Source organism: Phyllopteryx taeniolatus, chromosome 10 (genome assembly GCF_024500385.1).
Source record: "Phyllopteryx taeniolatus isolate TA_2022b chromosome 10, UOR_Ptae_1.2, whole genome shotgun sequence".
NCBI lineage: Eukaryota > Metazoa > Chordata > Actinopteri > Syngnathiformes > Syngnathidae > Phyllopteryx > Phyllopteryx taeniolatus.
Genome location: NC_084511.1, coordinates 1,629,904 through 1,877,697, shown reverse-complemented (window position 1 = coordinate 1,877,697; position 247,794 = coordinate 1,629,904). Strand labels below are relative to the sequence as shown.

Sequence of the window (247,794 nt, the reverse complement as noted above, 5' to 3'; positions counted from 1 at the left end):
TTAAAACACTAGAAATACCAAGGCAGTCATTTTGACTGCTTTCAAATTTTGCAACGTCATAACTTGGTTTAAAAAAAAAAAAGAAAAAAAACGATGTACCAATAGGACCCTGACTTTTCCTAAATGTGTGTATATTTCATTCTAACATTGTTTTATCATTAGAATGTCAAAACCCAAAGGCGATCTGAGTATTACTACCTCAAATGACCATTGCAGTCAAATTGACTGCATGCTTTTTACAGGGCGTGTCATATTTCACTCTCGCTTTCATTTGCTACATTTTCCCGCTCGTTCTCCTGCTCTATTGTTTTTTTTTTTTTTTAATTATGCACTTCAGAGACTTGATGAGGAAGAATCTGACGGAGGAGCAGGTTCAGAGAGTGAAGTCTCTTGGTTGTCGGAAGAAGCATCATCGAGCTCTGAGAGTGACTCAGAAATCATTTCAGAGGTGCCCGCTAGCAAAAACAAAGACGAGCGGAAGCATCAAATTCCACACTTGCTAACATCCCATCTGATCATTTTCAAGGTATGAGGCCTCCAGGAGGACACCTTATTATTATTATTAGGCTTTTTATTTTTTTTTGCTATAATGCATATTTCTGTAATGCCATAATGGTTTGGTGACAGTGGAACATCCTGAAACTTCAGCTACTGTGCCAACCACAACAGCACTCAGCCAGCCATTGGGTGAAGAAGCTGTCCCACAACCTTCAGCACAGACGCAGGAAACCGCAAAAGATGGCACAGACTGGACTGTAATACAGTTAGGTGAAAACAGCGGAAGGCGTCAGAGTCACGATGTCTTTACAGAGGCTGCAGGCCCCACAGCACGTGCCGAACGCAACATTGAAGATGAGGGCCTGCACCGTTGCTGAGGCACACAGTCAGAGAGGAAAGTTCATGGGATATGACTGTCGATGAGCTAAAGGCCTTCATTGCTCTAATCTACATTCGTGGTGCACAAGGTGGAAAAGGCCTCGACTTGGCGAGCTTTTGGTCAACTGACTGCAGCTGTGCAATGTTCTCGGAGACAATGTCCCGAAACAGATTCCAGGAAATCTTACGATTCCTGCGTTTTGCCAAAAGGGCGACGAGACACACACGTCTGCAGGAGAACAAGTTTTTCCCTAGTATCTGAAGTTTGGCAGAGATTTGTCCAGAACAGCATCACTCGCTACAAACCAGGTGCTGATATAACTGTTGATGAGCAGCTCTTCCCAACAAAAGCAAGGTGCAGCTTCATCCAGTACATAGCTAGCAAACCTGATAAATGTGGTATAAAGGTCTGGCTTGCTGCTGATGTTGATACTAAATACAGACTGAATGCTGTGCCATATCTGGCAAAAGATGAGACACGAAGGCCAGGACAGCGACTGGGAGACAGTGTGGTGTTGAAATTGGCTGAGCCTTTCCTGGGGAAGGGGAGAAACATCACCACTGATAACTTCTTTACTTCCCTTGAACTTGCCAAGGCACTAAAGAAAACCCGCTAGGTTGGTACGGTAAATATGAGCAGAAGAGAGCTTCCTCCATCTGTAAAGGAGCAAAGGGCCCTGCACACTACAGAGGTGCTGAAATGTGACAGTGCAACCCTAACAGTTTATCAATGCAAACCAAGGAAAAATGTCTCCATTCTAAGCACTGTCCACACAGCTGACAAAATCACACGTGGCCGCAAGGCTAAACCGGAGACTGTTACATACCACAACAGAACCAAGGTTGGAGTAGATGTGCTTGATCAAATGGCGCGGAAATACTCAGCGAAAGCACCAATGGCGGTGTTTTATAATATTCTTGACCTGGCTGCCATAAATGCTTCGATCCTGTTCCAAAAATGCACCAATGAGATGATGTCACGGAGGAACTTCATAATGCGACTCGCAAATGAACTTCGCTCTGGACTAATGGGAGCAAAAGCCAGACAAATCCTACAGTGAAAACATTGAAAAAGTGGACCAACGAAGCAAAGATAGAACTTCAAAGCTGTTTAGACTGCACAGACTGGAGTGTCTTTGAAAATTCAACTGGCAGCCTGGATGAATATACGGACACTGTTACATCCTGTATCAGTTTCTGTGAAGAGGTGTGTGTACCAACAAAGTCATTTCACACGTTCAATAACAAGTCGTGGCTCACTGCCAAACTTAAGCAGCTTCGCCAAGCTGATGAGGATGCAAATCGAAGTGGGGATAGAGCCCTGTATAATTGCGCTAGAAACAAAGAGAAACAGAAATTATACAGTAAAGTTAGAAAAACAGTTTAGTGCTAACGACTCTAAATCTGTCTGGCATGCATTACAATCGCTAACCAATTGCAAGCGACCATCCCCCCAAGCTGAGAAGAATTAAGGACGAGCCGACGACTTGAACACCTTCTACTGCAGATTTTAAAAGGACACTTTCACACCCCACACTCACCCAGCTGCACCACCGACCACCATCACACCTCTGACTCCCCCTCATGTGTTGACCATCCACGAACAGGAGGTGAGACGCATCTGCAGATGACAAAACATCAACAAAGTGGCAGGCCCAGACCTTTTGTTCCCATCCCGCCTCAAAGTCTGCACGAACCAGCTCGCTCCAGTCTTCACACAGATCTTCAATAGATCTCTGGAACTGTGTGAAGTACCACCCTGTTTCAAACACTCCACCATCATCCCAGTCCCCAAGAAACCTGCAATCTCAGGTCTGAATGACTACAGCCCTGTCGCCCTGACATCTGTGGTTATAGAGTCCTTTGAACGCCTCGTGCTTGACCATCTCAAGAGCGTCACAGGTCCGCTGCTGGACAGCCTACAGTTTGCCTATCGAGCAAACAGGTCTGCGGATGACGAAGTCAACATGGGAGTGCACTTAATCCAAGAACACCTCGACGGCGCGGGGACCTTGGCGAGAATCCTGTTCGTGGACTTCAGCTCAACGTTCAACACCATCATCCCTGAACTCCTTTCATCCAAGCTTCTCCAGCTCAGCGTCTCACCTGCCATCTGCCAGTGGATTTACAGCTTCCTGACGGGCAGGACACAGCAGGTGAGGTTAGGGGAGGCCACCTCATCCACACGCAGTATCAGCACTGGGGCGCCCCAAGGTTGTGTCCTCTCTCCGCTGCTCTTCTCTCTCTACACGAACGACTGCACCTCGACGCACCCGGTTGTCAAACTCCTGAAGTTTGCAGATGACATCACAGTCATCTGCCTCATCAAAGACGGTGACGAGTCTGCATATCAACAGGAAGTGGAGCGGCCGGAGCTGTGGTGCGGCCGACACAACCTGGAGCGGAACACGCTCAAGACTGTAGAGATGATCGTGGGCTTCAGGAGGCATCCTTTGCCACAGCTGCCCCTCACACTGTCCAACTGCCCTGTGTCAACCGTCGAGACCTTCAACTTCCTGGGAATTACACTCTCTCAGGACCTGAAGTGGGAGATCAACATCAACTTCATCCTCAAAAAGGCCCAGCAGAGGATGTACTTCCTGGAGGGGTTTGTGTGTCCCAATGATCCTAGGAGCTAAGTTGTCTGGGGCTTCAGGCCCCTGGTACGGTCACCCATGGCAAACAGGTCGTGGATGAGGGCAGACAAAGCATGGCTCCGAAAAAACCCTATGATGAATAACACAAATGGAGATCAGTATCCCTCGCCTGGACGCAGGTCACCGGGGCCCCGAAGGCGAGCGCCCGGTGGCCGGGCCTGCATCCATGGGGCCCGGGCGGGCACAGCCCGAAAGGGTAACGTGGGCCACCCTTCCCATGGGCTCACCACCTGTGGGAAGGGCCATAGGGGTCGGGTGCAGTGCGAGCTGGGCGGTGGCCGAAGCAGGGACCTTGGCCATCCGATCTCCGGCTACGAAATTATTTTGGGAAAGAGGCTTAAGTCAGGTGAGGTCAAAGTAGAAGGGAAGTGGTTGTAAGTACATTAAGGTTTGCTCGCACGTACGTCTTAAGAGCGCACTAAGATAATAGGGAAGATCAATGGGTTATGTTTGGCAAGTTTTCGAGAATGCAGACCATGTGCAATTTTATTGCAATAAAGCCACAGAACAACCAAGGAGTGAAAGGGAGGCAAAAAATGAAATTGAGAAAATCCTGAAGGAAGAAGGAATTGATTTGAATTTTTAAATTCATTTTCTTTATGAAACAATTTAAAGGATAAAGAATCACACATTTTCGAAATGTCTTTTAGCTTTTTAGAGCGGCCCGGGGGACGACTGGTTAGCACATCTGCCTCACAGTTCTAAGGGCCTAAATTGCGCGCTTCCATACAATAGGTGGCGGTATGCACGAAAGAGATGTAATCCACCGATATATTAGTAGTAGAAGAAGAAGAAGAAGAATAGTAGTAGTAGAAGAAGAAGAAGGAGAGTTGCGTCTTCCATGGTCCATCATCACGGTGTCGGTAGTATAGTTCAGACATTTGAGTAACAATGGAAGGCAAAACTCAGATCCAAGAAGCGATTAAACTGCAAGGTGACGTGGTTCGGAAGATGAAGTCTGAGAAGGCAAGCAAAGAGCAGGTAAGCGATGTTATGCCACGTCTAAGTGGTCTTTCGTTGGACACTTGGTCCGCGTGGCCGTGTCGCCCGAGTCAGTTCATGACAACGTGGGAAGAAATGAAATTGGAAGCGAGTCGCTTATTTGACGTACATGACTGAAGGCCAAACAAAACGGCGTTCGTTCGTCTTGTGCATTGCTTGCTACCTTGAGGCTTTTGCTCACTTGGCGCCGAAAGGTCAGACATATTCGCAGTATCGATTCTTCTTCTCCAAAATAGGAGGCATGCAAATGTTGCCTTCAATCGAGTCAGACGGCTGACGCAATAGCCGAATCACGCTGCATTATATACAGCATACACACATTCAAATACGGAGATCATCATCATCATCATAAAATACACCCATAACCTAAAGTGGTTAAACTAACCAGCCTCCAATCTGTACCCAATAGCCCTTTTGCAACTTAGTTTGACTGCAGTTGGCTGTAGAGACTGAAGCTCGGGGACTGTTGACAAAGTGTTAATGTACTCGAATGTACTCACCAATGCTGCTGTGCGATGGTACAGCTGTTGTATTACATTTAGCGCAGGACTGTCTGTATGTGGACGGATGCTTTGATTGACTTGGTACATCTTATGTTCTGTTCTCCTCAACTGGGGTGATGATGATGATGATGCGTCGTCATACACCGCCACCCCTAGTGATAGGGTTGCTTACCACTTTTCTCCTGTTCTTCCTGCCTGACCTTTGGTATCCTGTTGGCGACATCACCGTCACGTGACCATCCACGGAATACGTTGTACCCGCTGGCTCCTCGACATTCATCGCTTCGAATGGCTTTTGGGCTGGCGACCACGATACCACTGGGTGATGCGCTCTAATTAAACTTCGGTTGTTATTTTTGATACGGTTTTTGTCCTCTCTGCTACTGGATGAACATGCTTGCCGTATTTGTCTGGACTCGCTCTGCTATGGTTGGCCTCCAACTTGCAAACTGTCTCCAATCTCGATGTTCTTTTATGGGACACACTGTGGCACAGGTATGTATTGTATGCATTTAGTGCACATGCGTGTGTTTGTTATTGTAATGCAATGCCATCACATCTTATGTAAAGTGAAGCACGGTTGTGACAATGCCATGTGTTCAAAATTCTATTACTGGCTTGTCCTTCACAGGTTGATAAAGAAATTGCCAAACTTCTAAAGCTGAAGGCACAATTGGGAGAAGATGATGGAAAACATCAGTTTGTTCTCAAAACGGCTAAGGTAAGTGCACAGTGCTGCAACGGACTTGAGCGTTTACGAATCATTAAAACCTTCCCAGGGTTTCATGGAAGTCTGGGGGGGAAAAAGAGGTGTGAACATGTTAAGTTTTATTCTTTTAAGCAAATTAATGAAGTTTAAAAAAATATATATATGATGTTCTACTTCATAATTTTGGCAGCAGTAACTAGTGTTGCACCGAAATCTAAATTCTTGACCAAAACCGAAAACGAGGGCGGTCGAAAACCAAAAGCCGAAACACCGAAAGAAATTACCATGCCAAATATTAGTAAAGTAGAGCTGACGACCGAGAAATTCATTTCCAGAACAGTTTGTCTCAATTTCCATATTTTAAAAATTATGTCAAAAACATTTTTGGGGACAGTTATTGCAGTAAATTATATTATAGGATAAAAATAGTACATACTGTTCAGTTCCACAGCAGGATCATTCCTCTGTAATCGTAATCATCAATAAAGTATGGCTTCAGTCAACTTATTGCACGAACATATATATATATATATATATAGATAGATAGATAGATAGATATATATGGTCCTGTTTTGGTCCACTCCACTGTGTATCCTGCAGTTTGAAACAATTATTATTATCCACATGAACATTGATGGAATTGATTAAACTTGGCAAATCGTTGTCCTTGTTTCAGGGAACGAGAGACTACAACCCAAAGCAGATGGCAATCAGAGAGAGTGTTTTTCACACCATCATCAGTTGCTTCAAACGTCATGGAGCGGAAACAATCGACACACCAGTTTTTGAACTAAAAGTAAAAATTCCGTTTTACACAAATGTCAATATATTTATTTGTGTTTGAGATGTAACACTTTGTCCTTTTTCGTATGTAGGAGACCCTGACAGGGAAGTATGGAGAAGACTCCAAGCTCATTTATGACCTTAAAGACCAAGGAGGAGAGCTGCTGTCCCTCAGATATGACCTCACCGTATCCTTAATATACACAACTATCCTAGGTCATAGTCCAGGGGTGCAAAGGCTGACATACATTTCTGTCGTATTTAAATATCACTCAATATTAAGCTTCAGTGATACGGTACATAGTTTTTTGTCAGGGTATAGTCTATGCGGAAAGTATTCACAGCGCTTCACTTTTTTCACAATTTTACAGCCTCATTCCAAAATGGAATAAATTCATTTTTTTCCTAAAAATTATTATTTTTTTTTCCACACAACACGCAATGTCCAATGTCAAAAAAAGTATTTTTGGAAATGTTTGCAAATGTATTCAAAATAAAAACTAAGAAATGCCATACATCAGCGTTCACAGCGTTTGCCACGTAGGTACAGAAACAATTTCTGCTGCTTTTAGGTAGGGGTTGGGAATCTCTTGCATGAGGCCAATTCGATACATATCTAGATTGACCCGTAGCGATTCGATTCATAAACGATCTCATTACGAGCGGAACGATTCGTTACGATTTGATTCAGTATGGGAGGGATACGATTCTTTATTCGATTCATTGCAGAAAAAATGTGATAAAGAACCTTGACTTAACCTAATTCTATAAAATGTCATTTGTCTAACCTTATTTTCAAACATGTACAGTAAAAGCCCTTAACCCTTAGCATTGTTTCTTAATGGCACACATGCACTTTTTTTTTTTGCTGAGTGCTGATTGACTTTTTGAACTTTTAAGTCATGCTAACCAGCTTAGGTCAACTGGTGATTGTTGTGTCAGCTTTGTGGGTATACCTGGCTGTGTCTCCTCTCGGTAGCTTCTTTTTAGGGTCGCACAGTACGTTCACAAACCTATAAGTGGACCGTGAGGACTTGAGAAGAAGCATTCGAAATTGAAATTGCCGAGATGTACCTATCTTTGCCATATTGTCTGCATGTTTACAATCTGCGGCTCACATTTCGTGGCCGGCCCAGGTGTCAATGTTTACAACTCCTGGGGGAGCGTTACTTTATTACTATTACCACGAAAGTAGCTTAACTACATTCTCTGCAGCACTCCACCAATCAGGCCTATATTGAGGAGCGGCCAGACCGAAGCTCTTCCTCTGTAAAAGGCACATGGCAGCCTGCCTGGAGTTTTCCAGAAGGGACCTGAAGGACTCTCAGACCGTGAGGAAGACAATTCTCTGGTCTGATGAGGCAAAGATTGCACTCTTTGGCGCAAATATATGTACCAGGCGTATTGTCTGGAGGAAACCAGGCACTGCTCATCACCTGACCAATACCATCCCTACAGTAAAGCATGGTGGTGGCAGCATCATGCTGGGAGGAGGTTTTTCAGCGGCAGGAAATGGGACACTAATCAGGATTGAGGAAAGATAAATGCAGCAGTGTGCAGCGCCATCCTGGATGAAAACCTGCTCTAGAGTGCTTAGGACCTCAGACTGGGGCAGGCAATACTCTCTAAATGTATTAGTACAATATATAACACGTCTTTGCGATAGGCATATTGCACGTGCCATTATTGTGATGATATTCTTTTGCTATAGCGTGCAGCCCTACTCGCCAACATCTTTCTTCACAACAAAGCTACATGTTGGCCTTGATTGCGTCACTTTCAGGTGCCATTTGCTCGCTACCTGGCGATGAACAAGATCACCAACATCAAGCGATATCATATTGCTAAGGTCTACCGCCGAGATAACCCGGCTATGACCCGTGGACGCTATCGAGAGTTTTACCAATGTGTGAGTCCTTTTCAGTTAGTCCTGTTCAAGTGTGAATTTTGACTTTCTGGTTTTAACCTTGTACTGTTTTGCTCAATTGGAAGTTTCCTAGCACTTGACAGATGACGCAAATGTTTAACATTGAAATTCTTTTTAATTTATTTAAAAAAAATATTTATTTAATTTTTTGGGGTGCAAGAAGCACAATGGTTCGAAAACAGTTGTGACAAAGCATAAAAGCACAAGAATGTTGGATTGTGGTAAAATTTGAAAAATTTATACAAAATAAACAGGCTGGTCATAAGTTAGTTACTTATAAGTGCTTACAACATGATACAGTTAGCTCTAGAAACGGCTGGAGACATCATCAGCCATGCTGTGTATTGAATTTTTATAGTTCTTTAGTATTTGCTGGCGGACCATGCAGCCCTATGTATACTGTTGTGGTTGCTTGAGTGGTCTTGGAATTTTTTGGGTGGTTGTCACATCATAACTGCTGCATTTCATGAATAATTCTCTGCATTGTAGGATTTTGACATTGCCGGGCAGTATGATAGCATGGTTCCAGATGCTGAGTGCTTGAGGATTGTCCATGAAATCCTCAGTGAGCTGGACCTCGGGGACTTCCGCGTCAAGGTAGCATCACCGAAGAGGACCATTTAATTACCGTCTGAAAATGTGCAAAACGATTGAACGAAACTGTCATCCTTGTTTTGTGTTCAAGGTCAATGACAGACGCATCCTTGATGGGATGTTTGCCGTGTGCGGCGTTCCAGATGACATGTTCCGCACCATCTGTTCAACAGTCGACAAGCTGGACAAGGTAGGCAGATTTTTTGCTTTTTATACACTACCTGTTGACTTGGCAAAGGAGCATTATACATTTACCATGCCACTGCCTGAGTTCCATTTGCAAATGGATCAAGCCTGTATCTTTTTTAAAATACTTTTATTTTTTGCAATGCCATCTTTTCGTCCATTCCATAGAAACTCGTTCTGCCTTCAACAAATAGCACGGCCATCTTGACTGTTAGGCAGCCTCACTAAAACTTTCCAACTGGAATATTAATGAGGGAGTTTCTCCCTAACGCCCCTTGTGAACAGACATGGCCTGTAGACCAGGCAACCTAACGACTCCTTTTTTGCATTCCAAAAGAATGACACCATACATGGTTTGGGATGTGCCTCTAACTTTGGGCATACACAGTTGAGTTCTTCCACACCAAATCCAGGCTAGTGAGTCCTAACTAAGCCTTGTTGCATCAACTTCATGGGACGCCTGCTCGGATGAGAGCCGAAACGTCTGCTCAGACAACCAGAACAGTCCAGTTGCGATTCATTCAGTGTCCTGAGAATAAAATGACCTGGATGAATGAGGATGTGTAATTAACAAAATTGTCATAAAATGAGATCTGATCTTCACCTAAGTCACGGTTATTTACAAATTAGATCTTCCTCTATTGAGAACAAGCACAAAAAACTCATAGTGCTTGTGGAAAAAGTATGTGAACCATCAGAATCATCTTTATTTGCCAAGGAATTTATCTGTGGTAGTTGGAGCCGCTCCAGTACGACAATAGACAGCCCTTTTGACAAGAGATACTTTTGAGACATAAATACATCAAAGTACACTACGGAGAGTCATTGAGCAATCAGTCCACAAAACATTTAACCAAAACTCCAAACATTTGAGGTTTTTTTTTTTTTTATCAGTCCAAGTAGCTGTCGTCAACGCCTCCAAATGTATCTTAATGAGACTGCGAAACTAAGACTATGTGATAAAACTTCTTTTTTTTTTTTTTTTTTTTGAAGTCATTAAATTAAGAGCTCACATACTTTTTCCACTAGCTTGTTGATGTTTTGGGGGTTTTTTGTCCATTTTCTTTTAAATGCAGTGTTAGTATTTTAGACAGTTTTTTGTCAGTAACCCTTGACTTACAAATTTATTCAGAAAACCGTGAAATTCCAAAACGTCCACAAACTATTTCTTGACACTGTACCAACTGGAATATTTTTACAAATCTTTAAACCTTAAACGTAAAATAAAACTTTAAAACTCTTACTCACCCCCCCCCCCCTTCCTTTGCTTGTTTACTCTATCAGATGCCATGGGAGGATGTGAAGAGAGAGATGGTGAATGAGAAAGGCTTGTCAGAGGAGGCTGCTGACCAGATTGGGGAATATGTCAGTATGCAGGGTAAGACTTAGTGGTGCCATTTCATCCATTTTCCGTACTGCTTCTCCTCACGAGGGTCGCGGGGGCGTGCTGGAGCCTATCCCAGCAACCTTTGGGCGAGAGGCGGGGTACACCTTGAACTGGTCGCCAGCCAAACGCAGGGCACATATAAACAAACAACCATTCGCACTCACATTCACACCTTAAGGCAATTTCGAGTCTGCAATTAACATACCATGCATGTTTTGGGGATGTGGGAGGAAACCGGAGTACCCGGGGAAAACCCATGCAGGCACGGGGAGAACATGCAAAACTCCATACAGGCAAGGCCGGATTTGAACCCCGCTCCCCAGAACTGTGAGGCAGATGTGCAAAATAAACAAATCTCTTGATCTCAAAACAAAGCCTGACTGTTGAGCATCGTGTGGAACTGAGGATGACTCAGTCCTACAAAATATACTGTATTTCATTTCAACAACCTTGCAAACTTTACAAAGCCTCTTTGCGCGTTTGTTTCCGTCTGAGTTGTAATCATCCGTAGCTGGATTTGTCGCTTGAATGCTGCAGGCAGGAATGCTAAAAATATTTCTCATGGATCCTCTCATTTATTTCATGAATTGTTTATATTCATTTCATTTTCCTTTCCTTAAAGTTGAAACATTTTGACCTGAAATTAAGAGTTAAGAGTAATAATTCGTAATGTTAGGGGAGATTGTAGCTAGTTAACAGTAATAATTCATTTTCACAGGCCATGACACCGTTAGCATTTGCTTATCTCGCCCAATGGGCGAGCAGGCCTCTGGTGTTTGTGGAGGATGTGTTGACACGCTTGCAAATGCTAAACGAATTAACCTAACTTGCGTTTTTGCTGGACTCTCAGGCGAAAAGCCAGCGCAAGCACTGGGAGAACATGCAAACTCTCCCAGCCAAGGTGCTGACACAAATTCAGCATTTGATCCCTGCGCGCTACATAGTTGCTGCCCACTGTTTCTGTGGGATGTTTGAAATGCAAAGAACAAAACGTACATGTTACAATTTAAGTTCTTTCACCTTTATGAGGTAGCTGTTTTTGCTTATTTTTATAGGTGGGATGGACTTGGCAGAGCGCCTCCTTCAGGACCAGAAAATGTCTCAGAGTAAGCAAGCTTGTGCAGGTCTATCAGACATAAAACTGCTCTTCAGCTACTTGCAACTTTTTCAGGTTACAGACAAGGTACAAAATACCAGTCACTCTGGTTTATGTACGCACAGTTGTGCATCTTCTTTTTATTTATCTTTGTCGCTGCTCTAATGTTGATATCTTGTCATTTCCAGGTGGTGTTTGACCTCAGTCTTGCACGGGGTCTGGACTATTACACAGGAGTCATATATGAAGCAGAGCTGTGTCAGGCAGGTGCAGAGTCCTCCTCCACTCAAGTTCAAAATAGTGCCCCTACTGATGAATGTGTTAGTGTGGGCAGTGTTGCTGGAGGGGGACGCTATGATGGATTGGTTGGCATGTTTGACCCCAATGGTAAGAAAGTGCCATGTGTGGGCGTCAGCATCGGCATTGAGAGAATCTTCTCTTTCATGGAGCAAAAAGCTGAGGTATGTATGAGGTCAGTTTCAGAGCTATCATTTTTTTTGTTTTTTTCCAAATGCATTTTCATGTAATTTATTTTTGTTGGCTTCAAGTATAAGTTAGGTATACCGTCAGTTTCTTAGGAGTGGTTTTCTTTAGGCTTTAGCGTTGAAGATACGCACAACTGAGGTGCAGGTGATGGTGGCATCTGCGCAGAAGAACTTGATGGAGGAGAGGCTCAAACTTGTCACTGAACTTTGGAATGCTGGAATCAAGGTTGGGATTTTCTGGCTTTTCTACTGTATTTCATCTGCAAGAATTGTTGAGTTGAGCTGTTGATACATCTTTAAACAATACACCTATTGTTTTATACAGTATATCTATAGCGAAACAGACACATGTAACTACCCGGAGCCTTGTCACTATCTGAGTCGAGAGACTCAAATAACAGACTATACAGGAACTGATACGATCGATAATCATTCGGGGTGTGACGGTATGCCAAAAAGCACACGTCGATGTCTACCATTGTTTTGAGGCCATGGTTCAGTTGACATCCGTACAGATGGGAAAATGAAAATCTTTTGTGTGACCAGGAGCAGATTTAATGTCATGTTAAAACGAAACATGAAAAAATTGCTGATTCCTCTTAATAAAGCCTTTCCCAGTTGACTTTGGGCTAGTGGCGGGGTACTCCCTAGACTGGTCGCCTGTCAGTTGCAGGGCACATATAAACAAACAACCTTTCACACTCAATTTAATCTTGAATTAGCCTAGCATGCATGTTTTTAGAATGTGGGAGGAAGCCTTTGCACTCGGGGTAAACCCACACACGCACAGGGAGAACATCCAAATGCCATAAAAGAGGGAGTAGCCAAGATTTAAACCCAGAACCTCTCAACTGTGAAGCAGACATGCTCTATTTTACTGTGCTGTCTGCTGCCAATAATGTGTTAAATAAAAGTAAATGTGTTATATATACATGTTCAACATCAATAATGTTTCTTACGTAGACATGTTATTTTGAATTATGAGTTTGATACAATACCTGCATCTGATAGCAGTACTGAAAGGGATACATTGCAAAAACCTAAAACTCATCAAAAGCAGTGTAGTGATAAATGACAAAACATGGAACTAGCAAACCGAAAACATGAAACTTCAAATGTTTTTATTAATTCAAAAGAATTTTAGGTGGTAATAGGAAATTATTTGTTCCCACTGGATTAAAAAAAGTAGAAATTTGACACACCAGATCAGCCATTATAAATATTTTAAACAAAAATAAAATTATCTCTCAGCAACTGAGATGTGTAGCAAAAATGCATTATACATAGGTTGAAGGGTTTTCCATAATTTTGAGGTCAACTTTGGGGGTGGGCTTTATACATGGGTGCGCATTATACACGAGAAATTATGGTAATTCACTACCTGTATCATTTGTGTGTGCTTGGGTTTGACAAAAGACCTCTGGTTATCGACAACTCTTATCGAATTCATCTAGAAACCTTCAGATTACGGGACTGATAAAAGGTTTGTCGTCACTTTCTCCTAAATTGTATCCATCTAAAAAGCGAGGTGGTTCCCCTTTACGAGACGAAATAGCTTGATTTATAACGCTGAAATTTAAAATTACGCGAAACCGGAAGTAACGCAGGCGTCGCTTCCGGCTTATTCTTTCCCCCTAAATTAGTTTTTATTTAAGCCATATACGCTACATCTGCGTGAAGAATTAATTTTTTTTTTAGCCTTTTAGCCTCTTTGGAGTCGTCCAGATTGCTTAATTTATGTTAAAATAAAAAAAAATTCTCTGCCTCACCCTCAAATATTTTTTTTTTGGTCACCTTTTTCATGCCTTTGCCGTTTGCACGTCTGAAATTAAAACGCTACAAAAAATGGATACACCTGTCAATTATGTACTTTCTGCGAGCTAATAGAAAAGTATTTATTTGTTGTGTCTGTCACTACATCGCTGGCATGGACAGATAAGCAAAGATCCGTTAGTTTTTGTATAAAATAGTTTTCTGACCAATTAAAAATTTGATAATTTCCCGCAGCACAAACATGGCACAGTAATGTGCCCCGGCACACTGGTTAGGAATCATTGCTCTAAATAAAGAAGAATATCATCAGCATACAGATTGATTTTGTGTTCTAGCGAGCAGATACCTTTTAGTATTAGCATTCTGACGTATAGCGGTACCAAGAGGTTCCATGAATATTGCAAATAGCATTGGTGAGCGTGGACATCCTTGTCTGGTTCCTCTTTGTGAAGAAAAACTTTGTGATGTAGTCCGATTTGTGGTGACTGTCGCTTTCGGCGAGTTGTATAATGTGATCCAATGTATAAATGAGTCTCCAAAGCCAAATTTGTGAAGTCCTGCAAACAGGAAACCCCAGTTAACTTTATCGAAAGCTTTGTCTGCGTCAAGTAACATGATGATTGCATTTAGATTATTACGCTGTGACATGCTTATTAAATTTAACAGAGGTCTGACATTTGTGGAACTTCTACCATTAAAGAAGCCTGTCTGGTCATAGTGGGTTATCGACAGGTACTGTACAGTACAGTACAGTACTGTCGTCTGTACTTTTGCCTATATGACAAGCCAGCAGAGACGGCAAAGACTTTCTGTGCGGCGTGTTATAACGCGACTCGAGCGACGGGCACAGAATATGTAGGAATACTGCATACTGTGTAAAAGCTTGTGCCGTGTCACTGAAACATACAGTGGGTACGAAAAGATTCAGACCCCCTTAAATTTTTCACTGTTATATTGCAGCCATTTGCTAAAATTATTTAATGTGTTCATTAATCTACACACAGCACCCCATATTGACAGAAAAAACTGAATTGTTGAAATGTTTGCACATTTATTAAAAAAGAAAAACTGGAATATAACACAGCCATAAGTATTCAGACCCTTTGCTCAGTATTTAGTAGAAGCACCCTTTTGAGATAATACAGCCATGAGTCTTTATGGGAATGGTGGAAGTTTTTACACCTGGATTTGGGGATCCTCTGCCATTCCTCCTTGCAGATCCTCTCCAGTTCTGTCAGGTTGCACGGTGAACGTTGGTGGACAGCCATTTTCGGGTCTCTCCAGAGATGCTCAATTGGGTTTAAGTCAGGGCTCTGGCTGGGCCATTCAAGAACAGTCAGAGTTGTTCTGAAACTACCCCTTCGTTTATTTTAGCTGTGTGCTTAGTGTCATAGTCTTGTTGGAAGGTGAACCTTCGGCCCAGTCTGACGTCCTGAGCACTCAGGTGAAGGTTTTTGTCCAGGATATTCCTGTACTTGGGTGCATTCATCTTTCCTTTGATTGCAACCAATTGTCCTGTACCTGCGGCTGAAAAACACCCCCACAGGATGATTCTGCCCCACCACCATGCTTCACTGTTGGGACTGTATTGGACAGGTGATGAGCAGGGCCTGGTTTTCTCCACACATACTGCTTAGAATTAAGGCCAAAAAGTTCCATCTTGGTCTCATCAGACCAGAAAATCGGAATCATCTTTATTTTTGCCAAGTATGTCCAAAAAACACACAAGGAATTTGTCTCCGGTAGTTGGAGCCACTCTAGTACGACAACAAAGAGTCAATTGACAGAGAATACTTTTGAGACACAAAGACATTGAGAAAAACAGTCACTGAGCAATAAAATGTTGCGAGTTATCTGGTAATGCTGGGGTAATTTTATTTAATTAAATTTTTTTGGACAATTGTGCAAAAAGATGCAGAGTCCTCTAACAATAAGAGCAGTTTGAATGACTAACATAGCAATAGTCCGGTGCAATGACCATTGTGCAAAGGGTGCCGAGACTTCAAGGAATGTATGCAGTTTAAAGTGACTAGTAGTGTGATAATCTGGGATCATGTCGATTGTGCAAATGTTGCAGATACTCCTCAGTCAGTGTGCAAGTGGTGCAGTTGATACTCTGGCATGAGTGGCCAGTATTGGTCAACAACAGATATGGAAATAGTGCAGCGTGGCGACACAACTACAGTGAATGCACAGGTAATGTATAATTGGCCCCACAGAAATGTGACAACAAACTCGACAAATTGGCAGCATGTTGCAATGGAATTGTAAGTTAGCTGTTTAAGAAGTTGATGGCAAGAGGGAAGAAGCTGTTGGAATGTCTGCTAGTTCTAGTTTGCATTGTTCGGTAGCGTCTACCTGAGGGAAGGAGCTGGAAGGGCTGGTGACCAGGATGTGGAGGGTCCAAGAAGATTTTGCACACTCTTGTCTTAGTTCTGGCAGCGTGCAAGTCCTCAAGGGTGGGTAAGGGTTTACCAACGATCTTTTCAGCAGTTTTGATTGTCCGTTGCAGTCGGAGTTTGTCCTTTTTTGTCGCAGCACCAAACCAGACTGTGATGGATGAACACACGACTGATTCGATGACCTCTGTGTAGAACTGCCTCAACAGCTCCTGTGGCAGGCCGTGCTTCCTCAGAAGCCGCAGGAAGTAGATCCTTTGCAGGGCCTTTTTGAGGATGGAGTTGATTGCCCACTTCAGGTCCTGAGAGACTGTAATTCCCAGGAACTTGAAGGTCTCAACGGTTGACACAAGGCAGCTGGACCGCGTGAGGGGAAGCTGTGGGGAAGGATGCCTCCTGAAGTCCACGATGATCTCAACAGTCCTGAGCGTGTTCAGCTCCAGGTTGTGTCGGCCGCACCACAGCTCCAGCCCCTCCACTTCCTGTCGATATGCAGACTCGTCACCGTCCTTGATGAGGCCGATGACAGTGGTGTCATCTGCAAACTTCAGAAGTTTGACAGCCGGGTGCGTTGAGGTGCAGTCGTTTGTGTAGAGAGAGAATAGCAGCGTAGAGAGGACACAACGTTAGGGTGCCCCTGTGCTGATGCTGCGTGTGGATGAGGTGGCCTCCCCCAGCCTCACTTGCTGTGTCCTGCCCGTCAGGAAGAAATCCACTGGCAGACAGCAGGCGAGACGGATGATGGTGTTGAACGCAGAGCTGAAGTCCACGAACAGGATCCTTGCATAGGTCCATGCACTGTCGAGGTGTTCTAGGATGAAGTGCAGTTGACTGCTTCATCCGCAGACCTGTTTACTCAGTAGGCAAACTGCACGGGGTTCAGCACGAGGCTTTCAAAGGACTTCATGAACACAGATGTCAAGGCGACAGGCCTGTACTAATTCAGACCCGTGATTGCAGGTTTCTTGGGGACTGGGATGATGATGGAGTGTTTGAAACAGGATGGTACTTCGCACAGTTCCAGAGATCTAATGAGGATCTGTGCGAGCTGGTCCGCGCAGACTTTGAGGCAGGATGGGGACACAAGGTCTGGGCTTGCCGCTTTGTTAATCCTTTGTTGCTTGAAAATGGGTCTCACATCCTGTTCATGGATGCTCAACGCAGAAGTCAGAGGTGTGATGGTGTTCGGTGGTGCGGTTGGGTGTGGGGTGTGAAAGTGTCCTTTTCAAATCTGCAGTAGAAGGTGTTCAAGTCGTCGGCTAGTGTGCTATTGTTCTCAGTTTGGGGGGATCGTCGCTTGTAATTGGTCAGTGATTGGAATGCATGCCAGACTGATTTAGAGTCGTTTGCGCTAAACTGTTTTTCCAACTTTGCTGCATAGTTTCTCTTTACAATGTTAATTTCTTTAGTTAACTGGTTTCTCGTGCGATTGTACAGGGCCCTGTCCCCGCTTTGATATGCGTCCTCCTTAGCTTGGTGAAGCTGCTTAAGTTTGGCAGTGAACCACGGCTTGTTGTTGTTGAAAGTGCAAAATGACTTTGTTGGCACACGCACTTCTTCACAGTAACTGATATAGGATGTGACGGTTGTCCGTATATTCATCCAGGCTGCCAGCTGAATTTTCAAAGACACTCCAGTCTGTGCAGTCAAGACGGCTTTGAAGTTCTATCTTTGCCTCATTGGTCCACTTTTCACTGTAAGCTTCGTGCATTTAGGTTCTTGCCTGTATGTTCAAAATGTCCAAAATTGTATTTTCCCTGTTAGGACAGTCGATGTGCTGCTTGTATTTAGGGAATTCGTGGTTGAGTTTAGCTTTGTTAAAGTCCCTGAGAATAATGAGGGGTGAGTCCGCACCCCCGCACTTATGGTCAACATGGGACTGCACTTCATCCTCGACCACCTCGACAGTCCTACGCGAGGATCCTGTTCTGGACTTCAGCTCAGTGTTCATCATCCATCCCTGAACTCCTTTCATCCAAGCTTCTCCAGCTCAGCGTCTCACCTGCCATCTGCCAGTGGATTTCCAGCTTCCTGACGGGCAGGACACAGCACGTGAGGCTGGGGGAGGCCACCTGCCGGACACAACGGCGTACTGGCCTGTCTGTGATGCGCGTGTATGCGAAGCTGTGGATAATTGTGTGTGTCCTATCTGTAAGAAGGAGTCAATTATCTTATAGATGTCAATTACTTTATTTCTCAACTGTTCTGGAATTGCTTTGGATCGTGTCATCTTCAGCTTTTTTAGATCTTTTGTCCCACATGATTTTGTCGGGACAGATTCTGTTTGTGTGATTTCTTGGTTGAACATTGAATTGTCTGGAGGTAAGCAGGGTTGGTTGTGATCCGTCAAAAATTGTGATTAGCCACAAATAATTAATGATTTAACAAGGGGGTAATAACCTTTTCACACAGAACCAGGTAACTTTGGATAGTTTTTGTCCTTAATGCATTAAATCACCATGTAAAAAAAAAAAGTTCACTTGGGTTAGATTTGTCTGTTTACATTTGTTCAACAAAATGCAAGAATTTGCGAAGGGGGGCAATACTTTTACACGGCACTGTATAACCCCACTTGTTCAAGCATTCTTTGGGGAGTTAAAAGTTCAAATTTTTCAATGCAATTATACTGGGCGTCAATTATTTGCAGATTTTCGCTATTAGTGTTCCAGCCCGGTCCTACTGTACTGCCAAAAGCTTGTTGCTACTCATGGCATCTGCAACTTGTGCATGGAGTAGCATGTGAGTAGATCGTGAGGCAGTTACACGTCCAGAACTTGCACCATTTGGTATGCCTCTCATAGTATCGAATGTTCCATACCGAAACACTTTAATATGAATACATGCGCTGTTACACCCCTACTAATAGGGCCTATGTTGTTATTTCTGTTCACGTCTGAAGGCAGAAGTGATGTACAAGAAGAACCCCAAATTACTCAGTCAGCTGCAGCACTGCGAGGATTCAGGGATCCCCCTTGTGGCCATACTTGGTGAACAGGAGCTACGAGATGGTGTTGTCAAGCTCCGTGTTGTGGCCACGAGAGAGGAGGTAACTGTGCGGTGCGACCTGAAAGTATTCAGATATTTCAAAACAGTTTTTCACAATTGATGTGACCTCTAACCTGTACAACGAAATGGGGAAAAAAATAAAATCTTTTAGAGAGGGGTAGTAAAAATAGACTGTCAATAATGTGGCCATTTAAATGGTGGCGGGTGTGTGCTAAACTCTCAATTGAAATGAGTTTGAATGTGATCGGTAAATTACTGAACCCAGCCACATCCCCAGTTATAAGACCATATTATGTTTATTTTTCTTCTGAGTTATACCGGTTATAGGTCTAGTGGTGGAAAAAGTTTTGAAGGGATTTATCTAAAACAAAACAGTTTCTAACTTATTTCCACAAGAGGGTTAAAATTTTAGAAAGATCTCAATATGATGCAATACAGTTGCACACCACAGCAAACAGTTTTTGAACAAGTGTACTGTATAGTCTACATTACAGTATCATCAAGATTTGGACAATTCTTGATGTGATAAAATGTGGTCCGCAGCCATGCATTTTGAATTTTGATTGTACCAAAGCTTTTTGCTGTCTAAAGCCCATGAGCTCTTTTTGCTCGTTTCTCACAGGTTGATATTTCAAGAGCCGATCTTGTCGACGAGATCAGGAGGAGGACCTGAGACCTGAGGCCTAATTCAGCCACAAATGCATCATGGGTTGCCTGCACCTTTACTGGTCTTTTTTATGTTTTTTTTTATTATTTTGTTGCCCTGCCCTCATGTTTTTGATGAATGCATCATGGATCATAATCAATGTCCATCTATTATTTACCGCTTCACAACTCTTGGATCTCTTGGAAATCTGTTGTTGGAGTCTATAAGGTACTCTTAATGGAGATGTTGAAATTGTTAAGTGTTTAAAACAATGCTGATGTGACTTAACATTTGTGACATGCTGAATAAACGATTTAAGGTGACGTCCTAATGACCAGAGATGTTGGTTTACAACCGGGCGCGATAATGTGACCTACACGCTTCGTAGGAATGGAGTGAGGGGGGGGAGTCCAAGGATGAGAAATCAACAGTAATTGGCTGCTGCTGTGCACCAAACAAGAAAAAACACGCTTGGGGTTCTCTGCAGCTGCGGATTTCATTCCAACGCATGTCATTATTATGATCAAAAGGCCATAATACAGTCCCAGCGATGTTAGCGAAACATTGTTGCTAGGCTAAAGCTGAAACGCTGGCGATTTAAAGGGACTGCAACAAATGTTATGATCTGTACATGATTGCAAAGCATTTGTAATGCCTTCTCAGAAAATGTACATAGCTCAAAACACGGCCGTGCCACTTCTGATCGGTTTTGTGCTGGAGGGTCACAAATAGTATTAAAACTATATCATGTAAGCGGATGCCTCTATCGAAACACAATTGTTGACAGAGGGTCATTTTTATTTTTAAAAATATTGACAAATGAATGAAAAAAGGGCTCCAGCACAAAGGGTGCTTTTCTCAAAAGGGCAGAAGGGCAGGCGTTGGAGCACCAGTCTCGGTCGGTCTGTGCCCGTCTATCATCGTCTGCATTAAGAAGTCAACCGAATGAATTCCAAATTGCCCAGCATAGAGCTGCCTGACTACGATTATGTTGCCTCATAAGAGTGGAAGTAGGCATCGTAAACTCTCGTGGCTAAAACCGTTGATCCCACCAAACGTGAGTTTTTACGCAATCAGATTATCAGACGTTATAAATATCATCTTGTTTAAATGCAATCAAATGGGGGATTATTGCACATCACTGTGTTATATTACTGCAAACATTATGTGATATTAAAAATGTCTTTCAGAAGACTGCATCAGCTCATCGGCTAGCGAACACTCTTCTGCTATTTGTGATCTTAGCAAATCGGGAGCATGGTGTTTCCTCTATGATGTACGAATCTTGCTGTTTACAAACTCGATCTCAAAAAACAATCTATAATAATAAATATGAAATGAAAAAAAAAAACTTGCAACTGAAGGATCACTAAGAATTGATAAGCTTTCATCAAACTACTCCAGTAATTAAGAAATCCGTTGAAGACACTTTTCACCCTCTCTTTAGAGCGTCGCTGAAATCGGCCTGTTTTGGGGATAACCTGTGTCATGCAAATGAGCCGCTGCTCACCCTGCTTCCCTCTGCTGTTACTGAGATTATCCCCAAACACACTTTTTTATTTTTTTATTTTTTAATAACTACTCCCTGTCAATCCTGCTCCGTTGTTCTTCCTTGGTATCAAATATGTCACCGGAATAAATGCATTTAATTACCGGGATGATCAAGAAACGGTACAATTTATTGACAAAAGCCGTATTAGTCCCTTATTTTAGCAATGTTTGGCTTGACACTGAGGGGAAATTTGGTCTTTGTTAGTACTGGAACAAATCCAGAAGTTCCGATTTTCAGTGTTGTTTGGTTGATCACCTTTTTTTGCCAGTGCATCAAAGTCTGGTGTCAGTTTTGTTGTGGCAATTCTCAGAGCAGAGCCAAACACCAGCAGCAGCATCCTCTGTGCCATCTTCTAGATTTTTGGAAATTTGTCTGCGCTTAATGAAGTGTAAAACTTGAGAGCGAGAGTTGAACTTCTGTTTTAAGACAGCATCACATTGGAGATCAATCAGTTCCGTCTGCAGCTCCCGTGGCGCTGTTTCAGGGTCTTGTATGACTGAATCTTGGATGGCAGTTTGTCAGACAAAGGTGTTTTGCTGAGCCTGCAAGCTTGATTTTAACCTCAGAACTGTAGTCATCAGTTCCAGCGTTGATTGCCTGTTAGCATAATCAGCATGCTTGGGAGAAAAGTGACGGCTGATGTTATATTCCTCAAAAACCGCAATGGTTTCTTAACAAATTAGACATACAGCCTTTGACCGGACTTCAGTGAAAAAGTATTTAATAGTCCATTCTATAGTAAACCGTCAGCACTCACTGGACCCAGATGCAGAGACGAGAGAGAGGGCAGTTCGTGAGTGAAAGTTTATTGGCGGGCCACTTGGTCGGAAGCAAACAAAAAGGGACTCCGAGAGCTAGATCCAGTGTTGGCAGGGTTCCATGGGGGAGCAGTCTGGCAGGTTATAGTCCTGGTTGTCAGTGGCCAGCAGGAGGCGAGCGCAGGTTTGCAGGGAGCAAAGGCAAAGATGGCAGGCTGAGGACAAAGAGCAAGGATGGGTGAGAGATTTCATCACAAGGTCTTCAGGAAACAAAGGCAGATAGTGTCAAACCTTTGGCACTTAAAGCATCTAAGCAGCGCTGGTATATAACATTTCACAATATAACACGTATGGCCTATATATTTTTTTTTTCTGGGAGCTTATCTTCCTCAAAGTTTATCATTACTGATAGACTGTCGCATTTGATACCATTCCTATTTCCGTTTGACATCATATACATTTGTTTTCGCTATATTGTCTTGAATGCCCTCCACCACCATGTTCACCGGAATCCCCGATATTAGTCCCCTTTACCAGCTTTTTACGATTCCACAAGGACCACTGTACTTTTTGTCCATTTATTTTGTTCATCCTGATCGCTTGTCCTTGCTGACCTCCATCCTTGCATGTAATAAGCAATGAAACATTTCTAAGTACCTTTGCGCCCCTTCTCCAGTTTCTTTAGTTATTGCTTGGGTTAGTGTTATCGAAATCCACTCACCGAACGTCGCTCCCTCTTATGCTAGTTTGACAACCACCTTTGGGTCCTAGTCTCTCACGTTCAGTCAAAGTTCTCTCAAGTCATGATCAAGCAACATCCTCTGGTGCACCTATGAGAAGCAGACCAAAATTATGTCCACCCCTTTACAATACATGGCTCTTCAGACACTGTCACAGTATGTAATAGTTTAATCAGCAATATATATATATTTTTTTACTATAAATTATAAAAGCCTATAGGACGAGAGTGTGAGTGAGGGGATACCCAAGCAAATCGCATATTCACGAGTTATTTGTCGCAATAAGTGAGTGGCCCCACACCCAGAGAAAAAGTCCCAGGGGCGTGTGCAAGTCAATTGACACCATTTTGCATGCACAATGACTGACAGAAGTGTTCTGTAATTGCGGTGGCTGAGGACCCCACCCACTCAATTTTTTAATTATTGCTGCTTTTAATTTTTTGTCTTGAAGAAAGTCTCCACCTGTTATTTGGATATATTGGAACAGTTCATCACGTGGCCTAAAAACATTGTTAAATAGTTGTTGTAGGTGGTCAATTCCATGTTGTTCCCATGTGCTAAAATGAAGGGCTATATTATTAATTTCGAAATCTGGATTCTGCCAGATTGGGGAGATCATACTGGCAGCTAATTGAGATTGTGTAGATTCTAAATTTTGCCACCAAGCTGTTAAGGTGGAAGCGATTATTGGGTTTTTGAAGCATTTAATGGCGTTTAAGACTTGTAGAAATAAATGGGAGTTTTGGTAGTTTGATATTGTTGCAGTCTGTTTGTTCCAATTGTAGCCAAGAATGATGCTGCTCATTGTGGTGCAACCATTTGATGAGGTATTGTAATTGGTTAGCTAAATAATAATGTTTAAAGTTGGGAGCATTTAGCCCTCCCTCCTGTTTACCTTTCTGAAGAGTGGATTAACTAATTCTATTTTTTGAATAAAAATGTATTACAGCAGAATCTAATGCTTGAAACCATTTAAATGTGGTCTTAAATGGAATTATTGAGAATAAATAACTTGAGTTAAGGTTTTTGTTTTTATTGTGGCTATTCTTCCCAGTAGTGATATTGGCAAGTTATTCCAGTGTTTTATGTATCTATGTTAAAGTGTCCTTGGGCAAGACACTGAATCCTAATTTGCTCCATGGCTGCATGGCAGCAGTCGCCCATTGGTGTGTGTGTGTGTGTGTGTGTGTGTGTGTGTGTGTGTGTGTGTGTGTGTGTGTGTGTGTGAGAGTGGGTGTGGGTGAATGTGAGGCTATGTAAATCGCTTTGGGCACTGTGATGGTGTAGCTAAAGCGCTATATGAGTACAGTCCATTTACCATTTCACCTTCACTTAGTCAATGATATGCTCTTTAAATATTATGCAAATTAATTTATGCTAAATTAGATAAACGTGAAAATAATGAAGTAGGGCCAAAGATCTACAAATGTATTTACTTTAAACACATGGTGAAGATGGAACATAATCACTTAAATGAAGTAAAGGTGCCAAGGTGGTTGTCGAGGATTTTAACAAATAAACAAAAACCATGAAGAGCAAGCATATGTTGAATTATGAAATTGATGCATTGATTATACTTTGTATTTTTTTTTTTTTGTGTGTGCTTGCTGTGACTCTTTTTGCCATTTTGCTTCCTGCTAATTGAACCCCAGTGAATAAATGCAAGGAGATGTTGATAATGAGTAAGTACAGAAACAGAAAGTACATCTTTTAATCTGTAATTAGAGAAGCGTAATGGTCATTTAAGCATTGCAGTATCCTCCCTGTATATCTTGCCATTTGTGTCTTCCTAATGCACCCTAAAATATTTATGAGGGCTGATCAAAAAGAAAGGCTATAACCACGGTGAGTAATCAAATTAGAGCTTGTTATTGGTAAGCCTGTGGGAAGAGCAATAGGGGGAGGGGAACTTGGAGAGAGTAGGTACTTGGCAGGTATTATGGGAAGTGCACAGTGGAAGAAATACTGCAGGTAAGGAAGGCATTTGCTGTACGTCTGCTTGCAAAAAACAAAACAAAAAACAAAAAAAAACCTGGATCATGTTGCTTCATGGACATACTGTGCAAGTATGCAGTAATCCAGTACATATGGCCCTAAATACATGTCTCTAAAGAACTACGAAAAGTCCCATGTAAAGTCAATGCTAATATCAACAGCATTATTCAATGCGGCATTATTCAGGAGAATTTGTTGATTTTTAGACTTTTTTTTTTTTTTTTTTTTTTAACCTGTACTGTTTAGCTTCTTGGTCATGTAGAATTGCAACACAATCCCACAGACATGTCTAGAGGGATATACATCCATCCATCCATGACGCGAGTACCGGGCAAGAGTTGTGGATGGTTCTAGCCACTAAGTTGAAGTCCGTAGCAGAGAAGGAATGTGCAAACAGGGGTTCTGGTGTCTTAGCGTTGGTCATGTCAGTTGCCTGAGTTCCTTCAAATTTAATTTGTTCAAGCATTTTGGGGTCAAATTCAAATTTGTGCTGTTTGAAAAACGTAGAAATCACAATTTGGCTGTTGCACCTGGCGGACGACAGGTGGTACCGAGTGACATCCTCAATATGCAAAGTGGCATCTTTGAGGGCGTCACTGATTGAGCCAGCGACAAGGAGGGCCTTTCCTCGGACTCAGGGTTGACATGCAGAGCTGTGGAGCTTGTAAGGAAAAACCCAAGATGGGCTGTAGATCGAATAATTTTAATTAAGCCGAGGGGTCCCAAATGTGGGATAATTCTATCTATTGCGAAGTTGTCTAGAAAGGGAGCAATTTCCTGTATCCTGTCGTTTATCAACATGTTAGCAATCTGTGTGTGAGCATAAACCATTAGGAGCACAGACAACAACGGGGTTAAGGCCTGCCTATTTTGGTCTAAAGTTACACTACCAGCATCGTGAACTAAAATGGCAACTTTTCACGTGTTGCTTAGCGACCAGGAATTGGTTACTTCATGAGCCATGCTTTGTCACGTGATGGGGATTTCGGACTGGAATTCCCAAAGTAGTGTCTTGATAGTAGTAAAGGCTTCTTTACTCGCGCGGACAGTGACCGCGCTGACGTCACTGCGGCTGTCCCGCACGTAGTTTGCCTTTATACTCGAGCGCAACCCACGCGCGCAGTTTTGAAAATGTACTGCAGTTCACCTCCAAGTCAGGGGTGTTGGCTAGGACGCCACAGGGTGGCGTTTCCGCTGCATTTTTTGGGCCGTTTCCGGTAGCCGTTTTTACTTTCCTTTCAGTAACAAGGAACAAAGCAACAACAATGGCGACCGTGGAACAGTGTCTGCTAGAACAAATGGACCAAGATGCCACGTTTAATTGTGCTGCAAAATCGATCGAGAAGGCGGCGGCGTAGATGGTTTGTAGAACCAATAGGTGCGCTGAGTAGGTCATCACAGCATGTGACTAAAATGGACCAATCACGAGAGATGATCTCCGCGGTGTTCGACGCGCAGCAACAATTTTTGCCGTGTGGACGTCAAGCTACGCAGAGGGGCCGCGTGGACCAATTCGTCGGTCACATGATGCAATGCGAGCGTTGTCGGCCGCGGGAGTATCAAAAGGCCTTAAGGGTCACCAGTGAGGGCGCTGTGGATGCGCTTTATTTTGGTTGTTATGTTATCAGTTTACGGCGAAGCAGCGCGTTCTGTGTTGTCGGTGCCTTAGTTGCGCATCTGCGTTGGCGGACTTGGTGTAGTGAGGATGCTGTCACGGAGGTTGGACCTGCTTGACGGGTCTGGTCTCACTGTGTTGACCCTCCTTCATTTCGTGCCTGGTGCATCATGGGCGGATGCTTGTGTGACCCCACCTTTCGCTACGCGAGGCCACGGGTGGCTGTGAAGTGCGATTCATGGCGGCGCAAAAACAAAAGTCCACAAAATTGCAAATGAGTCTGCATTCTGCAGTACGCAGGAAGGAAGAATGGAAAGAATGGCGGCCAAAGCGAGCCACAGAAAGATCAAAACGAAAAGCAGGCACTTTCGACATAACAAACAATGCATAGGAGAAGAGAGGCTCGGAACCAGCACAGAAGGAATTGCACATCACAAGTGCACTGCAGGTGCAACAGAAGAGTCGTGTCCCAGATATAGCATGAGAAGCAAAAGGGTGGGCGGCGTGGGCAAAATGGCACTGAGGTGCACTTTGCAAGGTGTAGAGAAGAAGCGCACGGGAAGTCTGAGGTCTCTGAGAAGAGACAAAGCCCACATGTCGTGTGTTGTAGCGTAAGTGACGAAAAACCTCATCACTCTCATAAGCTGAAGGTTGCTACATTTATGAGCTACGAGTTCTCGATTACAGAGGCTTCATTATTAAACTCAAAACACAACAAGGAGAGGAATTTTATAGAATATTTAATGAAATCTACGAGGGATCTATAGGGAAACACGCAGAGGGGTCTAACTACAAAAAGGAAACACGAATAATGGTGAAAGAAAGAAAAATAGGCGTACGAAAAGGGAACTAGGACATCGTGTGTTCCTGGGCTAAAAATGAAAATGTGAGCGTTTAATGCATTGAGTCAGAGCAAGAGAGCAAAATTGGGATTTGTGTGAAGCTAGCATTTCCCCCAAAATTATTAGGTACTAATCTTGCACATTTTGTCAACGATTGTTGTGCTACTCACAACCGTAGATCAGGTGTCTCTGGGAATGGCCTTTCTCCGCGTGTCTCAAGAGGCAAACGAAGCAGGTTTAGTTGAAGAAGCACCACCACCAAGTAAAAACAAAAAGAGGTGCCACAAGAACAGTTGTGCTGGCGGGGTGTGCTATTAACCTTTCCTGCTGTTTGAACTTGTGGCGGGCCTAGCTCTTGCTCTCAGCTGCGTGCGTGACCGGTACGGAATGCCGGTAGTTTCTTACTGAGGCTTCGTCAACAGATCAGGGCTAGGAAAACGGCTTCTTTCCTTAGGCAGCGCCGACGTCTTAGTCCACCTGTCGCTCGCGCATATGGTGGCACAAAGAGGACAAAGGAAAAGGAAGAGAGAGGGGGTTGGCAGCACAGTGGAGCCGTGCCTAGATAAACCCTCAGCATGAGAATACTCCCAACTTTGTACTCTTACAAAGTTCAAGCATATATATATATATATATATATATATATATATATATATTCAAGCATATAGAATGATTGCTTAAACTCTAGTCTTGGCAGATCAACAGCCATAAGTATTCAGACCCTTTGCTGTGACACTCATATATTTAACTCTGGTGCTGTCCATTTCTTCTGATCATCTTGAGATGGTTCTCCACCTTCATTGGAGTCCAGCTGTGTTTAATTATACCGATTCTGGCTGTGTGTATGTGTATGTACATGTCTGCATGTCATTTCATGATTAGGAAAGCCACACACCTGTCTATAGAATACCTTACAGTTGACAGTGCATGTCAGAAAAAATGATAATCATGAGGTCCAAGGAACTGCCCGAAGAGCTGAGAGACAGAATTGGGGCAAGGCACAGATCTGGCCAAGGTTACAAAAAAGAAATCTGCTGCACTTAAGATTCCTAAGAGCATAGTGGCGTCCATAATCCTTAAATGGAAGACGTTTGGGACGACCAGAACCCTTCCCAGAGCTGGCCATCCGGCCAAACTGAGCAATCGGTAGAGAAGAGCCTTTGTGAGAGAGGTAAAGAAGAACCTGAAGATCACTGTGGCTGAGCTCCAGAGATGCAGTCAGGAGATGGGAGAAAGTTCTAGAAAGTCAACCATCACTGCAGCCCTCCACCAGTCAGGGCTTTATGGCAGAGTGGCCCGACGGAAGCCTCTTCTCAGTGCAAGACACATGAGGTTGCTAAAAAAACACCTGAAGGACTCCAACCTGGTCAGAAATAAGATTCTCTGGTCTGATGAGACCAAGATAGAACTTTTTGGCCTTAATTCAAAGCAGTATGTGTGGAGAAAACCAGGCCCTGCTCATCACCTGTCCAATACAGTCCCAACAGTGTGAAGCATGGTGGTGGAAACATCATGCTGTGGGGGTGTTTTTCAGCTGCAGGGACAGAACGACTGGTTGCAATCGATGGAACGATGAATGCGGCCAAGGACAGGGATATCTTGGAAGAAAACCTTCTCCAGAGTGCTCGGGACCTCAGACTGGGCCGAAGGTTCACCTTCCAACAAGACAATGACCCTAAGCACACAGCTTAAATAATGAAAGAGTGGCTTCAGAACAACTCTGTGACTGTTCTTGAATGGCCCAGCCAGAGCCCTGATTTAAACCCAATTGAGCATCTCTGGAGAGACCTGAAAATGGCTGTTCACCAATGTTAACCATCCAACCTGACAGAACTGGAGAGGATCTGCAAGGAGGAATGGCAGAGGATCCCCAAATCCAGGTGTGAAAAACTTCATTCCCAGAAAGACTTTTTTCTGTCAATATGGGGTGCTGTGTGTACATTAATGAGAAAAAAAATGGACTTAAATGATTTTAGCAAATATAACAAAAAGTGAAAAATTTAAGGGGTTCTGGATACTTTCCATACCCACTGTATATATATCTTTAAATAAATATCTAATGTATTAAATGTGTGTTTTGTGTATGCGTGATGTGTGTGTGCTCTGTGCAGCGCCGTGACAGACTTTGAATGAGGAAAACACTAACGTCTATAAAATCCAAAATATTGGTTGCAATCGTTCTGATATTTTCAGAGGTTGAAGTAGGCATAAGTAGAAATTTCCACATAAACTTTGGTGGTGATTGATTGCGGAAGGGGCGGATGTTTTCGAGGAGTTTAAAGAAGAAGAGCTCTATGATGTTCTGCTCGTTGGGCCATACACGTACGAGGCAGCTGCGTTTGTTGTTTGTTTATTTGTGGAGGCGACTGACTGTTTATGGGTGCGCAGCACAGATAAACACCGTATTAAAAAAGAAGACAATGTATAGCTTTCTTCATAATAACCAGCGTGGTCTACAACGAGTCTCCTGGAAATGACGTCACAGCCGAAGAGTGCCAATTTTGGGGGATCTTCGTTGCCAAGCAGGTTGCTATGGGACAAACTCCCAAAATACTGGGTAAATTGCAAAAATAAAAAAATTTCAAAATTGTTTTTCCTGATGACTTTCAGCGTCGTATCCACACTTTGCTAATTGTTTTATTTTATTTGACATGACCCGTTTAAGCAACATCAAGCTATTTCTATACAGTATATAAGTGTATAGGAAACGTTTTCCATCAAATCCCAAATATTGGGGTGATCATTCTGATATTTTCTAAGGTTGAAGTGGGCATAGGTAGAGATCTCCCGATAAATGTTGGTGACGATGGCAATTTGGACAAAAGTGAGAATGTGTAAGCAGGAAATGGTATTTCTCTCTTCACAATATTTAAAAAAAGTCTTTTTTTTTTTTGAAAGTGGTGTAGTTGGCCCATTGTGTGTACTGTATTCTCAAGCTCAACAAAAGACAGCAATGTGAGTTTAGGAGCGCATGTGATGATTCAGTCTGAGAGGATGAAAACAGAGGCACTCAGCACAGTGGGTCATGTTTAACAAACAACTTTATTCGAATTTAGATGGAGGCTAGGAATAAAAGACATTGGAAACAAAGTTCTGGGGAAATATTGTGAAGCAACAGAAACGTCTTTACTGTTTCTTTGAATTTTACAGTCATGAATCCAGCAGGTTGACAGGTCCACCTCATTAACATGGATCAAGTTCAGGTCAAGTAAAATTTTTATAGCCCTGCTGCACACTTGTTGTTGCATATGTTTGCTCTCTCACCATGTTTTCATCAGATGCTCTATTCCAAAGTAAGTGTGACAGAAAAAAGCAGAAAGATAATAAAGAAGTAGCAGTTCCAGAGGGACAGCAACAATATATATAGCACCCCTAGCTACCGGGGGTCCCACGTTGGTGACAGTGGCCCTCTCTGAGTACTGTGGGATGACCTCAAATTGGCCGCCTTCATCAATCGCCTGTATTTGGATGGATTCCTCCTCGTCCTTGTGTTCCTCCGCCTTACATGCAGGAGACAGTCGTACGAACAAGTTTAGAAGGTTTAATTTCCCAGGTACATAACCTTGATGGACACAATCGAAACACTTAGCGATTCGAATCTATAAACTTAATATACACATACTGTACATACAAATGATCATGGTAATCAAATGTGACAAATAATCAGTAGAAAGCAAACAAGGAATCCTCTCACAATGTCGTGGTCTGGTAAGTGGTTGTTGGTCAGCATTGCATCCTCCTGAACCAGTGGGGAGGGTCCAGGAGCGGGAAGAGGGGTTATCTCTCCAGGCAGGGAGCCAGCGCTCCCCATCCAACTAATCGAGTTACCTGCACGTGAACAAGAAACATCCCTTTCAGTGTATGCGTGTGTGTGCGTGGAAGGGTGGTTGGTATGAGTGGGGTAATGTTTCCCTGGCCCGTGTCTTGCGCTGCTTAACCTGAGTTGGCGTGAACCTAAAGATCTCTTTTGTAGCAGCTTGATAAACTACAAAGGTTTATGGGGAAGTGCAGATTCGGGCTTGAGAGTTTGCACATGCAGGTTTATGATGCCTTGTTGATCAGTGTGCTGATTGAGTGGCAGAAGGAGGGTTTTCCACTTCTCCTCTTCTTGTGCCACTTTGAGTAAGCCCTGAGCTCCATATTCAGAAGCACACACATGGACAAATCTTTCAAATAAGAAACAACCACATAAAAATGATCCCAAGGTTTTGGTAGAGGACCCCTGACCTTCAGCTGAGCTCAAGTCTTCTGACACTGATAAACATATTTCACTGCAGAATGCCTTGATACTTGGGCTCTTATTATATTCTGCACAGATTCAAGACATCCTGTGCCAAATGCAAAGAAGCTCCAGAACATAACAGAGCCTACGCTATAAAAACATACAGTAATGACATAAATAGAATGTAGAATAGAAGAGTTAAATTGTTTAGTGACACTCTGTGCTTTAGTTCAATGGTCATTATGCTGCTCCTTGTGATGTATGTGCGCCTTGGCCACCATACGGCGCTCGCATCTCAAGTTTGAGCTCACAAGTCAAAGCAATTTAGTCCATGTGTGAAAATAAAGATAGTCATGCTAAGTCTCAAGCATACTGTATAACGTCATATATGCCGACTGCACTATGACCACCAGCACAATCTAATGAGATCAGACTTACGTAGGCAGATGTTGTGGGAGAACATTTGTCGGAGTCTCAGACATTCCTGCCATTGGTTGCCACTCCCTTTACAGTTGCATGACAATGACACAGCTGCAGAGTCATTACCAATGTAGTTTGGAGTCATGATAGTACCTAAACATCAGAAAGATTGTTTCGTCACCGAAATTTGACTTTGGACATGTTATTTGTCACAATATTAGGCTGGGTCCAACGCGGTTGCCATGAAAACAGGTACAGAGGTGTATACTTCTAGTTCTCAAGAAACAGTTGGGAATTGTTTTGTTATTCTTTCCAGATGTCTGATGTCAAAATTGTATTCCAGTTGTTTCGGTGGAGGAGGTGTTCAAAACCCTCGTCGAGAGGGAATTACCCAAGGTTAGCACCAGGCAGTCGTTGTTAAAATGGTGTGGACGAATGGGGGACTCTGATAGATAGATAGATTACGTATTCATCCTGTGAGGGAAATTAAATAGTAAAGTTTTAATAGTAAAGATCATATTCATGAGTATATATTACAGAATAAATAAATACAGATGAATAGAACGTTGAACTTTCCCCAAGTCATGAGACAATGTGTTCAGTTCAGTTTGATGACTATTTTATGAAGAAAAATATGTTTCGATCGAACATTAACAACAACATATTTTCATGTCGTCTTTGAACATTTTTCTAGATTTAAATACATTCATTGGGTCCGGTGGCTATCTCCCCGAGTTTGTGTTTTTCTGCATTGAAATCTAGAGTTTGTCCTGAAGGAGGTACAATGTGGAACGACAATTTCAGCTAACATTTCCTCTGTACTTCACTTTCACCGTCAACCCCCCCCCCCCCCCCCCCCCCCCCCCCCCCTTCCGCATCTCATACCGACGAGTCCTGCATAGGCTTGGAGGCAGAGACCTGCTGAGTCTCTCAGACAGCCGCTGGTTGTTCGTGGCGATGGCTCGCAGTTCTGAATAAAGTCAGCTAATCTGGACCTGCAAATATAAAAGAATGTACATCAAAAATCAAAAGACTGTATGTTGCTGAACATTTGTCTCGTATAGCTGTGTTTGCGAACATATTAATTTAGATTAAGTTTCATATATATATATATATTTTTTAACACTTTATCTAGTATTCTCTTTGTTCTTGCTCTCAAGATTGTTTAGTAGCGCAGGTTTTGGGATGTGTTGTGTGTGTTTCCTCTCCCTTTGCTTTGTTTTTGTTTTTCATATTAAATGTGGGGCGGCACGGTGACCGACCATCTGCCTCACAGTTCTGAGGACTGGGGTTCAATCCCTGGCCCCGCCTGTGTGGAGTTTGCATGTTCTCCTCATGCCTGCGTGTGTTTTCTCCGGGCACTCCGGTTTCCTCCCACATCCCAAAAACATGCTTGATAGGTAAATTGAAGACTTGGCTGGCGACCAGTTCAGGGTGTACCCCACCACTCGCCCGAAGGTAGCTGGGATAGGCTCCAGCACACCCGCGACCCTTGTGAGGAGAAGCGGAACAGAAGATCCATCCATCCATTTTCCCTTCCGTATTCCAAAAGCTGTTAACGTACTGTATGTATGACTTTCATAATTTGAATTATGCTAGTTATGCGTCTCAGTTGGACATGCGCTGTAGTAAATGCTGAAGAAGCTTTATAAGATCACGAAAACAACAGCGTGGTGCACCATTGAGGTTTCGGCTGTGACCTTGCACATGTTGATATTGAACACTTAATGTCCATACTAAACAGCTGTCCATTTTTTGCAAAGTAGCATATACAGTATTTTGGATGGAAATGCCAATGGTTTAATTTGTAAAAACTTCTTGAAATATTTACATTTTTAGTCTTATCGTGTACACGAGAGGCCAAAAGGCTTTTCGGTTTTAAGGGTGTTTTTATGTCGTATGTTAACCGCTCCCGAGAGCAATGACTGGACTGCCATACTGACATTCAAATCAGCACTGTTCAAATTAAATTCTGTCAGTTGTCAAGTGATTAAAAGAAAAGTCCATATATCTTTGGAATGCTAAAGTGAAAAACAATTCTAACAAATCAACTTGCCTCTATTGTCATTTGTGCCTTGATCTTTTTCTAAAACAAAAGAAAAATAGATATTCATCCATGTTCATACTGTCATACATATTGTATGATTTCCTGTACTGGAACCTCACAGTACAGGAAATCATACAAGGAAAACGGTTAGCTAAGAAGAAGTGGGACACTGAGAGGACCGAGGAGAGGCGAAAGGAATACATTGAGATGCGACACAGGGCAAAGGTAGAGGTGGCAAAGGCAAAACAAGAGGCATATGATGACATGTATGGCAGGTTGGACACTAAAGAAGGAGAAAAGGATCTATACAGGCTGGCCAGACAGAGGGATAGAGATGGGAAGGATGTGCAGCAGGTTAGGGTGATTAAGGATAGAGATGGAAATATGTTGACTGGTGCCAGCAGTGTGCTAGGTAGATGGAAAGAATACTTCGAGGAGTTGATGAATGAGGAAAATGATAGAGAAGGGAGAGTAGAAGAGGCAAGTGTGGTGGACCAGGAAGTGGCAATGATTAGTAAGGGGGAAGTTAGAAAGGCCTTAAAGAGGATGGAAAATGGAAAGGCAGTTGGTCCTGATGACATTCCTGTGGAGGTATGGAAGCATCTAGAAGAGGTGGGTGTGGAGTTTTTGACCAGCTTGTTCAATAGAATTCTAGTGCGTGAGAAGATGCCTGAGGAATGGAGGAAAAGTGTACTGGTGCCCATTTTTAAGAACAAAGATGATGTGCAAAGCTGTGGGAACTATAGAGGAATAAAGTTGATGAGCCACACAATGAAGTTATGGGAAAGAGTAGTGGAGGCTAGACTCAGGACAGAAGTGAGTATTTGCGAGCAACAGTATGGTTTCATGCCTAGAAAGAGTACCACAGATGCATTATTTGCCTTGAGGATGTTGATGGAAAAGTACAGAGAAGGTCAGAAGGAGCTACATTGTGTCTTTGTAGATCTAGAGAAAGCCTATGACAGAGTACCCAGAGAGGAACTGTGGTACTGCATGCGGAAGTCTGGAGTGGCAGAGAAGTATGTTAGAATAATACAGGACATGTACGAGGGCAGCAGAACAGCGGTTAGGTGTGCTGTCGGTGTGACAGAAGAATTTAAGGTGGACGTGGGACTGCATCAGGGATCAGCCCTGAGCCCCTTCCTTTTTGCAGTGGTGATGGATAGGCTGACAGATGAGGTTAGACTGGAATCCCCGTGGACCATGATGTTTGCAGATGACATTGTGATCTGCAGTGAAAGCAGGGAGCAGCTGGAGGAACAGTTAGAAAGATGGAGGCATGCACTGGAAAGAAGAGGAATGAAGATTAGCCGAAGTAAAACAGAATATATGTGCATGAATGAGAGGGGTGGTGGGGGAAGAATGAGGCTACAGGGAGAAGAGATGGCAAGGGTAGAGGACTTTAAATACCTGGGGTCAACCGTCCAGAGCAATGGTGAGTGTGGTCAGGAAGTGAAGAAACGGGTCCAAGCAGGTTGGAACGGGTGGAGGAAGGTGTCAGGTGTGTTATGTGACAGAAGAGTCTCTGCTAGGATGAAGGGCAAAGTTTATAAAACAGTGGTGAGGCCAGCCATGATGTATGGATTAGAGACAGTGGCACTGAAGAGAAAACAGGAAGCAGAGCTGGAGGTGGCGGAAATGAAGATGTTGAGGTTCGCTCTCGGAGTGACCAGGTTGGATAAAATTAGAAATGAGCTCATCAGAGGGACAGCCAAGGTTCGATGTTTTGGAGACAAAGTTAGAGAGAGCAGACTTCAATGGTTTGGACACGTCCAGAGGAGAGAGAGTGAGTATATTGGTAGAAGGATGATGAGGATGGAGCTGCCAGGCAAGAGAGCTAGAGGAAGACCAAAGAGAAGGTTGATGGATGTCGTGAGGGAAGACATGATGGCAGTTGGTGTTCGAGAGGAGGATGCAGGAGATAGGCTCTCATGGAAAAGGATGACGCGCTGTGGCGACCCCTAACGGGACAAGCCGAAAGGAAAAGAAGAAGAAGAAGTTCATACTGTACATCCTTCACAAACAAACCCTTAATTTGTTAATGCTGTTCATCTGCTTCATGCAGGCAGTGGGGTTGGAAAAAAGGATGGTGAAATCTCATGGCTATTCTGCTGCTCTATGGATCGCTGTAGCAGCTGTCCAAATTTCAGACTGCTCAGAGAATCATTTGCTCATTGGATGGCCACTCAGGACTTGCTCCTAATTTCCCGCCTGTACCCTGCACACTGCACAACACCCAACACGTGATATGGATGCTTCACATTGGACTTGACCTGGGTTTGATTCTCACAGTGTATGCCCGGCTTCAGGGCCATGTCTGACCTGCACAGGGCGTCCCTGCGGCAGAAGCTTTGTTGGTGGAGGCAGTTGGGCTGCAGGCCCTCCATCTCGTCATAAGCACAGGAGGGTACAATGGTCTTCCTCCTCCTCTCACCACACAGAGTGTTTGTGCAGGGGCAGAAAAGGACACCAAAGCTATATTCCTTCGGTACTTTCTCCATGAATCTTCTCAGAGCCCGGTGACATTTGTGCTGGTTACATCGATTGGTTCCAGGTACCTTCTTGGTGCATGCCAGAACATACTCTGATCGGAGAGCACCACACTTCTCATATAGGCCACAGTCCTGAGCCGCTTTCAGGCACTGGTTTTCCACATCACCTTGAATGACAGGCAAGGCTGTAAAAAAATAAGTGATAAACGTCATGTAAAGCTTTTTCCCCAAAATTATATCCTTTAACTTTTATCTATAGTTTTTAAAGTGTGAGATTCAGCAGTAGAGAAACATGCAACAATTCTTGTCTTACTGTATTTAGATCTTCGGTTGATTAGATACAGTGGATATTGAAAGTCGACACACCCCTATTCAAATGCCAGATTTTTGTGATATAAAGAAAATGAGACCAAGATAAATCCTTTTAATATTTTCCACCAGTAGTGTGTCCTATACCATGTACAACTCAATTGAAAAAAATGAAACTTTTAGAGAGTGGAAGTAAATTTAAACAGCTGATATGATGGGGTTACACAAGTGTGCACACCCTCTTATAACACGGCTAGCATGGACTAAGTAACTATTAATAGGATTTCAGTTTTATCACTGATGAGTTATAGAAAGTTGGATGGGAACCAGTGTTTGAGTTCAGAGAAGCAGTCAGTAATGGAGGAAGGAGGAAGAGGTTTGGTGGAGAGGTAGAGCTTGCTGTCATCCACGTAACAGTAAAGGTGTAAATTGAATTTACGGAACATATTGCCAAGAGATAGGATGTGGGTGATAAAGAGGATGGGGGGCCAAGACAGAGCCCTGGGGGATACCAGTAGAAACGGGGGATGAATGGGATTTGAATGATTTCATTTGAACAAATGGGTGCAGACTGGTAAGAACTGAATCACTGTGCGATGCCAATGTGGTGGAGTCTGTTCAGGAGGATGGTGTGAGAGATGGTATCGAAAGCTGCAGTCAGATCAAGGAGGATGAGGATGGTGAGGAAGCCAGAGTCAGCTGCCAGGACGAGGTTGTTGGTGATCTTGACCAGTGCTGCTTCGGTGGTATGGAGCCTTCTCTGCTGGCCTAACCCTTATCAAAAACAGTGACCTTAATTTACATCTTACACAAAATTATATTAATTGATTTAGGGTGAGAAGCTCAGTCATCCGGGAGGATGAGCCACTGCTCCTCCACATCGAAAGGAGCCAGATGAGGTGGCTGGGGCATCTGATTCGGATGCCTCCCGGGCGCCTGTCTGCTGTTTTATGAATGTAATCTTCGAAGGGCCTTCAGACTCAAGATTGCTGGCCGATGCCAAATACACACAATAGAAATGTCATTTAAAAAAAAAAAAATCTGAACCAATTAGATTTCAGATTGAATAAACAGCAGTATCTCGCGGGCCCCCAGTGACATTGGAATTTTTCCGTTCTCTGATTGGTACTCGAATGGAATTTCTCTGCATTATGTGAAGCCAATGACTCAGCAAGATGTCAAACATGACCGAAATAATGGTTAGAACTTCACTTTCAAGGCAGGTCAAGGTCTTGAATGACGACCACATTTTTGTTTACATGTACAGGTATTTTTGCCGAAGAAGTTCAAATAAACAGAGGTTCGTGCCTTGAGTTTTGGATAATAATTTTGATGACATAACATTCTATTTACAGGTAGTGATTTTGATCAATGTCTACTATTCAATTTACAGTAATTTATAATTTATAACATTTGATTAATAAACTGTTAACAGCTTGGCATGAAAAACCGAACAAGAGAAACTGATGTCATTTTCGGATTCAGCTGAATCAGTAGAAAAAAACTGACAATTTACAATGTTGTTTTTTTTTTTTTTTGTAACCCAGTGTTATTGGAAGTGAGGCTATAGAATTTAAATACTGTATGTAATTTTTACAGATAAAAGCTGCGACAGGTGGCAAAAAAGACTGGGAAAGTTGAGGAATGCTCCTCAAACACCTGTTTGGAACATCCCACAGGTGATCAGGCTAATTGGGAACAGGTGGGTGCCATGATTGGGTAGAAAAGGAGCTTCCCTGAATTGCTCAGTCATTCACAACCAAAGATGGGGCGAGGTTCACCTCTTTGTGAACAAGTGTGTGAGAAAATAGTCGAACAGTTTAAAGACAATGTTCCTCAACGTACAATTGCAATGAATTTAGGGATTTCATCATCTACGGTCCATAATATCATCAAAAGGTTCAGAGAATCTGGAGAAATCACTGCATGTAAGCGGCAAGGCTGCAAACCAACATTGATGCCCGTGCCCTTCGATCCCTCAGGCGGCACTGCACCAAAAACTGACATCAATGTGTAAAGGATATCACCACATGGGCTCAGGAACACATCAGAAAACCATCCATCCATCCGTTTTCTGAGCCGCTTCTCCTCACTAGGGTCGCTGGCGTGCTGGAGCCTATCCCAGCTATCATTGGGCAGGAGGCGGGGTACACCCTGAACTGGTTGCCAGCCAATCCCAGGGCACATACAAACAAACAACCATTCACACTCACATTCACACCTACGGGAAATTTAGAGTTGTCAATTAACCTAGCATGGATGTTTTTGGGATGTGGGAGGAAACCGGAGTGCCCGGAGAAAACCCACGCAGGCACGGGGAGAACATGCAAACTCAACACACGCGGGGCCGGGTTTTGAACTCCCGTACTCAGAAGTGTGAGGCAGATGTGCTAACGAGTCTTCCACCGAGTGGACCACGTTCCACGCCTCTATTGTTGAGGCTGCAGCCTGGAGCTGTGGCCATGAAGTGGTTGGTGCCTGTTGTGGTGGTAATCCCCGAACCCGTTGGTGGACACCAGTGGTAAGGGATGTTGTCAAGCTAAAGAAGGAATCCTATCGGGTCGTTTTGGCCTCTGGAACTCCAGAGGCAGCTGATGGGTACTGGTTGGTCAAATGGAACGCAGCTTTGGTGGTTGCTGAATCCGGTCCTGGGACGAGTTTGGTGAGGACATGGAAAACTACTTCAAGATGACTTTGAGGAAATTCTGATTCACCATCTGACATCTCAGGAAGGGGAAGTAGTGCAGCATCAACATTATGTATAGTGGGGATGGGGAGCTGATGACCTCGCCGCCTTCCCAGGAGGAAAGCTTCTCGGTGGTAAGGCCCCAGCGGTGGATGAGATCCGTCCGGAGTTCCTGAAGGCTCTGGATGTTGTAGGGATGTCCTGGTTGACATGCCTCTACAAACTCGTGTGGAAATCGGTTACAGTGCTTCTGAATTGGCAGACCAGGGTGGTGATCCCCCTTTTTAAGGAGGACCAGAGGGTGTGTTTCAACTATTGGGTGATCACACTCCTCAACCTCCTATTCAGGGGTTCTGAAGAGGAGGGTCCATTAGGAAGTTTTATCTCAGATTCAGGGGGAGCACTGTGGTTTTCGTCCTGGCCATGGAACAGTAGACCAGCTATATACCCTTTGCAGGGTCCTCAAGGGTGCATGCACAGCCGAGGTGTTGTGGGGGTCCGGTTTGGCAACGTCAGTATTACGTCTCTGCTTTTGATAATGTAGTTCTGATGGCTGCATCAAGCCGCCATCTTTCCCTCTCACTGGAGAGGTTCGCAGCCGAGTGTAAAGTGGGTGGGATGAAAAGCCGCTCCTCCAAACCTGAGACTATGGTCCTCAATCAGTAAAAGGTGGAATGCCGTCTCCTGGTTGAGGAAGAGATCCTGCCCCAAGTGGAGGAGTTTAAGTATCTCTTGGTTTTGCGAGGGAAGAATGAAGCAGGAGATCGCCAGACGGATCAATGCAGTGATGCGGACTCTGTATCAGTCTGCTCTGATAAAGAAGAAGCTGAGCCGGAACGTAAAGTGCTCAATTTACCGGTTGATCTACGTTCCTTTCCTCACCTATGGTCACAAGCTGTGGGTTGTGACCAAAAGAACAAGATCGCACATACAAGCGGCCGAAATGAGTTTCCTCCGCAGGGTGTCTGGGCTTTCCCTTAGAGATAGCGTGAGAAGCTTGGTCATCTGGAAGGGGCTCAGAGACGAGCCGCTACTCCACGTAGAGAGGAGCCATATGAGGTGGCTCGTGGATCTGGTTAGGATGCCTCCCGGTCGCCTCTCTGATGAGGTGTTCCGGGCACGTCCTACTGGCAGGAGGCCCTGGAAACAACCCAAGACACGCTGAAGAGACTATGTCTCTTGGCTGGCCTGGTAGCGCCTTAGGATCTAGAGGAAGTGGAGGAAGTGGCTGGGGAGAGGGAAGTCTGGGCTTCCATGCTTCAGCTGCTCCCCCCGCGACCCGACCTCGGATAAGCAGCAGTAGATGGAAGTTCATGGTACTTTTGTGTTTAACAACAAATACTACAACGCATATTGTTGTTGGTCCTTGAACAAGTTGCACATTCATACACTATACAAACAATCAAAGCGTGTGTGGATAAATGCATGCAAGAGTGGGGAATATCACATGAGATCATCACAGTAATAAGTGACAAGTGGACTAATATGGTAGCAGCTTTTTAACATACCAAACCAGAAGGAGAAGAAGAAGGAGGCAGGTATCAAGAGAGTCCTTGACAAAGCAAGGTCATTTGTGGAGTTATTTCGGAAGTACTCAGTTGCAACACAACAGAGAAAACAGAAGGCATGGAGACCTTGCTGCTGTTGTGAATTGACATATGGGGCTCCATTGATGATGCCTTTTGGCTGTGGCCGTGAAAAAGCTTGGCTCAAGGTGTGCATACTTAGAATTGACTAATTCCGATCAGCTGTTCTAGACCAGAATGATCCCAGTTTTTGAGTTCAGGGGAAGTCGAGTAAGAATTCAGGTTGAGATTCAGAGCATTTTGAACATGTTGGCTGAAATATAAAAGTGTCAATTTCTTTTAAAAAAAAATACCAACACCTTGGTTTGGTCATACGAGTGTCCAGAAAAGGCCCCTCTGACAGCTACTTCTGTTTGACCCAGTTTACAACTGTGAAGTGAGCCACTTTAGTAAAACAGTAATCACATCAATCACCGCTGGAATCATGTTACACAGTACGTAAGATGTAAATTTGTTTTACCTGCCACTAAGGAGGCCGTGCCACTATCCATTTGTGTGTTTTCATAGGGAGAAATTTCCAACTCATCCTCCCCTGGGGAAATAATAAAATGGGAAAAATTAACAAATAGATCATGTTGAGCTACAGTAAGTTGCACTTCTAGGGTGAGATTTATGGTAAAGCACTATTTAACTGTTCCACTGAAAGAAAGAATGGAGGGCACAACAGAAGCTTTAATACTACTACTAATAAGAATAATAATTAATAACAATTAAATAAATAGAAAAAAAAACTATTTTCATTTAAATTCTTACGTACATTTGGTGTCACCAATATGGTGCCAGGTAGCCCCCAAGGACCATTTGTAGCCTGTATGACTGTTTTAATAATAATAATAATAATAATAATAATAATAGCTGCAACACTGTGTCTGGAACCCCCTGTGCGATCAGTTTGCCAGAAACCACCAAAAGTGCAGAATACAGTTGTTGTAATATTAGGGTGACAAATGTACTTGCAGTATCTCACAAAACTGTTACTGTATTTTGTATGTTCACTATGTTCAGTGTAAGGTGATTTTTTTTTAATTACAATCAATTATCCCTAGTCTTATAAAAATAAAAATAATCAAATATGATTTTTAAGCTTTGTCATTTATTGGCTCTGGTTAAATTTGCAACTGATGGTAGGTTAATTGAAAAGTCTAGATTGGTGTGAATAGGTGTGAATGTGAGCGGGAATGGTTTTCTTTTTTGGTTCTGCAATTGATTGCCGACCAGTCCAGGGTGTAGCCCGCTTCTCGCCCAAAGTCAGCTGGGATACGTTCCAAGCGCACCCTAATGGTATGGAAAATGGATGAATATTTGTGTTGCTCACAACATATTCAGAAACACATAATACTAAGTCGTTGTGTAATTTGACAATATGGCTAGGAAGATACTGTACATCCAAAAGACCTCATGGTATCTACTACAATTACAACCTGTGCGTTCATATACATAAACATGGCTTAAAAAAGTATTTGCCTCTTTCCAGTGGCGGTTCTGGCATGAATGATGTACAAAAGTACAAAATGTTACAGTTATTATTATGCTTTCATTGCGCTTTGCTTTACCACACGATAACAATATCAAGTAGTGCAACTTAAAGTTTGTAAACTCTGTATAATGAAATAAAATAAAATTGTATTATTCAATCAAACTTGTTTCTTTTTCCCAAAAAAGTACAATCGCCAAAAGTAAATATAAAAAGTACAATATAGCAAAGGTAAGTACAGTATAAGATTGATAAGTATATTAATAAGTTATACTGTGCAATATTGTACTTGTATTTATGTTAAAGCTACTTCTAGGATTTTTAAGGACTTTGATATTATATACAGCGGCTGAATAAGTATTTAACACGTCACCATTTTTCTCCCTAAATATATTTCCAAATGTGCTACTGACATGAAATGATCACCAGATGTTTGCCACTCATAACCACTCTTGGTTATGAACTGACTGAGGGGGTTCCTCCCTATGCAGTACAGCAACGGTAACAGAGCATTTCCTTGGAACATGCCACATTTGATGTTCACCTGTGCAACTGGCTTTGAGTTGGCTTCCAGAGTTGTCTTCCAAAGCCTCAGAGAGTTAGTGATGAATGTTTAGAGGATCCTGTTGATCTTATACAGTTCTAGGCACTCCAGTATCCATGTGTGTGGCATCGAGTTGTAGGTTTTCTTGTTGTCATTGCAGGCAGTCCACATGTTGGTATCTGGTTTTACAGTCTTGGGCAATTGCCCTGTTGACCAGTAGCTGGTGTTTGGCTCCCCTGATTTCTTACCAATGCCTCTCTGTGCTTTGCTTATGTATTGATCCATATGCCTACTCAATTTAGATGGTATGATTCTTTACAGGAGATTCCATGTGGTGCTGAGGCAGGTTATAGGCCGGTAGTTTCATGGTGTTATTCCGTTGTGGGGTCCTTAATAATGGGGACTGTCCGACCTTGGGTGAGCCATTCTGGATGGGATCACGATGTTGGGAGCTTATTCATTAATGCTGCCAGGCATTCAGAGATATCAGTTGGCTTCTTTAGCCAGTCGGTGTGAATCCTGTTGGGCCCTGGTGCTGTCCAGCTCTTCATCTTAGACACTCTTGCTTGGATATCTGCCACTGTTATGACTACTGGTTCTTGTTCTGGGAGGTTGCTGTGCTCTGCTTCTAAGTCTGCCAGCCATTGGGCGTTGGTATTGTGTGATGCCTCCTTCTCCCAGATACTCTTCCAGTATTGCTCTGTCTCAACCCTGGGCAGTCTTTTTTTCAACCTTGCTCCCTTGCCACTGAGAGTATACCTTAGCTGGTTTGTTAGAGAACATCATGTTTATTCTCCTGGCCTGTGTCCCACATTTGATGTTGACCTATAGAACTGGCTTTAAGTTGCCTTCCAGAGTTGTCTTCCACAGCCTCAAGGAGTTATTGATGAATTATCTTAGGATCCTGTTGATCAGTTCCAGGTACTCCAGTATCCATCTGTGTGGCATCGTGTCGTAGGCTTTCTTGTAGTGAATCCAGGCAGTGCACAGGTTGCTACTTCTGGTTTTACAGTCTTGGGCGATTGCCCTGCTGACCAGTAGCTGGTGTTTGGCTCCACTGGTGTTATTACCAATGACTTTCTACGTGCTGCTCATGTATTGATCCATATGCCTACTCATTTTAGCCGCTATGATGGCTTATAGGAGCTTCCATCTGGTGCTGAGGCAAGTTATAGGCCGGTCCAAATACCTAGGAATTCCATAGGCAAATTGCAAACATGAGGAGACAGCTCGAAGGACAGCCGCAGCCAAATACCTAAAGAGGATGAGGAAGAAAATAAATATATATTTTATTATTGTTCTTTAACTCGCTCTGAATCGCCGGCGATCAACGAATGAGCAGCCAGCATGCAGGCGGGGCTGGAACTGTACTAAACAGACTGTAATAAGATTCACCAATGAACAAGGAAGCGGAACTCCAGCGTTCTCTCACTCGTTGGGACTGTATTAGTGTACTTACTGAATGTACTGAACGTAATGAGTGATTCACAATTTGCGATTTGCCAAAGAGGGATGTGTACTACTCAGTGAACCGCTGCTTGAGGTATTAGTGATTTGCCAAGCAGTGAACTACTACCATGGGCGGAACAGTGGACGACTGGTTAGCACATCTGCCTCACAGTTCTGAGGACCGGGGTTCAATTCCCGACCCCGCCTGTGTGGAGTTTGCATGTTCTCCCCGTGCCTGCGTGGGTTTTCTCCAGGCACTCCGGTTTCCTTCCACATCCCAAAAATATGCATTCATTGAGGACTCTAAATTGCCCGTAGGTGTGAATGTGAGTGCGGATGGTTGTTTGTTTCTATGTGCCCTGCGATTGGCTGGCGACCAGTTCAGGGTGTACCCCGCCTCCTGCCCGATGATAGCTGGGATAGGCTCCAGCACGCCCGCGACCCTAGTGAGGAGAAGCGGCTCATAAAATGGATGGATGGATGAATACCATGTTCAAACATAAGGGTGTTCATACATTCACTTGGCACTAAGACACACTAGTCTGCAGTTCGTTGATTGACTTTGTGGTCGGACTTTCAGTCACTCGGCTGAAGAGAGGGGCGGAGCTGTCAACAGATCACCACCTGATGGTTTGTTGGCTCCAATGGTGGGGGAAGATGCCAGTCCAACCCGGCAGACCCAACTGTATTATGATGGTTTACTGGGAACAACCACTGTCAGAAGGAGTAACAATTCTCACCAGCGGCAGAACTTCGACCATGTCCCGGGGGAGGCAGGGGGCATTGAGTCCAAGTGGATCATGTTCCACACCTCGATTGTTGAGGCGGTCGACTGAAGCTGTGCCCATAAGGTGGTAAGTGCCTGTCATAGCAGCAATCCCCAAACCCGTTGGTGGACACCAGCGGTCAGGGATGCCGTCAAGTTTAAGGAGGAGTCCTATCTGCCTTTTTTTAGCCTGTGGAATACTGGAGGCAGTTGATGGGTTCCCGGAGGCCAAGTGGAATGCAGTTGTCGTGGTTGCTAAGGCATAAACACGGGCGTGGAAGGATATCGGTAAGGCCATGGAGAACGGCTTCGAGGAAATTCTGGTCCACCATCGAATGTCTCAGGAGGGGCAAGCAGTGCCCCATCAACATTGTGTGGGGATGGGGCGCTGCTGACCTCAAGACGTCATGAATTGGTGGCCAAATACTTTGAAGACCTCTTCAATTTCCTTCCTATGAGGCAGCAGAGTCTGGGGACTCTGAAGTGAGCTCTCCTTTCCCCAGGGTTGGGTCCAGGCAAGGGACCACATTTCACGATAAATGTATAAAAATTCTAATTGTCTCAATGTTGAAAACAGGGTTCGGCAACTCAAACTCAACCATGTCCATAAAATAATAACAAAATGTCCATCATATGCAAAGCCCAATTCCATTGAAGTTGGGATGTTGTGTAAAATGTAAATAAAATTAGAATACAAAGGTTTGCAAATCCTTTTCAACCTATATTCAATTAAATGCACAACAAAGACAATATATTTAATGTTCAAACTAATAAACCTTGTGTGTCTGTTCTTTTGTTTTGCAAATATTTACACTTTTTTAATTAGATGCCATTTTGAAATTTTTTGGTCCCAAAAAAGCTGGGACAGGGGCGTGCTTACCACTGTGTTACATCACTTACCTTTTAACATCATTCAATAAGTGTTTGGGAACTGAGGACACAAATTGTTGAAGCTCTGTAAGTGAAATTATTTCCCATGCTTGCATGATTTACAACTTGAGTTGGTCAATAGTCTCTATTGTCGTATTCATTTCACGCTTCGTAATGCGCAAAATTTTTTCAAAGAGAGACAGGTCTGAACAGCTGGTAGACCAGTCCAGTACTCACAGTCTTTTACTGCAAGCCACACTGTTGTAAAGAGCAGAATGTGGCTTGGCATTGTCTTGCTGATATAAGCAGGGGTGTCCATGAAAAAGACGTTTCATGGCATGTTACACAATGATTCCGGTTTTTAATGCATTGCTACCTGAGGGCTCGAAGGTCACGGGCATTCAATGCTGGTTTTTGGCCTTGCCGCTTATGTGCGCAGGTTTGTTCAGATTCTCTGAATCTTTTGATGATATTGTGGACTGTAGTTGATGAAATCCATAGATTCCTTGCAATTTGATGTTGAGAAACGTTTTGAAACTGTTGGACTATTGGCTCACGCAGTTGTTCACAAAGTTGTGAACCTCACCCCATCCTTGCTTGTGAACAACTGAGCCTTTTGAAGAAGAAGAAGAAGAATCATCTTTTATTGTCATGAACATGCATCCATGCACACGAAATTTGTTCTCTGCATTTAACCCATCACATTGAACACATACACATGTTAGTGGAACACACTGGAGCAGGGGGCAGCTGAAGCGCCCGGGGAGCATTTCGGGGTATCAGTGTCTTGCTCAAGGACACCACAGCCGTGAGTCCGGGGGATGTTGGCGGATGGTCCAGTCGGGGTTTTGAACCTTGGTCCCCCACGGTGGCAGGCGATGATCTTAACCATTGGGCCACGGCTGCTTCCAAGAACAAAATGATTTATTCAAGCCATTGAAAGAAGGGATTGTTTACTTGTTGTGTCTTTGGAGAAGCTTGGGCTTTTGCGAAACTTTAGAACTTGATGTCATGGTGAAATGTCCTATTTAGACTACTAGTAACAATATTCTTAGTGATTACACTGACAGCATATGCATTTGTTTGTTTATTTTTGTTAATTAAGGTAAATGGCCATCCCTCCAATCCTCCAAGAAGCAGCTTCTTCTTGTTGGGTCTTTTTTAAACAAAAAAGTGCATTTACAAACTCTCAGTCGAGGACAGTGGATACGATTGACTGTGTTTCCATGAATGAATCAAACACACACCAAACTACAAACTCAATCATATAAGAACAATAGCTTATTAGAAGTTAGATATTTTTGACTGATAACATGCTAATGTCGCCCGCGGTGTTAGAAACTGAACAGTGTGTAATTACATAAATGCTCTGATGGTGAATCGCTGTAGTGTAACACCACTTTGTTCACTTACAATGCATACATACCACCCGTGCTAAGGATGCTGTATGCATCCATTTCTTTGTATGTGTGACTAATTAGGCAGGGAGCTCTTGCCTGGACTGTCACAGTAATCCACTTAAACTACAGGGTGTTGTCAGAAGTATATTTTACTTTTTATACAGATCTGAGTAACCATCCACTTCACCCACCCCAGGACCCTGACTGACCTGACAGCAGACGAACTCTCCAGTATATTTGCACACACTGTTTCTCCTTGCGAAAGCCTCGGTCGCACTTGCAAGCCAACAAAGAGGGGTGTTTGGTCAGTAGGGCATCCTGTCTCCGCAGACAGTCGGTCACTGCCTGCTCCCCAATAGGTGACACAGAAGACTTATCTGTGCACAGCTCTAACCCCTGGTATAACGCTTCACATTGGGGGTCAGCAGTACACACATGATGGGCTTCAACACAGTCAGTTGGGAAGGCAGAGAAAGTGACGTTGGGAACTGAGAATGGCAACACACCTAAGAGACAATAAAAAGCGTCAATAACGTATTAAAGTAGGGATGTGAATCAATTAATGAACACACTGAATTATCAATTCAATAAATAAAAATTGTTAAATTAAGTTGATGCTTTGCAATAAATAAAAAGCAAAACAAATACTTGACACAACATACATTTTTCAAGTCATATACATTTTGCTCAATGAACTTCGATCTATCCATTTTCTACACTATACCCTAGGCTCAAAATGGGCTTTTTTCTCTGAGGAGCAGTTTTGCTCATCAATGACTTCATTTGAGAAGCAAATTTCTAATTTTGAGCAGCATTTTTTTCCAGGTTAATCTCACAGGGACCTGCAGCAAGGAAGTGGTATATAACCCTTTTCTGGGGTCCAGGGTGGGCAGAGACCACCTGCCAGGCCTTTAGGCCTGGTCATAACCAGCCTAAACCACTCTTTTGCTTTAGGTGCCTGTGATCAATCGATGTTAAAAGAAACAAATATATCGATGCCGTTGCCAAATACATTTATTCGCCGAATTATGAAGGCTCGTATATAGTGTGTTCAGATGGTTTTGTCCTAGAAGTCCCTAACAAAACCTGGCACTCTTGAATGAAAATAAACTTTAGTTCCGTTCTTTGACACCAGAATAAGCATGTTCTGAATTATGTTAATCAGGCAGAAATGAAGTAAGTTTAGTTCACGTTCGCACAAAATATGAACTAGTTCATGAACATTTGTTCATTAACCCCTTTTCAGGTACAACACTGCAGGTACCAACACTTGAGACACAAAGACTCGTGATAAGAAGTATAAAATAAAAATTCAACATCACAGCGATATAACAGTGTCTTTGATTCTACATTGATAATTCTGCTGACCGTGATGCACCTGGGCCATCCTGGGTCAAAAAAAATTATATTTTCCTCCCCCCTTCATTGTCCACACCGATTGATCGATGACCCGCCATCGCAGGGTCGCTGCCAGCTGGCCTTGTGCCGTTGTTCGGGCGGTCTGATGGCTCCTCCGGCCCCTCCGGTTTGGGGCTACTTGCTAACCCGGGACCTGGACGCATTGGTATTATTGATGAAAAATTAATTCCCAAATTAAAAAGATGTTTTGCAGGAGAACTTAAGACCATCTGTTTGGTGACTGAAGCTGAACAGAAAATGAGATGCAACAGGAGAATGACGCAGGAAAAGGACAAATACATGGACGTCAAATCAATGTCAAGCCAACTTTATTTGTATAGCCCTTACTCACAAAAGAGTCTGAAAGGGCTTCACAGGCCCACAGTTGACAAACATTGACGACATCCCCAAATCTAAACCCGACTGTCGGGCATGGAAAAACTCAAAACCCCATTTGGGAAAAAGGGAACCCTGAGAAGGGACTGCAGATGGATCCCCCTTTCAGAATGGACCAGGCTGTAATGTATGTTGAGTGGGCAACATTTATCACATACAACCCCAATTCCAATGAAGTTGGGACGTTGTGATAAACATAAATAAAAACAGAATCAAACTGATAAACTTTATTGTTTTTAGCAAATAATCATTAACTTAGACTTTTATGGCTGTAACACGTTCCAAAAAAGCTGGGACAGGTGTAAAAAAAGACTGAGAAAGTTGAGGAATGCTCATCAAACATCTGATTGGAACATCCCACAGGTGAACAGGGTAATTGGGAACAGGTGGGTGCCATGATTGGGTATAAAAGGAGCTTCCCTGAATTGCTCCGTTAGTCACAAGCAAAGATGGGGCGAGGTTCACCTCTTTGTGAACAAGTGCGTGAGAAAATAGTTGAACAGTTTAAGGACAATGTTCCTCAACATATTTTTTTTTTCAATTTAGGGATTTTATCATCTATGGTCCATAATATCATCAAAAGGTTCAGAGAATCTGGAGAAATTTCTATGGGGCTGTGTTAGTGCCAATGGCATGGGTAACTTACACATCTGTGAAGGCACCATTAATGCTGAAAGGTGCATACAGGTTTTGGAGAAACATATGCTGCCATCCAAGCAAAATTTTTTTCATGGATGCCCCTGCTTATTTCAGCAAGACAATGCCAAACCATATTCTGCACGTGTTACAACATCGTGGCTTCGTAGTAAGAGAGTGCGGGTACTAGACTGGCCTGCCTGCAGTCCAGACCTGTCTCCCAGTGAAAATGTGTGGCGTATTATGAAGCGTAAAATACACAATGGAGACCCCGGACTGTTGAATAGCTGACGCTGTACATCAAGCAAGAATGGGAAAGAATTCCACCTACAAAGCTTCAACAATTAGTGTCCTCAGTTCCCAAACGTTTATTGAATGTTGTTAAAAGAAAAGGTGATGTAACACAGTGGTAAACATGACCCTGTCCCAGCTTTTTTGGAATGTGTTGCAGCCATAAAATTCCAAGTTCATGATTATTTGCTCAAAACGATAAAGTTTATCAGTTTGAACATTAAATATCTGGTTTTTGTAGTGTATTCAATTAAATATAGGTTGAACATGATTTACAAATCATTGTATTCTGTTTTTATTTATGTTTAACACAATGTCCCAACTTAATTGAAATTGGGGTTGTAGTATGGTGCTGTACAATGTTAATTATGATGGCATAAGACTCCATTTAAAGAGATGAAGCGTCTCAGGTAGATGCCTTCAGTAAAGCGGTTCTGATTCAGGACCTGGCCCGGTAGGTAGGAGCAGAATCCTCCATAGCAACGACTCCAGATAAATGATCCACCCCAGATCTTGTCCCAGCTGGTTGGTGCAGAACCCACGCAGCAGCAGCCTCAGATTCGGTCATCGCCACCTATCCCCATCTCTGAGCAGGGGAGAAAGGGGGAGGAGTGGTTGCAGTGGCAGTAAAACAGGCCTATGTGTACTTTAACAAAATACCACAGTGTGTAAATAAGTCTTAAATTGAGATTTAAACATTTCTACCGAGGCAGCAGCTCCAATAGGGAATTCCAGAGTGCTGTTGATCAAATAAAAATGCTCTAGAGACTGAAGATCAAAAGACCAGCATGTCGCAAGCGTAGGTTTTGGGACTGTACATACATTGCCACTACGTCAGCGAGATAGGAGGGTGTTAAGCCATGTAATAATTTATGAGTCAGTCACAAAATCTTAAAATCGCTTCTCGAGTGGACCAGGAGCCAAAGCAAGTTGGAGTAATGTGATCAAACTTTCTTTTCCTCGTGTCTTGGTGCAGTGTTTTGTATTAAGTGCAGGCTTTTAATACGACACATGGGAAGACCACAAAACAGCACATTACAAAAGCTGAGCATTACAAAACTCATTTTAGTGGCATGTAGCGTTTGGCATCGTCAACATAACAGTGACAGCTAATCTTATTTTTACATATGATATTACTTATTATTAAATACTGAACAAAAGAGGGCTAAGTACCAATCCCTGCGGGACTCCGCAAGTGACATTGTATTACTTAGAGGTCACATTACCATGGATTACACGGTGCATCCTCTCTGAGAGATAAGATCTAAACCAAGAAATTGCTGTCTGTCATACCGATACACGTTTTGAGGCAATCTCATAGTATGTTATGATTGACGGTACCAAAGACAGCGCTGAGATTGAGTAATAATAGTGTTGAAAAGTAAGGAAAAGATAATTTGTCACTTTTGCAAGGGCCATTTCAGGAGAGTAGCCTGAATCTGGACTGAAAAAGTTCAAATACATTGCTTGTGGCCATGTAATCATTAAGTCAACAATTTAAAAAATAAACACCGGCCTATAATTGCAAAGACTCTCAGCTTTGAGGTTGTTGTTGTTTTTTTTTAGTAAGGCTCGAATAATGGCTGTCTTGAAAGCTGCGGGTATAGTGCCAGAGGAGGCTGATAAATTTAAATTATTTATGATGCAAGGTCCTAAGATTAAAAACAGTTCTTTAACGATTATTCCAAGAAGAGGATCGAGCGACCATGTTGTCGGTTTTGTCCCACATTCATGGATTTTGTGAGTTTTTCAAGGAATACTTAAGATGAGAGACGGTAGCCAGACGAATATCTGCTTAATGGCCATGTAGCGTATATTGGTTGAATAAAAATTAAATTAATTTAGGAGAAAAGAATAAGCCGGAAGCTACCGGTTTAGTGTAATTTTAAATTCAATCCTTAAAATCAAACTATTTTATCCAGTATAGGGGCACCACGTCACTTTTTGTATGTATAAAATTTAGGGAAAGCGACGAAAAACCTTTTTAGAAGAATCACCTTTTATTGTCATAAATATGCATGCATGCACACGAAATTTGTTCTCTGCATTTAAACCATCACGGTGAACACATACACATGTTAGTGGGTATAGTAGCATGGTCGATGTAATAAAATGTAATTACACACCTAAATTACAATTACTTATTACGAGCACTGCCGGTAAAGAGCCCCCCTCCCAAAGTATTTTAAGCAGTTTGAAAGGCTATGTAACAAATTCCTACTGAATAGCATGTGTCCCAGATTGAACTTTAATTTTTTTTTTTTTTTACAAAGACCCGTGGACCAAGGTGGACTGGGGGTTCAGAATTTGCTTTTTTAAGCATTTTCCATTCAACCTAAGACACGTGGGGCACTGGGCGTTAACAATCGGAAAGGGCACCGCCATGGTCTAGCGAATCACCCGTGTAATCCCCTTCCCCTTCCTTGGGTGGTGTTCAGGGTGTAGCCTGCCTCTTGCCCAGAGTCAGCTGGGATAGGCTCCAGCACGCCCGCGACCCTTGTTAGGATAAGCAGTATGAAAAATGGATGGATGGTATTTCCTGAAGCATCAGCATTGATTATTAAATGTTATAGGAACCAATATTAGCAATACTGTATTTAATTGGGATCAGATTGATACCAAATCTTGCATTATTGCACACCACTGAGAACAGCAAAGACACCATGCTGTGTTTTCGTGACTGGCGTAAATCTACCCCTGCGCTTGGCGTAACTCCGCGAGGAGGCAAGTTAGACCCAGTATTAGTAACTTCGTGAACTGCCGTAATCCCCCACATCATAGCCAACTTCAAACCTGTCCAATCGGAGCTGCTCCTCTCATTCCCTTTAAAGGTCAGACGTCAAAGATGTTATGGGCTCATTTAAAATTCATATTTCCATTGTTATGTCAAACATGGACGTAACTTCCAGCAAGTTGTCAACTATAGTTTAGCTAAAAATAAAAGGTTTTTATTAGGCGTATTGAGCACTCCGTGAACATACCCGAAGCTCAAGACACTGGGGTGTGGTTACTCTATCCACCACAAGGGCTACCAGAAGTCATGTTGCAACTACACACTATATGTAATGGTGAGCAACGTGTTGGAATATGAGGAGGAGGAGGATTTCAATGTACAGGAGTACCCAACTGAACTTGGCATCGTCAAACCGTACATTTTTTAACCGATCAGGAGGTCGGAATCTGACAGTGACGACAACGACAACTGGGTCGATGTGACGGTATGTCAAAAGCATGTCTTTTTATACAGCCATGGCTAGAAATAATAGCACCCCGGGAGTGCCAATATTTTTGAGCATGACTATATGTATTATATATTCATAAATGTTTCAGTGACACGGCACAAACTTTTACACAGTATGAAGTATTCCTCTATATTGTGTGCCCCACGCTCGAGTAGCTTTATAACGCCGCACAGAAAGTCTTTGCCGTGTCTGTTGGCTTGTCATACAGGCAAAAGTACAGACGTCAGTACTGAAAACTACTGCGTGGGTCTTTTTTCCCTACTGCCCAGTGCATAGTAACCATAAAAGAGTCATAGGTATATACAAGGAAATGCTTACCTCTTGTCTGCGCCGCTTTGCTGCTGCACCGTGGCATCTGCGAGATTTAGTTCTTTTGCTGGCGGTTGAGGTCCCGAGGGCCGTAGGAAAAATAGTTGGCACGGCAGCTGGTTTCAGCCTCTACCTCTGTATCCAATGCTTTCTGCTAAGTCTTTCTCAAAACACACCGGTTCGAAGTGATCAGCACAGAGTTTGGAATGCTTGCTAGGGACCCTTCTTCCCCTGTCGATTGACTTTGCCTATCCACTGGTCACGTATTCCTTTTTCACTTGAAAAGGCAAAAAAAACTCTTTCCACTGCCTGAACCATTTGTACAACCAAATGCCACACAATAAACACTTGTGACTTTGCTAAATCATACGACAACAACTATACAAGGACGGCAACAACAGCATGGACCAATAGCACACAATAGCACACAATGCCGAATGATATTAGAAATATAACAATGATGATGATGACAATAATAATAATGCATTAAATTAATTGATTTCTCCAATGATTCAGAGGGTTCCATGCACGCTGTTCACATATTTATGAATGAAATGTCTGATCCACCACACGTCAGTTGAGCTTGCGTAGCCATCTGCCTGCACCTCAATGAAATTCACCAAAATTGCTTTGGACTAGTTGTGCCAATAGTTAGACGTGGTCTGAGGACGCACAAGCCTTCCTCCATTTCCCTCTTGCCGTTTACAGTACAAGTCCACCAAAATAGCACTCAGAAATCACTCCGCCAGCCCCGCTGTCATTGGAGAAGCTATTTGACGTCACCGTGTCAACACAGGTCAGTACTATCAATATCTGCAAACAGAAAGCTCGCATAGTAGGAATTAAGTGGATTTGTGCTCGCTTTTCTCTTAACCTTGTAACCATGGGCATAAGGTTGTAAGTTCTATTTTGTTTTATGCTGTTTTTTTAGTTTTCAAAGGCTGTAACTAGTCCATCATAGTGTTTTATTTACACAGACATATTGTTTGTTAATGCAGCCCTATGGGGGCACATGCCAGTGCAAAACGTAGGACGGTCCCAAGCCCGGATGAATGCACAGGGTTGCATCAGGAAGGGCATCCAGCTTAAAACTTTGTCAAACAAATATGAGCGTTCATCCAAAGAATTCCATACCGGATCGGTCGTGGCCCGGGTTAACAACGTCCGCCACCGGCGCCATCAACCTGCAGGACGCCGGTGGAAATTCAGCTACAGTGGGACGAAGTCGAAGAAGAGGAAGTGGAAAGCGGGTTCTTCGGCAGAAAGAGAAGAGGAAAGCACAGAGCCTAGAACTGAATGTGGAGACTTTGAAAGTTGGGACTATGACAGTTGGTTGACATGATGATTAGGAGAAAGGTTGATATATTGTGTGTCCAGGAGACCAGGTGGAAAGGCAGTAAGGCTAGAAGTTTAGCGGCAGGGTTTCCATTATTTTACCATGGTGTAGATGTATTTTAAAAGAAGAGTTGGCTAAGAATGTCTTGGAGGTGAAAAGAGTATCAGATCGAGTGATGAGGCTGAAACTTGAACTTGAGGGTGTTATGTGTAATGTGATTAGTGGCTATGCCCCACAGGTAGGATGAAAGAGGTGAAAGATAAATTCTGGAAGGAGCTAGACGAAGTAGTTCTGAGCATCCCAAACAGAGAGAGAGTCGTAATTGGTGCAGATTGTAATGGACATGTTGGTGAAGGTAATAGGGGTGATGAAGAAGTGATGGGTAAGTACGGCATCCAGGAAAGGAACTTGGAGGAACAGATGGCGGTAGATTTTCCAAAAAGGATGCAAATGGCTGTAGTGAACACTTTTTTCCAGAAGAGCCAGGAACATAGGGTGACCTACAAGAGCGGAGGTAGAAGCACGCAGGTGGATTACATCTTGTGCAGGCGATGTAATCTGAAGGAGGTTACCAACTGTAAGGTAGTGGTAGGGGAGAGTGTGGCTAGACAGCATAGGATGGTGGTGTGTAAGATGACTCTGGCGGTGGGGAGGAAGATTAGGAAGACAAAGGCAGAGCAGAGAACCGTGTGATGAAAGAGACAGGACGAGTGTTGTGCAGCTTTTTGGGAAGGGTTGAGACAGGCTCTCGCTGGACGGGAGGAGCTTCCAGAAGACTGGACCACTGCAGCCAAGGTGATCAGAGAGGCAGGCAGGAGAGTACTTGGTGTATCTTCTGGCAGAAATGGAGAGAAGGAGACTTGGTGGTGGAACCTCACAGTACAGGAAATCATACAAGGAAAAAGGTTAGCTAAGAAGAAGTGGGACACTGACAGGACCGAGGAGAGGCGAAAGGAATACATAGAGATGCGACATAGGGGAAAGGTAGAGGTGGCAAAGGCCAAACAAGAGGCATATGATGATATGTATGGCAGGTTGGACACTAAAGAAGGAGAAAATGATCTATACAGGTTGGCCAGACAGAGGGATAGAGATGGGAAGGATGTGCATCAGGTTAGGGTGATGAAGGATAGAGATGGAAATATGTTGACTGGTGCCAGTAGTGTGCTAGCTAGATGGAAAGAATACTTCGAGGAGTTGATGAATGAGGAAAATGAGACCGAAGGGAGAGTAGAAGAGGCAAGTGTGGTGGACCAGGAAGTCGTTAGTAAGGGGGAAGTTAGAAAGACATTAAAGAGGATGAAAAATGGAAAGGCAGTTGGTCCTGATGACATTCCTGTGGAGGTATGGAAGCATCTAGGATAGGTGGCTGTGGAGTTTTTGACCAGCTTGTTCAATAGAATTGAGTAGATGCCTGAGGAATGGAGGAAAAGTGTGTTGGTGCCCATTTTTAAGAACAAGGGTGATGTGCAGAGCTGTGGGAACTATAGAGGAATAAAGTTGATGAGCCGCGCAATGAAGTTATGGGAAAGAGTAGTGGAGGCTAGACTCAGGACAGAAGTATTTGCCAGCAACTGTAATGTTTCATGCCTAGAAAGAGTAGCCCAGATGCATTATTTGCCTTGAGGATGTTGATGGAAAAGTACAGAGAAGGTCAGAAGGAGCTACATTGTGTCTTTGTAGATCTGGAGAAAGCCTATGACAGAGTACCCAGAGAGGAACTGTGGTACTGCATGCGGAAGTCTGGAGTGGCAGAGAAGTATGTTAGAATAATACAGGACGTACAAGGGCAGCAGAACAGCGGTGAGGTGTGCTGTAGGTGTGACAGACAAATTTAAGGTGGATGTGGGACTGCATCAGGGATCAGCCCTGAGCCCCTTCCTGTTTGCAGTGGTGATGGATAGGCTGACAGATGGGGTTAGACTGGAATCCCCGTGGACCATGATGTTTGCAGATTACATTGTGATCTGCAGTGAAAGCAGGGAGCAGCTGGAAGAACAGTTAGAAAGATGGAGGCATGTACTGGAAAGAAGAGGAATGAAGATTAGCCGAAGTAAAACAGAAAATATGTGCGTGAATGAGAGGGGTGGTGGGGGAAGAGTGAGGCTACAGGGAGAAGAGATAGCAAGGGTGGAGGACTTTAAATACTTGGGGTCAACCGTCCAGAACAATGGTGAGTGTGGTCAGGAAGTGAAGAAACGGGTCCAAGCAGGTTGGAACGGGTGGAGGAAGGTGTCAGGTGTGTTATGTGACAGAAGAGTCTCTGCTAGGATGAAGGGCAAAGTTTATAAAACAGTGGTGAGGCCAGCCATGATGTATGGATTAGAGACTGGCACTGAAGAGACAACAGGAAGCAGAGTTGGAGGTGGCGGAAATGAAGATGTTGAGGTTCGCTCTCGGAGTGACCAGGTTGGATAAAATTCAAAATGAGCTCATCAGAGGGACAGCCGAGGTTCAATGTTTTGGAGACAAAGTTAGAGAGAGCAGACTTGGATGGTTTGGACATGTCCAGAGGAGAGATAGTGAGTATATTGGTAGAAGGATGATGAGGATGGAGCTGCGAGGCAGGGGAGCTCAAGGAAGACCAAAGAGAAGGTTGATGGATGTTGTGAGGGAAGACATGAGGGCAGTTGATGTTCGAGAGGATGATGCAGGAGATAGGCTTACATGGAAAAGGGTGACGTGCTGTGGCGACCCCTAAAGGGACAAGCCCAAAGGTAAAGAAGAAGGTATCTATTGTTTGTTCAACTTTGCAGCCGTGGCCCAATGGTTAAGATCATCGCCTGCCACCGTGGGGGACCTAGGTTCAAAACCCCGACTGGACCATCCGCCAACATCCCCCGGACTCACGGCTGTGGTGTCCTTGAGCAAGACACTGATACCCCGAAATGCTCCCCGGGCGCTTCAGCTGCCCCCTGCTCCAGTGTGTTCCACTAACATGTGTATGTGTTCACTGTGATGGGTTAAATGCAGAGAACAAATTTCGTGTGCGTGCATGCATGTTCATGACAATAAAAAAGATGATTCTTCTGATTCTGATTCTTCTTCTTACTTTGTTCAAAAACTTGACATGATATAGAAAAACTGAGACCCGTTTTAGATTCTGCACCCAAAAATTAGTGAAAAACACCTGTCCGACCTAGCTCAACAAAAATTGTGTTCCCCAGTGTATCATTGTAGATCATGAAGAAAATTCACCCAGTGAGCTCGAGTGATTTTTGTCCAAACACTTAATAGAACTATTGCATCTTCTGTGAGACTATCAAAAGCAGATACATTTTCAACCACATCCTATTAAGTCACAGGTGAGCCAGAGCCAATTTCTGAAAATATTGGCCAATCACTCTCAACTTCTTAAGAGACACAAACCTCTCCAACGGCTAAAAGTCAGAACAATTTATCATATGAATTCTCGCAGACTTCTAATTGATGGTGATAAGAAAGTTGTTTTGCACCACTCGTCATTCAATTTTCATCAAAATGCTAAGTCATCTTGTCAGTTGTCTCTCAATTTATAGACTGCTTTGACAGCACTCTGTAAGTCTCCACCGCTATTACCAATCAATCTTCAAATGTATCAACTCAGCAGTCATTAAGAACATTTATTGTATAACTGCTTAAATTTTAATGCGGTGGTTTGTGCGATCCTATCAATGGACCTGAATCTTGCGCATGTTTGGATTTTGGTTTCCCCACCAAATCTTCTTGCATATACAGTATAAAATAAATAATATAAAATGTTATCATTAAGATGTATTATTCAGTGAGAAATTACATAACATGCCATGTCTGGCAATATTATGTGCCGAGTAATTTTTGGATCAGCACCTTCATCCAACTAAATGAACCAAAAAGATAAAAACATGACCTCCTTGGCTTGCTCCACCTAAAAGTATATTATATTTGTGGGGAAATTCTCATCCAACTCATAATGTTCCTTCATATTTTATTGACATGCAGACGTACTGTATATTGAGACTTAGAGTAAATATTGTTTTATATGGGCAATAATTCCATTCTTATAGCTTGCGTTGCTTTTAATTTTGGGTGAGCTATAAATCATAGGTATAATAAGCTATAAATGTCAAGGAATATTTCATGTCTTAATTCGAAATTAATATAAATTGCTGGATTCTATTAAAATTTCAGACCTTTTTTTTTTTGCACTGCATATTTAATGTGTGCGATGCGACCATTCCAAGGCATACCCCACCACTCGCCCATCGTCAGCTGGGTTTGGGCTCCAGCGCCCCAAAAAAATATTGACTTTAAGTGCTTCAATTATGTTTTTCCATGTGATTTTATTAAGTCTAATGCAAGATTCCTATTTAAGTACATACTGTACCATTTCATTATTCTTATCAAGTAAACCTTTAATTACAGTTTATTTCGAAAAAATGCTTCTTTAGAACCAACACTGAAAAAGAAGTCCTCGCTTAATTTGAACATGCACATCGGTTGCACATAATTTAAATGTATTTAATTAACATACATTATTAGATTTTTTTTTTAAGCAAAGAGAGGGAAAGTATGTCAGTTTACTGAAAATTAATTAATTTTTTCCAGTGAAGAATCTTTTTTGTGTGAGCTCACCCTTGACGTTCATTAGGATAAGTGATATAAAGATGGATGGATGGAAGGATGGACAATTAAATGAAGACTATATATGTAGTTAAATTTAAAGTTAATTTCAAATCAATTGCACTACAGAAGTGTCTTCCTTATAATTCCAGATTGTACCCTTTTGAAAAAAGAAATGGGGCTATAACCCAATACAGTAAACACAAAGTCTATTCTATAGCCTACATGCCGTATTTTTCGTTGACTAAACCGTATATAGAAAGTTTCGCTCCATGGCTAGGAAGATTATATTGATAATAATTTAAAAATAATAAAAAAAAATAAAAAATTATATATATATATATATATATATATGTATTTAATTTACTTTGATCAAAATAATTCTGCTTTGACAGTAGTAAGTGACACGAACTGAGGAGTTTTAACAGTAACAATTGATACTGAATTAATGCCCACAACCATGAAAGCCAGTAAATATAGTATCCACATTTTGCGGCTCAAATGAACTAAAAGTCCGCTTTTTCATGAGATACGTTGCAAATACATGTGCTTCAACATAACTCGAATCATTGAACCTACCTGAGGAGAAAAGAACAAGGGCAGTCCCAAAGAAAAGCATGATGTTTGTGTTTGATGGAAACCTCGGACTTTTTGACGCTGGAATTGGTTGCGCTCTCTGCTGCTCCAGCAGCGCTGATGTGCGTCCCGTAAACAAAACCGCGTGGCCCCTTCAATTCGTTCATCCAGCGTAAAGGAAGAAGAAGCCTGAGAAAGGCGACGGAGAAAATCCGCTCTCTTGCACCTCGGTTGTGCAGTCAGCACGCTGCGTGCACACTTCAATGAGTGAATGCGGACGTCAGGCCAAGCATCACCCTTTTCTTGCCTGCGCTCATCGCGACTATTCTGATGAGTGTGCTCATGTGCGAGCCATGTTGACTGGCTGCAAATGGCTGCGGTTATGATTTGACGTCTCTTTCCCTCCTCCCCTTTTTGTTAGTTCTTTACAAGGCTGTCCAGAATGAGGTACAGTGGCACCTTGGTTTTCATCATTAATCCGTGCCAAAAAGTCTGACTAAAATCGAATCCCATACAAACAAAAAACAATGTTTCCTATAGGAAATAATGTAAATCCAATAATTCTGTTCCAGACAAAAACAATAATGTCAACAAAAAATACATTTAATAGAGAATAACTGAAATAACTAACACTTAATTCCCGGGTTGCACATGATTCATATGTGGCAAACTGACGTAATTGTCCCCTCTTTTCCTCGTAATATGTTAAACTCATTTTAATCATGTGCAACCCATGCACATTTTCAAATCTAATTTTGCAATTTTTTTTTATGCCACCTTGGTTTTACATGAGTACATGTCTCCCATGCTAAAACAGTGAGGCTTAAAGCCCTATTTTCAAAAAGTTACTGATGATTTGAAACTTTTAGGCATTCATAGCAAAGGCAATCCTTACCGACAGAGCAAATGGTGGTAGCCCATTGAAATACATTCCTTTTTGTAATGGTAAAGACGTGACTCGGAGCTGCGCTTCCTATGCATTTGAACAGGAAATATGAAAATTCAGCTATTTTAGTGATGAAATCATTGAACTTATTGGATTGAAAAAGACAATTGATGTAAAGCACGGACCATAGAACTAAAATGGAACAATTTAATGTAATCGTAAGGTTTTATTTATTATTCACATGCAGTGAAAAGGAAAGACCACCAGGGGGCAGTGAGGCTCAGCCTCACTTGCCTACCCTGACCGCACGTCCATCCATTTTCTAAACCGCTCATCCGCACGAGGGTCGCGTGCGTGCTGGAGCCTATCCCAGCTGACTCTGGGCGAGATGCACTGTTTGAAAAACGTATTCCTTTTATTCTACCCATTTTATTGGTGGTTACTATTGATATGTTTTTAACGGTTTGTATTTATATGTCTGTTGGTATGATTGTTGTCGATGTCACCCTGCTCTGCAAAGCAAATTTCCCCACTGAGGGACAGTAAAAATGACTGACTGGCACTTCACCTCACAGATCCCTCTAGTGTATTGCAAAAATTCTCTCCGATGGCATTCACACGGTGTAGACAGTTTGAATGACAAAGAAGGACCGTTTGAAAAAAAGATTTTTTTTTAAAAAAGGACCTCTGAAGAAAAAAATTCCTATATATCCAAAAATAGAATTAGCCTTTTCAGAAAACATGTTGCAAGTCATGAAAATACATTTCAAACACGGAACGGTAAAGACATTTTTGCATTATAAGTTTGAAAAATGTTACTTTAGAATATTTTTTTTCCCTCAGAAACAATTATGAACTTTTGATAGATAATATCGGCCAATAATTCAAATACTCGTCAGTAAAATGAATTGGTTTTCAAAACGGAAAATCAGTGGGCCCTGTATTTTACCGTTATTGATCAAGTTATATGAAAATGACCCATATACATCCATCCCTCCATTCTCAATACCATTTATCCTGTTCAGGGTCGCGGGGCACTGGAGTCTAGCCCAGCCGACTTCCGGCGAAAGGCGGACTACATCTCGAACTGGTCGCCAGCCAGTCGCAGGGCACATACTGACATGGCCAACCACTCGCACTGCATTGAAGGCACAGGCGTTGAAATGAACAAGAAATTGAAGAAACAAGGCTTGTCTAATGATTATTTCCATCACTGGTAGTAAACGATTATAAAAAGTAGAACAAACAGATTTGCAAAGAGTTTCATTTCCTGAGCCATCTGGACTTTGAACTCTAAATCATCATAAAAAAAGTTCAATACTGCTATGGGTGACACCATATGCCTGTTTACATTTTCTTTAGTAGAACACTTGTGGGTTTCTGGAATATCTTGTTTGAGTGTTATAGGTGTGCATTTTGCAGAACGTACTGTGCAGTTTCTCCTAATTATTTAATACTGTGGTACAATGACAATAAATCTACAGCTCATGTACATTGATGACTGTAACAAAAACGATAATAACATGAGGTATTACAAAATCTCCTATGGTTTGGCTCTGCAAATGATGGGACCTTGGTTTTGTGTGTGTGTGTTTGGGGGGTCTTTCAGCAAGCAGGTTCAAAATGCTCTTAATCTAAACCTGAGTTCAGACTTGAGCTCTCCTTATCTCAAAAACTGGGATCATTCAGGTCCAGAACAGCTGATCGGAATTAGCTCAATCAAGTCTAAGTACGCTCACCATGGAAATTTATAGAACATGTCAAGTTACTTACTTGCCCCTACGAATTTGAAGTGCTAATGAAGGTGTTTAGTAAAATGAAAATATATTTAATTAAAAAAAACAACAACCAGTAACACTGCAGCAGAAGTGAAGGAAAGAGAAGCAATTGATCCGCGAGTAAATGCGGAGTTTCAATGAATTAATTTCATTCGTACTAAATCATTTATTAATGAAGTAAATATGAATGTAACATTAGACAGTATTCTGACTGCCGTAAGTCCCTTTCGATAAGTAATGATAGATTTCTTCGTAAAATTAGATTACATTTTATTTTCATAAGAACGACAATTCCAATCCCGTGTAATGGACCAATCACAGTATTCTACGTCATCCTGCCAACTTCCAGCCAATCATATAGCATGACATCATCAACAGGCGCAGGACCCCAATCCAATCTTCCAGCCCAATCACATCTGGTACCGACACCGACACTGTTTCACTGCGACAATCACTTTTCTCACAGGCGGAAACATCGTTGCACAAAATTTGCACCGACATAAGCACAGATCCGCCGTGTTGAAAAAGCAATGGTTTTTGATCAGGAATTAGTTTTGAAATACAAGCATATCATTTTCGGTTTAGTTGTGCCTCAATGTTGATGGGATTGTGGCGAAACAGACAAGCTGTGTTTGCTTCAGTGGGAGGAGACACACAGAAAGTCTGGCTTGAGCAGACCTAACCTCGGTTCACGGAGTCAGTTACAGCAGTGGCTAAGGTGGAATTCCTCTTCCGAGGCTCTGTAGAACGAATGACCCCGCTTTTCCCTTATCTCAGGGTCAACATCCTCCGAGTTTTCATGTAAACTGCTTGGTGGAATACCCCCCTGTTCGTCCCTTCCCTGTCTGCTCATCATTTAATTGCCTACACCTGGCCTGATCAGTTCTGGTTCTCCTGGCTCCGCTTGTGTTTTGCTCTACTCACCTGTTTGTCGTTAGTCTCAAAATAGGGTTTTCTCTCTCTCTCTCTCTCTCTCTCTCTCTCTCTCACTATCTCTTTCTCTCTCTCTCTCTCGCTTATTTGAGTCCCCCACACTCCTGCCCTGTCTTGCCTGCGTCCCTGTACTTGGGTCCTTCAATCAAACAGAGTGACACCTCGAAAGTTTACAAGCGATTTAAAAAATACTAAATAATACAAACTAAGAGGAAGACACTTGATGTCACAACATCTTGGAATTCCTCTAGATGCATTTAGGGTATGTACTGCTAGTTGACTTGATTGGATTGTCACTTGATTTGTCTGCATCAGCAGTGCTAATCTTAAGGTTCCTTGGTAAACTTCAAGCATGGAATATGAACTCCAGGTCTGCTGTGTGACCAAAACATGGTATAATTTGTGGACACAGTAAGCTAGTCCCTTACTGTATGTACACTCTACAGAATTAATGCCACTTTGGAAAAGGAGGAGAGAAGAAATTTTATGATGGGAAACCAATCACAAAGACGACGAAGAGCACGTACACACTCAACACTCCCATTAAACCACACTTGCACACACACGCAAATTGCATTGTTTTTTGTCATTGCCATAATTGCTTGCAAATTGCACACAGTCATATCAATGATCATCCACTGACAAATGTTAAGCCGAGGATTCTTTCTGACTACTGGAGAAATAAAATAATGAAATTAATTCATTCCTCTTCCGTTCCGCTTCTCCTCACCAGGGTCGCGGGCGTGCTGGAGCCTATCCCAGCGATCTTCGGGTGAGAGGCAGGGTACACCATGAACTGGTCACCAGCCAATCGCAGGGCACATATAAACAAACAACCATCCGTGCACACATTCACACCTATGGGCAATTTAGAGAGAAAGACCCGGAGAAAACCCACGCAGGAACGGGGAGAACATGCAAACACCACACAGGCGGAGCCGGGATTTGAACCCCGGTCCTCAGAACTGTGAGGCAGATGTGCGAACCAGTCTGCCGCAAAATAATGAAATTGAATAATCTTAATAAACAAGTAAAAATTACATTTGAACTGAATCCTAGGTGATCAGCCAGCTTGGAGAGACGACAACAGAACATTGACTGAAAGAAAGCTTTTGTCCGTGGCACCTACAAATTGTAAAATTTGATCAGTGACTCAATATTATGTTTATATTTACATACTGTACATACTCAACGGAGTCACAACCCTGTTCCATTAAGAAAATTACATGCTGTTTGTTAGTTAGTTAGTTTGTTTGTTTAACCAGGTAGGTCAGTTGAGATCAAGTTCTCATTTACAATGACGACCTTGCCAAAAGGCAGCACACGAAGCAGTTTCATAAAAGTCCATCCATCCATCCATTTTCTTCTGCTTATCTGAGGTCGGGTCGCAGGGGCAGTAGCTTTAGCAGGGAAGCCCAGACTTACCTCTCCCCAGCCACTTCCTCCAGCTCTTCCGAGGGGATCCCAAGGCGTTCCCAGGCAAGCCGAGAGACGTAGTCTCTCCAGCGTGTCCTGGGTCGTATCAGGGGGTTCAGTACCCCATACTCCCCACACAGGACTCCCAGAGGGACACGGTCGAATGCCTTCTCCAAGGCCACAAAACACATGTGGACTGGTTGGGCGAACTCCCATGCACCCTCGAGGACCCTGCCGAGGGTGAAAAGAGCTGGTCCACTGTTCCACGGCAAGGACGAAAACCACACTGCTCCTCTTCTCCAGCACCCCTGAATACACCTTACCAGGGAGGCTGAGGAGTGTGATCCCCCTCTAGTTGGAACACACCTTCTTAAAAAGGGGGACCACCACCCTAGTTTGCCAATCCAGAGGCACTGTCCCCAATGTCCACGTGATTTTGCAGAGGCATGTCAACCAGGACAGCCCCCCCAACATTCAGAGCCTTTAGGAACTATAGACTAATCTCATACACCCCCGGGGCCTTGCCACAGAGGAACTTTTTAACCACCTTGGTAGGAGAGCTTGCCTCAGAGACCCCAGACTCTGCTTCCTCATGGGAAGGTGTGTCGGTGGAATTGAGGAGGTCTTCGAATCACGCCCTTCCATTTCTCAATGTTGCTGCCCACATGAGCATTGAAGTCCCCCAGCAGAACGATGGAGTCCCGAGCAGGAGCGCAATCCAGCACCCTTCCAAGGACTCCAAAAAGGGTGGGTACTCTGAACTGCTGTTTGGTGCATATGCACAAACAACAGTCAGGACCCATCCCCCCACCCGAAGGCGGAGGGAGGCTACCCACTCGTCCACCGGGGTGAACCCTAATGTACAGGCACCGAGCAATAAGTATACCCACACCTGCTCGGCGGCTCTCACCGTGGGCAACTCCAGAGTGGAAGAGAGTCCAACCCCTCTCAAGAGGACTGTTACCAGAGCCCAAGCCGTGTGTGGAGGCATCTAGTCGAAACTTTTCAACCTCACGCACAGCTCGGGTTCCTTACCTGCCAGAGAGGTAACATTCCACATCCCTAGACTCAGCTTTTGTAGCCGGGGATCAGATCGCCAAAGTCCCCGCCTCCGTCCACCACCCAGCTCACATTGCACCCGACCCCGATGGCCCCTCCCACAGGTGGTGAGCCCATGGGAAGGGGGACCCACGTTACCCTTTCGGGCTGTGCCCTGCTGGGCCCCATGAGTTCAGGCCCGGGCACCAGGCGCTCGCCTTCGAGCCCCACCTCCAGGCCTGGCTCCAGAGGGGGGCCCCCGGTTAATTTTTTAACATCATAGGGGTTTTTGGAGCTGTGCTATGTCTGGTCCCTCACCTAGGACTTGTTTGGTATGGGTGACCCTGCCAGGGGCATAACGCCCCAGACAACTTAGTTCCTAGGATCATGGGGACACACAAACCCCTCCACCACGATAAGGCTCAAGGAGGGGAGTTACATAAACGTGATAATAACAAAACAAGCAACCCAACATCATGTCAAACATTATACATCAGAAATACATGGACCCAATACAGACTAGCTTCAGCAATGCATGGTAAGTGGTGTTATACTAGTTATAGAACAGAAGATATATCTTATGAATTGTCGTATAAACCATACAATAGAATTCTTATGTTATCGATTCTCATAGTATTCCTAGATTTAGTATTTAGTATGAGATTGCTTACAGTAGTGGCCCCACAGTAACTTTGAAAATATTTTAGCTTGTGCAATATGCTTGCAGTGTGTGTGTTTGGACAACTTCTTTTCAGGATATTGCAAAAGAGGAAGGCTGTGGAATGTTCCAGCTGACAGCTACGGGAAAAACAAGTCATCCATCAGCCAAAAAGGGGGAGATGTCAGGTCAAGCTGACCGGGACAAAAGTCAGCTGCGAGGAGGAACACAGCCCCCCTTCCATTGCTTGTGTTGTAGTATACAAATTGTGGGGCCACTAGGGAAAGATGCACCATTTTCTCTCTGCCTGCAAAGCATACGCTTTAGGCAGGAGGAAAACGCCCAGAATTCTGTCAACTTAATTTGTTGAATATTTGAGAAACATAAACGGATAAAAATGGCAACCTGTGTGAGTCATTGGAGTAAACTCTTTTCCGGAGAGAAAACGAACAAATTGGTGAGTGTGGTGGTAGTTTATTAATTTGTAATCTGGGGCCTTGGGCCATGCGCAGGATATAACAATCACCACCACTCCAACAATTGGTGACCCTGACGTGATCTCGGAAAGATTGTTTCTTGGAACCTCCGTGGCTACACCTTTCATTCCAAAATATCCAGGCCGGCCGTCCAAAAAAGGTAAGGAGAAACCTGTTTATTTTAATTCTCCTGATTTGCTGTTAATTTAAATTGGGATATTGCGGAATGAGGTGTGGACCGAATTTTTGTTGAAAAGATTTGTATTGTAATATGTATTTTGTATTTATGGTATTTAGTATTGGTAAAAGCGGATGTTAGATTGCGTCAGATTTGGAATCCGTAGAGTTAAACGTGTCGGCGAACGCGTCAAGGTTTTATTAAAGGCCAGCAATAACCTCAGAGAAGCAGTTGGACAGCCAATTGTGGTCAAGGTCCTACGTTGAAGCTAATCTGTAGGGTAGAGGCGGCTCCTACATCGGGAGTCTAATCTATCACTCCAGAGACGGGTGGTAGGTCTGCGTGGTTCGACCTGTAGACAATTACAGAAAATTGCAAAAACAAAACAAACAAACAACAGATATAATAAAATAAATGTATGTAATTAATTTTATGGGTTTTTTTGTTTGTGTGTTTTGATTTGTTATAATGGTGTTTTTGTGGAGAGGAGAAAATATTAAAATTGACCTCAACGGTATTAATGATGGAAAAGATTACAGTAGGAGAACAAATTATGATGATGTGGCCGTATTTGAAGGGGAAAAAAAGGAGGGAAGGTCAAAAAGTATGTTGGAAGAATGTCAGGATGCTGGGTTCTTCCCTAAAAATGAGAAGAAATCTAATATACTGTAGGTTTTGGTTCGAATTTGTGATGCTTCTTGCGACGTAAGAATTGCGGAAAATTGTGAAAATAACAAAAATAAAATGCGTTTAAGGAGCTGATAAAATAGCAAAATATCAGACAGTGCACAGAGTAAAAAAAAAAAAGAGAGCAAGAGGAGAGAGCAGCGAAGAACAGAGGGGAAGGGGACTGCGCGCCCCTTCACTCCTCACACCGCCTGCGCCCGCCGTGCAGGTACCGACAGCAGATATAAGTAGACGCACAGTATCCATCCATCCATCCGTTTTCTTTACCGCTCATCCTCACTAGGGTCACGGGCGTCCTGGAGCCCATCCCAGCTATCTTCGGGCGAGAGGCGGGGTACACCCTGAACTGGTCGCCAGCCATTCGCAGGGCCCACAGAAGAAAACAACCATTCGCACTCACAATCACACCTACGGGCAATTTAGAGTCTTCACGCATGTTTTTGGGATGTGGGAGGAAACCGGAGTGCCTGGAGAAAACCCACCCAGGCATGGGGAGAACATGGAAACTCCACACAGGCGGGGCCGGGATTTGAACCCCGGTCCCCAGAACTGTGAGGCAGATGTGCTAACCAGTCGATCACCGTGCCGGCTAGAGGAACAGTAATGGTTGAAATCAATGGTGATCAAACTGTAGGTAGCTGGCTATACTGGGGCGCTATTAATGTCCTCTCTAGTGTGGCTTCTCTCACTCAGGCGCGGCCCCAGACAGCCATGACAACACGACCTGATAGACAACACAGGAAGCCAATTTGGTGGCTTCCAGGGATGAGAGGAAACCATCTAGTTTGCCAAGAAGTCAACCTCAGTGTATGACTCTGAAAAGGGAGTTGGACAAAAAAATTTATAATGATATTTCACACTTGGATGGTTTACGTATGTATTTGAGTGTGGCCCATTTGAGGATAGAGGAGAAATAATGTGTGTAAGCGTGCGAGTTGTTTCAGAGTTTGTGTGGGTCTGTGTGATTGTTTGTATGACTGGTCGGGGATCAGTTAACAAGGTGGCAGATGGTGAGGAGGAAGCGGATGAGTGCCCTGAGGGGACTTTCCAGTTGGAGGAGTAGAGCTTTGATAAGATAAAGAATAAAAACATAAATAGGAAATTCTTGGGGCCCCTCCTGCCTTGTTATGTTCATACACAGCAATTTATGTATATCCCTTTCAATATGTCGCACATGCTTAAATGAAGAACTTCTACCCCCTACAAAGGGAAGTCTTAGACATGGGCAATTTCAGGGCCCCACCCAGGTCTCTCTCTCTCTCTCTCTCTCTCTAACTCTCTCTCTCTCTCTCTCTCTCTCTCTCTCCAACTGTGTTTTTTGGATGGTGGGGAGGAGACAGGCCTTGCTTATTTGTTACGCACGCTCCGAGATTGGACCAAAGCCTCAGGTGCTGATCTGTCGGATAGTGCAGTGATGACTCAGCTTTACAGAGATGTGGTGCTCAGAGGAGCAATCCACCCAGTTGCCAATGCTATGAAAAACAATACGGCTATGACAACAGCTACACCTGCTGATTGGAGAATACATTTTTTGCAGTACTTAACCAGACGTATAAAAAGAAAAGAAAAGGCTCATACAGATAAAGATGCTATACTGAAAAAAGAATGATTATATTTACAGGTGCTGGGGCCTAAAAGAGAGGAAATTCTCAGTTCTTTAAAAAAGGGTGCCTGGTGCAGCAAGAGTCCATGACTGCCGCTCCACCTGCTCCGGGTCGGACTCCCTGTGAAGCGCAGCTGTACCAATTGGAACCACCACGCCAGACCAGCCAGCAGGAGCGTGGACATGGAGTGAGAGGTAGGGGTGGAGTGAGACCGGGGTTGCACTTTTGTTTTATGTACAACTGCAACAACTACCACCGCCGCACATGCCACCGAAGGCCGACCTGGCGCCGCCACCTCCAGAGCAGTATCCCATTCATCAGAAGGGGTTACCAGGAAACCTCGACGTGCAGGGTTTGGCAGACCCCTGCATTTTGGTAACTGCAGATGGACATTATATTGATGGTTGACACTGGGGCTCGCTACTCCACTCTCAGAAATGCTTGTCAAATGGGAGCTAGTATCGTCGGTGGACTTGATGGCATATAGATGGCTCTTCCTGCAAGGGAATGAAATTGACTGTCACTATTCATCAGGCGCACCATATGTCATGGTTTTTACTGCCCCCACGGCAGATCAAGATCAATATGCTGACGTCGCTTGGGCGGCTCTGAACCCTGCGTCTCCCTCCTCCCGCGGTTTGCACACCCTCTATCAACTCTGGTCTCCATGGCTTACGAGCCTGCACCCTTACACTTCGCCAATTGACCCGTTATATTGTACATTGTATAATGACAAGTCATATGATTTAGTTTATTAGGACCACTTCTCAGCTCAAGTTGAAGGTCATCAGTGGTCACTTGTTTCTGACTATTTGTATGTCACATCAACTAGCATTGCCTCACAATGTGTGTCTCACGCAGGAGCAGGGTGAGTGGTACGAGATGGAGACGACAGCTGTGCCACACATCACATTGGTTGTCGGAGGTAACCATCAATCGAAAATTTGGGTACCATGATTAAAAAGTGTCTAAAGGTCACTGATTGGGTCCAGACAGTCATCCCCGATGTCAAGTCTTCATCATCTATGTTAGGGTATGACAATTTGGGGCATGTTACAAATTCCTTTATTTTAGAATATCACCAAATTTTACGCGGTAATGGTAGATAGCGGACGGATCACCCTGAAGGTGAAAAGGTTCTGGCGCAGTTGCCTGAGGCACCGTGGACTCAGGGTCCAACTGATGTTGGCTTTTTTCCAAACCCCATCTTGCAGAACCAGTATTGACGTACTCTGGAGGTTGATGGGGGCATCCGGGACACCATCGCAGGTTTGAAGGAATTGGGGGTCTTGGAGCCCTCGGCTTTGAGTGCAATTGACCACACACATTTTTTTTTACTGTTATTGACTTACCTAACGTGTTGTTTTGTTTACCATTCGTTACGCTGACCTGACTATTCCAAACCTTTCTGTTTGGACATTTCTGAAAAATCAACCACTAACTGCGGTGTGTTTTTTCAAAAGGGGGGTGGGGACAGACATATTCTTATGGATATAAGTGTACAGTTGGACTAGACTCAAAAACGACACCCACCATGTACTAGATATGTGGTTGGATTGGCCAAGATAATCCAAAAGACTGCACACATTGTGATGTCATACCCGTTGACAGTACTTACGACACATGGTGTAATGACATACGTGACTTAAACGGCTTTCATAATGTCATCTTTAAGACATACCCGCTTAGAGTACATCTTGAATGCACCACACAGCACATATATACATGAAGGCATTAATATGGCAGATACTATTCAGGAGGGCGAACCCCAGGAATGTGCTGTAAGGACTTTGGAGCAATCTAGACTCAGACAGGATTAGCAAGGTATGCCCTACTTGGATGTCGAGATGGTTTGTTGTTTGTCATATGGTTGTTGTTTCAGGGATTCGGAGAGGGACCTTCAGGCATCTGATGCAGTGGTGCAGCAAGAGGACAGTGGTCAAGTCGAGGTGAAGGACACAGAGTAGATGGAAGGGAAGCAATCGGCGGAACTGGCAGAATTGAGAGCGGTGGTAAGTGTTTTGGAGTTGGCAGAAGGAACAATTGTGAACATTTATACAGACTCAGCATATATTTGTGGTGTAGTGCACATAGAACTGGCACAACGGTTAAGAGCAGGTTTTATGACAGCCACGGAAACACCGATAAAGCATCAGGATGAGGTAATTTGGCTTTGGGAGGCTTTAATGAAGCCCCACAAGGTAGCTATCATAAGTGCAAGGGATATAGCAGGAGTGATGGCTTGATAGAACAAGGAAACTTTCCAAAGGTGACATTAGAGATATTGCTGGACGATCAAAGACATGCATCTCCAAAAGAGAAAACTATTTGGAAGGTCAATAAGGCTTTTCCAGTTGCCACAGGTGTGACACCATTCTGATGGTCGTCCTGTTCCCTTGGCAGTTCGGCTCCGGGTCCTGGTGGAGGAAGCTCATGGAGCGCCGCATGTGGGTAAGGCACAAATGACACGAGCACTTATTCACCGGTGGCAACCTCACTTCCAGGATGCAATTGACAATTTGGTGAAAATTTGCGAGGTGTGGCAGCTATTGAATATTTGTCCAACAATGAAACCACTCTAGAGTACCTTTCCATTGCCGAGACACCAGGGAGAGGAAATTTAATTGGATATTGCAGACATGCATGAATGTGTACGTGGCCAACGCTATTTGTCAGTAATCATGCACAGTGCCTCTGGATTGGCAGACTGGGGTGGTGGTCCCCCTTTTATAAACACCTACACCCCGTGTAGGTGTTCCAACTACACGGGGATCACACTCCTCACACTCCTCAGCCTTCCTGGTAAGGTCTATTCAGGGGTGCTGAAGAGGAGGGTCCATTGGGAAATCGAATCTCAGATTCAGGAGGAGCAGTGTTGTTTTTGTCCTGACCATGGAACAGTGGACCAGCTTTACACCCATGCACCCAGCTCGGCAGGGTCCTCAAGGGTGCATGGGAGTTCGCCCAACCAGTCTACATGTGTTTTGGACTTGGAGAAGGTGTTCGTGTCCCACAGATGTCCCTCTGGGAGTTCTGTGGGGGGTGCTTCTAGAGTATGGGGTGCCGAACCCCCTGATACTGGCTGTTCGGTCCCTGTACGACCAGTGTCAGAGTTTGGTCTGCATTGCTAGCAGTAAGTCGGACTCGTTTCCGGTGAGGGTTGGACGCCGCCAAGGCTGCCCTTTGTCACCGATTCCATAACTTTTATGGACAGAATTTCTAGGCGCAGCTGAGTCGTATAGGGGGCCCGGTTTGGTGACCTCAGTTTTGCATATCTGCTTTTTGCAGATGAGGTGGTTATGTTGGCTGTTGAGTGTTAAGCGGCTGGGATGAGAATCAGCACCTCCAAATATGAGACCATGGTCCTCAGTCGGAAAAGGGTGGAGTGCCCTCTCTGTGTCGTGAAGTGGGCTTCCCTGCTGAGGCTGCTGCCCCCACCACCCGACCTCGGATAAGCGGAGGAAAATATATTTAGGTAGGTAGGTTAATTGAAGACTCTATATTGCCCGTAGGTGTGAATGTGAATGTAAATGGTTGTTTGTTTCAATGTGCCCTGCGATAGGCTGGCGACCAATTCAGGCAGTACCCCGCCTCCCGCCCAAAGATAGCTGGGATAGGCTCCAGCATGCCGGAAACCCTCGTGGGGATAAGCGGTAAATAAAATGGATGCATATATATATATATATATATATATATATATATATATATATATACACACACCACAATAATTAGAGTCAGATTTGGGATAATAGTAAAATACAGTCTTTGGCCTGAACATGTACCGAGAGTAGATTACTAGTCGGTTGCGTTCTACTAATTATGAGGGGCCAGTCGAATCCAAAAATAACAGCGGCGAATTTTTGTCCCAGTTCAACCCTGGTCACGATCTTCTGTTTCTTGGAAGATCAAAATTACGGAAGACCTGCCCGCATTATTAACAAAGCTGATATAAGGTCCAGCACATTCTGACTCTCAGATTTAACTTACTGAGGGTCCTCAGAGAGGACAACATCTTGGACTTACTGGTGTCCTTTTATCATTGTTTGATAGCACTGACTGACTTTTCTGGCTGTCCTTTTACCCTCCTTAGAAAAACTACACAGTTCCTGATGTCTCAACAAAGGTCTGGAAACAAGACTATAGGCAGACTATATTTTACCATTAATCAATTTTCCCCATAGATTTAAAAGAATTAACAATAGTATGTTAGTATAATTTATACTCTGATAAGGTATCTGTGCAATAGTGTCGATTGAAAACGTTTGTAAAATTGAATTTTTATAGCTTAGTGAATATTAAATTATACCCCCTATTTTTAATAAGGTTGATTGTTGTTCTGCTTAATAAATCATAATATTAATATTTTGTTGTGTGATAGAACACCGTAGAGACGGAATTTGCAGTGTTTTGCGAGACAAGGAATAAAGTGGCAGGAGTAGTTACAGAAAATAAAGTAAACAGTTTAACCTGTAAATAGGATGGAAATTTGGAGAAGTGCTTACACTTTGAAAGAATGATGAATGGGAAGAAACAAATGTGAAATGTGGAATAGAAGGGTTTTTGTTTTTAAATATTGTACACAGATACAGTGTTTTTCTTTCTGCCTGTTTATGTAGTTGTTGTTGTGTTCCCAGAAGAGATTTTATCTGAATTATCGGAAAAGTAAGTGAATTATTGTGGCCTATCTCTGAGTGGCAGATAAGCAGACAGTGACTCTTTCAGGACAATCAAATCTGCATAAAGGACATCTTTATTGACCCTCCAAGGCTCGCTGTGAAGTAAATACAGGCCATTGGTTTAGATGATGGTACGGTATGGTTGATGCTTTTCAGGCTGTTGCTATTTTTGTTTCGAGACTTATTCAGCACACAGACTGGCAAATGTTTAATTTTGTGTTGGCATAATTTCCCAAATTATTGTGTGTGTGTTTGAGTGGAATTAAAATGGCTCTGAGAAAACCTCTCCCCTTTTCAATTTGACTGACTTGATTGTTTAGCTCTGTTTACATGATTACCTGTGTTAGCACATATCGCAAATACGGTGGAACCTTGATTTAATGGACCCCGATTGAATAGACTTTGGACGTAAGAGACAGAAGCTAGTGTCCAGTTGAAACTCAAAATAACCCCTTTCACGCACCAGTGAGCAGCAGCTTGCAAAGGGGTGGGTGTTGGGGTTGGCCCCAGGCGTCCACTCGGAGGGGGGGCGTCCCCCACACCCCCCGGGCTGACATTCGGCATCCGACGCCCCCCCTCCTCTCGTTGACAATCAGCTTTAGGGATCGGCTTTATGGGGCATCAACGGCCAGAGTGCGTCGATGGCAAACCCCCCGCCTCCCGTCGACAATTTTGTTTAGGGGGCATACATTCTTCTGTGCACTCCGGGTATCAGCCACTTTGCACGCCACTGCCAGTGAGAGACGTTAGTTTATGTAGAATAATTTTGTACTGTACTGTGTGTTTTTAGTCCACGAAAAAGAACAAGACAATAATATTGTACTGTAGTGGTGTAGTGGTCCTCAACTGGTGGAACATTTTAAATTTGAAAGTCAAAAGTAAATACGTTATACTGTTATATCATTTTGATTACTCCATATTATCGTTTATGTTTTTGGTTAGTTAAGTGTTTAGTAGTTTTCCTTTCTTATTTATTAGTTGATTATGTCAAAAGTAAGGATGTTGAATTGGAAAATTTATATTTCATATATATACATGTCAAATATTAGTTTTATATAACCTTTCTATGTATTATGGTTGCATATCTCAGTTACTCTTTTAGTATAACGTTGCTTAGCCAGGAACAGCCAGCTACCTATTGTTTTGTCTGTCGTCCCCTGATAACGATGCAGCTGGCTGGGATGTGTGTTCATCTTTTCCATCCATCCATCCATCCATTTTCTGAGCCGCTTCTCCTCACTAGGGTCGCGGGCGTCCTGGAGCCTATCCCAGCTGTCATCGGGCAGGAGGCGGGGTACACCCTGAACTGGTTGCCAGCCAATCGCAGGGCACATAGAAACAAACAACCATTCGCACTCAGAGTCATGCCGACGGGCAATTTAGAGTCTCCAATTAATGCATGTTTTTGGGATGTGGGAGGAAACCGGAGTGCCCGGAGAAAACCCACGCAGGCACGGGGAGAACATGCAAACTCCACACAGGCGGGGACGGGGATTGAACCCCACACCTCAGAACTGTGAGGCTGACGCTCTAACCAGTCGGCCACCGTGCCGCCTGTTCATCTTTTCCTCATGGAAATTTATTGAATCTGATTGAAGGCCCTTCCACATAATCTGAGGACAGCCGGCCATCTTTCCCTCTCTGTCCTCTCCCTCTTTTTTATACCGTAAATACCTCTTTATATTTAAAAACAATATATTAAAAAAAATGATTTGGCTGTTAGGAAGCAATGCCAGTCGGGGACCTGGCGGTCATAGTAACAGGGGGGGAGGTGGGTTCTCAATTAGTTGCATGGCGGTGCTCCTTAGCTGTCCATGAGGCTTCCCTTTTATAGCCCGCGGCTGCTTCTTGGGTTCCCACCCCTTATCGTTCCAACAAACAAGGGACACTCTCCTGCCCTCGGGCTGGGCGGGGACTAGCCGCATCGCGGCCCTGCGGGTTGGGGGGGGCGTTTGTCTCTCCTGGGGGTGGAGGGGGGTTGAGGAGGCAGGGCGTGTGGGGCAGTGGGTGGGGTGGTGCGGGGGTTGGCATTGGGTCCCTGCGGCCCCCACTGGGTGGATAGTTGTCGGGGCGCCTCGGTGGGGCCGGCGGACCGCCCTTGGTCCCTCGGTGTGGGACGTGTCCCGTCCACGGCGCTACTCATATTTAATGTTTCATTGTTGTAGATAATGTAATGACTTACTTCTCTCATCCTGTTTACAATTAGTGCTTTGTCTTTTGTCTTTGTTTCTCTCTCCCCTCGAGAAGCTTTGTTCTGTTCGAATGATCGACTCTGATTCTCAATAAACCTCAATTAGAACACTAACAAACCACAGCGGAAGCTTAAAAACTCAACTGAGACACAATAAAACTGCTCCGGCATAAAAAGGATACAGATTTTCCATTCTGCTTGACCTAACAGCCGAACAGGATAAAAAAAGTATGAAACTCAGCAACAAACCCTATTTTAACCTTTTGACCGTTTAGAACAAGCACTCATCATTTCAATAAAAATGGTTTTCCCATTATAATCGGTTCTGTTACACCCCTAGCTTGTGATTCCCCCCAACCTATTTTAAAATCTGCCTATGCTCCATACGATATGTAAAGCATTTTAAGAAAACGTAACATTTTCCCCCAAATTGATAGTAATGACATGTTTATGGATTTCGTACAGAATCCATAAACATGTCAAGTTTATTGCCATCACTGCCATCTGTTTAAATGCCATCTTTCCATTGGCACGCTTCCAACTGATGTTCTTGGCTACACTCCCACAAAAAAATGTGTGACACGATGTTCCAAGTAATATGTTTTGTGTCCTATCCCCCAATGGATCTTAGGGCAGAAATCGAGGGGGTGCGGGGGGGATTAAGACAAGTCATTTTAGCTATTAATCATCAAGAGTGTTGAGAAGGATAATCATAGTGTTAAAGATCTGGTTGCTCTAATGGTTAAAACAAGTCAGTTCATACCAAGTTGTTTTTCTGTGAGGAATTTGATGGTTCTCTCAGGCACTCCTTAAAGTGTTCCACCTCCTCCAGTGAGCCAAAAGGAAACTGAATGCCATCGGGTGCTTCAGGTGAACTTTCATCAACCGTCCTCCCAGGAATCAAGCTTACCATGGCAGTTCGGTAAGATGTGTTAGCTGGTGCTTCATTTGTCCCATGAGTGTAAGCATGTCGAGTTCATAAGCTGAGAGGGCGAGAGAGAGGAGTAACCCCCCCAAAAATAAAAAATAAAAAAAATTAAATAAGGAATACACATTACTTGAGGACTAAATGATATGCCAGTCAGTGATTAAAAAAACAAAGGTTCACCATGAAAAGCAAGTATGGTATTTGCGGGTTAGTTGTTTATGGTCCCATACAACATTACCTAAAAAGGAATGCTGGAACTGCAACTGACAGAAGTGATGATCAATACAAAAAACATTGAAGTTGAATGTTCAGTCGTGGAAAATTACGAGAGCAAGGTGATAAGTGGAGACACTGGGCGTGACGATGAGGATTCGGAGTTGACCAGTGTGAGGGTGGAATTTGGCATCTCCATAACGGATTTAAAGAAATGAAAATTATGAACTGTTGAATTCCATGAACAAGCAATAAAAATAGACAATTTTCAACTTTTTTGTGACAGTAAAACTATGTACAACCAATAGTTTTATTTACCTTGGATAATATGTCCAAGGGGATGATAGTGGTAGTAATATTGATGGAACTGACTCCCGTGATGATGACCAGCAAGGAGATGACCCAGGTGGGGGAAGTGACGGTAAGGACTCACGAAGTGATGATCGGTAAGGATATGGTACTGATGGCACAGAGCAGGGATGTCAAACTCATTTGCATCGCGGGCCACATTGTAGTTATGGTTTCTCTCAGAGGGCCGTTAAGATTTTGAAATCATATAAATATTTGAATCACCTCCTTATATTATTACATAGACAACAAATTGATAGATGAATAGTTTGGAAATCGAAATTCAAGGGTAATACTTTGCAACTATTGTTTAAGTTACTGTATTGTAAAAAGAGGTTTTGGTAACCAAAACATGGTTGGAAATATTTATTCCATATGACAATTTTAGTTTTTTCTACAGATTTTAGCAAGAATCATGGCAGTTCAAGCACATGATTGAATTTCGAGGGCCACATAATATGATGTGGCGGGCCAGATCTGGCCCCCGAGCCTTGAGTTAGACAGCAGTGGCACAGAGCAGGACTGGGACTGCTGAGTTTTAGTTGAAGTCAAATTGGATTTTGATAGCGGTGGTGATCGGGGCATGTTGTTTTGAGGAACGAACACCTTTTTCACTGCTTTCCTCATCTGTGTCGCCAAAGCGATGGCTATTAATACAAAGGAAATATGCATTACCGCTAAAGAAATGGTCACATTTTAACATTAAAATCAGATTAGTGTTTGGAGTTACATCGGTTTAAGTTTCCTTTTAAGCCGTTCTATTGCCAACTTCTCGTCATTATCAGAGTCGAGCTCTGCTTTCTGGCAGTTCAAAGATTTCATCGTCTGCAACGCCCACATAATCACCTAAACTAAAGATGTTAGGGTATTAACATATGAAGACCAAATCTCCGCATCACATTGGAAATAGAAAATAGAAAAATATTTACCACGCGTCTTTAAGACTGACACTATGTTTGGTCCAATGTTTACTTGGTTTTTCAACTAATTTTGCAGCTTTGGTGTTTCCCCCCCTTTCGGTTTTATACAGCGGCCACTATGTTGATCTATTGCTGTACCAAGACTGTAGTACCACCGACACACACACACACTGCTTCGCATCCAAAAACTGGACTATAAGAAACATCCTGTAAATGAAGCAAATCAACAGGACATTAGCGGCCACTTTGGGGATTAAGTAGCATTGCTAGAAAATTAACTATAAATCATGCCGATAACTTTTACACGTTGAATGAAAATGAACCAGCTCGAACTTGTTTTCAGTAACCTCATGCGATGAACAAAGGGCTGATGCCAACATGCTGTTAAAATTAAAATTGACTGTTCCCAAACAGTACAGACACACCGTTTGAATCATATGTGAACAACATACCTTTTATTGTTTTTGATGGAGGACCATATACCAAAATAGTGACACTCTTTAGCCTGGCGAAGTTGCTTAAGTTTGGCAGTGAACCACGGTTTGTTGTTATTGAATGTGCGAAATGACTTTGTTGGTACACACACCTCTTCACAGAAACTGATATAGGATGTGACAGTATATTCATCCAGCCTGCCAGCTGAATTGTCAAAAACATTCCAGTCTGTGCAGTCTAGACAGCTTTGAAGTTCTATCTTTGCTTCATTGGTCCACTTTTTTACTGTTTTCACCGTAGGCTTCGCGCATTTAAGTTATTGTCTATATGTTGGTATTTAGTGAATTAAGCAGTGATCAGACACGCCCAGAGCTGCACGAGGTATGGCACGGTATGTGATATTTAGTGTAGTATAGCAGTGGTCTAAAATGTTATTTTCCCTGGTAGGACACTCGATGTGCTGCTTGTATTTAGGGAGTTCGTGGTTGAGTTTAGCTTTATTAAAGTCCCCAAGCCAGGGCAGTATATGACAGTACCACCCTCTCAATGGCATCCTGCCAGGCTTCCCCAGGTGAGCCGCATAGAAGTCGTCCAAAAGGTGATCGAGAATGAGCTTCCGGGAAATCCAAGACCATTCCTCTGGCCCATACCCTTCCCAGTCGACCAGGTACTGGAACCCACATCATGCCTGCCACGAAGCCAGTCGCCTGTTCTGTCCATTGTCTGCCACCTGTCCATGCCGCCACCTGTCAACACATCCAGGACCACCTCCATAACCTTTCCTCAATAAACTGTTCATCATTTTACATCTGCCTCCGCCTGCTCTTGGGTCCAGCTATTCCCCACACGTGACAGAATACTTGGGCCACTATGGACACAGCAACTCCGGAGGCACTGAAGAACGCACTAACCCTCCAAGGCGCCCACATTGGACGACAGGACAAAATACTGCATGAAATCACCTAAATGCTCCACTCCCTTTCGCAACAGGTCTCCCTCCTTTCCCAACAGATGCAATCCATTCAACCCCCTGTAAGTACTCCTCCCGAGCCCACAGCCTCCGAGCCACCCCGCTTCCCGTACAAAGAACCTCATTTCCCTCCGCCCGAGCCCTACTTCTGGGACCTAGGTGCGTGTACCCAGTTCCTATTTAATCGCTCACTCGTATTCAATCTCCAACCATACAGTTATCCCACCGAACGATCAAAGGTAGCATATGTCACTAACCTCCTCTGGGGCAAAGCAGCAAAGTGGTCCACGTTCTTATGGCAAAACTCCTCTCTGGTACTTCATTCATTCGATTATTTTTCCACCAAACTCCGCAAAGTATTTGATCACCCAGTTCAACAAAGAAGGCACCCATCGCCTCCTCACGCTCACGCAAAATGCCCTCCCGGCTCCAATCATGGAAATGCAGGGCAGTATATGACACTCTGTCGAATTCATTAAACATTACTGGCCAATACTTGCACCTCTATTTTTTAGAACAGTCAAGTTGATAAAAGATAAAGGTCAAATAAGTAGCCATATGAACACAGCTTCAATTAAATTATGACTAAATTCAGGTAAAGACCCCACTCTCCCGGCTAATTATCGGCCCTTATCACTGATTAATGTAGATATCAAGATTATCTCGAAAGCCCTCGCAGCGAGACTTGAAAAGGTTCTCCTGTCGATAATCCACTATGACCGGACAGGCTTCATTAAAGGTAGAAGTTCCACAAATAATGTCAGACGTCTGTTAAATTTAATAATCATGTCACAGCGTAAACATCTAAATGCAATCATGTCACTTGACGCAGAGAAAGCTTTCAATAAAGTTAACTGCGCTTTCCTGTTTGCAGTTCTTCACAAATTTGGCTTTGTAGACTCATTTATACATTGGATAGCAACATTATAACTCGCCGAAAGCGACAGTCACCACAAATAGGATTACTTCACAAAGTTTTACTTTACAAAGAGGAACCAGATAAGGATGTCCACTCTCACCAATGCTATTTGCAATATTCGTCAAACCTCTTGCTACTGCTATACGTCAGAATGCTAATATTAAAGGTATTTGCTCTCTAGTGACATAACACAAAATCAATCTGTATGCTGATGATATTCTTTTTTATTTACAGGAACCCAAGTCTTCTCTTCAGGTAGTCTTCAATCTCATTAAAACATTTCCACAAATATCAGATTACTCCATCCACTGGACAAAATCAACAATACTCCCAATCACAAATTTTTATTCAAAAAATAAGACAAGTAGAATTATTTTATCCAGGCGGGATAAAACAGGAGGGAGGCCTCAATGCTCCCAACTTTAAACACTGGAACCCAATAATTGCATCGGAAAAGTTTAGAATCTACAAGACCTCAATTAGCTCCCAGTATGCTCTCCCCAAACTGTCATAATCCATATTTTGAAATTAAAACATAGCCCTTCATTTTAGCACATGGGAACAACATGGAATTGACCACCAACAACAACTATTTAACAGTGTTTTTAGGACACGTGATGAATCGTTCCAAGAATTCCAAATGACAGCCGGAAACTTTCTTCAATACAATAAATTAAAAGCAGCAATTAAAAAAAAGAATACCAACACTCCAGTGCACCTTTGAACTGCCAGAGTTTGTCAAGCAAATAGTGACGCTTCTTCCGCAAAAGAAAAGAAAATCTTATATAAATAAATAAAAGTTTATGAATTAATTTCATGCACTAAATCAATGCACTTACCAATCATTAAATCGTAAGAAGACCTTTCCATGTCCGTAACCTTTCCATGACCGTAACCATGACCGTAACTACTGGATACAGATATGTAACAATACGTTTAGAATGACAAAAAAAACACACACACATTTACATATTTATACAATATAAAGTGCTCCATAGAACACACTTTACTCAGTACACTTTTTGTACACACACTGGTTTTTGGGGGTCGACCTCCCACACTCGAACTCCCACACTCGGTGGCGGGTAGTGGGTGATGGCTGGAATGTGGGGGGGGGGTCCCAGGGTCGGTGCTGTGGGGCTGGATGGGGCGGCCCTCTTCGACAGTGGTTGTCCTGCCTGATGGGCCCGACCTGCAGGAGCTATGACTCTTAATCACTCACCTACCACACACTCACGACACACACTGTATATATTTTTCTCACTAGTCACATCTGGGCAAACATACATATCCAGGGGTTCCTGGGGGCCTGGTATGGGGTCGGGATGGTGCGGGTGTCGGACCGGGTTTCAGCACGCTTGGGGGGGTGGCATTGGGTCCCTGCGGTGGTCGGTTGCCGTGGCGCCTGGGTGGGGCCGGCGGACCACCCTTAGTCGCTCGGTTTGGGACGTGTCCCATCCGCCGGGCTGCTCTCGGGTGGACTCCTGGGCCTGATCCCGCCTCTCAATTTATTGGGTGGGGTCCTAAACCACTGCGGTGCAGGCCCAGCAATTACAGGACACTTCTGTCAGTCATTGTATATGCGAAACAGTGTCAATTCACTTGCATGTGTCCGCAGGCACACACCCCTGGGACTTTTTCGCTGAGTGTGGGGCCACTCATTTATTGCGACAAATAACTCATGAATATGCATATTGCTTGCGTATCCCCTCACTCACACTCTCGTCCTATAGACTTTTATAATTTACATAATCACTCCCACCACACTTCAGTTGTACAGGCAACTTCACGACCCTTGTCCTGCATGTTTCTTCTCATGTCCTGGTACTGTCCTTCCCTAACAGGGTGGAGCACTACTGCCCCATACAACACTCATACCTAATGTTTCATTGTTCTAGATTTACTTTTTTCATCTTGTTTAAAATTAGTGCTTTGTCTTTAGCCTTATTTTCTCACTCCCCTCTTGAAACTTTGTTCTGTTCGACTGATCGACTCTGATTTTCAATAAATACCCATTATAATACTAAGAAACCACAGCGGCAGCTTAAAAACTCTATGACACAGTAAAACTCTTCCGGCATAAAAGGGATTCTGCTCCATTCTGCTTGACCTAACAGCCGAACAGGACACAAAAAAAAGGTCTCTTTGCACACACCTTCTCAGGGTGGACCGAGAAACAATCCTTTCTTCCATCTTTTACTTACTTTAAGGAAATTTGTGACTCTGGTAGAAAATGGCCAGATGTTGGTATTATTACTTGAAATGTAATAGTATATGTAGTTATATATTCTTTTTTTTTTTTTTTTTTTTTTTTTAATGGCAACTTCCTTTCAAGCCATCTCATTTTCCAGCTCCAACTGAGAGCAATTAAGTGCATAACAGAAAAAAAAATAGTGATCACCTCCATATAATTTTCAATCGTGTCCGAATCCTACGAATGTGTGATTTGCGACACCAAACTCGAGGAACATTTTCATCTTTGACAGAACCACAAAAAATCTCATCTGAATTAAACATTTCAAAAGTGATGTGGTAAAAGGATTTCCCAAGAATGTAATCTGAAGAGAACGATGATAACCCTGCATGAAACAATGAGAAAATGTGATTTTGCTGGACCTCTGGTAAATCCACATGCCCAAAATCCGGCACAACAAAATTGAAAGAAAATGGCGGCTTTTTTCTGGATTTGAAAAATAAAACCTAATAGAAACTAACAAACCTGCTCTAAAAAACAATTAAAACTAATTGAATTTGAAAAAGAAAAGTCAAAGTGAAATAAAAACTAACTATAATGGAAAATCCAAAATGATTATAACCCTGACACACACACACACCACGAAAATGGATGCTGGACGTCATCCAGGGCTCTTGCGTTCACTTTAAGATTCCGGGTCATTCTTAAAGATATACAGATACACCACCAGGAGGATATTGGGATTTCATTACCAACAGAAAGAGATTAGTTGATACTCTGCTTTATCTCCTGAGTCTCACAGCGGCCCCACTTCATCTTCATCACTGTCGATTTTTAATGACAGGATATGAAATTTTTCTGGTGCATCATATGTTGCCTTTCCACAGGTCATATTAGTTCTGTCAGTCTGTTGCTGGCAGCAGCTGACACTTTTTAGCAACAGCAGATCCTATGCCGTAGGGCCTTGCCTGACACGCACACCCACACATCCTGCATTCTACACAAAAATTGTGTGTGCGTGTCGTGTAGCAATGGGGATTTATACAGGGTACCACGTAGTGGTTAGCATATGTCTTGTGTGGCGTTTGTATCTTCTTAATTTCTTCACTTTTCTTGCAGCCCGTCTACACATATACACAGATGTGTTCTTTGCCTCCCTTGCTTAAAGAGGGTGTTTATTTCTAGTCTCACCTCAGGGTGAGCTGAAAGTATCAGCAATCTGTCAGCTGTCACTCGCCATTAATTTTCATTCCTCGTTCCCCTCCAATACACATAAGACGAACCTCAGCTGTGAAAAATCTGGAAAGACTTTGGATTCAACTTCAATAAACCCCAAACAGAAAACTGCACACAAGAAAAGACAACTTAGTTTTTACATTACTTTAGTGGCATTAGATTAACTCTTGATCAAAGTCAAATCTGCTCACTTATGATTCGAATCAGATGAGTATAATTGATTTTCCAGTATGCCTACAAAAAGAAACACTCCACTAACCCCATAAGTGGTCCACACAGCCCTCAACCAAGCGAGAACTCCTACATCCACCTGCTCTTCCGGAGAATATAATGTGTAACCCCAATTCCAATGAAGTTGGGATGTTGTGTTAAACATAAAAGGCACTGCATCAAAAACCGACATCAATGTGTAAAGGATATCACCACATGGGCTCAGGAACACTTGAGAAACCCAATGTCAGTAAATACAGTTCGGCGCTACATCCGTAAGTGCAACTTGAAACTCTACTATGCAAAGCAAAAGCAATTTATCAACAACACCCAGAAATACCGCCGGCTTCTCTGGGCCTGAGCTCATCTAAGATGGACTGATGTGTTCTGTGGTACGATGAGTCCACATTTCAAATTGTTTTTGGAAATTGTGGACGTCGTCTCCTCCGGGCCAAAGAGGACAAGAACCATGCGGACTGTTATGGACCCAAAGTTCAAAAGCCAGCATCTGTGATGGTATGGGGCGGTGTTAGTGCGAATGGGTGAGGCGGGGGCTGTAAATGTCCTGCAGGGAGGAAAGAGAGTTTCCAATGATCTTCTCAGCTGCCCTCACTATGCTTTGGAGAGTCTTGCATCAGGATTCAGTGCAGGATCCGTACAACACAGTGATGCAGCTGGTAAGGATGCTCTCTACTGTCCCTCAGTAGAATGAGCACATGATGCGGGTCGAGGCTCTGGCTCGTCTCAGGTTGCGCAGGAAGTAGAGATGCTGCTGAGCCAGTGAATAGATGTTGCTGGTCCAGGAGAGGTCCTCTGTGACATGCAGTCCCAGGAACTTGGTGCTGCGCACTCTCTCCACCGCTGCACCGTTGATGTTCAGGGGAGCATGCTGGGAGTGCAATCTCCTGAAGTCCACAACAATTTCCCTGGTTTTCTCCACATTCAGAGAGAGATTGTTGTCTGTGCACCACCCGGCCAGGTGGCTCACCTCACTCCTGTAGTCTGCCTCGTCCCCGTTGCTGATAAGACCCACCACAGTTGTGCCCTCTGCAAACTCGATGAAGAGGCTGGGGCTGTGTATGGGTGTGCAGTCTCAACACACATCCTTGAGGAGCCGTCGTGTTCAGGGTGATGGTGCTGAATGTGTTGCTGCCAACCCATACTGCCTGCGGTCTCCCTGTCAGAAAGTCCAGCAGTCAGTTGCACATTGACGTGTTGAGCCCCAGCTGTTCCAGTTTGTGAATCAGTTGTTGGGGGATGATGGTATTGAATGCTGAGCTGAAGTCTATGAACAGCATTCTGACATATGAGTCCTTAGAGTCAAGGTATGTGAGGGCAGAGTGGAGGGCGGTGGAGATGGCATTCTCGGTTGACCGGTCGGACTGATATGCAAACTGGAAGGGGTCCAAGGAGGGGGACCCGATGTGGTGCATGACTAGCCGCTCGGAGCACTTCATCAGGATGGGAGTGAGTGCTATCGGACGGTAGTCATCAAAGCAGGAGGGAGATGCCTTCTTCGGGACCGGGATGATGATGGTGGCTTTGAAGCACGAAGGGACAACAGCCTGACTGAAGGAGGTGTTGAAGATGTCCGTGAAGACATCTGTGAGTTCAGCTGCACAGTCCCTCAGAACATGACCAGGGATGTTACGTAGGCCCGGGGATTTACGTGTGTTGATCCTACCAAAGGATATTTTCACGCTGTCCCGGGTCAGGGTCAGCACCTGGTCACCAGGAGGGGGTGAAGACTTGTGTGCAGGTATGCTGTTGTGTCCCTCAAAGCGAGCAAATAAGTCATTCAGGTCATTTAACAGGGAGGTGGAGCTGTTGCAGTTCTTTGGTGAGGGTTTATAGTCCGTAATGGTCTGAATACCTCGCCACAGACTCCTGGTGTCACTGCTGTCACCGAAGTGGTGGGCGATCTGCCTGGAGTACTCCCTCTTGGCCTCCCTGATGCCACGGGACAGATTGGCCCTGGCTGTCCCCAGGCCCTCCTCATCCCCAGACCTAAAATTGCGGACCTTCAGTAGTCTGTAGACCTCAGCCGTCAGTCATAGCACGAACAGTGATGGACTTAGTGGTGGTGTCAACATCCATGTACTTGCTAATGTAGGCGGTAACAAAGTGAGATGCATTAAAAATAACAAAAATGAGGTAACGAGAGATCAATAAAGGAGGGTGCTGCTGCCTTCCCGATTGTATGACAATTGGACACTGGCCAGGGTGGGGGTGGCGGCGGCAACTGAGTTAGGAGCTAATCATCAATGGGGTGGCAGGGGGCAGCTCGGTGGAGACCACTGGCCTTTCTTTTCTCCAATCGAAGTGGTGCGAGTGACGTGAATGAACATCTGGGATCAAACTCCTGCGAGTGACGCAAGGCGAAATTCCGCTTAGCGTCCAGTGTGAATGCAGCACTAGCCCCCTGGAGATGCACAGGATGTGAGAATAATTGTGAAGTGGAATGAATATGATATACGGTTGTATGCGAAGATACTGTACATCTGAAAAGTGTGGTGCACATTTCTATTCAATGCATGAGCAATGTGCCAGCTCCCCAAACGTGCCAGTACCCCAACGTGGCCAGGGCCCTTAATAGCTGCTCGCAGCTCAGGGCCTGAGCGGCGACCGCTGCAAGGGTCGTTTTGTAATCGTAGGAATTATTCTTTTTCATTGTTATTATTATTCTCCCTAAACAATCACATTTTTGAGGGCCTAAACATGCCCCGATTCGAACCAAGGTTTGCAAACACATTGAGCCTGGTGAAAAATTTCATATTTTAAAGTTTTCATACATGATTACTGAAAAATGGCTCTGTAGCGCCCCCTAAAAACGTAATAAAAACTTGTCCCCCACACTACGTGTCACCTACGGCTACCAAAATTGGTAGGGGCATGTAGCACCCCAAGATGTACAAAAAAAGTCAGCAGCAACCATGTCCTAAAATGAACAGGAAGTGAGCTATCATTTTTTTGAAAACAGAAATGTTACCCTTTTTTGACCATTTTTTCCACATCCCCAGGGCTCATACTTTCACCAACTTCCATATGATTGACTTCACACTTGGTGTCTAGCATCTCCAGACCTGGGACATTAACAATTAGTCAAGGCTTTCTGTTTCGCCATACTATATGACGCAGGCAGGGCATAAGATTTTGCATAATAACCTAATAACTCTGTACTTCTTCTTTTCCTTTCGGCTTGTCCCGTTAGGGGTCGCCACAGCGTGTCATCCTTTTCCATGAGAGCCTATCTCCTGCATCCTCCTCTCGAACACCAACTGCCATCATGTCTTCCCTCACGACATCCATCAACCTTCTCTTTGGTCTTCCTCTAGCTCTCTTGCCTGGCAGCTCCATCCTCATCATCCTTCTACCAATATACTCACTCTCTCTCCTCTGGACGTGTCCAAACCATTGAAGTCTGCTCTCTCTAACTTTGTCTCCAAAACATCGAACCTTGGCTGTCCCTCTGATGAGCTCATTTCTAATTTTATCCAACCTGGTCACTCCGAGAGTGAACCTCAACATCTTCATTTCCGCCACCTCCAGCTCTGCTTCCTGTTGTCTCTTCAGTGCCACTGTCTCTAATCCGTACATCATGGCTGGCCTCACCACTGTTTTATAAACTTTGCCCTTCATCCTAGCAGAGACTCTTCTGTCACATAACACACCTGACACCTTCCTCCACCCGTTCCAACCTGCTTGGACCCATTTCTTCACTTCCTGACCACACTCACCATTGCTCTGGACGGTTGACCCCAAGTATTTAAAGTCCTCTACCCTTGCCATCTCTTCTCCCTGTAGCCTCATTCTTCCCCCACCACCCCTCTCATTCATGCACATATATTCTGTTTTACTTCGGCTAATCTTCATTCCTCTTCTTTCCAGTGCATGCCTCCATCTTTCTAACTGTTCCTCCAGCTGCTCCCTGCTTTCACTGCAGATCACAATGTCATCTGCAAACATCATGGTCCACGGGGATTCCAGTCTAACCTCATCTGTCAGCCTATCCATCACCACTGCAAAAAGGAAGGGGCTCAGGGCTGATCCCTGATGCAGTCCCACGTCCACCTTAAATTCTTCTGTCACACCGACAGCACACCTCACCGCTGTTCTGCTGCCCTCGTACATGTCCTGTATTATTCTAACATACTTCTCTGCCACTCCAGACTTCCGCATGCAGTACCACAGTTCCTCTCTGGGTACTCTGTCATAGGCTTTCTCTAGATCTACAAAGACACAATGTAGCTCCTTCTGACCTTCTCTGTACTTTTCCATCAACATCCTCAAGGCAAATAATGCATCTGTGGTACTCTTTCTAGGCATGAAACCATACTGTTGCTCGCAAATACTCACTTCTGTCCTGAGTCTAGCCTCCACTACTCTTTCCCATAACTTCATTGTGTGGCTCATCAACTTTATTCCTCTATAGTTGCCACAGCTCTGCACATCACCTTTGTTCTTAAAAATGGGCACCAGTACACTTTTCCTCCATTCCTCAGGCATCTTCTCACGCACTAGAATTCTATTGAACAAGCTGGTCAAAAACTCCACAGCCACCTCTCCTAGATGCTTCCATACCTCCACAGGAATGTCATCAGGACCAACTGCCTTTCCATTTTTCATTCTCTTTAATGCCTTTCTAACTTCCCCTTTACTAATCATTGCCACTTCCTGGTCCACCACACTTGCCTCTTCTACTCTCCCTTCTCTATCATTTTCCTCATTCATCAACTCCTCGAAGTATTCTTTCCATCTACCTAGCACACTGCTGGCACCAGTCAACATATTTCCATCTCTATCCTTAATCACCCTAACCTGCTGCACATCCTTCCCATCTCTATCCCTCTGTCTGGCCAGCCTGTATAGATCCTTTTCTCCTTCTTTAGTGTCCAACCTGCCATACATGTCATCATATGCCTCTTGTTTTGCCTTTGCCACCTCTACCTTTGCCCTGTGTCGCATCTCAATGTATTCCTTTCGCCTCTCCTCGGTCCTCTCAGTGTCCCACTTCTTCTTAGCTAACCGTTTTCCTTGTATGATTTCCTGTACTGTGAGGTTCCACCACCAAGTCTCCTTCTCTCCTTTCCTGCCAGAAGATACACCAAGTACTCTCCTGCCTGCTTCTCTGATCACCTTGGCTGCAGTGGTCCAGTCTTCTGGAAGCTCTTCCCGTCCACCGAGAGCCTGTCTCACCTCTTCCCGAAAAGCTGCACAACACTCGTCCTGTCTCAGCTTCCACCACATGGTTCTCTTCTCTGCCTTTGTCTTCCTAATTTTCCTCCCCACCACCAGAGTCATCTTACACACCACCATCCTATGCTGTCTAGCCACACTCTCCCCTACCACTACCTTACAGTTGGTAACCTCCTTCAGATTACATCGTCTGCACAAGATGTAATCCACCTGTGTGCTTCTACCTCCGCTCTTGTAGGTCACCCTATGTTCGTGCCTCTTCTGGAAAAAAGTGTTCACTACAGCCATTTGCATCCTTGTTGCAAAGTCTACCACCATCTGTCCCTCCAAGTTCCTTTCCTGGATACCGTACTTACCCATCACTTCTTCATCACCCTTATTACCTTCACCAACATGTCCATTACAATCTGCACCAATTACGACTCTCTCTCTGTCTGGGATGCTCAGAACTACATCATCTAGCTCCTTCCAGAATTTCTCTTTCACCTCTAGGTCACATCCTACCTGTGGGGCATAGCCACTAATCACATTACACATAACACCCTCAATTTCAAATTTCAGCCTCATCACTCGATCTGATACTCTTTTCACCTCCAAGACATTCTTAGCCAACTCTTCTTTTAAAATAACCCCGACTCCATTTCTCTTCCCATCTACACCATGGTAAAATAATTTAAACCCTGCCCCTAAACTTCTAGCCTTACTGCCTTTCCACCTGGTCTCCTGGACACACAATATATCAACCTTTCTCCTAATCATCATGTCAACCAACTCCCGAGATTTTCCTGTCATAGTCCCAACATTCAAAGTCCCCACATTCAGTTCTAGGCTCTGTGTTTTCCTCTTCTCTTTCTGCCGAAGAACCCGCGATGATGAAGGCTGATTGACAACAGGTGCGCGAGCGAGGTGGTGCTGATGACTGGGAAAAGAGAGAGAGGGGGAGGGAGTGAGGACGAGAGGGGCGCAAAGCGCCACCCAAGCTCTAACAACGGAACTGCAGGGAACAGGTCATGACACTTAAACCTCCTTTATCTTTATGTAAACAGACAGGAGCTACACAATGAATGATAAGATGTTGCTTCACAAAGTAAACGACCAGGAGCTTCATCATACAGGGCTGACTTAAAGCATGGTGAGTAAAAGAACGAAGGATGGACATACATATAAAAGTGTTTCAAAAAAGCAAGTCTTCATCATTGCTGGAAGTAACAATTTGTTAGCTCCTGCCACCAGCTAACAGCAGAAAGTCCCATGCTACTACTAACTAGCTTGTCAATTACAGTGGACTCCCCCCCCCCCATACTTGTGGTTTGGCACCCGCGGATTCACCTCCATCCATCCATTTTCAATTTAGAGTTTTTCTTCCGAGAGGCCTGAAATCAGGTCATACGAATTTCTCAACCCTATCCACGTCACGAGCGAAGATCTCTGCCGACCTCTCCACCCTCAAACCAGCACTGTCAACGTAACAAACACGTGTGCTCTCACAAGTAGCGAGGGTTGGGTCTTCTACGCGGAGGCTCCCAATCAGAGGAAAGGGGGTGGTCTTAGCCAAATATGGAAAAAGCGGATACACAACTGGGTCAAACAGAAGTCGCTGTCAAAGAGGCCTTTTCTGGACACGAATGCAACAAAACCAAGGTGTTTTTTTTTTTTTTTTAAATGAAATGGACACTTTTATACTAAGTCTATGTTAGAGAGTCACTCATTATGGAGTTTTAAATAGCCAAAATTTTGGACCTTTAAAGGAAAATGTTCCCACTCCTTGCTGGTGCTGTGTGCATTGTTTTTTGTTATTTTTGTTTTTTCTCAAAACTAAAACTGCTTCACCTCTAGAACTTGTTTTTATTAGTGCAATACTGTTGCTCTATATGCCATGCTAATGATGCCTCTCTGTTAACAGATGAGCTTCAAACAAGGCTTTTGAGGTTGTGTCATCTTCATGGCTCGAAGGAACTTCTGACGTATGTGGTTTTGTGTTGACACTTTGTGTTGACACAATTTGTTTTTTCATTTTGTCTTTTCACTGCTCTGTTGTAAGAAAGTATCTGAAATTAAAAGCAATTTTATAAAATAAGGCTTCATCTGCTACTTTGCAGCACTTACGGAGACCTATCACACATGTCTTAAAAGTATTCTCTGTCAATTGACTGTCTGTTGTCGTACTAGAGCGGCTCCACTCCTGGAGACAAATTCCTTGTGTGTTTTTTGGACATACTTGACAAATAAAGATGATTCTGATTCTGATTCATGTCTGCTTTCTTTTCATTAATAAGTGCCAATTTGTTCTTAATTGGGCCGGACCAGTATCTCTGTGGCCTTATAAGCTATAAATAATGACAATTCACTTTTTTTTTTTTTTTTTTGCGTACATATCTGTATCTAAGTGCAAAATAGAGGCTTAAATTAGCTGCTTATTGAATAGTCACCCCGTTGTTTGCTATAAAAAGCTGAAAACACAAACAATTAATCTGTATGAGGTTATCATTAGTCTGCACAAACAATAAGCAAACCCTCTCCAACTGTTACCATCCATCATATTAGCTTATAGCCTACATCTCACTAAAGAAGTGACTTTCAGCTTTTCCCGATCAGGGGTGAGTCACTCGCATGATTTGTTTGTCTGATGTAACCCAACCATTTTTATCCGGGCTTTAATAAACCCATCTCCCAATGAATTTCACGTTCATTTTTAAGTGCACATTTGCATGATATTACTTAACAAACAATACATAATATGATACATATAGGCACACAAAAGTCTCACTCTCCTACTGCATATGGATTGGAGGCGTACCCCGCCTCTCGTGCGTGTCACGTCACGCGACTCACAGCATCCATCCATCCGTTTTCTACCGCTTATCCGAGGTCGGGTCGCGGGGGCAGTAGCTTTAGCAGGGACGCCCAAACTTCCCTCAGCCCAGCCACTTCATCCAGCTCTTCCGGGGGATCCCGAGGCGTTTCCAGGCCAACTGAAAGACGTAGTCTCACCAGCGTGTCCTGGGTCTTCCCTGGAGTCTCCTCCCGGTGGGACGTGCCCGGAACACCTCACCAGGGAGGCGTCTGAATCAGATGCCCCAGCCACCGCATCTGGCTCCTCTCGATGTGGAGGAGCAGTGGCTCTACTCCGAGATCCTCCCGGATAACTGAGCTTCTCACCCTATCTCTTAGGGAGAGCCCGGACACCCTGCGAAGGAAACTCATTTGTATCCGGGATCTTGTTCTTTCGGTCACGACCCACAGCTCGCGACCATAGGTGAGGGTAGGAACGTAGATCGACCGGTAAATCGAGAGCTTCGCCTTTCGGCTTAGCTCCTTCTTTACCAAAACAGACCGATACAAAGTCCGGGGATCTGATCGGCATTTTTAATTCTATGGTGCCTCAGTAAAATTATAACATCGTCCACGCATTCCTGAGTTGCAGACGTTTTTCTTCCGAGAGGCCTGAAATCAGGTCATACGAATTCCTCAAGCCCATCCACGTCACGAGCGAAGATCTCTGCCGACCTCTCCACCCCCAAACCAGCACTGTCAATGTGACAAACACGTGTGCTCTCACAAGTAGCGAGGGTTGGGTCTTCTCCGCGGAGGCTACCAATCAGAGGAAAAGGGGTGGTCTTAGCCAAATATGGAAAAAGCGGATACACAACTGGGTCAAACAGAAGTCGCTGTCAGAGAGGCCTTTTCTGGACACGAATGACACAAAACCAAGGTGTTTTTTTTTTTTTTTAAATGAAATGGACACTTTTAAACTAAGTCTATGTTAGAGAGTCACTCATTATGGAGTTTTAAACAGCCAAAATTTTGGACCTTTAAAGTAAAATGTTCCCACTCCTTGCTGGTGCTGTGTGCATTGTTTTTTGTTATTTTTGTTTATTCTCAAAACTAAAACTGCTTCACCTCTAGAACTTGTTTTCATTAGTGCAATACTGTTGCTCTATATGCCATGCTAATGATGCCTCTCTGTTAACAGATGAGCTTCAAACAAGGCTTTTGAGGTTGTGTCATCTTCATGGCTCGAAGGAACTTCTGACGTATGTGGTTTTGTGTTGACACTTTGTGTTGACACAATTTGTTTTTTCATTTTGTCTTTTCACTGCTCTGTTGTAAGAAAGTATCTGAAATTAAAAGCAATTTTATAAAATAAGGCTTCATCTGCTACTTTGCAGCACTTACGGAGACCTATCACACATGTCTTAAAAGTATTCTTTGTCAATTGACTGTCTGTTGTCGTACTAGAGCGGCTCCACTCCTGGAGACAAATTCCTTGTGTGTTTTTTGGACATACTTGACAAATAAAGATGATTCTGATTCTGATTCATGTCTGCTTTCTTTTCATTAATAAGTGCCAATTTGTTCTTAATTGGGCCGGACCAGTATCTCTGTGGCCTTATAAGCTATAAATAATGACAATTCACTTTTTTTTTTTTTTTGCGTACATATCTGTATCTAAGTGCAAAATAGAGGCTTAAATTAGCTGCTTATTGAACAGTCACCCCGTTGTTTGCTATAAAAAGCTGAAAACACAAACAATGAATCTGTATGAGGTTATCATTAGTCTGCACAAACAATAAGCAAACCCTCTCCAACTGTTACCATCCATCATATTAGCTTGTAGCCTACATCTCACTAAAGAAGTGACTTTCATCTTTTCCCGATCAGGGGTGAGTCACTCGCATGATTTGTTTGTCTGATGTAACCCAACCATTGTTATCCGGGCTTTAATAATCCTATCTCCCAATGAATTTCACGTTCATTTTTAAGTGCACATTTGCATGATATTACTTAACAAACAATACATAATATGATACACATAGGCACACAAAGTCTCACTCTCCTACTGCATATGGATTGGAGGCGTACCCCGCCTTTCGTGCGTGTTACGTCACGCGACTCACAGCACTTTTGGGTCAATGGTGCTTGTGTCAAAATGAAAGCATGAGTTTCAAAATAAGAATTCATATGTATAAGTGAAGGTGGCACAGTGAACGACGAGTGTTCACATCTGCCTCACAGTTCTGAGGACCCGGGTTCAAATCCGACCTCAACTATTTGCATGTTCTCCCCGTGCTTGCGTGGGTTTTCTCCCGGTACTCCGGTTACCTCCCACGTCCCAAAAACATGAAGACTCTAAATTGTCCGTAGGTGTGAATGTGTGCGTGAATGGTTGTTTGTTTATACAACCCCAATTCCAATGAAGTTGGGACATTGTGTTAAACATAAATAAAAACAGAATGCAATGATTTGCAAATCATGTTCAACCTATATTTAATCAAATACACCACAAAGACAAGGTGTTTCGTGTTCATACTGAGAAACTTTATTGTTTTTAGTAAACAATCATTAACTTGGAATTTTATGGCTGCAACACGTTCCAAAAAAGCTGGGACAGGTGACAAAAAAGACTGAGAAAGTTGAGGAATGCTCATCAAACACCTGTTTGGAACATCCCACAGGTGAACAGACTAATTGGGAATAGGTGGGTGCCATGATTGGGTCGGAAGTGAGCAAAATTGAACTGTTTGGATGCCGTAATGCACACCACCTTTGGAGGAGAAATGGCACTGCACATCACCCTAAAAACACCATACTAACAGTGAGGTTCGGAGGTAGGAACATGATGGTGTGGGGCTGCTTCATAGCAAATGGTACTGGTAAACCACATTATTGAAGGAAGGAAGAATGGGAAAACGTACTGAGACATTCTTGACAAAAATCTGCTCGCATGTACGAGGATGAAAATGAAACGAGGGTGGACATTTCAGCAGGATAATGATCAAAAACATACTGCCAAGGGAACTCTCAATTGGTTTATAAAAAAAAAAAAAAAGTTGCTAGCAGCCAATCACCTGACTTGAATCCAATCGAAAATCTATGGAAATCACTGAAACTCAAGGTCCATAAAAGAAGCCCGTAGAACCTTCAAGATTTGACGACTACTTGTGTGGAGGAATGGGCCAAAGTCACACCAGAGCAATGCATGCGACTAGTTTCTCCATACAGGAGCCGTCTTGAAGCTGTCATTGCAAACAAAGGCTTTTGTACAAAGTATTAAATAAATACCAGTTGGCGTGTTCAATACTTTTTCCTTGTGTCATTTCACATTATTTCACAACTTAATTCCTGATCGTATCTGTTCTAGTTTCTTTGTATGTATGGATTACTTGGGTTATTCCCAAAATATGATGAAATTTTTATGGCAATATCACCTATGGAAATATATTTAGTGGGGTTTGACTGGCGTTGTCAGGGATTAATATCGTCGTAGTAAATGATAGTATGTGTTGTTACGCAATCTGGTACATAGACTCCAGCACGCCCGCGACCCTAGTGAGGAGAAGCGGTGAAGAAAATGGATGGATATATATATATATATACTATAAGTAATAATCACCAAATTTTAAAAATAAAAAATGAGACATTGTTTTGCAGATAACGTTAAGCACTGGAGCTGTTTTTATTTTATTTTGGGAATTTATGTAAATTTTTGTATGCGGTTTTGAGAGCATATAAATTTGACTTCTTCCCACTCCTTTTTGAATGTGCATTTTCTTTTTCATTATACTTAGGCTATTGTCCACCCACCCCCATTATTATTTTTTACATCATTTGTTGAATTGGTATTATTTGATTCATTTTTCATTTGAATAGAAATTGTACATCGAAATAAACAGAGACTAACTAAGTAAGTAAGTAAGACGGTCGGGAGTTGTTCATAGGCCAGCGTTTGTGGGGAGGAAGGAATGGAAGTAAGCGGATGTCAGTGGGGGCTCACTTTACTCGACTGGTGGATTTCCGTTTTGGGGTTTGCAACTTCGTCAATGCATCGGCGGCGACGACAGGGTGAGCACAATTTGAATTGTTGTTGTTGTTTGTTGTTGTTGTTGTTGATTGGACGGAGCGAAAGTGCGAGGCGTGCATGTCATGGAATGAATGAAGGGAGGGGGGTCCCATTAAAAGGCGCCTTGTTTCTGTCAGGATTCTTTCGAGCTGGGTTCGTCCCGTGACCGCCAAACTCCAGACGTGACAAATCCACGCACAATTTCATTTCGACTCAACGCGACACGTTACCGTTAGACGCCTTTCAATTGACGTGAGCCGTTTTTTTTTTTAAATCCCTTTAGGCTTTCAATGTCCATTTGAGTCGAATGTTGTCAAATACAGCGGCGCCGGAACTTTGCTTTCGCATATGTGTCGACTTTTTCCTTCGAACTTTTGTCTCCCTTTAAACTCGTGATATATGTCCGGTTGTCTTCATGGGGTGAAATACTTCCAGCTTCATCAATAACATATTGCAAGATTATTATTTAAAAAAAAAAAAAAAAAGGGGAAGTCAACTCAGATTGTCTGACATGATGAAATGATGACCAAAATCAGTTAACAAAGAGATGAATTAAAAGAAACTGGAAGTCGGAATTGGGTCCTTTTTTTTTTTTTTTTTTTTTGGTTTGTTTTCAGATATATTTTTGTAGCCTTCGGTGGTGTTTGTGTTTCTCACCTCCATCCACTCCCTACGCAGTCGTGTAGTGCGACTGCAGCATCTGCAGCTCATGCGAACACCAACTCCGTACAATACTTGCCACACAATGAAAACGCTCGGATGGAGTCGCTGCACAGAGCGCAACCTACACTTATGCTACAACAGTACAACAAACACAAAAAAAAGGGCAGGTGAGTGATTATTATGGGGAAACGCACGCCCACACGCAAATGTTACAAATGCTACAGTATGCACTGTCAATATTCAAATGGTGGTATTGCAACGATGCAAAAAGAGGAACTAATGCTTGTCGTTCAAGCTAAATAGCCTCCTGGGATACTTGGACGTGTTTTACTGAAAACCCCCAGCACAAAAGTTGCCATCCACCTGGCAAGAGGCAATCAGAAGCAAGAAAACATTGCTGTGAACGACAGAAGACGTACTTCTGGTCAAAGTTTGCTGTTGGCCTACTTGATGAATTAATTACATAGCAGCGTCTCTCAGGCCAGGCGTTCATGTCGGCTTGAGTTGATAGCCTGCTTCGAGCTAACATTAGTTAACCTTTGCCATAGCAGAACCCCCCCCGACCCCCAGTAAAATTGAAACTGCCACTGCCAGAATTTGTTTGATTTGTTTCAATTAACTAACATCTATAAACTAGTTGACTGCCTCTCTGAGTTATAAAATTTGAATTACCTGCACTCCCTTCTGTATAGCCTTGCCCCCTCTGAGAGATTGTCATGGCCCGATACTTGAGGCACTTCACCACAGTGGGTGATGAGCAGCCTGACCAGTGGGAGGAGGAGGAGGAAGAATTGCAAGCAGACAGTGATGAACTGGGTCCTGCCACTGGGCAGTGCCCTGAAACCCTGACCTTCAGGAATTCGCTGAAAAGACTCTACAGCACTGCACGCTTCCAGGTATGTTTTTTTTTTTATATGTACCATTTTGTTTAATAAAATTAAAAGTTACATATAAATAAGGTTACATTTAAACTCCATTTCCTGTCTACCGGAGACATTCCCACGCTGGCCCACTTGGTGGTGCACCGAACATCCATCCATCCATCCATCCATCCATTTTCTGTACCGCTTCTCCTCACTAGGGTCGCGGGCGTGCTGGAGCCTATCCCAGCTATCTTCGGGTGAGAGGCGGGGTACACCCCGAACTGGTCACCAGCCAATCGCAGGGCACAAACAACCATTCACACTCACAGTCACACCTAAGGGCAATTTAGAGTCTTCAGTCAACCTACCACGCATGTTTTTGGGATGTGGGAGGAAACCGGAGTACCCGGAAAAAACCCACGCAGGCACGGGGAGAACATGCAAACTCCACACAGGCGGGGCCGGGATTTGAACCCCGGTCCCCAGAACTGTGAGGCAGATGTGCTAACCAGTCGTGTCGCCACACCGAACACGATGCAGTGGAAATGACATACCCGTGTAGGCATTGATACTGTCTGAACAGTAGATACGACAGCGGGCTGCAGCAGCCCAGCTAACCGAGCTACCTACCTGGCGGCCATGTTGGGGAGGTCGTCGTTTCCATAGGAGCCAATGCATGCACAATGAAATTAAGTCGTAATTTTCTCATTTCTCAACGGTTTTCATGAGGGTTACAGTTTTGTCAACGCCAAAGTGTATTCTATCAATACACAACATATATATATATTTTTTAAATATGTGTAAGGGACTCCCATTTCTCTTGTGGTAGTTGTACGCCGTTTCACGCAACCGCATGCGGCACAATGTACTGGCATCCTTGGTCTTTTGGTTTCCTTGCCATCCAGACACATGGAATGCGCTGATGTGTGGCGGTGCAGTCTCGTTGAAAGAAAAAAAAAATCATCATAGCACACTATGCCACACTACCACCGAGGGGTGCGCGCTTATCTGGATGAGAATTTGCAAGGACACTGGCTCGGATGAAGAGGTGTAGTCCAGTTCCCTGCATGTTCTCTTGATTTAAAACCTGTAGACTTTTACCTAATGGGCACCCTAAAGGATGATGTGTATCGCAGGAAACAGACTAGACAAGACAAGAAATTGAAAATGCATGTGCAGCAATCCCATTGGGCACTTTGGTCAGCGTTACCCAAGCAGTAGTTCGCTGTATACATAAATGTCTGGAAGCTAATGGCCACCACTTTGAGCACCTCTTGTAATTGTCGAGGTCAAAGGTAACTTGTATTAATCTTGTGATGTCTGGATGAATTAGGTATTAAAATATTATACGTAGGGCAAGATTTTATGGCAGTAGTCTGACATAGTGCACTAGCACACTATTTTTTGCATTTGTGGTACAGTATATAACAATTTACCGTTTTCACGTGACAAAACTGTGTGAACTTTGAACTATATATAGGTATGTATGAATGCGCGTGTGCATATGCGTGTGTGCTCACCCCTAACAAGTGTTTTTGCTCCGGTACCTCTCGCCATCGTCATCTTTCGAAGGTGACGAGTTCTTTGATTTCTTTCCATTTGGTTTGGTTCTAGAAAGACTCTTCCAGCGGCAGCTGTTGAGATTTCTCCGTGTTGCTTTCTCTTTCCACGTTCTTCCTATCGTCTTCTTCTTCGACTTGCTGATCGCAGCTTGCCTCCCGGCTTGATAATTACAGTGCAGCTAAAGCAGACTCTCCTTCTCCCAACCCCATGAAAAAATGTAATTGATGAGTATACGATATATAAACGTTTACTGTCATGTGACTACATCCGGGTACTGGTTACCATTCTGGATGACTGGAGTCTTCACATTGCAACCACAAGTATGGCTTAACAGTGACAAATGATGGCTAATAAGTCCTTGGGAAGTTATCGGAGGGGGTTACATCTTATTTCTGGAAAGTGGTATGATGCTAATGTGACATCATACAACTTCCGCTTTTGAAGACGGTCAGCGTATTGGTTGGTTGAATGCAAGTAATCAGCACGAAGAAAAAAAATGCAGCGGAAACTCCACCCTGTGGTGTCCTATCCAATACCAGCCGTAGCAACACCCGGAGGAGAACTGCAGCACACTTTCAAAACAGCGCGCGTGGGTGGCGCGCGAGTAAAAAGGCAAACTACGCGAGGGACAGCCGCAGTGACGTCAGCACGGTCGCCGTCCGCACGAGTATGAAGAAGCCTTTAAAATACATTTCCGGGTTTGCAAATCCGCCTCAGGCTATCTAAGTAGTACATTCAGTAAAGCATCAAGTATTGTGTTTTACATCAATATTTAACTATAATCATAATGTATAATGTGCCTGTGGATGAAAAAGCGAAGCTTGTGACCAAAATGCACGCGAACGCTACGTACACGCTGGGTACGTTCAAACGAATGGAGTCAGTTAGATGCCTTCAAAGTATCCACATTTTCACTTTTATTCTCGCATACGTCCTCTCTCTTTAGCAGTCCGCTTCTTCCTTAACTATTAATCTATATTTTTATGGTTTAAGAAATGTGATCAAGTACAATATACTGAATATACAGCATCAAACACCTATCTGAGAGCCTGCCATACGTCGCCCACTTTCGTTGGAACATACGCACGGACAGGACTGAGTTAATCCCCCTTTTCCAGCCATTCTGAACTTAATTCTAGGTTAAGCCTGCTGCACACTGCGTGATGCAAGTCGAACCATGGTACGTAACTTAGGTTTAGTGCTTCCAAATCTACGTCTGCATGTTGGATTTTTTTTATAACTCCTTTGGACTACTTCCCAATTGTCTCCCGCCTGGTTTACAACGCTGATTCTTGGAGAATGGACTGAACTCGGACGCAAGCTGCAAGTTAGTCAACTTGCTATCAGTTTGGGGTAGGTGGCTCGACACTGCAATCATGGTCCCGCTCCCCTCTCCATCCTGTGGCGATTGCTCCCGCCTCACGGAGAAAGTCACTGAGCTGGAAGGACGAATCTACAATCTATATCAAATCTGTGAGGCTGAGGTGCTGATGGACACAGTCACAATCCCCCTCGACTGGAAGTCACTGCCACTGCACCGCCGGACAATGGTTCTGACAGCTACCACCGCATTTGCCAAGGGTACGGCTTGGACTTTACCACCACATCTGCACATGAATCCTGGTCGCTGGTCGTCACTCGTGGCAGAAGAGCCGACCCCGCTTCTCCCATTCACCACATCCATCTGAATAACAGATTCTTCCCCCTGGACTTACACCTGCTGAGAAACCACGACTCCCCCCTGCGCCATTGGCTTCTCCACCTCCACCAACTTCATGCACAAGCTGTACCAACATGCCTCCGTCATCGTAATCGTTGCGGCATGTCTCTTTGGTGTCTGGACCTCACGCGGTTCTACGCGCACGCTGTTCTTCAATATCAATGTTCACACCACACGACATCTCGACTGCTGTGGAAACTCCTGGCAACGATGTTCCCGTGCTTGTTGTCGTGACCTCCATGATTCAACTTGTGGAGATCAGCAGAGACAGCACTTCCTGTCACCCAGGTGCGCTTGTTCAGGATATCAATGACATCATCCCTCATTTGCTCAGACTCACCCAAAAACACCCAGACTCACCCCTCATTATTCTCGGGGACTTTAACAAAGCTAAACTCAACCACGAACTCCCTAAATACAAGCAGCAGCACATTGACTGTCCTAACAGGGAAAATAGCATTTTAGACCACTGCTTTACTACGCTAAATAATGCATACTGTGCCATAGCTCGTGCAGCCCGGGCTTGTCTGATCGCTGCTTAATTCACTTAACACCAACATACAGGGAAGTACTTAAATGCGCGAAGCCTACAGTGAAAACATTAAAAAAGTGGACTAATGAAGCAAAGATAGAACTTCAAAGCTGTTTAGACTGTCTTTGAAAATTCAGCTGGAAGCCTGGATGAATATACGGACACCGTCACATCCTATATCAGTTTCTGTGAAGATGTGTGTGTGCCAACAAAGTCATTTCGCACTTTCCACAATAACAAGCCGTGGTTCACTGCCAAACTTAAGCAGCTTCGCCAGACTAAAGAGGACGGATATCGACGTGAGGACAGGGCCCTGCATAATCGCGCTAGAAACCAGCTGACTAAAGAAATTAACATTGCAAAGAGAAACTATGCAGTAAAATTAGAAAAACAGTTTAGCGCTAATGACTCTAAATCAGGCGGCACGGTGAACGACTGGTTAGCACATCTGCCTCACAGTTCGGAGGACTGGGGTTCAAATCCCGGCCCCGCCTGTGTGGAGTTGGCACATTCTCCCCGTGCCTGCGTGGATTTTCTCCGGGCACTCTGGTTTCCTCCCACATCCCAAAAACATGCGTGGTAGGTTGATTGACGACAATAAATTGCCCGTAAGTGTGAATGTTTGCGCGAATGGTTGTTTGTTTATATGTGCCCTGCGATTGGCTGGCGACCAGTTCGGGGTGTACCCCGCCTCTCGCCCGAAGATGGCTGGGATAGGTTCTAGCACGCCCGCGACCCTTGTGAGGATAAAGCGGTACAGAAAATGGATGCATGCATGGATATCAAACAAGAACGTTCCCCTAAAAGGTCATTTTTGTTACGACACAAAAATACATCTAAATATTCCAAAACCCATCGTCCGATTTTCAAAATTCTTGTTGTACTCAGGTTGAATGGCCATTTCAACTAAACTTAGCATTTTTAGGGGTTGCTTGCTTGCAACTTTCTACACTAACTTCCCAGCTTCCTTCCAACACAGACCAGCTCCCGTCCAAGCTGAAGAAAAGTATCCGCATAGCATGATGCTGTAGACTGTATTCAGCAATGAATGTGCCAAATGTGATGCTTTTATAAGCGAATAAACAATAGTTTAGCTAGCCCCACTATAACCTGATAAATAGAAAGGAACTTCTCCAACTGATGATCATAGGTATATTGTAGTAATCCTCTGTATACGATTGCGCATTGCGATATGTACAGCGGCTGAAAAAAGTATTGAACACGTCACCGTTTTTCTCACTAAATATACTTCCAAAGGTGCTATTGACCTGAAAATGTCACCGGCTGTTGGGAACAACATACATACAAACAAAGGAAGTAGAACAAATAAGCTCAGAAATTAAGTTGTGTAAAAATGTGAAATGACAGGGAAAAAGTATTGAACACATGAAGAAAGGGAGGTGCATGGAAGGCTTGGAAAGCCAAGACAACACCTAAAATGTATCAATTAATCAAACAGCAATTCAGCCCCTTGTCGGTGCAAATGAATATCAGCTGGGTCAGTCCTAATTGATGGCCTACAAAAAGGTCTAACTGCCAAGGTGTGAGTCAAGACACATCTCATGATGGGTAAGAGCAGAGAGCTGTCTCAAGACCATCGCAAACTAATAACAATGGCATTGGTGACAGGCGCATATCTAAGCTCCTGAACGTTCCAGTGAGCACCGTTGGGGCCATAATACGTAATTGGAAAGCCAATCATACCATCATATATTTGCCTCGATCAGGTGCTCCTCGCAAGATTTCTGACCGAGGAGTGCAAAGACAAATCAGAGGATTTGTCCCAGAGCCAAGGACCACCTGTGGAGAGCTTCAAAAAGACCTGGAATTAGCAGGTACTGTTGTGACAAGGAAAACAGTGAGTAATGCACCCGCCTCCATGCACGCTCACCACGCAAGACCCCATTACTGGGAAGAAAAAAAAAGCATGTCAAAGCTCGTTTAAAGTTTGCTGAACAACATTTGGACAAGCCAGTTAAATACTGGGAGAATATAATCTGGTCTGATGAGAGCAAAATTGAACTGTTTGGATGCGATAATGGACACCACGTTTGGAGGAGAAATGGCACTGCACATCACCCTGAAAACACCGTACCAACAGTGAAGTTCGGAGGTGAGAGCATAATGGTCTGGGGCTGCTTTTCAGCAAATGGTACTGGTAAACTTCACATTATTGAAAGGATGAATGGGCAAATGTACAGAGACATTCTTGACAAAAATCTGCTGCCATCTACGAGGATGATGGAAATGAAACAAGGGTGGACATTTCAGCAGAATAATGATCCAACACATACCGCCATGGAAACGCTCAATAGATTTCAAAGAAAAAAAAATAAAGCTGCTCGAATGGCCCAGCCAATCACCTGACTTGTAATCCAATCTAAAATCTATGGAAAGAAACTCAAAGGTCCATAAAAGAAGCCCACGGAACCTTCAAGATTTGAGGACTGCTTGTGTGGAGGACTGGGCAAAATCACACCAGAGCAATGCATGCGACTAGTTTCTCCATACAGGAGCCGCCTTGAAGCTGTCATTGCAAACAATGGCTTTTGTACAAAGTATTAAATAAATACCAGTTGGTGTGTTCAATACTTTTTCCCTGTGTCATTTCACATTAACACACACAGCTTAATTTCGTATTTATTCTACTTACTTTGTCTGTATGGATTACTTGGGTTGTTCCCAACATCTGGTGAAATTTTTGGAAATATATTTAGTGATAAAAATGGTGACGTGTTAAATACTTATTTCAGCCACTCTATATACAGCATGTGTAATAATAATATATAGTATACACATACTGTCAATGTAGTTCACAAAAGGTATTTGAGACGTAATGAAAGCTGCAGCTACATCAACGAACACCAGTAACGTAAGGAAGGCAAAAAAGGGGTTGATTCGAACTAGAGCCATACGGAGTAAGAAAAGGGGTCACCTGACCACTGGTCCCGACAGCTGGTTCGGCTGCAGTACCAGGTGTATCCAGAGGGGTCATTGTCGGACATATTTTACATTTGTGGACCACTATGATACGGCTTTTATATCCCCAGGGGTCCGGGGACCCCCGTTTGAAAACTCCCGCCTGTTTTTGTTGCTTGATGTAGTGACGATCGCACAACATGAAACAGGATCCCTCCCTAGTTATGACCTCTGACCCCAGAGAGACCAGGCACAGACCATTTATTGAAATAGACATTTTTAATGCAGGTCCCCCTGACAGTTGTTCCTCTTTCCTCGACATGGCACAATGACAGTCTCGAGTTGAAACAAAGAGACCCTTAAACCCCAACTTTCTGGACCCCTTTGCCAGTTATGTTTGCTTCAGCAGGACATTCCCTAAAGATGACCTTAGGAAATGGACAAAAGGTTTTTATTCTTTCTGTTCTTAATGGTGCAAGAAAACTCCCATATCTATCTACCACATACATGCAACGTATTGGAACTGTTTTGCTTGGACTTTAGTCGAGAATACATTCATAAAAATGTTTTCGATGGTAGTTGCTTCATCAAACTAACACATTTACACAAATGTAATCATCGCCCTCTCTGAGTCTCATACACGATCGTGCACACGCGTAGCCGGAGTTGTGAAAGCCCCATTCCACTTGCGCACACACTATTCAACATCCATCCATTCTCTCAACTGCTAACCCGAACGAAGGTCGTGTGTGCGCTGGTGCCTCTCCAGCATTCAACAGCACCAGAAAATAATTCCGCATGGAAGGCACACATTCATATTTATATTTGCTCACATGACAATACGTATTGGTGTGAATGTATGATGATCTGTGATGTGTTCTTGATCATATTGATTCCTGATTTATACCTTTTAAACTATTGCGTTGGGTGTTTTTGGCAGAACAAATGATTGGGGAATGATTATAAACTTATTATTTTTTTGGGAATATAAGCAATTAAATTAGAGGAACAAAATAGATAACCTGGGAATAGTGAGAGAGTTTCTTTTCCCCCCCAAAATTATTTAAATGGTTTTCATTTTACAAGTAGCAGGAAATATACCCATTTGACTTGAGCTGCCTTCTGATACCAGCCACCGTACCTTTTTTTTTCATACTGTCTTCATCCATGTTATCATTTTCATCATATTAACTCATTCAGCCTTTGTTAGTCATAGTTATAAAACACGATTCATGTGTGGATAAGAGGATCAGAGAACGAACCTTCTGAGTGTTAATAGACACTAACACTTTTTCTTTCCTTTTTAGTTAAAAAAACAAACAAACAGGTGGCGCCCAACTACATATTTAAACAGACATCGGTACATATGAGAGCGGAAATAGAATACTGGCATTCTCTCGCTTTCTGAATTATATTATTACACTGTATTCAACGATTCTATGAGAATTAAAAAAAATCTTTTTTTTTTTTTTTTTTTTTAAATTAATTGTTTTAATTTTTACCGACAGGTATTGGTGGTGTGTTTAGTTGTCCTGGATGCCATTTTTGTACTGGCAGAGCTGCTTATAGATTTATCCATTATCAAGCTGGAACATGGCCATGTTGCACCTGAGGTGAGACTTCTTTTGTTTGATCTAAATATAGTGAAAAAAAAAATATTTATTTGATCCTTTGCGCTTTGATTTGTTCACATACAAATTATGCCCTGCGATTGGCCAGCCCAAGGTCCGCTGAGATCGGCTCCAGCTCACCTGCGAGTCTAATGATAGAGAAGTTGGAGTTATTTGGATTTATTTTACATAAATGGTAGACATGAATTTGTGTTCGATCGAGGATTATATTTGATCCCCCTATCAACCAGCAAGAATTATGACTCCTCCAAACAAGTTAGTCACATTATTTTAGGAAGGACCCATTTTAACTGGGGATATGTATAAAAGAAACCTTATCCACAGAATCAATATCTCACACCACAAGTGGCAACATACAGTATATACAGTAGCTGGCGTCGGGCAGGAACCTTGCATCTTCAAAACCTTCACTTTTCAGTATATCCTCCAAAAAAAAAAAAACGGTTTGTTGAGCCATTAACTTTGCATTGTCAAAGAGAGCAAGCCATTTTCAACACTATATCAGTCAATGATTTGTAAAAAAATAACTTGCCCATGTGGGGACTGACCAATATTATGGATTTGTGAAAACAAATATGAAATTGACTAAATTTGGACATTGCAAGTTACGCCAGTGATTTGTTAGGTACCTTGAAATGATGCTCAAGGACTTTTTCTTAACTCTGCCAGAATACTGAACGAAGGGTAATGAATGCGTCTTCCAGTATGATAATGACCCAAAAACAGAGGAGTGGGTAAGCACATGCAGTAGAGTGGCCTCGCCAGGCTCCAGACCTTAAGACACTAGAACATCTGAGGGGGGAACTGAAGCTTTGAGTTGCCATGCAATAGCCTTCAAACATCAAGGATTTAGGGAACGATCTGAAAAGATCTATGCCTGCTGCGAAGTGGGCAAACCTGGGGACCAACTACAGGAAATGTCTGATCTCAGTGCTTGGGTATTAAATACTTGTTTGCCTCAATCACAACTTTTCTAAAAAGTGCCCCACCCGCCCCAAAGTTTACATTACATAATCTGGCCCCCTCTGTTAAAATGTATACATACTGTAATTCACAAAATCTGCAGCGGATCAAATAATGATTTTTCTCACTGTACCAAAGCTCTACTATCCAGACAATAATTTATTGTAACCAATAACTCACTTGGCAGGTGTTTCACTACCTAAGCCTGGCACTTCTCACGTTCTTCATGGTGGAGCTAGCTGGCAAACTGTTCGCATATCGCCTGGAGTTCTTCCAGCATAGGTTTGAGGTGTTTGATGGTTTGGTGGTGATGCTGTCTTTTGTGCTGGACATAGTATTCATCTTCCATGATGATGTATTCGATGGAATGGGTCTCCTCATCCTGCTGCGTCTCTGGAGGGTGGCTAGAATCATCAACGGTGAGTAAAACAGAAGGTTTGAAGTATTGAATGTAAGATAATGATTTGAAGAGGCTGTACAACTTGAGCAGCAAGCATAACATGGACGGCCACACAATGAACTAAACCCGTCCTTGGAAGGTGTATGGGTCTTTTTCATATACGTAATTTGATCAATAACAGTAAATTGCTTTTATGTTGATAGATGTCTCCCATGCTGAAACGTATTTTCCAAAAGTGATTGGTGATTTAAAATTTTAGGCCTTCATAGAAAGGCAATCCTTATTGACAGAGCCCATGGAATGTGATTACTAGCAACTTCAGAAAACGGTTTTGCAAATAATGAAACTTTGTTTCAGACACCTAACGATAAAGATAATTTGCCATTAAAAGTTTGAAAAATATTACTTTATAATACTTTTTTTTCTCAGGAACAATGATGACATTTTGATGGATAACAACTGCCAATGATTCAAATAATCATATCAGTAAAATTGATTTTCAAAAGGAAATTCATTGGGGCGTGTCTTAACCGTTATTGATGAAATTATCTGAAAATGAGCCATATACAATATTTCTTTGCATTCACGATCTGGAAGGCTATCATTAGTGTCAGTTGTTTCACTGCTTTTCGAGACGAAGAACTACTTCTGCTCGTTAGTTAAGCATGCATCAGATGACATTCCAGAATAGCCAGGAACACAAGTGTTAAAAAAAAATGACATTTGACTTAACCTGGCTCTTGGCAGTTGACACAGATATGGATAAAACAGCTGCTCATGTCTGTCTATTATGTCGTACGACTGCATGGTACCTCTCTAGATTATCATCACTTAATTTGTGTGATGATTGAATATATTGCAGGGATTCTAGTGTCTGTAAAAACCCGTGCAGACCAGAAGATGCACAAGCTGAAGGGCAGCTATGACCATCTCGTGCAAAGAGTCACAGAACTACAACAGCAGATTGATAAACTAGTAAGTATTCACTGCTTACTCTGAAGGCTTGATAGACTAAGATTCCAAATAGCTGGGGCTAAATCGAGTGTTTACTAACAGGTTGTTGGCGGCCATGTTGTGCGTGATCTACTAAGACCGCCATCTTTTACTAAGATCCCGAATAGCGGCGCTATGCACTCACTCGAACAGATTGGGCGGAATGCGCGCACTGTTGGCAACAGATGTTAAAGTGGTGGAGCCGCCATATTTAAAAGGGGGTTTTGGTTTTGCATTGTAGGTTTTGCCGATGGTTTTCCCAATGGAACCTTTGTGAGAGCACCACAAGCACAAAATGACATTTGAAATAGTGCAATTGGAAGTGTTAGTGTTAGCCAGCACCAATTCTCAACGTGCGCTGAAATGACCCAGACACACGGAAATGAAACGTAGTTGAAATGAGTTTTGTCGCAGCTGATATAGCATTACTCCGGCGTTTGCGCTGCCCATTCGCCACCTCGCCAATGGCTCAAACACAAAACACACACAAAAACAAAACAGGAAGTGGAATTTTATAGAAAATTTAATAAACTCTAAAAGGGGGAACTACGGGGTAACATACAGAGAGACTCTTCCGCAAAAAGAAAAGAATAATAATGGTAATAGAAAGAAAAATAGGACATTGTGTGTTGCTGGACTAAAAATGAGCGTGAATAGGTTACAGCGTGTAACACAGTGAAAAAAGGGATACAGATTTTCCATTCTGCATGACAGCCGAACAGGACAAAAAAAAAGGTTACAGCGTGTTGAGCTAGTACAAAGTCGGAACTTGTGTGAAGCTGGTATTTGACCCCAAAATTATTAGGCACTCATTTTGTACATTCTGGCAAAGACTGCCATGCTCTACTCTCGACCGGAGATCAGTTGGCCCTGGGTATGCTCTGTCTCTGAGCATCTCCGGAGGAAAGGAGGCAGGTTTAGTTGAAGAAGATGAACAAAAAAGATGCAAAAAGAAAGTTGTTTTCACGATGGGGTGCGCTCTGAACTTTTCCTGCCATTTGAACTCAACTGCGGGTGTAACCGTTATGAGTGCCAGGAGCGGCTTTCTGGAGTCCCGCCAACAGATCGAGGGTGGACAAAAACCGAACGAAGACGAAAGTTGATGAGCCACACGAGTTATGGGAAAGAGTAGTAGAGTCGAGACTCAGGACAGAAGTGAGTATTTGCGAGCAACAGTATGGTTTCATGCCTAGAAAGAGTACCACAGATGCATTAGTTGCCTGGAGGATGTTGATGCAAAAGTACAGAGAAGGTCAGAAGGAGCTACATTGTGTCTTTGAGAAAGACACATGACTGAGAAAGCCTATGACAGAGTACCCAGAGAGGAACTGTGGTACTGCATGCGGAAGTCTGGAGTGGCAGAGAAGTATGTTAGAATAATACAGGACATGTACGAGGGCAGCAGAACAGTGGTGAGGTGTGCTGTAGGTGTGACAGAAGAATTTAAGGTGGAGGTGGGACTGCATTAGGGATCAACCCTGAGCCCATTCCTTTTTGCAGTGGTGATGGATAGGCTGACAGATGAGGTTAGACTGGAATCCCCGTGGACCATGATGTTTGCAGATGACACTGTGATCTGTAGTGAACCCAGGGAGCAGGTGGAGGAACAGTTCGAAAGATGGAGGCATCCACTGGAAAGCAGAGGAATAAAGATTAGCCGAAGTAAGACAGAATATATGTGCATGAATGAGAGGGGTGGTGGGGGAAGAGTGAGGCTACAGGGAGAAGAGATAGCAAGGGTGGAGGTCTTTAAATACTACCGTCCAGAGCATTGGTGAGTGTGGTCAGGAAGTGAAGAAATGGGTCCAAGCAGGTTGGAAGGTGTCAGGTGTGTTATGTGACAGAAGAGTCTCTGCGAGGATGAAGGGCAAAGTTTATAAAACAGTGGTGAGGCCAGCCATGATGCACGGATTAGAGACAGTGGCACTGAAGAGACAACAGGAAGCAAAGCTGGAGGTGTAGGGAATGAAGATGTTGAGGTTCACTTTCGGAGTGACGAAGTTGGATAAAATTAGAAATGAGCTCATCAGAGGGACATCCAAGGTTCGATGTTTTGGAGGCAAAGTTAGAGAGCGTAGACTTTGATGGTTTGGACACGTCCAGAGGAGAGATAGTGAGTATATTGGTAGAAGGGTGCTGAGGATGGAGCTGCCAGGCAAGAGAGTTGATGGATGTCGTGAGGGAAGACATGATGGCAGTTGGTGTTCGAGAGGAGGATGCAGGAGGTAGGCTTACATGGAAAAGGATGACGCGCTGTGGGGACCTCTAAAGGGACAAGCCCAAAGGAAAAGAAGAAGGTAAATTCCTTTGTTGTATACTGAAGACATTTGAGTTTCAGATCAAAAGATGAATATGAGACACAAGTTCAGAATTCCAGCTTTCCTTTCATGGTATTTGCATCTCGATGTGTTAAACAACTCGGGACAGAGCACCTTTTGTTCGAAGCCACCCACTTTTCAAGTGAGCAAAAGTACTGGTACAGACATGATTAAATTAACTTTAAGTGAAGAACATTACATTTTTGGTGGCATAACCCTTACTTGCAATAACTGCATCAAGCCTGTGACCCATTGACTTCACCAGACTGTTGCATTCTTTATTTCAAATGCTTTTCCAGGCCTTTACTGCAGCCTCTTTCAGTTCTTGTTGCTTCTGGGTGTTTCTCCCTTTAGTCTCCTCTTCAGGAGGTAAAATGTATCCTCTATTTTGGTTAAGGTCCGGTGATTGACTTGGCCAGTCTAAAACCTTCCACATTTTCCCCCTGATCAAGTCCTTTGTTGCGTCGGCAGTGTGTTTTGGGTCATTGTCTTGTTGCATGATGAAGCGTCTCCTGATAAGTTTGGGTGCATTTTACTTAAATGACCAGACAAAATGGTTCGTCAACCTCCACAGGGCAGGGGAGTGAAGGTATCACAATCCACTGTTCGAAGAAGACTTTGAGAGAAGAAACACAGAGGCCATACCACAAGATGCAAACCACTCATCAGCCAAAAGAATCGGAAGGCCAGATGGGATTTTACAAAGAAGTACAGTTTGAATAGTAGAGTTACCGCTGCTGGCGAAGGAAAAGACAAAAGAACGAAGCGACCATCCGCCGCTGAAAAAAGAAAATCATTTTTGTTTTGTAATAGCTGCTTTTCCAAGTCTATGCAAGGGGCGCCGCCATGTTTTCTGTCTTCGGAAATCACGCAATCTCTCGCGTTGTCACAGCATGCTCACCCAGCGCCACTTCCTCTCCTCATGAGATGTGTCTTGACTCACACCTTGGTAATGAGACCTTTTTGAAGGCCATCAATTAGGACTGAACCATCTGACAAGGGGGGGGGGGGGGGGGGTTGCTGTTTGATTAGTAATACATTTTAGGTGTTGTGGCTTTCCATGCCTTTTTGCACCTCGCTTTTCGTCATGTGTTCAATACTTTTTCCCTGTCATTTCACATTTTTACACATAACTTAATTTCTGATCGTATTTCTTCTTCTTTCTTTGTGTGTATGGATTACTTGGGTTGTTCCGGTGGAACATCTGGTGAAATGTTCAAGTCAATAGCACCTTTGGAAGTATATTTAGTGAGAAAAATGGTGACGTGTTAACTACTCATTTCAGCCAATGTATCCACACAAATATTGATAACCTGATGACTCAAACATCAAATTAAGTGATTGGTTTCTTCTAATCTGTCCTAGCAACAAGACAACCAGAATCTTCAGACACTTCTCAAGAGGCATGGCATTGACATCTGATTGTTTATTAATTTAAATTTGAATTTTTATGATGCAACTTTCTGTATTTTTTTTTTGTATGCGTCAATGTATGCATCCTTTCTGAATTGTTTGTTTGATCTGCTCTTTAATTTTAATAATCAAAATATGTTACTAACTTCTTTCAGGCTGTATTGCTTCATCCAATCAATAGTTTGTCCTGTATTGTAATTACAATTACCATTTTGGTGAGCGGACTTTTACAGTCTGTTAGAAGTTGCTGAATCAAACAAATGGAAAGAAGAAGTCAATAGGCAGCTTGGCGTTGATGGTCGGTGTAGCTCTGTAACCAGGGAGAGCAGCAGTGGCGATTTCTTTGAAGCTCACTGAACTCTGAATTGACACATCACTGCCTCTGGTCAGACTAGCCTAAGAAAGACACAGGAAAGATCATAAGAAGGCATGCATATTTAGTTTTTTTGGGTTAAGTATTAGACTTTAGTGCAGGCTGCCTCCAACATGGTAAAAGAATCTGTGCAAGTCCCTGGCATTTTGCTATCCCAACTATCATAACGCTACCTCAAAGATGTTGGCAATCCAATTGGCATCATGTGAGAGGTTGTTGACAGATTTAATTCCTCCAATAAACTTGCTTCCTGTGTTTCATGTACTGTCAACTCCTTGATGGAGGTGGACATGGGTTGGATTTCAACACAAATAAATGTATTTCCTGATTATTATTATTATTTTTTTTGTCAATGCTTGGAGAGCCCTGTTTAAGTGTACAGGATATTACCATACATGTTCATTGTATGACCTACCAAACTGGTGTCACCGGTTAGGATAACTTGCTCGATGCTCACAATCTGAGCTTGGGGATTCCACAAGTGTCCATATTTGGTCCATTCAATTTGTAAGTGAAGTGCCAATGGGATGTTGCAAACATGTGAGTCCTGCAAATGAAAATGAATGTTGTGTTTAAAAGGTTATGTGTAATAAACACACACACACACACTCACACACACACACATTAAGCAGTGTTTGAACCAAAATTTGTCAAATTAATGTAAATAGAATTCATCCATTCCAGCCCCACAACCAAGTCCCCTTTTTGTGTGGCTGGTGTTACGGAAAAATCTCTTGTCAGTATTTGTCACTCTAGGGGTGCGATGTTGTATGAACTGTTAAGATTGCATGTCTGAATTAATAAATTACATACATGTGGAAATCAATGTCTCTGTATCAGAGGCGGATATGAATTGGCAGCCTGTTACATTAGCGCCATCGACTTTTCTCCTTAAATTATACTTTTTTTTTTTTGTGCGCTATTTAGCATTCTTTTTGCACTATTGCAGTACTATTTGACAGTGCTATTTTTGCCTGGGAATTCAGATTCTGTTGCTATTTTTCTACAATGCTCGTTTACCATGCTCATCTAAAGCCATCTAATTCGCTTCAAACACGGGGCTGGCGTCCCCTTGGTACGCACCCCCCAAAGAAAATGGAGAAAAACATACCAATGGAAAAGAGCTGGCATCAAAGTTAGAGAGAGGATTGAGAAGGCCAGGTGATTTGAACAGTTTCTCCCCTGGGTCATTTTGCAGAACAGATGGTCAAATCTCGCCAACAAAATGGACGAGCTAACTGATGACCTAACGGCTCTGGCGAACATAGAGTGCAGCCACTTGTGTCCCATGGAAACATGGCCGTGAGGGAATACATTTCCTCGTGTTATTACACCCTGGGGTTTCCTAAATCAGATGCCTGCCCGGTACTTGTTACCGTTGATCTGAGGAACTCAAGCCCCACCGCAACCGTCCTCCTCAGCTTTCTCAGCACAGGGTAAACCTCCAGCTGTTGAGGATGCTGCCTGAGGCTCCCCATTCCACCGATCCATGGCACCCATGTCCTGCCAGGATTGGCCTGGGGGGGTATTCCAGCAAGCGGGTTATGTGAAAACTCGGAAGAACTAGAACCTAAGATGAGGGAAACCCTGATCAATGAGTTTCCAAGAGGTAGGGAAGAAGAATTCAGACTCAGTCACCACGCTTGCAGGTTGGGTATGCTCAATCCTGACTTTCTTCTTGTCTTCCTTCCACCTGAAGCAAACATAACTTGTCTGTTTTGCCGTTTTCCCATCAATATTGAGGCACAACTAAATCTAAATTATTATGCTGGTGTTCCCAAAATAATTTCTGATTGAAAACGATTCCTTTTCATACTTGGTCAACATTGGGGATTTGCACTGACCTTGGTGCAAATTTTGTGCAATGATTGTCTGCCAATGAGAAAACTCACCGTCGCAGTTAAAGGTCCCGTATTTTAGATCTCCATTGAGTGACTGTCTAACATGGACTCAGTATAAAAGTGACAATTTCATTAAAAAAAAATAATAATAATAATAAAACACCTTGGATTTGTCATATAAGTGTCCAGAAAAGGCCCCTCTGACAGCTACTTCTGTTCAACCCACTTTTGTATCCGCTTAGTCTATATTTGGGTACGACTGCTCCCTTTCTTCTGATTGGTTACCTCCGTATAGAAGAGCACGTGTTTGTTATGTTGACAGCGCTGACTCGGGAGCGGAAAGGGACGACGGAGATCTTTGCTAGTGACGTAGGTAAGTTTGAGAAATTCAAATGACCTGATTTCAGGCCACTCGGCAGAAAAACGCCTTTCAGGTTTACTGAGGCACCACCAAATACTAGAAAAAGTTGGTCTGGCAAAATATGTCCACTTTAAATGGCCGTTAACTGTATTGGATTGAAAGTGATTGATGTAGAAATAATTTAAACATATTTTATGTCTTATTGAATTAGGACAGGCGGCACGGTGATCGACTGGTTAGAGCGTCAGCCTCACAGTTCTGAGGTGCGGGGTTCAATCCCCAGCCCCACCTGTGTGGAGTTTGCATGTTCTCCCCGTGCCTGCGTGGGTTTTCTCCGGGCACTCCGGTTTCCTCCCACATCCCAAAAACATGCATTAATTGGAGACTCTAAATTGCCCGTAGGTGTGACTGTGAGTGCAAATGGTTTGTTTGTTTGTATGTGCCCTGCGATTGGCTGGCAACCAGTTCAGGGTGTACCCCGCCTCCTGCCCGATGATAGCTGGGATAGGCTCCAGCACGCCCGCGACCCTAGTGAGGAGATGCGGATCAGAAGATGGATGGGTGAATCAGGACAGACGTACTGCGGCTCAGACAGGGGCCAGTCTATTCTCGGGGTGGACAAAGTCACGAATATTGCCAACTCCCCAAAAAGGACAGCTGTAAGTAATACTGTCACGCCTCAAGACAAAGAGAAGTAACTCAACAATCCAAACCCCCTACTCGGTACAACCAACAAAAGAGAGAAAGTCTGGGCTAACTTAATTAGTACGAGCTTCATAAATTGGAACTACGAAGCCACACACCGATAGATCAAAGAGAATTCATCCCTCTGAAGGTTCTGTTATCAATAACCGCAAGAGACCCCTGTGCTGACCCCCAGACAATAATTACACAATAAGTCATGTTTTGATTGAAATGAACCACAATTCAGGACAAAGTCATTGCTTGTACCTCAAGACAAGGTAAAGATTATGAGCCAAGTGTGAGATACGAAAGAGTTTAGTGACCCTAAATTCTTTTTCAAGAAAATGAGCACATAAAGAAACCTTCACACCCATCATGAACTTGGGTGGGTCCACCCCTCCTCTTCTCGTTTGTCTCCCGGGAAGTTTAAAACGAGAAGCTCTCGACCCATCTCGGAGACGTTCTTGTTCCTGACCGCGCTGGGTGCTTTGTTTCGACCTAGCCAAGTTCTCTTTTCTTTCCATTTTTGTCTCTTATTTTTCCCTGTCGCATTTTTAGGTCCGTGCCACTGGCTGGCGTTGCGTGCCGTCGTCGCCATAAAGACAAAAGTGGAACCCTGGTTTTGGCCGTGAGGCAAAACCACTGGCTACCCACTTGCCAAGATTTGCCAGCAAAGCAGCCGCTTGTTCCCAAACAGAACCACGGCAGTGTGACCCACCTGGCCAGCCAGACCTCACAGCACAATTGGTCTCAGAAAAATGGATTTTTGACAATGCTTAAACATTCTTCTTCAAGTTAGCGCTCAGAGCAAACTTCCTCCTCATGAAGCGCAGCATCCTTGGCTGCCACGCCAAACCATGAGTCAAACTTTGCTATGTACCAAATTAAGTACAAACTGGTGCATCACATATTAGATTAATATTACGAGTGGGAAAGTCTCACAAATCTCACCCTTGGCTCATGAAAGTACTTAGTACTTCAAGTCGAATATAGATTTTCCTGCATTTTACTCTGTACGTGTAGAATTAGAAATTAAACCTGACAAAATGCGTGGATTGAGCTCTTTGTATTTCTTGAACCAAAGATTTGAACCTCTAAAGTCGGAGAACTACTCAAATTAGATTAGTGCAGCAAAACTTTAGAAATAACTGATTTGTCGAGGTTTTGTCGTTGCTCGAACCTGTTCATAACGACAAAGCAATGTGGTGCCGCTTTTAACGATAAAGATTGTGTATTCGGTAATATCAACACACAGATTCACTTTACCTGACTCGTGGTCGTGGGAGGTACTGCTGGCGATCCCTTTTGTGATGTTACCACAAATAAAGCCCATTTATTGAATAACCAATTCACACTACAAAGTACAGGGGGCCTCCTCCATTGTTTAATCTGAGCATTTACCAAAAGTTAAATATTTTTTTTGCATTAAGCCTATCTTCCTAAAAACGGGATTTTATGTATTTTTTCATTAGGAAGACTATATGCCTGTGAGTATAACATCAGAATAACATCTCACATGCTAATCCTTTTTCTTTGATGATACTGCTTTTCTGATGGTGAGAAGCCAAAATCGAAATCACGATTAAATTTCAATTAATCGCCCAGACCTATATCCTGCGGGCTTTTTCAATTAAATTGTATTCATTATTCAAAGTCCCCTGGATGTCTTTTCTCCCCCAAACTACAAATTCAAGAATCGACAAGAGAATCGATAAAGATTGGAATTGTTAAGCAGTATCGAAAATGCAATCGGAAACATCTTATCAATTCCCATCCCTACCAGTGACTTGGAGCTGTTTCGTTAAAGGAGTTCAGCGCACCCTCTTCCATGTCCTTTAGCGAGAAGACTCTTTTGATCAGTCCATTTAAATCCGCACATAGCATAAACAAGTCTGCAATTAAGTGTGTCACTTTTTGGAAGGACCTGTTTGTTTAGCTGGCTTTTGGATGGTAAGGTCAAATTCATCCGGCGATTTTGGAAATTGTATTTATTATACTCATTGGTTTCCCTCAATGGGAAATTCAAGTCACACACACCTGGCAATATATGTTATAGTTTCACCCTTTTCTGCATCATTAATCCTGGGGACAAAGAGTTGTCTTCAGAGTCTTAGTGTAATAGATGAGTTTAGGTGACTGTCCAAACGGTGTGGCGACAGTACACCGATAGTCGTAATAATTTTGGTCATGATAATCTAAATAAGAAATGTTCACACAATTCTCTCACTCTCACAAACATTAAAGGGGAGTTTTCAATTTAAAAAAAACAACACTTTTTTGTTCAAACTATCAATATAAGGTGACAGTAGTACATGAGAAAAATGATCTGTGAAATACAAATCAGCTCTTCTCTGGCCCTATCTCGTATGGTGGACTAAAGGAAGCAGTCTTCAGACTGTGCTTACCCTGTGATTATAGTTGTGCTTGATGGGCACCCAGTCAAGGTCATTGTCTAATGCCGAGTTTCCGAATGTAGCAACATATTGGGGATAGGTTTGTCCTTGCAGAACATCAAGAATGATTTGGGAAACAAGGGAGCAGTCTTCTGCATCCTCCAGTCTGCAGAAGACAGAACACCTTCAATCACATACTTTACAAATCTTTTCACTAGACTGAGTTTGTGGGGTTTGTGCGAATAAAGTCATGCCTTAATGTGCAGCCAGACATCGATTCTACACCAAACAAGACAGGAGAGCGCTGATGAAGACCGTTCATACAGTTGTGGTTTGCGGAACTCTGGAGAAGAGACAGTGTGTCTCCAGGGTTGATGGTCAGCACCCTTTCTGTAAGGACAATGGTTAAGGATAAAAGAAGGAAAGCAAATGAAACAAGTCGTCGTTACAGACAATAATATCATTCGGAAAGGATATTTCGAAATTACTTGTCCAGACAAAATAGGCTGTCCGACGACATAACCTGGATTTCCGCTCTTATGGACTGGCACGTTCTTATTCTTCTCCTAATCAACGATACAAGACAGTTGGTAACGCAAACAATTGTAACATAACATATTGTAAGTGCAGATACCATTGCTGATCTCCATTTTGCATCTCTCCCTCCCAAAGTATTTCAAACAGCAAGATCAATTCCTTTATTTTTGTTTAGTTTAAGTCAGGCCTCACCTCACCTGTGTGGAGTTTGCATGTTCTCCCCGTGCCCGCGTGGGTTTTCTCCGGGTACTCTGGTTTCCTCCCACATCCCAAAATCATGCATGATAGGTTCATTGAGGAGTCTAATTTGCCCCTAGGTGTGAATGTGAGTGCAAATGGTTGTTTGTTTATATGTGCCCTGCGATTGGCTGGCGACCACTTCAGGGTGAACCCCGCCTCTCGCCCGAAGACAGCTGGCATAGGCTCCAGCACGCCCGTGACCCTAGTGAGGATAAGCGATGACAAATGAATAAATGACTCAGGACAAAGCACCTTTGTTTGAACCAACCGACTTTTCAAGTCAGCAAACACTTGGAACATGTGACTGATGGGTCTTTCTAGTTGCTCAGGTGTTGCCTCTTAGATTGATTGCTTAAAAATTAGATAGCGCTTGTTTTTGGCTTTGGGTTGCACCTGTGAAAACTGCATTTGCTGTTTCGCAAATATGAAGACCAGAAAGCTGTCTATGGGAGAAAAGCAAACCATTTTGAAGTTGAGAGAAGAGGGAAAATCCATCAGAGCTATTGCACAAACATTGGGCATAGCCAACACAGCAACTTGGAATGTCCTGAAAAAGAAAGAAACTACTGGTGTACTGAGCAACAGACATCGAACCAAACAAAAGGTGCTCTGGTCTCATATTCATGTTTTGATCTGAAACACAAATGTCTTCAGTATACAACAACCACCAAGGGAATTGACCTTGCTGTTCCAATACCTTTGGAGGGGACTGTATAGTCATGTTCACGTCTCATAAATAATAATAAAACATAAGGCTCAAGCAAGCATATGTGACAGGTTTAATGGGGCAGCATTAGCTCAGTCTGGAAGGACTTGGCCCTTAGAGTGGGAGGACACGGGTTTGTGTCCCACTCCGGACACAAATGTGAAAAAGGCAACTAGTTGTCTTTTAGTTGTTTGAGCGATACTAGTCTGCTTGCTGCTACTGTCGAGGTGCCCTTGGGCAAAGCATCAACCCCACTACCTCAGCACTCTTTGCGCACCTTTAAATTGTAATCATTTTAATTTTAATCAAATGTTACACCATTTTATTTAAGTTTTATGCATCTTAAAATATTATCCACGCAACAGGGTGGGTGACTGGTTAGCACATCTACCTCACAGCTCTGAGGACCCGGGCTCACCCTGTGTGGAGTTTGCATGTTCTCCCCATGCCTGCATGGGTTTTCTCTGGGCACTCAGGTTTTGCCCGAAAAACATGCATGGAACTGGAAAATGCATTTTCAATTTCCATAACCGTTCCAAGTTTTTCATGACCGTGCAAACCCTGAAAACCACTGTTGAGCAACAGAAGAAGAAGAACATTCAGGCTCATCTCAATTTTGCCGGAAGACATCTTGATAAACCCCCAACACTTTTGGTCTGTCTGTGGTCTGACAAGACAAAAGTGTAACTTTTTGGAGGGTGTGTGTGTGTCCAATTACATCTGGCGTAAAAGTAAGACAACATTTCAGAAAAAGAACATCATACCAACAGTAAAATGTGGTGGTGGTGTGATGGTGTGGGGCTGTTTTGCCATTCCGGACCTGAAAGACTTGCAGTGAAAAATGGAACCATGAATTCTGCTGGCTTAACCAAAAATTCCTGAAGGAAAATGAAGGAAAATGTCCGGCCATCTGAGACAAACTTGAGTTCTGCAGCAGGACAATGATCCAAAACACACCAGCAAGTCCACCTCTCTCTCTCTTTTTTGTCCTGTTCAGCTATTAGGTCAAGCAAAGGAAGATCTGTATCCGTTTTATGCCGGAACAGTTTTACTGTGTCACATGGGACTTTTTAAGCTGCCGCTGTAGTTTGTTTCTACTCCGATGGATATTTATTGATAATTACAGGCGTTCAGTCGGAACAAAGTTTTTAAAGGACAGACGATTGGCTGGCAACCAGTTCAGGGTGTACCCCGCCTCCTGCCCGATGACAGCTGGGATAGGCTCCAGCACGCCCGCGACCCTAGTGAGGAGAAGCGGCTCAGAAAATGGATGGATGGATGGATAAATCTGAATCAATCCTTGCATGCCTGCATGTGTGTGATCTGGTTAAAGGTGTTGTGTGCAACACAAATTATACTGCATGCGACACCCCTGAAGTAGGGTAATCACATTTGTATTTGTATTATTATTGCTATTGTTTACATTTATGATGCAGTCAAGATGATAATTTTCGTTGCATTAATAAGGTAAATAATATTGACTTTGCAATAAAAATATGAGGCGGAAGTAGTTGATTGAGTCGTTCCGGCTTGGGACCTGTAAGGAGGTAGAATCTGGGAGAGAGCAGCATGCATCGACCTCATTTGCTCTACTTCCTACCTGGTCATACAGGTAATAAGGGAGTGGCCCCATACCCAGCGAAAAAGTCCCAGGGGTGTGTGCTTGGGGGCACATGCAAGTGAATTGACACCGTTTCGCATGCACAATGACTGACAGAAGTGTTCTTTAATTGCGGTGGCTGAGGACCCCACTCAATCGATCGAGAGGCGGGATAGGGTCCAGGAGTCCACTCGAGAGCAGCCCGGCGGACGGGACACGTCCCACACCGAGGGAGCCAGGGCGGTCCGCCGGCCCCACTGAGCCGCCACAATCGTCCACCTGGAGGAGGCCGCAGGGACCCAATGCCACCCCCGCCACCGCCCCACAGGCTTGATAATTTTCTTATTTCATGATACCTGTGATACAGTCAAGGCCTCCAGTACCAGATGTAACAAAGCAGCCCCACAGCATTATGGATCCTACACCTTCCTAGACTGTTGGCAGGGTGAACTTTTGTTTAAAGGTTTCATTGCGCTGTCTGTAAACATACTGTTTGTGTGCATTGCTAAAAAGCTCTATTTTTGTTTTATCTTTCCATAAAATATGGTTTATCATTTGCTCTTTTGTATCAAACAAAAGTTCTCTATCGAAAAATGTTGCTTCCGTTGATTCATTTTCTTCAGGAGATATTCCACATTTAGTACTTACCTGTGAACTTCCTGGGTGCCAAGAGTGGTGAGCACGACTGTATTAGGTGTTGGAGTCAACTATTAAATATGCATAAAAAGGGCACAGAAAGTTTGTTTTTTCTAAGTTCCAACGGCGTCATTCTGTGTGACGCACTTACGATTCCAAAGCGTTACTTTGTGGGAGCTCTTGTATGCTATGAATGTTCTAGAAACATGCCATCCATGTGAAAATGTAAAAGATTAGGATTTAATGACTAGGAAGCTTTAGTGAATAAGAATTGTTTTGAATGTGATAGTTTAAGATAAAATGTATCCACATATCGTATCGATCCTTACCCACATCAGTGAAGCGGCTCCAGTCGGCATAATTATGTCACAGTGCTGTTTTTTTTTTTTTTTGCATTTGTGTGTACTGTATTTGCGCTTGGAAACGCCACTCCATGTTGGGCAAAAGTACAGTCTTCAGGACCTTTTGAGTTCAGGATTACGCTGCAAAAAGACTAAAACAAGAAGCGAACCAAAGCTACAGCGCCGAGCATCGCATAGCTAAGGAGCTAAAGAGCTCGCTCTGGCTCGCTCGATCGAGGCGACATTGTTTAAAACAGAGGTCAATAACTGGCGGATAGCAGTCCATGTCCGGACCCAGAAGCAGTCCCATGCAGACCAACACCATAGCCAAAAAAGAATGATTATGATTCAAGACATACGGGGCACTTCTATTCTAAGCGGCACAGCAGCATATTACAGGCTTTACGGTCGTGCCGAACTGTACCGACAAATCACATGCGAGCGAGTTCAGCCACCCCTTCAGCGAATCAAATCAGCATCACCGACTGCGCGCTCCCAGACAGAGACGAGGAGAAACGCAACAGGGGAGAGACAAAGAGACTCAGTGTGGAAGTCGAGTTAAAGACAGAGAAAGATCAGAAAAATGACCGAAAAAAGGAAGAGAACATTTGGAACAAATGGCGCTTAAAGTGGAACGGCCACAGTCATTGTTGTTTGTATTTCTCAGTGGGAAAATCCTGCTGGGAGCACTTATTAATAGTGCATATATGTGAAATGCCATCATGAAACAAACATAACCTCGAAAACAGTTCAGTTGTGTGTTCTGAGACTTGAGACTGAGGCACAGTGGGTGACTGCTGAGCACATCTTCCTCAGAGTTCTGGTTATTTATTTATTTAAGCGACTGTATTTTTTTTATTGAAATATTTGAATTTTATTACATTCGGTAAGTGTTCATTGAACTTTATCCCTCCCCCGCTCATGCCATTCACATTCCGGTCCTGTGGGAGACACCGAACAGAAATGTACTGAGGTGAGCAGAGTGGAATCTTGGGTTACGAACGACTTTTTGAAGAAGAGAATTCAGGATACGTATAAAAATTTTCGGACAAAACTTACCGTATTAACGGTATTATTTTAGTTTTTTACATCGCAGGGCACATATAAACAAACAATCATTTGCACTCACATACACACCTACGGGCAATTTAGAGTCTTCAATCAACCTACCACGCATGTTTTTGGGGATGTGGGAGGAAACTGGAGTACCCAGAGAAAACCCACGTAGGCCCGCGGAGTACATGCAAACTGCACACAGACGAGGCCAGGATTTGAACCCTCAGAATTGTGAGGCAGATTTGCTAACCGGTCGGCCGGCGTGCCGCCCCTTGAGAAACACCAATGAGTAAAAATGTAAAATGTATGCATGGTGGCCAGCTCATCTGAGGTTCTTTCCAGTGTTTTCCAACTGATTTTGGATCCTACAAGCTTTAATTAGATGAACATTTATGTTATTTTGAATAAATACTGGGTAAATACTGCATATGTTAATACACTAATTGTTCCATTCCAAGGCTTGTTTGAGCAAAAAGCACCATTTAACGTCATTTCGATGTGTTTGAGGGTATGTGCTTCAATTTAGTAATTATAACGCAATAGATGGTAAATCTTGTTCATCTCCTATCAGCAATTCTTTTTCTAAACCAAAAGCCAATCAGATCCCATATTAGAACAATAACACCTTGATAAGCTGAAAAATTAAAAAACATACAAAAATAATACCTGAAAAAATTGGACAGAAAACTCTTGCTCCAGGGTAAGTGGTGTGACATGAAAATTCCCAAGCAGCAGACGGACTGCAGCATTCACTATTTGGCCTGCCATATTGTACGTCACCAAATATATAACCTGAGAAAACAAAAAAAAGAAATGTTTAAACTGGAGAAGTTGTCAAAGTCAAAACGTTGTGTGATGCTCACCTTCAACACAACATTTGCGCACACATTTGAATTAATGAGATATGGCCTCCTATTTTTCTCTCCATCGATCCTGACTTCATTTTGGGTGCCATCTAAAGACTGCAATATGACTGAAGCCATCTTCATAGGAACAAGCTGGGAATCACACATACGAAGGTCAATCATGTATTGTCCTTTTTTTAAAACAGGCTTAAGTATCAGTGTATTATTTCAAAGTACCAATGATCTGTGAAGCTGTACCATCTTTTCCTTAAGAGCTCCTTTTGACTTAGCCTGTAAATACCATCTTTTCTTCTGCCTCGTTACTGTGTCAATGTTCTATATATAAATGATACTGACACAGAACGGGGTGACAAAGTCCTCCTGCAAATATTCTACCTCCGGAGGTAGTATTTGAGCTGTAACAGAGGCCGAATGGTCCCTGTGTGTAAACAGCCCATCTCACTGGTGGAGACGTCGCTGCAACTGCCGAGACTGATCGGTCGCCTGGGAGACCAAAATACTGCTTGCGCTCTCACCCTGACGATGCCTCAGAGACATTTCCAAACAAGTTGACAACCAATCACCTGCAAGTCGCTGATATAGTATCTCGGCAGCCAGCACCCTCTTTTAAAGACCCCCAAAATGTAAACCAATATTTTGTTTCTAAATATATTCAATGTTTGAAGATAAGTGCTGAAAGCCTGTGCAAAGACTAAGAACAATATAGTACTGAATTGTTGAGCTATGGCTTAAAAATTCGGCAGAATTGCAACTTCCTTGTTCATAAACGAAGTTCTACCAGTAAAGTGCGCAGTTGACGAATACATCTTCCATGGAGTGTACTGTGTTTTTGGCGTTATTTGGGCAACGTGTCTTGCGTCTGCCACCGGCGAACCGAGCCCATCGAAAGCCAGACAGCAGTTAGAGAAGTTGCCGGCGCAGCGTTACGGGTTGCCATTAGCCTCACAGTTGCCTGCCGCACATATCGGGGGCTCCCGGCACCCCATTTTCCACATCTTTGTTCATACATAAACTGCACTCTGTTCGACCAGTATAGCGTGCAGCTGGCCATGAAACTCGCCCACAAATACATCTTCCCTGAAGTTTCATGTGTTTTCTGTTATTTGGGTGACGTGTCTTGCATCTGACACGTTGTGCTACGAGGCAGAGGTGCCGGACGTGCGTGTCTTTGATTGACAGGGTGAGTCGGGGTTTTTAGATGCTCTCAGTGCCACACCAACAGCATCTGGAATCTGAAAGAATGTCTCAATTCTTGACTATTTTGAACCATGATTTCATAGAATGCAATTTTTTTCATTGTCTGGCTTGTTATATTGCGGTTCATTTGTTATTGCGGATTCAGTGCATTGCAGATTTTGTTTGAAGGTCAGTGTGGTCCAGTTAGTCACCTGCACATCTCTGATACAGTCACCTTTATAGACTAATTGAGGTAAATGTGGCAGCAATAACTCACATACGGTGCTGAGAAAAAGTATTGCCCCCCTTCTCAAATTGTTATATTTGTGCATACTTTCCACACTTTATGATCGAAAAATGTAAATATCTGACAAATATAACTAAAGTGAACTTGAAATGCTGTTTTTAAATGGTGATTTCTTAGGGGGGGAGGGGGGAAAGTTACACGGCCCTGTGTGAAAAAGTAATTACCTGCCTTGTTAAATCATGAATTGTGGCTAATCACAATTAGCCCCATATTGACAGAAAAAAATGAATTGTTGACATTTTAGCAGATTTATTAAAACTGAAAAACTGAAATATCACAGGGCCAAAAGTATTCAGACCCTTTCCTGTGACACTAATATCTTTAACTTGGGTGCTGTCCATTTCTTCTGATCATCCTTGAGATGGTTCTCCACCTTCATTGGAGTCCATCTATGTTTGATTATACTGATTGGACTTGATGTGGAAAGCCACACACCTGTCTAAATAAGACCTTACAGCTCACAGTGCATGTCAGAGCAAATGAGAATCATGAGGTCAAAGGAACTGCCTGAAGAGCACAGAGACAGAATTGTGGCAAGGCACAGATCTGGCCAAGGTTACGAAAAAAATTCTACTGCACTTAAGGTTCCGAAGAGCACAGTGGCCTCCATCATCCTTAAATGGAAGACGTTTGGGACGACCAGAACCCTTCCAGGAGCTGGAATTTTGCTTAAAAAACAAAGGATGAAGGATAATGAAGGATGTTTGGTTTTTTTACACAAAAAAAAAGCTACGCACTCCAAATATAGCAACATTTTTACCAATTTGCTCTCACACTTTTGCTGTGTCATTTTTCATTAGAACACAAAATGGGCATACTCACAGTGGCATCTTCATCCTTCCCCTGTAACAACAAAATAAAAAATAAGGAATGAAATAATGACATTCTCTCATTCGCTTGCACGCACACGCAGTCACGCACACACCAGCAAGCTGGAAACTGCAGCCACAGGATGTAGTGCTGGAAGGTCAACATATCCAGTAACCCAAAAAGGGACACTAATGTATGAAACTATTATTAACTCAGTGCAATACAATAACTGACAAGCACACTATAGCAATGACACTCACAGCATAGAGCATGACGTTCGTGTAGGTATCTAGGCTGAGGGCTTGTAGAGAGCCGCAGTCCTCTTTCAGAACTACACGCCGGGAACAACGACTTCTCCTGTCCACTAGGAACGCTGCGGGAAAAAAAAGGACACTGGAATTTAGTTACACTGACAGACAAATATCTCTCTGTCAAAATAATCCATCCATCCATCCATCTTCTTTCACTTGTCCGGGGTCGGGTCGTGGTGGCAGCAGTTTAAGACTTCCCTCTCCTTCCTCGCTCCCTCACTTCGTCCAGCTCTTCTGGGGGGCATCCCGAGACAGTCCCAGGCCAGCCGGGAGACATAGAGACCCTTTCCAAAACATTTGACCATCATGGAAAAGTTTATTCCAGCTCATAAAAACCACGAAATCAGGAATCAAAAAATTTGAATGCTGTGAAGAAATCAGTTATGGAAGCCCAGATTTCCTTGATGCTTGCTGTCAGTTGTTCTTTGTTTTTGGGTCTGGTGCCCCTCATTTTCCTCTTGATAATACCCCAAAGATTCTCAATGGGGTTTAGATCCGGCAAGTTGGCTGGCCAGTCAAGTATTGTGATGGCATGGGCATCAAACCAGGTTTTGGTGCTTCTGGCGGGATGGGCAGGGGCCAGTTCCTGCTGGAAGATGAAATCTGCATCTCCATACAGATCCTCAGCATAGTCAACCAAACTGAAGCAACTTAATGAAACCTGTGCGGGTGCTTTGAGTTTTGTAGATGATTAGTGTGTGACATTCACTTTAAAACATTTATGGCCTGCAAAATTTGGGCTGATTTCTTCACAGTATTCAAAATCTTTTCATGGATTTTATGCGGTAGAAGCCCAAAATTATGTAAAAATAAACAAATAAATACTTGAAATTCTTTAAATTGTGGGCCCTGAATCTTTGATCTATCAAAGTTGAAATTTTTGAATGGAATTATGGAAATAAATAAACTTTTCCATGATATTCCAATTTTTTGGAAAGGGTCTGTACTCTCTCCAGCGTGTCCTTGGTCATCCCAGGGGCTTTCTCCCAGGGGCACAAGCCCAGAACACCTCACTAAGCGGCTCGTGCTAAACCTGAGAAATGAGCCTGCACATGGACAAATAGCAAATGCAGAACAATATGCATTTCACTGTGTAACACCAATCAGTAGACGAGGCACCACCACCCCCTAGTGGTTTAGCTCCCCCATTCATCGCAACATAGCCATCCCAATGTGTATTATCCGGACCCTCAAGTTGCCACACAAGCACCTCCAACAGACATTTCCCAATTGACCCAAGCAATCTAAGACAACATAGCTATAAACGGAATCCCAGTGCCAATGCTCAGTTTTCCAATCACCTACATTGAATGGAAGGCCTCATTCACTTCACTTGTAGACTGCAAAGGCATTTCACCTGCTGATAAAATTAATTTGCTAAAAAGGAACCGCGCAGGCTGAGCACAAACATGTCTTGAGGGCACATTTTATTGCACTGATGGAGAGGCATATAAAGATCGATAGCAAAGGCTTTACCAACGTTAACATCCAAAGAGATTTTAGAGACAAACTGAGAAAATGGCCCAAGATAAACTCAAAGGATGCAGAAGGGGTTATTCACATGTATAACTTCAAAATGGCACCGTGATGCAATTTCACACATTTTATGCCACAAAAAAATATGTTGGCGAGTTGGGATTGTTATACGAGTTGTATGTGTGCGTGCATTTGTGTGCGCGGGTTCAATGGGACCATTCTGACAAAACGTGTTTTTTATGTTACTAAGTTTTACTTCCCCAAAATACAAAGTATGTGTGTGCAGATATGAATGTATTACGTGTCTGTGTGGCTGTGAAATTCAACATTTCTGCTTTAAGTGTTATTATTTGAAATCCTGCACTTCAATTGGTCGAGAGATCAGCGTTCATGAACTTCATGCAGCGTGTATTCGTGTGTGCTTGTGCATGGATCAAAGGAGGGTCTGCCCCAAATTCAAAAATTGTTGTTGTTATTGATGTTTGAATTTCTACTCTGATTGGTTGGTTTGAATTTATCTCCCTCTTATCGGTTGAGGGCCTTTAGGTCCACTAAAAGCTCATCAGTTTGGTGAGCTCACTTTCACACCAGCAGCCATGCCTGAGACTGCATTCAGCCTTTTTTTTTTTTTTTTTTTTTTCCCAACAAGGTCATTTTGAACCAACCTGCAAGGCCGCAGGTCAGTCACTGGTTCAAGTATATCTGTCATACTGGTTCAAGTATATCTGACATATGTTATGACGTTGACTTTTTTAAGGCTGTAATTACCTCATGCAAAATGTTCTGCTTCATATACAGTGGGTACGGAAAGAATTCAGACCCCCTTAAATGTTTCATTTAGCAACCATTTGCTAAAATCATTTAAGTTAATTTTTCCTACATTAATGTACACACAGCACCCCATATTGACAGAAAAAAACAAACAATTGTTGACATTTTTGAAGCAGGTCCTGCTTGAAGACTAAATCTGCATCTCCATACAGATCCTCAGCAGAATGAATCATGAAGTCCTCTAAAACATTCTGGTAGACTGCTGCTGGGACCTTGGATTTAAGAAAGCAGAGTTTACCAACACCTGCACAGGACATTGCACCCCAAATCATGACTGACTGTGGATATTTCACACTGGACCTCAAGCAGCTTGGGTTCTGTTCTTCACCCGTCTTCCTCCAAACCCTTGGACCTTGATTCCCGAATGAAAGGCACATTTTACTTTAATCGGGAAAGAGGACCTCGGACCACTGGCCAACAGTCCAGTCTTTCTTCTCCTTGGCCCAGTTGAGACACTTTCTACATTGGCTCAGGCTCAGAAGTGGCACATTGAACCTCAAGCAGCTTGGGTTCTGTTCTTCACCTGTCTTCCACCAAATCCTTGGACCTTGATTCCCGAATGAAAGGCAGACTTTACTTTCATCGGAAAAGAGGACCTTGGACCACTGGCCAACAGTCCAGAAGCTTCCTACGTTGGCACAAGCTCAGAAGTGGCTTGACCCGAGGAACCCGACAGTTGTAGCCCATCTCCCGGATGCGTCTGATTGTGGTGGTTTTTGAAGCTGTGACTCCCGCCTCATTCCTCTCTTTCTGTATCTCTGCTAGATTTTTTAATCTTCTCGGATTGATAATCCGCTGAAGCCCCAGGTCATCTCTTTTGCTGGTGCATCCTCTCCTGCCATATTCTGTCCTTCTACTGGACTTTCCATTGATATGGTTGGACACAGCATTCTGTGAACAGCTATGAACTTTTGTCCCTTACCCCTCCTATGGAGGGTATCAATAATATCTTCTGGCTAGTTGTCAAGTCTACAGTCTTCCCCATATTGAACCCAACTGAGACAATTGAACCAAACTGAAGCAATTTAATGACACCTGGGGAAACCTGTGCAGGTGCTTTGAGTTTAGTAGAATATTAGTGTGTGACACTCCATTTAAAACATTTATGGCCTGCAAAATTTGGGCTGATTTCTTCACAGTATTCTATTTTTTTGAATTCCTGATTTCAGAATGATTATCATCTTTATTTGCCAAATATGTCAAAAACACACAAGGAATTTGTCTCTGGTAGTTGGAGCCGCTCTAGCACCACAGTCAATTGACAGAGAATATGTTTGAGACATAAAGAAAAAAAAACTGTCACTGAGCAATAAAAGGTTGCCAGTAATGAGGTAAAGCTCGTAGAGTTTTTATTTTTTTGGACAATTGTGCAAAAAGATGCAGAGTCCCCGAGCAATTAGAGCAGTTTGAAATGACTAATAGAACAATAGTCCGGTGCAATGATCATTGTGCAAAGGAATGCCTCCTGAAGTCCACAACCATCTCTACAGTCTTGAGGGTGTTCAGCTCCAGGTTGTGTCGGCCGCACCACAGCTCCAGCCGCTCCACTTCCTGTCGATACGCAGACTCGTCCCCGTCTTTGTTCGTGTCCAGAGAGAAGAGCAGCTGAGAGAGGACACACTTTGGGGCGCCCCTGTGCTGGTGTTGCCTGTAGATGAGGTGGCCTCCCCCAGCCTCACCTGCTGTGTCCTGCCCGTGAGAAAGCTGTAAATCCACTGGCAGATGGCAGGCGAGACGCTGAGCTGGAGACGCTTGGAGAAGAGGAGTTTGGGGATGATGGTGTTGAACGCAGAGCTGAAGTCAACGAACAGTATCCTCGTATAGGTCCCCGCGCCGTCGAGGTGTTCTTGGATGAAGTGCAGTCCCATGTTGACTGCATCATCCGCAGAGCTGACCTCAAAGGACTTCATGACCACAGATGTCAGGGCGACAGGCCTGTAGTCATTCAAACCCGATACTGCAGGTTTCTTGGGGACTGGGATGATGGTGGAGCGTTTGAAAGAGGATTGTACTTCGCACAGTTCCAGAGATCTATTGAAGATCTGTGTGAAGACTGGAGCGAGCTGGTCCGTGCAGACTTTGAGGCAGGATGGGGACACAAGGTCTGGGCCTGCCGCTTTGTTAATCTTTTGTTGTTTGAAGATACATCTCCCATCCTGTTTGTGGATGGTCAACGCAGAAGTCAGAGGTGTGATGGTGGTCGGTGGTGCGGCTGGGTGGGTGTGGGTTGTGAAAGTGTCCTTTTCAAATCTGCAGTAGAAGGGGTTCAAGTCGTCAGCTAGTCTTTTATTGTTTTCAGCTTGGAGGATAGGTCGCTTGTAATTGGTTAGCGATTGTAATGCATGCCAGACTGATTTAGAGTCGTTAGCGGTAAACAGTTTTTCTAACTTTACTGCATAGATTCTCTTTGCAATGTTAATTTCTTTAGTCAGCTGCTTTCTAGCGCGATTATACAGGGCCCTATTCCCACTTCGATACTTTAGCCTGCCAAAGTTGCTTAAGTTTGGCAGTGAACCACGGTTTGTTGTTATGGAACGTGCGAAATGACTTTGTTGGTACACACACTTCTTCACAGAAACTGTTACAGGATGTGACAGTGTCCGTATATTCATCCAGCCTGCCAGCTGAATTTTCAAAGAGACTCTAGTCTGTGCAGTCTAGACAGCTTTGAAGTTCTATCTTTGCTTCGGTGGTCCACTTTTTCCCTGTTTTCACCGTGCATTTAAGTTCTTGCCTATATGTATCTTTATTTGGCCAAGTATGTCCAAAAAACACACAAGGAATTTATCTCCGGTATTTGGAGCCGCTCTTGCACGACAACAGACAGTCTCGGTCTTGTGTACTTAATTGCTCAAAAAATTACACTTACAATAAATAATGTATCTTTGTTCATCTATTTATGCCAGTGAGACATAGTGACAGACAGAACAAATGAATGGTTTTCTATTCAATGCCAGGACGTACATACAGAAATTAATGTGAAACATTTTGTGACATCTTTGTTTGTTGGTGTGCCGTGAGATTTTCCGATTGTAAAATATGTTCCTTGGCTCCATAAAGTTTGGAAATCACTGCTCTAGTCCACAAATCCATCAAAGTCCTCATCTTCTGTATCCGAAATGAACAGCTGGGCAAGTTCTCTATCAAACACGCCAGGTTCCCTCTCGTCATTGTCGGAGTCAGTCTCGTTGCCGTTCGGCAATAATGCCGGCTTTTACGAAAGCTCGAACAACAGTGCAAGCAGACACGTTAGCCCAAGCATCCAGAATCCATTCACAAATTGTGGCATAACTCGCCCGGCGCTGCCTCCTAGTCTTAGTAAAGCTGTGTTCGCCATCTGTCATCCATCCCTCCCACGCCGCTCGCAACTTCACTTTGAACGCCCTGTTTACACCGATGTCCAGCGGTTGGAGTTTCTTCGTCAAGCCTCCCGGAATGATGGAAAGCTTTGAGTTATTGCACTCAGTTGAATCGTGACTTTAGAGACGCTTCTCCCGGCTGTTCTTTGAACATTAATCCATTGCTCGAATTGGTCTTCCAACTCGGGCCACCTTGCCTTGGTTCCGCGGAAACTCAGCTTCGTCTTCTTGGCGAAGCTCGTTTTCCTGCTTCCGCTACTTGCGAACCATGAATTAATTGATCTTGAATTCTCTTGCAGCTGCTCGATTCCCATGTTCCTCCCCGTAACTGATAGCTTGCAGTTTAAACTGTGCTTCGTAGGTGCCATTTTCGGGGGTCCTTAGCCAAACCGATGTTGTTTTGCGCAATGCACATACCGGCGCTATATACCTACAGGGCCGTGACTTTAGCGTCCTGTCACACGCAGCCTTTAACGTCCGCATGCTGTCCTCAGTCACGTCCACCTTTCGTCTATACAAGCAGCGTGCCGGCAGGAAATGCTCCCAGTCAGTCAAGCGGAGCGCTCATCACACAACAACATTTACAGATTTGGGAACTCTGTGCACACATAAGGCGTGCCGCATTATAAGGCGCCCCGTCCATTTTGGAGAAAATTTAAGACTTTTAAGTGCGCCTTATGGTCGTGAAAATAATGCAATTATAATGAAAATAATAACCGTAATTTGTCGTGTATAATGCGCACCCATGTATAATACGCACCTCCAAAGTTGACCTCAAAATTCTGGAAAACCCTTCTACCTATGTATAATGCATTTTTACAATGCATGATTTTGCTTCTACCCATATGCTCAAAACATGAAGGATTATCTGTATTTTGCTAGTTTTTTCAAAGAATTATACTGAAGTTAAGCACTTTATTTGAACAGTTAATTCTTTTGATTTACTTGCAATTATTTTGAAATTCACACCCCTACTTTTATTTAGTAAATGAGAAAACACACAGCTGTGCTCATATGTTTGATTACCCTGGCAGAATTTGTAAGATGGGTACAATTCTTTAAAGAAAACATGAAGGGCCAGGCGAAACACATTTAATTTTATTTTAATGGGATTCAAATTAAACTGTCAAGCATTTCAGAAAAGCATGATCATTAAACAAAACAATCAAATAAATTAATGATGGTTATTGTTCAGTCATCAGTTGTATTTTAAAAAAACAATATTTCACAAAGTCTGCCAGGGTATGTAATCTTAGGAGCACAACTGTACATATATGCAATCATACGTACCCCTGTCATATTGGAATGAAAGTGTAGGCTACACCTTTTTCACAACCTCTAGGTGGCGGTGGTATATTAGAATGAAAGTGTGCACCTTTCTCATTACCTCTCGGTGGCATATTGGAATGAAAGTGTACAGCTTTTTCAAAACCTTTAGATGGCGGTATATATTACAAAATCTGAAGGTTTTTTCCATTTCCCCCTATACCTATGTATAATGCGCACAATTGACTTTTGGCAATTTTTGGGAGGGAAAACAATTTGCATTATACACGAGAAATTACCATACCTTTCAGAATTATTATTAAATATGCCATACTCAGTTTTGGACAAACTAGTTGTAAAAAAATAGTGAACTAAGCCATAAATTATTCTACATTACATGCAGGTTCACTCCACTAAAGATGCCCACCAGAGAAATGTAGCAAGCTAAACTATAATAGAACGGCAAAAGTAGCTGAACTACAGTAAATGTACTTTAGTTGGGTGCAGCATCTTTAAAATAAAACTAATTCTATTTATATTCTTAACTGCACCAGTGGAGCGTATCTAAAATCATTAGATAGTCATGTTTTTTTTTTTTACTACCACAGTAATATCAATATCTTTCAATTATGCAGTGAAAGCACTGCCATCATTTTTTAGTTATCGAATATCAAATTAAATATTTAAATACAACACAACAATTTGGTTTTGTAGAGGGAAAAACCTGCACAAATATTTCTAATTAACAAAGTTCTACCTTTCAGCTTCATCTGTCTTCTCATTTTTCCTACTTCTCCATCTCTAAATACCTTCACACTTCATACACACACACGTGCACACGCACACCCACACACACGCACGCACGGACGCACACACACACACACACACACAGACACAAAGTTTTGTTTTATTGGTGTCAAAAACATGTTGCTAGTGCTATATAAGCTGTTGATGTTTGCTGAGTTGTGATGACGAGCTGAACTGGTGATTCACAAGAATTCATCCACAGGTGAGTCTTATCATCAATATTCCGAAATTAGTTTTTTTCACCACTGTGAAATGGATAAAAAGGCAACGTTTTAAAGTGGATGCACTCATTCATGTTGAGCACTGGGCCGTGTAGTGTTCACATTTAATCTGAATGGGCCCAACCCTCACCAACATTCCCACTTCGCTCTACTTTTTGTGCACTTTGAAAAATAACATTCACACTTGATCAAACAAATAGCACTACCGGAACTATTTTAACCAAACCAATCCTGTCAAGTATGTTCATACAAGTGTGAGTGTGAATAGTATTAACTACCTGCAGGACTCTGGTCAACGCATTGGAAAGAAACACTGGTAGCTGGCAGGCAAAAGATTCCTCTTTTTCCATTGACTTGAGCGGACATCATTGCATCTCCATACTGAAAGAAAGAAACCAACAATTTGCTAATCAAACATAGATTATCCTAAATAATATTGGGCCCCATTCACTAATAAATAGAACTATACTACTGTAGTACTATAGAAATGTTCTCACCCTGCGAACAAGGTGAGCGTACACGCAACAGCACCGTCTTCACACCACCTTGCGGATGTTAATGAATCAGAATGCATTCTATATGATGGGCTTGTGACTGCGAGTTGCAATCTGCATAAACTGCACCCCTAATCCCCTATCCGGACATCCGTCAAGTGCATCTCAGCCAATGAGGGAAGTTTATGTCACAAGAGACGGCTGATCCAAAACTTTAATCACTTTCTTAATCTTTATCCTATCTTTAAAAATTTGTTATTATCGAAAAGCTTTCTAAACATAGAAGCTGACCACATATCGCCTTATGTTAATCATTTTGAATTAATTCCAAAGTTAAATCAGGGAATGTGGCACAAAACATACATATACAAAAACAATTTAAGAGCAGAGGAGCACCAAACACAGCATACGCTGTTAAAATACATGATCATCAATAAATATAACACAGCAAATAAGCATTTGTAGCTCAAAAAAATGTATGACATTAGCATTGGAAGCAAAAGAAAAAATACGAGCCATATACGCCGAACGGAGTACGTCACAATTCAACCACGCCAGTGGCAGTGTGTGTGTAAATAGATCAATTCATATCACATTTGTGCATCCAGAATCACAGAAAAATATATAACTCATATCACAGGGATTAGAAAGAATACTGAAGCCTGGCAAAAACTAGGAAATGCGAGCGGTCTGATCACACTTTCTGCTCGTTGAGTGACGTCAGACTGCACACAAGAGAGCTGTAGCGAGGACACACAAATACACAAATACACATGCACATTGATAAGTTAACACGCAGCCATGTGCGCTCTCACTACGTAGAGCACTATGTGACAACAGATAGCATTGCCATCATGCATAGCCTGTAAATTTTATCACATTCAACATGGCTGCCAAATGTCAATGCATTGCCTTGGATGGAATGTCGCCAATATCAAAATGACCACCACGTAGCCACAGGAGGAACGTCTGTTGGTTGCATCTAGTCATATTTTACGACCCCAATTCCAATGAAGTTGTGACGTTGTGTTAAACACAAACATTCAATAAAGGTTTGGGAACTGAGGACACTAATTGTTGAAGGTTTGTCGGTGGAATTCTTTCCCATTCTTGCTCGATGTACAGCTTCAGCTGTTCAACAGTCCGGGGTCTCCGTTGTCGTATTTTACGCTTTGCTTGGATGGCAGCATATGTTTCTCCAAAACCTGTATGTACCTTTCAGCATTAATGGTGCCTTCACAGTTGTGTAAGTTAGCCATGCCATTGGCACTAACACAGCCCCATACCATCACAGATGCTGGCTTTTGAACTTTGCCTCCATAACAGTCCGGATGGTTCTTTTCCTCTTTGGCCCGGAGGACACGACGTCCACAATTTCCAAAAACAATTTGAAATGTGGAGTTGTCGGACCACAGAACACTTTTCCACTTTGCATCAGTCCATCTTAGATGAGCTTGAGAAGCCAGCGGCGTTTCTGGGTGTTGTTGATAAATGGCTTTTACTTTACAAAGTACAGTTTCAAGTTGCACTTACGGATGTAGCGCCGAACTGTATTTACTGACATTGGTTTTCTGAAGTGTTCCTGAGCCCATGTGGCGATATCCTTTACACATTGATGTCGGTTTTTGATGCAGTGCCGCTTGAGGGATCGAAGGTCACGAGCATTCAATGTTGGTTTTCGGCCTTGCCCCTTACATGCTGTGATTTCTCCAGATTCTCTGAACCTTTTGATGATATTATGAACCGTAGATGATGAAATCCTTAAATTCCTTGCAATTGTACGTTGAGGAACAACTCAAACTGTTAAACTGTTCGACTATTTTCTCACGCACTTGTTCACAAAGACGTGAACCTGGCCCCAATTCAGGGAAGCTCCTTTTATAGCCAATCATGGCACCCACCTGTTCCCAATTAGCCTGTTCAACTGTGGGATGTTCCAAACAGGTGTTTGATGAGCATTCCTCAACTTTTTGCCACCTATCCCAGATTTTTTGGAACGTGTTGCAGCCATAAAATTCTAAGTTAATGATTATTTGCTAAAAACAATAAAGTTTATCAGTTTGAACATTAAATATCGTGTCTTTGTAGTGTATTCAATTCTGTTTTTAGTTATGTTTAAGACAACGTCCCAACTTCATTGGAATAGGGGTTGTATATCTGAGACCCGGAAATACGTGCATCCCAGTCTCTGCCTGTATTGCGCCACAGTGCCATTAAACAACAGTTGCTAATTCTGGAACTAAAACTTTGTCAGCGCCGGTTTACGTGACAACTGGAAACAATTTTTGGACAGATGTACTGTCCAGACGGTCCGTTACTTCCGAGAGCCGTAAAATCAGGGTCCGTTAAATGGAGGTGCCACTGTATCAACATATTGATGAATCGCAGATTTGTAAGTCAAACCTGCGTACACACAATTTAAGCACAAATCTGTCCGTACGCACAGTTAGTGAATGAGGCCCATTGTGTCTAAAAGTCAAGACAGAAAATACAAAACTCTCACTTCTTTAAACATACTTGCCTGATAAAATTTGTGGAGCACAGCAGGAGTACGTGTAGACATGTCATTATTCTCCGGTGAACTGAAAGCAAACCTATTAAACTGTTTGAAGAGCGAGTCAAAGTTTCTGGCCAGTGGCAGAGTAGGGGCCGCAAAATAAAATCCATCAACACCTAAAACAAATAACTAGATTAGCAATCTAGACAAATTTGGACATGAAGCAAATTACATGAAGTAATTGTACATACAATCCCCTCCAAAGGTGAGGCCAATTCCTTTATTTTTTTTTATGTGGGCTATTTAAAATCAAAAGATGAATACAGGTGTAGCGGACACGCCATGAAAAGATGACACCCAGCACCCCAGTCTCCGGCGAGACCGCAGATATGCTTGTTTCATGTGAGCAAAAGCATTAGAACATGTGACTGACAGAAGTGTTTTATTGCCCCAGATGTGTATACTAGATGGAACCAACATTAAAACCAGAGTGCTGTCTGTGGGTGGGGGAAAAAAAACAATTGTGAAGCTCAGAGATGGCGGCAAAAATAATATAACAGACCCATTGCACAAATATTGGCTATTGAATGAATGGAATATCATCTGATTGTGTTTGTTTCTCGACAATGCCTTTTGCCTCACATCTTCAGGATACCTCTCCCTTATCTGATTGGCTGGTTGTGCACTAAACCCAGCCTATTGCTAATTTGTTTTTTATATATATATTTTTTTAACTCTTTTTGCCTTGAGTTTGGGCTCAAAGCTCTGTTGTTCACGACAGTAGTCATAAATCTGTTTCAACGACTTCATCCATTGTTCTGTTACAAATAATCTTCTAAATTGTGCAGAGCCAGATGTAAATACCTGGAAATAAAAAATCACAAATGCTGATCTCTTATCTCATATTCAAGGTTGATGCCAAACACAAATGTGTTCAGGTTTACAGCACAAATAAAGGAACTGGCCTCACGTTTTGAAAGACTTTTGAGGGGAGGTTAGTTTTGACGATTCATATAAGATTAAAAAAAGGTGTAGATTGATGTGTATTAATATCCATCCATCAATCCATTTTCTATTGTAGGAATCTGGAGCCTAGCCCAGCTTAATTCCGGCATAAGACGGGATCCACCCTTAACTAGGTCGCAGTCAGTCACCGGTCGATTACAGGGCGCATACAGTCATCCAAATTCACATTCATACCTCTTGGAAATTTAGAGTGTCCACTTAACCTTGTATGCATGTTTTGTGAATTTGGGAGGAAACCAGTTATCCGCAGTGAGTGGTCGAGCTCAGATACAAACCCAAAACCTTTTACTTTCAGCGAGATGTGTTAGCCACATTCCCCACTGTGCTGTCTATAGTCAGTGTGTTTATGCAATGTGAACGCTGTGTTTTTAAGGTTGAAGACCTACAAATGTCGAAATCATTTCTAATCAAAACAAAGACGATTTCGACTTACGATAATGTGACTGAATGCATAAACTGTGATGACGAATCTCCTTCTGGACAAAGGACTGCAGCTCTGAGTAGCCCTCTACAGTATACTGCAAACCATATGATGCTGCAGCATGGCTGCACAACTCCTTGTTGCCACTGTAAGAAGAACAATTAAAAAAGAAAAAAGAAAAAAAACACAAGCTGCTGTGTATTCATCCTCTAATAATGTATCATGACATAGCCAGTTTTCTGTTTTGTTTTCAATGAATGGTCTGCAACATTTCTGGGTCTCAATGAGGAATGCAGATCAAATGTTGTGAATAGACTGGAGCTCTTGCGTGCAAGCACATGGTAACATAAAATCATTTTTGAGTGGGAAAAGCAACAGTTTGAAATGGTGGAAAAAAACTAGCAACCCACAATTAGCAATACATTCAGTCTCACCCGCACCACCACAAACGTGTGCGGACACTTGCCTGACGGTGACCATTGAGCAGCCAGTGAACAGGGCGATCTCCTGACTGCACTCTCTGTCGCAGCAGCAATTGATGTCACAGACACCTTTGTGCTCATCACAGGAACATACACTGCCAACTAGCACACAGAAATACTGTATAAGGGTCATATTCATATAATTTTCATCAATTCTGGTAAAGACACTTGGGGAAGAAAACAAAAATCTAATTTAGCAATTCTTTTATGCCGCCTTCGTTTGACAGTAAATGTCTTTTTATAACAGTAACGACAAACTTGCATACCGCTAAAGACATAAACGGCTTCATAAAAATTGTGTGCGTTACACAATTTACGTTGCCCTTCAAACTTAAAATAAATAAAATTAATGAAATTGCATTCTTGATCTTAACTTCTCATTAAACACATTGCACTCATCTTTATAAAATTGCAATAATGACGACATGCAATAGTTCCGACACTTTGAAAAATTCATACATATCTCGGAAATAACCTTATAATTTGCTGTCTGCCATTATGTGAATGCAAAATGCCCGTCTCATCCTGGCACTCACAGTGCCCTCATGCTGTATTGCAACAGCATGAGTCTATCTCCTGTGACATTAACGGTAAAGACAGCTTGCGTGACAAAAAAAGGACCATTTTTACAAGAACCAAAAAATTCACTACAAAGACACTGAATTTGTTAGTTTTCATGACAAAAAAAGCATATCGGAATAACGGAAATATCATGTATATACAAAAATATAATTAGCATCTTCAGAAAAAGTTGCAAATCATGCAACTTAATTTACCGTCTTCACCATTAGGTGTCCGAAACAAAGTTTCATGATTTTTGTTAAAATTTTGAAAAATATTACTTCTGAATATATATATTTTTTTAATATTTATGATAGTTTGAAGGATAACAACTGCCAATGATTAAAATATTCAAATCAGTCAAAATAATTGATTTTCAAAAGGAAACTAATTGGGCCACAGTGGGGCAAAAAACATATTTAGTCAGCCACCGATTGTGGAAGTTCTCCCACTTAAAAAGATGAGCGAGGCCTGTAATTGTCATCATTGGTATACCTCACCTGTGAGACAAAATGAGGGGGCGGGGGTAAAAAATCCAGAAAAATCACATTTTAAAGAACTTATTAGCAAATTATGGTGGGAAATAAGCATTTGGTCAATAACAACACTTCATCTCAATACTTTATTATATAGCCTTTGTAGGTAATGACAGAGGTCAAACGTTTTCTGTAAGTCTTCACAAGGTTTTCACACTGTTTCTGGAATTTTGGCCCATTCCTCCATGCTGATCTCCTCTAGAGCAGTGATGTTTCGGGGCTGTCGCTGGGCAACGCAGACTTTCAACTCCTTCCAAGGATTTTCTATGGGGTTTAGATCTGGAGACTGGCTAGGCCACTCCAGGACCTTGAAATGCTTCTTACGAAGCCACTCCTTCGTTTCCCGGGCGATGTGTTTGGGGTCCATGTCATGCTGAAAGACCCAGCCACATTTCATCTTCAATTCCCTTGCTGATGAAAGGAGGTTTTCACTCACGATACATGGTCCCACTCATTCTTTCCTTTCCACGGATCAGTCGTCCTGGTCCCTTTGCAGAAAAGCAGCCCCAACGCATGATGACAAGTCGAGTTTTTACCGAAAAAGTTCTATTAATACAGGTAACGAGTGGAGGACAGAGGAGCCTCTTAAAGAAGTTACAGGATCTGTGAGAGCCAGAAATTGTCTGCGTTGTCTGGAGGTGCCCAAATACTTATTTTCGACCATAATTTGCTCATAAATTCTTTAATAATCAGACAATGCGAGTTTCTGTATTTTTTCTCCTTCCTCATTTTGTCTCTCATAGTGAGGTATACCTATGGTGAAAATGACAGGCCTCTCTCACCTTTACAAGTGGGAGAACTTGCACAATTGGTGGCGAGCGAAATGCTCTTTGCCGTTATTGATCAAATTATATGGAAATTACCCATAAATCTGCAATACGTGTGGAACTATACAGGGGGGCGGGGGGGGGGGGGGGGGGTGTACTTAAAAAATAAAAATAAACGCCACACCATTCATGTCTGTATTTGCTACGTATATGACTTCAGAAACGAAATTAATATTCACTTCAGGCAGTAAAAATACAATGAGACGCTCGTACTGTACGAAGCAGCGAAGCCTTAAGGACAGAGCAAGTCGTTTGAAATCAATCGTGGAGGTCTCGGTTACCGTCATCCGCGGGAGTCGGTAGACGACCGGAGACAGGCAGGGGGTCAGTATTAAATGCTTGCCGAGTTGTCGCTTCGGTGACATTGTAATTCGCGTCAACGTCAGTGGGCTTCGCCGAAGTAAACGCTGAAGTAGCCACAGAGTCCTTGTTTACGAAATACCGGTCGGGAAATGCTGTCGAACTCACGTTGTAACCTGTTACGTTTTCATTTGAGGTGACTACTACTGCAAACAATACGAACGTATACACGCAGCAGACGACAACCCAAATCACAGTAACCGAAAGCGTCATGCTTTGTTAGCCGTCGTCACTATGAAGCCCGGCGGAGGATTTTCCCGGCACTTAGTGAGATCAACCCGACAACTTCCGCTTCCGCTCCACACATATGAATCGGAATATACGACACGCCTCTTTTTGAGCTCCTTCTTCTGAGTTGACGGCTGCTTCGAGTGGAAACAGTAAGTAGAAGCTCCTGTAATAATCGGTCTCTTATCACTTCGAAAGTTTTTTTGTGTCACGCGAAATGTGCCGTATACATTGTATTGTTCGACGTGTATATGTGGTATTATTGCTGCAGTGCAAACCACCTTTTTCGTGTGCTTTATGTGAGCTACAGTGCGCCAATCACCGGGCTAAATCTCGTGAAATCAAACTGTCGGCGGAGGCGGGACCGGAAGTCGCGTCAACGCTACCGGATGTAGCCCGTTACCATAGCAGCGACAACAATAATCATGGAGGAACAGGCGCTACTTATGATTGTGCTGAAAAGAACGACAAAAAGAAAGAAAAAAAACGTCGACGATATGGTCTAGCCATTCTTCAAGGAGAGCTTGAATGTAACGTTCATGCACTTTTAATACCGCCAGCAAGCAGACAACATCGTAGCTAGCTAGCTAGTGCTAGCACTGCACGTCAATCGAATAGAAACTTGAGTCTAAAGTATAAGTGTGACGTCATTTCTGGAGCGTGATAGGAGGCCCTTCCGAGATCTCCTCAGGATGGATGTGGAAGACTTCGACTTCCTGCTCGGTAAAGTGGAGCCGCTCATCTGCAAGAAGGACACCAAAATGAGGAAGGCCATCACTGCCAGACTGCGTGCGTCAGTGACACTGAGATTTCTTGCTACTGGCAAAGAGAATAAAGAATACAAATAAAAAAATAAAAAATCATTTTAAACATGATTCTATTTCAAATACATAACTTGGTCTCTCAGCTTTCAGTACAGTGAGATAGTCATCGAGACCTGTGAAGCCCTGTAGATGTTTTGAAGGTGACATTTCGTACACACACATTTCATAATGTGAAAATGTTGCGGCTTCAAATACTACTTTACTGTTTGAACAAATGTGTGTTTGATTTACAACCGTGAACCCCGTTGTTGAAATGAGACATTTTTGAAACTTGAATATAAATCTTTGTAAATGACAGTCAATAATGTCATAATGTTTAATTGAATACACTCCAAAGACAAGATATTTAATGTTCAAACTGATAAACTTGATTGTTTTTAGCAAAAAATAATTAACTTAGAATTTTATGGCTGCAACATGTTCCAAAAAAAAAAAACTGGGACAGGTGGCAAAAAAAAATGAGAAAGTTGAGGAATGCTCATCAAACACCTGTTTGGAACATCCCACAGGTGAGCAGGCTAATTGGGAACAGGTGGGTGCATAAGGAACCATCCGGACTGTTGTGGACACAAAGTTCAAAAGCCAGCATCTGTGATGGTATGGGGCTGTGTTAGTGCCAGTGGCATGGGTAACCTACATATCTGTGAAGGCACCATTAATGCTGAAAGGTACATACAGGTTTTGGAGAAACATATGCTGCCATCCAAGCGACGTCTTTTTCATGCTTATTTCAGCAAGACAATGTCAAACCACATTCTGCACGTGTTACATCAGCGTGGCTTCGTAGTAAAAGCTTGCGGGTACTAGACTTGTCTGCCTGCAGTCCAGACCTGTCTCCCATTGAAAATGTGTGGCACATTATGAAGCGTAAAATACGACAACGGAGACAACGGACTGTTGAACAGCTGAAGCTGTACATCAAGCAAGAATGGGAAAGAATTCCACCTACAAAGCTTCAACAATTAGTGTCCTCAGTTCCCAAATGTTTATTGAATGTTGTTAAAAGAAAAGGTGATGTAACACAGTGGTAAACATGACCCTGTCCCAGCTTTTTTGGAACGTGTTGCAGCCATAAAATTCTAAGTTAATGATTATTTGCTAAAAACAAAATTTTATCAGTTTGGACATTAAATGTCTTTGTAGTGTATTCAATTAAATAGAGGTTGAACTTGATTTGCAAATCATTAAATTCTGTTTTTATTCATGTTTAACACAACGTCCCAACTTCATTGGAATTGGGGTTGTATTATCATGGAAGTTTATTGAGAATCAGAGTCGATCAGTTGATCAGTCGAACAGAACAAAGTTTCTAGAAGGGAGAGAGAAACAAAGACCAAAGACAAATCACTAATTGTAAACAGGATGAGAGAAGTAAGTCATTACATTATCTACAACAATGAAACATTAAATATGAGTGTTGGAGCGAAGGACAGGACAAGGGTCGTGAACCCGACTGTACAACTGAATTGCGGTGGAATTCACTATGTAAATTGAAGCATTGAATTGGTGTGCATTCCCCTATTGCATGAAAATATATTTGGTGCATGGCACGCATATATTAGATGGACAGAAGCCCATTTTATGCATAGTGTACTAAGTAAAGTGTGTTCTATGGAGCGCTTTATATTGCATAAACTGTAGATTTGTGTTTTTTGTCATTCTAAACGTATTGTTACAAATCTGTATCCAGTAGCTACGGTCAGCAGACATGGAAAGGTCTTCTTCCCATTTGGTGATTGGTAAGTGCATTGATTTAGTATGTTAATTTATAAACTTTTGAGAGATTTTACTTTGCAGGAGAAGCTTCACTATTTGCTTGACGAACTCCGGCAGTTCGCGGGTGCTCTGGAGTGTTGGTGTTCTTTTTTTTATTGCTGCTTTTAATTTATTGTATTGAAGAAAGTTTCTGGCTATTATTTGGAATTCTTGGAACAGTTCATTCATTCCATGTTGTTCCCATGTACTAAAATGAAGGGCTATATTATTAATTTTGAAATCTGGATTCTGACAGATTGGGGAGAGCATACATATATTTTTGAATAACTATTTATTACAGCAGAATCTTAAGGTTTGAAACCATTTGAATGTGGTCTTAAATGGAATCATTGAAAATGAATAATTTATTTGGAGGTAAGTTTTCATTTTTTTGTCGCTATTCTTCCCAGTTGTGATATCGGCAAGTTATTCCAGCGTCTTAAATCAGATGAGATTTTTTTCCGGAAGTGGTGTATAATTTAGATTGGTTAGCTCTGTGAGTTTGGTGAAATATTACGACCTCAATACGTAATGTTTCCTATTGGACATAGGTGTCAAACTCAAGGCCCGGGGGCCAGATGCAGTCCGCCACATCATTTTATGTGGGCCGCGAAAGCAAATCATGCTCGTCAACTTCCGTGATTTTTGCTAAAATCTGGACCCAAATTACAAATTGTCATAATAATAAACAATAATGTTGAGAGATTGCATTTTTCTGTTACCAAACCCTTCTTCTACAGTAACTTAAACAATACTTGAACAAACTATTATCCTTGTCTTCTGATTTCAAAACTAGTTATCCCTCAATTTGTTGTGTAATGGTAATAATATGATTTGGTGATTAAACATTTTTATGGTGTCAGTGTTCTAATGGCCCCCTGCGGGAAATCTTAACTACAATGCGGCCCAGACAAAAATGAGTTTGACACCCCTGTGTCAAACTCCTAGGAGTAGGATAATCAGAACAGGAAAGCCCAGTTAACTTTATCGAAAGCTTTCTCTGCGTCAAGTGACATGATGATTGCGTTTAGTTTTTTTACGTTGTGACATGCTTATTAAATTTAACAGACGTCTGACATTATTTGTGGAACTTCTACCTTTAATGAAGCCTGTCTGGTCATAATGGATTATCGACGGGAGTACCTTTTCAAGTCTCGCTGCGAGGCCTTTCGCGATAATCTTGAAATCTACATTAATCAGTGATAGGGGCCGATAATTAGCTGGGAGAGTGGGGTCTCTTCCTGACTTTAGTAATAATTTAATTGAAGCTGTGTTCATATGGCTACTAATTTGACCTTTAACGTTTATCTCCTTGACTGTTCTGAAAAATAGAGGTGCTAGTATTTGGCAGAAATGTTTAATGAATTCAACGGGGATTCCGTCTGGGCCAGCTGTTAGTCCCGATTGCATACTTTTTAATGCGTTATGTAATTCTGTGATGGTTAAAGGAATATCAAGGCTGTCTTAATTTGTGTATTTAATTGAGGAATGTTTAGGTCCTTAATAAAAGTTTCAATTTCACTTTGGTCTGGGTTGTTCAAAGATGCATATAAGCTGCTATAATAATTGTAAAACAATTCCTTTATTTGTTGGTGGTGGTCCCAAACTTGATTCGACTTTTAAATTGAGAGAAATTGGTGCATGGTCGCTGAGGGAGATGAAAGAGTCAAAGGGAGTTGGAGTTGATGTCAAAACACTCAGTTTGTATGTGGAGAGTCGAGTGACATGACTGCTGGTTCTCGTCTCCTCATCTTATTATTTACTGCATATAAATACAAATAAATAACCCCATCATCTTTCTTACCAAGTTTTATGTTCACAAATTGAAATTTGCTAAGGGAAAACCTATTCTTTGTGTCTTTATGAAAGAACTGAAATGGTATTTAAGGTCAATATCTGCTGCTAAAAACAATACAGCTATCATAACCTTGAAATTGTGCTTCCATTTTAATGTCTTCATTGTTAGTTAATGTCGTTTAAATGAAATTTTTTAAATGATCTATTTTGTTTATTCTATATTGTGAATAATTGCAGGTTGCATATTGTTACATTGTTTAAAAATGTGTGAAGCAGAAAGAGATACTGCTATTTTTCACATTAAAGTTAACATACTTAAATAAACTGTTAAGTGTAACAATCTTCTGTGTAGATGCTATTTTTTTCTTTTCGATCAGCAGGGTGATGTGAATAAGTTATGCGGCAGGCTCTACTGTGAAAACTAATCTGCACTCAACAGAAGCTCTACACACGTGCCATGCAATTTCAATCAATCAATCAAAGCCTTCGAGACCAGTTTCTCTTTTTCGAGGGTGAATTGTCCAAGAAGGCGGAGCACATTTCACCCATGGAAAGAGGGCCATACCCACCTCTTTGCCGCATGATTTCACCCTAAAAAAAAAAGAAATCGTTGGTGAACTTAAGTTTCTTGACAACTGCATTGACATGATATTTCAAATCCAGACTGCTGTCCAACCAGATGCTGAGGTATTTGTCTGCAAGGAAACAAAATCAGACTAATTTTGATACAGCAGCCTCAAGAGAGAGCGCACAGGAGCACAGTACCGTATCCTTATTATACATATGATACTGGGAGTGATTTGATTATCACAGATGTTACATAATTGTTTATTTTCATTTGGGTCATCATTTAATGACACGCTGTATAGCATTCCTGTCCTATGGTACACTTCCCTTCCCATACTGTGATGGAGTTGGCCAGGATGCTCTCCTCTACGTCGCTTTAGAAATGGCTAAGCAGTTCAGTTTCCAAAATCTATCAACTTCGACGAGAAAGAAGTACATACAGCCTCTGTTGGGTCATCTTCCCGATGATGTGCTGTGTTTTGTTGTTCCATGTGAGGTCATTGCTGATGTTAGTATTGCAGATTTTGAAGGTGGTCACCCTCTCCAGCTGAGTCTAACAGACAAGCATTGCAAGTTGCTCTTTTCTCCACCTCGGGTCGATGATCATCTCCTTGGAATTTAAAGAGATTCTTTTCATAGCACCGGGACAGGTGTAATCAATAAACAGCATTTGAACATACATTAAGTGTCCATTTTTTTCGAGGTAGGGCTGCACGGATGACTGTCTTTACGGCAACCTCAATGGAGCGGTTCTGACTATAAGCAAACTGGAGGGGGTCGAAGAGGGCCATACCCACCTCTTTTCGGGACTGCATTCTTCATGCATTTCCTGACTACTTTCTCGAAGCGCTTCATCACAGCTGAGGTTATTGCAATGGGACGGTAGTGAATTAGACAGGTTACTAGGTTTTCTTTGGGAGGGGCACTATGGTGTTGTGAGGTTGTAGTAATGCTCCAGCCTCAACCTGTGTTGTCTCTTGGCTTCTCTAATGGAGCTACACCTAGGTCCTATCTGTCTTTTTTTATAGGCCTCAGTATCACCGGAGGCAAATGCAGCGGAGTGTGCTTAGCTTGCTTATTGGCCTAATTTATCACAAATATCCCCAACTGCCACAACTTAGCCAAACGCTACTAAAAGTCAATGCAGGTAACACTCTTAGCACTGTTGTGCTAACACTGCAGCCAAGCTTATTTTATCTTTAGGCTTTGACGTGATAGCAGGTGAAGCTGGGTAAGTGTATATCCAGCTACAGGTCCACCAGTACGGGCTACCCCGCAGGGCTGTGTTCAGTGTCCCCTACTCTTCACCTTGCAAGACCTTAAGTGGGAGCTGAACACCACGGCCGTCGTAAAGGCTGCAAAGAGGAAGTATAACCTCCGGCAACTTCAAAGGTTCAGGCTGCCGAGGAACATGCTGACCAACTCCTATACCGTTATGATCCATCGTGAGTCCATCCTCACATGGTTTCCCACCACACCGGCCAAGCAGTAGGGGGGGTTCGTACAGCCAAGAGGGTGATCGGCTGCCCCCTGCCCTTCCTCAAGTCGCTACATGACACCAGAGCACTGAGGAGGGCAAGGAAGATCATGGCAGATCCTCCCTTCCGGGAGGAGGTTGCGGCTGCCGAAGACTGTTAAGTCCTGGCACAGACTCAGCTTTTTCCCCATCAGCCACCAGCCCTCCTCCTATACCGCTTCCTTCCCCAAAGGGTAGCCAGACAGGACAATCTCCACTAAAACTGCACTTTAGCGCTTGCACTTATTTCCATTACCACTGCGCGCATTGTTGTTCTCACCGCCCCGTGAAAAGAGACGTATGCAAGTGTTCTCTGTCAATTGACCGTCTGTTGTTGTAGTGGAGCGGCTCCAACTACCGGAGACAAATTCCTTGTGTTTTTTGGACATACTTGGCAAATAAAGATGATTCCGATTGTGATGTGTATACACAACCCCAAAAAACAAAATCCTATTACTGCATGTATAGCATAACGAGGCAAATTATTCCTAATTCCGATATGTGCTCTGCGATTGGCTGATGAGCAGTTGGAGAGGCAATCCCTGCCCATAGTCACATTTAGCAGTATAGAACATCAGTAGATAAATCTGTGTAGACAACTAGCAGTAATGGATTCATATATTAAAATACGTAGTAGAGTCATGTGATAGTAAAAGAATCGAGGGTTTCTATTAGTATACATAGTTAACCAGGTGAGTTGAGGATTCCTTCAAGATCCATTTTATAATGAACTGACAACTGAATTTCCATCTTGTGTCAAGTGAACAAAAAGTAAATCGAAGTCATGGTAACCAAAAAAAAAAACCTGTTTAATTAATGGAGCTAATGAAGTCATTCATCAAGATAAGGTCTTGTAACCCACGGCAACATTTAATATATGCATCCACATAATTCAAGTGCACAATATTAACAGAGTGAGTGTGGACAATACAGTCACTCTTAAGATGTCCATTGCCAAAATTGCTCTTATATGACTACTTCTACTGCAGCAGATGTAACATTGACAATGGTGTTAGCTTATGGCAAAAAGAACTTATTCAGTGATCGATCTCCCACATCAAAAACTATCAGATTAGAAAAGCAGTAGCTCAGTGTTCTTTCTACAATTATAGACTAATGGAAGATTGTGACATCTGAGTCTGTCAGTCTATTTTCTTTACATCAAGACAAAAAACAATTCCATAAAAGTCTGAATTAACGGTCAAAGTTAAGGAGCGGCAATTCAGAACTAAACATACAGGCAAATAAAATAACCAGATGAAGTAACCAATAGGTGGAAAAAGATAAAAATTGGATGTATCGAAGGTGTACAATGAGTCAAATGATGCAGATGTGGCCGTCCACTCCATCACTGCTAGTTTGTCGTCTCTCTCTGGGTAACATGAAACATTTCAACTGCTGCTGCCATTCCAGTCCAACATCCCTTCCCAAACAAGTGTAAACAGTTCGGCCATTTAAACCACCTTAAATTAAAATTGCCGCTGGGGGGGGGGGGGGGAATAAAGAAAAAGTCTAATCCAAATCCACTATTATTAGGACACAGAAGAGATTGGGTTTAGGGGAGAACCCATCTGAGTCAGGACCTTGTCCAGCCATTGAAGCGGCCCGTGGAGGTGCACCTCGATCCAGCAGGGTGTGCTGGTGACATCCTGTCGGTGGTACTCCGCGCCCCAGCCCTGGAGGGGAGAAGGCAAGTCATACTGGGAAGATATTTATTCAATACCTACCTAATTCGGAGTACCTGCAGAAAACCCACACAGGCACGGGGAGAACATGCAAACTCTACCTCAGAGCTGCGAGGCAGATGTGCCAACTAGTCATCCACCGTGCCGCCGACTACAGAATAAATCGTATTGTATTTTTTCAAAGTGCGAGTAAAGTTTTATTCATTTTTTGTTCTCAAATGCATACAGGGTCAAAATGCTAAGAGATCACTAATATTTGAAGCAACTTAAACCAGACTTTTTTTTTTTTTTTGAAGCAGAATCTGGTTGTGATTTTCTTAGCTACAACGTAGGGGAAAACTCATTTCACTTGGCGTCTGTGCGCGCACACTCTGCATCTGGGTGGGAGTGTCACGGTTTTCAAAAGGCTCCAATAACACCAGAAAAAGTGTATTGCTAGTCGCTTTTTTGATGAGTCACGAGAGGGATCTGAATACTAAACATATTGGCAATGCAATGTCACACACCCAGCACAAAATATGATACAAAATATAGCGGCAGTGGTAACAATTACAAACAGTAATACGAACTGTGTGAAAGGTTATCATGGTGTAACATTAAACCATTTCATCCCCAGTCTGGGTTTTCAACAGGAGGTGAACCCAATGTGGCCAAGTTGTTGATTTGAGGCGGTTTTGAGAAAGAAAAAAAAAATGGTGGTAGTCCTCCATCCACAGTGCACTAGTACCACTGACCGGCCCAGAGCATAATGCTAACACCCACTATGCTTGACTGTTAGTAGCGTTTGAAAGCCTTACTTTACTTTGACGTCTTACTACGTCTTGGTATTGTCTGACTGTACAATGTTTGTTTGTGGCTTGTCCATGTGGACAGCTGCAATCTTCAATGAAATGTGAAGGTGTCAATTTCCAAGCAGGGGCTTCTTTCTTGGTCGGCACCCTCTCAGTCCATGGCAATGAATAACTTGATTGGGTGTGTACAGTAACACTTCTGTTCCAGCAGTCTGCAGGCCAATAGCGGACTTAAGGCCAGGTGGTTCCTGGGTAGTTTTCGAACATGCCAACCAATTTCCTTTCATCTGCTGGTGATATTTTCAAGCTCATGACAAATTGGAGACACGCACATCTAACTTGCGGTTGCTTACAATTGGTTTAACTGATCTTGGTATCAGCAATAGTTCAGAAATGGTTCAAGAAAACATTCCCAAATTGTGTAACTTTACAATTCCCCTTCTTAGATCTTCACCAAGTCCCTTAGAATTTCCCATGATTCTGATTTAGGGGTGGGCAATGTGGCATTAAAATAAAACCATATTCGCGCCCCCCCCAATATAAAAAGATGAATAAAAAAATATTCGTTTATATAAAGGGAAAAAATGGTCCTGACTAATTCAACAACACCAGCCATATTTTATTAATATTCGCCTATCTAATCAGTGCCATCAAACAAATCCTTTTTATGGAGACAACAACAAGCTACAGTTCATTATTATTAACAAGTTTATAGGGCTTTGATTTCAGTTATTCTAGAACCTTCAGCCTCACTCAAAAGATTTTGGAGAATGTACAGTGGGTACGCAAAGTATTCAGACCCCCTTAAATTTTTCACTCTTGGTTATATTGCAACCGTTTGCTAAAATCTTTGAAGTCCATATGTTTCCTCAATGTACACACAGCACCCCATATTGACAGAAAAAAAAACGGAATTGTTGAAATTTTTGCAGATTTATTAAAAAAGAAAAACTGAAATACCACACAGCCAGAAGTAGTCACACTCTTTGCTGTGACGCTCATGTTTAACTCGGGTGCTGTCCATTTCTTCTGATCGTCCTTGAGATGGTTCTACACCTTCATTGAAGTCCATCTGTGTTTGATTATACTGATTGGACTTGATTAGGAAAGCCACACCGCTGTCTATAGAAGACCTTACAGCGCACAGTGCATGTCAGAGCAAATGAGAATCATGAGATCAAAGGAACTGCCTGAAGAGCTCAGAGACAGAATTGTGGCAAGACACAGAGCTGGCCACGGTTTCAAAAAAAAAAATTCTGGTGCCCTTAAAGTTCCTAAGAGCACAGTGACCTCCATAATCCTTAAATGGAAGACATTTGGGACGACCAGAACCCTTCCCAGAGTTGGCCCTCCGGCTAAACTGAACAATCTGTGGAGAAGAGCCTTGGTGAGAGAGGTAAAGAACCTAAAGATCACTGAGGCTGAGCTCCAGAGATGCAGTCGGGAGATGGGAGAAAGTTCTACAACCCCAATTCAATGAAGTTGGGACATTGTGTTAAAAATAAATAAAACCACAATACAATGATTTGCAAATCATGTTCAACCTAGATTTAATTCGAATACACTACAAAGACAAGATATTTCATGTTCAAACTGATAAACGTTATTGTTTTTAGCAAATAATAATTAACTTATAATTTTATGGCTGCAACACGTTCCAAAAAAGCTGGACAGGGTCATGTTTACCACTGTGTTACATCACCTTTTCTTTTAACAACATTCAATAAATGTTTGGGAACTGAGGACACTAATTGTCGAAGCTTTGTAGGTGGAATTCTTTCCCATTCTTGCTTGATGTACAGCTTCAGCTGTTCAACAGTCCGAGGTCTCCGTTGTCGTATTTTACGCTTCATAATGCGCCACACATTTTCAATGGGAGACAGGTCTGGTCTGCAGGCAGGCCAGTCTCGTACCCGTAAGCTTTTACTACGAAGCCACGCTGTTGTAACACATGCAGAATGTGGTTTGGCATTGTCTTTTATTTGGCCCGACAGAAGCCTCTCCTCAGTTCAAGATGCATGAAAGCCCGCTTGGAGTTTGCTAAAAAAACACTTGGAGGACTCCAAAGATGGTGAGAAATAAGATTCTCTGGTCTGATGAGACCAAGATAGAACTTTTTGGCCTTAATTCTCAGCGGTATGTGTGGAGAAAAGCAGGCACTGCTCATCACCTGTCCAATACTGTCCCAACAGTGAAGCATGATGGTGGCAAAATCATGCTGTGGGGGTGATTTTCAGCTGCAGGGACAGGACGACTGGTTGCAATCGAAGGTAAGATAAATGTGGCCAAGTATAGGGATATCTTGGACGAAAACCTTCTCCAGAGTACTCAGGACCTCAGACTGGGCTGAAGGTTCACCTTCCAACAAGACAATGACACTAAGCACACAGCTAAAATAATAGGAAAGGAGTGGCTTCAGAACAACTTAGTGACTGTTCTTGAATGGTCCAGGCAGAGCCCCGACTTAAACCCAATTGCGCATCTCTGGAGAGACCTGAAACCATCATCCAACCTGACAGAACTGGAGAGGATCTGCATGTAGGAATGGCAGAGGAGCCCCAAATCCAGGTGTGAAAAACTGCAGCATTCCCAAAAAGCCTCAGGGGCTGTATTAGCTCAAAAGGGCGCTTCTACTAAATACTGAGCAAAGGGTCTGAATACTTACGGAATGTGTGATATTTCAGTATTTCTTTTTTTAATAAATATGCAAAAAATTCAACAATTCCGTTTTTTTCTGTCACTATGGGGTCCTGTGTGTACATTGAGGGGGGGAAATGCACTTAAATGATTTTAGCTCATGACTGCAATATAAAAAATTAAATAAATTAAAAGGGAGTCTGAATACTTTCCGTACCGACTGCATGTGCTGTATATATTTAACCTTGTGTGGATTCCAGAAAAATTCAGAAAATAAATTAAAATGGTGTGCACCAAATTCTTTTTAAAACTCAAAGATGAATAATGAGTTATATACAGGGTCTGACAATTGTGGTTCAATGGCCACGGGGCATTACGCCGCTGTACTACGTGTACCTATTGACGCTGGCCCGCTTGTGCCAGTACAAATTTCTACGTCACCGAAAACCTCCGCCCGTCGAAAATATCCACAAAGTGCCTTTTTGGGTTTCAGACCACAGAGGGAATGAACTAAGTGGATACTATTTCAACCGTGTCCACTGGAGTACTTATTCCTTTTAAATAACATTTACAAAGACAAGTGTGAGCTGACTTCTGGTGAGCCTGCTTAATGTCTGTCGTTCCCATTTCACGAGTTTACAAAAAAAAAAGTAATGTGTAAAGGTTTTAACTTTGTTATGAAGCTAGAAAATCTGATTTCCCTCATGGGATGAATAAATCCATTCATAGTATTTTTAAAGTAACCCTCCCAAACCTGATAAGCGCATAGCGCAATAATTGCAGTAGCAATGATTTGTCCAATTTCTGTTTAGGACTACGATTTTAAATAGTTAAACTGATTTGCTTTGCTAGTATATACATTTCAAAATAGTTTTACCAATAAAAAAACATGGTGGTGGTACACTTATGCAATCGTTTTAAAATTTAAAAGGGTTGTGGTAAGTAAGTACATGCCCTGAAGTAATCTACATTATTGCTGATTCGCTAGTCAACTAATTTCAATGCAGACACCACTACTTGATGTGCAATGTTCAAATAATACTTGCATAGTTGCCTGTGGACAAATTTGAAATTGTGAAAATTATATAAAAACAATTATCTACTATACAATTTTAATTCACCAATGGGGATGACTTGTTTTTAATTTCTGTTGCTTGCATTAAACTACAATGAGCAAATTCATAAATATGCATGAATACAGCTGACTGAATGATAGTACTTCTTAAAAACAGTAGGCTTAGGGGTTAGTACCCTAACTTAAGTTAACTTCAGAGTTTGCTGCTTTGGTCAAGGTCACCAGTTTGACTATTTCTGTACAATAAAAAGGTCTAAAAATGAATTCAAAATTCCTTGACTAGGTTACTTGAGGTATAAATATACCAACACAAGTATGTATCATATTGATTCCATCGATAACATACATGCGTTGTAATGCTACACGTTAAACTTTCTGTTCCACCTACATGTGACAGTCCTACCTTAACAAAGCTCATCCGGATGGTGCACATTTTGGTAAGCTCATAAACAGCCTCAAAGCCATGGTTGACTGACTGAGCCAGAAGTTGGGCAAACTCCTGGTTGTTGAAGATCTTCAGGCTGCAGCCACTTGGGATCTTGCAGACAGTTGTGGGATGGAAGCCATGGTGATAGTTGCAGTTACGGCTCTGGACAAAAATGCTGGTGTCACTGAGGCACTCTGCATACACTTCCCCTCCTACGTAGTACAGGTGAACACCTGGTGGAAGACAACAGACTGTTAGCATTTAACCAAAAGATTGCGAACTGTGATGTGTTGACCACCGTTGGTCATACCTTTGCCAATGTGCCGACGGGTGTTCTCAATTGTGGAGTTGCGATTGACATTTGACAACAGCCCGAGGCAGAAGCGGTTCTTGTTATTTGATGGATCAGTGAAGCCGTCCACGAGCACACTGGTTGATGAAGCATGGTAAGCTTCACCCACACGGTTGTTAAGTTCATAGTAGACGATAGAGCACCAGTGACTCGGCTCCTCATACTCCACTGGCTGCACATCTTGAATAAAAACAGCTCAGTTACACACACGCATACAATTTCCTTATCTACATCTGACAAAACGGACACAAAACTTAGAAGTGGAGATATTTAACTACATTTCATTTATATGGTCTTTCAAATACAAGAAAAATACTAAACCTAGTGTACAGTGGACCCTCTACACTCGGGACGGACGATTATGGGGAAAAAGTAATTACGATTATTTTGATTCAGATTGAAATCATGATTAATAGACACGATTATTCATTTATTTTTAAACTTAGTATTTATTTAACTACCAAAACTAAACTTTATAACTTAAAAGAACAACCTGAAAACAAATTCGTAACACGTAAAATAATAATATATTTAAAAAAAAAATGGAAATAAAAAAGTCATGACTATCTGCTGTTCTTCCTGTGCGCACCTTGGCCTCTTAGTGGCAGTGTGGTGCGGTGCATGCACGAAGCTGCATATTTACAGTATGATAATCATAAAAAAGTAGAAGAAAGTCACAATAAAACTTTATTAAACATGTTTTTCACAGATGAAGAAAATATGCCTGTGAGTATTGTTATACTGTTTGTCTATATGTATTACTACAGCGTTTGTGTGTGAATTTGTTATCTGAAGGTAAATCCCTCCCGTGATCTAATGCTAATGTTAGCTAGCCCGTCAATAGCGTTTTCCATTGACTGTTAGTAGAAGCTGGCACTTTCTAAAATCTTGGGTCTCGTGTGTTTAAATATACAATGAGTGTAATTATCTTTACTGTGGGGTTTAGCTTTACAGTAAACTCCAACTTGGGTGTCAATAAACAGCTTAAAGCACACTCAGGGTGGGCAGAAGAAAATGCGTCACACACTTGCTACAAGCAACACAGGGTTCAGGGTGTGTTTACAACGCAGGAACTTGCATACACAAACCGCGCTGCGCCACATGAATCGCTTTTCTGAGTGAGAAGTGAGAAGCCAAAATCGAAATCACGATTAAATTTCGATTAATCGCCCAACCCTACTCTACACATGATTAAAGAGATACAATTTGTTTGGAAAGAATACCTCCCTGATGTCACAAAACCTTACAGATCAAACCGCTGTCATGCGTCATGTCATGCAAGATCCAGTATCGAGAATTGTTCATGCTTAAAAATTTCTGTTCCTAGTTTCGATGCCTATTCCACCAACCCTGAAAAAGAACCCGCTGGACACCAACAAAGAACCCGCATGAAGTGCATGTGAGACGGGAATTTAAAGGCTTAAATTAAATAAATAAAAATAAAAAAATGACCTCTTGCAATAAGATTATATTGTGCAAAGGAGGTCATGGGTTTGATATTAACACATGCCTACTGGTAAAAAAAACCCTGTCAGAAATTCATAGTAAAGTTGATAAAAAGTCAAGAATTCATAGAGCAAGGCACAAAATAAGTGGTTCACATCGCAATTTGCGCGTCAAAATTAGCATTCTGCGCTTCATAAAACACATTGAAAAACAAAACTTCAAATCACCCACGGGTGTTAATGTGACAATGCGTTTACATCACCAAGGCAGAAGTGAAGTGAACCTTGGTTGGTGGCGCGGGAAGATGGCAAATACAGAAAAAAAAAAATATTTTAAAAAATACAAGAGCAAATGATAGAAAATGGCCAAAGTGTAGGAGCTTTTCATACTGAAATGCACCCGTGATGTATAATCATTAACACGGACCTCTCTCTCGCTCTACCGAAGGCACCCAGTATGAAGCCGCGTTGTAAGGACCCCGAGACAAGGTAAAATTAACACCGCAAATCAGTGAGATTTACGTGAGTCTACCTTACTATCATAGCGTAAGCCCTGCGGAGGGTCTCTTAATTATGACTACCTTCAAATTTGTGGCTTCTTTATTACGAAGGTGACAAGTACAATATTGCGCAACCACGGCAACCATAACCTTACTTCATACAGGGTGCATGTAAGTTTGCTCAGTGTAGGCACTGTGTGACATATGGCAAGTATACTAACATCTGATCAGTAAGTGGCTACATTTTGAGTCGTCGTGGCAAAGGTGGTCAGAGAGGAATAAGAGTAAAATGTGCCATTTACCCAAACGAGGGTTTTGGTGAAGTTAAATGAAGGAAGTATGCTTCCTCTCGAGGTCTCTTCATTTTAGTTTGAAGAAATTGAACACTTCCAAATCTTCTAGTAGTATAACAAATATTTGCATTATTCCTAGTCAGGTGGTCTAAGCTCATAAACGCACAGCCATGAATTTACTGTAGAAGGATTTTATTTGATGTCGTCCCGTGTCTGAGACCCACAAAAATGAACAGGGACTCATAAAACATGATCAATCTGCATCCATTGACGCACATCATTGCTTACCTACGTGTCTGTGTGTGCGTGTGTGTTCCATAAATACAAAGGAGACTTTTTTCCGGACTCAATAAATGTTCATTCTTGTGGTAACACCCGGCACGCTGCTCACGACGCAGCGACCCACTGGCGTAATGGTTTTGTATCTGTAGACGCACACAACTGGGACACTTTTGGGAAAGTTATCCATTTATTACGTTCGCTAACTAACTTGCTAGCAAGCTACGGAGCTAAGCTAAACAGCTTGCTCTGGCTTGCTTCATCACGGCGACATAGTTTAAAACACGCAGTCCCATACGGACCCACACCATAGCCAAAAAAAGAAGTTGAGTAAAAGAATGAGCAACATCAGAAAATGACAGATAAAGCAAGAGAACATTTAGAACAAATGGCCGCGTTGATGGTATGTAGAAGCAAGGGGCACGCTGAGTATGTCATCACAGCATGTGACTAAAACAACCCAATCACGAGAGATTATCTACACAGTGTTCGACCCGCAGCAACAATTTTTGCCGTGTGCGCGTCAAGCTATGCGGATGGGCCGCGCGGGCCAATTCGTCGGTCACGTGATGCAATGCGGGTGTTCTCGGCTGTGCGACCGCGGTAGTATAAAGAGGCCTTTACTAAAAACGTGATTATATATATATAAAAAAAGGAAACCAATGGGTCATTTGTTAAGTGAAGGGTGTTATTCCTTTCATGTTCATAATTACTCTTTCAAATACTCAATTATTTGAGAGAATTTTCAGTAGGATACTCGAGTACTAAAATAGTCAATAGCCCCAGCCCTACGTTCAACTCCCCCGTTATATTGTTATATTTTTATTGTTTAATGAAACCCTGGCTTCAGGTCCCTGCGAGATTAACCTGCAAAGAAATTGCTCCTCAGAATTAGAAGGTTGCTCCTCAAATGAAGAAATGATTAGCAAAACTGGTCCTCAAAGAAAAAATATATTTCGAGCCTTTGAGAGAAGTTTAGACCACATCTATTACATCTATTACTATTTTGTTCAAGGACAGACACATATGTGCTACTGTTATTGGTATGTGTAATGGTTGTGCTTTTGTTACTTCTGCAGCTCCTGACGTCCTTGTTTGTTAACAGTCGCTTGGCCAGAGTTGACAACTCCACTCACTAGCCACTTCAATCAAGACTGAGCATTACCTTTGTAAAGGCAGAATATTTTGATACAGCTCTTGTGTTGATAACATTTGATCTATGTGTTCAGAATAGTTGTGTGGCATGAATGTGTCAGGTTTGTATCAATACTGGTTTACTAAATATTGAGTCCTAGCCTAAACAAAACACAAATTATGTTTTCTTTCTTGGCTACACAAAAGCAATCCAGAATATCAATGAACAATAAAAACTATATCAACAGGCCCAAAGTACTGTTCTGCTCACCTCCTCTAGCCATACTCTGTGGCACTAGGCTGGTGCTTGTTTCCATGGACTGGCTCTCCTGGCCCAGTTGCTCATCAGGAGGCATGTATGCTGGAGGTGGTGTGTCAGCTGGTACAAGCAAGGGAGAGCGAAAGAGCGGTTAGTGAGGCTGCGCCAGTTGCTACCGGTAAATGGTGGTGTGCACACAGCGAGAGAGAGACAGACAGACAGACACACACAGACTGAGAACAACGATCACACTATCAGCCCCACAGAAAGGTGTCAGATTTCACAAGTCCCAGGATTGCAGAGCAGCCACATGACAACTATTCCTGACAGAGATGCAAAATGAGCTGCTTGAGTCTATACCAAATGACAGAACCATCAACAAAGCTGTACTGAAAATGTGAAAGAATGCAAAATATACACTTAAGAGGTTCACAAATGCCCCTGTTTCAGAACAAAATTCCTGACAAATATTGTTTTGGTTCACAACAATCTCAGCAACTGACCATTTACATTCAACCTTTCTCCTAACTGCTTGACAGTACTGAGAATAGGGGTGGAACAGTTCACAAAACGCATGGTTCTTTTCGTATCTGGGTTTTGTAGTAACAGTTTTCGGTTCGGTATACGTTAACTCTTCTTTTCCTTTCGGCTTGTCCCGTTCGGGGTCCCCACAGTGTGTCATCGTCCTCCATCTAAGCCTATCTCCTGCATCCTCCTCTCCATCACCAACTGCCCTCATGTCTTCCCTCACTACATCCATCAACCTTCTTCCTCTCGCTCTCTTGCCTGGCAGCTCCATCCTCATCATCCTTCTACCAATATACCCACTCTCTCCCCTGTGGATGTGCCCAAACCATCAAAGTTTGCTCTCTCTAACTTTGTCTCCAAAACATTTAACCTTGGCTGTCCCTCTGATGAGCTCATTTCTAATCTATCCAACCTAGTCACTCCTAGAGAGAACTTCATTTCCACCACCTCCAGCACTGCTTCCTGTTGACTTTTCAGTGCCACTGTCTCTAATCCGTACATCATGGCTGGCCTCACCACTGTCTTATAAAATTTGCCCTTTATCCTAGCAGAGACTCTTATGTCACACAACACACCTGACACCTTCCTCTACCCGTTCCAACCTGCTTGGACCCATTTCTTCACTTCTTTACCACACTCGCCATTGCTCTGGACAGTTGACCCCAAGAATTAAGTCATACACCCTCGCTATCTCTTATCTTATCGCTGTAGCCTCACTCTTCCCCCTATACCCCTCTCTACATGCACATATATTCGGTCTTCGGCTAATGTTAATTCCTCTACTTTCCAGGCCATGCCTCCACCTTTCCAACTGTTCCTTCACCTGCTTTCACTGGAGATCACAATGTCATCTGCGAACACCATGATCCACAGGGATTCCAGTCTAACCTCATCTGTCAGCCTATCCATTCAAACGACAAATCCAGATAGAAGTTTATCGAGTGTGAATTATTTTGTGTCAAGCAAGATGGTGCTCATAAATCGATAGAGTCGTTTGTAGATTAGCAGACAACTCAGCAGTCATGCACGTGACGTATCCCACTAACTCTGTAGCTGTATCGACGGTCATTATAGCCTCAAGACACGTTAAACTAATAAATAATGATGTAAATGTATTGTTTACCATGTGTTCAGAGCAATCCCCCATACTAAGTTAAAGGCCTTTTTAAGCAGCTTGGTGGCTGAACCATCAGGCTGTCGATGTTTCATTGAATTTGGTTTTTAAATAGTTTGGATTTGCTTAGTAAAACTTCTGATTGCTGCATTATGAGATTATCTGGATGTTTTTATGTATTATGAATGTTTAGGAATGTTGCTGGTAGGCTTTACATGAGGATTTTTGGGGCCAATCACAGAGTTTAAAAAACTGATAAGATGGACCAATGTGTCTATTTAAATTACTCATTCATTTACTGTATATACTTGTGTACTGTATACTGAGTATCTTCAAAAGTATTCTCAGTCAGGCCAAACCAACAATTACAACATGACAGAAATAATGGGTGCTAATTTACCATAATTAAATTACTTCACACACACACACACACCGAAACTTTAGAGCATGATTCGACAGCGCCAGCATGTTCACCTACAACCGTCAGTGTTAGCACTAGCTTGCTAGGCTACATAACGTTTTGTTGCTTGCTTGCGAGTCGTATCGTATTAAAAGTATATGAACATACCTTAAGCACTCCCGAAAAGAACATCCTCTCCCGAGCACCGGTGACCAACACCACATGTTTTCCCCCCCATTTTGTTGTTGTCATACACACGGTGCGATAATCACGCTCCATTGTTGTTGTCACCATGGTAACGAGTGCATCCAAACGTAATTTGCGTTGATAAGATAAAGCCAAGTGATTGTGAAAGACTGGACGCGGTGGTATCGGAATACAATATTTTATTGCAGTAGTCTGACAGTGCAATAGTGAAAGACCAAATTTGTCTTGTAGTCTGATCCAGGCATTACATGTTGCCCGTCTCAGACGTGTGGTCTGTCCCACACTGCTGACATGTTTTTTTTTTTTAAATAACTATTGGCCATCAGATATTTACAGTACTATATTAAAAGGCACGCAACAAGTCTAAAACTAAACTAGCTTTTGGATTCAAATATACTGTACACGATGGTGACGCAGAGTAAATGTCTTTTCCCGAACTATGACATTAAAGCCGATCAGCATAAAACGCTAATTATCGGCCGATACCGATCAGATCGGTGTAAAGTCTAGTTGCTGGTACTGTCAAACCTATTTTGTATTTGCTGTAGGGCTGTTTAATCTGGCAAAAATAATTAAAACAAAAAAAAAAAGATTTTTTCATTGTCCAATCTCTATTATCGCAATTTAAAAAAATATATGAAAAAACTTTTTTTAAATAGCCAGTTAAAGCATCTGTACTGAAAACTAAGGAAGCTAGAGAGTAGTTCAACATTTTATTAATGCATTTTGTTAACAACACTCATCATAGTCAATAAAATAGTAACCCCAACATGATATTAGCATACTAAGAAGAAAAAATGCATACAGAAAATATAAGAACACTTCACTCAACAGTGCAGCGAATGTAGAAAAATATAACACTAGTTTTGAAGTCTACAAGTTGAGTATTTTTGGAGGTACAAGATGCAAAATTAACAAACTGCCCCTTCAGGGATAATGACGATACCTTGGATTATAAACATTATCATTCTCCAGTTATGATGTTACTTACACTGTTAACATTATTGCTACTTCAAATGTGCATCATCTTTAATAATACAAATTAACTTCTTTCGCCATTTTACAAACCACCTGAATAATGATGACACCATTGATTGTTCTTGCAGATGGCCTAAGCACTAGCGGTGGCTAACCGCTAATGCTACTTGTGGTGGCAACAGAGAGTGTACTGACTGCAATCACATTTTTTTGCTTTCTACATAATCACTTGGGTGGTACTTCTTCAAATGAATAAACAGCGTTGTCTGTTTTTGAGGGCGCCGACATACCTTACACATCGGCTAGATATAATAGTATTGCTCCATCTCACTTTGGAGACGCCGACAACTGGCGTTGCCTCCATCACCAGGGCGAGGAAGGGCCGCCACCAATTTAGCAGACTCTGAGGACGGCTAAATCGGCATCTCAATCTCGCTACAGGGAGCCAGCAGCTTCTGTTTACTCCCGCTACTTGCAAACGGAAGTGGAGCAGGAAAAGGACATCTCTGATTGGCTGTTGTCATGCACATTCCCATCATGTTAACTCAAGGAAATACACACACAGCTGATAACAGAGATTGGCGGCATTAGGAATCCCATGCACTTCCCTGGCAGGACACGCCCTGCTCCAATATTACTGGCTCCAGGACACACGCCGCTGCATTATGATTGGGCCTTGTATGTTTGTGTTTGTGGGTACACACATTCACTTGCCACGTGGCGAGTAGCGCTCTGAGATTCTCTCACCAAACGGATAATTTAGTCATTTTGACAATTGTTGTAGTTAAGTGCCTCGATTTAGTGCTAGATATAAATGCAGTATGTAATCTGACTCCATTCTCCTTAGATTAGGGGTCTCTAAACTTTCTTCCAAGGGCCGCATACAGAAACATCGAAGAATGCAAGGGCCACTTTGACTAAGGGTTGGGCATCGAGAATCGAAAACCGATTGGAACCGGCACTAACGTACCGGTTGTCCCGGAATCTTTCAAATGTAAAAATTTCAGTTCCCAGTTTCGATGCTTAGTCCACCGGCCCCGAAGAAGAAGTGGTGAAAACCAACGAAGAAACGGTGAAAACTAAGAATTCGCACAAAGACGTGCTTGTGCCCAATGGTGGCGAACAAAATTGTGTCTTAACTTTGTTCAAATTAATGACCAGTCGCTTCAGTGCAACACTTGGAATTATACTGTATTGTGCAAACGAGGCTTTCACATTGTGTGGCGTCTGACGCGTTCCGAGCCCCAGCCTACACTACGTGGAACTTCAGTGAAGTCAACTCTCAGTCAATTAGGTGAATGAAACAATAAAATACTTCCCTACAGATGCATAAAAATTCCTGAGACAATGACTTGGGTCCCCCAAGTCTCATGTGACCATGTACGAAGACCGCCAACAATACAACAATGTGTATCAGCACTTTGAATGTTTTTACTTTGGCAAAAAGTGTGCTGAGGTCGGATGAGTCCACATTTCAAATTGTTTTGGGAAATCATGGACGCCGTGCCCTCCGGGCCAAGAGGAAAAGGATCACCCGGATTGTTATAAGTACAAAGATAAAAATCCAGCATTTGTGATGGTATGGAGGAGTGTTAGTGGCCATAGCATGGATAGCAATAATGCTGAGTGCCAATGGTTGTTTGTCTATATGTGCCCTACCATTGGCTGGCAACCAGTTTAGGGTGTACCCCACCTTTCGCCCAAAATCATCTGAGATCCTAGTAAAGATAAGCGGTTCAGAAAATGGATGGCTGCATGGTACATACAGGTTTTGGAGCAACATATGCTGCCATCCAAGCAATGTCCTTGGGACAATGGGACGTTCCTGCTTATTTCAGCAAGACAATGCAAAGCCACATCCTGCACGTGTTACAACAGCGTGGCTTCGTAGTAAAAGAGTGCGTACTAGACTGGCCTGCCAGCAGTCCAGACCTGTCTTTCATTGAAATTGTGTGGGGCATTTTGATAGTGAAAGATACGACAACAGAGACCCGGACTAGTGGTGTTACGATACAAAAATTCTGACTTCGAATCTATACCTACATAAAGTACCTTGATACTGGTACTGAAACTATACCACGGCAAAAATCTAAAACAGTAAAAGCAGCAAAATAATAGCTGACAAGACAACTTCAAATACTTTTATTAATTCAAAACAAAACTTAAAATTATGTAATACTGGAATTTGCCCATTCTTAGTCAATTAATTAGATAAATCCCTACATTATCATACATATTATACTGTATGAGGAATGTGGGTGTTTGCATGTACAGTTCATAAAATTGTACATCTATACGCAGTAGTATATGTCTGACATACAATCTTAAAAAATATTAGATCACCCTTGTTTCTTCAATTTCTTGTTCATTATATCTGGTACCACTAAGGAATTTTACCTGAACAATACAAATGTTTATTTTTATTTTTAAATATAATTATGGTTATGATCAAGAAAACCAAGGAAAATGGTGAGAGCTAGATTTTACCTCTTATATTAAACTCTTATGAACCATTTTCATTGTCATCATAGTTGTCCAGACAAACGTACTTTTAGTTGCACCTGGAAAGGAAAAAGAAACTGAAAAAACAAGGGGTCTAATATTTTTCCAAGACTTTATTATTTCTATATTTATACATAGTTTAGTCATACTTAATACTGTGCATTTCAAGCTTTTAGAGTGCAGTATTCTTTTAGTTGACAGCATTTGATTTCTCCCATTGTAACAATAAATTGTGCACCCACTCAAGTGCATTGCTGTTATTTATTGCGTACGTAGCTACGACACTCAAATAGTGGACCTTTTTGCTTTGCTTGGATAAGTGGTTTTACTTTAGCATTCAGGTGGATTTTTATTCTTCTCGAACTCCCCGATTTCCGGAGTGGTCTCCAACGACGAGTATAGCATTTGTCCGGGTTGGAGCGCTCCAAGCTGGGCTTCAGTGTGTCGCGCACTCACACTAAGTCGTCTCATGCTATTGATCTGCTGCTGGTAACACAGACTCAGAATCCATGCAGAATTTCCCTAACAGCACAGGAGAATCCAATGCATATAACACTGGCCTTGCTCACATAGCCTTGTGAGCTGCGGCCTCTGAGGTTACGTCATGGTGGCTAAGGATAACTTGCTAAGTTGGCTGCAGGAGGTAGTTGGCAGTTAGAAACCATTTCATTCTCCTAGCTTCCACACAGTCGCGCCCACACAACTTGTTGGAAGACATGCAGTCATTGGCTGACTGTCGGCTTTTTGCATACTCGCCTTTACAACATGAATTGAGCGCTGTTGCAGAATTCTTCTTTTTTTTTTTTTATTAACAGTACTAAAAAAACCTAGGTTTTTTCATCCATCCATGCATTTTCTGAGCCGCTTCTCCTCACTAGGGTCGCGGGCGTGCTGGAGGCTATCCCAGCTATCATCGGGCAGGAGGTGTGGCTTTGCATTGTCTTGCTGAAATAAGCAGGAACGTCCCATTGTCCCAAGGACATTGCTTGGATGGCAGCATATGTTGCTCCAAAACCTGTATGTACCATGCAGCCATCCATTTTCTGAACCGCTTATCTTTACTAGGATCTCAGATGATTTTGGGCGAAAGGTGGGGTACACCCTGAACTGGTTGCCAGCCAATCGCATGGCACATACAAACAAACAACCATTCACACTCACATTCACACCTACGGGCAATTTAGAGTTGTCAATTCATGCATGTTTTTGGAATGTGGGAGGAAACCGGAGTGCCCGGAGAAAACCCACACAGGCACAGGGAGAACATGCAAACTCCACACAGGCGGGGCCGGGGATTGAACCCGGGTCCTCAGAACTGTGAGGCTGACGCTCTAACCAGTCGGTCACCGTGCCGCCACTCGTTTTTTTTTTTTGGGTCAAAATACCTCAGGACGGTACTGGTATCTGAACTTGGTGCAACACTACCTCGGACTGTGAGAGCAACTCAAGTTGTACATCAAGCAAGGTTGGGACAGAATTCCACTGACAAAGCATGAACAATTAGTGTCCTCCGTTCCAAACACTTATTGAGTGTTGTTAAGAGGAAAGGTAATGTAAACACAATGGTAAACATACCCCTGTCCCAGCTTTTTTGGAATGTGTTGCAGGCATCGAATTAAAAAATGAGTGAATATTTGCACAAAAAAAAGTTTAGCGGCTTGAACAAATATCTTTTCTTTGTGGTGTATTCAATTGAATATAGGTTGAAAAGGATTTGCAAATCATTGTATTGTCTTTGTATTTACGTTTCACTCAATTTCCCAACTTGATTGAAATTCGGGTTTGTAGTTCTAAATAGGTGGAAAACAAGTACCATAATTACTCGTGTATAATGCGCACCCATGTATAATATGCACCACCAGTTGACCTCAAAATTTTGGAAAATCCTTCTACCCATGTATAATGCATTTTTACAATGCATGATTTTGCTTCTACCCATTTGATCAAGACGAAGAATTATCTGTATTTTGTTAGTTTTTCTCAAATAATTATTCTGAAACACTTTATTTGAACAATACTTTTATTTACTTGCTCTTATGAAATTCACAGCCCTACTTTTATTTAGTAAATGAGTAACCACAGTTGTGCTCATGTTTGATTACCCAGGCAGAATTTGTAAGATGGGTGCAATTCTTTAAAGAAAAAATTAAGGGCCAGGCGAAACATTTATTTTATTTTAATGAGACTCAAACTGTCAAGCATTTCAGAAAAATATCATCAAACAAAACATAACCATAAAGAAATTAATGATGGTTGTTCAGTCATCAGTCATATTTAAAAAAAAACAAACTATTTCTCAAATTCTGCCAGGGTATGTAAACTTATGAGCACAACTGTACAGACATGCAGTCATACGTACCCGTCATATTGGAAAATGTAGGCTACAGCTTTTTCATAACGTGGCAATGGTATATTAGAATGAAGGTGTACACCTTTCTCGTAACCTGTAGGTGGTAGTGGCATACTGGAATGAAAGTTTACAGCTTTTTCATAACCACCAGATGGCAGCATACATTTATAAAATAGGAACGTTTTTTTCATTTTCTCCTTTATCCATGTATAATGCACAACATTGACTTTTGACATTGCGCATTAAACAAGAAATTACGGTATGTGATTTCCACCAGTGTGGAAAGTAAGTAGAAAAGGCAAATGACAAGGGCCGGGCTAACTTAATTTTAGTATATGCCGCTAAAATATTGACAGTGAGCTGTAGTTTGGACACCTCTGGCTATTTGAAGTGCACCTTGATTGAGAGGAATACAATAACGTACCAAGAGTGACATTAAAACAAATGTGCTTTTGTTTTGTCAGATACTGTAGCTAGTGTATAGTGCTTAAAAATTAATTTCTTAATACTTCTTTAAATGAAGACATTTCAGCACACATTTACCTGGGAGCTGGAATGGACTAGAGGGCCCCGAGCTGGCAGGAGAGTTGGGATAAGTACCACTGCTGGCTGGGGAAGGAGGATACGGAGAGTTGGGAGTGATGGGAAAAGAGCCTCCTCCACCAGTGCTGCTGCCGCCACTGTGTGGCTGCTGGAAAGACTCGGGAAAGGTGGCGTTCAGGGCCATGTGTGGCTCGTTGTGGGTCAGGTTGCGGAACTGTACAAGCAAGCTGTGCTGTGGGTTGAACTCGCTGTGTCGTGGTACCAAGACAGGGGGGAGCACTGGATGGCAGATCGAACAAAGAGAAAGTTTATTGTGATAGACAAGTAAGAGACAACATTTGCAATCATGGAAGATTACACAGCAAACAGTTTAATATGAATGTATTTACATGTAAGAAAGAGAAGTTAAAGCCAAGCCATAAAATTCACATCCTTAACTCACTACTTGTAATATCACCAAATCCTTAATCTTGGACACAGCTTTACTTACAAACTAATTTATATATTATTGTAACTCATTTCTTGGCTGATCGTTAATAAAATGAGAAGGCAAACGTGCCAAATCTTATCTTACTGTATCTACTTGACCACCACCCAAAATTACACATCAAGGCAAATTTGCAGTTAAACACTATATATCTGCAGTATTGATCATTTTGGTAAACATTTTGCAGGGTCTTGCATGCATGAAAAGTCATTTTCAGTTGCTAAGGTTTACATTTTTTAAAGTGCAAAATGTAGTGCTGCTGATTTTACATCTTTTGGAGTCAAAATAAAACGCATGGCTTTTGGCAGTGCATCAGTTATTTTTAATTTAGCCATATCCATATAATACTAATAATCATGGAAATTTTGGTCACTATAATTGTGATATGAATTTTGTATATGGTTTAATCTCCAATTGTTAAGATTTATTTTAATGTTGAAGTATAATGTTAATTTGTTTGCGTCAGCTCTGTGCTAGAACCAGGGTAATAATAGTTCTGGATTTTCCATTGTAATTAGAGTTTTTATTTCATTTTGACTTTTCTTTTTCAAATTCAGTTAGTTTAAATTTAGTTTTTAGAGCAGGTTTGTTAGTTTTTATTTTTCAAAAATGCTTAATTTAGTTGAGTTTTTATTAGTTTTAGGATTTTATTTATTTATTTGTTTTTTTTATTCGGGGTATTTGTCAAGTGTGAGACGGGGGAAAAAAACTGTAAAGTACTGTGTAATAAAAATTAAAAAAAATACCATTAAAAACATTTATTAACTTTCTAACACATGACCAACCATCCGCAAATCAAATACAGGTATTGTATATAAGTCTACAGAATTTGAAGTGCAATAAGTGAAGTGCATAATACTGCTTCTACAGTTACAGTAGATGAGATGCATCATGCCCTGCGATTGGCTGGTGACCAGTTCAGGGTGTACCCTGCGTCTCGCCCAGAGTCGGCTGGGATAGGCTCCAGCACGACTGTGACCCTCGTGAAGATAACCGGTATAGAAAAATGGATGGATGGATAGATGCATCACAACGTACAGTAAAACAATTCATGAGACATGCGTAAGTAGGGCCTTTTTAAAAATAAATAAAATAACGTTCTTATTTGCACGTTTTTCTTCCCTTGCTACTAAATTGCAAACTTAGCCGTGATTTGCATATTTTCTAACTAACTTATCAGCGTAGACCCAACAAAGTTCAATTCATCTAGCAATATAAACCCTGAGTTGAAAACAAAACTACAAAAGAATAAACCTGAATTTCTGAGGATAATGAAACGGTATATATATTTGAATATTGATTATATACTCCATAGTGGGGTTCCTGATTAATGAACGGAACAATGTAATGCGCTACGCACTTAGTCTGAGATGTTCATACATTTCCAAATACATTCTCCCATGCCACACCCTTGTAGAGTCTCAGAGGCACATAATCTAATAAGAGCTCCTCATATTGATTTTCTGTGCAGGGGGAATGGAGGGAGCGGTTCAGCGGGCCAAATTACTTCTAGACTTCTGTGCATTTAAACACCAAAGGGAATGTGAATGTTTACAATTTGTCATGCTGCACACGTGGACACAATACAATAGATGAATCTTTTGTTATGAGTTTCTAGAATTTCTAAATGAAATGGGAACATAAAAATGTGCTTACCAGGACTCTCCACTCGCTTGTAGTGATATGGGTTAATGCACACCTCTTTCTGTTTAGAGCCAAATGGATACTCGCACACTTCCAGGGGCTTGAGCTCATGGTGGGACTGGAGGTCTGGCCAGCGCCACACCCGACAGTATATTACATGCGGCAGACCTTTACGGTGGGAAACCTGTAGCCGGCCGTCCAGAGATCTTGGAATGGTCACACATTTGCTGGGTTGCCCTGGGCAGCTCAGGGCTTTTTCCAGGTCCTCCATCGCCCCTTTCTTCTTCTTCAGCTTTTTCACAAGAGCATCCACTGCCTTTTCCGCCCACTTCTCCTCCTCATCTCCTTGCTTCCAGCCAAGCAGGCGCTTGACCGCTGGACTTGTGAAGGAAAAGAGACTGGACATGGAAGTCATGCTGGAGACAAGGACAGGTCAACGGGTAGAAAGTCTGCAGCGGGATCAAGAGGTTTTCAAGGCCCTTGTTGATTACTTCCAATATGTGTTCGTGAGTGTGTTTTCAATGAGAAACAACGTATTCAGTGGGTGAGATGGGGAAGACAGGAGGTTCTGGCCTTGTCTGACCAAGAACAGGAAGGAGGGGAGGGAGAGGAGTCAGCGAGCAGGACGCAGCTGCTGCTGCTCAGGAAGGGCCCTGCAGCAAGCTGTCCGGAGCAGGGTCACAACCACCGATGGAAGGAGGGAAGGGGTGTGGTCAGTAGGAGAGAAGAGGAGGACTGCTGTCCAACAGACGGCTGAAGCAGCTCTCACCACTTCGTAAACATCCAGCTCTTTTTCACCTGCCACACGCTTTTAATCCATCAGATGTCTGGAAAACACACCGGAAACCATTACCTTATGACTATGGAATATTTCCTCAAATTAATCGTTGATTAATCGTAATTTCTCGTGTATAATACGCTCTCGAGTATGATTCAAAATTGACCCCCCCCCCCCAAATAGCAGGAAAACCCTTCTATGTATAATGTGCACCATCGATTTGCTGCCATCCATATAATCAAAACATGAAGTATTATCTGCATTTCATTAGGTTTTTAAAATAAAATATTTTGTTTGTGCATGCGCTGACATAATGCTGCTTTTTGTTTGTTTTTGGGGTTTTTAAACCCCATGTCGGGACAGTCCACGCTTAATATAAAAAAGCTTACCGCCAATTGTCACCAAAATGTATGTGGACAGCTCTATGTCCCCTTCCCCATGTCAATATATCTGAACAAAATCCCTAATATTTTTTATTCTATGGACGTTATGAGTTTTCCTCCTAGATGCTTATTATGCAGTAAAAGATTGTCGCTTAAGGTCTTAAAACTACGACCAATTGTCACCCAAATTTATGTGGACATCTCTACCTATGCGCACTTCAAACTCTGAAAATATTAGCACGAAAGTCTAAATATTTGGGATTTTATATCAATATGGGCCCGCAAAGTAGGCCATGATTCTCAGCCCCGATGTCGGGTCAGGCCACGCTTAATTTAAAAAAAGCTTAATGTTGCTTAATGTCACAAAACTGCAACTAATCATCACCACAATTTGTGTGGATATCTCCACCTATGCCCACTTCAACCTCTGAAAATACCAGAACAAAAGATCTAATATTTTTCATTTTTCCTCCCCCAAGCACTCACGATCCAGAAAAAAGCTTGACGTTACAAAATTGCAACCAATCATCACCAGAATTTATGTGGACATTGCTGATTATGCTCAGTTCTACCTCTGAAAATATCAGAAAGAAATACCAAACATTTTGGATTTTAAGGACTGTATATCAATATGGGCTCATCAGGAGGCCATGATTCTCAGGTGAGCGGAAAATGTACTGTAATAGACATGCAAACACCAAAGGGATGAAAAAGGTGACAAAAGAAAAAAAAACATTTGGGGGGGGGGGCTGAGGGGGATCCCTGAAGATAATTATTTGTAATTTTAACATAAATTAAGCAATCTGAAAGACTCAGTAGAGTATAATAAGGCAAATAAATAAATAAATTCCTTCACGCAGAAAAACATATTTACACCGCTCAAGTACATGTGATGTACAAATTTTAAGATTAAAATTTAATTTGCCTCATTTCTTTGCTTTTTTTATTTTGGCCTCGAACTTGAGCCAGGCCCATCTCCCTCTGCACCTGATGCCTGCTTCAAGTTGTGCCACATGAATAGCATCCTCCTCTTTAAGCACTCATTCTGGAAAAGAATTGACTAAAATCAGTCTGTTTCAATTCATTTTTCACTATTACCAACTTCAAAGCCTAATCCCAAATGCATCCTCCAGGAAAATATTAAGTACAAAATGTTTCTGTTTTTATTGGCCATTTCTGCATTTGGAGTTAGTTCATTATGTGTTGTGACATAATCCTTAACATCGTTCCGTCGCTAAAAACATTTAACATTAACATCAATAAACTATAATGTCTTTGTGAACAAGTGTGTGAGAAAATAATCGAACAGTTTAAGGACAATGTTCCTCAATGTACAATTGCAAGGAATTTAGGGATTTAATCATCTACGGTCCATATCATCATCAAAAGGTTCAGAGAATCTGGAGAAATCACTGCATGTAAGCGGCAAGGCCAAAAACCAACATTGAATGCCCGTGACCTTCGATCCTTCAGGCGGCACTGCATCAAAAACCAACATCAATGTGTAAAGAATATCACCACATGGCCTCAGGAACAGTTCAGAAAACCAATGTCAGTAAATTCAGTTTGACGCGACATCTGTAAGTGCAACGTGAAACTCTACTATACAAAGCAAAAGCCATTTATCAACAACACCCAGAAACGTCGTGTCCTCCGGGCCAAAGAGGAAAAGAACCATCCGGACTGTTATGGACGCAAAGTTCCAAAGCCAGCATCTGTGACAGTATGGGGCTGTGTTAGTGCCAATGGCATGGGTAACTTACACATCTGTGAAGGCACCATGAATGCTGAAAGGTACTTACAGGTTTTGGAGAAACATATGCTGCCAACCAAGCAACGTCTTTTTCCATGGAGGCCCCTGCTTACTTCAGCAAGACAATGCCAAACCACATTCTGCACGTGTTAAAACAGCGTGGCTTCGTAGTAAGAGAGTGCGGCGACTAGACTGGCCTGCCTGCAGTCCAGACCTGTCTCCCATTGAAAATGTGTGGCGCATTATGAAGCGTAAAATACGACAACGGAGACCCCGGACTGTTGAACAGCTGAAGCTGTACATCAAGCAAGAATGGGAAAGAATTCCACCTACAAAGCTTCAACAACCAGTGTCCTCATTTCCCAAATGTTTATTGAATGTTGTTAAAAGAAAAGGTGATGTAACACAGTGGTACACATGACCCTGTCACAGCTTTTTTGGAAGGTGTTGCAGCCATCAAATTAAGTTAATGATTATTTGCTAAAACAATAAAGTTTCTCAGCAAATACTGCAAAAGAAACCGCCTAATATAGGTATTTTTATGGCAACATTAAACATATTGTAGCATGTTGGGGGACAAGCAGGCAGGGCTGAGTGTTTCTCTTTTGGAGAGCAGCACAGGTTCATAATTTACACTGCCAGCAACGTGGCAAATTGCAAAGCATTTCAGGTTAACAAGTACAGTTCAGGAGACCATCAGCCCAATTTTCTATTAAAATAAAAGGCGATCAGTTCAAACAGCGACACTAACCGTGTGAAATGATGCCTTTCATTTTCATTATCACATATGCTAGGGCTCGAGACTGCGACCAAAGTGACCTTTTTTTCAGCTTGTGCTATTAAAAATTTTATCGTCACATTTGCACATAGCACCGTTGCATACATGCGCACCACGTGCAAAGGTTTAAATAACTATGAAGCTAACAAATATGTCTAAACCCTGTTTATAGCATAGACACATGAAGACAAATTTTAAAAGCTCAGACTCAGATTGTGTAGAAAACAAACTATCAAAAATAAAGTGCTATAATTACAATAATAATGATTTATCCATGTTGTTTGGGACTATTGAGTTTAAATAGGTAAATTGATTTGTTTTTCTAGTAAAATAATTTGCACAATAGTGGGAATAATCTTTAACAATACTTTTATATGGTGGTGGTACACCTATGCAAGCACTTAAATGGATGTCAATCATATGTTTGTGGTAATGCTCAAAATTAAGTGGTTTTCCTAGGTGAAGACTGTTAGGAGCCCTCACAATAAGAACTGGCCCCTCTGAGCAGAACAAATGATCAAATAAAAGCCTGTGTTTTTTTTGTTTTTTTTAAATGTAATTGACCTGTTTTGTCTGCTACTGCTTGTTGCAGACAAACGTCTCGTTCACAGTGACATATTTTGCAACTATATCCTGAGTCACTATCAATCAAAGTTGGTCACACCAGTGCTACTAATGCAAAAGTTAGCGTTAGAGCTGGGCATCGTTTGAATTTGAGCGATTCCGGTTTCCATATTTCGATTCCGGTTCCAAACGCTTCTTGATTCTGATCCTTTTAGGGGGCTGGGTCAAAAAAGGTTTGCATGGTTTAAATAATGGGTGTCCAAATTATGAACATCCATTTTCTTAGCAGCCCGCAGCATAAACTAAAATGAACATTTGACTCGGGGTTCTTTATAACCAGTATCAATATCAAACCTATGAACTAAAAGGTAATGTGTGTGGAACTAACCCAATTGACTTAATATTTATTAATTAATGTTTCATCCATCCATCCATTTTATGAGCCGCTTCGCCTCACTAGGGTCGCGGGCGTGCTGGAGCCTATACCAGCAATCGGGCAGGAGGCGGGGTACACCCTGAACCGGTTGCCAGCCAATCGCAGGGCACATACAAACAAACAACCATTCGCACTCACATTCACACCTACGGGCAATTTAGAGTTGTCAATTAACCTACCATGCATGTCTTTGGGATGTGGGAGGAAACCGGAGTGCCCGGAGAAAACCCACACAGGCACGGGGAGAACATGGAAACTCCACACAGGCGGGGCCAGGATTTGAACCCCGGTCCTCAGAACTGTTGTTATTTGGGACCATTTTATCACATCTAATGGTTTATATGTGCAAGTTTTAACTTTACTTCCTGTTTTAGCTTGTAGCTTTTTATTTTGAAGGGTACACGCCGGAACTCAGCATTTTGGCACAAAAAGTAACTTCACACGGCGCAGGTGAATTTTTTGTTTTTTAATAGATGGAACCAAATGCTATAAAACATTGATTCCTGAGGACCAAGGTTAGTGTTTGTGATACTGTGAGACAACATTTATGTGAATTTTGTCACAATTCATTGTGATATAAAGTTAAGACCGTGAAGTTTTGGCTCAATGTTTAGCTTTTTTTAAGCGGAGGTGAGTGGTCATTAATTTTAACAAAGTTAAGATACACTTTTGTTCGCCGCCGCCGTTGGTCACAAGCATGTCTTCGTGTGCGTTCTTCTTTGTTGGTTATTGTCGCTTCTTCATTGGTTTTCGCCACTTCTTTGGGGTCGGCGGAGTAGGAATCGAAACTGGGAACAGAAAGTTTTAAATTTGAGCGATTCCGGGACAACCGGAACATTAGTCCTGGTTCCAATCCGTTCTCTATTCTCGATGCCCAACCCTAATACATTGTGTGTAAATTTTATAATCACCAACAGCCTTGTCAAAAAAAAAAAAAAAGACAATTGTCTGGCAGATTGCATTTGCAGACCTTAAAATCAAATGAGAACATGTTGAATGGATATATTAAAAGTAGCACGCAAAGCCTTCACTGCCTCTGAAACACGCATCACAAGTGATCCATTCATTTAAAAGAAAAGAAGTGAGGCCTGAATTTTATTTTTTTTTACTCATTTGAGGAGTTTTTCCTAATCATTAACTTATGCCAATGAAGGCAACATATAACAATAACATAAAAAAATAAGTCATTTATATAAATAGCTAACAACTCCAGAATCATGTTGTAAAATCCTTGATGAAAAATGCACCGCCAAAGTTGCGCCAAAATCCAGAGGGCGAATCGCTCCAACGCATTCTGAAAGGTTAATTACCCAGATCCGGGACATCGTTAGATATCGCCCTAGAAAATGTTATTTAACAGCTGTAAACACCTGTAGCGTTAATAAAGGATGTATAGGAGAGATAGAGTCTGTAGAGAACTCATTCACTTCTTTATCATTTCCTGTGGGAAAATGAGTTATGAAATTACAACAATTTGGAAGACTCGGAGCAAACAATCTAATGTGTAGCCTTCAGCTGCTATCTGGGGGCGTGTGAAAGCAGTCCAGCGAGAAAAGGATGTCACCATCAAAAGCTGTTTCCTGCCTCAATCCCTCCCTTACAGCTGTCCAGCGCTTACTTCCATGGTTCATTGTTACTCACTCAGACACACACGCACGTGAAAGCTCCAAAGGGGGCATGTAGGCATACACACGACATTACTGGTCCATTAAGTTGATATTTCCAGATATTCACTAAACTGTTCTAACATTCAGTTAGTTATACTCATGTCAAGCCCATTGGTGACTCATACCTGATTCATTCATTATAAGTGAGCTACAACATTACACATTTCAACATGGGTACATTTTTTTTGCCCTTTGAAACATCCTGTATGAGGATAATTGATACGACCGCTCTTAACACAAGTACAGGCAGTGATTTGCATCTTGATGACCAACCTTCTTGATCAGTCATTCTTGAAGTGTTGTCAGAGTACCACTAGTGGTACGCATATTATCTCTAGTAGTATGTGAAATAATCACTCCCTAAGTACAGTCAGTTGTATTGAACATTTTAGTACTATACATTTGAATTTAATCTTTTTTTTTTATCTGTCATGTATTTAAACACAGTATTGATGTTCAAACTGTGCAAAATACTAACAGTGGCTTACATTGATATTAAATGCACTTTCTAAAGTCACTACCAGCCTTCCCAGTTAACATGGATATTTGACTTCAAAAGCCGTCGATGGCAGTGAATGAGTTTAAAGGACTAAATCCTAAATAGAATCTTGTTTTTAAATAAACACTTGGGCCTACTACACTACTGTATCTTAATGTTTGTCACGATTGCGGTACTTTAAGGGCTAAAAATCTTTTGAGGTGATACTTGGTGTCAAAAGTCCGAACCAGTGTTCTTCACCATCTCTGGATGCCTCTTTGTGTTTGAACCATCAAAGAGTACGGCTGAAAACTCAGCTTTACACGATCAGGATTTTTGGGACCGATCACAGAGTTTAAAAAAAACGATAACTGACCACCGATCCGATCAGAAGATGGAGCAATCTGTCTGTTGTACTAGAGCGGCTCCAACTACCAGAGACAAATTCCTTGTGTGTTTTGGACATACTTGGCAAATAAAGATGATTCTGATTTAAATGACTTGTCCATTTACTGTATATACTTGCATACTTAATTGCTCAAAAAAAATTATATTTACAGTAAATAATGTATCTTTGTTCCTATATTTATGTCAGTGAGGCGTAGTGACAGAACAAATGAATGGTCTTCTATTAGATGTCAGGAAGTAAATACAGTAATTAATGTATCCACTTTTTGTGACATTTTGTTTGTTGGTGTGCCGTGAGATTTTTCATTTGTAAAATATGTTCCTTGGCTCCATAAAGGTTGGAAATCACTGCTCTAGTCAGATCGTGTATTCTAATCAGTCAGGTCAAACCTACATTACAAAGTGACATAAATAATGGGTGCTAACTTACTGTAATTAAATTATTGTAATTAAATTACTTCACCCACATCAAAACTCCCCCCATTTTGTCCTTATAATACAGTCGGCGCGATACACTTGTTTTCGTCGCCACGGTAACAAGGGTATCCGGTCGCATTTGAGTTGACAAGATAAAGCCCAATGATCGTAAAAACGGGATCCGGTGGTATCGGAATACAACATTTTATTGCAGTAGTCTGACATAGTGCAATCGTGAAAGAGCAAATTTGTCTTGTCGTCTGATGGCCTTACATGTTGTCTGTCCCACACCGCCAACATGTTTTTTTTTTTTTTTTTTTAAATAACTATTGGCCGTCAGATAGTTACAGTACTAAGTAAAAAGACATGCGACAAGGCTAAAAATAAACTAGCTTTTGGATTCAAATATATCGTGCACGATAGTGACGCGGAGTCAATGTCTTTTGCGGAGCCGATCAATGTCGTCATTGATCGGATCGGCGAATTACGACATAAAATGCTAATTATCGGCCGATACCAATCAGGCCGATAAAATCGGTGTAAAGTCTACTGAAAACTACAAATTTACATTCCCTAGTTTGAGGTCGATTAGAGACCAGCAATATGAGAATTTTCTTTAAAATAATGAGCTCACACACGATAGTTACTCAGGTTCATTACAGTATGCATGTAAAAGTCAACTCCATGCGTAACTTGCGGATTTCTAGACACATGTGAAAACGAATTAATTATGAAATGATGGCGCACAGGCGAGAAGACTAGAGACTTCCGTATTTTCTAGTTTGGTGCTACTAGGGCAGTTTTCAGAGGCAATAATATGAAAGAACGATTCGGTGACTGGTGGTGAGCACCCCCACCCAGAGGAAGAGCGAATGGATCCAGAGAAACGCAGCTCGCCTCACACAAATCCCGAAACAGCTGTTAACGGATCTTCACAAAAGTTACAGTAACGTTAAAAAAAACAACAACATAAAAAGTCATCGGTGTATGCATTTTCCCCAGAAGAGATAACCAACGATGACATAGTGCCAGAAGGCTATTTTGCTAACGTACCTCTGCTAACATCACTAAACTCCCCAAGAAATTGGTTCAAACGTACAACTCAAAACTCGTCACGCCGCAGTCTTCTTTTACAACCGTTCCGCGCTTTTAGTAAACGGCAGCAGAGCACAACCGCATACCCGAGCGAGGTCCATCTATTCCCGCATTCTGCCAACTTTTTCAACTCCATGAGTGGAGTTGAGCTACGCTAACTGCTAGCCTGCCGTGCAACTCAACGCGACGCTCCTTTATCATCACCATACCCTCTTGCAAAATGGAGTCACGAACCTTTAAACAAGCAGGGCTTTTCGACAAGTGTGTAGAGCCGTCCACGTATTACGTCCAAACTTTAGAAAGTCTACTTTTCAGCAGTTGTCCGCCGCCTTTGCCGTCAGTCTCCCCATGCCCTCCACATCCTGAAGACAAGTTGCATGAAGGAGACAAGAGGCGGGGTACATATCGCTCCGCCGTCCTGGCGAACTAGTCCCTGCATTGACACTGCGGCTGCTGAACGAGACCGTCGGAATCAATCGGTGCCACATAATGACGCAACTGTTCGAAGATTTGAATGGTTTAAAGTGTACGTATTTAGTTTTCGCTTATAATGTGTCAGTTCCTAACATTCACGCGCAAATATTACCGTGTATGATAACATAGGGTAAATTGCTTACTAGTTTTAACCACTATGTCACGTTTGTGTAGTATAGTGGAATAGGATAAAGTCTATCAATATCGACGGAAGAAGTCGTTTGGAAGCATCTCCGAGGTTTCCGTGTGAGGTCTGAATTCTTCCGCGGGTTGTGCTTCGGCTCCGGGACGCCTCATAAATTGCTGGCTCCACTCTGTCTGGGGATCTGCGGTTTGTTGTATATTGTTGTCCTTTGTTCCGAGCGCCACTGGCGACCGTGCTGTTAATTGCATTTGAATTCATCTGGCCGGTGGCGAGTCTCCCACACGCACGTCGGCGAGCAAAGCGCTCGTGTCGGAGTTTGAAAGTTTGGATTCTCCTGAAATGGTTCACAAGTTATATGGACGCTGCAGTGGCCATCATCGGACAGTGGGGGGCAACGTAGATAATAGCGGGATGCTTCAATGCGCTACTTAGTATATATATGCATTCGTTTTGTTTTAACCCTCCCAAAAGGTTCAGAAAGGTCCAGTGGCTGAAGAATCAATTGGGCAACTGTACTTTGTTGTGTTTTATTTTGTGTCTGTATATCTTCTTTTTTTTGGGGGGGGGGGAGGGGGGAAATGTAACATTAAACCAAAGCTAAGCAACGTCCAATGGTTGTTTATTTCTATGTGCCCTGCGATTGGCTGGTGACCAGTTCGGGGCGCCCAGAGTCAGCCGGGATAGCCTCCAGCACACCCACGACCCTTGTGAGGATGAGCAGTGTGGAAAATGAATGAATGAATAATGACGGACGGATGAAATGTGTATATATGCAGATTGTCAGAAACGGTTGTATTATCGTGTATATCTTGCTATCGTGCAATTAATTACAAGATGTGGGCGTAAACCTGAAAAAGGTGGGCTTTTATGACTGGACAATTTCACAATGTTTTTGAGATGCTATGATGCGAACAGTGTGATTTGATTTGTAAATTGTTATTTTCCATTTGTGCTAGAATAACTGGCAAGAGCTTCGTCTGTTCATTATCTGTTCTGTATTTCTATTTTGTTTATCGTATGTTTCCTGGCCCTAAAGCTATCTTTTGTTAACTTATTTTCAGTAGCCTGCTCAGTGGGATCGTTTCAGTATGACAGGCACCTTATTATTTATTCCATAGGTTTATCCATCCATCCATCCATTTTCTTCACCACTTCTCCTTACAAGGGTCGCGGGCGTGCTGGAGCCTATCCCAGCTTTCGCCGGGCGAGAGGCGGGGTACACCCTGAACTGGTTGCCAGCCAATCGCAGAGCACATACAAACAACCATTCGCACTCACATTCACACCTACAGGCAATTTAGAGTTGTCAATTAACCTAGCATGCATGTTTTTGTATGATATAGTAGGAAAAAGAAGGGCAGAAGATGTGACTTTTAATGAATAATAAATTGCAGCTCAGATGCAAGGATCCTTTGAATAGTTTGGCAACTCTGTTTGATTGTGTGTGAAGTGTTAACTGAAAGTAAGACCTTTCCGCAAATGGTAAAGGATTGCAATTGTTCAGCTACAAAACATACTCTAATATGACCAGCAAAGAAGGCACTGAAAAAGGAATGTTTGTTTAAAAACAACGGTAGCATCAGTTTCATCATATTCCACGATATGAAGAGTCAAGGCTTCTTTATACTCGCGGGCGGCGACCGCACTGACGTCACTGCGGCTATCCCGCACGCAGTTTGCCTTTATACTCGAGCGCAACCCACGTGCGCCGTTTTGAAAATGTACTGCAGTTCACCTCCAAGTCGGGGGTGTCGCTACGGCTGGTATTGGCTAGGACGCCACGGGGTGGAGTTTCTTCTGCATTTTGTGGCCATATCCGGTAGCCGTTTTTACTTTCCTTTCCGGAACAAGGAACAAAGCAACAACAATGGCGACCGTGGAACAGTGTCTGCTCGAACAAATGGACCTAGATGACCAAAGGATACGTTTAATTATGTTGCAAAATCGATCGAGAAGGCGGCGGCGTAGATGGTATGTAGAAACGAGGGGCACGTTGAGTACGTCATCACAGCATGTGACTAAAACGGACCAATCACGAGAGATGATCTCCACGGCGTTCTATGGGCGGCAACAATTTTTGCCGTGTGCGCGTCAAGTGACCCAGCGGGACCGCGTGGGCCAATTCGTCGGTCACGTGATGCAATGCGGGCGTTGTCGGCCGCGCGAGCGCGGGAGTATAAAGAGGCCTTAAGGAATTACATTTATTTCATGAGAGGGAAAAAAAAAAAGCTGGTGAGCCTGTAAATATGTGAGAGGAGGTTGCAAAAGTCTAATTTTGTGCTGGAGACTATCTGTCCTGGCCGTCCAACCCGAGTCCGTAGTCCGAGGCGTCCTCTGAGGGAGTATCCAGCACAGGATTGACAAAACCTTCAAATTCTGGATCCGCATTGTCCTCTAGGTGGGAACTCACAAAATCATTCTCCCACTCGAGCGCGTTTGAGTCCTCGGAGGTTGAGGTCGGGCCACTGTGTGCTTGCTTGCCGCTGGGCCTCAAGGCTGCACGCAGGATGTCCTCTTCTGTCCGAGACCTTTGCCAGGCCGGAAGCGCTCGGTTGATTCCTAAGAGGGAAAGAGGGATATAGTCACATTACAATCCCAAAGTATCCTAACTTGTAGCATCAATGTATCCATTTATGTTCCTACGATCCAAATGGATTAATCTGTGCTCGGCAAGCTAGGCTACCGGACGTAGATATGAATCCTTTTAAAAGGTAATCAATCGATTGAATCGGTACTCGGAAATAACGCACCGGATTTAAGCACGGCAGGCTTTACGTGAAAGTGTGTATGTGTTGTATTTCCAAGAAAAACACGAGGATGGATCATTCCTTTTACTTTGCTTGATTTTTCACTGAGCACACAGTAGTTACCACTGTCAAGGCTACTTTCTTCTTTGTCTGTTGTCGTTTCCTTTTCTATGCCCCACATCTAGTCACACCCTTCCATAGTGCCCCGAGCAGTTGGACGAGACACCACAGTACGTGTGTGTGTTGTTGTTTTTTTAAAGCACTTTTTTCCAAGTTAAAGACTTCCGTCTGTGTGCTGGATGGCAGATGAGAAGGAGGCTAGCGAGAAATTAGCATTAAGGATGCATGTGTGTGACTTGGGGCAAATCGCCGTGCACTTTGAAGCCTTCCATGCTTGTCATCTTAGTTTAGCTTGCTAGCCGCTAACAACGATAGCAGAGTGCCCTCAAGGGAAACTCAGGCGAACAAGAGGAGAACCAGCGACAATGTCAACTACTGGACGCGGTTTCAAGATCATGTTCGTGCTACAAAGAGCAGGTTTGTTCATTTATTTCGCTCTCTTTGTATTATTAACACTATTCCAAAAAGATTTTCCTCATGAAAACCTCACAGTGCTTAATTTCTAGCGATTACTTTCACTGTTTAGAACAGGGATTGTCAAACTTTGGGTCCAGCTAGGATCCCAAATAATCCATAACGCCAATCAATAAATCATGTTTGACTTTACCGCTGTATCTCTGCATATTTTATTGCACACCACATTGAGAACCAGGCTACGCACATGCATACGGAGGGGTGGCATGTGTTTTGGTTAAGGGAACTTAATTTCTCCGTTTTGACTTACTATGGGATTTACTCCCTGCCCAAAATGTAAAAGCTACCGGGATGAATTTGTATTCTCGTCTGCCAGTTTCAAGAGAGAACTGTTCAATTTTCAATTTGGGGATCTGTGAAACAGCCTGTTGAGATTCGAAAACTCCAAAACTCGTCGTACGCATCGAGGCCACGAGGTACAACGCCACCGTAAAAACTGACAGTGTAAAGCCTTACAGCGGACCAGTTTGTAATTTAAACAAAATTAAAATAGATTAAAAAAACAACTTCGAAATCCTTTTCCTGAAGCCGTTGTCTGTGCAACAGTATGATGATGGTTTTTACTTTGGAAATGCTTACTTGTGTTTTGTAAACTGCACTGTCCCATCGTATTTTTTTTCAAGGTGATGAAAATAACACAGAGACATTGTAAATATGTCTGTCATCATTTTAAGTCAGAGTAAGAAAAAGACATAGGGTATTTGTCTCCATATAAATGCCTGATATTTAAATGGCAAAACCCTTTCTTTTATGGATCATTTAGCAGTTACTTGCATTATTTTTCATATTTTTATCTTTCTTGTATTTTATTGTGAGTGTAATGTAATCCGATTCTTCGTCCTCGCCTGTGTGGAGTTTGCAAGTTTTCGCCCACATCCCAAAAACATGCATGGTAGGTTCATGGAAGACTCTAAATTGCCCGTAGGTGTGAATGTGAGTACAAATGGTTGTTTGTTTATATGTGCCCTGCGATTGGCTTCCGACCACTTCAGGGTGTACCCCGCCTCGCCCACAGTCAGCTGGGATAGACTCCAGCCAGCCCGCACCCCTAGTGAGGATAAGCGGTACGGAAAATGAATGAACGAATAAATAATGCATATTATGTTGAAACGTGTGTAAAATTACAGTTTGATCAGAAACAAATCAATAGTTCTGTACGGACTACAGTATAACTGGGAATGAAAAGAAAGGATTTTAACTTCATGTCTGGCTGGACACTTACCTGCTCAATACTACAGTGCATTTACAGTAAATAGAGGTCGACTTCACACAAATATCTTAGTATACTTCTGTGCTCTGTTGAGCATATTTATTTTCTACTGAAGCTAATAGGAACTATCCAAAAAATACAAAGGAAAAAAGAAAAACGTGTGCTGGTTTTTCCATGTCACAAGTGTGTTACCCTGTATTTTTGCACAGCGCAATACATATGGCAGGGTTGCAAAAATAAATATTTTCTTCAAATATCGTGCAGCCCTATTAAGGACCATGTCCTATACTGGATGACTGACAGTGTAAATGTATCAACTGGAAACACATAAGCTCAGTTCTCCAAGCTAAACAAAATAATTGTATTCTCACCCTCCTCATCTTCCCACTCGAGATCCAGTGAAGTGCCGTCATCATTGGTGGAGCGGGTCTTGGTGGTGAAATCCCAGCTGCACTCGGTGTTAGGCGTTACCGCGTTCGTGTCGGACGGAAGTCCTGGAAACGCAGCGATGATAAGCATATAAGATTCTTGTTATGTACAGTTAATTCAATCAAGGTTACTTATGAGTGCCGTTGTTATGTACTTTCAAATAGATTAGATAAGACTGTGTGGTTGAGTTTACTCACTATTGCTTCTGAAAGCCTCTGACTGGGCTTTGACATTTTGGAGGGAGGTGTCAAAGCCATCCCCGGTTTGTCTAAAACAGGTCAGGATGACAATTATAAGAACATTCCCTCACAGCTTTGGAATGAAAAGACACAAAACTGGGGTTAAAGTTCAAATGTGTTACACGTGTACTCAGCCTTAACACTGATATGTCTTCAAAACAAATTGACTAAATAAATAAAAGGGAATACCACTAAATATTTGACAATGGTGAAAATTAAAAATGAATAATGAATCATTCTTTTTTTTCAAGGTGGTTCTGTTACTGAGCAGATTCATGCTGTACCATGGTGGAGGTCTGTATGGATGGAGGGCATAGCTGACGTCATTGCTGGTGGTAGCCTCCATTTAGTGTCAGCCAGCTCAATGTCAATCCATCCATTCATTTTCTATATTACTGCTTATCCTGTTCAGGGCCACGGAGAAGTGGAGCCTATCCCTCCTGACTAGAGTATTGCGACAGACAACCATTCACTCTTATATTCACCCCATGGGAAGTGTACCCACCACCCGGCGAATGTATTACCGCAATCAGCGGTTATCCACTCTCAAAAGTGAATTAATCGGCAGAGATTATTGTGGCCAGCTATTACTACTTTGTTTAAATGAAGCGCCTAAACTCACGTCAAGAGTTCCTTGGCACCAAGATGCCACTCGATGGTGCCAAAGCAATACTGTTATGGACTAGTCGCCAGTCAATCACAGGGCACGGACAGTATGCACAAACCACCATTTACACTCATGCATTCCTATTTATGGACAATTAAGAGTCTTTGAATAACCTAACGTATGTGGGCTTTTTTTATTTTTTTATTTTTTATTTTTTAATGAGGGAGGAAGCCTGAGTACCAGGTGAAGACCCACACAAACGTGAGGCAGACATGCTAACCACTAGGTCACAGTGCTGCTTTGGGCAACTTCCATCCATCCATTTTCTTCACCGCTTCTCCTCACTAGGGTCGCGGGCGTGCCGGAGCCTATCCCAGCCATCATCGGGCAGGAGGCGGGGCACACCCTGAACTGGTTGACAGCCAATCGCAGCTTGATTTCCGAATCTTTCTTTACATTCAAGATGAAAAAGCATGACACTCAGTTTCCACCAAGAGAGGTTTACAGCAACCAAAAAAAAAAAAAAAAACACTGACTCGGCTGCAAAATCATCCAGTTGTCCGATGAGTGGATGCGACTTACTTTCTCGACTGAGGATCGCTGCCGCACCCGTCTGCTCTCCCCCTCGTCCTCTGCGTAAAAAGCTGCAAAATAAGAACCCCACATGAGTGGTTAACATAGTCATCCATCCATCTATCCATCCATCTTTTGAGCCGCTTCTCCTCACGCGGGTCGCGGGCGTGCTGGAGCCTATACCAGCTATCATCGGGCAGGAGGCGGGGTACACCTTGAACTGGTTGCTAGCCAATCGCAGGGCACATTAAAACAAACAACCATTCGCACTCACATTCACACCTATGGGCAATTTTGAGTCTTCAATTAACCTACCACGCATGTTTTTGGGATGTGGGAGGAGACCGGACTGCCCGGAGAAAACCCCAGGCACGGGGAGAACATGCAAACTCCACACAGGCGGGGCCGGGGATTGAACCCCGGTCCTCAGAACTGTGAGGCAGTCGCTCTAACCAGGTCGGCCACCGTGCCGCATGTTAACATAGTCAGTGAGACTCAAAAATGGTAAATAGTGATACTTTCAGTCATTTGTTCACTTTAGGCACTATCACAGAACTACACAAGCAAATGAAGTGCAAACAGAAGCGCAGTGGAAAGAGGCATTCATTGCATTTCAGTAGAAGTGATCTCTCTTTTATATGACTAAATTATAGTACACAAGTATATTTTTACTTAAGATAAGAAATTAAGTCTTCTGGAAAAGGCCCAAAAGCTACATTTTCCCTTTTTGCGTGTCTCATACTTTTTAACCCATATACTCAATCTGTACAGGACAGGAATCATGTTTTTCTCAAACGTGCACAGGCACTGAAGGCCACCAGACAAATGAGGGCAGTCAAAATACAATGGTGACAAACATTAACGAAGACGAAAAGCAGCCACAAAGGGGGCTTGCATGCCGGTCAGTAAAAGCAAAGTAGTATAGTAAACGGCAGAAGGGAGGAGCGCTCAATGTCGCCTCACCTCCTTCACTTTTCGTTCACGCGCCAACTTGGCGGCCTCCCGCTGGGCAGCATTTCTAGCCTCCTCTTCTAGCCTCAACCTCTCCTCTTGTGCCTCTAACTGAGTGACAACAACATTAAGCAAAACACAAACAGAACAGAAAATTACCCAACAGAAAAGAAATAAGTAAATAAATCAATGCAGCAAATGATAAGACAAGCAAAAGTAGGTCTCTAACATGAAATAATAATAAAGTGGACTGACTCCCCGTAACAGGAAATTAACAAAATATGAGTAAGAATATTACCTCCGCTTGTAGCTTCTGATCTATCAGGACCTGCTTATTGGAGATGTCAGCATATCGATGTTCCCGGAGGTTCTTAAGCTCATCCTCACTGATGGGCCTGACATAACAGAAGAAGAAGGGATCCAATTATTCAATTTTAAGTATGTATTTGAAATATGCAATTTGAACAAATCTCTACCTTGGGCAAGGTTGAGGACTTTCCTCCTGCAATGAAAGAAAAACAATTTCATCAGCATGTTTCACAGCTGCAAACCTCCGACTTCAATCAAAATGGACAATCACACTTGCCTCATCACTTTCGACAAGATTTTCGAACTGTAAAAGTAACACAATCACAGCAATTAGATAAATCATGTACTGTAAAGACAAAAACAGATCAAAAGTATAAATTGTACCTCTATTGTATAATGCTCCCCCGTGGTGCTGCTGCGAAAGTATTTGGACCTGTAATGACACAAATGTTATTAGCAATGAAAAATGCCAAACCCTCCTTAAGAAATACTAATCTCAGACATTTGGCTGAAAAAAACAAAACAAAAAAAAAAAACAGATGAGCTTTGTAAAAGAGATGAATTACAAGTGGTAGAATTGGTGTTCTACTTTCAACCTTAAGTTACTAAAATCCTTATGTGTGAGGTTTACTTAACACTTGCTGTTTATTTTCAAATGTCCTAAAGTTTATCTTCTGTTTATTGAGGGCGTAACTACACCAGACTGCCGGAAGATTAAAATATGACTGAAATGGAGAAGTAACATCATCCAAGAAGTGCAAGTTTAGAGCTAGCCGGCGTTGGGAATCGTTTACTCATTCCCTACTACCTAATCACTATTGGGGGATTTTTATATAGTTAAGGCTATATATTTACGCTCATCAAATGAAAAATGGTTTTTGAACAATGTTTATTAATTACGTCATTGTTGTCCCATGATAGCAACATCAGCTGCTCGATCTTCACTAATAGTGAATAAACCAATGTAACATTACAGTGAACCCTCTTTGCAGTTCATCTTTTCCACTTCCGCTATATTGCAGATTTTTAGCTTTCATTTTTTTTATGGGTCATTAATAATATACTGTTTACATAAAATTGTAAATTTAAATGGATGAAAGTTTTAATTCCATGTTATTTACTGGATTCAATCATACAATTTCAGTAAAATGGGTTTCATTCTAGACTCAATGCAGCCCGATGGGTGGGGGGGACAGGCCAGTGCAAACTGTAGACCGGTCCCAAGCCCGGATAAATGCAGAGGGTTACACATCAGGAAGGGCATCCGGCAAAAAAAACTTTGCCAAACAAATATGAGCGTTCATCCAAAGAATTCCATACCGGATCGGTCGTGGCCCGGGTTAACAACGTCCGCCACCGGCGCCATCAACCTGCAGGGCACCGGTGGAGATTCAGCTACTGTGGGTCGAAGTCGAAGAAGAGGTGGAAAGCGGGTTCTTTGGCAGAAAGAGGAGAGGAAAGCACAGAGCCTAGAACTGAATGTGGGGACTTTGAATGTTGGGACTATGACAGGAAAATATCGGGAGTTGGTTGACATGATGATTAAGGAGAAAGGTTGATATATTGTGTGTCCAGGAGACCAGGTGGAAAGGCAGTAAGGCTAGAAGTTTAGGGGCCGGGTTTCCATTATTTTACCATGGTGTAGATGGGAAGAGAAATGGAGTCGGGGTTATTTTAAAAGAAGAGCGGTCTAAGAATGTCTTGGAGGTGAAAAGAGTATCAGATCAAGTGATGAGGCTGAAACTTGAAATTGAGGGTGTTATGTGTAATGTGATTCGTGCCTATGCCACACAGGTAGGATGTGACCCAGAGGTGAAAGACAAATTCTGGAAGGAGCTAGACGAAGTAGTTCTGAGCATCCCAATAAAGAGAGAGCCGTGATTGGTGCAGATTGTAATGGACATGTTGGTGAAGGAACCAGGGGTGATGAAGAAGTGATGGGTAAGTACGGCATCCAGGAAAGGAACTTGGAGGGACAGATGGTGGTAGACTTTGCAAAAAGGATGGAAATGGCTATAGTGAACACTTTTTTCCAGAAGAGCCAGGAACATAGGGTGACCTACAAGAGCGGAGGTAGAAGCACACAGGTGGATTACATCTTGTGGAGACGATGTAATCTGAAGGAGGTTACTGACTGTAAGGTAGTGGTAGGGGAGAGTGTGGCTAGACAGCATAGGATGGTGGTGTGGAAGATGACTCTGGTGGTGGGGAGGACAATTAGGAAGACAAAGGCAGAGAAGAGAACCACGTGGTGGAAGCTGAAGAGTGTTGTGCAGCTTTTCGGGAAGGGGTGAGACAGGCTCTCGGTGGACGGGAGGAGCTTCCAGAAGACTGCACCACTGCAGCCAAGGTGAGAGACGCGAAAGAAATACATTGATGCGACATAGGGGAAAGGTAGAGGTGGCAAAGGCCAAACAAGAGGCATATGATGACATGTATGGCAGGTTGGACACTGAAGAAGGAGAAAAGGATCTATACAGGCTGGCTAGACAGAGGGATAGAGATGGGAAGGATGTGCAGCAGGTTAGGATAATTAAGCAAAGAGATTGAAATATGTTAACTGGTTCCAGTAGTGTGATTGATAGATAGATAGATAGATAGATAGATAGATAGATAGATAGATAGATAGATAGAATACTTTGAGGAGTTGATGAATGAGTAAAATGAGAGAGAAGGGAGAGTAGAAGAGGCAAGTGTGGTGGACCAGGAAGTGGCAATGATTAGTAAGGGGGAAGTTAGAAAGGCATTAAAGAGGATGAAAAATGGAAAGGGAGTTGGTCCTGATGACATTCCTGTGGAGGTATGGAAGCATCTAGGAGAGGTGGCTGTGGAGTTTTTGACCAGCTTGTTCAATAGAATTCTAGCGCATGAGAAGATGCCTGAGGAATGGAGGAAAAGTGTGCTGGTGCCCATTTTTAAGAACCACAATTAAGACCCCAATGAACGCGCTGACTCCAGCCAAGTTATTGAACGCAAATGTGAATAATATGCTCACACGTGTGGGGTCTTGAGCTGACTGCAGGTTCAGACCCCACTGACATGGGGGGGGGAGGGATCATGGTCACTCCATTTTGAGAATCAAAAAGTCTTCGCACGACAACCGGGAACCCCACGTCGGCTCATTCATTTGGGGCTAACGTCAGCAGGAAGCCAGTTCGCCATTTTAATACCGCTTTCATGCTTGGTTAGCACACCTAGCCGAGATCATGTGTCACTTACCCGCCTCCTCTTGGGATCCTGTTAGCCTCTCTTCTAAAGAGCCCTGCGCAGAAGGCCCAACAGTTACCCATGGCATTTTTTCAAATATTACTATTATCTAGTTGCCTTGCTGGTACTGTGCATCAAAGTACGAGCTTGCATCTCCACCACCGCCGCCACACAGTGTTGCCTTTTCTCAAGGGAAGCTGGAACTTCCTCATCCTTCTTCCTCGCTCGGTCACAACACCGCTAATCTCATTAGCGCCACCTACCGGCTTCTTTGTCGCGCTTGGGTTTCACCCGCTGCCACGTGACCTTGGAGTCGCACCGGCGCTATCTGGCGGACAGCACGGTAAGAAGTGGCCTTCCTCCCACTTTCCCAAAAAACAGACATGCACATTATCTTCATTGAAGATTTCTTATACTTCATTCGTTCATGAAAGACTCTGAATCAGGGGTGACAAACTCATTGTTGAGGCGGGGCCACATTGTACTTATAGTTTCCCTCAGAGGAACATTATGATTGAAAAAAACATATACTGTATGTACTATCACTCCCTAAAGTTTCTGCAGTAAATCAAGTTTGACAGAATTTAAATATAACTGAAATGTTAATCTTTCCCTCATCTGTGTTTTAAATTCAAACAAAAACAAAACAGTTCGGGGAGTTACCAGGGTCAGCAGCATCTCTTATAAAGTTAACGTAACAGTTAAATAAATAAATACAGACACGCATAAATGCATACATACATACATAGTTCCCCAAACTTTACCTAGTTTTAAATTAGGTAATCTCTTATCAACTGTCGGATTAAATAAAAAAATAAAAAAAGATTATATGCATCAAAATGTAGATTATCTGGGTTGATAATCGGACGCGCCAATAATCAGTCTATCCCTACTGATGAGAATACTGCAAGTGGTATGTATCATGGACGACTGGATGTACAATCTAATGTCATCCGATCAAGTGTTACATTGGTCGCGTGTACACTTTGAGACACCATGACGGTCATTGCTTAACACTGTAAGCGCATTCAAAAACCCACCAAAACATCCATTCACATCCATAAAAATGAGACTTGACTATGCTGCTGTAGGATCAAGCTGCATGTATTTTTAATGTCGTAGCATGCATTCCACTTTTTTCAGTTTTCTTTTTTAGTCAATCTCTAAAGATGTAAAGAAGTAGTCGCTGAAGCCATCATCAGTAGGAGCACTTTCCACTTTTTTGACTTTGACCTTCTGAGCAAAAGGGATGCATCTGGGCATTAGTTTACGTCCACTCTGAAAAGGGAGACAGCTGGAGCTCAAATTTAACTTCAACATTGTCATCAAAAAATTGGATGAAAAAAAAACAACAACATCCTACTCACCAGAAATGTTTATCATTCAATGTGTTATTATGTGTAGATCACTACAGACGTTTTTTTGCTCATCAAAGTTGGCTTACTCCGACCAACCAATCAGTGAATGGAAAAATGCAGATACTTTGGAAATTACAATTGGATCTCCACCGTCAAAAGACCCAACCACACCCATTCATGAGTAATGTGGCTTAAGTGCCTTGCCCAGGGACGCAACAAGTGCTCAGGCAGGGATTCAAACCAGATACCCTCCAGTTGCAGGGTGTACACTTGGGCCTTTGCGCCACACCGCTTCAACATTTTACTTATACTGTACACAATCATTTTAAAAAACTTAATCAGTATGCGTTACATATAATGCATAACTAGTGAGAAAAAAAAAAGTATTAAGAAAAATCAGAGCGACTTACAGTTTTCTTAGTATCAGATAGGGACCTCTCCAAGTACTTCTTCATCCTTTCTATCTGTTTCTCTCTTTGCAACTTGAGCCTTTTCTTCCCGTTGCCTCAGGAGAAAAGAACGACAAAACATATACGGGACACTCGCAGCAAACGCACGATGGCGCGTATTCCGTTCAAATCAGTTTAATGGTAAGTTGACTTACACTTCAAGGTTCAATCATGTATTTTTTCATGTTTCGCACAATGTCACGGCATGGCGTAATTGCTAAAGACATACCTGGTCCTCCTCTCGCTGTCCTTGATCTTTTGCACCATTTCCAAACTTTCCTTGGGGATGTCCTCAAGGCAGTGCAACAGCGAAGACATCTGCTTCTCAATGCTGGCCAGCTTCTCCAAGGTGCTAGGGCTGCTCAACCCGTCATCCACACAGCACCTGTACACCTCCGCAACCTTCTCACCAAGTGCCCTCATCACGTCATCCTGCAATCGAGCATGGAAGGAAATGTCATGGGATTTCTCTTTATACATCTGTTGAAAGCTGGTGAAATCTGCGTTCTATTTGCTCACCTCCTCTTCTGTGGCTCAGCAAGACATGGAGCTGAACCTTCTTTTTCATCTCCCAAGCTCTTGTCTTCTCTTCTCCAATTCTCTTCTTCAGATCATCTATTTGCCGGGTCATAAGTTCCTCATCCTTTTTCCTAAATTAGCCAGTGGCGGTTTTACGCAAGCTAAGGAGAGTAGCTCGATTTTTCCCCCGAAAGCATATGGGGTGTTTCAAATGTGATACATTTCTAGACCAGTAACGAGAGTAGCTGGTGCTTACGTTCTCTTCCTGATTGCCTCCATGGAATGTTTGAGCTCCTCAAGTGTCTCCTCGGCCCTCGTAGAGTTCTTGATCAAGGACAAGTTCTGCTCAGTTAGCTCTGTCATCAGCGCAATAAGTTGCTTGGGATCAGTAAAGTACAACTCTGGATTGTCCTGTGTGGATTCAACATTGTAAATCTGTCAACACTGAACCGCATCAGCTGTGGTGAATTTCAGAAAACAAACTGACCTCACATTCTGAGCGGTCGACATCGGGTTCATGCTCTTTTGGATTGCTAAAAATGTTCAGACAAATATTGAGGAAAGGATGTTTGAAAAAATCAGAAACACTGATGAATCCGATTTTAAAATACATCAATGTGCACTGGGCACTGAAAAGCCTCCTAACGTGATTTTTTTCCGGGTACTCCAGCTTCCTTCCACACTCCCCAAATTGTCCATAGGTGCGAATGCGAGTTTAAATGGTTATTCGTCTACATGTGGCCCGCAATTGGCTGCTGACCAGTCCAGGGTGTTGCCCTAGGTTAGCTGAGCTAGGCTCCATCTCATGAGGGCAACCAGTATGAATGGATTTTGGACACTAAATTCAACTTGACCTCTTTTTTTGTTTTTTTGTTCATAAGATCAGATCCTCCACAGTATACTTAGTACATGCAGTAATAGTGTGTAGAAGGTGTGTGGTGAAGACCTGGCGAGCTCTGCAGAGGAGTGTCTGGGCTGCGCATGCGCCATGTTGTTCTCCAGATCTGTGAGCACATTATGAAAATAATTTTTTTAAAAAGTCACAGATGATCTTCTTGTAGTCGTCGACTTTATTGCAATTTGGTTGCACGGTTCTGAACGTCTCATAAAGTACTCCTTACCTTGCTTGACTGTTAAGTCCTCTGGCTCCCTGTTCTGCTCATCCGCAGTGTTTTTATCCACTTGGACTTTGCGGAGAAGCTTTGCCCTCTGGGCCTCCTGCCACTCTGGAGGAGACAACTTGAAAAGAAGCTCCCTGTATCTCTTGTACTCTTGCAATATGTCGTCATAGTTGGCAACTTCACTAATAAGAGAAGACTTGATTTCATACAAATATTCTCAGATTTTCGCAGTCACAGCAAGTTAGTTGTAAAGTAGAAAAGAGGCACCTCCTGATTTTTGATATTTCATATGTCAACTTCTTGATGTCAGCAGTTTTCTCCTGTTTGGACTCAGTCTCTCGTTCCAAACTGAGAACAGAAACAACCATTGCAATAATTTCATAGTTTGATATGATTTCAAGAAGAGAGACAGTTGTGGATTTTGCTGTTCGTCTCCTTGCTGGGGAACAGCAAGTGCGATAAGTGCGGGAACACTTTTGCCGTGTGCATTTGAAATTTTAGAGGAGGTCAGATTCAGTTCGCTTGAAACGGTTACAGAGCATTTTAGGTTCATTCTGACATTTCAACTAAAAACCAAACATCCCTTACGTTCCCGTGCATAGCTCCATTGTTCTTACAATGTTTGGGCCTCCAAAGACTTCTTCTCGTTCTCCCTTAGGAACACCGCAAAGCTCTGAGTATCCTTCTCAATGGTCTTCTCCAACTCCTTCAGACGTCGCTCCTCTTTTACGACGGCCTTGTCCATCTTACAAATCTCTGACCGCTTTGTCATCAGTGAAATCTGAGCAAGAGGGGAGACGGAGGGATTGTTAAGAGATGATTGTCTGCGTGCACGTGAAAGCAAAGTAAAGAAAAATAGTTCTTTACCTCCAACACGGCCTTCTGACGCTCCGTGGAGATTAAGTCATGTTTACATTCTCTCGCTCTCAGCCCTTTCCTTTGCTCTGCCGTCATTTGCGCGGCGTAACTTGCCTTCTTGTGAATTGGGAGACGCCGGAAGTCGCGAATCTCCTGAACACGAAGGACAGGAGGAGTAAGCAACTGAAAGGATGGTAATATTTGTATACAGGAACAGTCCCGCGCCATTTGTCGGCCATCTTTTTCAATTACACTTTGTGGAAGAATGCTTTGACTGTCTGGTGAATTGGGTTGACTCTGTGGTGTCTCCCCCCTTATTCTTCTCCTCTTGACATCTACAGATATACAATATGTGAAAAAAAAATAAGACTAAAATCCACAATGGATGAGCTACATACAGCATAGCGAAGGAACACTGTACCTGCTTGAACGGATTTGGTGACCCCATTCTGTTTTGAGGACATATCTGGAAGTTCTGTTGAGAAAGTTGCATTAATAGTCCATCTTTCCATCCATGTGTTTTTTTTTTGTTTGTTTGTTTTGTTGTGAAGACATAATTCTTTTTATACAGCTTTATACACTTTAAAAAACTAAATCTCAAGTGTCGACAGCGCTGTTGTTTTAATAATAATAATAATAATAATGGTCAGAAAGCTATTCCGTGATTCTGTAATTGTGTTCTACAGTAGCTACAAGTTAGCATGACACGACACGATTAGCATCGCACTATTGAACACGCTAGCACGACGTTGCTTCAAAATGGCGCCCACGTGTATCCAACCTACTACACGATGATGCCGAAGAACGTGCTTGACATTGGCAATGAGACAGAAACCACCAGAAAATCAGGAATGGGAGAACAAGCGACGCTTCGTGCTTCTTCTGTGTACTGTTGTCATGGTAACTGTCTCGTCTTCACAGACTACAACTGTGGCAAGTAGATTTAAAAAAAAAAAAAAAAAAGACAAAAACACACTACGTTTTTTTACACATATAATAATCACTTTCATTGGGAGAAAAAAAGACCTTTGAGACGAAAAATGTAGCAGATGGCTCTAATTCGGTGTGGCCGCTAGATGGCGTCAATGAGTCACACAGGCAGAGACAAAAAGGTTTCAAAAACAATTCTTCATTCTCCTTCCGTACTGCTTCTCCTCACTAGGGTCGCTGGCGTGCTGGGGTCTCGTTCATATGAATTCCTGATAGGCATAGATGATCGATATCGATAGGTACGTTTGTTTGTTTGTTTGTTTGCTTTCAGATGAAATGGAAAATATTACTGGATTGTGCAGGAGTGCGTATACTTAGAAGCGAACAGCATCCTGCTCCTCCCACGCATACACAGATTGATGACCCTGAACATCTCAGCTCAACAACAACAACCCCCGCCCCCCCAAAAAAGAAAAAAGTAGCCCACACACTACTCGCTTGGAGGAAATCCCAGGTTAAAATAGCGAAACTCACGGGGGAGTGTTGGCCCTCAAAAGGAGACAAGAATTGGCATTTGCTCATATTTGAAGGATGATATCGTTTATGGATTTATTATCCCGGGTTTGAATCTCGGCTCCTGTGCTCGCTCGTGTGGGTTGCGTCCGGGTACTCCAGTTTCCTCCCATAGAAAACACGCACGTCACCTTAATTGAACACTAAATTGTCCTTAGGCGTGAGTGTGAAATTGGTTGTTTGCCTCAAAGTGCCTTGTGATTGGCTGTTCAGGGTGTACCTCACCTTTTTGCCCAAAGTCAACTGGGATAGGCTCCAGCTCTCCCCAAAACAGCCGCAGGACTTTTCCCAACCGACACATGGATTTGCCGAACTTTTTAAAAATTCATTTTTTGTTTTTGTTTTTGTTTGTTTCTCTCCCAGGAATGTGAAAGCCATTTGAAATCAATGTGTTTCTCCCCTCGTTCGGCATATTCGAGCATCAAGTGTTGCTGACATTTATTCAGTCACTTAGCCTGATTACATTGAGGCCTGTGTGACCTCACAGTGAGGAGGATGAGGAAGAGGAAGAGGAAGAAGGGGATTTGGCAGGCAGTATGGTTTTTTAGCTTTGTATGTAGGTCCTTAGTGTTTCTTTAGTATTTCTTTGGTGGGAGAGAATTTGTTCCTCATAACACTACCACCACAACTTTACTATCACAATTTTTTTATATAATATAATAATAATCACCATAATACTCAATTTCATGGCGTCTGGCAAAGCCTTCAAATGTAATGAAGTTGGAGAATTGATTATAATTGGCAGCGTGCACTCCGATGCCATTTAATTGAATTAATTATTGCGAATTGGAACGACGACTAAATATAGGGTGCTCAGACGCGAATGCCCGGCTGGTAAATCTGAATAACAATTTTCTGGGAGCAAATGAAATAAGTCAGTTTGACATTCAAATGTGCTTCATTTGAAGCCACTAATTAGCCTCAATCTGGAACCTTTGACACTGGGAGAGTCATAAAAGCTCAGATTTGTTTTGACAACTTTTTGATATTTCTTCGTGAGGTTTGGAAAATGGATGGATTAAAAAAAAAAAAAGGTGATTTGTGTTCGATTCCTTTCTGCTGGCATTTGACTCTGCTGAGAGTTGTCTCTTTTCTTTTTTGCCCCTTCTTCCAATTAAGCAGCACAACTTCAGTCACTGAGGAAAATCCCCTTCCCTAATCAACAAGGTCTGCAGTCAGAGGTCATTTTGCACAATGCGTTTAGCCACAAAGAAAAGAAAAAACGCTTTTATTGCCATACCATGTTTTTTGCATTTTCACAGAGCACATAAGCAACATAAGTACATAAGGTTAGCGAACGACACAGCATTCAAGTTGGTGTTATACATGATATCTGAATCGTACTCCGTTGCGAACGCACAACACCAAGCCAAAATGAAGTCATAAAATAACACTCGTGGAAAAGTGGAGGGATTCCACATTACCTATCAGAGCCAATTAACAGTCTGACCTATATCTCAATGTTGGGAATTTGGCCATTGGCCCTCTCTTGTGGAGCTCCTCTGAGAGAGAAACACTATTTTAAGGGCACCTATTTATACTGCACCGCCACATTAGGGAGGGGGAAGGAAGCAATAAGTTCCCAGCAATCAGGCCAGAAAACTGAGCGCTTCTATAAATCCAAACGAAATTTCCAAGATCAGAAAACCGAAAGTGATCGCGGCATCACGAGACGTTGCAATCAATGCATCCGACAAGTGCCCCCGACAAATATTGTGTACCCCCCCATCCACCCACCCACCCACACGTACACACTTAAATACGTCAATGTGCCTCTATGTCCCACACACCGCTCGTAAATATTCGATCAACCCCCCCCCCCCCCCCCCCCCCCGCCCCCATTGACAATCGGATTGAGGACAGCGAGCTGCCACGTCGACGATGACGTCATCGTTGAAACAGGCCGGCTGGCTATCAGAAGATCAGCGTGCCTAGCGCCATTGTATAGTTGTTAAAATGCTGTTTTATGTCAGTTCGTTCCCTAATACCATAAATAGTTGCAATCATATGAATGTTTATAGCGTTTATGTGTTTATCCCCCCCTCGCAGCTTTTGTTGTGTCGAAACTGATTTTGATCTATTTACTTTTTGAATGATCTTTTTCTTAAATTATTTCGCGAACTTAAAAATGATGTAAACTTATAAGACACAGGATAAGCGGTGTTGAAAACAGATGGATGGATTTGAAACCAGTTGGTGGATTTTGTAAAACACGTATCCTGTCATGATCTGTGCCCTGCAGTTCCTCTTTTGGAGCTCGGGCGGCGCTTTGTGCCCCCGCTCTCAATTACCACCTCCTTGTCCTGCGCGCCTGCTCCCAATCAGCACTCATCACTGCCCATATTTAAGTCCGCCTGATCCAGGGATCCGGCGCCAGAGTATTCGGACTCATTTGCGGTACGCAGGCCGACTCTCGTGTTCCAATTGTTGTGTGTACGTTGATTATCTGGCTACCCGCACCTGTACTCGCCCACTGTGTTCCCTTCCGCTTCCAGTGCTCCTCCCGTGTCTCCCGCTTCGCTGCCAGCTCCAACCACGGCGTTAAGCTCTTCCACCTCTTCACGCTCACGCTTCTGGCACGTTCCTTGTTCCCACGGACCACTGTCACGCCTTGGATACGCAAACTCTGAGTCACTCCAAAATACACCATTCCCATCTACTCCCTCCACCTCAGTCTGCTTTTGGGTCGAGTCCAATTACATACGATTACGTATCGTGACATATTCACTGATATACCTCATTTCAGCGTGAAGGACTTTTCAAACTTTTACTGTACCTATGTATAATATGCACTATTGACTTGTATGCACTATTATACATGAGAAATTATGGTATGTGCGATCACTGCGATTAACTATCGTCATCTTCCCCACAGAGATGTGTCCGTCCAGACTGACTTTGCGTGACATTAAAAGGGAATGAGAGGAGATGCCTTGATTGGTGGGGAAGGAATTCGGCTGTAAACACACCCACACCGTCGCAACCCGCCCACTGTCGGTCTATGAAATTACCAACACCGGTCTAACGAACCTCTGGTGCGCAGTTGCGCCACCTGCAGTGCTGGATTTACAGTACAACCGTCATAAAAACAGGGCCCGTTGTCTTCAAATAAACATAATTTGATCATTTTAGAATGCCTCAAAACAGGCACAAAAAAAAAAAAAAAAAAAAAAAAAACTGCTTGCAAATATCATGTACTGTAACACAAATAAAAACGTTCACAGTATAGAAATGTATAGTAAAGATGACCTAATTCTCTGTGTTTGATGCATGCCCCCCCTCCTGATTGGTGGACTATTTGATGGTGAGGTAAAGTGTGTGCTGCAGGCTACTGCTGCTAAATTGCTGCAAGCTACACCGGCCTGTTTTCTGTTTCTGATCAAACATCTGCTAAGGTGTAAACGGCATTAAAAAGGGACCGTTAATCACCGCGTTTCTGTCGCAGCTGTCACGGCTCAGCCAAAACAGATCCGCGAAGTCTTGAGGCTGCATCTGTTGCTGCTGGAGGGAGGGTCGACTCTGGCCTGCAGCGGAGAAGAGTGAGGGAGTTGAGCAGAAACAAAATAGGAAACACTTTCCATCATCGGGTCATGCAGATGCACTGGCTGCACTGTTAGTACAGTATTTTTATTTTTGGTCGCGCACACAGTCAAAAATGTCTAATGTCAACAGTATGATGTTCTGCGTGTCAAAGGTTAATGTTATACAGTATTTGGTCTATTCGACACATCATAAAAAAAGCATTTGTGCTTTTTGAGTAATAAATACAGATTAAAGGTGATGTAATTAGTCATAAGTGCTTATATCATCATCATTTTTCAAAAGAGCAGACATAAAACATTCCTCCGCGTCGACCATTTGATGGAAAGGAAACATTTTGTCCGCATCATTAGGTGCACGCTTCGTCTTGGATCCGCCACTAGTCATGTCCCCGACGGATTCGACTGCAAATCATCACATGAATTAGCATATAAATGTGTGAATGCCTCTTTTGTGTCTTGTGTTGATTGGATAAAGACGCACCGCCTGCAAACGGCACACTCTTATGCAGGCGAAAATGCTCATTACTCTGCGGCTCCTCCTTTGCTTAAATTAACAATTGATCACCGGCACAAAACTGAGTAAACAAAGTCAAAGTTTTGCTATTTGTTTCATTCACTTTCCAAACTCACTGATAACTATAATACAAATGATAGTGATACTTATAGTAAAGTGAGTAAGCGAGTGAACCACGACAATCGCAGAGTCATTACAGAAACATCACACATATTTTTGAGAAAGGGCCATGTTGTTTGTTAAGCATTGCATGGACACTACCGTAACCTTGTTTTTCCACCTTCCACGTGTTTCACTCAGTCCAGGAAGGTGGAAAAATTTGCTTCCCAAACCAAACTATCCCTTCAAATGAGGCCAAGTTCTAAATTTGGAAGTTGGGACAGCACAAATCCAGGGCTGTTGGACTTTAGGGTAATTGAGAGGGCACATTATTACTGTATATTGCGGACAGAAGCTGTCACAAGCATAAATAAATAAATACATAATAATGATGTTATTATATTTATATTGTTTTAAGATGAGGGTATTTTACAAAACTAATACAAACAACCACTGGCACTCACACTCACACCTGATGACAATTTAGAGTCGTTAATTAACCTATATGCACAAACAAAGCACATAATGTCCATAACTGCTTTTCCCATTAAAATGAATCAAAATACTGTACTATTAATCTGTTCTCTAAATTTAGTATTTTTGTTTTTAATGAGGAAAAAAAATATTGCTTTATAGTGTTGTAATGTATAAAATCAGACAGTAAAAACATAACTAAATAGAATGTAAAGAATTAAGCGTGTTTGTGCTTTAATTCAATGGACATTGTGCCGCTCCTTCTGGTGTGTGTGCCTTGGCCACGAGGGGGCAGTGTAAGACATATTTACATACATTCATTCATATATACACGGAACAAAAATATAAACGCAACACTTTTGTTTTTGCTCCCATTTTTCGTGAGCTGGACTCCAAGATTTAAAACTTTTTCGACATGCACAAAAGGCCATTTCCCTCAAGTATTGTTCACACATCTGTCTAAATCGGTGCTCGTGACCATTTCTCCTTTGTCGAGATAATCCATCCCACCTCACAGGTGTGGCATATCAAGATGCTGATTAGACAGCATGATTATTGCACAGGTGTGCCTTAGGCTGGCCACAAGGCCACTCTGAAATGTGCACTTTTGCTTTATTGTGGGTGTCTGCGGGGGTCAGAAAACCAGTCAGTGTCTGGTGTGACCACCATTTTCCTCACGCAGTGCAACACATCTCCTTCACCTGTGTTCGTTGCCCATAACATACGTCTTGCCATACCATAACCCCACCGCCACCATGGGCCACTCGATCCACACACGTTGTCTGCCATCTGCCCTGAACAGTGAAAACCGGGATTCATCCGTGAAGAGAACAACTCTCCAACGTGCCAGACGCCATCGAATGTGAGCATTTGCCCACTGGGTTACGACGAGGAACTGCAGTCAGGTCGAGACTCCGATGAGGACAATGGGCATGCAGCTGAGCTTCCTTGAGACGCTTTCTGACAGTTTGCGCAGAAATTCTTTGGTTACGCAAACCGATTGTTGCGGCAGTTGTCCGGGTGGCTGGTCTCAGACGATCTTGGAGGTGAACATGCTGGATGTGGAGGTCCTGGGCTAGTGTGGTTACACGTGGTCTGCGCTTGTGAGGCCAATTGGATCTACTTCCAAATTGTCTCAAACGCCTACGGAGACGGCTTATGGTCGAGAAATGAACATTCAATTCACGGGCAACAGCCAATGCTCTGGTAGACATTCCTGCAGTCAGCATGCCAATTGCACGCTCCCTCAGAACTTGCGACATCTGTGACATTGCGCTGTGTGATCAAACCGCACATGTAAAAATGTACATGTACCTTGACTTACGAATGCCGCAATTTGCGATGTTTGAAAGTTTACAAGCCATCGCTTGGCCAATTTTTGCTTTGTGTTGCGAGGCAAAAATGGAGCTTCAGATACAGCGCACCTTCTGCAGTTTTATTGACTGGGACGAACAGTGAACACACAAATACAAAATGAACACACTCTCTAGGAGCTTGGAGCAGACACTAAAACTGAACTAACTAGGAACTGCAGCTCTTGATGTCACTCACAAGGCCACGCCCCTTCTCCTTTCTCGTGTCCTTAAATGAGATACAGGACTATTTATGGTGAACGAACAGCTGCATATATTTACTAATTTAGGGTGCATCGTATACCGGTAATTGTAAGTAGAGCTGTCTCTCCATTTGTTTGGTGGTGAAGGTGTCGCATCACGTTTTTGATGCTCGTTGTCTTTTCCCAGGAGCTTGGCTAGTGGTTTTAATTCATTAGTTCTGAATTGCCGCCACGTGCATGGTCAACTGTGATCCCTGGTGCCAAAGAGTTGCTCTCTTGCCGCCTGGCCCGACAACTCTCATAGCTCGGAGAAACTATGTACACACTTGTGTCATTGGTCGCCGCAGGGACATAAATAACACCCACAAAGCAGACTATTTTGATCTGTGATATACCCTTTAGGTTATTCACAGAGGATAACATATTGACTATGTAATTAAGTCTCACAACACGTCATATTTGTTAACCTAATGAGTCACTTGTAGGTCTGGGAAGAGTGACTTTGAAATGTATTGATTAGCTTGTAGTAAGAACAATAGCCTGTCTGTCATTGTCATGACAACTAATTTTACCGTTCAGCATATACTGTTCCCCAGTTATATCGCAGTTTGTTGTTCGGCTCCCTTGCCTGGCAGCTCCATCCTCATCATCCTTCTACCAGTATACTCACTATTTCTCCTCTGGACATGTCCAAACCATCGAAGTCTGCTCCCTCTAACTTTGTTTCCAAAACATCGAACCTTGGCTGTCCCTCTGATGAGCTCATTCCTAATTTTATCCAACCTGGTCACTCCGAGAGCAAACCTCAACATCTTCATTTCCGCCACCTCCGGCTCTGCTTCCTGTTGTCTCTTCAGTGCCACTGTCTCTAATCCGTACATCATGGCTGGCCTCACCACTGTCTTATAAACTTTGCCCTTCATCCTAGCAGAGTTTCTTCTGTCACATAACACACCTGACACCTTCCTCCACCCGTTCCAGCCTGCTTGGACCCGTTTCTTCACTTCCTGACCACACTTACCATTGCTCTGGACATTTGACCCCAAGTATTTAAAGTCCTCCACCCTTGCTATCTCTTCTCCCTGTAGCCTCATTCTTCCCCCACCAACCCTCTCATTCATGCGCATATATTCTGTCTTACTTCGGCTAATCTTCATTCCTCTGCTTTCCAGTGCATGCCTCCACCTTTCTAACTGTTCCTCCAGATGCTCCCTGCTTACACTGCATATCATAATGTCATCTGCAAACATCATGGTCCACGGGGATTCCAGTCAAACCTCATCTGTCAGGCTATCCATCACCACTGCAAACAGAAAGGCCCAGCAGAGGATGTACTTCCTGCGGCTTCTGAGAAAGCATGGCCTGCCACCGGAGCTGCTGAGACAGTTCTACACAGCGGTCATCGAATCAGTCCTGTGTTCTTCCATCAAAGTCTGGTTTGGTGCTGCTACAAAAAAGGACAAACTCCGACTGCAACGGACAATCAAAACTGCTGAAAGGATTGTCGGTACCCCCCTACCCACCCTTGAGGACTTGCACGCTGCCAGAACTAAGACAAGGGCGTGCAAAATCCTCTCGGACCCTCCCCACCCTGGTCACCAGCTCTTCCAGCTCCTTCCCTCAGGTAGGCGCTACCGATCAATGCAAACTAGAACTAGTAGACATTCCAACAGCTTCTTCCCTCTTGCAATCAACTTCTTGAACAGCTAACTTACAATTCCATTACAACAAGCTGGCAATTTTTTGACTTGAGTTCGTTGTCACATTTCTGTATTATGTATTACTCGTGCACTCACTGTAGTTGTCTCGCCGTGCTGCACTATTTGCATATAGTGGCCACTCATGCCAGAGTAGCATCTGCTCCATTTGCACACTGATTGAGGAGTATCTGTAACATTTGCACAACCATTGTCCCAGATTATCGCAGTACTCGTCACTTTAAACCGCATACACTCCTTGAAGTCTCAGTGCCCTTTGCACAATGGTCATTGCACCGGACTATTGCGATATTAGCCATTCGAACTGAGGACTCTGCATCTTTTTGCACAATTGTTGTTTGTTGTTGTTTTTAGTCAATGTCTTTATGTCTCCAAAGTGTTCTGTAAATTGACTGTCTGTTGTACTAGAGTGGCTCCAACTACCGGAGACAAATTCCTTGTGTGTTTTGGACATACTTGGCAAATAAAGATGATTCTGATTCTGATTCTGATTCTGAGAAAGGGGCTTAGGGCTGATCCCAGATGCAGTCCCACCTCCACCTTAAATTCGTCTGTCTTCTCACGTGCTAGAATTCTATTGAACAAGCTGGTCAAAAACTCCACAGCCACCTCTCCTAGATGCTTCCAAACCTCCACAGGAATGTCATCAGGACCAACTGCCTTTCCATTTTTCATCCTCTTTAATGCCTTCCTAACTTCCCCCTTACTAATCATTGCCACTTCCTGGTCCACCACACTTGCCTCTTCTACTCTCCGTTCTCTCTCATTTTCCTCATTCATCAACTCCTCGAAGTATTCTTTCCATCTATCTAGCACACTACTGGCACCAGTCAACATATTTCCATCTCTATCCTTAATCACCCTAACCTGCTGCACATCCTTCCCATCTCTATCCCTCCCTCTGGCCAACCTGTATAGATCCTTTTCTCCTTCTTTAGTGTCCAACCTGCCATACATCTCATCATATGCCTCTTGTTTGGCCTTTGCCACCTCTACCTTTCCCCTATGTCGCGTCTCAATGTATTCCTTTCGCCTCTCCTCGGTCCTCTCAGTGTCCCACTTCTTCTTAGCTAACCTTTTTCCTTGTATGATTTCCTGTACTGTGAGGTTACACCACCAAGTCTCCTTCTCTCCTTTCCTGCCAGAAGATACATCAAGTACTCTCCTGCCTGCCTCTCTGATCACCTTGGCTGCAGTGGTGCAGTCTTCTGGAAGCTCCTCCCGTCCACCGAGAGCCTGTCTCACCTCTTCCCGAAAAGCTGCACAACACTCGTCCTGTCTCAGCTTCCACCACATGGTTCTCTTCTCTGCCTTTGTCTTCCTAATCTTCCTCCCCACCACCAGAGTCATTTTACACACCACCATCCTATGCTGTCAAGCCACACTCTCCCCTACCACTACCTTACAGTTGGTAACCTCCTTCAGATTACATCATCTACACAAGATGTAATCCACCTCCGTGCTTCTACCTCCACTCTTGTAGGTCGCCCTATGTTCCTGCCTCTTCTGGTAAAAAGTGTTCACTACAGCCATTTCCATCCTTTTTGCAAAATCTACCGCCATCTGTTCCTCCAAGTTCCTTTCCTGGAGGCCGTACTTACCCATCACGTCTTCATCGCCCCTGTTTCCTTCACCAACATGTCCATTACAATCTGCACCAATTACGACTCTCTCTTTGTCCGGGATGCTCAGAACTACTTCGTCTAGCTCCTTCCAGAATTTCTCTTTCACCTCTAGGTCACATCCTACTTTTGGGGCATAGCCACTAATCACATTATACATAATTTCAATTTCAAGTTTTAGCCTCATCACTCGATCTGATACTCTTTTAAACCCGACTCCATTTCTCTTCCCATCTACACCATGGTAAAATAATTTAAAGCCTGCCCCTAAACTTCTAGCCTTAGTGCCTTTCCACCTGATCTCCTGGACAGACGATATATCAACTTTTCTCCTAATCATCATGTCAACCAACTCCTGAGATTTTCCTGTCACAGTCCAAACATTCAAAGTCCCCACATTCAGTTCTCGGCTCTGTGCTTTCCTCTTCTCTTTCTGCCAAAGAACCCGCTTTCCACCTCCTCTTCTTCTTCGACTTCGTCCCACAGTAGCTGAATTTCCAACGGCGCCCTGCAGGTTGATGCCGCCGGTGGTAATGCTTACCAAAAGTTGTTTGACAAAAGAAAAACACCCTTCTGATTTGTCATTGAAGTTATGAGAGCGTTTATTTCTCTAAATGAAGTCATGAGAGTACTAATTTCTTTAAATGATTAATACTACAGAGGTGAACTTATTTCAAAACATTCGGCCTGCATCACAGAACAGATTCAGCAGTTCCACTCTGTGTGAAAACAACTCATTTGCCAACGGGGCTGATTCGACAGTGAGACAGTTTCTGCCATTTTAATGAGACCCTGCGATGTGCTCCACTGCAATTGCTAACAAGTCTGATACCATAGCTCTTGTAGTAGTGTGTGTGAGTGTGTGTGTGTGTGTGCGAGAGAGAGCGAGAAAGACAAAAAAGAGAGAAAGCGCTTTTGTGGGCCATCAGGCCTTGCATGGATTCAACAGGAGATAACGTGATGACGCTGTATAGATCTGCCCCCTCAACCCTGTACGTTACGCAGTCATGCCTTGTCGCCTTCTACCTTTCTCCTTCTCACACACACATGCACGCGTGCGCGCACACACACACACAAACACGAACAAACTAGGTTATGGCAGCAGTTATTTCTGCTGCAGGGAGTACAGTTTACAAAGCAGGAAGAGAGACTTTCAAGAAATCTATCTACTACATCCGTGTCTCTCTCTCTCTCTCCACTGCAATAACAGGACACTTACTGTATTATATATATATATATATATATATATATATATATATATATTATTTTTTTCACACAACATTCAGCTGGATAACGAATCAAATCTCAACTTTTACAATTCTCAAAAATGATTTTCCAATCAAAATTCCAGTAATCCAATGTAAACACACACGCGCGCGCACACACATACACACGAAGCAATAAACACACTTGGATGAGAGCCCGCTCCCACGAAGCACATCCCCCACAGTGCCGCCTTGTTCTGGTGTGTTGTGGGTGGACTGGGGTGGGCGGCTGTGCACGGAACTGGGAAATGTGTGTTCTTCGCGTGTAAGAAATCTACGAGATGTTTCAATTTACCGTAACAATGACTTCAGTGTACGTGCGTGTATATATTTTTACATTGCGGAATTTGCTTCAGCTACTTCACCACATACATGCACGACAGCACCCCCCTTACACAGACACACAAGTCCCAGGTGCAGAGAAATGTGTGAAGCAGCATGTGGCTTGTCCCACTTCCCCTACCTGTGTTTGTGTCTGCATGTGTGCGTGCGTGCGCAGTGTATTGCGACAAGACTGACCCATTTGAATCTCACTGTGCCGCTCAACTATACAATTTGTAATGTGGTTCAGCTTTGGAGGTGGAGCTGTATTCAACGGTCACCAGGCAGTGTGACTGACTGCAGAGATATGGCTTTGCTATTGCAGATTAGTGTTAATGGGAGATCATTTAAATATCCAATCCATCCTTCCGTTTTCTTTACATTGAGTTTTTACACAATCTCCCAGGTACACATAGCACCTCACTAACTATACCGCAGTTTATTATGACAATGTTTTTCTAAACGAGGATGTAAACACACATTTTTGTCATGATTCCAAAAGCACAAGTGCTCTGACTTAAAATTACTTCTCTCAATCCAGTTCAAACAGAGGAGAGTGGTACTGTCTGCCCACCTGAATCATTTTCTATAGGTAGAAAACAAACAAACCAAAAACCTCCACCTGACACCCTAAACAAAGACCTATGATAAAATGTAGCAAAAATGAGGACTGGTAATGATAATTGTGTCGCTATTGAGTGGTTGAAGTTAATAAATGTGCCACATGTCCTGGATTAATCTGAATATTTACACCCTATCACTGGCTCTGCATAGTTACAGCTCTCTGGGAGCGATTGGTGGAGCGAACACAAGCACTTTTCCGTTTTGGTGGGGTTGCTGTATTTTTGTCGTTAAAATATTACTCCAAAGATACCGTGGTTTTACACTTTTCATCCAATTTAAATGTTTTTCTGGGTCTCTTAAATTTAAGGGGTGCTGTTATTAATTTTAGGGGCCCCAACAATGGGCTCGAAACGACATATGATGCTGCCAATTGTGTTTCTTTGAAGATTTTGAAAGTAGAAAATCCAGGAGCTGTACGCGCTTCTCCCTGGGTGCCTTTTACACCAGGATAAAGTGGAGAAAAGCAAGACCGAGGGGAGAACGCCTTATGTGTAATATGCCAAAAAAAAAAAAAAAAAAAAAAAAGCAGCAGGGGAGGTCACATGCAGCCGCGCTGTCAGGAAGCACCAAATGCTGGGACGGTGAGGAGGACATATTCTGCTCATGTTAACTGCGCCTCTTTCCTGGGTGTTGTGAATGTCAGGCTCATTTAGAAGCAAGTGGGTGAGAGATAGAGAGAGAGAGAGAGAGAGAGAGAGAGAGAGAGAGAGAGAGAGAGAGAGAAGGGGAAAAAAGATGCGAGCAGGGAAACAACATATAGTGTAAGGGAGGGAGCAGGGCGACACATGCAGTACAGGCAAAGTAAGTGGAGGAGAAGTCTTCTTTCTGTGGACGCAAGCGTGAAGAAGAGGAGCAGGAGTTGGACCGCAGTGTTTGCTGGTGAATGAAGGTGCGCGCGTAGGCTGTTGGAGGCTGAGGGAGAACTTGCTCCATCTGTGCGCCGCTCTGACCTCTGAGGAGCGGCCCTCCCCCCGCTCCCCCCCCCCCCCCAGAGAGGCATCTGGAAGTGAGGACATGTGAAGAAGCTCGAAGTATGGCATGCCAAGATGCCTTCTGTCAGTACCAAGGCGACGGTGACGGCGATGCGCCCCATTCGTATTATTATTATTACGACTCTCTTTTCTCACTTTTTCTCTTTGGCGACTTGGTGAGTCCCAAATTTTCAGCACACCGAAACTTCATTCATCCACTTATTATTTTTTAAAATCTCTAAAGTGTTCACTTTTCGTGTCTAGTGCCAAGAGCACCGCAGGACAGACAAAGAAGGATGAAAGGATTTATCCGGAGAATTTTACGCGGATTTTAGACCGACTTCTGGACGGCTACGACAACAGGCTGAGACCTGGATTCGGAGGTAGCTACGTATCCATTTATATTGAGTTGTGAAGCTTTCTACTTTTAGTCAAGGCACCATTGAACTCCTGGTGACAGCCCTCAACATCAATGCAAAGCCAGATTGCATTTTCCAACTTTTGTTTTAATGACGCATATGTTCATAAATAGCCTTCACATCAATCAAACAAATGACGCAGTGATCTTTTGGGGAACTGCACGATGACATATCCGTCCCTCCGTGGGTTTGACCTCCATCACGACCCACACAATGTTAAACGGTGTATCATACTTTGATTCCATAGAAACTCGCCGGTTTATACTCAATGTGGTTACATAATCGCGTTGCAGGAACAAACGCTTAATGTGCAGTTCAAGTGCTAAAAGTGCAGATTTGTTTCTCAAGCATGTCTGAAAGCAATGTTGTCAATGCATTATAGCACAGCCACACTGGAGCTTATCCCTGCTGTAGAGACTTCAGTCAAGTCCGCATTCATAAACAGGATTATGTTTTACAAAATTATTTGTTTTATTTTTATATTATTTATTTAGTTGTTGTTTTTTTAACACCCATTAGTCAGATGCAGCAGAGTGCATCCGTTTTGACTTCATCCGGACAGACTGATGGCTTAAGGAGAGGGTGTTTACACAAAATACTAAGTGTGAATAAGACTCATGGATTTTGACTTGAGGGGAATTGAATGTTGAACTACATGTGTTTCACTGTCTCATCAGGTCCCGTGACTGAGGTTAAGACAGACATTTATGTGACAAGTTTTGGTCCGGTCTCAGATGTTGAAATGGTATGCAGCCAAATTGTCAACACTTCAAATGCTGTCATTCATTCTAAGTCACTGCTCAAAAAACAGGGAATCATCAGTGTCACTCCAAGTCAATCGCATTTGCAGGATATCAGCAGTCAAGTTAAGCGGAGTACACACATATCTGATTTGTAACTGTGGTTAATTTTCTTGCACCTGTGCTTCCGAGCCGTTGGTCTCCCGGGAGAACTCCGACTTCCGTCTGGCATGGGGTGAATGAAGACTTCGAGACACTTGGCGTTTGGGCTAATTCGATTTATTAAACAAGCCTTAGTGTCATAGCAGCTGCTACGTTGCCAGAACGACGAAAAAGCCCCCGAAAAACCCCCTGGATCTCAGTTTATCAAGGTTTAATTCTCAGGGCGTGGAATTAGCCCCTCCTTGGGGCACCCGTGAGAGGGCCGTTCCTCATGACCATATTTGGACTTGCACTCCCATGCGGGTGTCTCTTTTACTCTGTCAATTTCCCCCCTCCCTGGGGCCCTTGGTTGCGATAATGAAAACCAGTCCTCTCTGATGAGCTGACCCCGGTTGTAAATACCAGTCAGGTTTCGGTCAAGGATTAGCCGGAAACCCCACTATCCTTATAATGTCCTTGGATTTAGACGTACAAAGAAAAGATAGTTTGAGTGAATACAGGTCTTCCACCCTTTGACCCTCCCAAAGGAAGTCTGGTTTCAGTACTATTGAAATACACTACATAACATTTTAACAGATTTTTAAAATTTGGCAAATGTTTGCTTACTGCTAAGTGTTTGGATGTCTGTCGCTGTCAAAGTACCAAGACTGACTCGTTAGAGGCAGCAAGCAAGGTGCCACAGGGAAAATAAATACAACCCCAATTCCAATGAAGTTGGGATGTTGCGTTAAACATAAATAAAAACAGAATACAATGATTTGCAAATCATGTTCGACCTATATTTAATTGAATACACGACAAAGACGAGATATTTAATGTTCAAACTGATCAACTTTATTGTTTTTTAAATAATAATCATTAACTTAGAATTTTATGGCTGCAACACATTGGTACAGGGTCATGTTTACCACTGTCTTACATCACCTTTTCTTTTAACAACATTCAATAAACGTTTGGGAACTGAGGACACTAATTGTTGAAGCTTTGTAGGTGGAATTCTTTCCCATTCTTGCTTGATGTACAGCTTCAGCTGTTCAACAATCCGGGGTCTCCGTTGTCGTATTTTACGCTTCATAATGCGCCACAAATTTTCAATGGGAGACAGGTCTGGTCTGCAGGCAGGCCAGTCTAGTACCCGCAAGCTTTTACTACGAATCCACGCGGTTGTAACAGGTGCAGAATGTAGTTTGGCATTGTCTTGCTGAAATAAGCGGGGGCGTCCATGAAAAAGACGTTGCTTGGATGGCAGCATGTGTTTCTCCAAAACCTGTATGTACCTTTCAGCATTAATGGTGGCTTTACAGATGTGTAAGTTACCCATGCCATTGGCACTAACACAGCCCCATACCATCACAGATGCTGGCTTTTGAACTTTGCGTCCATAACAGTCCGGATGGTTCTTTTCCTCTTTGGCCCGGAGGACACGACATCCACAATTTGAAAAAACTATTTGAAATGTGGACTCGTCGGACCACAGAACACTTTTCCGCTTTGCATCTGTCCATCTTAGATATGCTCGGCACAGAGAAGCCGTTTCTGGGTGTTGTTGATAAATGGCCTTTGCTTTGCATAGTAGAGTTTCAAGTTGCACTTACGGATGTAGCGCCGAACTGTATTTGCTGACATTGGTTTTCTGAAGCGGCACGGTCGGCAACTGGTTAGAGCGTCTGGCTCACAGTTCTGAGGACCGGGATTCAATCCCCGGCCCCGCCTGTGTGGAGTTTGCATGTTCTCCCCGTGCCTGCGTGAGTTATTCTCCAGGCACTCAGACTCTAAATTGCCCGTAGGTGTGAATGTGAATGGTTGTTTGTTTATATGTGCCCTGCGATTGGCTGGCAACCAGTTCAGGGTGTACACCGACTCCTGCCCAATGATAGCTGGGATAGGCTCCAGCGCTCCTGTGACCCTTGTGAGGATAAGCGGCTCAGAGAATGGATGGATGATTTTCCTGAGCCCATGATATCCTTTACACATTGATATCGGTTTTTGTTTCAGTGCCGCCTGAGGGATCGAAGGTCACGGGCATTCAATGTTGGTTTGCGACCTTGCTGCTTCCATGCAGTGATTTCTCCAGATTCTCTGAAGCTTTTGATGATATTATGGACCGTAGATGATGAAATCTCTAAATTCCTCGCAATTGTACGTTGAGGAACATTATCCTTAAACTGTTCGACTATTTTCTCACGCACTTGTTCACAAAGAGGTGAACCTCGCCTCATCTTTGCTTGTGAATGACTGAGCAATTCAGGGAAGCTCCTTTTATAGCCAATCATGGCACCCACCTGTTCCCAATGAGCCTGTTCACCTGTGGGATGTTCCAAACAGGTGTTTGATGAGCATTCCTCAACTTTCTCAGTCTTTTTTGGAACACGTTGCAGCCATAAAATTCCAAGTTAATGATTATTTGCTAAAAACAATAAAGTGTATCAGTTTGAACATGAAATATCTTGTCTTTGTAGTGTATTCAATTAAACATATGTTGAACATAATTTGGAACTCATTGTATTCTGTTTTTATTTATGTTTAATACAACGCCCCAACTTCATTGGAATTGGCATTGTAGAAAGTCGTAGGAGAAGGCATAGAAGAAACTTGGCTGACTGTTAGCTTATATGGTAAGTACTTGGTAGTTGCAAATTCTTCGTCATTTTTGTTGCAGTGAATGAGTTAGGAGAGACATTATACACAGGAGTGCACATAAGTGCCTTGCATGTACAGTGAAGATACTTAAAGTGCAGATTCAAGGTTGTCACTGCGCATTTGCGTACCAAGCATTTTTTTTAAATGAAGCACAGTGGTAGGTGGTGGTCGAGTAGTGTTGTCATTCGCCAATGAATCTTTTGAGTGAACGTACTGAACGGAATCACTTCATGAAATGATTCGTTCCTTTCTCAGTTTAGTTGAGTTCAGCTGCGACTGTGTACCGCACAAGAAACGTCCTCGCAAACGTCACCACTCGCGGGGTGGCAACGGTGGCTAAGGCAACGAGGCGCTGAGCTTCGTGGGCGCATCGTTCTTGCTGCACAGTAGCTACGGCAGTCCGTTACAATATGTCGGAAGGTCAAAAATACTGGGGACCGCTGAACTAGAAAACTGTGCCAAATCAGCAGGTCCCATACTGTAAGTTTTGAAGTTCATCCAGTTAGGTCATGAAAAAGATGAGCACCAAGCAGCAACCTCTGGTGCTCCTTTGAGAACCATACCATAATGTATACATCCCTGATGAGACACCCAACCTTTTGCTCTTCTATTCATGCCCAGCAACAGTGTAAGCTCAGGTCGCTTCCTATTTGATTATCGTTCCTTTCCACGTCAAAATCACAAACTCTGTAGCTTGGCCAAACATAAGGATTTGCCATCAGGAATATTAAGCATGTTAAATATCTACAATTGTTGCTCCAAACTGTTTTCTGAGCAGACTGGAGAGAGAAATTACTCTTAATACATCCCACACCGTTGGTCAGGATAATCTTTTAGAGACATCCAACAATTGTGCCGTTGCCAACTCTGATAGGAAGTGAGAAAAATGCTCAAATTAGGTCCGATTATTGATATGAGTGCACCCTGCTTTAGGAAACAATAACGATGGCAAATGTATTTCATCTGCTGTTGTGCAAATGGCACGGACAACTAGAGGAAATGAGATGAAATTACAGCAAGACAAACGAGTGATAGCATGGGATGGTATCAGCAGCCCACATAAGTTGTGAAGTTAATGCAGCTCATCCATAAACACCAAGGCCGGAAGGCTTTCTTGCATGTCCCAGCACAGTGTCAAGAGCATTGAAGCGATACAAGAAGACAGGTCAGTCCACCAGAAGGACTACCCAGCAGAAACAGGGTCACTATGGGCAAATAGGAACAGGAGAAGCATGAGACCAAAAAAATTAACCGACCTCTGCCCAAACTGTCAGAAACATATATTCCAAGATGGTGGCATTTGCCAGAAAACACCAGAATCAGAGGATTCTCCGGTTCAGACCCGGTTCACACTAAGTGTGTCACAGATGTGCTGACAACATCCTGATGCAGAGCCAGTTTAGCGGTGGGTCAGTGAAGGTCAAGCAGCATGTCCTTTGAGGGTTGCCCAGACCTTAGCCCAAGGTACCCTGACTGCTGTTAGTTACTGCAATTCTTAATTCACCAATCACTCAAAGGCCTTGATGATATTGACTGGCCCATCCATTTCACAGACCTTTATTCAAACGAGCACCTTCGGGATGATGTATGATGATTTACTGCACCCACTGCCGCCATGTCACACCACAGACTATCCCGCTGACTGATGCCTTGATCCAGTTTTGGGAGGAGATCCCCTAAGAACCGTTGTCGTCTCATCAGGAGCATGCATAGGTGTGGTAGTGAGAGAAAACTGTTACATAAAGGCAGTACATATGACAGAGCTTCATTATGACTTGTCTTGAGGAAATTCCCAGCAGCTGAAATAGTGTGCGCTCATTTATCAACTTTGACGAGCCTTAACCCTCTAGTTCCTGCGGAAAGCCCAATACTCCAAAACCTCATGAATAGTGCACATGCAATAATATTGTAGACATCAAACAGTTCAAGGTTTTATTGCAATGCTTCAGAATAGACAATATTTTTCGTCATCTTATTCTTTACCAGTATACACAAATCATTCGATCTGCCAACCCTTGAGCAACCAACACAAAACTGACCATGAGAAAAACATGGAGAACGCAAATCCAATCCAGCAACTTTCAGAGACTGACCTTGTGGCTTGTTGATACTCATTGCAAAACAAATTGATATTGGAAACTCCAGCCTTCTGAATTGAACTGGTAAATCATTATAAAATGGTATTCGGGGTAGAAATGCTGTCTCACATTTAGAAGGACCTGTGATTATAATAGCTTCAAGCACGTTAGGCAACATCTGTATACTTAAAGCTCAGACTTTGGGTGTCCGTTTTCAGGGAGCTTTCTGGAGCCGGACCGTTTTTTTTGAGCGTTCCTGGTCCGTTTTAGTCACATACTGTGATGACGTACTCAGTGCACCCATTGGTTCTACATACCATCTACGCCACCGCCTTCTCGATCGATTTTGCAGCATAATTAAACGTATCATCTGGTCATCTAGGTCCGTTTGTTCTCGCAGACTCTGTTCCATGGTCGCCATTGTTGTTGCTTTGTTGCTTTGTTCCTTGTTCCGGAAAGTAAAAACGGCTACCGGAAATGGCCACAAAATGCAGAGGAAACTCCACACTGTGGCGTCCTAGCCAAAATCAGCCGTAGCGACACCCCCGACTTGGAGGAGAACTGCAGCACACTTTCAAAACAGCGTGCGTGGGTTGCGCTCGAGTATAAAGGCAAACTACGCAGTGACGTCAGCGCGGTCGCCGCCCGCGTTAGTATAAAAGAGCCTTTGTAGTACATGTTTCTGCATGTTTTTACATGTCCTTGGTCGCGTGTAATACTAAGAATTAGTGCAAAACGTGCCAGAGCGTGCGGGAGGGCACTTCTTTGAATACGGACACATCAACTTTGAGCTTTGAAGTATATAGAGTATGAATTTGAATTCAGTTCTCAGTGGCAGAACTCCAGACTGCCCAAAATGGTTGAATTTTGCCCCTAAGATTTGAGACAATGCCAGGAATTTTCTTTTTTATCTACTTGCGCATGTGCGACAAGAAAATGTGCTTATTTTATTTTAAATGTATTATTATTACAAAATAAGTTCCTGACAAACGTGGTTATGAAAATTTGTTCGAAACACCTATGTGACACTCAAGAATTTCCAAACAAGCTTCAAAACGGGCCGCCTTGTGCGCATCGGTGAGTTGTCTGGGAACCCGACTGGCACAAACCTTTGCAAAGCGTAGCACTTTCACGATGTTTGCGGTACTCCTATGGCGTAGTCCCAAAAATTGCGCGATGTCACCAATGGTGACTCTACGGTATTCTCTGAACAGTGCCTTGACCCGAGCACTATTCCCAGGATGGTCTGCTGCTCCTTTGCCTGTCATGGAGGTCAGTCAAATCAGGCTCTTGTTCTTCGCCTTTGATCCTGGACACCCACTTCTTGACTGTGCTCTAGCCTATTGCAGCTTCCCCATACATACAAATTTTGCAACCTTTTGAAAATGTTTCCAAATGTCTTCCAAAGCAAGAAATTCAATGAGAACTCAGGCATCCAACAATGACCTCATTCCAAAATGGGTGACAGGAAGAAGACAGGCTTAAACAACAAGAAAAATACCTTAAAACAAGTATTCAAACTACAAACCATGAATGTTTAAAACAAAAAAACCAAAAAATTATTAGTAGTTTAAATCAAATTGGGCTCTTTACTTTTTGGCCGCCTCTCGTATTGTGTTCACGGAGCCCAGGAACATGGAATTTAGTTTTTCCCTTTATTTTTGAGCAGTGTACAATTAGTCTCAGTGAATAAAATATATTGAAAATGTCTGAACGGATTTTTACCTTGTTTTGTCCATTTTCATGTGTTAGGAATACACAATGGACGTGTTCTTTCGTCAGACGTGGGTGGACCGCAGATTGATGTACGAAGGTCCAATTGAGATTTTAAGGCTGAACAACTTGATGGTGACCAAAGTTTGGACACCAGACACTTTCTTCAGGAACGGCAAGAAGTCAGTGGCCCACAACATGACGGCCCCCAACAAACTGTTCCGTATCATGAAGAATGGAACCATACTCTACACAATGAGGTCCTGTGCCCACCTCTATTATGAGCAAAGAGACAAAAACCTCCGTGAGATTTTATATTTAAATGAGCATCCAGAAAGGAAATCCATAATTCATAGCTTGTCAGAGTTTTAACTGTGATTTCGTAGGTAAAACACGTCATTTTCGAGCGCCACCAAGACTTCCAGCGTGGGAATGTATAGGATAGTCACTTAAGATCCAAAAAATACATTTTGAAAAATATATATGCCAGAAGCTGATAGGCTTAATCAGCATTCTGTCATCCAGTCTTGTAGTGGCTTGGGTGCAAATGACTTACATTGTCAAAAACTCTGTCATAAAATTCATTTGATTGGTAAGGTGGTGTGTATTCATGGATGCATGTTCGTGATGTGCGGATTCACAGGTTTATGAATTTTCATAAAAACATCTATTTTTTTTTTTTTTTTTCCCTCCAGTGATTAGGTGAGTTTTTCAGCAAGTAATAGATGGTCTGTTAAAATAAAATAAAATAAATAAATACCGTATATGAATAACAAAAAATTCGGGGGAACACTCTACTGTGATATGTAATTTTGGAATTTGAGTCACGGTCTATTAAGCAATGACAGATGTTAACAAAAGGAAGAAGCAACATTTTGCACTTTTTAATGAAAAACCTGTTTCTCCCAAAATGTACATTTATTTCATTTATTAGCGTCTTTTACATGTATTTATGAAATCGATCGATCATTCTACAATAACAATATAACTTTTTTGATGCATGGTAGCAGTGTGAATATTTGTCGTTTGGGATAATGCTAATTTTACGGTGGGCTGGAAGTGAAAAACAATATAACCAATTGTGAAACACTTTTACAAATTTACAAGAAACAGAAATATACAACATCAAACGCCTATATGGGCTCGCTGTTCAGGGCGTCCATATATCCAATCGGTATTTGGGATGAACATCTCGTTCCATCTGCGTCGCCTACCCTTGCCAGGAGCCAATCATGTTGATGCGGGGTGGGTCTTGCCGAGAAAGGCCATGGGATTTCTAAGAATCTCTGGGAACTGGGACGTTCCCTTTCCGGGTGTTTCGTCTTTTATAAAAGGGTTTTGGTTTTTGGTCATTTGTTTCCTGAAATGTAAAAGTGCTTTGCACTTCCAGGCCACCGTATAATTTGATTATGTGTGATTATTGCAGAAACTGTGCGCATGTTTCTTGTCATTCTTTCACTGTCTGCCTTTCTTTTATCTTATGGTAACAGATTGACAATTAATGCAGAATGTCCCATGAAGCTCGTGGACTTCCCCATGGATGGACATGCGTGCCCCCTCAAGTTTGGAAGCTGTAAGTTCTGTGTGTGCACAGAAAAAAAAACCTCAATCACATGACTTTTTCCCATTTTGGCACTGAAATGGATTCTTTGCTGAAAAGCCCAAAAAGTCAGTCTGCTAATTCTAAATAATGACATACTGTATTTCATTGTGGTACTTAGCAGTGAACAATGAAAGCGCAACTCAGCACCATGACGGCGTGTCTACTGGTCAGCAAAAAATGCCTTCTCTCAATGAAAGTAGCTACCCAAATAGAGGAGCGCATTCTTATCAGAGAGAAGCAACGATTTCGAGATATCTGCAAAAGAGAAACCGGGAATGGAAATCACGTTTGCCTTTGCTCTCGGCCAATCTACGTCAATTACACTCCATGATGACATTGTAGAGGACAAACTCCCATTTTTCAGTTATTATCATCCTCTCTCCCCCCCCCCCCCCCCCCCCCCCCTCTTCATCCACCTGGTACTCACCTCCAGTCAGGAGGAAACGACCCTGGATGTGATGCGGCCTGAAGCAAAGAAAAGGTCAGAATCCCTTTCTGTGCCTCGGGATAGCAAAGACCTATGCGGCTATTTTCCATAACTGTCTTGTGTGTGCATGTGCTCATTTCCCCCTCTTTCTCCTCTGCCTTCATTCCCCTGCGCTCTCTTTTTTGCTTCTCCATCTGGACTTGTGTGCGCACTCCATGACACACCAGAGTCAGTTCATTTTCGGCAGCACAGTTGGTATCCTGCTGGTGCGGAGTCCCATAGGGAGTGGAAGGCATAGACAGCTGTCATTTTGTTGTGCATTTATTGAGCGGCCAAAGCACTCTGAGGGAAACGCTGGGAAATAAAACATCGTCTTAATATGAAACAAGTCAGTGACACAGCAGGGATTAAGGGCTAGTTTTTGCAGAGATGTCAGTGTGGGCTGGTGGTGAAGTGGTACACTCGCCTGGTGGGATGGTCACCAGTCAGTCACAAGGAGCATAGAGTCTGACAATGTCATCATGATAAAACACTAACACAACAAAACAAAAGAGACTGTTTAACAGCCATGCACATGTAAAGATTATAGAAGTGACACGAGGTACGCAAAGTTTTGGAAATGCTAGCAAGATTTGAAACTAGCCGAATTGCATGTTCTCCCCGTGCCTGCGTGGCTTTTCTCCGGGTACCCCTTTTTCCTCCCACATCCCCAAAACATGCAGAGTAGGTTGATTGAAGACTCTAAATTGCCCGTAGCTGTGAATGTGAGTGCGAATGGTTATTTTTGTCCCAATTTTGCCCCTTCCCGACCGAGCACATCAAATTACAGACAAGCTTATGTCTTATAAGATCATCAGATAAGCTTGTTGTTCGGGCCGAGGTGTTAAGAGTGGATTCGTCCCGATTTTAGTGTCCCGAACGGGTCGGGGCCAACAATCTTAAACAGTGAACCATTTCAATATTTACGACCTAAGGTCTTCATGTGTGTGGGAGAAGAAAACTGTGACGTGAAATGGAATGCAGCCAATCAAAGAAGCGAACTTAATGAGGAACAAGGAAGCAGCTGTAAAGAAAAACCAAGGTCTTACCTGATGCGTTTTTTTTGTATAAAAGTGGGTTCCCTCGACGGCAAGAAGGACATGACCATATTACGAGACTCCCGACAGCTTTTGGGAACACTCGGCAAAGAGCGGCGCAAATCCAGAAGTGTTTCTTCTTCTTCGGTTTTGTGAGCTCAAACTAGGGCTGCACGATAATGGAAAAGAACGACATTGCAATGGTGCAACTAGTTCATAGTTCTTTCTTTTTTTTTTTTAATATGTTGATGATGGGCTACTCCCCTCAAAATACTGGCATTTAATTTCCCCGCCCATGTTGCCACCCATTCAGTCCACACTCGTAGCCAGCTGCAGCTTTCACCCTACAATCCCCAAAACAAGAGGAAAAACTTCAATGGTGTTTTTCAGGTTTCAAGCAAATGCCAAGTTCCTATTGAAAAAAAAAAATCAAGCAAGTTGGGTCACCACTAAATTTCCAGCAAGTCAAGTCATTACTTCCATCAAGCAAGTCATCCGTTTTCTGTCACAACGTATACTTGCACATTAGCCACTTTGCCCTCAGTAACGGTAATTGCGATAGCTGTGCTAACATACAGTCAAAACAATCACAGTTTTTTTTTTTTCTTCTTCTTGGTATCGTCTAAATCACAGGTGTCAAACTCAAGGCCCGGGGGCCAGATCTGGTCCGCCACATCATTTTATGTGGCCCGCGAAAGCAAACCATGTGCTTGAACCGCCATGATTCTTGTTACAATCTGTAGAAAAAAAAATTTATTGTCATATGGAATAAATATTTGTTTTTGTTACCAAACCTCTTTTGACAATACAGTCACGTCAACAATAGTTACAAAGTATTACCCTTGAATTTTGATTTCCAAACTATTCATCTATCAATTTGTTGTCTATGCAACAATATAAGGAGGTGATTCAATATTTATATGATTTCAAAATCTTAGCCGCCCTCTGAGAGAATAAAGTAGTAAATATAGGTAGTTAAGGAACCATCTGGGAATGTTGTGTTCTCTGATGTAGCCTGCAACACAACAACTATATCACTAAAATGTGTACTGAATACGAAAGAAATACACGTATCGGCGCTACAAAAACTACATCTAAATATCCATGTACGCCCAGAATACATTGAAAGCCCCTATGTTGTGCTGTTAATGACTCACAGTGATGTGGCTTTGCTGTGCACAGACGCCTATCCGAAAACAGAGATGATCTATACTTGGACCAAAGGACCTGAGCACTCCGTGGAGGTCCCTCCCGAGTCATCTAGCTTGGTTCAGTATGATCTCATCGGCCAGACGGTCTCCAGTGAAACCATTAAGTCCATCACAGGTGAGGCTTGCGCAGACTTTTGCCATTTTTACACTTTCTGACTGCTGCCACTGTGCGTTGCATTTTATTGCGCTCTTCTGCACTCTCTTCTTTGACACGAGGGATATTCAGCCGTCTGCACGCATCGTATTTAAACCTCACGTATTTTCTTCATCCGCGATGTATTTTCGGACCTTTCAGCACACGTAAATGTTAAATGCAAATTTAAAAAACAAAAACATTTTAGCAGCATCAAGATGATGTGATTGGCCTCTATCTTCTTGAGTGAAAATACCTGTATATTTATTTTTAAGGCTATTTAGCCTGACATAAAAACATCAAGTGTCCAAAGCTTTCATGAGTGAAATGTGTCAGAATGTTTTGTTCATCACGCTAATTCCTCTGTGTTGATCCTGCAGGTGAATATGTGGTGATGACGGTCTTCTTCCACTTGAAACGCAAAATGGGCTACTTCATGATTCAGACATATATCCCCTGCATAATGACAGTAATCCTCTCCCAAGTGTCCTTCTGGATAAATAAAGAGTCGGTCCCAGCGCGCACAGTGTTCGGTATGTAGACCTCACTCGTTGTGTCCAACCTTTTGGCTCGCTGTTAATTTGTTTGGAGTGCCTCCTCTCTCTGTGTAATTACGGCAAATATCAAGAGCTGCTGTACTTGTAGCAGTGTTCTTTGAAAGCTAAGATTAGACATGAATAAAAGTCATTTTGGTGCATCTTTTAAGTACTGTGGAGCCAACTAAAATGATGAAGATAGAAGTTCCATTGTTCAAACAACAAAGTGAAGCGATTCAACACACTGAGACTTCTCTCATGCATTACATAGTTGCTCATATACAAGTAGAGAAAAACATTTCCTTTTGAGTTGAATTCTATATTTAAATACGTTTGCCCGTGATCTGAGGCCACATTTAAGAATAATTTGACCAAAGGGCACTTCTATTTGAAGGAGAGTATACAAAGAAATTTGTGCCAAAGTTATTTGGTCATTCAAAGTAATTGTTTCAGCAGCTGTCTGAGTGGCTGCTCTCAGATGATCTTGGAGTTGAAGATGCTGGATGTGGAGGTCCTGGGCTGGCATGGTTACAAATAGTCTGGAAGTAAAGTGAAATTTTCTGATATGCCTTTGAAGACAGAATCTTCGAAGATAGAATCAGAATCAGAATAATCTTTATTTGCCAACTACGTTAAAAACACATGAGGAATTTGTCTCTGGTAGTAGGAGCCGCTCGAGTACGACAATAGACAGGTACTTTGACAAAAAAATACTTACTTACTACCAAGGTGAGGGACCAGACAAAGCATGGCTACAAAAACCCCTATGATGAACAAAATAAATGGATATAGGTTTCCCTTGCCCGGACGCGGGTCACCGAGGCCCCCCTCTGGAACCAGGCCTGGAGGTGGGTCTCGAACGCAGCGCCTGGTGGCCGGGCCTGCACCCATGGGGCCCAGCTGGGCACAGCCCGAAAGGGTAACGTGGGTCCCCCTTCCCATGGGCTCACCACCTGTGGGAGGGGCCATAGGGGTCAGGTGCAGTCTGAGCTGGGCGGTGGCCGAAGTCGGGGACCTTGGCGATCCGATCCCCGGCTACAGAAGCTGGCTCTAGGGACGTGGAATGTCACCTCTCTGGCAGGGAAGGAGCCCGAGCTGGTGTGTGAGATCGAGAAGTTCCAAGTCGGGCTCGCCTCTACACACGGCTTGGGCTCTGGTACCAGTCCTCTTTAGAGGGGTTGAACTCTCTTTCACTCTGGAGTTGCCCACGGTGAGAGGCGCCAAGCAGGTGTGCATATACTTATTGCCGCCTGGCTCGGCGCCTGTACATTTGGGTTCACCCCGGTGGATGAGAGGGTAGCCTCCCTCCGCCTTCGGGTGAGGGGACGGGTTCTGACTGTTGTTTGTGCCTATGCACCAAACAGCAGTTCAGAGTACCCACCCTTCTTGGAGTCCTTGGAGGGGTGCTGGAGAGCGCTCCCGCTGGGAACTCTATCGGAGCTTTTTAACCACCTCAGTTCCCGCTGGGAACTCCAACTTCTCGACCTCACACACCAGCTCACGCTCCTTCCCTGCCAGAGAGGTGACATTCCACGTCCCTAGAACCAGCTTCTGTAGCCGGGGATCGGATCGTCAAGGTTCCTGCCTTCGGCCACTGCCCGGCTCACACCGCACCCGATCCCTATGGCCCCTACCACAGGTGGTGAGCCCATGGGAAGGGGGACCCACGTTACCCTTTCGGGCTGTGCCCAGCCGGGTCCCATGGGTGCAGGCCAGGCCACCAGGCGCTCACCTTCGAGCCCCACCTCCAAGCCTGGCTCCAGAGGGGGTCCCGGTGACCCGTATCAGGGCAAGGAAAACCTACATCCATTTGTTTTGTTCATCATCGGGGTATTTTAGCCATGCTTTGTCCGGTCCCTCACCTAGGACCTGTTTGCCATGGGTGGCGCTACCAGGGCCGTGAAGCCCCAGACAACTTAGCTCCCAGGATCATTGGGACACACAAACCCCTCCACCACGATCAGCTGATGGCTCCAGGAGGGGCAGAAGCTTTGTGACTTGTCAAAATGCATTTTTGGCAAATTCCAAGGTATTTCAGTGACCACTGTGGGTTTTTCTTTCTTTAATGAAAGGATACCAATAATTTTGCTGATATGTGTAAGTCAATGTACTCCAGCTACTTTTCACCTACCATTCTCATTTGGTTGCCTTTCGTTGACACACAATTATATAGCGATCATGTCCAGACGCATTTAAGTTGACGAAGGACTCTGTGGCACACAGAATGTTCTAGACCGCCAATGTAATTCAGTTATTGCTATTGGTTGAAGACACAGCGGACAAGTGGTTCACTGTTAGCATATAGAGCATCTTTCTATTTTTGTAGGAGCCACACATGACCTTGTATACATGACTCTTGCATAAGCACCCATCTTGTCTATTTTTTTTCATGGCACTGTGACAGTGACAATGTGACATTCCATCAGATTCATTACATTGTGTCCTTTAGTGCGCTCACACACACCTTTTTATTTTAGTTAGTCTGTGCTTGCGGCTTTGTTACATTATACATACAGTATATCACAGGATGAGTAAGGATGTTTTTTTTTTACACTTACAGTGTATATAGACTAATTACACTTTTTAAAATCAGTTTATTTCTTTACATTCTCTATATTGTTTCTATGTTAGGATGATAAAAAAAAAATCTATTAAAAACACACATTTTTCGTTACACCGCACAATCAAAAGGAAGAAAACATGTTTGCCATCTGTGGACTCAAGCAAACTAACATGCCAAAGATGAAAACATTTTTAACTGAAATTATGAGGATAAAAATAATGTTTTGGCAGTATATTAACATAGTGGTATTTATGTCATCGTTCAGGATGTTACTTTTCATTTGACGGTGCTGAATCACAAAGTTATTCCACACATTTCTAATAAAGCTAATGTAAACACAGGATTCTGTAAATGAATTGTCTCAGTGTCGAACAATATAATGTTCCCCGTTAAGCACAATGCAAATTGTATTTTACTGTATTAAAATACCACAGTTTTTTTTTTTAATGGCTTGTTATGTTACGAACTCATGATTGACTGACCACCAGTCCAGGGCGTACGCCAAATCGTGCTCAAAGTCAGGTGGGTTAGGTTTCAGTTTACCAGTGACCCTAATGAGGATAAGTGGCATAGAAAATGTTACTCATTTGTAGAAAAACTGTGTTGGACTTAAAACACAGAGAAAGGTGTTGATGCAGTTTCTATTTTAGACATACACTGTACATTACAAAGCTGCTGTGTTTGCTTTAATGTGTCAGTTATGTTCGCTGAGTTCACTTCCTTTAATCCCAAAGCAGAGAATTTAATAGCCGACATCGCATTACTTCTGTCATTTGCTTACTTACGATGTTTCTTTTTGAACCCCTGAAGGCATCACCACCGTGCTGACCATGACGACTCTCAGCATCAGCGCTCGCCACTCCCTCCCCAAGGTGTCGTACGCCACCGCGATGGATTGGTTTATTGCGGTCTGCTTCGCCTTCGTCTTCTCTGCCCTCATCGAGTTTGCTGCCGTCAACTACTTCACCAACGCGCAGATCGAGCGGACCAAAAAGAAGCCGGCCAAATGCCCCCCTGTACCCCAAAGCACGCCGGTCAAGGTCAAGGACACAGAGGAAATGCTGCAGGTAAATGTTGTGTCCCTCAAAGATAAGCGTGACAGATAATCTGATTGCTCTTTGCTTGGAGGAGCACTTAGACAGCACATCTCTTGCAAAATGTGCTTACTGGACTTTCGAATGACCTGAAGTGGCCAGGACAGAGATAAGGAAGGATGAGAGTTTTGGTCAACAAATGAATCTTTACCTGAAACAGTGAACTGTACGCGGTCTCGAAAATGGATGGATGGATGGATACTTAGACACTGGGGGTATGTTGGCTTCATAGATGACCGTCTGTGTCCGCCAAGCCGCAGTTTGATTGAATTCAAATTTTGTAATTTGTAAATGGGCAAACAATCCTCTTTTTTCAGCTAGGATGAGGTTAGGACATTTTTTCCTTATCTGTTTCATTTGAAGTCACTGACATTGTCATGGTTCATTCGCCTGAATTCTGGTTCAGTTCTCACTCGTGTCGGTGTGTATGTGAATGGGTGGTCCTCTGATGCCGCCAATCAGGGAATCCGATGTCCGTACACCAATCAACCCTAATCACCAAAACAGGAAACACACCTGCACGGACCCTTGAGCAGATATTGGGCTCATCTCATTTTTACATTTGCAACTTCCGAGGTCCTAGCTCCTCACTCCTCTGTTTATATGCTAGCTCCTCCCACCAGAAATTCCATTGATGAGACAACGATATTGACTGAACAGCAAGGCGTCCGCAGGGCGAGGTAGGAATGTTTGGAGGGAATGAGACAATCGGCCCACGATGACATCTTTTCATGGAGACGTCTACTAAAGATGATGTCACGTCGATGAAGCATGTCACAAATGAACTTGTCTTGTGTGGCTGAATTATTACTATCACCACAAATGTCCAATTTTTTGCTTATTTACATATTTCAAGTGGGATTACATTAAAGTCAAATATAATCAACACTGTTCCTCTTCACAACTTTGCAGATGCGAAGATGATTATGATTGGTCTATCCCAAGGATGACTCCACCCTCCTGCCCCCTCCTCTCATAAATAAGGCTTAATGTACAACCCCAATTCCAATGAAGTTGGGCCATTTTGTTAAACATAAATAAAAACAGAATACAATGATTTGCAAATCATGTTCGCCCTATATTTAATTGAATACACTACAAAGACAAGATATTTAATGTTCAAACTGATAAACTTGATTGTTTTTAGCAAATAATCATTAACTTAGAATCTTATGGCTGCAACACGTTCCAAAATAAGATGGGACAAGGTCATGTTTACCACTAACCTTTTCTTTTAACAACATTCAATAAACGTTTGGGAACTGAGGACACTAATTGCTGAAGCTTTGTAGGTGGAATTCTTTCCCATTCTTGCTTGATGTACAGCTTCAGCCGTTCAACAGTCCGAGGTCTCAGTTGTCGTATTTTACGCTTCATAATGTGCCACACATTTTCAATGGGAGACAGGTCTGGACTGCAGGCAGGCCAGTCTAGTACCCGCACTCTTTTACGACGAAGCTTTGCTGTTGTAAAACCATGCAGAATTTGGTTTGGCATTGTCTTGCTGAAATAAGCAGGGCGTCCATGAAAAAGACATTGCTTGGATGGCAGCATATGTTTCTCCAAAACCTGTAAGTACCTTTCAGCATTCATGGTGCCTTCACAGATTTGTAAGTTAACCATGCCATTGGCACGAACACAGCCCCATACCATCGCAGATGCTGGCTTTTGAACTTTTTGTCCATAACAGTCCGGATGGTTCTTTTCCTCTTTGGCCCAGAGGACACGACGTCCACAATTTGAAAAAACAATTTGAAATGTGGACTCGTCGGACCAGAGAACACTTTTCCACTTTGCGTCAGTCCATCTTAGAAGAGCTCAGGCCCAGAGAAGCCGGGGACGTTCCTGGGTGTTGTTGATAAATGGCTTTTGCTTTGCATAGTAGAGTTTCAAGTTGTACTTGAACCTTTTGATGATATTATGGACCGTAGATGATGAAATCCCTAAATTCCTTGCAATTGTACGTTGAGGAACATTGTCCTTAAACTGTTCGACTATTTTCTCACGTACTTGTTCACAAAAAGGTGAACCCCGTCCCATCTTTGGTTGTGAATGACTGAGCAATTCAGGGAAGCTCCTTTTCTACCCGATCATGGCACCCACCTGTTCCCAATTAGCCTGTTCACCTGTTGGATGTTCCAAACAGGTGTTTGATGAGCATTCCTTAACTTTCTCAGTCTTTTTTGCCACCTGTCGCAGCTTTTTTTGGAACATGTTGCAGCCATAAAATTCTAAGTTCATGATTATTTGCTAAAAACAATAAAGTTTATCAGTTCGAACATTAAATATCTTGTCTTTGTAGTGTATTCAATTAAATATAGGTTGAACATGATTTGCAAATCATTGTATTCTGTTTTTATTTTTGTTTAACACAATGTCCCAACTTCATTGGAATTGGGGTTGTATTACACTGAATGCAAATGCATGTAGAACCAACAGAACATATTTATTTTCTTTATGTGCCCAAAAGCTATTGACAAAATGACAGCCTAATAAGTACAAACCTTAGAAATAGGTGCTTACTTACGTGTAGTAACCACGAGCCAGTGTATTTGAGTCATTTTGGTGTCAAACACGACCCCGAGTAGAGCAGATATGATGCAAAATATGATTATTCAAACTAAACTAATCAAGAAATGTCAAAAACAGGAGATTAACTATTTACTTTGAAGTTCTGCTCCATTTACTATCCAGCTGTTGCACGCCTGTTTTCGTACGTCACCATCGAGTAGCTATGAGACTTTCGCATAGGCTACATCAGCGCTCCTTCGATTTAATCTAGTTCGTGGAAGCTCCTCGGTGCTCAATCCTCGCTTCTCCATCCGCGTTGAAGACAATTGAGACACTCCTTAATATGGCGGCGTAACAACTTCCATGTGCCTTTCGATTTTCTGAGGAGCAAAAAGCAAGGAACGTTGCAATTTAAAGACGTGAGATGAGCCCAATGACACAAAAACAAGACAACTTACTTAAAGTGAGCTTTTCGATGATTTGGACGTAATAAGAACCTCAGTGTTCACATGCATGTACCATTAAAAGGGTAGCACTAAACAACCAATAAGAATGTTTTGTCTTTGTCCGCCATTCGGGGGGACAGGGACCTCACTGGACGCGAATAACGAAAACCTGCGGGTCATTGACTGCCATTATAATTGCATTGAAAATTATTTCTTGATTTAAACCTTTACAAATTCTTGAGTAAGCGAGTACAAGTAAGACTATGTATGGGACAAAGGGTCCAAAGACACACCCAGCGAAAAGAGTCCCAGGGGTGTGTGCCTGCGGACACATGCAAGTGAATTGACACTGTTTTCCATGCACGAAGACTGACAGAAAGTGTCCTGTAACTGCTGTGCCCGCATCGCGGAGGCTGAGGACCCCACCCAATCAATCGAGGGGCGGAATCAAGTGTCTCGGTTATTGACTTGCCTCATGTTCTCAAGCACTGTAGTTTGTTAATGATAAATATCTGTTGCCTGAGCATAAATAGCATATTATTATTCAAAAGCATATTAAGCTCTGGTTCTCGTGAGCAAGGAACAGTAACTATTGTAACTATTGTATATATACTTCTACTACTATATTGTAAGTAACTATTGGCAGATAAAGCAAAGTAACTGTAATCTGACTACTCCAATATAAAAAGTAGCGCGTTCGATTACTTACGATGTCACCTGACCCCATTTTTGGAGTTACGCGTTACAAAGTTACAAAGTAACGCGTTACTGGCATCACTGTCCATACTACGAGCCGACAGCAACCAGCAATGCATATGGCAGTTTTTTCACTGACTTCTTTAAATTGCCCCTTCCAGCCCAAATCCCACGATGGTGTAATCGCGCCTGAATGCATTCGAGTGACAACAGCACTTCAGTGGATTAGTAGGTTGCCAAGGCAACACAGCCTGGTTGCATCTGTATAGGTTTCGGAGATGCCCTGGTGCTGGCGTGGGAAATGCGGTTTTACTCAAAAGCAGGTGCAGTTGACCCTTGAAGAGGATTGACATCAGGGTCATTGTGTGATAGGTCCATTTTTATGGCCTTTCAACACCTTGCATGAAGATAAGCAAAAAAAAAAAAAACACACACTCACACACAACTCCCATGTCCGCATTGGACACAATAACATTGACTATTTTCAGTTTCAGAGGTTGGGTGAGGGTGGATTATTTCTGCAAATGCTGTAGTGCCAGGCAGGCAGCGTCGCACTCTTGCCTGCCCAGAAACATCAACTCCCAAAGGATAAGCTTCTTTGACGCTATACTGCATTACCACTGTGGTGCGGTACTACCTACCTTCGGTCTTAAGCTTGTGTGAAATGAGTGAAATCCTTCATACGTGACATCTGCATTGCCTACTCTGACGTCCGCTTCATGATGAAGGCCGTCTGTCATCAGATCAATGTGACAAGGTTCACACCGCACCAACACACTTTACAGGAAGGGAGAAGCGAGGGATTTTTGCCCTTCTAAAATATATGGCGGTATTAATTAAAATTAGAGCATTGTTGGCCATATCGAAGGCCGCAATGCCACCATAATCGTCAATATTAAAATACAGTACCAATATTGGGCCTATGTGTCTGTTCAAAAAAAATGTCTTATTCCTAAAAAGCATATTTAGTCTGGTAGGCAACTGTAACGTTACTTCAACATACTGTTTGAACATTGACACAGCACTTTAATATAGAAAAACAACTGTCCTAAAATAATGATTTAAGTACAATGTATTCCACATTAAAAGGAATTAAAAATTATACCGAAATGAATGTTTAAGAAGAAACCATTCTTAAGATTGAACGCTAATGTATTGCACTTAAAAGTTAAATACAACTGAATTGTGCCTAATAAATGTACTGTACTCGTTAAAAAAATAAATAAAATAATATATGTTTATATATATATATATATATATATATATATATATATATATATATATATATACATCCATCCATCCATCCATTTTCTTCCACTTATCCGAGGTCGGGTCGCGGGGGCAGTAGCTTTAGCAGGGATGCCCAGACTCCCCTCTCCCCAGCCACTTCATCCAGCTCTTTCGGGGGAGATCCCAAGGCGTTCCCAGGCCAGCCGGGAGAAGTAGTCTCTCCAGTGTGTCCTGGGTCGTCCCGGTGGTCTCCTCCCGGTGGGACGTGCCCGGAACACCTCATCAGGGAGGCGCCCAGAAGGCATCCGAATCAGATGCCCCAGCCACCTCATCTGGCTCCTCTTGATGTGAAGGAGCAGCAACTCTACTCTGCGATCCTCCCGGATGACCGAGCTTCTCACCCTATCTCTACGGGAGAGCCCGGACACCCTGCGGCGAAAACTCATTTCAGCCGCTTGTATGATCTTGTTCTTTCGGTCATGACCCGCAGCTCGTGACCATAGGTGGGGGTAGGAACGTAGATCTATCGGTAAATTGAGAGCTTCGCCTTTCGGTTTAGCTCCTTCATTACCACAACGGACCGATACATAGTCTGCATCAATGCAAACGCTGCACCGATCCGCCTGTCGATCTCCCCGTTCCATTCTTCCCTTACTTGTGAACAAGACCCCAAGATACTTGAACTCCTCCACTTGAGGCAGGATCTCATCCCCGACCTGGAGAGGGCACACCATCCTTTTCCGACTGAGGACCATGGTCTCAGATTTGGAGGTGCTGATTCTCATCCCAGCCGTTACACACTCAGCTCCGAACCGCTCCAGTGAGAGTTGGAGATCACAGGTGGGTGTAGGCCAGGCCACCAGGCACTCACCTTCGAGCCCCACCTTCAGGCCTGGCTCCAGAGGGGTGACCCGCGTCCAGACAAGGGAAACCTAAATCCATTAATACTTTTCATCATAGGGGTCTTTTAGCCGTGCTTTGTCTGGTCCCTCACCTAGGACCTGTTTGCCAAGGGTGACCCTACCAGGGGCGTGAGGCCCCAGACAACTTAACTCCGAGGATCATTGGGACACACAAACCCCTCCACCATGATTAGGTGACGGTTTCCAGGATATATATATATATATACCATGGGTACAGAAAGTATTCAGAACCCCTTAAATCTTTCACTCTTTGTTATATTGCAACATTGCTGTATCTATCAGATCTGAATGGGCTTTCCTCCTGAACAAACGCAAAGTCCGCAGGTGCCTGCGTGATGTCGACAAACTAATAACAATACCATCTTTGTGACTCAAAGACAGGAATATCTCCCAGTGTCTTAAACCCATATCAAAATAAAACTTGATCAAACTAAATAAGCCGGTCACGTTGCTTACTACGGAGTCCGCAAAGAGTCACTTGCAGTTCGCAGGTTCTTGCGTGAGTTCGATGTGTCCCGATAACTCAGAAAAACATTAGTCAGAAAAACAGAAAAAATATAATCAGATAAACAGGAGGAAAAAAAAATTGTCAGAAAAACAGAAAAAATATAGTGAGAAAAACAGGTGGAAAAAAATTTGTCAGAAAAAGGGAAAAAAATATTCAAAAAAACAAAGCCCTCAAAAGAATTACCCAGAAAAACAGGATTTATTTATTTATTTATTTATTTATTTTATCCAAGTGAATGCAATACGCTTCCGTACAGGAGCGACTAAACTTGCCATTAGTGTGAAATAATACTGATAGCAATGCAAATGTTTCTAGTCTGGAGTGGAGTACAGTTAAATTACAGACATGCATCCCTTCCAGTGCCACTGACGTTGTATTTGATTTTACAGCAAAACCCAGACACTAATGGCAACCTGAGGAAGCGCATGAATTACATTTCTCACCTAGACTCGAGCAATCACCAGAGAGCCCAGTCCACGAGCAACATTTCAGGAGTGGGGAGAGCTCGACCGCTGAGACCTTTAAACAGCGGTGTCAACGGCAGCTCCTCCACGCTGTCCCGCTCCAGTCCCAAATCCGACAGCGTGCCCAGCGTGGATTCCTCTTCAGAAGAAAAACAGCTCGTGAAAACCCCCCCTCAGGCTGCAGCATCTACACCAGACGTGACGACGGGGACACCGTGCAAGCAGAACACCACCTCCGCTTCCCTGCAGCATCTGCTGGGGCCCAAACTGGAACGCCTCCAGATGATGGGGAACAAAGTGGAGCTAAAACAGACACCGTGCTCCCAGCCCAGCACTGCTGGGATGGGCGGAACCAGCAAAATTGACAAGTATGCGCGGATCCTCTTCCCAGTGTCCTTTGGGGCATTTAACATGGTATACTGGGTGGTTTACCTATCCAAGGACACCATGGTGGCTCAAGGGGGCTAGACTCGGGCAACAAGCTTAAAGCACCATTTTGTTTCCCAGATGGGAAGCAAATCAGGAATATGAGTGACGTGAGGAAGATGTTGCCAAAACCAGGAGAAGTACCTTCATATCCTGAGAGATGTTTTTTTTATTAACAGCAAGCATGGGAATAAATGAGCCACACCACGAAATATATGACTCACTGTCAGGATGAGAGCGAACGCACTGGATTATGGTTTTCTTCTCTTTTGATCACGCTCAATGTGTATTTAAAGGTCTTTACGGGCTCAAGATAACGCATGACATTTACTATTTTTCTATCCTGCATCGGGCAATTTGTGTGCTCGGCCATTCGGAAATTGTACACGTTATGGAAATAGACTTATTTCTACAAACTGATTTGGTTAATTACAGTGTACTGACATTTGAATATTAAGACCTTGTTAATGGCATGAAAGCAGGCCTTTATCCCGTAAACTGTGGTCTTAAGTTAACATGTCCAAAAATAGCCCTGAACTCGAAAGTGAAGGAGATTTGAATTCTGTTTAGGCAAAAAAAGGAGCGTTGATCTGACCTTGATCAACTATGAAAAGCCTCTTGTACAGCACTTACTCAACAAGCATCATTCTTATACGAGATGGATTAACTCAATCTATGTATTGCGAGCACTTGAAAATAATCATTGGGGGGATCCGGCAGACAGGAAGCAGTAAGGGCAAGTTATTCATTAACGTCACAATAAGCTTCTTTCCTCGACAAGGATTGTGCAAGGGTTTACCTCACATCATATGATTAAATATCACCGGAAAAAAGATTTTTGCGTTGTCGATCACTGCAACAATAAAGTTGTCAGCTGAGTGGGTGGTGAATGTATTGTATTTATTTGGAAACTCCATCATACCAGACATAATTCATATGTAAACAGATCGAAACAGTACAGTGGTGCCTTGAGATACGAGTTTAGTTTGTTTGCCGTGCTCGTAACTCAAAACATGTGTATCACAAATCATCGCCCCGCATTGAAATGAATGTAAATGCCATTAATCCGTTTCAGCCTCCGGCTAAAAAACCCAACAAAAATGTTTGTAATGTGTTTTTAATAAGAAAAATAGCACCACATAATATTGTACTTTATACTAACATACACTGTCATAATTAGTTAGAATGGACAGAATTAAGCTGTGTTTGCCACATTTCTTGACTTCAATTTAATGGACATTGTGCTGCTCGTTCTGGTGCGCGCACCTTGGCCACCTGGGGACAGTATAGTACAGACATACGTATATATATATATATATATATATATATATATATATATATATATATATATATATATATATATATATATATATATATATATATGTATATATGATGATGATGATGGTCACCACTGTTTTGTAAGGTGCAGTCATATAATATTCTTCGCTGTTGATGAAGAGTATATGCCTGTGAGTGTTGTTATATTATCTGTCCACATGCATCGCTCCACTGTTTGTGTTCAAATACACTTTGCTTAAAATACACACAACGTGTAAATCTCTTTGTTTCATCTGACAGTAAACTTCAACTGGGAGTGGCGTTCTCATTGAAGCCTCTTTTTGGAAGAATTGTTCCCTCTCTGCTGAACTGCTGGTTGTTGTGAAGTGACTCAGTTCACTGCCACCACACACTGCTCCGATATAAAATTTTTGTCTGCATGTCAAAGCAAAAATTCGGTGGATTGAAAAAAAATTTTTTTTTAAAAACCCTCGTAAGTCAGGTCACTCGTATCTCAAGGCGCCACTACAGTAGTCTCTTCACCACCAGGGAGAATGGTGGAAGTGAAGATTATGATATACTGTAAAAAATCAACGATGCAGAGAGACAGTGAAAAAAGTGTTGGTCCAGACCACTTTCTTCCTGATTCATGTTAATTCTTCCTCTTACCAAGACATTTTGAACAGGGCTTTACTTTGAACGTCAGAGGAACAGTTTTGGAAAAGGTCCTTTTCTGTTCCTCGTGCACAAAGCAAGGTTCATAAAGCCATGTTTGGATGAGTTCTTCCCAGAAGAGTGGAAGCTGTTGTAACTGCAAAGTGAAGTCCAACTCCAGTTTCTTCCATTTTCACTTCCTGCAAGTGACGTGACCAAACTTCCCGTTAACGATCGTAACGGGACCAAATAGTGCAAATGAAAGCTGCTATCATCATTTCATATGTTTGTAAAGTGCCAAAAACAAAATTGTGCGTTTTTGCAGTGTACAATCACTCAACTCCTCTAATTTCTTCAATGACATACTCGAGCTCCTGGTGTTCCAATACATTTGTCCTTTCAGTCTAATTTTAGTTGTAGATTCTTCTAGAACCGTGGAATGAGCTCCCTCTTATCATACATGGATCTGCAGACGAGGGCCCAACCGATTAACTGGCCGATCGATTTAATCGGCTGACTGATTCAATTGGCCGTTATTAGCTATTCTCAAATTGGCAAAAAAAAAAAAAAAGATCGTGTGTGTGGACTCAACGTGCGCTGGGTGGCTTGTTTCTTCATCCGTGTAGTTGCCGTCATTGGCCCCTGTCGATCTCTTAGTGTAACACGAGGGATGACGCTGTCACGCCGCTGAGAGACATGCAGGCCGATAGACAGATCAAGATGCCTGCTGCCACTCATCTCTCCTCAACGCAGTCATGTGCGAAATTGATTTTGCTGTTAATGCTCCTCTGCCGCTCTCCCACTCATTCCCGCTCTGTCTGCTACGTCCACCGCAAAAACGGGGAACAGGCTTTTCCTAATGAGGAGCTTGTCAACAACAGATTGATGTTCACTGTTTATGTGGTCCAAGTAAGTGTGCACATGATTGACGGAGCTGCCAATGCTGCATTTTTCCGATTTTTCCCCTTTCTTTGTATTTTTCTTTCAGGCATGTCTCTCCCAATGCCAGAAAGATGCCTACTCCTCTCACATTAAATGCCTCCAAAGCTCCTCCAGAGAAGCTTTGAGGCTTTATTTATCATTGTGTGAGCTTCCCATCACTTATCATTACAGCGTTTTGAACATTTGTGTGCTTGGTGATCTTAAGTAGGTAAAATGGAGCATTCATGGGGAATTAGAAACTAAATACTATATGGCATAACACTCTGCAGTAGATGTTTCAAAACCTGAACTCCGTTTTTGTCATGGTCTGTGTTTTGGTTTGGGTTGTGATTAGTTTTGTTCCATGTTTGTCGCTTGCTCATTTGGTTTTTGTGTCCACCTGTTCTCGTCTACCTCGTGTCGACCAATCAGCTCTCTCCAGCCGCTCGTGTCTTGTCCAGGTGTTCCTCGTATTTAGTTCCCTGGTTTCTTTCACAGTGTGTCATTGTCAGGTGTCATTGTCTCTGTCTGTGCCACGTCACCGTCGCCAGTTGTCGCGCAGTTATTTCATCAGTCATGTCTTGTTTCTTGTTTTGGGTTTACGCAAATGTTTCTTTGTTACTTTGTGTTTAGATTTTGGACTCTGTTCATTTAGCATTTAGACTTTTTCACTATCCTTGTTTTCCTTTGTTTTTTGGAAATAAATATATTTTTTTATATATACTCCTGCACTACTGCGTTGACTCCCTGCTTCCCTGCACTTGGGTCCTCCATGTTTTTGCCTTGCCTTCCTCGCCCTCGATCAAACCCCAAACATGACAGAATGAAACGAGCAGAACAGGACCCAGCGGGAAGACCATGGCGTCACCCTGGACACCACCAAACTGCCTCCCACCGTCCTCAGCCTCCCAACCAGTAAACCCTATCGTTCAGTCTTTTCATCTGTGCCCCCCACTTTTCCTAGTTATTCACCATGCCCTACTATTTTACATCCATGTTTTTTTTTCTGATTGTGAAGATGGCCCCGATTTAGTTAACCTCCTGTCTGATTCTGACTCTGACACAGATTTATATTTTTCCAGTCCCTTCCCTAGTTTATCCCGTCCTCGTCAGTTTTTGTCACGTCTCCCCGTTTCCAACCCCAGTGAGTCCAAATCCTTTCCCTCGGACCTTTTCTTGGGCACCCGTTTGGCCATCTACCCGGGACTGCCGCGTGGTGGCCAATGGAGGCGCCCAAGTAAAGGTCAAATTTTGCCCTCTCGTTTTTTTTGGTCTCGTCGTTATTCCACAGCTCCAATTAAGTCACGTCTATTCAAACCTGCCACCGTGTTCAGTACCAGCCATTTTCCCGAGTTCACCTTCCCGAGTCCCTGTGCACTCTGCCCCTCCCGTACCCTCTACTCCCAAACCTCAATGGCGGCAGGCTGAGGAAGCGACTGCAGGGTCCCCTTCCGGCTCCTCGGCAGCCGCTCGTCCAGCGGCCGCCACCCAACCCTATTGCCTGGCCCCTGCATTACCATTGGGTTCGGCACCGTGGCCGTCTACCTGAATGGGCCTATAAAGGCCCTGGTGCTTGGTATCCTGGACGACCTCCTGAACCGCTCAGCTAAGCACCTCACCTCACCTCGGGTGGCCTGGATGGTCATTGTCTCTGTCTGTGCCATGTCATAGTCACCAGTTGTCGCTCAGTTATTTCATCAGTCATGTCTTGTTTCTTGTTTTGGGTTTACGCAAGTGTTTCTTTGTTACTTTGTTTAGATTTTGGACTCTGTTAATTTAACATTTAGACTTTTTCATGATCCTTGTTGTCCTTTGTTTTTTGGAATTACATATAATTTTTTATATACTCCTGCGTTGCCTCCCTGCTTCCCTGCACTTGGGTCCTCCATGTTTTTGCCTTGCCTTCCTCGCCTTCGACCAAACCCCAAATGTGACAGTTTTAATAGTGTATTTCAAAAAGGAACAACCAATGTGATGGCATTTTTTTTTTATTAGCTCATTTCTCTGTTACAGGGAAAGCAGTTGTGCAAACACCTCAATGTTGGGAGGTTCTACAGTGCAAAATAATATAGCGTAAATAGCATAAAATATCCCATAATGACAAAGTAAAAACATTTTCACATATTTGTTTGAATTTATAAAAAAATTTAAACATTCAAAGATAAAAGGTAAATAAGTATTCACATCCTTTGCTATGACACTCAAACTTAAGTTCAGGTGCATCTGATTTCCACTGATCATTCATAAATTCAGTTGACTGAACATTATTTGCAATGGCACACACCTGTCTATATAAGGTCTCATAGTTGGCAGCGCATATTAGAGCAGAAACCAAGCAATGAAGTCTAAGGAATTGTCTACAGACCTCCGAGACCGGATTGTGTCAGGGCACAAATCTGGCAAAGGATACAAAAGAATGTCCGCAGCATTGAAGGTCCCGAAAAGCACTGTCTCGATGATTCGGAAATGGAAGAAGTTAGGAACCACTTGGACCCTTCCTAGATCTGGCCGTCTGACCAAGCTGAGTAACTGAGGAAGAAGGGCCTTGGTCAGAGAGGTGAACAAGAACCCTGTGGTCACTGTACGTTGGGGTTCACCCCGGTGGACGAGAGGGTAGCCTCCCTCCACCTTCGGGTGGGGGGATGGGTCCTGACTGTTGTTTGTGCCTATGCACCAAACAGCAGTTCAGAGTACCCACACTTTTTGGAGTCCTTGGAGGGGGTGCTGGTGAGCGCTCCCGCTGGGGACTCCATTGTTCTGCTAGGGGACTTCAATGCTCACGTGGGCAATGACAGTGAGACCTGGAAGGGCGTGATTGGAAGGAACGCCCCCCCCCCCCCCCCCCCCCACCCCCCGGGATCAGAACCCGAGTGGTGTTCTGTTATTGGACTTCTGTGCTCATCACGGATTGTCCATAACGAACACCATGTTCAAGCATAAGGGTGTCCACACGTGCACTTGGCACCAGGACACCCTAGGTCGCAGTTCGATGATCGACTTTGTGGTCGTGTCATCGGACTTGCAGCCGCATGTCTTGGACACTCGGGCGAAGAGAGGGGTGGAGCTGTCAACTGATCACCACCTGGTGGTGAGTTGGCTCCGATGGTGGGGGAAGATGCCGGTCCGACGTGGCTGGCCCAGACGTATTGTGAGGGTCTGCTGGGAACGTCTGGCGGAATCCCCTGTCAGAAGGAGTTTCAACTCCCACCTCCGACAGAACTTTGCTCACGTACCTCCATTGCTGAGGCGGCCGACCGGAGCTGTGGCCGTAAGTTGGTCGGTGCCTGTCGTGGCGGCAATCCCCGAACCCGTTGGTGGACACCAACGGTGAGGGATGCTGTCAAGCTGAAGAAGGAGTTCTATCGGGCCGTTTTGGCCCGTGAGACTCCTGAGGCAGCTGATGGGTACCGGCTGGCCAAGCGGAATGCAGCTTTGGTGGTCACTGAAGCAAAAACTCGGGCATGGGAGGAGTACGGTGAGGCCATGGAGAAAGACTTCCGGACGGCTTCGAGGAAATTCTGGTCTACCATCCGGCATCTCAGGAGGGGGAAGCAGTGAACCACCAACACTGTGTATAGTGGGGATGGGGCGCTGCTGACTTCGACTCGGGACGTTGTGAGACGGTGGGGAGAATACTTCGAAGACCTCCTCAATTCCACCGACACGCCTTCCCATGAGGGAGCAAAGTCTGGGTTCTCTGAGGTGGGCTCTCCTATCTCTGGGGTTGAGGTCACCGAGGTGGTTAAAAAGCTCCTCGGTGGCAGGGGCCCCGGGGGTGGATGAGATTCGCCCGGTGTTCTCAAGGCTCTGGATGTTGTAGGGCTGTCCTGGTTAACAGGCCTCTGCAACATCGCGTGGACATCGGGGACAGTGCCTCTGGATTGGCAGACTGGGGTGGTGGTCCCCCTTTTTAAGAAGGGGGACCGGAGGGTGTGTTCCAACTACAGGGGGATCACACTCCTCAGCCTCCCTGGTAAGGTCTATTAAGGGGTGCTGAAGAGGAGGGTCCGTTGGGAAGTTGAATCTCAGATTCAGAAGGAGCAGTGTGGTTTTCGTCCTGGCCGTGGAACAGTGGACCAGCTATTCACCCTCGGCAGGGTCATCGAGGGTGCATGGGAGTTCGTCCAACCAGTCTACATGTGTTTTGTGGACTTGGAGAAGGCGTACGACCGTGTCCCTCGGGGGTTCCTGTGGGGGGTGCTTCGGGAGTATGGGGTACCGAACCCCCTGATACGGGCTGTTCGGTCCCTGTACGACCGGAGTCAGAGTTTGGTCCGCATAGCCGGCAGTAAGTCGGACTCATTTCCGGTGAGAGTTGGACTCCGCCAAGGCTGCCATTTGTCAGTTTGCATGTTCTCCCCGTGCCTGGGTGGGTTTTCTCCGGGCACTCCGGTTGCCTCCTACATCCCAAAAACATGTGTGGTAGGTTGATTGAAGACTCTAAATTGCTCGTAGGTGTGAATGTGAGTGTGAATGGTTGTTTGTTTATGTGTGCCCTGCGATTGGCTGGCAACCAGTTCAGGGTGTACCCCGCCTCCTGGGATAGGCTCCAGCACGCCCGTGACCCTTGTGAGGGTAAGCGGCTCAGAAAATGGATGGATAATAATAATTTGCCGTTGCTTCAAATTGAGCTTTTCCATGTTAAGAGTTAGTTGTCAAGTACATGCAAATATGTGCACCTTACCCATTTTGAAAAAGATTCCTGAAAGGAAGATTTCATCTGGATTCTTTTCAATGACCAAGCAATATTTTCCTTTTGTCTCATTTTATTTTAACTTTCAGTAGTTTGACAGTTCAACATCAAGTTCTGTTCCTTATATTCGTCTCTAACAACGAGGTGCTATAGGTGCATTTGCATTTAAATATGTTACTGTATATACATTTAAGTAGCAAGAGAGAAATTTGTAATTTCTATAATATCACGCGCTATCCTTAGATTTATTCATTTTTCACATTTCTCCACAACAAATGAGGCTGTCACTGTGTTTTAACTTTTTAGTTTAAAAGTAAATAATCCATGTATTTATATGTTCTTATTGAAGTTTAATATAAAATAATATATGAATTATAGGAGGCCAAGATCGGATAAGTGGAACGGAAGGTGAATGAATGAATGAATATTAATTATGTATTCATATTATTAATAATAATAATTAGATGAGTTCAAATTTCAAATCAAATTTATAGCATGTGCTAATCTTGCCGAATGGGTGAGCCGACCCTGGGGCAAATACAGTAGTTTTTCATGGCACTGTTTAATAACATCGGGTTTTTTTTTTAAGAGACCGTACATCATTTTAATCTTTTGGAAACTGGATGAGGCAGTACAATGAATCAATCTGCAGTAGCACAACCGTTGCAACCATCTGGATTCATTTAAGAAAAGTGAGTAAGAGGTGAGACAAATATAGATTGGATGATTTATTTGCAGGGTAAACAGACCAGGGTGGAGAGTAGGATGACACGCTCACAGATGGACTTGCAGCGTACTGTATTGCAAACATATCAAAGAAGTTGCACGGGGCAGTCAGACAGATATAAGAAGTTCAGCATGGTTCAGAACCCAACAAAAATGAGAGATGAAGGGACAGAAAGAGAACCAGCTTGGGCACATACAGTATACTGATACAGGAGCGTTGCAAGGTTGAGACATTTGGGGTGGCTTAACCTCCCCAAACGTCTCAGCTCTCAGACGCTGCGAGCGTGTCGAATGGATGCGCCAAAAGGAATCAAACATACTGAGGGGGTGATAGCTTATTCGATGCAAGATCACACGCAAAAACAAAAATAATAACAACAACATACGATGCAAAATAGCAAGGTAAAAGGCTACGAGCGAATATCAAAAGGGAGACAAGATAAGACAAACGCTATGATGTAGATTATTTGGGAGACGTCTTGAAAATCAAACAGGTTTTCACACTACATCACAGTTTTAACCAGGGTGTTTAGGATAACTAAAGATTGTTCCCATAACTTCAGTTCCACAACTTATCATTGATTTTTTCTTGATTTTTTAACTTTGCCAGTAATCATTTGGTCCTGTTGTTGACCGTATCTTAAGTCAGTCACTGGTGTTTAGCTCCCTGCCATGATATTAGGATGACTTTAAACTATCACTGTCAGCTGTCAGATGACGCAAATGGCACATTTTATAAGCTTGTATGTGGGAAGCAATGAGTGCAGATGTTGACTCAGGAGTAAACAGGAACTACAAAAATTACTACCTGAGGCAACTTGGTATGGAATGGGAAACACGAATATTTACGTTTTATGATTTTCTTCATTATTATTTACTTCATTTGCTAATGTATCTTCTTTGCATGAATACAGTGTTCATACTTGATGTTATTTATTGGCTGTATTGGCTTGAACCACCCATTTCCAAAATTAGGCTCGGGGAAAGTGGTCACACTTGAGACACATGTTGCTGGGTGGCAGATAGAAGTTCTTTCAAATATTTTACTGATTGTCCCGGAGACACGCGTTTAATTGGTAAATGGCTTTTTACATTGTGGTTGTAGGATTAAATGCATGTCTTCTATGCTGATAATCATTCATTGGATTCAGGGACTTCCGTCCGCTGTTGCGGCCGCCATGGAGAGTTTTAGTTTTAATCTAGTTTCTTGTAAATCAAGGTACCATTGTGGAAATACAGTGGTGCCTTGACTTACAAGTTTAATTTCTTCTGTGACTACACTCGTAACTCAATTTACGTATCAATTTTCCCCATTGAAATGAATTGAGATGTCATTAATCTGTTCGAGCCTCCCAAAAACCACAATTGTCTTGGTTACAGGTTTTCAACAAAGAAACACAGCACTGTAGATTTTATTTAAAAAAATGTAGAAACAAAATAAAACACAAGAGAATGTTTAAATAAAGGGTGTCCAAATTATGAACATTCATTTTCTTAGCAGCCCGCAGCATAGACTAAAATGAACTTTTGACTCGGGGTTCTTCATAACCAGTATCAAACTCGAACCTATGAACTAAAAGGCAATGTGCGTGGAACTAACCCATTTGACTTAATATTTATGAATGAATGTTTCAGCTCAAAGTTAAAAAGAGCATTGTTAAAATCGTTATTTGGGACTGTTTTGTCACGTCAAATGGTTTATATGTGCAAGTTTTAACTTGACTTCCTCTTTTAAGCTCGTAGCCTTTTATTTTGAAGGGTACGCACCAGAACGCAGCATTTTGGCACGAAAAGTAACTTCACACGGCACAGGTGATTATTATAATTTTTTTTAATGGATGAAACCAAATGCTATAAAACACTGATTCCTTTCCCTACCCACCAATGAGGGACAAGGTTAGTGTTTGTGATACTGTGAGAGAACGTCTATGTGAATTTTGCCCCAATTCGTTGTGATGTAAAGTTGCTACGATGACGTTTTAGCTCAATGTTGAGCTTTTTTTTCCCTGTCATCGGCTCTTATGTTGGTTTGAAGACTAAAATAAATGCTAAAAACCATCAGTGAAAAAGTGCAACCAACCTTTTACCTTGTTCGCTCTCTCAGTGTTGGCATAGACATATTTTATTGTTTTGAATATCTTCCATGTTGTGTGACATACGAATGACAACACTCCGACAGTGCATCTTGACGTCGACTAATAGGATTGCGTATTGTGACCACCTCATCGCCTCCCGTGCTTGCCATTGTCAACATACCTGACCGCCCTTGACAATATTTATTCACGCGCACGATCCAATGTTTACCGAAGTTTTAGAGCATGATTCGACAGAACGCCGGCATGTTTACGCACAACCGTTAGTGCTAGCACTAACTTGCTAGGCTACATAACATTTTGTTGCTCGCTTGCGAGCCGTATCTTATTAAAAGTATGTGAACATACCTCAAGCATTCCTTCAATGAACGTCCTCTCCTGAGCACCGGTGATGACCACTACCCGTTTTTCCTTATTTAGTTCTTTTTTCCCCCTACACAATACATTGACGTGGCGCATTGTTGTTGTCGTTGCCATGGTAACGAGTGTGTCTTGTAGTCTGATCCAGGCATAAAGCTTTTCAAACTTTTTCAATCTATATTCAATGAATACACTACAAAGACGAAATACTTCAAACTGATGAAGTTATTATGGTTTTGCAAATATTCTCTCATTTTGAATTTGATGCCTGCAACACGTTCCGAAAAAGCTGGGACAGGGGCAACAAAACACTGGGAAAGTTGAGGAATGCTCAAAAAAACACCTATTTGGAACATTCCACAGGTGAACAGGTTACTTGGAAACATATGAGTGTCGTGATTGGGTATAAAAGCGGCATCCCTGAATTGGGAGATGGACTGACGTAAAGTGGAAAAGTGTGCTGTGGTCTGACGAGTCCAAATTTCAAGTTGTTTTGGGAAATCATGGACGTCGTGTCGTCCTGGCCAAAGACGAAAAGGATCATCCGGATTGTTATCAGCGCAAAGTTCAAAAGCCAGCATCTGTGATGGTATGGGGTTGTGTTAGTGCCAATGGCACAGGTAACTTGCACATCTGTGAAGGCACCAATAATGCCGAAAGGTACATCCTGGTTTTGAGGCAACATATGCTGCCATCCAAGCAATGTATTGGGGTTTCTAGTTGATGTTCCAAACCAAAACAGGCTAGTCTTGTCCTCGCCTTGCGCATGAACTGATGACCCCTGCTTGCATGAGAGGCGAAACATCTTCTAAGACAACCTGAACAGTCCAGTTGCGATAGATTCAATGCCCTGAGAATGAAATGACCTGGATGAATGAGAATATTCAGAAGCTAGGAACAGCACCGAATCTAGGATCTCTTGAGAAAGTTTCCCAACAAAATGATAATAAGCATTGTGTCAGCTCTGCGGGCTGGGGATTGTGCGTGGAGGGTGGCGGTCATTATTATTTTCAAACATATTTATTTGCCCACTGCCAAACGGGAGGGTGTGTGGGGGGGCGATGAGGAAAATACGTTGGGAATGAGCAAATTAAAGCTATTTTCAGTTATTTTATGAATGTATTTATTTTACGGTTTTGTTTTGGCAGTGGGCAAATAAATGTGTTGGAGGTATTCCGTGCCAACGCTCTAACGCGACATGATTTACTGCCAGCGAGCCAGAATTCAACAATGTAGCTTTCTAAAAAAAACTAACACGGTTCCTTCATTGTGGCCCAAAAATATTCTTACCTGTGAAAGGTGATTCCCAGTTCGGAAAGTGTCAGTCACTTTCAATTTGTATTTTTTTTTTTTAACGCAAATTTGTGCTTCTGGGCTAAATCGGGAAGTACAGTGACTTTTGAGGTTTTATTTTTACAGACCCCAATGCATCCCCAAGTCCAAGAAACTCCAAAGCCCCCGTCACCTCCCATTTTCATCTGTTTTTTTTTTTTTTTTAATGTTGTGTGTGTACATCACGGAAGCATAACCTTCACAGTCCAACGGAGCGACTGCGGATGACATAAACGAGAAAAATCAGCATGTGATGAACTCCTGCTAGCTTAACCATCTGCCTCCTGTCAGCCATTTAATCACCACATGCTGTGAAGCATTACATGTCCAGCTCCATCACTCCTTGACACAATGAAACACATCATGTTTTCTCAGCGATCATAGCGTACAATTATCACACTGGGACGGAAGGCTGTTGGCACTAAGTTGCGTTGCGTTGACACATTGGCTTGATTGTAAAACCGCAGGCGCCCACACATCAGTCACTTCACTTCGCTGATGTGGATTTGCATAATGAGATGCTCATGCATCAGTTTAAAGAATCACACTGTTGCATTGTCTCCGTCTGCAGAATGCAAGAAAGAAGAAAATAAATAAAGATTACAAAGATGAACCCAACAACATAAATTCAAAAAAAAAAATCATAAAATAAAATGACTCACTTGTAGTAGTAGAAGAAGAAGAAGAAGAAGAAGTCAATTTGAGTGTGCACACTAATTTGGCTTTCTCTGCCATCTGGTGGCTTTTTGCAGCAGAATCATCCGCATCAGCGTTTTTCAAGTCAATCCTATGTGGCAAATCATGAAAGGACAAAATACAAAAATACACTTCCCAAATGGATAACTATGCTCCGGTCTTATTTATGTAAAGTATGCCAGTTCAGTTCTCTCAATACCCACAGGCGGTATTTCCTTGGTAACCCATCCTTCCATTTCCTTGGTAACGACTCCCCCTTCCGTTGCCATGTGATCTCGAGACGTTTCCCGGCACGACCGTGAGCCGCAGGAGACAAAACGTGTGAGATCCCTCGGATGATCTCAGCGATCGTTGACAATCAAATGATATCGGGATTCTTTGTAGAAATGACGAAAGGCCGCGGTTGCATTTGAATCAGCCACAGGTGGATGTACTATTTGGAGAGTGATTTATCACTTTAAGAGTATCATGGCCCCTTGACGGGCGGCTCATCTCTCCGGCCTCTCCCAACATCGATCTTCTCCCGCTCGCCGCTCGTTGCCGAGGAAACAGGCCAGACAATGGCGCGCCATTTCCAGCTTTAGCCTGACTTTCATCCGCACGCTCACTCGATAGTCGGGAATAAATTCATACAATTTCATGGAACGAATATTAGAATTGAAGTCAGTGGATGGAGGAGGTCGAGTGTTTCTTCGAGCGTTTAGGCCAGCAGAGAAAGCCTTGCATACTTTTGTTTCAACCAGGAATTTCCACGCAACACTTCCTCTCGCCCTGCACCGACTTGATCCATGTTCATTGTCAGTCATCTCGCCAGAAGGGACACGCTCGTGACACGCGTGAGTGCCGTGATGCAATGCCTCGCAATCAACGATGCGCTGTTAAGAGAATGCAACTCAAGCAGAGGTATAGATTAGAGCACGGATCAATAGACACACACACACACACACACACACACACTCTCCATCTTTTCCAAACAGCATCCGCAGAAGTCCTCAAGTCTCGATGGGCGGAAGGGCCGAATACTGAGGGAGCTCCTTCAACCGTTCTGCACAGGCTCCAAGAAGTACAAGTGAACACGACACTGGTTTTATGGATTCCAAAAATCTTAAAGGAGCGACACCAGCATGTGAGGGTAAAAAAATGCAGGCATCCCGCAGGGTTCTGTTTCGTCACCCATCCTCTTCTCCTTGTACGCGAATGAAATGAGGTGCAACAACAAAAAATGGCGTGACCTTAATAAAATATGTAGACACATCTGGCAGATGAACATTTCCTGCCCGCATCCAGGCAGTATTCGGACACCGTGGCACTTTGGTTTCGGGAGAGCTCGCTGGATCAGAATGTCGGCAAAACCAAAGAGCTGTGCTCTGGGGGAACGCCGGACCCATGATACACGTCCTGTCGAGAATGAAGTCAACTCTTCATATTCATATATATTATACAGAAATAGAACATTTTATGCGGGGATCAATATTTTTTCGCACAATATTTTTATGACAT

The 247,794-nt window shown here is 42.9% G+C and overlaps 8 protein-coding genes and 4 long non-coding RNA genes across 27 annotated transcripts; 7 read left to right on the top strand and 5 right to left on the bottom strand.

The window, feature by feature from the left end:
* The first annotated feature begins 4,331 nt into the window (after nt 1-4,331).
* On the top strand, nt 4,332-20,352 carry hars (histidyl-tRNA synthetase). Of its 3 annotated transcripts, none has more exons than XM_061787835.1 (14): nt 4,361-4,514; nt 5,195-5,360; nt 5,670-5,759; nt 6,424-6,543; nt 6,623-6,718; nt 8,314-8,439; nt 8,947-9,054; nt 9,143-9,241; nt 10,522-10,615; nt 11,680-11,807; nt 11,909-12,181; nt 12,315-12,431; nt 19,277-19,423; nt 20,006-20,352. In XM_061787835.1, the coding sequence occupies exons 4-14, from the start codon at nt 6,451-6,453 to the stop codon at nt 20,054-20,056; spliced, it is 1,332 nt and encodes a 443-aa protein (XP_061643819.1). In that variant the 5' UTR covers nt 4,361-4,514; nt 5,195-5,360; nt 5,670-5,759; nt 6,424-6,450; the 3' UTR covers nt 20,057-20,352. The 3 variants fall into 3 exon arrangements, with proteins under 3 accessions (XP_061643818.1, XP_061643819.1, XP_061643817.1); XM_061787833.1 differs by having other exon boundaries at nt 5,195-5,533; XM_061787834.1 differs by lacking the exon at nt 5,195-5,360 and having other exon boundaries at nt 4,332-4,514.
* A 10,200-nt stretch (nt 20,353-30,552) lies between these two features.
* Nucleotides 30,553-60,924, bottom strand: LOC133485124 (GDNF family receptor alpha-4-like). 2 transcript variants are annotated; one of them, XM_061788498.1, is made up of 8 exons: nt 60,563-60,924; nt 48,004-48,300; nt 41,752-41,823; nt 36,541-36,895; nt 33,057-33,166; nt 32,190-32,324; nt 31,224-31,357; nt 30,553-31,029 (listed from the first exon to the last, which is right to left on the bottom strand). In XM_061788498.1, exons 1-8 carry the CDS (start codon nt 60,600-60,602, stop codon nt 30,790-30,792), a joined length of 1,383 nt encoding a protein of 460 aa, XP_061644482.1. In that variant the 5' UTR covers nt 60,603-60,924; the 3' UTR covers nt 30,553-30,789. The 2 variants fall into 2 exon arrangements, with proteins under 2 accessions (XP_061644482.1, XP_061644483.1); XM_061788499.1 differs by lacking the exon at nt 41,752-41,823.
* Nucleotides 60,925-67,376: 6,452 nt separating this feature from the next.
* LOC133485066 (uncharacterized) lies at nt 67,377-82,033 on the top strand. 4 transcript variants are annotated; one of them, XR_009790588.1, is made up of 8 exons: nt 67,377-67,904; nt 70,231-70,407; nt 71,075-71,138; nt 72,096-72,225; nt 72,617-72,664; nt 73,502-73,688; nt 73,776-73,866; nt 80,486-82,033. It is a non-coding gene; the product is annotated as an uncharacterized LOC133485066 (long non-coding RNA). The 4 variants fall into 4 exon arrangements; XR_009790587.1 differs by lacking the exon at nt 80,486-82,033 and adding an exon at nt 74,304-75,588; XR_009790589.1 differs by lacking the exon at nt 73,776-73,866.
* A 15,349-nt stretch (nt 82,034-97,382) lies between these two features.
* Nucleotides 97,383-122,635, top strand: hvcn1 (hydrogen voltage-gated channel 1). 5 transcript variants are annotated; one of them, XM_061788580.1, is made up of 7 exons: nt 97,569-97,742; nt 98,169-98,320; nt 98,846-99,049; nt 107,259-107,363; nt 108,532-108,763; nt 109,607-109,719; nt 122,348-122,634. In XM_061788580.1, the coding sequence occupies exons 3-7, from the start codon at nt 98,870-98,872 to the stop codon at nt 122,462-122,464; spliced, it is 747 nt and encodes a 248-aa protein (XP_061644564.1). In that variant the 5' UTR covers nt 97,569-97,742; nt 98,169-98,320; nt 98,846-98,869; the 3' UTR covers nt 122,465-122,634. The 5 variants fall into 5 exon arrangements, with proteins under 5 accessions (XP_061644562.1, XP_061644565.1, XP_061644564.1 ...); XM_061788578.1 differs by lacking the exons at nt 97,569-97,742; nt 98,169-98,320 and adding an exon at nt 97,383-97,492; XM_061788581.1 differs by lacking the exon at nt 98,169-98,320 and having other exon boundaries at nt 97,567-97,742; nt 122,348-122,635.
* Nucleotides 108,614-143,147, bottom strand: LOC133485165 (tectonic-1-like). 3 transcript variants are annotated; one of them, XM_061788574.1, is made up of 15 exons: nt 142,792-143,147; nt 140,571-140,688; nt 140,117-140,250; nt 138,682-138,833; nt 135,945-136,047; nt 127,656-127,768; nt 127,408-127,428; nt 125,100-125,234; nt 124,903-125,028; nt 119,598-119,686; nt 119,375-119,512; nt 119,133-119,286; nt 114,257-114,388; nt 113,677-113,864; nt 108,614-108,748 (listed from the first exon to the last, which is right to left on the bottom strand). In XM_061788574.1, the coding sequence occupies exons 1-14, from the start codon at nt 143,081-143,083 to the stop codon at nt 113,721-113,723; spliced, it is 1,851 nt and encodes a 616-aa protein (XP_061644558.1). In that variant the 5' UTR covers nt 143,084-143,147; the 3' UTR covers nt 108,614-108,748; nt 113,677-113,720. The 3 variants fall into 3 exon arrangements, with proteins under 3 accessions (XP_061644558.1, XP_061644557.1, XP_061644556.1); XM_061788573.1 differs by lacking the exon at nt 108,614-108,748 and adding an exon at nt 110,243-111,368; XM_061788572.1 differs by lacking the exon at nt 108,614-108,748 and having other exon boundaries at nt 110,243-113,864.
* LOC133485171 (uncharacterized) lies at nt 143,010-143,961 on the top strand. The gene is made up of 2 exons (XR_009790628.1): nt 143,010-143,250; nt 143,758-143,961. It is a non-coding gene; the product is annotated as an uncharacterized LOC133485171 (long non-coding RNA).
* A 6,384-nt stretch (nt 143,962-150,345) lies between these two features.
* smad5 (SMAD family member 5) lies at nt 150,346-180,385 on the bottom strand. 2 transcript variants are annotated; one of them, XM_061788575.1, is made up of 7 exons: nt 180,179-180,381; nt 171,200-172,014; nt 169,057-169,335; nt 160,447-160,554; nt 156,483-156,704; nt 156,149-156,405; nt 150,346-151,233 (listed from the first exon to the last, which is right to left on the bottom strand). In XM_061788575.1, exons 2-7 carry the CDS (start codon nt 171,600-171,602, stop codon nt 151,090-151,092), a joined length of 1,413 nt encoding a protein of 470 aa, XP_061644559.1. In that variant the 5' UTR covers nt 171,603-172,014; nt 180,179-180,381; the 3' UTR covers nt 150,346-151,089. The 2 variants fall into 2 exon arrangements, with proteins under 2 accessions (XP_061644559.1, XP_061644560.1); XM_061788576.1 differs by lacking the exon at nt 160,447-160,554 and having other exon boundaries at nt 180,179-180,385.
* Nucleotides 158,403-161,889, top strand: LOC133485172 (uncharacterized). Its single transcript, XR_009790629.1, has 3 exons — nt 158,403-158,458; nt 160,121-160,210; nt 161,753-161,889. It is a non-coding gene; the product is annotated as an uncharacterized LOC133485172 (long non-coding RNA).
* Nucleotides 180,386-181,919: 1,534 nt separating the features above from the next.
* Nucleotides 181,920-191,667, bottom strand: ap1ar (adaptor related protein complex 1 associated regulatory protein). The gene is made up of 10 exons (XM_061788577.1): nt 191,442-191,667; nt 188,607-188,655; nt 188,500-188,526; nt 188,390-188,415; nt 188,212-188,308; nt 187,926-188,024; nt 186,972-187,033; nt 185,741-185,811; nt 185,486-185,608; nt 181,920-183,122 (listed from the first exon to the last, which is right to left on the bottom strand). The coding sequence occupies exons 1-10, from the start codon at nt 191,510-191,512 to the stop codon at nt 182,851-182,853; spliced, it is 897 nt and encodes a 298-aa protein (XP_061644561.1). The 5' UTR covers nt 191,513-191,667; the 3' UTR covers nt 181,920-182,850.
* LOC133485170 (uncharacterized) lies at nt 183,633-200,113 on the top strand. Its single transcript, XR_009790627.1, has 3 exons — nt 183,633-183,847; nt 199,480-199,634; nt 199,733-200,113. It is a non-coding gene; the product is annotated as an uncharacterized LOC133485170 (long non-coding RNA).
* On the bottom strand, nt 192,516-196,650 carry cfap100 (cilia and flagella associated protein 100). Its single transcript, XM_061788584.1, is given in 14 exon segments — nt 192,516-192,707; nt 193,198-193,275; nt 193,277-193,292; nt 193,466-193,682; nt 193,771-193,886; nt 194,012-194,166; nt 194,243-194,288; nt 194,702-194,759; nt 194,877-195,058; nt 195,144-195,224; nt 195,494-195,657; nt 195,744-195,887; nt 195,987-196,069; nt 196,156-196,650. Coding segments are annotated over 14 exon segments (1,557 nt in total). The 5' UTR covers nt 196,247-196,650; the 3' UTR covers nt 192,516-192,581.
* Nucleotides 200,114-209,726: 9,613 nt separating the features above from the next.
* On the top strand, nt 209,727-234,835 carry gabra4 (gamma-aminobutyric acid type A receptor subunit alpha4). 3 transcript variants are annotated; one of them, XM_061788388.1, is made up of 9 exons: nt 209,727-210,118; nt 210,207-210,325; nt 211,039-211,106; nt 217,734-217,954; nt 219,185-219,267; nt 221,983-222,126; nt 222,525-222,677; nt 226,054-226,310; nt 233,099-233,307. In XM_061788388.1, exons 1-9 carry the CDS (start codon nt 210,018-210,020, stop codon nt 233,165-233,167), a joined length of 1,215 nt encoding a protein of 404 aa, XP_061644372.1. In that variant the 5' UTR covers nt 209,727-210,017; the 3' UTR covers nt 233,168-233,307. The 3 variants fall into 3 exon arrangements, with proteins under 3 accessions (XP_061644372.1, XP_061644370.1, XP_061644371.1); XM_061788386.1 differs by having other exon boundaries at nt 209,730-210,118; nt 233,041-234,835; XM_061788387.1 differs by lacking the exons at nt 209,727-210,118; nt 211,039-211,106 and having other exon boundaries at nt 210,203-210,325; nt 233,041-234,835.
* The last annotated feature ends 12,959 nt before the right edge of the window (nt 234,836-247,794 follow it).

What these genes read in the sequence shown, in the direction of transcription:
- hars (XM_061787833.1), top strand. Translation starts at nt 5,426, where the DNA reads ATGAACATGCTTGCCGTATTTGTCTGGACTCGCTCTGCTATGGTTGGC. An exon ending in TTGTTCTCAAAACGGCTAAG is followed by an intron (nt 5,760 to 6,423) that starts GTAAGTGCACAG and finishes TCCTTGTTTCAG; the next exon opens with GGAACGAGAGACTACAACCC. An exon ending in CACCAGTTTTTGAACTAAAA is followed by an intron (nt 6,544 to 6,622) that starts GTAAAAATTCCG and finishes TTTCGTATGTAG; the next exon opens with GAGACCCTGACAGGGAAGTA.
- LOC133485124 (XM_061788498.1), bottom strand. Translation starts at nt 60,602, where the DNA reads ATGCTTTTCTTTGGGACTGCCCTTGTTCTTTTCTCCTCAG. An exon ending in CGCAGGGACGCCCTGTGCAG is followed by an intron (nt 33,167 to 36,540) that starts GTCAGACATGGC and finishes TTATATTTGCAG; the next exon opens with GTCCAGATTAGCTGACTTTA. An exon ending in AGCCTATGCAGGACTCGTCG is followed by an intron (nt 32,325 to 33,056) that starts GTATGAGATGCG and finishes TCTGATGTTTAG; the next exon opens with GTACTATCATGACTCCAAAC.
- hvcn1 (XM_061788581.1), top strand. Translation starts at nt 98,870, where the DNA reads ATGGCCCGATACTTGAGGCACTTCACCACAGTGGGTGATGAGCAGCCT. An exon ending in ACAGCACTGCACGCTTCCAG is followed by an intron (nt 99,050 to 107,258) that starts GTATGTTTTTTT and finishes TTTTACCGACAG; the next exon opens with GTATTGGTGGTGTGTTTAGT. An exon ending in GGTGGCTAGAATCATCAACG is followed by an intron (nt 108,764 to 109,606) that starts GTGAGTAAAACA and finishes AATATATTGCAG; the next exon opens with GGATTCTAGTGTCTGTAAAA.
- LOC133485165 (XM_061788574.1), bottom strand. Translation starts at nt 143,083, where the DNA reads ATGACGCTTTCGGTTACTGTGATTTGGGTTGTCGTCTGCTGCGTGTAT. An exon ending in ACCGACTCCCGCGGATGACG is followed by an intron (nt 140,689 to 142,791) that starts GTAACCGAGACC and finishes TCTGTGTGCTAG; the next exon opens with TTGGCAGTGTATGTTCCTGT. An exon ending in TCTGGACAAGTAATTTCGAA is followed by an intron (nt 119,513 to 119,597) that starts ATATCCTTTCCG and finishes CATTGTCCTTAC; the next exon opens with AGAAAGGGTGCTGACCATCA.
- smad5 (XM_061788575.1), bottom strand. Translation starts at nt 171,602, where the DNA reads ATGACTTCCATGTCCAGTCTCTTTTCCTTCACAAGTCCAGCGGTCAAG. An exon ending in CAAGCGAGTGGAGAGTCCTG is followed by an intron (nt 169,336 to 171,199) that starts GTAAGCACATTT and finishes TCTGCCATCCAG; the next exon opens with TGCTCCCCCCTGTCTTGGTA. An exon ending in ACAGAGTATGGCTAGAGGAG is followed by an intron (nt 156,705 to 160,446) that starts GTGAGCAGAACA and finishes TTTTTATTCAAG; the next exon opens with ATGTGCAGCCAGTGGAGTAT.
- ap1ar (XM_061788577.1), bottom strand. Translation starts at nt 191,512, where the DNA reads ATGGGTAACTGTTGGGCCTTCTGCGCAGGGCTCTTTAGAAGAGAGGCT. An exon ending in AGGATCCCAAGAGGAGGCGG is followed by an intron (nt 188,656 to 191,441) that starts GTAAGTGACACA and finishes GTGTCATTACAG; the next exon opens with GTCCAAATACTTTCGCAGCA. An exon ending in ATCTTGTCGAAAGTGATGAG is followed by an intron (nt 188,416 to 188,499) that starts GCAAGTGTGATT and finishes CTTTCATTGCAG; the next exon opens with GAGGAAAGTCCTCAACCTTG.
- gabra4 (XM_061788386.1), top strand. Translation starts at nt 210,018, where the DNA reads ATGCCTTCTGTCAGTACCAAGGCGACGGTGACGGCGATGCGCCCCATT. An exon ending in TTTTTCTCTTTGGCGACTTG is followed by an intron (nt 210,119 to 210,206) that starts GTGAGTCCCAAA and finishes TTTCGTGTCTAG; the next exon opens with TGCCAAGAGCACCGCAGGAC. An exon ending in ACACAGAGGAAATGCTGCAG is followed by an intron (nt 226,311 to 233,040) that starts GTAAATGTTGTG and finishes TTGATTTTACAG; the next exon opens with CAAAACCCAGACACTAATGG.